The sequence below is a fragment of the Stegostoma tigrinum genome, chromosome 1 (assembly GCF_030684315.1).
Source record: "Stegostoma tigrinum isolate sSteTig4 chromosome 1, sSteTig4.hap1, whole genome shotgun sequence".
NCBI classification, from domain to species: Eukaryota; Metazoa; Chordata; class Chondrichthyes; order Orectolobiformes; family Stegostomatidae; genus Stegostoma; species Stegostoma tigrinum.
The window spans coordinates 82,515,318-82,759,110 of record NC_081354.1 but is presented as its reverse complement, the minus strand read 5'-3'; the positions used below and the strand labels follow the sequence as shown (position 1 = coordinate 82,759,110).

General features: G+C 41.6%; 1 protein-coding gene across 18 annotated transcripts; it reads left to right on the top strand.

Annotated features, from left to right (window-relative positions):
- Nucleotides 1–1,394: 1,394 nt before the first annotated feature.
- LOC125458783 (prominin-1-A-like) lies at nt 1,395–242,346 on the top strand. 18 transcript variants are annotated; one of them, XR_009445857.1, is made up of 29 exons: nt 1,401–1,663; nt 26,341–27,032; nt 73,127–73,185; nt 74,890–74,916; nt 81,023–81,228; nt 92,644–92,764; nt 92,861–92,924; nt 102,365–102,454; nt 120,620–120,643; nt 131,888–132,105; nt 134,066–134,140; nt 145,723–145,786; nt 146,696–146,855; nt 147,195–147,347; nt 147,499–147,622; nt 149,044–149,147; nt 150,035–150,116; nt 167,267–167,413; nt 173,922–173,993; nt 179,226–179,318; nt 179,793–179,810; nt 183,172–183,225; nt 196,282–196,362; nt 202,774–202,842; nt 213,612–213,701; nt 213,818–213,933; nt 227,443–227,532; nt 239,206–239,250; nt 240,477–242,346. XR_009445857.1 is itself a non-coding variant. In XM_059646696.1 (28 exons), exons 3-28 carry the CDS (start codon nt 26,810–26,812, stop codon nt 226,128–226,130), a joined length of 2,667 nt encoding a protein of 888 aa, XP_059502679.1. In that variant the 5' UTR covers nt 1,398–1,663; nt 15,760–17,496; nt 26,341–26,809; the 3' UTR covers nt 226,131–227,184. The 18 variants fall into 18 exon arrangements, 16 of the variants coding, with proteins under 16 accessions (XP_059502706.1, XP_059502708.1, XP_059502705.1 ...); XM_059646696.1 differs by lacking the exons at nt 227,443–227,532; nt 239,206–239,250; nt 240,477–242,346 and adding exons at nt 15,760–17,496; nt 225,998–227,184 and having other exon boundaries at nt 1,398–1,663; XR_009445860.1 differs by lacking the exons at nt 239,206–239,250; nt 240,477–242,346 and adding an exon at nt 215,584–215,667 and having other exon boundaries at nt 1,400–1,663.
- Nucleotides 242,347–243,793: the final 1,447 nt, after the last annotated feature.

Here is a 243,793-nt window from a genome sequence, read left to right as displayed (position 1 = left end):
AGGCGGAGGAATTGGGAATAGGGGATGGAATTTTTGCAGGAGGGTGGGTGGGAGGAGGTGTATTCTAGGTAGCTGTGGCAGTCGGTGGGCTTGAAATGGACATCAGTTACAAGCTGGTTGCCTGAGATGGAGACTGAGAGGTCCAGGAAAGTGAGGGATGTGCTGGAGATGGCCCAGGTGAACTGAAAGTTGGGGTGGAAGGTGTTGATGAAGTGGATGAACTGTTCGAGCTCCTCTGGGGAGGAAGAGGCGGCGCCGATACAGTCATCAATGTACCGGAGGAAGTGGTGGGGTTTGGGGCCTGTGTAGGTGCGGAAGAGGGACTGTTCCACGTAACCTACAAAGAGGCAGGCATAGCTGGGGCCCATGCGGGTGCCCATGGCCACCCCCTTAGTCTGTAGGAAGTGGGAGGAGTCAAAAGAGAAGTTGTTGAGTGTGAGGACGAGTTCAGCTAGGCGGATGAGAGTGTCGGTGGAGGGGGACTGGTCGGGTCTGCGGGACAGGAAGAAGCGAAGGGCCTTGAGGCCATCCCCATGCGGAATACCCGTAAGCTGGTCAGTTTCTGTCGACCAATCATATTTTTCTTGACACACGGGAAGCCTTTGTCACCAACAACTGGTCATCACCACACAGACCCATCACCTACTTGCTGCTGGTCAAACTTTATTTTATATACACCCCTGGTGCAACTCATCTTGCCTCATCGCTTTAAGAAACAATTATAAAATTAGCTTGCTTTTAAAACATGCAGCAAATGCTTCCACAAGGATTGATTTTAAAAACTATCCTTTTCCGATTTCATTCCCCAGAAAATAAAAATAATCTGTACATGATTCCCAAAAGCATGCTAAACTTCATCATCAAATGTATCTGTGACTTATTTTATGGCTTGGTGAACTACGACATCCTCAGCTGAAGTCCCAGTTGCAACTAAAAATGTGTTGACGTGTTTAGTTTAGAAACAATTCTGCATCTCAAAAGCTGTGTTCGCCATGATGTCCAATTCTGCCTTCTAATTGGATCATTTATGAAAGTAAATGTTTCAGCCAGTGTATTTTTGCTACTATTTCCTCGTGATTATTTATTCGTTTTGCATTGAAAACTTTCAATTCTCAAGTTATATGAATGCTGCTTTATTCTCTGTGCGTTAAAAGGCTTTTGTTTCTGCAGTACAACAGACCTGCTTCACTGATGCAGCTTTACTGGCTGTTTTCCCCACACCTCTGTGGTCAAAATGGAGGGTCCTGCCTTCCGCAGTTAAAGTGGAGGATTCCTGCTTTCTGTAGATGAGACGTAGTCGTCGTTTGATTTCCCTCTCCGGCGCTGCGCCCCTCGCACTGCGTGTGACGCCAGCTGCTGGCAGATGGCAGCAGGACCCAGGAAAGGCGCGCGGGCCACGAGCGGCTCTCACTAACGGCCGGCGGGAGCGCGAGCGGCCCGGAGTTGGCCCCGCCCCCGGCCTCTGTGAGTGGAGCAACACTCGAGGGCGGTAGTGTTCTCCAGGAGGCGTCCTGCGCTTTCAAACCTTCTTTCTTCATGAAGGTTTGAAAAAGTAATTCTGCAAGGTCCACCAGGAGCTTTTGCTGCGTGCAGCAGTTGTGCTGCGCGAAGAGCAAGTCGTTTGAATGAGACGAACAAAGTGAGATTAAGACGAGCGCTAGAGGTAAAGAAACTCAAATCTCGTTGATTTTGTACCAGTTTCTTATCTTCTGAATTATTTCCTTGTAAATCAGGGTTGGATTCTAAAGCAGTGATTTGTGCGACGGAATTAAAGGTATTTAAATTTTAAAGGTGGAAACGCGTTCATTGGACTGAAAACAATGATTCCCAGATCGCTGGTTAAAAAAAACAATAAACTTTGGGATCGGGGAAGGTGAGATATAGATCACTTTCTCTATTTGTTAACCACTTTCTTTGTCAACATCTGATAGCGCTGGACCATGATGTACCGTATAATTTGTACTCTTAGGTTATTGTCCCTATATTTCAAAAGGATACTCAATATAACTGAGATAATGGGAACTGCAGATGCTGGAGAATTCCAAGATAATAAAATGTGAGGCTGGATGAACACAGCAGGCCAAGCAGCATCTCAGGAGCACAAAAGCTGACGTTTCGGGCCTAGACCCTTCATCAGAGAGGGGGATGGGGGGAGGGAACTGGAATAAATAGGGAGAGAGGGGGAGGCGGACCAAAGATGGAGAGTAAAGAAGATAGGTGGAGAGAGTGTAGGTGGGGAGGCAGGGAGGGGATAGGTCAGTCTAGGGAAGATGGACAGGTCAAGGAGGTGGGATGAGGTGAGTCGGTAGCTGGGGGTGCGGCTTGGGGTGGGAGGAAGGGATGGGTGAGAGGAAGAACCGGTTAGGGAGGCAGAGACAGGTTGGACTGGTTTTGGGATGCAGTGGGTGGGGGGAAGAGCTGGGCTGGTTGTGTGGTGCAGTGGGGGGAGGGGACGAACTGGGCTGGTTTAGGGATGCAGTAGGGGAAGGGGAGATTTTGAAACTGGTGAAGTCCACATTGATACCATATGGCTGCAGGGTTCCCAGGCGGAATATGAGTTGCTGTTCCTGCAACCTTCGGGTGGCATCATTGTGGCAGTGCAGGAGGCCCATGATGGACGTGTCATCTAGAGAATGGGAGGGGGAGTGGAAATGGTTTGCGACTGGGAGGTGCAGTTGTTTGTTGCGGACTGAGCGGAGGTGTTCTGCAAAGCGGTCCCCAAGCCTCCGCTTGGTTTCCCCAATGTAGAGGAAGCCGCACCGGGTACAGTGGATGCAGTATACCACATTGGCAGATGTGCAGGTGAACCTCTGCTTAATGTGGAATGTCATCTTGGGGCCTGGGATGGGGGTGAGGGAGGAGGTGTCGCCTCCGCCGCATCTGCTCCCACGATAAGACATTCCACTCCCGCACATCCCAGATGTCCAAGTTCTTCAAGGACCGCAACTTTCCCCCCACAGTGATCGAGAACGCCCTTGACCGCGTCTCCCGTATTTCCCGCAACACATCCCTCACACCCCGCCCCCGCCACAACCGCCCCAAGAGGATCCCCCTCGTTCTCACACACCACCCTACCAACCTCCAGATACAACGCATTATCCTCCGACACTTCCGCCATTTACAATCCAACCCCACCACCCAAGACATTTTTCCATCCCCTCCCCTGTCAGCTTTCCGGAGAGACCACTCTCTCCGTGACTCCCTTGTTCGCTCCACACTGCCCTCCAACCCCACCACACCCGGCACCTTCCCCTGCAACCGCAGGAAATGCTACACTTGTCCCCTCACCTCCTCCCTCACCCCCATCCCAGGCCCCAAGATGACATTCCACATTAAGCAGAGGTTCACCTGCACATCTGCCAATGTGGTATACTGCATCCACTGTACCCGGTGCGGCATCCTCTACATTGGGGAAACCAAGCGTAGGCTTGGGGACCGCTTTGCAGAACACCTCCGCTCAGTCCGCAACAAACAACTGCACCTCCCAGTCGCAAACCATTTCCACTCCCCCTCCCATTCTCTAGATGTCATGTCCATCATGGGCCTCCTGCAGTGCCACAATGATGCCACCCGAAGGTTGCAGGAACAGCAACTCATATTCCGCCTGGGAACCCTGCAGCCATATGGTATCAATGTGGACTTCACCAGTTTCAAAATCTCCCCTTCTCCTACTGCATCCCTAAACCAGCCCAGTTCGTCCCCTCCCCCCACTGCACCACACAACCAGCCCAGCTCTTCCCCCCCACCCACTGCATCCCAAAACCAGTCCAACCTGCCTCTGCCTCCCTAACCGGTTCTTCCTCTCACCCATCCCTTCCTCCCACCCCAAGCCGCACGCCCAGCTACCTACTAACCTCATCCCACCTCCTTGACCTGTCCGTCTTCCCTGGACTGACCTATCCCCTCCCTACCTCCCCACCTACACTCTCTCCACCTATCTTCTTTACTCTCCATCTTTGGTCTGCCTCCCCCTCTCTCCCTATTTATTCCAGTTCCCTCCCCCCATCCCCCTCTCTGATGAAGGGTCTAGGCCCGAAACGTCAGCTTTTGTGCTCCTGAGATGCTGCTTGGCCTGCTGTGTTCATCCAGCCTCACATTTTATTATCTCAATATAACTGACCTCGTTTTATGTTCAACAACCGCGTTTTCTCAAATATTTCTTGTCACTTTCTTGAAGGGACGGCCTTGAATTACTTGGATCTTCAAAAGGAGCTTTTCGTTATGCCTGCGAGATTTGCGCAGTTATGTTTTAAAAGGGCATGCTTTAAATATTTTCACTATTAAAAATAAGACATGTTTCACTGGGTCAGCTTTAAGAGTCCTTAGGGGAAGTAGTAGATTTCTTCCCTGTTCCATTCCCACGTGCATTTATTCCTGTGTCTAGTTTTTCAAGAATTGTTTCTGCTTATCGCTTGTGGCTTGACAGTGAAACATGAATAATGGAGATGAAATGTCTACAGGCAAGGAGAAAATTGTTTTTGGTAAAGTTCTGTGCGAAAGATTTTTAAGGTTGAGCTTCAAGGCTGAATAGAAACTAACGAATGGGTAGGAAGTACGGTTTTCTCGCTGGAAACGAAATGCCATTGTGAAGTATACGACCGTGTTTGGCGCCTTAGGATTTGATGCTGGATCTAATTATTTCTAATGACCTGGATTCAGAAATTCAATAGAGTAGCCAGATTTGCAGATAATACCAAACCAGGTGGGGTGAAGAAATCTGAGAAGGCGGCTGAGAAATTATGAAATGAGCTGAATAAGAGCAATGCTAGATGAAATGTAATGCGGAGAAATGTAACGTGTTGTAAAGAAATAGATGAGACATGGATACAGAATGCTGTAATAGATAAGGATGATGCTTGAAGAAACCTAGGAATCGCTGCAGCCTCTGCAACCAACAAAGTTACATGAAATGTTGGACGATCTTGTCGAAACAGTTTAAATCAGAGGAATTAATGAGATTTCCATTTATCGTATTCTGCTCAGATTACACCAGTTTTGATTGCCAAGATATAGGAGACATTGACTTCAGTATTTAAATGCATAAAAGAGCCTTGAGACTGATTTCACCTGTCTTCCTTGTCCCCTCCCTCCATTTAAGTTTTGGCTTAGTAGCAGAGAAAAGTGTGCAAGAGGTGATTTTATAAGGTGATATGTAAGATGAGGGACATAGAAAATAAAAGCAAATTTTACTTTCTTAGACTATAGGGGTCAATACAGGAGTCCTGTGCTGATATTAGTAAAAGGTGATTTTAGAACTGATATTGAAGTTCTTTGCATAATGACTAAACATTTTTTTTTATACACAGCAGAGACAACCAGAATCCTGGAATTGTTAAACAATTGAATGCTTCATTGGTGCTTTGGAGAGAAAGACTTTAAGTTTCTGAATGGTTGAAAATACATTGATTTTACCAACTGAGGCCCCTTGTTTTCCCATTCAAAATCATCACACTATGTCACCAAAAAGAATAAAAGCAGTCATTATGCAAATTATTGTAAATGTGAATAGAAATGTTTTAGAATGTAAGTTTGCTTTCATGCTGATGAAGGCATCCCAGCTGAGTTTTTTGTGAATGAGAAATGTCTTTCCCAGTTTCTCTCAGATTTTCTCATGACTAAGTTTTAAGTGAAAAGTAGGAAGTAGCTCTTTGACCACTAAAAAATCATACATGACAACTATGGAAGATTCCTCATTACAATTTTAATGTTTCATCAGATAATTCTCTTACCTATATTTAGGGACCATTCCCTTAATTGGAACCTCACTTTCCACAATAAAAGAATGATTTTGTAAGTCCAATATCTAGTGGTATAGCCTCCTCAGAAAATGTCTTTTGCTGTAAATTGCTCTTTGAAATTGTCAGGATGTTTGATGTTCTCTTTTGACATCAGACTGTTGTCAAGTTGGGTAGAATATTTATGGATTGGAAGGCAGGTCATGAGAATTTGGTGTTTGTAAAATACTGGTGTTAATAAGATTTTTTGGGGGGAAAATTAGTGTGTCGTCCCTTTAAAAAAAGATGTGCTTTTTCTATGCTTAGACGTTCAAAAAGGATGTTGGTGGGCAGCAGCTTGTGGGTTTGCAGGTGCATAGAGTATCTGAATTGAAACATTTGTATCAAAAGACTATACAGTCAACAGGCCAAGCAGCAGTTTTGTTTTGTTATCAAGACAAGTTTTGAATTTAGCCAATTAATTTGAGCTAGGTACCCAGATACCAAAAAGTAATTAAATTTAAATTTGATGGTTTTTCCAACATAGGACCAATCCTATTCTAAATAATATTGATATGTCATCAAGGGTATAAAAGAGGGGACAATTGGACAAAGATGGGAGATCGAACTGCCATCTGCAAGAGTTAACAGTTCCCAGCTCTCAAAAGTGATTCGCCAGCTGTCATAGTCTTCACAAAGTTTTAGAGAAAGCACCATCCAAATCAAAGGTACCCACAGCACAACTAGTTAATATTCCTGACAGAAGAATTAGATGGAGAAGGAATTCCTGAAAAAACACTCAACGGAGAAGGCACAGACCCTGCTAGAAGACATGTAACCTGGCTGTAATTTCCAGAGACTAAATTCTATTTTTATTTTTTTTTTGTTTTGTATAGGAGGGGCTTGTATTTGTTGAAACAGTATACCATTAGAATCTTGTTATCTGAGAATAGTTAATAGTTAGGGGTTTATTTGGTTTGTTAATAATTTAGTTAATTTGTTCACTGTTCAAGTTAGATAAATAAATTGTTACTTGTTGATTACAAAGTGAGTGTCCTGGGTTTATTTTACGTAACCACTAAGAGTTGCTGAAAAAATGGATTACACCCCTTCCCACACTCCTCTTAACAGATTATAGAGTGAGGCACTCCTCTCTGGGTGTTTTGGTTTTTGTTGTCAGATGGGGGAGGGGTGGGGGTCGACCTCCACTTTATATAGTCTTCTCATTTATTGCCATCAGAGTAATATATTAGGCCTTTGTTTGTTGAAATTAAAGATTGGACAATAGTAGACTTCATCTTGGATATCAAAACAAAACCCAACACATTACTAACCCTCAATACTCAGCTAAGAGGAAGGAATGAGAATGCCTGGAGAGAGAGAGAGAGAGAGAGAGAGAGAAAGCTCTGTGTGTCCAGTTACCCTTTGAATGTTTGCCTCGACAATGATTGCACAAGAAATGCCAACTATTGTCATAGAATGACCTAGAAATAATTCTTCTCCAAACTGGAATAAAGGAAATTAGATCGTCAACTACCAACATTACGTAAAGCTGTCAGGTATCTATGGAATTTAAAACCCAGAAATGGTCACCCCTTATGGAATTGTACCATGTGATTTACCAAGGGACTCAAAACAGATTACTGGTAATCTTCCCACAGCAGATTTAACTATTTTCAAAACCCGGGTTGATTCCAAGTCCTGAATTAATGAACAGTTATCCTGCTTGGCTTCAAAATGCATGAACAGTTTGTTTTCATAGATGTTGACAGCACAAAATGAGGATCATTTGGGCTATTGTGTCTGTGCCGGCACTCTTGTCCCTTGCTTTTGTGACATTACATCCCATGAATAATAAATCTCTTAACCTCTCACCTCATTCTATTCGTCTATAAAGTTTAAATTGAATTTCTCTTACTACTGTTTTTTTCCCACCAGAATAAACTGTTTCCCTCATTTCACATTCAATATTGTTTATCATTTGAAAAATCTTGTGAGGTCGCCTTAGCCGTCTCAGCTTCAGTGAGATAGCCTTTGGTGCTCATGTTGTTTCTTATGACTACTTTTTCATCTCTGCTATGGTAGTGAATCTGTTCTCCACACCATGAATTTAACGTCTTTTCTATATTCATTGTCCAAATATGGACTAATGACTTTTCTGAGACAGAACCAAAGTTTTGAGTAAATATCTTTATAATGTCTTCATTGTTGTACACTGTTCTTGTTTATAAAACTCAAAATACCTTTAGTTAATTTATTTAACTGGGCTTTCAACAAAACAATTAATTTGATCTCCTGATCTTCAGTGAGTTTCCATTGGAAATTTCATTTTTCTGTCTACATTCTCCTGAAGATTCATATTGGCCTTCTTTCCTTGTCACCGCCTCCTCTCTTGGGTCATCAGTAAATTTTGATAATGAACTCTATTTGATTAAGACCAAATTGATGACATTGGGAACAAAAATGGACCCAGTTATGATCTTTGCAATACATAGCTTTCAATCTTTTTCCTAACTCTGCAATAACTGTTCCTGCTTGTCCAGCTTTCTCTTCGTGCTGCAAATGCTTTCTTCCTCCTGTCTTGCTTGTGGTATACTCAGCTGGTGATCTGCTGACATAATATGACTCATTCTTAGCCTATTATTTTCCTTGGAAAATAATAGTTTTTCTAGTAATTTTTGTTTCTGTTTCTGATTTCCAACATCCACAGTTCTTTGGTTTTTTTGTTTAGGGTTAAGTGTAGAATAAGGTTGCAGTGAGAAATCACAACTGAAAATGAACTACAATTTTCCCCAAGATGTTTGTGTCAATATATAAAAATTATGAAATTCATGACCTGCGACAATCACTGAAAGGATTCAAGACTTTTGTTCAACAAAACGGTTTGTTCAATTATTGGTAAATAGGCACTAAGCAGTATTTTAATGTAATCATGTGGTCACTAAATTAGCATATATAGTGTCTAATTTTAGTGCAAATATTTAAATTTAAGTCTTTAACTAGACTTTGTTACAATTATAACAGCATAGTTTGAAAATCAACAATCTATTTATTACTTGCAAAAAAGTGTATTCAGATACATTATCAATCTGTAAAAAACAGAGGACTAAATTTGATTATTTAAAGCCTGTGTGATCATGTACAATGTATTTGTAACTTGTGAATTCTCTGAAAATAAATTAAATAAACAAAAAAGACAATATTTGTGAGATTTTACTGCAGCTATGAGATTTATTGTGATGGACACCATTTTGAGAGGATTTATTTTGTGAGGCTTTCTATTTGTACTTTGAGTTTTAATGGAAATTGATTGTAAACTTCAAAAATGTAGTTTCACATTCGTTTGGGCCCGTACTTTTTTCATATAGGAAGATTTAGAAGATTGCTGAATTTGAAAGCCGCTCTAAATTAGATTAGAATGGAAATGTATAGTCCCGTGTACTCTCACATGAAAAATACATTGAGAAGTTTTTTTTAAGTCACCACACCGTTGTGCCTATACTAATGACAAAAGTTATACATAAAAATAATAAATAATAATAATAAAACAGTAGAATTAAGACAAAGTTTATCACAGTTCACTTAACGGTTCCTGGGTTCGGGGAATGTTGATTATAGGAATGGTGGAAGATCTTGAAGATGCAGCTGGGACGGGACTGTCACGCCGGGCTGCTGGATACTTCGGAAGCGTCCAAAGAAGACTGTCGTTGCTGTGCGGAGATCACGACTCCTGGGTGAGACCACCTGTGACACCGCTGGAATCCCTGCACGCCAAAGACAAAGACCCTCACATGGGGACGAGACTACTTCTTCAGGCACCTGCGTGTGTTCTGCGTTCGCTGGGAGACCCCGGGCTGGGTGTAACCGTGTCCACCTCATCCTGGCATTGCTGCTGCCGCCGAAGGCTTTAGAGAAAAGAAAACGACGAAGAAGGGAAAAAAAGAAAAAGGACAAAAGTTTTTTAAAAACGTAAAAGGAAAAATAAAGAGAAAGCAGACAGGAGCGGACAAGCCCCGCTTCTGCCTCCCTGCTCTACTGTCAACTTTAGGTATTGTAGTCACAAATTATATAGTTGAAATTTAGCGGAAAGATTTTGACTGTTACACAATTGGGCAGGGAAACCATCGAAACCCGATGTTGCCCAGTGCAATTGCTTCTGGAAAGAATTGCATCCTATTAACATTGAGAACTTTGAATGCAAATTGGGTATGTTTATTCAAGGGATATCACTGGCGAGACCAGTATTTATTCCCCATCCCTAATTGCCCTGGAGAAGGTATTGGTGAACTGTCAACTTGAGCCATTGCAGTCCTTGAAATGTAGGAACTGCTGTAGTGCTGTTAGGAAGGAATTTCCACGATGTTAACCCAGTGACAATGAACGTATGGTGGTATAGTTTCGCATCTGGATGGTGATTTAACTTGGAGATGAATTTTCAAGCGATGGTGTTCCAATGTTCCTACTGCCACTGTGCTTCTGAGTGGTAGACGCTGCAGATATCGAAGATGCTGTCTAATAAACTTCAGTGACTAACTCTACTGCATCCAGTAATGGATGGAATGAATGCATGTGGTGGATGGGGTACCAGTCACAATTTTGTGTTTGATAATATCCAGCTTATTGAGTATTGTTGGATTTGCACCTGTTCAGGCAGGTGGAGAATATGCCATCACATTGCTGTGTTGTGTGTTAAAGGTGGCAAACAGGCATTAGGAATTAGGAAGTGAATAATTTGCCGCAGAATTCCTAGCATGTTACTCATTCTTGGTGCTACTGTGGTCAATGGTAACCCCCAAGATATTGGTCATAGGACCTTTGGTAATGATTTGCCATTGAACATTAAAGGGTGATCACTGAGTTTTCTTATTGGAGATGATCTTTTCCTGACACTTGTGTGTCTTGAATGTTACTTGCTACTTATCAGCCCAAGTCCGGATGTTGACTGGATCTTGTTGCATGTGGACACAGGCTACTTCAGTGAATGATGCTGAACATTGTGCAATTTTCAGTGAATATCCCTAGCTCTGACCTGAAAATCCTGGAAACAACTGAACATAATACGACACTGTACTAACAAGCTTCTACAGTAATGTCCTGGATGTTGGTAGACTGAGTCTGTGTGGAGAGGTAATTGTATTGAATACAAAGATACAAAGTGATTAAATTGAATGGAAGGTATAATGCCAGAATACTATTAAGTCTCTTGAAGTTATGCTCATCTTTTGTATTGAATTGGTCAGACTGTACTTAAAATATTGTATGCAACTTTGATTTCTGCCTTTTGTGGTATATAAATGTAATTGACAGGTGCAGAAAATAGTAAAAAGTATAATCCCTGGTTATGAGCATTGGGGAAAGACTGGCGTAACCTTAAGCTTTCAGCCTGATGGGTAATGTTTCAGGGATGATCTTATTAAAATAAATAGAATATTTCAGGACAAATGATGTGAATCTGAAAATTATTTTTGATCATTTGAGTCAGAAGGTGTACAAGACACCAGATAAAACAGTTAAAAGCAAATGTGAAATAAAGATTACACAAAATTCCAAAATGCAAGAAATTTAGAGTCTCCTACTATGAACAAGACAACAAAATGTGAGGCTGAATGAACACAGCAGGCCAAGCAGCATCTCAGGAGCACAAAAGCTGACGTTTCGGGCCTAGACCCTTCATCAGAGAGGGGGATGGGGTGAGGGTTCTGGAATAAATAGGGAGAGAGGGGGAGGCGGACCAAAGATGGAGAGAAAAGAAGATAGGTGGAGAGAGTATAGGTGGGGAGGTAGGGAGGGGATAGGTCAGTTCAGGGAAGACGGACAGGTCAAGGAGGTGGGATGAGGTTAGTAGGTAGCTGGGCGTGCGGCTTGGGGTGGGAGGAAGGGATGGGTGAGAGGAAGAACAGGTTAGGGAGGCGGAGACAGGTTGGACTGGTTTTGGGATGCAGTGGGTGGAGTGGAGGAGCTGGGCTGGTTGTGTGGTGCAGTGGGGGGAGGGGATGAACTGGGCTGGTTTAGGGATGCAGTTGGGGAAGGGGAGATTTTGAAACTGGTGAAGTCCACATTGATACCATATGGCTGCAGGGTTCCCAGGCGGAATATGAGTTGCTGTTCCTGCAACCTTCGGGTGGCATCATTGTGGCACTGCAGGAGGCCCATGATGGACATGTCATCTAAAGAATGGGAGGGGGAGTGGAAATGGTTTGCGACTGGGAGGTGCAGGTGTTTGTTGCGAACTGAGCGGAGGTGTTCTGCAAAGCGGTCCCCAAGCCTCTGCTTGGTTTCCCCAATGTAGAGGAAGCCACACCGGGTACAGTGGATGCAGTATACCACATTGGCAGATGTGCAGGTGAACCTCTGCTTAATGTGGAATGTCATCTTGGGGCCTGGGATAGGGGTGAGGGAGGAGGTGTGGGGGCAAGTGTAGCATTTCCTGTGGTTGCAGGGGAAGGTGCCGGGTGTGGTGGGGTTGGAGGGCAGTGTGGAGCAAACAAGGGAGTCACGGAGAGAGTGGTCTCTCCGGAAAGCAGACAGGGGTGGGGATGGAAAAATGTCTTGGGTGGTGGGGTTGGATTGTAGATGGCGGAAGTGTTGGAGGATGATGCGTTGTATCCGGAGGTTGGTGGGGTGTTGTGTGAGAACGAGGGGGATCTTCTTGGGGCGGTTGTGGTGGGGGCGGGGTGTGAGGGATGTGTTGCGGGAGACGCGGTCAAGGGCGTTCTCGATCACTGTGGGGGGAAGTTGCGGTCCTTGAAGAGCTTGGACATCTGGGATGTGCGGGAGTGGAATGTCTTATCGTGGGAGCAGATGCGGCGGAGGCGGAGGAATTGGGAATAGGGGATGGAATTTTTGCAGGAGGGTGGGTGGGAGGAGGTGTATTCTAGGTAGCTGTGGGAGTCGGTGGGCTTGAAATGGACATCAGTTACAAGCTGGTTGCCTGAGATGGAGACTGAGAGGTCCAGGAAGGTGAGGGATGTGCTGGAGATGCCCAGGTGAACTGAAGGTTGGGATGGAAGGTGTTGGTGAAGTGGATGAACTGTTCGATCTCCTCTGGGGAGCAAGAGGTGGCGCCGATACAGTCATCAATGTACCGGAGGAAGAGGTGGGGTTTGGGGCCTGTGTAGGTGCGGAAGAGGGACTGTCCCACGTAACCTACAAAGAGGCAGGCATAGCTGGGGTCCATGCGGGTGCCCATGGCCACCCCCTTAGTCTGTAGGAAGTGGGAGGAGTCAAAAGAGGAGTTGTTGACGGTGAGGACGAGTTCGGCTAGGCGGATGAGGGTGTCGGTGGTGGGGGACTGGTCGGGCCTCCAGGACAGGAAGAAGCGGAGGGCCTTGAGGCCATCTGCATGCGGGATGCAGGTGTATAGGGACTGGACGTCCATGGTGAAGATGTGGTGTTGGGGGCCAGGGAATTGGAAGTCCTGGAGGAAGTGGAGGGCGTGGGTGGTGTCACGGACGTAGGTAGGGAGTTCGTGGACCAAAGGGGAGAAAATGGAGTCCAGAGAGGTGGAGATGAGTTCGGTGGGGCAGGAGCAGGCTGAGACGATTGGTCGACCAGGGCAGGCAGGTTTGTGGATTTTTGGAAGGAGATAGAAACGGGCCGTGCGGGGTTGGGGAACAATGAGGTTGGAGGCTGTGGGTGGGAGGTCCCCTGAGGTGATGAGGTCATGAATGGTGTTGGAGATGATGGTTTGGTGCTCGGGTGTGGGGTCATGATCAAGGGGGCAGTAGGAGGTGGTGTCGGAGAGTTGGCGTCTGGCCTCGGCGATGTAGAGGTCAGTGCACCATACTACCACTGCGCCACCCTTGTCTGCGGGTTTGATGGTGAGGTTGGGGTTGGAGCGGAGGGCTGCCCGTTCTGCAGGGGAGAGGTTGGAGTGGGTTAGAGGGGTGGAGAGGTTGAGGCGGTTAATGTCTCGATGGCAGTTGGAGATGAAGAGGTCGAGGGAGGGTAGGAGGCCTGGGGGTGGTGTCCAGGAGGAGGACTTGTGTTGGAAGCGGGTGAAGGGGTCAGTGGAGGGAGGGTTAGGTTCCCGGTTGAAGAAGTAAGCGTGGAGGCGAAGGCGGCGGAAAAACTGCTCTATGTCCAATCATAAGATAATAAAATGTGAGGCTGGATGAACACAGCAGGCCAAGCAGCATCTCAGGAGCACAAAAGCTGACGTTTCGGGCCTAGACCCTTCATCAGAGAGGGGGATGGGGGGAGGGAACTGGAATAAATAGGGAGAGAGGGGGAGGCGGACCGAAGATGGAGAGCAAAGAAGATAGGTGGAGAGGGTGTAGGTGGGGAGGTAGGGAGGGGATAGGTCAGTCCAGGGAAGACGGACAGGTCAAGGAGGTGGGATGAGGTTAGTAGGTAGCTGGGGGTGCGGCTGGGGGTGGGAGGAAGGGATGGGTGAGAGGAAGAACCGGTTAGGGAGGCAGAGACAGGTTGGACTGGTTTTGGGATGCAGTGGGTGGGGGGGAAGAGCTGGGCTGGTTGTGTGGTGCAGTGGGGGGAGGGGATGAACTGGGCTGGTTTAGGGATGCAGTGGGGGAAGGGGAGATTTTGAAACTGGTGAAGTCCACATTGATACCACAACTGCACCTCCCAGTCGCAAACCATTTCCACTCCCCCTCCCATTCTCTTGATGACATGTCCATCATGGGCCTCCTGCACTGCCACAATGATGCCACCCGAAGGTTGCAGGAACAGCAACTCATATTCCGCCTGGGAACCCTGCAGCCATATGGTATCAATGTGGACTTCACCAGTTTCAAAATCTCCCCTTCCCCCACTGCATCCCTAAACCAGCCCAGTTCATCCCCTCCCCCCACTGCACCACACAACCAGCCCAGCTCTTCCCCCCCACCCACTGCATCCCAAAACCAGTCCAACCTGTCTCTGCCTCCCTAACCGGTTCTTCCTCTCACCCATCCCTTCCTCCCACCCCCAGCCGCACCCCCAGCTACCTACTAACCTCATCCCACCTCCTTGACCTGTCCGTCTTCCCTGGACTGACCTATCCCCTCCCTACCTCCCCACCTACACCCTCTCCACCTATCTTCTTTGCTCTCCATCTTCGGTCCGCCTCCCCCTCTCTCCCTATTTATTCCAGTTCCCTCCCCCCATCCCCCTCTCTGATGAAGGGTCTAGGCCCGAAACGTCAGCTTTTGTGCTCCTGAGATGCTGCTTGGCCTGCTGTGTTCATCCAGCCTCACATTTTATTATCTTGGAATCTCCAGCATCTGCAGTTCCCATTATCTCTGATTCTATGTCCAATCATGACTGGTATTCGTTGATGTGTGGTTGTAGGGGGACAAAGGTGAGCCCCTTACTAAGGACTGACCATTCGTCCTCAGTTAGTGGGAGGCCTGGGGGGATGGTGAGGATGCGGCAGGGCTTAGTGTGGCTGTCTCCTCTGGGGTTGCTGGGTCTAGGCCCGAAACGTCAGCTTTTGTGCTCCTGAGATGCTGCTTGGCCTGCTGTGTTCATCCAGCCTCACATTTTATTATCAGGGTATAATCCTCCTTGTGCATTGTGAATAGGTTTGTTGTTTTCATCCAAGGTGTGATGTAGAGATTTCCTTTTGCTGCTGAGGATATTATGCTTAGCCTGCGTCACATGCATTTGTGAGTCATCGAATATCCGGCTTAACCTGCATCAGTACACAGATTTACATGCTAACCATTTTTGTGTCAATATCATCTGTCCCTGCTATATCATGGTCATGGTAGCTTGCTGTAGAGCTTTTGTTATTAGGACTTGTTCATCCTTGAAAATTGTCTTAAAACCCAAGTTCATCACTCTATGGACAAAATGAATAAATTGCTCAAGTACTGCTTTAACACTGTCAGACCACCCTGGATAATGATTTTCTCCAGCTCTTGTTGTTCATCTTTGGGACTTGCCAATTACAACCGTGCCCACTGGCTGAACAGGTCAGCCTTAACAGTGTCTTCAACTTCATGGCCTAGAGCATCCACCTATAATTCAAAAATAAATTTTTAAAAAATGCATTACTTCACATTTGTTCAGATTTAACTCCATCTGTCATTTCTCTGCCCAGGTCTCCAGCCTATCTGCAGTATCTTCTGGCCATCCTCTGCACTCAGAAGCTCTTCCAATCTTTATGTTGTCGGCAAACTTAATAATCAAGCTACCTACATTCTCCACTGAATCATTATATAACATTACAAACAACAGGGGTCGCAGCACTGATCCATATGAAGCACCACTGGTCAAAGAGTCCAGTCAGAAAAACTCCCTTCCACCACTACTCTAGGGGCAGGCAATGGCCTCGTGGTATCATCGCTGGACTGTCTGGCCTGCATGTAACTCCAGACTCTCAGCAATGTTGTTGACTCATAACTGCCCTCTGGGCACTTAGGAATAGGCAATAAATGCTGGCCTAGACAAGAAACACCCTCATCCTGTAAATGAATAAGAAAAGAAATCTGTCTTTAATGACTAATCCTGTTCTGTATACATCTTCCCCGGTCACCACGGATCTATGTAATCATTTTATATTAGCCTGCTACGAGGGGCCTTGTCAAAGGCCTTGCTAAAGTCCATATAGGCAAATCTACCTTCCCTCAACTGGCATTGACCCGAGCAGTGTAGAAGACAATGCCTGAAACAGCCCTTTCAACCCTCCAAAATCCTCCTTATTAACGTCTGGGGAGCTAGTGCCACAGTTGGGAGACAAAAACAAAGTTGCTGGAAAAGCTCAGCTGGTCTGGCAGCATCTGTGGAGGAGAAAAAAAGAGTTAACACTTCGGGTCCAGTGACCCGTCCTCAGAATGGGAGAGCTGTCTCTCAAACTAGTCAAGCAATGACCTGACAATGTCCCAGACACTACCAATACCATCCCTGGATATGTACTGTCCTACTGGCAGGACAGACCTAGCAGAGGTGGTGACGCAGTGGTTAACAGTCGGGAGAGAGTTGCGTTGGGAGTCCACAACATTTTCTCTGGACCTCATGAAGTCTTGTGCGCTTCAGGTTAAACGTGGGCAAAGAAACTGCCTGCTGATTACCATGTACCACCCTCCCTCAGCTGATGAATCAGTACTCCTCCATGTTGAGCATCACGTAGAGAAGCAATGAGGATGGCAAGGGCACAGAATGAACTCTGGATGCGGGATTTCAATGCCCACTAACAAGAATGCCTTGGCAGCAGTACTACTGATTGAACTAGTCAGGGACCTAAAGAACATAGTTGTTAACCGGGGTCTATGGCAGTTGTGAGGGAACCAACAGGAAAAAAACGTACTCTATCTCTTCCTTAGAGTAACCACCGCATAGTCCTTTTGGAGACAAAGTCCTGCCTTCACGTTGAGAATAATCTCCATCGTGTTGTATGACACTATCAATATGCTAAATGAGACAGACTTCGAGTAGATATAGCAACTCAAGACTGGGCCTGTGGACCATCAACAACAGCAGATTTGTACTCCAGTACAATCTGCAACCTTGTGGCCTGGCATTTCCCCACTCAACCAAGCCTGAGAATCAACTCTGGCTCAATGGAGAGTGCAGAAGGGCATGCCAGGTGCAGCACCAGGCATACCTGAAGATAAGGTGCCAATGTGGTAAAGCTACCAAACAGGATGTCTTGCATGCGAAACAGTAAAACAGCAAATGACAGAGCTAATGACCCCACAACCAACAGATCAGATCTGAGCTCTGCAGTTCTGCCACATCCAGTCATGAATGGTGATGAATGATTAAAAAACTCACTGGAGGAGGAAGCTCCACAAATATCCCTCCATGCTGAAAAAGCCCAACACATCAGTGCAAAAAGGTAAGACTGAAGCTTTTGCAGCAATCTTCAGCCAGAAATACCATGTGGTTGAACCATCTTAGCATTTTCCAGTAGTCGCCAGCATTACAAATTCGTGTCTTAAGCCAATTCGATTCGATTCACTCCATGTGTTGTCAAGAAACAGTTGTAGACACTGGATATTACAAAGGCTATGGGCCCTGACAATGTCCTGGTAATAGTTCTGAAGGCTTGTGCTCCAGAACTTGCTGGTCCAGTACAGTTACTGGACCTACTGGCATCTACTGGACAATGTGGAAAACTGCCCAGATATATGTACATAACAAACAGGACATATCCAACCTAGTCAGTTACTGCCCCATCAATCTACTCTCGATCATCAGTAAAGTGATGGAAGTGTCGTCAGTGTTGCTATCAAACTGCACCTGCTCAGTCACATCCAGTTTGGGTTCTGGCAGGGCTTCTCAGCTCCTGACCTCATTATAGCCTTGGTTCAAACATGGACTAAACATGAGCTGAATTTCAGAGGTGAGGTGAGAATGACAGCCCTTGACATCAGGGCTGCAGTCAACTGAGTGTAGCATAAAGGAGCCCTAGCAAAACTGGAATCAATGAGTATCTGGGGCAATCTCTCCAGACCTGGCACGTAACAAGATGGCCATGGTTGTTGGAGGTCAGTCATCTCAGCTTCAGGATATCACTCCAGGAGCTCCTCAAACTAGAGTTCTATGCTCAACCATCTGTAGCCGCTTTATCATGCGGTCAGAAGTGGGATATTCACCAATGATTGCGCTAAGTTAAATGATTCCTCCGATACTGAAGGAGTCCATGTTCAAATGCAACAAGATCGGGACAGTGTCCATACTTGGGCTGACACATGGCAAGTAACATTCAGGCCACATTAATGCTGAGCTATGTCCATCACCAATAAGACACAATCTAACCACCACACCTTGACATTCATTGAAGACTTTGTGACAACATGTAGGTGGTATTAGTGACGCTTCATTGTGAATTTATTATAACATTTGTAAATATATATATTCACAAAACTGATGATGAAAAGTGACCAAATGTTGTTTTAGGTGTAAGTACAAGAATGAAGATACAGAGCTAGATATCCTTAGTGGTATGTGATGTTCTAAACCTATCTGAATGAAAGCTTTCCATTTCATAACACCCACATGAACGTGAAACTCTGTCATGATTGACTCTCCAAACATCGGATATTGTGAAGGATTCCATCTGTTTTCAACCTTTAATTTTTATTAAACAGCATGAACTGCGTAGAAAGATCAAACTTTTAAGCTCCATCTGCATTCGGGATTATATGGGAATGCTGACCAGGGGTGGCATAATATTTACAATTAATGAACTTAACGATAGGATAGAGCCTAAAGGGAGAGAAGAACAGTTGGTCAGACAAAGGAGTTGATAATCATCAGGCTGGGAGGGTGAATAGTTGTTAATGGGAAATATTAGTGACTAACAACAAGTGGTGTGTAGGCAGGCTACGTGATAACAAGGCCTGGTGTGTGGTGTTGGGGACTGGGACATGGGAGAGTTTAGGCCCTAAAATTTTTGAACTTTATATTGAGTCGGTAAGGCCACAAGGTCCACAAGCAGAAAATGAGATGTTGTTTTTCCAGCTTGTGTCGAGCTTCACAAGAAAACATTTGTCCGTAGAAAGTGGGAGGAATTGAAGGAATTGACTCCTCCCACTTCAAGCCCCAACCCCATCTTCTACCTACCAGCCTCATCCCGCCTCCTTGACCTGTCCGTCCTCCCTGGACTGACCTATCCCTCCCTAACTCCCCACCTTCACTCACCATTACTGGCTCCATCCCTGCCTCCTTGACCTGTCTGTCTCCTCTCCACCTATCTTCTCCTTTTATCCATCTTCTATCCGCCTCCTCCCCCCTCCCTATTTATTTCAGAACCCTTTCCCCTCTCCCATTTCTGGAGAAGGATCCAGACCTGAAACATCAGCTGTCCTGCTCCTCTGATGCAGCTTGGCCTGCTGTGTTCATCCACCTGTACACCTTGTTATCTCAGATTCTCCAGCATCGGCAGTCCCCATTCTCTCTCACTACTGCAGATTTGCCTCCAATGTCACAGATCCTTGAATTAAGACTTTCAGGATCACAGCCAAGTTGATGCATCTGAGTGTGGACAACACTGAGGCTAAATGCAATGTGCAGGGATTATGTTAGGACATGGCAGTCACGTCATTCCACGCTTACACTCACTTTCTGAATGAGATGACGAATCACTGGTGATTCCACATCTCTTGGAGGAAAAGGTGCATTCTCTGCAAAAACTTTTCACTGCCCTTTTAAGGTTCGGGGGAATGTACAGTGGCAGTTCATATGCCCACTCTCCTTCCTGAAGCAGTTTGTCAAGAATAGCTGTACAAAATGTTGCTTCTCACAAATTGAGCACTATGCTACAGGACGCTCAAGCATTTCAGTACAACTTGGTAGTCTATGTGCACTTTGAAACATTGATGTGTTACTGTTGAGGGAAAGGCGCAAAGGAGATTCCCCAGGCTTCCTTACAATCTACTAGCTATCATGAGAGACTTCATTGCACAGCATTCAGATGCACTATGCTGACTGAAAGCTTAAAAACTTCATAACTTTAGCGTCATTCAATGTTTACTGCTGATTTTTTCACTCAATTTATGTTTACATACATGAAAGTGGGATCATGAAGTAAACGCTCAAATGGATAAAGGTACACAGCTTTTCAGCAACAGAGAGGAGCAAGTACTGTAACAATAACAATGTGTCTGTTGCACTGAACCAGGGCTGCCTTCCAGATTAACAGAAAATGTTTAAACAATTAAAGGAAATCCAAGGCCAATTTCCTCATCTTGGAAGTGAGTTTTAATTTGGTTTTCTCTGCCTTTAGCACTCATTAAAGCATTTCTCAGTCATGATGTCTTGGATGGCCATCTTCATCAATATCCTCACCCTCGACTACATCCTCAGAAAATTGGTTCTCCATTTCTTCTGCATTTAGGGCATGTCCCATTTGTCAGGTCAAGTTGGGAAGGTCACAGTGTACTGCAATGATGCACGACACTCTTTCAGTCTACACTGCAAGGCTTTGCTAGAGCCATCCAAGCATTGAAATTATAACATAGGGCTATCAATTTTGATCTACTGTGCCTGGTGGAAGTATGAATAGTGTTATACCTTTTTACCCTGCATCAGTCTGAGAGTTTTATAAAGGTATCATGAGCTGTGTTGTGTCTCCCAGAAGCCATTCTTATATGGCTCAAGGATTTTGAAAAGTCATGGGATCCTGTAAGATTTTTACTATGTAGTACTCATAGCAATTCTCAGGATACAATTCTAAATTCCTAGAAGTGCAGGATCAGATTAGAACAAGTCAGCATGGATTTAGTAAGGGGAGGTCGTGCCTGACCAACCTGTTAGAATTCTTTGAAGAGGTAACAGATATGTTAGACCAGGGAAACCCAGTAGATGTTATCTATCTAGACTTTCAAAAGGCCTTTGATACGGTGCCTCACGGGAGGCTGCTGAGCAAGGTGAGGGCCCATGGTGTTCGAGGTGAGCTACTGACTTGGATTGAGGATTGGCTGTCTGACAGAAGGCAGAGAGTTGGGATAAAAGGCTCTTTTTCGGAATGGCAACTGGTGACGAGTAGTGTCCCGCAGGGTTCAGTGTTGGGGCCGCAGCTGTTCACCTTGTATATTAATGATCTGGATGAAGGGACCAGGGGCATTCTGGCGAAGTTTGTCGATGATATGAAGATAGGTGGACAGGCAGGTAGTACTGAGGAGGTGGGGAAGCTGTAGAAAGATTTAGACGGTTTAGGAGAGTGGTCCAGGAAATGGCTGATGAAATTCAATGCGAGTAAATGTGAGGTTTTGCACTTTGGAAAAAAGAATACAGGGCATGGGCTATTTTTAAATGGTGAGAAAATTTGTAAAGCAGAAGTACAAAGGGATCTGGGAGTGGGAGTCCAGGATTCCCTAAAGGTTAACTTGCAGGTAGAGTCCATGATTAAGAAAGCGAATGTAATGTTGTCATTTATCTCAAGAGGGTTGGAATATAAAAGCAGCGATGTGCTTCTGAGACTTTATAAATCTCTAGTTAGGCCCCATTTAGAATACTGTGTCCAATTTTGGGCCCCACACCTCAGGAAGGACATATTAGCCCTGGAGCGTGTCCAGCGGAGATTCACACGGATGATCCCTGGAATGGTTGGTTTAACGTATGATGAATGGCGAAGGATCCTGGGATTGTACTCATTAGAGTTTAGAAGGTTGAGGGGAGATCTAATAGAAACTTACAAGGTAACGTATGGCTTAGAAGGGGTGGACGCTCGGAAGTTGTTTCCGTTAGGCGGGGAGACTAGGACCTGTGGGCACAGCCTTAAAATTAGAGGGGGTACATTTAAAACTGAAATGAGATGACATTTCTTCAGCCAGAGCGTGGTGGGCTTGTGGAATTCATTGCCGCGGAGTACAGTGGAGGCCGGTACGTTGGACTCCTTCAAGGCAGAGATCGACAAATTCTTGATCTCAGAAGGAATCAAGGGCTCCGGGGCTTGTGCAGGGAAGTGGAGTTGAAATGCCCATTAGCCATGATTTAAATGGCGGAGTGGACTTGATGGGCTGAATGGCTTTACTTGCACGTCTATGTCTTATGGTCATATGGATATCTAGCACAGACCTCCAAGATTTGACAGCAGCAGTCTTATATAATTTGAAAGTTAATAGATTTGAAACATTATCTGTTGATGAACTCTGCAGGTTGGTGATAGGGTGCTCTCAATACAATGTAGGTGTGGCCAATATTGCCCTGCATCCGGGTGAGGCCAGCAATGGAAAAGAAGCTGGCTGCCTGAGCTGCTTGACTCTCCTTGTCACAGCACAATGATATGAACAGCTGTAACCCAGAAGATATGCATCACTTTGATCCCTTAATGCATTTGTGGATAGAGGTTTGGGAAATAACATACAGGCTGCTCTTTGGAGCAAGTCAGTAGGATAAAAATTCAGAGGACAGTGGTGACCTTGACTAGAATGGGATGGCCACCCAATATATCTGAGCACAAATCCTTCTGTAGCAGCTGACACAGTTTGTTAGTGGTCTAGGACATCCCAAACTGTAGCCTGTGCTATCTTTCAGAAAGTTGAAGTAAATGCACAGTGAGACCTATAAATGATCATTCTTCTGTGCCTTATTTGGTGAATTTTCACCTGCTGCTTCTCCTGCATGAGGCTGTGCAGTAGTTGCTGATGGATGGTGTTCTTTCTGGCCTTTTGACAAAAGTGTAACTGCTTTCATCTTCTATGTTGTCTTCAGATTTGAAGCAACACTACAATGATTCCATCCTCAGCTGTCTTCCTGTCAGATGTGTGAGCAGTTAATATGTGGAGAAGGTCAGAAAGATCAGAGTTTTATTGAAGATATTCCTGAGCCCTTGCATCCATCACAATAAAGTCTTGTGTTGTGTCTTCACACATCATGGGGAGGCCAATGTCGTACCTCCCTTAAAGGCTGTGAAATTTGTCACGGCTCTGAGATTTGTTACCTTGTCAAAATATACGCAGCACAACCAAAAGGAGGGATAGAATCCTGACAGTCAGCTATAACTGTTCCCTCAGTGAGGTAGTGCAATGATGACCATCCTAGACTTGTATTGCTCACCTCTGGCAGAATTCCAAGAGCTGCTCCACGATGATTCCTTTGACCATTATTGAACAAACCCCTTGGGCTGATCTTCTTCCACTCCCTGAACTGACTTGGTCTGACAGCTCTGATTATGCATCCCTCAGTCCCTGGAATGGATGTTTCCACAATCCCCTGACTGACCTACTTGTAATCTCAGACAGATAGCACTTGACCAGCAGGACTGTCTGTCCTCTAATCCCTAGATTCCAAGTACACAGATCCTTGACTCTGGTAGGGTACCCAATTGACTGTGACACCAACCCCTTGAACTGGCATTGAGTAAGTCCCTTGTCACAGTCCCCCTTGACGGAAAGTGGTCCCTCTTGGCCCCATAAACTCAGCTTTGATCTTCTGACATGTCCATTTATGTGAAGGACAGGCAGCATTTTCACTGCACTTGTTGCTGGTGCATGCTTCGGTGCTACATTGATGTAACCCATTGACTTTCCCAAGTCATTGACTGTTCACTGCTCTCCACCTTCACTAGCTGCCTGCTTCTCCCTCTGTGTTTTTAAAAAAATATCAAGCACATAGGCTGGCAGCCTTGAGGCAAGTACAAAGCTATTAGACACATACTATGTAGACACAGAAAATGTGTGTGTATTCTCATGCACAAAATGAGGTGACTAACATGAAAATTGTACTTATGTCTGAACTCCAGAGTAAAGTGTTGAAAAATCAAAGTAGTGTTGAGTTAGTCTGAGGATGGGCATAATGAGGTGGTTTCCTGCTGCTGACTTGTATGGACCGAAGAGGGAGGCGGGAACAGAGCATGCAGTGTTATTTTGATTGAAACATGGTTGCATAATAGCTGGGACAAGCGATTGCAAATAGCAGCTGCCAGAAGCCTGCTGTGCCTGAGATAATGGGAACTGCACATGCTGGAGAATCCAAGATAATAAAGTGTGAAGCTGGGTGAACACAGCAGGCCAAGCAGCATCTCAGGAGCAGAAAAGCTGACGTTTCGGGCCTAGACCCTTCATCAGAGACCTCTCTGATGAAGGGTCTAGGCCCGAAACGTCAGCTTTTCTGCTCCTGAGATGCTGCTTGGCCTGCTGTGTTCATCCAGCTTCACACTTTATTAGCCTGCTGTGTCTTACATGTTGTGTCATTTGGTTTCTTTGGGAAACAGAGGAGAATTGAAAGTGGTATAGAAATAAGGTGAGGTAGGAAATAAGATAGTTGCTTCTCAATAGCAAGGTGCTGAAGTATTCAATTTGTGCTTAAGGGGAAGACTACGAAAATTGTTGTATTTCCCATTGTTCTCACCGTCGACCATGCAGTAACAAGGGGAGAAGTTCAGTGCATTAACTTGTTCCTTTCTCTCCAAAGGGGTTGCCAGATCTGCCGAGTATTTCAGTATTTTTATTGTTTTCATTTCCAACGAATTTTTTTGCTTTTGAAAAGAGAATCAATGTTGATAGTGATCAACCCCCAAGCTTTTAATAGTCGGTTTAGTTTATCTAATTCATGAATGTGGATGTATGTAGTTGAGTATTTATTTGGGCTGCTGTTCTACTCCCTGCACATATCAAAAGGGTGTGAGGCTAGCTTGACATTGCTATTTTTCTTTCTCCCTTCAGCTCTTGTATGCTGTATTTTGATGCTGGGATGGTCAGCATTGTGAATACCATTTTCAGTTTCTGTGAGCTGCCTTTTAATGTACTGGCATCATATCCTGTTTTCTGTTCTACCTCACTAGAATAGTATGCTTCTTATCAAGCCTTGTTTTTCCAGAGTCATTACAAAAGTTAAAAGTTCCATAAAAGTCCACAAAATGAGCCAATTTGCCAGTCTTTTTTCAGAGCTAGATTGACAGAAAGCATGGAATGGGTTTTCATATTTAACAGGAATGATTATTATGAAAAAAATAGATTCTTGTCACAATTATGAACCATCAATACCAATTTTCATAGGGAAAACTCTAATACCCTTATAAACTTCCCCTACACACACTTACCAGCAAAATATAAACTTGTACTGTGGGAGGAGGGAAAGACTGAGAAAGCAGTTCAATATTTCCTGTCCACAGGTCTCGCTGAGATCAATCTTTGGGATCATCAGGACCTGCTGCGCCTAAATCTTCATTTTCTAGGCACTTTCACATGTTTGCAGAAGGTGAAAGGCAACTGGTTCATGCTTCTAAACTATGACTTATTGGTTAAAAGGCACAGTCTATAGCAACTGATGAGATAATTAAATTGGCTTTCTTTATACAACAGAGAAAATGACAGCTTCTTTTACAGACATGCAAAGGCTTCCGACCCAAAAACTGTTCAGCTACCTGGAAGATAATCACGTAATTGTTGGTAGGCAGAAGGCCTTTGTCATTGACAACTAATCACCATTCACAGATCTATCAGCTACTTGTCAACTGAATTTCCTTTTGGTTACATCCCTGTGCTCATCTGCAACAATGTTGCCACTGCTTGACTAAGTAGCAGTGTAAACAGCATTTATAATGAATGAAAGGTAAATTGTTATTAAAAGTGAAGTAATCCTCTCCATAATCCCTAATTTATAAAACCGTCCTTTTCTCATTTCAATCCACAATCAAAATATAGAAAACTAAAAAGACATGTTCTTCACAGTGCAAACATGGACATTACTTTTTGCCTTTTATGAAGCTTACTCTCTGAAGAAATTGGAGTATGCCCGGGTCTGCACTTCTATAATTGAATCTAAGAATGTCCCTTTCCGGATATTTGTTGTTGTTAGCTCATTAACTGCATCACATGTTTTAATTACTTTCTTACTAAATACTATTCCTGTTTTTCAAAAAAAGTCTTAAGTTAAAAATATTGATTGTTTGAAATGCAAAAACATATTATTTTGAGCTTCAATATTCTTGGAAAAATACATGTATGTATTTAAACTATTTAAATATGGTTATGACAACTCAAATTACAAATAATAAGCACGTAGTATTTTTGGAACAAATAATTTATATTTCATGTGTTTTGACTATTTATTAAATTATTACAATTTTGTTCTCTTTGATTCATTTGATTTTGCTGTTCTTGACCAGTTCATTACAGAATAAAAGTAATTTATTTTTGCCTAAGAATTTATTTTCTTCTCTGAACTCTAGGCACTATGGGTTGGATTAATTGTTGTAATTTACAGGCTAAGATGCTGTATTGTTCTATTACAGATAAGCGTCTTTGAGGCATGCCGCTACTGCTCTTCCAGCTAATACTCCCCAGGGGCAGGTTGACCTACCCCTCTGTCAAGAGACAAGACTTTCTGCTGAGCAATAGTTTAAGGAGCTAAGGCAACAACATCTTCAATCGCCTTTCTACCCCACGTTTTCTATGTTATACATGATGTACTAAATCAATTTCTGCAGGACATGAATTTATTTGGAATTTGAAATCAGACTGCATTCTGAATACTGGATGAAGGACTTGGAAATTCTCGTGCATTTTATTTTTAACTTGACTGTCAAAGTGAAATCTGTTCGAAATAATGCCATCACAGAAACAACAAAGCTGAAGTGACTCCCAAATTTCCTGTTTTCTGGAACAACATTGTTGAAAGACTTTGTTTTCTTTCTCTTTCCCTCAAATTCAGAAAAAAAGAACATTTATTTGAGGTTCCTTATTTGAGGTGTACTTCCAGTCATGGCTATTACAGTCACAGTGTTTGTACTAATGCTTTGTAGTAGAACTGTGAGTGAAAGTCAGCAATGGAACTACCCAGCAGAAACTGAAACATTGGATTTTGGATCAGTCCCTGTTGTGAACTATGAGTCTAATGTATATTATGATCCTGGAATTATAGGATTCTTATTTCAACTGGCACGCACTTTCCTCCATGTAGTGCAACCAAATAGCTTTCCTCATGGTAAGTATAATTAATGAGTGACTGTACATTTACAATTATATTGTCTGCTTTATCTGCGCTACTACTAATTACTATTATAGTATCGCTTCCTATTTTGCTTTACTTCAGGATGGGTATTAATGAAAGTTCTCTGTTGCCTTAACATAAATATGTCCATCTTTACCTGTGACTATGTTATAAATTCAGTAATTCCTGTGTGGTTAGTTAGCTAACGTTTTGATTGCAATCATGTTTTTTCTCTATTTAGTAGATATTTGGAAATTCAGTAATGTAGTTCATTAAATATGTTTATATTGTCTTATATTTAAGTACTGTTATGTACTATTTATTCTCATTAGATTTTGAGGTAAACTGTTTTGGAAAAACATTGCAATTGATTGAAAACATTTACCTAAAAATTATTCGCACACAGTGATGAGTTGGCTACATTGTAAATGAAATTCAGTTTTCTTTTGGTACGTTCACCTCCATCCGCATTTGTAATATAAGTAGATGATTGGATACAAGTGCTACTCCTGCAAATGGCTGGTAAATCCAGAGATTACGTGTGGCTGTCTGAGTCACCTGATATAATTAGTAAATCCTATAAGCTCCTCTACCATATGTTGCTATGGTTATTATGAATGTCTTATCTGGAATAGAAGACTGGCAAATGATTTAAAATACAATGCCTATCTGAGTGCTGTAATAAATTTTAATTCCTTGTTCCTGGAAACATTGTGCATAACTCTTAAAATTTGCTATAATCATAATAAGATTACACTGTATTACACAAAATGTTATATCATAAAGTATAAAATTGCTACATAATTCGAACGTAGTGAGGTACAAGATGAAGGTTACTCAGTTCTCTTTATGATGCATTGTTATTATTTTCAATACATTGTATGGATGACGAGCATGTATTTGTCAGAACTGCTTATGTATCTCAGGAAAATCAGAATTTCCACTATTGGGGTGGGGCACTGTATTTTGATTCAGCAGCAACTCCATGAACAATTCCCTTGACTTCCTGAAGAGGTTAATCTTATTAAAGTCATTTAGCAGGTTGAAACAAATATATACTAAATGAAAAATATTTTCTGTTTGAATTTTATTGAATTTACTTAGGGTTTTAGAGATTTGTAAGTTAAAAGAATTCTCCCAACTGCCCCAGACACTTTCCAAAGTCTGGAAATAAAACACTTAAATTCAAAAGTAAATGCTTAAGTCGTACAGAACACATTGCTCCAGTAACATAAATAAGAAACAGGAGCAGGAGGAGGCCATTCAGCATTTCAAGCCCAGTCTTCCATTTGGTGAGATCTTCGCTGAATGTCGCCATCAACACCATTTTTAGGTATTATACTTGTATCCCTTTGTGTTCTCATTATGCAGAAGAGTATTGATCTCAATCTCGAACATACTCAACAACTGAGCTTCCACAGCCCTTTAGGGAAGAGAATTCGAATGATTTATACCTTCTGAGTGAAAAAATTCCTCCTTGTCTCAGTTCTAAATGACCTTGCTTTTATTCTTTGTTGCCTGGTTCTAGGCCCAATAGTCAGAGGAGGCAGTTTTCCTGCATCTACCCAGCTGATCCCTACAAAAAAATTTGTACGTTTAAATGAGATGACCTCTTAGTCTTTGAAACAAAAGAGAATATAGGCACAGTTTATTTAATCTTTTTTTCTCAATCTGACAATCCCTCTTGCAATGACTGCACACTTCTTTTTCAATCTATAAACTGGAATAGAAGTTGGGCATTGCTAAATAGCTGAAATATCAGCAGAATTTTGCAACTTGGAAAAAATCAAGTCATGTGCATTTTTAGCTGTGCAGGACCCTGTTGCTTTTTGAAGCAGTGAGATTGTTACTTTGTCACTTTGAGACAGTGGCACTCGGAGTTTTGGGTTAAGGAAAAATCAACATGACAGCCCTTGGACTGGTCCAACTGGAGTTTGTTACAGATCTGGAATTGCAAGAATCTTCAGAGTTGACAAACAGAAAACTTCTGTCTTTCCGTTCTCTCGGTGTGAATGAAAAACAAGAAACTTAAAGAATTCTAATACAACAAAAGATCTAGGTACACCAGCTCAACTACTGAAGTGAAGTTTGACCATTGGTTTACAGATAACAGCATGTCATCATTTTAAAATCAAATGGAACTGTGAGGGACAATTTGACCTACCTCTGTGATCTGGACTTTTGATCTTCAGATGTTATATATTTCCAGCCATAACATTTGTGTCAAATGACCAATTTGTCTTAATGGTGAATTGGTGTGAGAGTATAGTTGGTGTTTTTAAATGAAGGAGTTTAAGTTGCATTAGCTGAGTAATCATTTATTTTCTCTGCCATTTGTTAAAATTAGGTATGTTTAAAATAAATAGTTATTTTCTGCTCATGACAAACCCTGGTGTAAATGGCTTTCGTCCAGACTGACAGTCAGGAAAATTGGTCATCTTGGTGATATAATAGATATTCGCACATTTGTGATGGCTTGTGAAACTGAGGTTTGCTTTGTTGCTGCAGTTTTTCCGGCTAGGTCATGACACTCCTATTTGTTGAAAGATAAAGGGTTGGCTTTTATCATTTTACATTTATAGTTACACTGCATGATGTAGCTTTAAAGAGATTGTTCTATAACTATCTCAACTATTTGTCTCTTATATTTCTTTTCTGCCAATCAACCCAGATTTGCCTGTCACCTAAACAGGATAACTCGGAGTCTTGCTTAGCGGCCATAGTCAATGATGTTCAACTCTTTGTGACTGGTAAATGGCTTTCCAATTATTTCAGTGTGGGGTTTCCTTCCTGAAGATTATAATGGGTAATTGGACAACCTACAGCTTCATATACTGCACTGTGACAATACAAGAAGAAAGTATTCTACATACAACCCACTGTTAGGATCAACTTCATACAAAGTTCTGTATTTCGTATGATGTATAATGACGTGCATTTATATAGCCTTTTACAGTAACAAATTGCCCCAATGGACTTTGCCTGAGTGTTTTGAAACAAAATTTGTTTGACAAATTGTTTGAGCTACATAAACTGATATAAAAGGAGACAAAGCTCAGTTAAAGTGACAGATTTTAAGGTGCATCTTAAAGTGTGAAAGAGTAGTGAAGAGGCTAGAGAGGATGTCCAGAGATACTTGAAGCCAGACGACAAAGGCAGCAGCTGTGCATGTTACTGCTGGGTCAGACAGCGGTGCATGTTTCTTTCTCTGTTTGAATCACTACCCATGTGGTCACTGCCTTTTTCTGTCTTCCTCCTTTTTAAAGTGTTGTTATTTTGATTTTTTTTGCCAAAGTCCCAAAACAATGCAACAGTTTAGCAAACACCTAATTACTCTCCTAGAATTTGAGGAAATCAGCTCTAGTACTGCAAATGCCTCAAGAAAGGACAAACTCTTTCATCCACAAGTTTTTCTAATTTTCCATCTTGGATGGTCTTGTAGTAAATCTCTAAATTTGCCAAAATAAACATCTCTATAACCATCCAGTTTAATGGTTGCAACATTTTGCCATTTACTTTGCATGGACAAACCAACAGCTCATTCATTTTTAAAACTTTTTTCTCTCATGTTTTATTTCTAATCCCTATGCATGTGTGTTGACTTTTACGCTCCCTTATGTTTGAGCAATTCACAAACCCACTCTTTAATCAACCTTAGTCAAATTGTCTCCCTTTTAAAGCATGTATTAGAGTGGGGAGAGGTATGCATGAGGGAAAAATCCTGTGTTTTATGTTGACCTTATTGGGACCAAGAAACAGAGGGGTGCAATAAAGAAAGATCAGTTCCTCCTTTCTTACCCAGGAAAAAGAAGCACACAGAAACAGGCCTTTCAGCCCAAGACTGAGCGGGTATATGATGCCTTTCTAAGCTAAAAACATTTTGCCTGCACATGGCCCATATGCCTCTATTCCCTGGCTATTCATATACCTATCTTTTAAATATTGCCATTTTTTATCCACCTCTTCTGGCAATGCATTTTGGGCACTTCCCAGCCTCTCTGTAAAAGGAAATTGCCTCACATAGCTCCTTTAAACTTAGCCTCTTTTACCTTAAACCTATATCCCTTATTTATTGACATTTCTACCCTAGGAAAAAGACTCCAATTATCCATGTCTGTTATAATTTTGTAAAGTTCTATCAGGTCACCCTTCATCCTTTGGTGTTCAAGTGAAAACAAACCAAGTTTTTCCAATCTTTCCTCACAGCTCATATCCTCCAAATTAGGAAAAGCCCTGGTAAACCATTTCTCTTCAAAACCTCCACAACCTCCTTGTCGTTTAGCAACAGAACTATACACAATATTCCAAATATGGCGTAACTAAAGTTCTATATAGCTGCAACATTGACTTGGCAAATTTTATATTCACTGCTCCACTAACAAAGTCAAGCGTGCCATCTGCTTTCTTGACCACCTTATCTGTTTGTGTTGCCACTTCCAGAAAACGATTGAACCTATATGCAAAGATCCCTATGTTTGAGCTGTGAAGAGTTTGCCATTTACCATATACTTCCCACCTGCATTACATCTTTCAGACTACATCACCTCAAATTTGTCTGGCTTAAACTCCATTTGCAATTTCTCTGCCCAAGTCTCAAGGCTATCTGTATCCTCTGGGGAATCCTCCACATTATCCACAGCTCCTCCAATCTTCTTGTGTTACCTGTAGATTTACTCGACAATCCACATATTTCTTCTACATTTTTACAAACAACAGGGGGCCAAGCAGTGATCCCTGCAGAACACCACTGGTCACAGATCTCCAGTCGGGAAAAAACCCTTCCACCGATAGTCTCTGTCTTCTATGACCCAAGCTAGTTCTGTTTCCATCTTACCAGCCTATAAAGTGGCCAAGAGCACTGGGAAATCAGAAGATTGGGAAGGCTACAAAAACAAACAGAGGATAACAAAGCGAGAAATAAGGAAGGAGAGGCTCAAATATGAAGGTAGGCTAGCTAGTAATATTAGAAATGATAGTAAAAGCTTATTTCAATACATAAGAAACAAACGAGAGTCAAAAGTAGATATTGGGCCGCTCCAAATTCATGCTGGAAGGCTAGTGATGGGAGATAAGGAAATAGCTGAAGAACTTAATAAGTACTTTGCATCAGTCTTCACAGTGGAAGACATGAGTAGTATGCCAACAATTAGGGAGAGCCAGGGGGCAGAGTTGAGCACAGGCATTACAAAAGAGAAAGTGCTAGAAAAGCTAAAAGGTCTAAAAATTGATAAATCTCCTGGCCCCGATGGGCTACATCCAAGAGTTCTGAGGGAGGTGGCTAGGGAAATAGTGGAGGCTTTGGTTGTGACCTTTCAAAAGTCACTGGAGTCTGGGAAAGCCCCAGACAATTGGAAAATTGCTGTTGTAACCCCTTGTTTAAGAAAGGATCAAGGCAAAAGCTGGAAAATTATAGGCCGATTAGCCTAACCTCAGTTGTTGGTAAAATTCTAGAATCCGTTGTCAAGGATGAGATTTTTAAATTCCTGGAAATGCAGGGTCAGATTAGAACAAGTCAGCATGGATTTAGTAAGGGGAGGTCGTGCCTGACAAACCTGTTAGAATTCTTTGAAGAGGTAACAGATATATTAGACCAGGGAAACCCAGTGGATGTTATCTATCTAGACTTCCAAAAGGCTGTTGATACGGTGCCTCACGGGAGGCTGCTGAGCAAGGTGAGGGCCCATGGTATTTGAGGTGAGCTACTGACTTGGATTGAGGATTGGCTGTCTGACAGAAGGCAGAGAGTTGGGATAAAAGGCTCTTTTTCGGAATGGCAACTGGTGACGAGTAGTGTCCCGCAGCGTTCAGTGTTGGGGCCGCAGCTGTTCACCTTGTATATTAATGATCTGGATGAAGGGACCAGGGGCATTCTGGCGAAGTTTGTCGATGATATGAAGATAGGTGGACAGGCAGGTAGTACTGAGGAGGTGGGGAAGCTGTAGAAAGATTTAGACGGTTTAGGAGAGTGGTCCAGGAAATGGCTGATGAAATTCAATGCGAGTAAATGTGAGGTTTTGCACTTTGGAAAAAAGAATACAGGCATGGACTATTTTCTAAATGGTGAGAAAATTTGTAAAGCAGAAGTACAAAGGGATCTGGGAGTGTTGGTCCAGGATTCTCTAAGGGTTAACTTGCAGGTAGAGTCCGTGATTAAGAAAGCGAATGTAATGTTGTCATTTATCTCAAGAGGGTTGGAATATAAAAGCAGCGATGTGCTTCTGAGACTTTATAAATCTCTAGTTAGGCCCCATTTAGAATACTGTGTCCAATTTTGGGCCCCACACCTCAGGAAGGACATATTAGCCCTGGAGCGTGTCCAGCGGAGATTCACACGGATGATCCCTGGAATGGTAGGTTTAACGTATGATGAATGGCGAAGGATCCTGGGATTGTACTCATTAGAGTTTAGAAGGTTGAGGGGAGATCTAATAGAAACTTACAAGGTAACGTATGGCTTAGAAGGGGTGGACGCTAGGAAGTTGTTTCCGTTAGGCGGGGAGACTAGGACCTGTGGGCACAGCCTTAAAATTAGAGGGCGTACATTTAAAACTGAAATGAGATGACATTTCTTCAGCCAGAGAGTGGTGGGCTTGTGGAATTCATTGCCACGGAGTGCAGTGGAGGCCGGTACGTTGGATTCCTTCAAGGCAGAGATCGACAAATTCTTGATCTCAGAAGGAATCAAGGGCTCTGGGGAGAGTTCAGGGAAGTGGAGTTGAAATGCCCATCAGCCATGATTTAAATGGTGGAGTGGACTTGATGGGCTGAATGGCCTTACTTCCACTCCTATGTCTTATGGTCTTTTGGTCTTCATCTTTTGTATCAGCCTACCATGAAAGACCTTGTCAAAGGCCTTGATAATGCTCGTAAAGACAACATCCACCACTCTATCCTCATTAGTCAATCTTGTCACTGCCTCAAAAACTTAATCAAGTTGATGAGACGCAAGTTTCTCTGCACAAACCATTGCTAATAAGCCCATATTTCTTCAAATGTAAGTAAACTCTATCCCTAAGAATTGTCTTTAATAATTTCCCTGCCACTGATGCAAGATGCAACAGCCCATAATTTCCTGGATTCTCCCTGTTGCTGTTCTTAAAGGAAAAGTGTTGGGATTCTGTAGCCCTGTTGGACCTCTACCATGACTAAAGAAAATACAAAAGTTATTGTACAAGGCCCCAGCAATTTCCTCACCTGCCTTCCTCAGCATTCTGGGATAGATCCCATCAGGTTCTGGGCAATGTCTGCCTTCATGCTTTTCTAAACACCTAATACTTCCTTTTGAATACTGACATCAACATGAATATCAACCTATCACTGCTGGGACTGACTATCCACCATGCCTTCCTCCTTTGTGAATATAGATGGTAAATTATTTGTTAATGACCCTACCCACTTCCTGTTGCTCCACACATAAACTTCTTCCTTTGACCTTGGATAGACCCAACCTTTCCTGAGCTATCTTCTTGCTCATTATACATGTTTCAAACACCTTCCTTAATCCTGTTTGCCTAAGACATTTCCTGGCTGCTTTTAGCCCTCCTATTTCCTTGTCTGAGTTCTTTTCTGTTATCTTTGTATTCTTTGAGCCTCTGTCTTTGTTTTCCTAAATGTTATGTATGTCTCCTTTTTCTTTTTAACAAAGCTCTCAGTTTCTCCTTTCATCCACGATTCCCAAATCTTGTCATCCTTATCCTCCATTTTCACAGGAACATGCTGGTTCTGAACTCCAATCAATTGGCTTTTAAAAGATTCTCACATGCCAGATGCAGATTTTCCTTCAAACAGCTGGCCCCAATTTACATTCCCCAGTTCCTGTCTAACATGGTGGTAGTTTGAGGTTGTTGACTTGCTCGCTCAGCTGGCTTGTTTGTGTTCAGACATTTTGTAGTCGTGCTAGGTGATGTCATCAGTGGTGCCTCCGACGAGGCAATGTTATTCTACTCCACTTGGAACTGTTTGGTCCATTATGGTGAGTAGTGTCATTTTGGTTTTGATCTGTATTGGTTTGTACATGGGGTCCAATTCCAAATGTTTGTTGATTGCATTACAGGTGGAGAACCATGACTCTAGGAATTCCTGTGAGTGTTTATGTTTAGCTTGGGCTGCTATGATTACTTTGTCCCAGTTAAACTAATGGCCTTCATTGCCTGAGTGTACTGATTTAAGGAGAGGTTCTTCGTGCCGTTTTGCTGCCAGCTGATATTTATCCAACAAGGTGACCAAAGTAGCCCAAGCCAAACATAGACATACACGGGAGTTTCTAGAGGCATGGTTCTCCACCCGTAATGCAATCAACAAACATTTGGATATAGATCAGGATCAGAAATGACAATGCTGACTATAATGGACCAGGCAGTATAAATTCCAAGCGGAGTAGAATAATATCACTTAATCGGAGGCTCTACTAATATGCCACCTAGCATGGTGATGAAACATCTGAACGAGAACAGGCCAGCTCAGCGAGCAAATCAAAAACCTCACCCACAACCTAAGCTACAGATCTTTGCCAAAACTTTAAATTGTGGTAGTTTGCTGTCCCGTAATTTAATGCTTTCACTTGAGGACTAGTCTTATCCTTATCCATGAGTAATTTAAAACTTACAGAATTACGGTCTCTGTGATTGTAATTGATTATAATCTATTGGAAACTTTCACTTGGGGCAGTCATAACACTGCCCATAAAAGTTCTTGTTTTAATTGCATATGATTACCTAATCACAGAAGTGTTATAGAGCAGAAGGAGTCCATTCATCCCTTTGTGTTTGCATTTGTTCTGTATATGAGCATTTGTGCCTAGTGCCAGCCACTTGTTTTTTAATCTATAACCTTACCATTACTTTTATCCAAACAATCATATCTTGCCCTCTTGAATGCTTCAACTGAACCTGCCTCTATTACACTTCTGGGCAGTGCATTCTATACCGTGACTACTTGCTGAGTGAACTCCACGACAAACCTTCCTGCAGCCTGGAAAATATCTATTGATCATTACTGCCTTTCCTATCACTTGGTCAACTTTTAATTCATATTGCTGCTGATCCTTTTTGTCCATGACCTATTACATTCCTTAGTCTGTTGTGCGGCATATAACAAACACCTTCTGAAAGTCTAAATATACTATACCAATGGTGTTACCTTCATCAAGACACATTGTCACTTGTTCAAAAGAGCCTCCAGCAAATTAATTAAGCATGATTTTAGAAATTCATGCTATTTCTAATCAACCCACCTTTTCCACGTGATGAAAAATTCTATCCCAAATAATTCACTGTAGGTAGTTCCCCACCTGTGAAGTTAACCTAACTAGTCTGTAATTGGTGGGCTTGTCCTTACAACCTTTCTTGAACAAGGCCATAATATCTGCAATTCTGTGGTCTTCTGGCACCTCCCCTGAATTCAGAAGACTGAAGGATTGTGACCAATGCCCCGCAGTTTCCACTCTCACTTCCTTCAAAATCCTTGGTTTCAAACCCGGTACTTTGTCTCCTTCAATAGCAACAGTCTGCCAAAACTTCTGTCAAATCAATTTTGAATCCTTTTAGTGATTGAGTTGTTGGCTACCATGATGCCAAGAGGTCTGAGTAGTCTGGCAGTCATTTCTGAAATGTCTTTGATGTAGGGGAGAGTGGTTATTGTTTCTGGGCACGGTTTGTCTGTTTGTTTTGCCCAGAAATCATAGCCCACAAACCCACCAACACACTAAAACAGCAGCTAATGAACTTAAAAGACCCTATACAGACAACAAGCAAAACGAATGTCATTTACAAAATACCTTGCAAGAACTGTGACAAACACTACATTGGACAAACAGGCAGAAAGTTAGCCACCAGGATACATGAACATCAACTAGCCACAAAAATACATGACCCACTATCACTAGTATCCTTACATACAGATGAGGAAGGACACCACTTTGATTGGGACAACACATCCATCCTAGGACAAGCCAAACAGACATGCACGAGAATTCCTAGAAGCATGGCATTCCAACCGGAACTCCATCAATGAACACATTGATTTGGAGCCCATCTACCACCCTCTGAGAAAACGAACAGGAAATGACATCACCAATGCAGGAAATGACATCACCAACCCAAGGAAATCTAAACAGATAAATAGAAAGTGGGACATATGATCAGTGAGCCTCCGGTGAAGCGCTGGTGTTGTTACCTAGAATGGTGATGAAACGTCTGAAAATGAACCTTCCAGCTCAGCGAGCATACTCACATCCAGAACCTCAACCCGAGCTACAAATCTTCTCAAAACCCGCTACTATTGTATAATGTTGGCTGTAATTTCCTTACCAATCAGTTCTTCTACATCCTTTCCTTAGTTGGTGGTTTATAGATTATATCTAGCAATTATAATTATGTCCTTTTGCTTCCTTAGTTTTGGCTAAGTTGATTGCTGGGCCCGCTGAGACATTATCTTTGTCTAGCATTACAATGTACTCCTTAGCCAATACTGGTAACCTTCCTCCTTAGATAACAAAGCGTGAAGCTCGGTGAACACAGCAGGCCAAGCAGCATCTTAGAAGCTCAAAAGCTGACGTTTCGGGCCGAGACCCTTCGGGGCTCGGCTTAGGTACCATCTATTTAAATCCTGTGCTTTGGTAACAAAATCTGAAAAAAACATTAACTTCCACATGTAATCTTGTGACATCATCTTTGCCTCACCACCATCTTAGGGGCATTCCAAAGTATCTGAGAAAATCTAACAAACAGCTACTTTCAAGCTTTCTTTGTATACTAGACTAGCAGAATTCCTGAACAGTTTTATTTACCCTCAAGATGATCTCTCACTTTAAAAAAGGGCTCAATATATATGTTGCCCACTTTCAGTCTATATATACGAAACAACTCCATTGTCAGAGGCTGAGACCTGGTTAATTTGGGAACAAATGACCTACAACTCATTCCTGAGGCATTAAATTCTGCTGTACAACATATACCATTGTTTCAAAGCAACAGGATTCCAGCTTGTACAGTTGTGTAGTTAAAATATTAGTGTCCTATTTGCAATTTAGCAGAACATTCCAATCTAGATGCACCATGACAAACACACCATGATAATTTGAAACATATCAATATAACAGAGTCACTAGTATACATAAGATTTTTTTTTGACATCTCTTTCATTTTGACAGGACCAGTTAAGACTTAAAAGAAACATCCATAGACCAATGCCTCAGCAATAGAATCAGATAGTATAATTTCTTTGTTGTTGCACTAAATTTTTATGAAACATTTGTCCTCAGCTGGATTATTGCATCAAATTAAAGAAGAATTTTAAATCCTTGGAGATGGAAAAGAGAAGGTTTCCTACTGTGTTATGAGAGATCATAGAATTGTTGAATCTCTATGGTGTAGAACAAGGCCATTCGGCCCCTGGGAGTGTATTGATCCCCCCAGGCCTAGACCCTGACACCATCCCCGTAACCCTTCATTTACCATGACTAATCCATCTAGCCGACACATCCCGGGACACTGCAGGGCAATTTAACATGACCAATCCACCTAACCTGCTCAGATTCACCGCCTTTATTAAATAGTGACACAACATTAGCCAACCTCAAGTCTTCCGGCACCTCAACTGACTATCGAAGATACAGATATCTCAGCAAGAGGCCCAGCAGTCCCTTCCCTATGGGGGGAAAACTAGACCACTCAGAGGAAACCCATGCGGACATGGTAAGAACGTGCAAAGTCCACACGGTCAGTCACCCAGGGATGGAAATGAACTTCAGCCCCTGTCACTGTGAGACAGTAGTGCTAACCACTTATCTGCCGTTCCACCCCATATGAAATGAGGGACTGGTGTAGAGAGACTAGAGAAATTGTAGTCCCTCTTTAAATATTTGCTATTCTCTTTGAGGTTTGGGCATTCATTAATTTGTTAATCCTATTAATTACTTCTTACAATTAACTCATAGGGCTGCGGGGGCCAGTCGTTGCTGCTTGGGCCAGCAGTTATTGCCTGTCCATAACTACCCTGAGATGGTGGTAGTGAGCTGCCTTCTTGGACTATTGTGGCCCTTATGCTGTTGATAGACCAAATCAACACTGGATTTTGACCCTGTGACGAAGGAACAAAGATGTGTTTCCAAGTCAGGATGGCACATGTCAGGTATAGACAGTAAAAATCCAGTGATTCTCTAAAAGGGTACGAAAGCAGTGTGAGTATACTTAAGAAGGAAATCAGGAGGTCAAAAAGGGGACGTGAGATAGCTTTGGCAGGTAGAGTTAGGAAGAATCTAAAGGAATTCTACAAATACATGAGGACAAAAGGGTAACTAGGGAGATAATAGGGCCCCTTAAAGATCAGTAAGGCCACCTATGTGTGGAACCGCAGGAGATGAAGACACTAAGTGGGTATTTTGCATCAGTGTTTACTGTGAAGAAGGATCTGGAAGACAGAGAATTTGGGAAAATAAATAGTGACATCTTGAAAAATGTCCATATTATGAAGAGGAGATGCTGGATGTCTTAAAATGCATGAAGGTAGATAAATCCCCGGGATCTGATCAGGTGTACCCTACAAATCTGTGGGAAGCTAGGGAAGTGATTGCTGGGCCTCTTGCATATTTGTATCTTCAATAGCCACAGGTGAGGTGCTGGAAGGCTGGAGGTTGGCTCATGTTATGCCACTATTTAAGAAAAGTGGTAAGAAAAAGCCGGGTAACTATAGGCTGGTGAGCACAGCTGAAATATATAGTTTCAATCATTGAAAATCCCACTTACTTTCCCAAATAGTAAGTTTGTCAAGCATTGCACTCACTGCTTTGAAACTAGGGACAGCATATAACTTCTGCCTTGTTTCAATATTTGCATCATTTTATCCTTTTTTTAAATGTAGGTGGATTAATCTAGGTGGTAAATATGTTTTTAAATATTGTTTGCAGGTGATAATGTTTACAGTTTATCAAAATAACTCCCAGTTGCTTAGTTTCTCCCCTGGCTTAGCCCCAGGTTTTGAACTTCTGAAAAATATGTTATTTTCTCTAAGTTGTGATATAGCCTGACTTCATTATTTTTCTCTGTTGTTGGGGCACACGCAATACTTTAAAATGCATCCCCCAGCTATGATTGCACCTATGCCACTTTGAAATGACAAAAATAAGGAGAACAATATTTCACAATCATACAGAAATGACCCCAAATACAATCTTTCCACAAGTTAAATGTGGTTATAACATAGGTAAGTATTCGTACAAAAAGGTCAGTGACATCTGCCTCTAGAAATGAAATCTTAAGCTGATTTTACAACTCTCTTCTATACTAGTAAATGAATTCTAATATGATTTGTGCTATCCAGTGACTAATACACAGTTTATTTACATCAGCAATGCTGCTTCATTATTTTTGTTGTCCATATTATAGTGCAAATTATCAATATAATATATTGGTGAATTTTGGGGACTATTTATGCATGGGGTGCAGGCTATTTGTAAAATAATGTCGTCAAGGTAAAAAGTGAGTCATAGCCTCTTTGGCCCTGACCCCTCAATAACAAGGAGCTACATGGGATTTCTTTAAATCATAAGTTATTGTAATTATCAAAGATGTTTAAAGGACATAGAGGCAGCGTTCAAAAATATTTTGCGAAGGAGAACTGAAAACACAAAATCCTTCTAATTTGGTAGTCTTCCACTTTCAATTCACAGATTTCTCTGAATTAGACTTGCAGCTAAAATTATTATGAAAAATAATTGAGTGGTGATGTCCTTCTGGACTGGTTGTGGACACACAATGTGGGCTTCACTGTCAATTTCTTTTGCGTCTATGAATGGTTCAAAGATGATCTTCGTGAGGTGTTCAAGCATTTATTACAGAGCAGTTTTTAACAATAATCTCAGACTAATTAATTGGTTTAATCTCTATCTAAATCTGGGCCAATGTAAATGAACCCAAGGGAAGGTTGGAAATAAAGTGAATATAATCCTGGCTCCTCCATAACTTTAGTATACATTGGGGTTTTATAGATGGCTGTAATGCGTTGTAATAGACTTTCACTATGTCTATTCAGATGGGATAGTTCTGGTAATTCTGTATTTTAAAAGTATTTATTTGGCAACATAGTTGTGCTTTAATCTTTTAAAATCCTAGTTAATTATTACTGGAGTTCTCTAATCAAGTATGAACAGGCTATGCTAAGCTTACATCGTATGGGGTTTGTTCGGTATCTTAATGATCTGATACCTGTTCCATTGTGAACTCAGTTACATCCAGAATATGCAGAGTTAGTATTTTTTGCAGCCAGTTGTTGGGAGTAGCTTATTATAGCATTTTCTGTCACTGTTACTGTGGAGACCAGGTGTTGGCTTCACTAAGCTGATAATCGTAAGATTCATTTGTTTGCGTGATATGCACAACAAACCTTATGCTGTACTCTTTGCCTTTATTGTTTACCTCTTGTGTATGAATTCCAAGTTTCTTTGCATATAGCAGAGCTATAGTCATGCAGAAAAATGGAAAAAATCGAGTCTCTAAGGACAAAAAATTCACAAATGTGGATCGAAGGTTCTCCTTTTGTAAATTCCTACATGATTGAACTATGGATGGTTGGAAGTGGGAGGCCTTTAAAAGAAGATAACAAGAGTGCAGAGACAATATGTTCCTGTTAGGGTGAAGGGCAAGGCTGGTCGGTGTAGGGAATACTGGAGAAATTGAGGCTCTGGTCAAGAAAAACAAGTAGGCATACGTCAGGTATAGACAGCTGAGACTGTGTGAATCCCTAGAGGAATATAAAGGCAATAGGAGTATACCTCAGAGGAAAAACAGGAGACAAAAAGAGGACATGAAATATCATTGGCAAATAGACTCTCTTTGGATTCTCCTTAACTGTATCAGTACAGAATGGGCAAAAATGTAGCTAGGGAGAGAAATGGGCATCTTAAAAATCAACATGGCCATCTATGTGTACAACCATAGAAGATAGGTGAAATGCTAAATTAACATTGCATTAATATTTACTTTCTAGAAGAACGTAAAAGCAATGGAACTTGGGGAAATAAAGAGTGATAGCTTGAAAAAGAATTCATATTTCAGAAGAGGAGATGCTGGAGGTCTTAAAATGCATAAAGGTAGATAAATCCCCAGGTTAACACTGTGGAGCTGGAGGAACACAGCAGGTAGGGTGATATCAGAGGAGCAGGAAAGTTGACGTTTTGGAGTTGGGACCCAACTTCTGAAGACGGGTCCTGACCCGAAACATCAACTTTCCTGCTCCTCTGAAGCTTCCTGCCCTGCTGTGTTCCTCTAGCTCCACACTGTGTTATCTCTGACTCTAGCATCTGCAGTTCTTACTATCTCTGAGACAAATACCTGGCACCTGATTAAGTGTTTCTGAGAACTTCATGGGAAGTTAGGGAGGAGATTGCTGGGCCTCTTGCCGAGATATTTGTATGATTGACAACCATGGGTGAGATGCTGGAAGACTGTAGGTTTGCTAATGTGATGCCATTATTTAAGAAAGGCTATAAGGATATGCGGGGGAACTATAGACCAGTGAGCCTTTCATCAGCGATGAGTAAGTTGTTGGAGGGAATGCTGAGAGACAGGATTTACATGCATTTAGGAAGGCCAGGAATGATTAAAGATAGTCAACATGGCTTTATGCATGGGAAATCGTGTCTCATTAACTTGATAAAGTTTGTTTTGAAGAGGTGACCAAGAAGGTAGATGAAGGCAAAACATTGGACGCTCAGCAAAGCGTTCTGCAAGGTTCTGTATGGTTAGTGAGGTTCAATCCCACGGGATTCGGGGGAGCTAGCCAATTTGATACAAAATTGGCTTGAAGGTAAGAGACAGAGGGTGGTGGTAGAAGGTTGCCTTCTAGCTTGGAGGCCTATGACCAATCATGTGCTTCAAGAATCGGTGCTGGATCCACTGTTTTTTGTTATTTATATAGATGATTCGGATGTGAATAGAGGAGGCGTGGTTAGTCAGTTTACAAATGACACCAAAATAAGTGGTGCATGCACAGTGAAGAAGATTATCTCAGAGAACAACGGGATCTTGATCAGATGGGCCAATGGGCCGAGGAGTGACAGATGGAATTTAATTTAGATAAACGTGGGGTGTTGCATTGTGATAAGGCAAACCAAGGCAGGACTTATTCAATTAATGGTAGGGCCCTGGGGACTATTGCGGAACAAAGAGACCTGGGCGTGCAGGTACGTAGTTACTTGATAGTGGAGTTGCAGGTAGACAGGGTTGGTGAAGGAGGCATTTGGTACGCTTATCTTCATTGGTCAGAATATTGAGTAAAGAAGTTGGGACTTCATTTTACGACTGTACAGAATTTTGGTGAGGCTACTTTTAGAATACTGCATATAATTCTGGCCATGCCTGGATATTGTTAAATTTGAATGGGACCAGAAACAATTTATAAGGAGGTTGCCAGGGCCAGAGGATTTGAATTACAGAGAGAAGCTGTATTGGCTAGGGCATTTTTCCCTGGAGGGTTGGAGGCTGAGGGGTGACCTTATAGAGGTTTGTAAAATCATTGGGGGCATGTTTAGGGTAAATAGCCAACATCTTTTACTTACGGTTGGTGAGTCCAAAACTAGAGGGCATAGGTTTAAGCTAAGAGGGCAAAGATTTAATAAGAATCTGCGGGGATAACTTTTTCATGCAAAGGGTAGTGCTTGTACAGAACGAGCTGGCAGAGGAAGTGGTTGACACAATTACAATATTTAAATGGCATCTGGATAGGTATATAAATAGGAAGGGTTTAGATGGAACAAAAACAAAGTTGCTGGAAAATCTCAGCAGGTCTGGCCAGCACCTGTGGAGCAGAAAACAGAGTTAACGTTTCAGGTCCGGTGACCCTTCCTCAGAACTGATGGTGGCTGGGAAAACGTCAATTTATATCAAACATTAAATAGGGAGGTGGGCGGGGTAAGGAGTAAATGATATGTTAGAGCCCAAAGAGAGAGAAAGACAGTTGGACAGACAAAGGAGTTGCTAATGATCATGCTGGGAGGGTGAGTAGTTGTTAATGGGGGCTGTTAGTGACTAACAACAGGGTGTGTGTCGTGGCAGGCTATATGGTAACAAGGCCTGGTGTGTGGGGTGAGGAGCTGGGACATGGGAGAGTTTAGGTCCAAAAATTATTGAACTCAATATTGAATCCGGAGGGCTGCAGGGTCTTCAAGCAGAAAATGAGGTGTTGCTCCACCAGCTTGTGTTGGGTTTCACTGGAACACTGTAGCAAGCCGAGACACAAATGTTGGCCAGGGAGCAGAGTGGCACATTGAAATGGCAGGCAACGGGTAGTTCAGGGTCGTTTTTGTGAGCAGAACACAGATATTCTGCGAAGCAGTCAACAAGTCTATGCTTCGTTTCTCCACTGTAGAGGAGACTACATTGTGAGCAGCAAATGCAGTAAACTAGATTCTTGGAAGTGCAGGTGAAATATTGCTTCACCTGGAAGGTATGTTTCGGCCCTTGGATTCTGGGAGGGAGGAGGTAAATGGGCAGGTGTTGTTCCTTCACCGGCTACAGGGGAAGGTGCCGTAGGGCTGTGGGGTGCTGTTGAGGATGATGGAAGTGTGGATCAGGGTGTCCGGGAGGGAACAATCCATGCGGAAGGCGGACAAGGGAGGGGAGGAGAATACGTGTCTTTAGATGAATATGGACCAAAAGGGACTTGGTCAGATTGGTCTGATCAGTACAGAGGAGTTGGAGGGCCTGTTTCTGTGCTATATGACTCTGTGGCTCTACTCAGCGACATGCATGTGGTGTGTTTAACATAACAAAATGTATCAAGGTATCAAGTTATAAAGCACAATTTGGAATGGAGCCACATAAGGTGATATTAAATCGGATGGCCAAAGCTTGGTCCAAAATATAGGTTGTAAAAGGGACTTAGAGGAGGTCAGATAGCTCAGCTCAGTTGGCTGGAAGTCTGATTTTGATGCTGAATAACGCCAACGGGTTGTGTTGAATTCCTGTATCAGCTGAAGTTATCATGAAAGTTAATAGAGGGATCGAGTTCCGGAACCAAGAGGTTATGGTGAAGCTGTACAAAGCTCTGGTGCGGCCGCACTTGGAATATTGTGTACAGTTCTGGTCACCGCATTATAAGAAGGATGTGGAAGCTTTGGAAAGGGTGCAGAGGAGATTTACTAGGATGTTGCCTGGTATGGAGGGAAGGTCTTACGAGGAAAGGCTGAGGGACTTGAGGCTGTTTTCATTAGAGAGAAGAAGGTTGAGAGGTGACTTAGTTGAAACATATAAAATAATCAGAGGGTTAGATAGGGTGGACAGGGAGAACCTTTATCCTAGGATGGTGACGGCGAGCACGAGGGGGCATAGCTTTAAATTGAGGGGTGAAAGATATAGGACTGATGTCAGAGGTAGTTTCTTTACTCAGAGAATAGTAAGGGAATGGAACGCTTTGCCTGCAACGGTAGTAGATTCGCCAACTTTAGGTACGTTTAAGTCGTCATTGGATAAGCATATGGACGTACATGGAATAGTGTAGGTTAGATGGGCTTGAGATCGGTATGACAGGTCGGCACAACATCGAGGGCTGAAGGGCCTGCACTGTGCTGTAATGTTCTATGTTCTATGAAAGTTCTGCCTTCTCAACTTTGCAACTTGCCTGAGCTGTGGTGACTGTCAGGTTAAACCACCACCAGTCATCTCTGTCTATAATGAGACAACAGCCCTAGGCCCTCTGGGAATACGGTGACTTTGTCTTTATCTGGTAGACTGGCAGAACAGTTTAGAGAGGAAATTCAGGAGATTCAGGCCTTGACAGCTAGAAACTTATCACCAGTAGCAAAGCAAGTCTCTGGCTTCCTGCAATGTTCCAGCAAAGCTCAATGCAAGCTAGAAGAACAACACTCCTTTTCCACTTGGGGACCCTGCAGCCCTCCAGACTTATATTGAGTTCAATAATTTTAGGGCCTAAGCTCTCCCATGTCCTGGCCCCCTAACCCAGATGCCAGGCCTTGTTATCACATAGCCTGCCATTGCACACTTCCTATTGTTAGTCACTAACAGTCCCCATGAACAACTATTCACCCTCTTAGCCAGATCATTATCTACTCCTTTGTTGATCCAATTGTTATTCTCTCTCTTCAGGTTCTATCCTATTGTTTACTCCCTACCCCTTCCCCCTCCCTATTTTATGCACATAAATCGATGTTTTCCCAGCTGCCGTCAGTTCTGAGGAAGGGTCACTGGACCCAAAGTGTTCATTCCGATTTTTTTCTTCTCTGATGCTGCCAGACCTGCCGAGCTTTTCCAGAAACTTCTGTTTTTGTTCCGCAACTTAAACTGAAAGATGCTCAGGAACCAGATTTGGAGGAGTGTAGACACTTGCTAATGGTATAAGGCTGGAGGAGATTTGAGATACGGAACGATGAAACCAAGTATGGATTTGTAAACAAAGATCAGATCTTTAAGTTTGAGGCTGTGGAATGTGAATAAAGCATAATGGGTGAATTCAGCATGGTTTGAGAAAGGCCCCATTGGCAGAGCTCAGATAGAAATGAGAAAAATGAGCATACAAGCATAAAAATAGGAGACAGTGTTGATTTCACTTTTTGAACCTTCTTCACTATTCGATGAAATCATGGTTGATCTTCTACCTCAACTTACCCTTCCATAAAATTCCTATAGCCTTCATTCCATAAGTATCCAAACATCTATTTACCTATGTTATATATAATTGACAACTGAGTATTAACAGCTGTGAGGTTTAGGATTCCAAATATTTACAATACTTTCAGTGATGAAATTTTACTTAATCTCAGTCCTGATAGCTAACCGTTTATGCTGAAACTGACTTCATGATCTAGATTTTGCCGTGAAAGGAAACATTTTCTGCACATCAAACCTGCCAAACTTCTTCAGGATTCTAGAAACAGCTCTGATTCTCCTCAATTCCTAGGAATAATCTATTTGATCTATTTAATCCCTTCAATCAAGGTAGTCCCCTCAGGAACCAGTCTTGTGAACCAGCACAAAATACTTCTTTCTCAAAGAAGTCTTCTTGAGATTTTCTCAAGTGCTACTTGTTTGTTTTTGGTGACTTTTAAAAAATTTTTCTGGGGCTCCTTCCTCATTCAAACTACCTAATTTATTAGGAGATACAGTCCAGTATTAACACTAACTTCTGTATTTGTTTTAACATGTGCTGAATTTGAGCTCAAACAGAGCAGTATTAGAAGAATTCATCCATATCTTCAATAATTACCAACACTCAATTGAACAAACAACCACAATCCCATCTTAGAATCCTGCCTAAAGGAGTGCTACTCTTCCCTAATGCCAACATTGCCTCGCATCTTGTCATTATTCAGTGTGCAAGCATCATATTGTGAAAGCCTTCAAACAGTAGAAAATATTTAATTTCATTCAGCAAACAGGACAAATGAGTAAAAGCAAAGACAATTCCGTATTTCCTTCCAGGAATGTACAGGGAATAATAGCCTTTCAAACCACAGCAATCTACATACTATAAATGATCACTTCACCCAGCTCACATTTGTCGGAACTGGGCGTTGCTTAAGTCCTGTGAGGTTTTTTGTGCCTGACACTGCAATGCTGTATCATGCTGAAGGTAATGTTTCTCCTAATCAATGTTTTCCTCCTAATTGGAAGACTGCTGCTGTTCTCCCAGCTCTTTAATGTCCATCGTATTATATATTTGAATGCACCCACTGGGTGGAGCACAGCATGCTGGGATTGTGTGAGACACAGAATCCCATCATCCTGGGGTTACCATGACCAGAAACTGAACTGAATTTGTTATTTAAATAGTGTGGCTACAACAGCAGGTCAGAGGCTAAGGATCGTGCATCGAATAACTCACCTCCTGAGTCCCAGAAGCCTGTAAATTACAGGCACAAGTCTGGAATGTGATGGAATTCAGCATTGAAATAGAGAAATACATACTGAATGAGTGAGAAATGTCTTATCAGGATGTATCGAGGCTGGTGCAAGTCCAGTGCCGTCCTTGGCAGACAGTGTGTGCTGGTGGTCACTGCCCATGGTGAGTGTAACTTGAGATGTTGGGGACTGCTGTCCAAGGTGGAAGATCCGAGGAGCAAGTGGTGAGCTGGAACCGACAAGAACCCACTCTGACTTTCATGTCAGGGATTGTTTCCATCTGGTTTTTCTCCAGCACATGGGAGAATAGGAAACTACATATCAGTGAGGTGAGATTAGATACTAATGACATGTAAATCTATGCAAATAGAGCTGTTCACTAGCAAAATTCTCATCTTACTGTTCAAAAGCTGGTTGCAGAATTGACCTTTTTTGACATCAAGAATCTCATTTCTCCAAATTCACTATATTTTCTCAAATGACTTCTCATTTCTGAAATTATTCAAGGGATGGGTAATATCAGCCCAGTGTGTCAGGTTGATAAAAAATGATTTGGAGTGGAGGGTGTTGCATGCAGCACTCCTGTGCATTAGCAGACTGGGATAGTTCAGGGTTCCTCGGTCACCTACGTCCTTTGGGCCCTTGAGGCCTGTAAACATTGATGCTCAATAACCAACTTAATAACTTAATAACCAACAAGTTAATTACAAGTGTAGGCTGAAAGCCCAAACTGTTAACACTGCATTTGAGAATTGTAAATTAATGATTTAATCAATTTCCTTCTGCCCTTTTTCTGATTTCTTGTTAGTGTTTACAAATATTTTAAAATTTACAACTTAGAGAATGTGTGAAAATTGATCAATTAGTTATTTGTTGCAGTAACGTAACGTTTCCATTACACTTTTGATGGTATTGTATTCTGATGAGATCCATTTATTCTTTTTGTCAAATATCTTGTGTAATGCTGGAAAAAAGTTTGTTATTACTTCCATTGATAAGTTGGGCCTTGTAGAATGAGTGGATATTGATGCTTTCACCAGTGAACAAATGAATTGTAGCTTCATGATGCGTCATTTTGGAGATCTTCATGACCATTGCAGAGCCAGTTCTGTTTATGGATACATTTCCATTCATCCAGGAAAGTTTAATTAATTGCTAAGATAAGATTGTAACCATTCATAATTTGGATATCATATTAGTATAAATATAGTGCAGATTGTGTTTTGGGTACAAAGTAGCTAGTTAAAGGCAACTACTTGACATGACATGAAATGGTTTTTGGTTATGATCTTTTATGTATCTGTTGCTCTGCAGATCGGCAATTCTTAACTTGAAGCTTTCTAATTTTATGATCATAGTACCTAGTCCCATTTTAGTTTAATGTAAGTATTTTCCTTTTCCAGCAAACTCTGTAAATTTGAAATAAAATGAGAAATTATTGCAAATGTTTGTTTCTGCCCCCCAAAATCAATAATTTATAATTACTTGCATTTCATTTTATTATATTAAGTTATACTTAATGTTTTATGTTTATCTTTGATCTCATGAAAACTCTCATGGTGGACCTCACCAGTTGATCCAGGAAAGATATTAGGAAGGATGATCAAAAATTAGGCTAGAGGAATTTTTCAAAGAGTTTTGTTTAGAAATACCAGAGAAACAAAAGGTTTAGCAATAGAATTCCTGAAAGTTGAAAATGGTGGCTAAAAGCTCTGTACATCATTTGGATAAAGGATGTAACAGTGTTCAGAAATCCAGATCTGGAAAGAAAGAACATTGAAGTAATGAAAAAAATAGCTTGTGGAGAGTTAGTGGGAGAGGTGACAATTTTTTTAATTCTATGTGAGATGGGGACTCGGTACTGGTAACTGAAGATTCAAAGGAACATAAGAAATAGGAGCAGGACTAGGCCATCTGGCCCCTACAGGCTTCAGTAAGATCATGGATGATCTTTTTATGGACTCAGCTCCACTCACCTGCCCACTCACTTCAGCCCTTAATTCCTTTACTGTTCAAAAATTTATCTATTCTTTTCCTTAAAAATATTCCATGAGGTAGTCTCAACTGCTTCACTGGGCAGGGAATCCCACAGATTTACAACCCTTTGGAAGAAGAAATTTCTCCTCAGTTCAGTACAAAATCTGCTCACCCTTATTTTGAGACAATGCCCCACCAGTTTCACTAGTGGAAACAATTTCACTGCTTCTATTTTATCTATTCCCTTCATAGTTTTATATGTTTCTCTAAGAACCCTCTCATTCTTCTAAATTCAGTAGTCCTTGTCTGCTCAATTTCTCCTTATTAGCTAACCTTCTCAACTCTGGAATCAGCCTAGTGAGCATCCTCTGCACCCCCTCCAGTATGTGTTCATCCTCTCTCAGTTAAGGAGACCAAAACTGTAAACTGTCCAGGTGTGTGGCCTCACCAGCACCCTATACAGCTGCAGCATAATCTCCCTGTTTTTAAACCCCTAGCCTCTAACGAAGAAGGGCAATATTCCACTTGCCCTCTTAATTACCTGCTGCACCTGCAAATCAACTTTTTGTAATTCATGTAAAAGGTCACCCAGGTCCCTCTGCATAGTGGCATGCTACAGTTTTTCATCATCTAATATAATAGTCCATTTTGCTGTTTTTCCTGCCAAAATGGATGTGCTCATATTTACCAACATTGCACTCCTCTGCCAGACCCTTGCCCACTCACTTAACCTATCTATATCCTTCTGCACACTTTGCTCTACCACTCATCTAAGTGTCAGCTTCAAACTTTGACACACTGCACTTTGTTCCCAACTCCAAATCATCTCTGTAAATTGTAAACAATTGTGATCCCAACACTCCTCCCTTAGACACACCACTAGGGTGATGAATGAATGGGCCTTGCTCTGAACAGGATACCTGGAGCAGAGTTTTGGATAGGATGGCCCTTTATTCAAGAAAGATGAAATCAAACTGCAAGGAGAACTTTCACATCAATAGTCTAGAAAGAAAGAAGATATATATGTAAGAATTTCAGGAGCGAGGTGGATAATTGGACAGCAGGAAAAGCGCTTAGTGATGGAGAGTAACAAGGATGTTGATCTGACTACTAATACACCAAGAATCTTAAAATTCTTGGACAGTTTGCTTCAGTCTATGTGATTGTGAAAGGGCATGGTGACATCTGCAAGGAAATTAAATTTATGTGGTGCTGGGTGTTGAGAATGCACTGAGACCAGCTTGTGCTTTCCATTCTAAATCTGAAAGAGTTATGACTCGTCGAAGATATATAATCAAGGCAAATGAAGAGCAAAAACTAAAAACCAAAAGAACTGCGGATGCTGTAAATTGAGAACAAAAACAAAGTTGCTGGAAAAGCTCAGGTCTGGCAGCATCTGTGAAGGAGAAAGCAGAGTTAATGTTTCAGGTCCAGTGACCCTTCCTCAGAACTGATGGTGGCTGGGAAAATGTCAGTTTATATGCAGAAAATAGGGAGGTGAGTGGGCTAGGGAGTAAACGATAGGATAGAGCCCGAAGAAAGTAAAAGACAGTTGGACAGACAAAGGATGTGCTAAGGCTGGGAGGTTGAGAATATAGTTAATGGGGACTGTTAGTGATTAACAACAGGGGGTATGTAATGGCAGGCTACATGGTAACAAAGCCTGGTGTGTGGAGTGGAAGCATGGGACATGGGAGAGTTTAGGCCCTAAAATTATTGAACTCAATATTGAGTCCGGAGGGCGGTAGGGTCCCCAAGTGGAAAATGAGGTGTTGTTCCTCCAGTTTGCATTGGCCTCACTGGAACACTGTGGCAAGTCAGAGACAGAGATATTGGCCAGGGAGCAGGGTGGTGCATTGAAATGGCAGGGAATGGGTAGTTCAGGGTCTTTTTTTCGAGTAGACTGTAGATGTTCAACAAAGTGGTCGCCAAGTCTACGCTTCGTTTCCCCAATGTAGAGGAGACCACATTGTGAAGTGTTGCTTCACCTGGAAGGTATATTTGGGCCCTTGGATTCTGGGGAGGGAGGAGGTAAATGGGCAGGTGTTGCACCTTCGCTGGTTACAGGGGAAGGTGCCATAGGGCTGTGGGGTGGTGGTGGGGGTGAAGGAAGTGTGGACCAGGGTGTCCTGGAGGGAACAGTCCCTCTGGAAGGCAGACAAGGGAGGGGAGGGGAATATGTGTCTGGTGATGGCATCTTGCTGGAGGTGGCAGAAATGGCATCAGATGATCTTCTGGATGTGGATGCTGGTGGGATGGTAGTTAAGGATAAGGGGAGCTCTATCACTGTTGTGGGAAGGAAGAGAAGGAGTGAGGGCAGAGGTGCGGGAGATGGTTGAGGACCCTGTTGACAACAGAGCTGGGGAAACCTAAGTTGAGGAAGAAGGTGGACATTTTGGAGGCTCCCTTGTCGAAATTGGCTTCATCTGAACATATGCAATGGAGATGGAGGAACTGAGAGAATGGGATGGAGCCTTTACAGGAAGTGGGGTGACAATGTATAGTTCAGGTAGCTGTGGGAATCAGTGGGTTTGTAATGGATACTAGTGGCCAGTCTTTCCCCACAAATGGAAACAGAAACGTCAAGGAACAGAAGGGAGGAGTCAGAGATAGACCAGGTGAAAGTGAGGGCAGGGTGGAAATTGGAGGCAAAATTGATGAAGTCTTCCAATTCTAGACGATAGAAAGAAGCAGCACTGATGATATCTTTGATGTATTGGAGAAAGAGTTACGGGTGGGGGCTGGAACAGGTCTGGAACAAGGAATGTTCCACATAATCCACGAAGAGACAGGCATAAATAGGGCCCTTGTGGGTACCCATGGCAACTCCTCTTACCTGAAGAAAATGAGAGGAGTTGAGAGAGAAGTTGAGGGTGAAGATCAGCTCGGCCAAGCGGAGGAGGGTGGTAGTGGTGGGGATGGTTCAGGTCTTTGCTCCAGGAAGAAGCGAAGAGCCCTAAGACCCTCCTGATGGGGAATGGATGTGTAAAGGGATTGCACATCCATGGTAAAGTGGAGGTGGTTGGAGCCAGTAAACTGAAAATTTTGAAACCAGTGTAAGGTGTCAGATGTATGTGAATAGGGATTGGATTGGTAGGGGGAAGACTAGTCAAGGTAGTAAGAGATGAGTTCTGTGGGGCAGGAGCAAGCTGAAACAATGGGTCTGCCTGGACAGTCCTGTTTGTGGATTTTTGGCAGGAGTTAGAACTGAGCCGTGTGGGGTTGGGGGACTATTAGCTTGGAAGCAGAGTGGGGGAGATCATCGGATGAAATGAGATCCACAACTGTGGTGGATACAATGGCCTGATGTGCCATGGTGGGGTCATGGTCCAGGGGAAAGTAGGAGAAGGTATCTGAGAGCTGGCGCTCAGCCTCTGCAAGGTTGAGGTCAGTACACCAGACTACAACAGCACCACCCTTATTGGCTGGCTTAATGACAAAGTCAGGGTTAGATCTGAGTGCACGGAGTGCAGTCAGTTCGGAGGGAGAAAGGTTGGATTTGTTGAGAGGAGCAGAGAAATTGATGTCATGTCAACAGTTCTCAATGAATAGATCGAGTGCAGGTAAAAGGCCGGAGGGAGGAGTCCAGGTGGAGGGAGAGTGTTGGAGTTGGGCAAAGGGGTCTGTGGGATGGGGAGTGGACTCTTGTCCAAAGAGCAAGAATTGTCTATCACCATTCATCATGTGAAAGCTGACCCTGTGCCTTCAGGAAATGTTGGTTGTTTTGTGCTACAGTTGACTGTGCATAAGGGGGAAAAGAAACTCCTGAAGAGGCACTTTCAGTATTTGCTTGGTAAGGAATGGAACAATGCAAGGCTGCGTCACAAATCTGCATCGTTAAAGAAGGTACATGGTTGGCCTTATGCTGCTGAAGTCACAATGATATCCTTTGCGTACAGTTGCAAAGAATATCATTGTAACTTTAACTCTGGCTGTTCTAGAGTTGCGACAGATGTCAGCCTGGAAGGATTTCAACAGAAATATTGAGAGAGAATGTAGGATTTTAAAAATAATGTATGGGCCATGGTGGTTGCTGGCAAGGCTGGCAATTTTTTTCCCATTCCTGTTGCCCTTGAAAATATTGGTGAGTCACCTTCTGAAATACATGTAGTTATTAGCTTGGACTTTTCAGAAAACAGTTTGAAGTCAACTATGTTACTTTGGGCCTAGAGAGAAATATAAACCGGACTAGGTATGGACAGCTGATTTTCCTTCCCTAAAGACCGTTAATAAATGAGATTGGTTGTAGGGCCCTGAGGACTGTTGCTGAATATAGAGTCCTCGGGGTGCAGGTACATAGTTCCTTCAAAGTGGCATCACAGGTAGATGGAATGCTTACCTTCATCGATCAGTATTGGGATATCAAGTTACAGCTATACATTTTTAAGGCCACAGAAACAGAAATTCCTGGAAAGGCTCAGCAGCTCTGGCAGCACCTATGGAGAGAAATCAGAGTTGACATTTCGGATCGAGTAACCCTTCCTCAGAAGGGTCAGCACCTGCAGTTCTTTCAGTTTTTGTTGGTAAGGCCACATCTGGAGTACTGTGTTCATTTCTGGTTTCCCTGCATGAGAAATATGTTATTAAACTGGAACGGAGGCAAAAAAAATTACAAGGATGTTACTGGGACTGTAAGGTTTGACTTATAAGGAGAGGCTGACACATTTTTCTCTGGATCATAGGAAGCTTAAAGGATGACCTTCTAGAGGGTTATAAAATCATGAGGGGCATAGATAAGGCGAAGAGCTAAGATCTTTTTCCCAGTGCTCAGGAGTCCAAAACTAGAAGGCATAGGCTTAAAGTAAGAAGGGAAAGAATTAAAAGGGACTTGAGGTGCAACTTTTTCACACCATAGGTGGTCCATATATGGAACAAGCTGTCAGATGAGTGGTAGAGGTAGACGTGATTACACCATTTAAAAGACATTTGCACAGGTACACGAACAGGAAAGGTTCAGAGGACAATGGGTCAAACACAAGAAAATGGGACTAATTCAGTTTAGAAAACCTGGTCACCATGGATGAATTGGGCCAAATGTCCTGTTTCCTTGCTGTATGGCTTCTATGAGTATGACTCAATGACTCTATAAACCAGCAGTTTTGTGGTTACCATTACCGACACTAACTTTCTATTCTAGATTTAGTTGATTAATTGAATTGAAATTCCCTGGCCTTTTTTTAGTGGAGTCAGAATTCATGTTGACCATTTATGATTTTATAGAAAGACATACTGGGGAAGGAACAGTAGTTGGAGAGAACGTCTAGATTACATGAGTTTAATTTGAGGATGCAATAATGGTGGCTTTGAAGGAGAACAAAGTAATGTCTGAGAGAAAGAGGTGTTTATTAATTATGTCAGCTAGCTTGGGAGCTAGAAAAACCATTTGAGTAGTTAAATTAGGTCAAACATATTGTAAGATTAGTTTTCCAGTAGACATTAACTTGATCTAATTAATCACTATTTTTGGACAGTTTGTGAAACAGTCATCTTTTGACTTAATCACCTTATCTGCCTAGGTTGTACTTTTGTTTTGCTACAATACAAATGTTTCAGAAATTTTTCAATTTAAGAGTGACAGAGTTGATCAATTTTTAATAAAATTTCTTGGAATTAATTGACAGTTTTACTGTAGCCTCATTATCCATCCCTGAATAATTTGATTCAATTTATTTGTTTAAACTGGACAGTGCTCTATTGTTGTGCAAGGCTAGTATTAACGAATATTAAGGAGATCTGATCAGGAATACTGTTTTCATTTGGTCAGGTCTAATTGCAGTTTTTAAAACCACTTTTCTCTGAATATATGAGTTATATAAATCCGAATTTAAAAAAAGAACAGCCACAAGTTTCATTGCATGAGCACCTTGCAAGATTTGTGCTCATTTTGGTCTCTTCTTAACAAAGCTATTATTGGAAATAAATGATTGAAATTCATAGTTGAAAAATTCAGGATGCATTCTGCTAAATTCATAGGACAGTGAAGAAATACTCCTAGCTGATCTTGCTTATTTGGTTGTTTTGCCTTGGGGAGTAAAAAGGTCAATGTTCTTCATCCAAGTAAACCATTGTTTTCTATTTCTAAATAAAAGTATTTAATGATTCACAAAATGTTCATGCTGAATCAAGTTGTAGAATGAAATAATGTGATTTTCCAACTATTATTGTCCTATTATCCTGTAGTTATTTGATTACTTTGGACAGCTGTTGAGCCAAAAACAGTTTCAGATGTAAGGTTACCTACATGAAATATTTCATATTAATTGAACATTGAATAGGTTGAAATTTGAATTTTAAGTGCCATCATTTGCTATTTTGTTAGTTAGTGTGCTGGAATGAGAAAAAATTTTTTTTCTGTCTTTGTTTAAACATGTGTACTTTCTTTTCCCATTCCGCCCCCTTCGTCCCCAACACTTTCCCAATATCCTCTGATTGACCTATCTGTGTCTACTCTGTCTCACTTTAGCCTTAACCTACTATCAGCAGTCACCATTCAATTCATAACTTGTTGTTTGAATTAAATACGTTGGTTGTTCTCCTTTGTTGCTGGCCCCCCCTTGCCATCCATCTCAGTCCGTGATAGAAGTAGCATCAATGGGGGAGGTGGTGATGCAGTAGTAATGTCATAAGATTAGTAATCTAGAACTTCAGGTTAATGTTCTGGAGACATGAGTTTGAATCTCACCATAGCAGATGGTGAAATCTGAATTCAATAAAATCTGGAATTAGAAGCTAGCCTAATGGCAACCATGTAACTATTGGCAGTTATTGCAAAAGAAAACCCTATCTGGTTCACTCATGCCCTTTAGAGAAGGAAACCTTCCCTTTATACCTAGTCTCGCCTACATATGACTCCAGGCCTGCAGCAAAGCAATTAGGAAAGGTCAATAAATTCTGGCCTGGCCAGCAACACGTCCCATGAATAAATAAAGGTAATTTTGTCTTAACACACTGACTTGGATTTTGCAATCAAGGGCAAATGAAAGATACTCACTATTCAGTGCATTTACATATACAGGTAGATTGTCTGGATACTTTGGCTTAATTAACGGATTTCTGTATTCACAACCGATGTTAATAAAGCAGACGTGTTTTCTTAAACATTTTGTTTGATAAATCCTTACTGAGTTATTCAGAGTCTATACTCAGGGTATAAACTAAAATATTTAATTCAGTGCAAATTATTTTTATAAAGTGAAATAAAATTAAGAGACAGAAAGAGACAAATCAAACAAATTTTAAAATGTTTTAAAATCTTCAACTGGAATGGAAATCAGAAGGGGTGATACTCTACACTTATAAAAGTAAATTTTCAGTGCTGGAGGATGTTTGCAGTCATTAAGACTTAGCATACCATTGAAAGTTCACGTGCACTTGAATGGAAAATGCCTGCGTCTTCTGGCATGTTTAGTGGGTTCAGTTCTTCTCACCCTTGCTATTGATCCTGAATGTATATTGATGTATGCCTTCTTCACCCTTTCATGTGTGTAGTGTTATCGTAACTGTGCTACTGAACAGGGAGTTTCTGATACTGTCAGTTTTGATGAAAGAATGACAATATATTTCCATATCAGAATTATGTGTGACTTAGAGAGGCTTGCAGGTAAAGGTGTTCCTGAACACTTGCTACATTGGCCAGAGGGACTACCAGAGAGATTCTGGGGACTGATATAACCGGGGAGGCGATAGCTTCATGTTATTATCACTGGACTATTAATCTGGAGACCCAGAAAATGTTCTGGGGATTCGGGTTCGAATTCTGCCATGGCAGATGGTGGAATTTGAATTCAATAAATATCTGGAATTAAAAGTCTAATGAATCTATTGTCGATTGTTGGAAAAAAACCCATCTGGTTCACTAATGTCCTTTAGGGAAAGAAACTGCCATCCTTACCTGGTCTGGCCTACATGTCATTCCTAACCCACAGCAATGTGGGTGATTCTTAACTGCCTTCTGGGCAATTATGGATGGGCAATAAATGCTACCTAGCCAGCGATGTCCTCATCCCATGAATGAATAAACTAAAGGTGGGTGAACACTAAAGTCCATTACCCATCAAGGATTTACTTCTGCTTAAAAAACCCAGAGGTAGAAAGTTTGTAAGGCACTTGAAGGATACCTAACTTGAGTTGGAAGCAAATTTAATTTATCTCCTTAAAGGAGTACGGAACAGCACAGGGAAAACACAGTCATCTCAGTAGAAATATTTAGCTTGTGCAGCTTCCAAACCAGAAAGGTTTTGTTAGAAATCTGCAGGCTATTAGAAATCTGCAGGTCAAGCTGTCAGTTTTGTAGTTTTCATGTTAGGAAACTCCCTAGTTCATAGGGAAGAAACCGTGGAGAATTGATTAAATAGAACTAAAGATTTCATACGTTAGGTAATTTATCTGCCCTTACATCTTTCTAAGTTGATGGCATTGGGAAATAGCTTGAAAGTTTTGTTTTGCTGTATGTTAGAAGATTTTTCTAAGCTGTCTTCTATATCTAGATAGCTTTTGTTTTTGTTTTCATCTTATGTGCATTAAATGCTTGTTGCTCGAGAAGCCCTGCAACCTCATGTAACTGCCTCTGTGACTGACCACCATGTTAACTGAAAACAAAACTATAAGTCCATAAAACATGGGAGCAGAAAAACGCCATTCAGCCCATCTAGCCTGCTCCACCATTCAAAGAAATCTTGGCTGATCTGTGAATCCTCAACTCCGTTTTCCTGCCTTTTCCCCATAACTCTTGATTGTCTTAAAGGATTTAAAATCTGTCTATCTCAGCCTTGAAATATACTTAATGACCCAACATCAATAACTCTCCATTGTAAAGAATTTCATGGATTCACAACTTCTAAGAGAAGAAATTCCTCATATCTGTTTTAAATTTGTGACCCTTTATTCTGAGATTATGTCCTGTAGTTCTGGACTCTTACACAGGGTAAACAACCTTTCTACATCCATGAGTCAAGTCCTCTAAGAATCTTTAATTTTTCAGTGAGGTCACCTCCCATTCTTCTATATTCCAGTGAGTACAGATCCAATCTACTCAAATTCTCCCCGTAACATAGTCCCTCTATGCCTGGTATCAGTTTAGTATATCATTTCTGGGCTGCCTGCAATACCAGTATATCTTTCCTTAGACTGCCCACAGTACTCCAGCTGTGATCTGACTAATCCTTATATAGCTTTAGCAAAATCTCCCTGCTTTGATACTCCCATTCCCTTTGAAATAGAGGGCAACACTCTATTTGCCTTCCCTATTACCTGCTGAATTTGGATCAAAAACAGAAATTGCTGGAAAAATTCAGTAGATCTGGCAGCATCTGTAAAGAAAAAGTCAGTGTTAACATTTTGGGTCTGAGGACCCTTCATCAGAACATCAATTTGGATCTTAGCATTTGTGATTCATCAGTGAAGCTCCCAAATCTCTTTGTTCTATAGCCTAATGCAGTCTTTCTCCATTAAAAAAAATCGGTTCTTCTAGTCTTCCTGCCAAAGTGCATAATTGCATATTTCCCCACATTACATTCCATCTGCTATGTTATTGCCCATTCACTTAACCTCTCTGTATCCCCCTGCAGACCCTTTGTGTCATCCTCGCTACTTACTTTCTGACCTGTTTTTGAGTCAACCGTACATAAGACTGTACTGCATTCACTTTCCTCACCCAAGTCATTAATATATATTGTAAGTAATTGTGGCCCCGGCTCTGATAACCAACGTACACCACAAGTTAGTTTGCCATCCTGAAAGTACCCTCATATCCCAACTCTTGGACTTGTATTGAAAAAAAACAAAGAATTGAAGATTGTGGAAATCAGAAACACAAACAGAAATTGCTGGAAAAACTCAGCAGTTCTGGCAGCATCTGTGGAGAGAAAGCGCAATTAATGTTTCACGTCCAGTGACACAAAAACACTTGTCGCCACAGATGCTGCCAGGCCTGTTGAGTTGTTCCAGTAATTTCAGTCTGAGTGTCTGACTTCAATTAGTTAGTCAATCCACCATCTGTGCTAGTATACAATCCCCAGCAAGCCAAGTTTAATTTGAAATCTGACTTGTTCAGTCGTATCATTAGTTTGAATCATAACCGCATAGAACCAGTATTTGATCCCTGGCTTGATGACAGTTGTGTATTGAAGGAAATGTAGTTTTGCTGCTGCTGCTGATGATGGATGCACACTGCCAAATAGGTGCCCCTTTTGAGCTGATGAATCTGTTAGCATGGTAGCAATGCTACACAGTACAATGAAGGATGTCCTCAGTCTGAAGATTAGAATCGACAAGGACAGTGTGGCAGTCAAGGACAGTGCTGTTGTCACTAACTATACTGTCATGATGAGATACATTTGTGACAAGTCGGCTATTGAAGATGGGATAAATATATAGCGTATATTAATGATTTAGACATGAATGTAGAAAGTTTGAACAGTAAGATCACAGATACCATTAAAACTGTGGTGTTGGAAGCAGTGAGGAGGGATGCTTTAGACAAAAGGAAGCTCTGGATAGGCTGGCCAGTTGGGGAGGATGGTGGAAAATGGAATTTAATCTTGAAATGGTGATGCATTTTTGCAAGATTAATAAGGCAGGGGAATACACAATGAATGGTCGGACCATTAGAAGTGCAGAGGATCAGAGGGACCTTGGTGTACAAGTCATTAGAACGTAGAACAGTATAGCACAGACCATGTCCATGCTGGCCATGATGCCATTCTAAACTAATCCCATTTGCCTGCACATAGTCAATATCCCTGTATTGCCTGATGGTTCATGTGTCTGTCTAAATGCCTATTGCATGTTTCTACTGTGTCTGCTTCTGCCACCTCCCCAGCAGTGCGCTCCAGGCACCTACCACTCTCTGCATTAAAACAAACTTGCCTCCATATCTCCTTTAAACTTCCTCTGTCTAACCTTAAACTAATGTGCCTTAGTATTTGACATGGGAAAAATACCTCATTTTCCACCCTATCTGTGCCTGTCATAATTTTGTATACTACTATCAGGTCGCACATCGGCCTCTGATGCTCTAGCGAAAACAATCCAAATTTGTCCAACCTGTCCTTACAGCTAGTACACGCCAATCCAGACAACATCCTGGTAAACCTCTTCTGCACCCTCTACATCCTTCCTATACTGTGGTGACTGGAACTGCACACAGTACTGCAGTTGTGGCTGAACTGTAGTTTTATACAGTTGCAATCTGTCTTGCCAAATTTTATTTTTAATTCTCCAATGAAGGCAAGCATGCTATTCACCTTTACAGCCTTATCCACTTGTATTGCCACTTTTAGGGAGCTATGGACTAGCACTTCTATATCCCTCTGTATATCAATACTCCTCAGCGTTCTATTATTGCATGCTTTCCTGTAGAATTTGACCTTCCAAAATGCATTTCCTTGCACTTGGCAGATTAAACTCCATTTGCTATTTCTCTGCCCAACTTTCGAACTGTTTATATCCTCCTATATCCTTTGACAATTTTCCTCACTATCCACAGATCCACCAATTTTCATGTTGTCACCAAACTTACTAATTACGCCACCTACATTTTCATCCAAATCATTTGTATATATTACAAACAACAGAGATCCCAACACTGTTGCTTAGATAAATCTGGTTCACTAATGTCCACTAACACAGATTGGTCACAGTCCTCCTGTCAGAAAAATATCCATCCACAACTATCCTCCATTTTCTATGACCAAGCCAATTTTGCATCTAACTTAGCAACCCATCATGGATCTCTTATGATTTAATTCTTCTGGACCAGCCTGCCTCGCGGGACCTTGTCATAGATCCTGAAGGAGGAAGGACAGGCAGATAAAGAGGCTAAGAAGACATATGGGATATTTGCCTTCACTAGTAAAGCTATTGAATACCAGAACAGGGCGCTGTATAAGCTGTTAGATAGACCACAATTAAGAGTGCTGTGTGCAGTTCTGGACATCACAGTATAGGAAAGATATGATTGCATCAGAGAGAGTACAGAAGCGATGTTCACCAGGATGTTGCATGTGCTAGAAAGTTTCAGCTATGAAGAGAGACTAGATAAGTTGGGTTTAGAAGGCTGATGGGGCTTGTTTTTGAGGTGTACAAAATTACGAGGGACGTACATAGTGTAGATTGGTAGAAACACTTACCCTTAGTAGGGGGCCCAGTAACTGGTGGCATAGATTAAAGTTAAGGGGTGAGAGGTTTTAAGGGGATTTGAGGAAATTGTTTTTACCCAAAGGGTGGATGATTTATTGATTGATTTTTTGTCACCTGGACTGAAGTACAGTGAAAAGCTTTGTTCTGGAACTCAATGCCTGAAAGGGTAGAGCTGGGAAACCTCACAACATTTCCGAAGTACTTATATGAAGACTTGAATAATCATAGTAACAGAGAGCTGAAGTACCTCTTCATGTGTTGTGAAACTATATGGTTTTATGAAGACATTTTTTGCTGTTGTTTTCTCATCAATTGCTGCAGGTCCTTTTTGGCTGCTATGTCTTTAAGGATTTTACTATTTGTAGTGTTACTAAGCCAATTGCGGTATCAAGTATTGAAGATTCCAAACTGGAATACTTATATGCCCTTGTTAACTCCTTGCTTCTTCCAAAAGATGTTCAACAAGGAATACTTAATTGTGATTTATTAGTTATACGTGTACTCACCAGGAGTTTTCTTTGACGATATTTGACTTGATACCTTTGGCTTATAGAGGGCAGTATTGAGGTTGAGGATGCTTAATGGCATAACCAGCCAACTGTATCTCAGTGTACCACCTATGCTGGCAATTCTGCCCTGTCAAGGCAACAGAATATAGTCTGAGATGGTGATGGAAGTGTTTGGGACTTTGCCTGTAAGGTATGATTCTGAGTAATGATAATATCAGGGTTTTTGTCTGACTAGACTATGCGACAGATCTTCCTATTTGGACAGCAGTCACCAAATGTTTGAGAAGTGGATTTTGCCATGCTCCCATGGCTGTTTTACCTTTGTCATGTCTAATGCCCGTGTCAGTTTTGGGTCGTCTGCCGAATTTTATTTTTGCCACACCTTTTTTTTTGTGACACAATTTTAGAACTTTTTTCAGTATTAGTTTATTGTCATGTCTACTCAAGTACAGGAATACAGTGAAAAGTTTACTGTGTTGCCTTTGACGATGCTATCTTAGGTACAAAGTATCTGGGTACAAATCTTAGATAAAAAATAGAGAAATAATGAAAAAGAAATTACATTGCCTTTCAGTGATTCATAATATAAGTTACAAAATAAGAAATAAAGTTAAAAGGATAAACATTACAGTCAATAAACAGATCACAAATGAACATTGCGTCATATAAATCAGCGCAGGGGGCTTCCACATGTGGTCTGACCAGGCTTGCAAGCTGCTGACTGTCTGCACTGGTGGCTTGATAGCCATTTCAGGGTGCTATTAAGAGTCATGCATTTTACTGGAAGTTTAGAGTTGAATGTAGGCAGAAGAAGGTATGAACAACAGCTTTCCTTCCTTAATGGACATTAGTGAACCAGATTTATTTAATTAAGTGTCATAATGGTCTCTGGTCTTGTGTCCCTAATACCATCAGGCTAATGAGACCATAAGGTATAGAATCAGAATCTGAATTATTAGGTCACTAACAAATTAACTGTGCTACCTGATCTGTTAAAATAAACAAATTTCATGCATTTGGATGCTGAGATTCATTTGATATTAATAGAGCAACTTTTGATTTCCACTTTTAATTGTGTGCAGAAAGGAAGATTTGCTGTTTAATTTCCCTTTTATACTGACAATGCAGTCAGTATCAACATAAATTCTTTCTCTAAAGTCTGAACCAATGCATTACTGGAGAATGGCAACATTTGTAGATATTCATTAATCTGTTAAGTTTGTGCATGTAAGTATGCACAATTACCATCAACAATTTGATATCTGTTCCAACGTTGATGTCTGTTCTCAAGAGAGCTTTTAATTTCAGTCAAGTAACATCTGTTGCCAGACTACTTTAAATAATATGTTTTGCAATGCATGTTGGCTGTATTAAAAGAGTGAACCAATTACTTGCTTGGAGTATTCCAGTGGCATGCGATTGACAGCAATTGGAATTAGCTAACACTTACTCTGGGATAATATACGACCACTATACCATTTCCCTTTCATGGCACATTTAACCTTATCATATTGCCCCCAGCTAGTAGCATCAGATCAAAAACAAGCCACAAACAACAACAATTAAAGCTTACATTTGGACTCTAATGTACTATTATGGAGGAAAAATGGTAAAAATGGAAAATTGGTCTTAAAATACAGTAACTACATTGTATCGCTGATTGAATTCCTACAGTATTCTATTTGCTGCAAGATGAATTTCAAATATTTAATGTGGTTATTTTTCTTTTGACATGTGTATATCAATTGTGTACTTGACAAAATGCCTCCACACTATCATCTGTTTAAAAAGGTGTCAAAGTTAATTAATGCTTGTAATACTGGAGCATTTAAAAAAGAGAAGACCATTAAATAGTAACAAAGTGCAGAGCAGGATGAACACAGCAGGCCAAGCAGCATCAGAGGAGCAGGAAGGCTGACGTTTCGGGCCAAGAAGAGTCGATGCTGCTTGGCCTGCTGTGTTCATACAGCTCTACACCTTGTTATCTCAGATTTTCCAGCATCTGCAGTTCCTACTGTCTCTGAAACCATTAAATGGTAGCTTTTACTTGAGTAACAGCTTTCAAATAACGGCTGCTGATTCTGTGATTAAAAAAATTACTATTGATCCTGTTGCACGTGAGTAGTTTAGTAACTGGACTGGGAATGGATAATTCCTTCACTTACTTTGATCTGTTTATTCTGCTTTGTAGAAATTCTAGATCAATGGGTTAAACTAAGTCTTTGATAGCTCCCCACGCACGCCCCAACTCTGGTCAAATTCTGGTTGGGATTTCTCATTCTAATGCAATGTCGCCTCATGAGCAGAAGCATCTATATCCATGTACCATGTTTTAAAATGGTGAGTGATTACAATATCCTATTGTTGGCGCTTGTAGAAGTTGTTGTAATGGTGATGTTATGCCACAACTTTTTTTTTTATTCACTCATGGGACTTGGATATCGCTGGCTGCCAGCATTTGTTGCTTGTCTCTAGCTACCCTTGAGAAGGTGGTGGTAAGCTACTTACTTGAACCCCTGTAGTCCATGTGCTGTCGGTTAATACATAATGCTCGTAGAGAGGGAATTGCAGGATTTAGACCCAGTGACAGTGAAGGAATGGTGATATATTTCCAAGTCAGTATGGTGAGTGGCTTGGAGTAGCACTTGCAGGTGTGGAGTTCCCATTTATCTGCTGCCATCTAGATGGAAGTGGTTGGGGCTTTGGAAGGGCTGTCCAAGGCTCTTTGGTGAATTTCTGCAGTGCATCTTGTAGAAAGTGCACACTGCTGCTACTGAGCAGCAATGGTGGAGGAAGTCAATGCTTGTGGATTGGTATCAATCAAGTGGGCTGCTTTGACCTGGATGGTATCAATTGTCTTCAGTGTTGTTGGAGCTGCACCCACCCAGGCAAGTGGGGTGTATTCCATCACACTCTTGACTTGTGTCTTGTGGTGGTGACAGGCTCTGGGGAGTCAGGAAATGAGTTACTCGCAGCAGTATTCCTAACCTCTGCCCTGCTCTTGTAGCCACTGTAATTAAATGGTGAATCCAGTTGTGTTTTTGGTCAATGGTAACCCCAGGATATTGCTAGTGGGGGATTCAGTGGATGCTAACATAATTTAATGTTAAGGGCAGTAATTAGATTGTCTCATATTGGAGATAGTCTTTGCCTGGCATTTGTGTGGCATGAATTTTACTTGCCACTTGTCAGCTCAAGGGATATTATCCAAATCTTGTTGCATTTGAACATGGAACGCTTAGGTTTATGAGGAGTCACAAAAGGTGCTGAACATTGCACAACCATCAGTGAACATGCTCACTTCAGATGTTATGGTAGAGGGAGTGTCATTGATAAAGCAGCTGATAATGATTGTGCCTCGAACATTACCCTGAGAAACAGGGTATTGATGTCCTTGATCTGAGATGACTCGCCTCCAACAGCTGCAGTCATCTTTCATTGCACCAAGTATTACTCCAATCAGCGAAGAGTTTTCCTCAATTCCCAATGATTCCAGTATTTCTCAAGCTCCTTGATGTAACACTCAGTAGAACGCAACCTAGATGTCAAGGGCATTCACTCTCACCTCTATCAGCTACCAGGTTTAACTCTTAGGTGAACCCAACCCTTTGTGCCAGTTCTGAATGCAGTGCTGGCCATGGAGTAGCATTGCAGCAGTGTATTTTCCAGTCGGCATGGAGGGCCTTTCAGTAAGTTTGTGTAGTTTCATGCCTGCGGTCGGATCTGCTCACTCAGGTGTTCTGTTTCATCGCAGTTTTGCAGCTGATTTTCTGCTTTACTTTCCTCTACATATGCCAAATGCTTGTTTCATCCATTGAGTCATTCTCCCAGGTAAAAATTGCTTGCTTACCAACCTGACTAATCCTTTTGATCTCTTAAAGGACAGAGCTCTGAATTCTTGTGACACCTCGTGAGCCCTTTTTAAATATAGTAATTCATAGCTGTGATGACAGCAGTCTGCATTTGCATGACAAAAAGCTGACATTTTATGATATTAGTCTGATTTGCCAATGCACCATCCAGACATTGAGTGCCTTCTGCTAATGCTACAGTACAAGTTGAGACATTGTCCATCAGACATTGCATCATGTTGGGCCCACTAATGTGCTCTGCGTACATTCATGAAAGGATGTGCTTTAAGCTTTGTACACAGCTGACACAGAATGTACCATATTTCTTGATGTTGCCTGCTAGCAAACCCGAATACAGATTAATACACCAAGAATTACTTATTAATCATCCTTTTTAGTTCACCCAGTGAAATGCTTATCCAGTGCAGTAGAACGCGCATGTGACCTTGCCCTCTGGTAAGCTAGAATGGATATAGCACAGAAAGAAGCCATTCGCCCAAGTATGCTGTGCCAGTTTTCTGCAACAGAAACCCACTTAGTCCCACTTCCTTTTCCTTTCCTTGTAGCCCTGCATATTTTTTCTTTTATATTAATCACCCAATTCACTTTGAAAGCAACAATTGAAATTGCCTCCACCCTTCACTTAGGCATTGTATTGTTGATTCTAAACACACTTGTAAGAAGTTCTTCATTGTGATGCTTCTTCTGCTATTCACCTTAATGTGGCATCCCTTGCTACTGGGAAGGCTTTCCTACCTACTCTCCCTGTATCCTGTTCTGGCTCATCACCATTTTTATGTGGTGTTTCACCATGTGCAGATCCAGGTTCTATGCTACTATTATGACCGTGAATGTTATGTTATTGAGGAATATCGTTAACTTTTTGAAAAGTATTTTGAATTCCAGTTTATTAACTGAATGAAGTTACACCACACCATTTCACTTTCTAAACAAAAAGATTAATAATTTGCTTTTAACTTCTTCGATTTGTAGAACCCACAAATAATTGTATTCTTGAAATTTGGTCTGCTGTTTTGAGTCAATTGGCTTGACAAGCTGACTAAGAGCCTTAATTGACAGCCAAGTCAGTGAGCAGCTGCTTCCACACAAAATAGACGTTACCACCTTTCTAATTTTGGATGTAGCTTGAGTTATTTAGGATCAAGAGAAGACAAGGCTAGGCAATGTAGGGAGATAGTAGGAACTGCTGATGCTGGAGAATCTGAGATAACAAGGTGTAGAGTGGATGAACACAGTAGGCCAAGCAGCGTCAGAGGAGAAGTTAAGCTAACGTTTTCGGTCTGGACCTTTCTTCAGAAATGGACCATCTTTGGACCGTGACAGGAAACCAGAGCACCTGAAAGAAACCCACACAGACACAGGGAGAAAGTGCAAACTCCACATAGACAGTTACCTGAGGGTAGAATCAAACCCACATCCATGACACTGTAAGGCAGCGGTGCTAACCACTGAGCCACCATGCTGCAAATAGGATTAAGGAGAATCCAAAGGGTTTCTACAAGTACTTTAAGGACAAAAGAGTAACTGGAGAGAGAAAAGGGCTTCTTAAATATCAGCAAAACTGGATATGTGTGGAACTGCAGGAGATGGGTGAGATACTAAACGAGAATTTTGCATCAGTGCTTACTGTGGAGAACGATGTGGAAGCTAGAAAACTTGGGGAAATAAAAGCAATATCTTCAAAAATGTGCATATTACAGAGAATGAGTTGCTGGATATCTTAAAATGGATTATTAAAGTTTCCAGAACAAGTAACAGGACAGAGAGTATGGAAAGAGTCAGAAGTCTAAGTTCAGGCATATCAGACAAGGGAACAATGATGAGAATGGGGACAATCAACTGAGGTTTTGCACATAAATGTGCACAATATACTCAACAAGATAAATGAGCTTGTAGTGTTGATTGAAATTGGCAGGGACGATATTGTGGGTATTATCGAGATGTGGCTACAAGGGGTTTGGGGTTGGTAGCTAAATATCAAAGGACACACAGATGGGCAGAGGGGGAAGGGTTGCCTCTGTATTAAAAAAAATGAAATTAACTTGATAGCAAGAAGTGATACAGAGTCAGAAGGCATAGAATCTGTGAGGGTGGATTTGAGGAATCACAAGAGGGGAAAAAAACCTTGATGAGAGATATGTACAACCCCCCTCCTAGCAGTAGTCAGGATGTGGGGCAGAATTCATATCAGGATATAGAAAAGACATGTATAAAAGGCATTATTGCAATGATCATGGATACTTAAATATGCATACAGACAGGAAAAATCGGGATTCTAAGAAAAGGAATTAGAGATATCTACAAGATGTTTTTTAGGAGCAGCTTATGGAAGGGCCCACTAGGAAAAAGGTAATTCTGGATTTGGTAATGTGTAATGAGGAAGACTTGATGAAGGGCCTGAAGGTGAAGAAACCCCTGGGCAGAGACCAAATATGATAGCATTCATTCTATAATTTGTAGTTTGTGATGGAGAAAGTGGAATCAAATGTAACAGTATTACAATTGTGTAAAGGTAACTATAATGACATGATGGAGGAGGTAGCTAGAGTTGGTTAGAAGGGGAGCCTAGTAGGGAAGATGGAGGAGCAACAATGGCAGGAGCTTCTGGGGAGTAATTCAGGGAGGTAATAATGACTTGGGAAATTCATCCCAAATAAGACGGAACATATGCAGGGGAGGGTGGAGTAACATGATTGACAAGGGAAAACGGTGACAGCATAAAAGCAAAAGGCAAAGCATACAAGGTGGTAAAGATTAGAAATCCAGAGGATTCTGAACACTTTAAAAAACCAGCAGAGGATAGCTTAAAAAAAACAATGGTGGGGTGCGGTCTGGGGGAGGGAGAGAAGATGAAATATGAGGGTAAGCTAGCTAGTAAAATGAAAACAGATTGCAAGAGTGTTTTTTTGGTATCTAAGAGGTAACCGTGGACATTGGACTGCTGGAAAATGAGGTTGGGTGGTAGTAAATAGGAACAAAGAAATGGCAGAGTTGGTACTTTGCATCAGAGGTGAGCAGAATGACCATCACTAAGGAGAAGGTGCTGAGGAAGCTGGAAGGTCTAAAGGTGGATACATTACCTGGACTAGATGGACTACACCCTAACATTCTGATGGAGATGGCTGAGGAGATTATGGAAGCATTTGTGGTGAATTTTTTGGAATCACTGGAGCCAGGGAGAATCCCGGAAGACTGGAAAATGGCTAACTTAACACCTCTTTAAGAAGGGAGGGAAGCGGAAAATAGGACAAGTTTCAAGATGGCGCCAACACCGGGTGACTCTTTGTGAGCTCTCCATAGCAGATCTTATTCTCACGTCTCTTACAACCATGCTGCACTTTTAAACCTCAATTTATGCTTCAGTCTATCTAAACACCCAGTGATCTAACTGTCCGTGTATCTTATGACCTGCCTGTGCTGCACGCAAAACAAAACGTTTCACTGTACTTAGGTATTTATGACAACAATAAATCAAATAAAATCAAATTATAGGCTGGTTAGCTTGAGCTCGGTTGTTAGAAAGATTTAGAGTCCATTATTAAGGATGAAATTTCGGAGTACTCGAAAGTACATTGTAAAATAGAGCTGAGTTAGCACAACTTAGTAAGGTGAGGCTATTCCTGACAAATCTATTTGTGTTTTTTTGAGCTGATAAATTGCAGTTAAGGCCTTTGAAATGGTGCCACACAGGAGACTGCTAAACAAGATAAAAGCCCATGGTGTTAGGGGCAAGATACTGGCATGGATAGAGAATTGGCTGACTGGCAGAAGGTACAGACTGGGGATAATGGTGTCATTTTCAGGATTGCAGCCAGTGACTAGTGGAATTCCGCAGGGGTCCCTGTTAGGGCCACAATTATTCACATTTTACTTTAATGATCTGGACAATGAACAAGGGCATTGTTGCTTCATTTGCAGGTGACGTAAAGATAGGTGGAGGTTCAGGCAGTGTTGAGGAAACAGGGAGGCAAAAGGACTTGGATAGACGAGGAGAGTGAGCGAATAAGTGACTGACGAAATACAATGTAGGAAAATGTGAGGTTATGTACTTTGATCGGCAGAATAGAGGCATAGACTATCTTCTAAATGGGAAAAGGCTTTGGAAATCAAAAGCACATAGGGACTTAAAAGTCCTTGTTTAGGATTTGCTCAAGGTTAACATGCCAGTTCAGTTGGCAGTTAGGAAGTTAGTATGTTAGTATTAATTTTGAAAGAGTTTGAATACAAGAGCAGAGATGTACTGCAGAGGCTGGATAAGGCTTTGGTCAGAGCAGATTTGAAATATTGTGAGCAGTTTTGGGCCCTGAATGTAAGGAAGGATGCATTAGTCTTGCAGCTGTGTCCAGATGAGGCTCAAAAGAATGATCCCGGGAATTAAGGATTCGTCATATGAGGACCGGTTGAGGATTCCGGTTCTGTACTCAGTGGCATTTAGAAGGATTTGGGTGGATCTCATTGAAATTTACAGAATACTGAGATGCCTGGATACAATGGATATAGAGAAGGTGTTTCCATTAATAGGAGAGACCAGGACTTGAGGGCACAGCCTCAAAGTGAAGGGAGAACCCTTTTGAACTGAGAAGAGGAGAAATTTCTTCAGGCAGTGGGTGGTTAATCTGTGGAACTCATTGCCACAGAAGACGGTTCTAGCCAAGCCATTGGGTGTATTTAAGACAGAGACAGGTAGGTTCTTGATTGGTAAGGGGATCAGGGTTATGTGGACAAGGCAAGAGAGTGGGATTTAGCCATGATCGAATGGTAAAGCAGACTCGGTGGGCTGAATGGCCTAAATTTGTTTCTATATCTTATGATCTTATAAAGTATATCGTTGATTTGCTTGATGGTCGAGACAGAGAATATTTTAGATAGCTGATTGAATTTGATGTTGGTAGGTCAACAGTATCAGAGGATGTATCCGAAGCAATTGCATCACCTTCAAATCCTTCTCAAGTGCAGTGGTGATGTTGGGTGATTTGAGAATTGTTAATATTACGACTTTGATCAAAAACATGTTTAAAGCTGACCCCAGCAACCTCTGGACTGTCAGAGTAACTAAGTGATGGTTAATCTTTTAGAATGATAATCCACCAAAATTACTCATCACATAACACAAGAAGAACTATAGATGCTGGAAATCTGAAAAATAAACAGACATGCTGGAAATACCAGCAGTTGTGGCAGCAGCTACAAAGGGAGAAAGTACTATCTCAAGTTCTGATGAAAAGTCATTGACCTGAAACATTAACTCGCCTTTTTCTCCATAGATGCTGGTAGTTGTGCTCAATATTTTCAATAATATCTGTGAAAATGAATGGTCACTTGGATGAATATGCATTAATTAGCGAAAAACAACAGGGATTAATGAAGATAATAAAATGTGAGGCTGGATGAACACAGCAGGCCAAGCAGCATCTCAGGAGCACAAGATGCTGCTTGGCCTGCTGTGTTCATCCAGCCTCACATTTTATTATCTTGGAATCTCCAGCATCTGCAGTTCCCATTATCTCTGAGGGATTAATGAAAGCAAATTGTGTTCCTTCAAGGTCGTATCATAATCATTGCTTTTCTTGTTCATTTATTGATTTTTCTAGTCTTTAATCCATATTCAAAATTTCTAGATGGTACAAAACTTGCGAGTATTGAGAACTGTGAGGCAGATATTGATAGACCTCTGAAGGGCATAGATTGATGTATGAACATGCGGCAGATGAAATTAATTGCAGAAGAGCTTAAAGTGATGCACTTTAGTGGGAAGATTGAGGAGATGTAAAGGTACATTTTTAAAGGGCATGTGGAAGTAGAAATCAATTGTAGTCTGTGTGCAGAGATATTTGAAGGTGGCAGAGCAGGTTTAAAAAATATATAATTATAAATCATACAGGATCTTCAATTTAAGCTATAGAATTCAAAGCACAAAACTTATAATAAAGTTGTATGAAGTACTAGTTTGGCCTCAACTGAAGTATTGTATCTACATTATCTCACAATACTGTGGATGTGAAACATTAGAGAGGGTGAAGAAAGGATTTACAAGAATGGTTCAAGAGATGAGAGACCACAGCTACCTGGAGAGATTTTGGAATCTGCTGTTGTTCTTGGAGAAGAAAAAGTTGAAGGAAATTTGATAGATGTTTAAAGTCATGAGAGGGGGCTTTACATAATTATGAGAGAGCAACTATTCCCATTTGCAGGGAATTCGAGAACCAGAAGATACCAATCTAAGATAATCAACATGAGGGAAAACCTTTTCATGTTGTAAAAACGATTTTTGAAAGTATGGCAGAAGCAGATTCAATTGTGAATTTGAAGAGAATTGAGTAAGCAACTGAAGATGGAGATCTGCAGGGCTCTGGGGAAAGAATGGAGAATGGGACCAGCAAAGTTGCTCTGACAGAGAGTTGGCATTGACATGAAGGGCGAAGTGGCCTCATTCTGTACTATAATCAACTACGGTTCTGTTACACTTTTGGAGTGGTGCTGCACTAAGATTTCCACAACTATGTCCAATGAGTGATTGCTGAAACAGCTATAAATTATAGCATATCTAAGAGGTAATTCTTGCATTGATTTAATTTTCACATATATCATTGACGTACCAGAACAATAATATGCTGCCTAATAGTACCTCCTCCTTTATACAGAATAGATGTATTATTTTGAAATTAACAACATCATTTTACAAAATCTTTCAACCAAAGCAGCATGATCCTGAATGTACATAATTTATTTTTTTTCTATTTTAGAGTTGATCATTGAGATAATAAAGCAGAACTATGGACAAGTACTACATCAATATCAAGAGGTAATTGTTAGCTGGTCAGATCACCATGAATTACAATGTCTGATCATGTTGTTCAAATAATGCTAGTTAGTGCATATTCTTCAGACATAAGTCTTCTCTTAAATTAAATGTAGTATTTTTGGTACTTGAACAGCTCTGCAAATTTGCTTAAAAATTAGCAAATACTGGTGGAAATAGAAGTATTTTAGGGAGAGAAACAGAATAATAAAATTCTAGTTTGAAGACTTCTGATTATAACTGGGAAAGTTAGTGACTGAATGCATTTTAAGCAAGTGAAAGGGGGAGGATGGGAGACAAAATAACAAAATAGAAGGTTGACAATCCTATACAAAAAATGTTGATAAGACAAAATGAAAAAGATTGGTAATGGGACAAAACACAAAGGATGTATCTAGAGGAGGTGTGAATGGCTGAATAGCTACCTTTGAAACTAAAAATCAAAGGAAAATGGAGAAGCACATCGGAGATAATAAAAAGGACTCGTAGTAGAAAAGGTAACAAAATAGGGATTACAGTTATGATTTAATATTGTTAAAAGATGGTTTTGAGCCCAGATGCTGTAAAATGCCCAGTTAAAAAAGGTGTTATTCCTCAAACTTGATTTGAGTGCCATTGTACCATTACATGAAGCTGAAACCTGAAAACTAGAGTGAGAAGATTGTGAAGAATTAAAATAACAGGTAACTGGGAAATCAAGGAACACTTGTAGACTGGATGGAAATGTTCTGTAACACAATGAACTAATTGGGACATAGGAATGTAGCAGAAACCACAAAGCAAGCAGTGAATACAGTATACTAAATTGAAAGAAATGTAATAAGCCACTGCTTCATTTGGGAGTAGAACGTTGGACATTGGACACTGAGAATGGAGGTGATAAAAGAATAGGTGTGCACCCCCTATATTTGCATGGGAAGATGCCATGGTTTATTAGGTGCGATGGAGGTCTAGACCAGGATATTGCAGAAGGATGGTCCCTTTTGGAATGCTGTAAGTGGAAAGGAAGATGTGTTTGGTGATGGCATCCCTGCATAAGTGATGGTCATGACACAGATGTTGAAGGTGAGGATAAAAGCAGCATTATCATACTTCTGGAAAGGAGAAGAAGTGCTGAGAGCAGAAGTACAAAATGAAGTAGCCAGGAACCTTGTTGATCACCTATGAATGTGTGGGAGGAAGGGTGATTCCTCAATTGAAAGAAAAGTAAGCAGTGGCATGGAAAGTGCATTGTCAGAGCAGTTGTGACAGAGAGACAGAGTGCCAGTGAAAATGAAATGGACCCCATCCAAGAAGAAGTGTGTGAAGAAATGTAGTGAAGGAAGATGTGGGAGTCAGTGGGCCTATAGTGAATATTGATGGCCAATCCCCAGAAATGAAGAGAGAAAAGTTGAAGAAAGGGAAGGCTGAAACTGGGGTGAACTACACAACGGTAAAAGAAGAATTCACATTCAGGCCAAAGCTTGTGAAAGTTGTAGAGAAGTATCAGTTTTGTGATGCACTAGCTTAAAGATTATGTTTGCTACAAATTTTAAATAGCCTTCCGATTCTTTTTAATTAATTAATTAACCTGCATTTTGAGCTGAATTTATTTGTGTGATTATTTTATTACAGCTCCATTTCAAATATTCATGATGATTTGCTGATTTGTTTTTATTTTTCATGCATCATTACATTTGTTTGTATGCATCTGCTTTGGCTGTCCAGCCAGAAAAGGTTGTTCTGACTCTACAGGTACATATATGCCTTCTCAAATCTTTTGGTAGGATGATCCTTCACATTTTTGATAAGACTTTTAACATCAAAGTGCTGTGATGCAAAACTGTTGGTTTAAAAATAAATGACATACTATTGATCAAAGTATTCTGCTGTAAGTTAATTTATTAATCTTTTAGGCCAATATACTAGCAGAACTAGAGCTCATTTATGTCAACCATTGTTATTCACGATGTACTGTGCAAGAGAGTAGGCCACTTACCTGATTTGAGGTGACTTATAACATTGTTGTGAATTAGGTGGAAAATAAGGAAGCGTTGCAAGCCTGAGCTCTCCAAAATACTTGGAGTTTTTCTATCATAATCTTGTTTGGCCTTGTTGTTCCCTTTCTTGTTCAAGTGACTTAATTGTATTCACCAGATCCCAAAAAGACTTTGCCCACATTTGTAGATCTGTTTTATTGAGAAAAGATGCTTTTTTTAAATGTAAGCACAGCTGGACACTAAAAGTGAAAACTAATAGGGGTCTGTGTGATAACAAGGTGTGGAGCTGGATTAACACAGCAGGCCAAGCAGCATTTTAGGAGCAGGAAAGCTGACGTTTCGGGCTCTGGCAAGATTTTTGGCAGAATCAGAAGAGAAGCATGGTGAGGTTGATTTCAATATTAGGAGATTTTCGCTCCATGTTTTTCGCTTTTCAAGCAGTAAAAACCCTGTTAACACGCAACCTGCCTCATTAACATTCAGCCCCTTTTCTTACTAAATGTGCACATTGTCAAGCATATTTGACATGGAAGCTAGGGGGGTACCTGGTGAAATCAGCTCGCTCCTTGTTCCAAGCAATCTCCATGTTGGACACTGTGCACAGATATGTCAGGGCATGAATGCTCCACATCCACAGATATTGGCATGAAATAATTGCCAGTTTCCTACATATGGCACAGTTTCAATCCACTTACAGGATACGTCTGCACTTTTTAGAACATAGAACATTACAGCCCTTTGGCCCTCGATGTTGTGCCGATCTGAAGCCCATCTAACTTACATTATTCCATGTACATCCATATGCTTGTCCAAAAACCTAAGGTGCGCTTGAATGCTGCACCTGTACTGCAACTCCAACTATCATTGAAATAATGCTGCAAGGACACTGTGTACTCATAGCCATGCACCCAGCTCATGGGCAGGACCAGGATGCATCTTAGGCTCTTCACTTGCTTTCATAGTGCTCACTAACTCTAAGCCTTACTTGACAGTCACAGCATTCCTTCCTTGGCATTACCCTGACTTACCTTTTTGTGCTTGTCCTCCCAGCCAGTGTTAGCAGTCTCATAATATTTCTGTCTTGTCTTGCCTTGCCTTTTAGTGCAGGCACAAGGTAGAAAGCTTGTCATAGTTGCCAACAGACCTCAACAAAGCCAAGAGGGTTCTTTCTCAGGAAGCCCCAGTACAGTGAGCCACGAGAGCCTTCGATACCAGACTAGGGGATTGGATACGATTAGTCAATCAATTGGGATGGTCAGAATTAGGAGCCGGAGCTGAATGTTGAACAACCAAATGTTGAGCAGCTGACCTTTAATCTTTCTGCACAATTGGGGTCTGCTTTTCTCCTGAAACAAGAGAGTGGTAGCTATTATGGAATGAAAGAGGTTGGCATAGCTGTTCCAGTTGGTGCACGTGGGAAGGTACCCTGTGAGAGTGAGTAGGCAGTGCTGAGTGTGTGCAGGATTATTGGTGTAGGGGGTTGGGTTGGTGACAGTGAGCAAGGAGATATTGCAGGCAATAATGAGAATGATAGAGATTGAGCATTGGTGGGAGGTGGCTATGGTAACAGTGACAGAGTGAGTATGAGGCATCGGAAAGAAAATGGTGGCACTTATGCTGGTGGATTTGAGAAGATCATTGATCTTCCTAAGTTGCTGTGCATTCCTCCAGATGCCTGGGATGTGTAGCAACCTCAGATCAGGCTGGCATGGTCTAGTGTTGTGGCCTCTACTGCTCATCCTATGGGAAAAGGAAGTTCTGCGTCTGCACTGCCCCATCCAGCAGGACCTCCAGAACCATGCCGCAAAATTGAGTGCTGATTTCGCCCTTGTCTGCTATGTCTGGGGCAAGTGCCAGGAATTGTATAGGTCAGCTCTGGACTGACAGTGTTTGTTCGGGTACACAACAGGCTTTTAAAGATGGTGCAAACACAAGGGATACCAATGAATTCTGGGAAATCCACTGAGTGGTGAGTTGTTCCAGGGACCGTATGTGATAATACATGTTAGAATCTGACGTGGGGGTGTGCCATAAAGAATTAGCCATATAATCAGATGAGTTTAGTAAGATATAATGAGAAAGCATGCTAGGTTTCACAGAGATCTCCAAAAAACTCAATGCAACTCAGGTTTAGCCAAAAAAGTAAGAATCAGCACTAATTCATTTGTACTTCAACATATCTTTGCTTTTGTTAATTTTTGTTTTTCTTTTGAGATGTTATGCATAATTTCTGAAACCAAATTGAATACTGAATTAATCATTTGGAAGGAGTATAGCTTGTTTTATCCAAATGGCATCTTTGATTACAGGGTTAAATGAGCAGAACAGGAGTTTAAGACTTATTTACACTGCCTTGAATTTAGAAGGTCGAGGGAGCGATCCAGTCTGTGTTTAAAAGTAAAAACATGTTTGAGAAGGTAGGTGCAGTGAAATGGAACATAAGAATGTAGGAAGAGGATCAGGAATAGACTCTTTGGCTCCTCAAGTCTGCTGCATTATTCATACCTCTTGACTCACTTATAAAGTTCAGATTTGAAAACATTCAAGGATCTGACCTCCTCTGCTATTTGAGAAAGAAAATTCCAAAGACTAATGATCCATTGAGGGAAGAAATTCTTATTTATCTCTCTACTAGATGGGACGCCCTTTAAATTGAAACTTTGCCCAAGTTCTTGATTCCCCCGAGGGAACCATCCTTTCAGTGTCAATCTGAGAAGTCTCCTCAGAACTTATGTGCTGAATCTTTAAGTTTTGTTTTGGCTAAATCTGAGTCACATCCTGTTTTTTGGAGGGTTTACCACTGTGAAGCCAAGTGAGTGCTCTCACCCTACCTTACCAAACGCACATCATTCGCTCCCTACTACATCACTGCTCTGTCTCTATGTTTGATTTTCAACTCCAACTTACCATGCATCTTTCCAACAACAGCCAAACTTTACTGGCATCTCTTTGCCACGCCATTTTTAAAAACCTGCTGTGCACCTGAACCAGTACATAACTCTGGAGCTGCCTTGCCATTAGCCACAAACATGGTTGACAAGGAGAAACCGATACTCTGCTATGTAGGCTGAGACCTGGAGGTCTTGCTGAATGATGCAGTTGTAGGACTTTCTCCACCTCAGGACCAGCGGTAGTGGCTGTGACAGTAGACAATGTCAGCCTGCTCTGAGGAAGCCACCCGAGTTAAATTGTCTCAGCCACCTGGAAGAATGCTTAGCATTCCAGGAAGAAAGTCTGTGACCTTCCCCACTCTTTCAGGGTAAGGACCACCACCTTCTCTCTAATACCTCACACTCACTCATTTTCTACTACTGCATCTATTTTGCACCAAGGCTTATGCACCACCATTCTCACTATTGCCTGGAACATCTTCCTCACTTGCTGTTACCTATCCCAACTCCAATACCACTAACCGTGCATGCCCTCTTCACTGCCTATTTACTTGCTCCCTGTCCTTCAGCTCCTCACCTCTTCTGAGGAGAGGAACCTGACTGTGACCATCTGAAGCCGGGCCTGAACTGGTGTCAGAGGATGACAGACCACCTGAGCGAAGGGAATCCTCCTTGACTGAGGCCTGTTGACAACCATGGTAAATTTCTTGGTTTTACTCAGTGCCAAACAGCAAAGTAAGACACCAGAAATATGAATTTGGTATCTCTGGATGAGAGGGCAAAGTGCAAAAGGCAATGCAAGGCTTGAGCATTCAGATGGGCCCAGAGTGAGTGAATACTATGACAAGAAGCAAAGAGCCCAAATATGCAGCCTGGTGCAGCCCATTAGCTGGTTGTGTATCTCAGAACACTGTGTCCTTGGCAATACAATACAATGGTAGTGCAAATTGCAATTTGCACTTGAAGTGCAGAAGTGAGGTATAGGTGAATTGGAGATACACTGTGAGGTTTCTTGGAGGATGATACATATTGGATGTCAATGTCCATCGTGTGGCCAGTGCCCATGGAGTGTGCCGTGATTTGTTGGTACCCAATCTCTAGCGTGGAGGCTGTTTGGATAAGCAGCAAGTCCAATTTGCTATTTGCTTGCTGTGATTTTGATGCCAAGTTTTCCCATCGACTAACGCAGCTGGCAAGTTTGGTAATATGGGAGTCTGAATATTAGTGGGGCAAGTTGTGGTATTAGCAAGCAGAAATTTTCAACTGGTATCTCACCATTGTCTAGCAAGAATCTTGCCATGCCTCTTGTGAGAAGCCGGAAAGATGGAACGAGATGATCTCAGTGTTGCCATGGGCCTCTTTTTACTCATCACCTAATTCTGTCACACATCTCACCATAGCCCAAACCACTCAGACCCCTATAAACTTGCAGTAAGACTATGTTCCATTCTGAATTTCAGTAAGTACAGAGTTAAACTGCTCAATCTTTCCTCATGTGCAATTCTTTTATCCCATGAATTAGCCTAGTGAATTTTCATTGAACTGCTTAGGGGCGGCACGGTGGCTCAGTGGTTAGCACTGCAGCCTCACAGCACCAGGGACCCGGGTTCACCTCCAGCCTCGGGCGACTGTCTGTGTGGAGTTTGCACGTTCTCCCTGTGTCTGCGTGGGTTTCCTCCCACAATCCAAAGATGTCTGGGCTAGGTGGATCGGCCATGCTAAATTGCCCATTGTGTCCAGGGGTGTGTGGGTTACAGGGGAATGGGTCTGGGTGGGATGCTTCAAGGGGCGGTGTGGCTTTGTTGGGCTGTTGAGCCTGTTTCCACACTGTAGGGAATCTAATCTTGCTTCCAATGTAAGTACTTCCCTCCTGAAGGAAACCCTAGCTGCATACAGTACTCCAGGTGTGGGCTGACCAATACCCTGTGCAGTTGTAACAAAATCTGTCTAATTTCACGACCTTTTCCAGTTATATTCGATGCCAATGTTCCATTTTCCTATATAATTACTTGGCATATCTGAACATTAACTTCTGTGATTCATATGTGAGGCCATGTAGATTGTTCTGTATCATGGTATTCAACAGTCTGTCACATTTAAAAAATATTCTGCTTTTCAATTCTTTCTTCTAAAGTGGACAACATCACATTATACTCCATTTGCCAAAATTTTACAACTCACATAAGTCGTCTATATCCATTTGTAGACACCTTAAAGGCCTAGATGTTCTGAGGATAGGAGATTGCCACTCCCCTCCTACTTTTGCTGTTCAGAAAGAGTCTGTCAGGCAAATCTGATCATGGCTCCTGCAGAGATGCAGCATGTGCCTTAAATCTAGCAGATTTTTCTTGGAGCAGCATAGTCAGAGGAAGTCAATTTAAGTTTTTGTTGGCTACATTAAACTTTGTCCCTTCATCTGACTCATTACCATGCATTATAAATAGTTGAACCGTCAGCACTGATCCATGGTTCTACCTAACTGGTTTCAAGATAACCCATTTCTTCCTGTCAATTATTTCCTTTGTTGGGGATTCCTGAACAAGACTGCATCATTTTATAATTACAACATAATGAAGAAACATTTTTTCATACAAATGGAGTGCGATAACTTATTGCCATAGAATGTTATTGCTTTTGGGAGAAAAATAAAATCTTTAGTTGCTTGCTTCGTCCTCATATGAATTGGAACAGAGGCAGAGAAGTCGAATCAAATGACCGTTCAATGTAGTACCATAGAATGGCAGAACAGGTTTAAGGGATTAGAATCCTTGTTCCTATTCCTATGCTTATGTCAAATAAAATTGAATAACTGCTTTTCTTCAAGCATAATTGGCAGTCTGCAATTGTTGCATGTGCAATATAAAATATTACCTGACTCTTGATTTTATGTTTTTCGTAAAACATTTGTTAAATTTTGGGGAATTGTATCAAAATATGACTAAATATTAAATATTTTCCTTTTTGTAACAGATAATTTACTATGAGATTGGTTTCATCATCTGTGCGATTATGGGAATTGTGTTTATTCTTCTCATGCCTCTTTTGGGCCTATGTTTCTGCATGTGTCGTTGCTGTGACAACTGTGGAGGGGAGCTGCATCAACGACAGAAGAAAAATGCAGATTGTCGAAGAAGCTGCTTTGCAACAACCCTGTTTTTTGTTACCATAATTATAACGTAAGTTCGAACAGAAGCACATTTACATTCAAATGTTTGCACTTTCATTGCTAACAGTTGCCAGATGAAATTCACATTGAAAAACCAAATATTACCTGACACAGTTATGCTTTAATTTCTCCCCACAATTATTTTTAATATAAAGAGATTTTATTTACTTCCTGCTGAAGTGCTTCCCATATCAGGTACGCATGCCAGTGTCAGTAAACAAGATGTTGACTAAAGTCTGTCTTTTGCCCAGGGGAACTCTACACAATATGGCTTCCAAATTATCTGAAAGATACATGTCTGTACCCCTCAGAAGTCTATCTGCAATGACTATGAAGGAATTCTGTGAGAGATTTATTCTTCTGCTGGGCAATTACCCCGTATCTGGAACCGTCCAACAGTCTGCCACTTTGTGTTTAATTGGAATTCTCCAAAGTTTCCAACACTACTTAACTGGTTAATTAGCAGTAAATGTGAGAGAGAGAAATTCTCTTGTAACTACTGGATAATTATGCATCTGATTCCCTTCCTATAACTTCTCATTGAATTCCCTTGACTGCTGAAACCCTCTTACCTGAGCCAGCTGTCTCCCTGACCGGATTTACCCTATTACCTGTCTGCCACCCAACCAAATTACACACCTGCCATCCAAACTGCTCACTCAGCTGTCATCCTGCCCTTGCATCACCTGCCACCCTACTCCCTTGCCCACCCAGTTACCCTTGTATCCAATTGCTTTACTTATCTCTGTAACTTCTTAAGGATGCTTTGGGATGTTTAAGCCTTGTTACAATACTGAAAAATGGCAGAAAGTGCTGTTAAAATGGACTGTGTTTGTACGAGACTCTCTTTGCTGCTCCCTGAGAGGATTTCTGTTTGCAACAGTTGGAAAGGATCCCACATCAAAGACAGGCCCAAAACATCTGAGCCAATTAAGAATGGAATAGAATCCCTCCAGTATGGAAGCAGGCCATTTTGCCCATTGAGTCCACACTGACCCTCTGAAGAGCATCCCACCCAGACTCACACCACCCCCCCGCCCCCCCACCCTGTCACCCCACATTTCCCATGGCTAATCCATCTTGGCTACACATCCCTGGACACTGTAGGCAATTTAGTATGCCTAATCCACCTAACCTGCACGTCTTTGGACTGTCAGAGTGAACTGGACCATCTGGCAGAACCCATGCAGACACAGGGAGAATGTGCAAACTCCATTCAGATAGTCGCCCCAGGCTGGAATTGAACCCAGCTCCAAACCGTTTCCCTCCACTTCACCTGACAAAGGAGTCGTACTCTGAAAACTTGTGATTTCAGATAAATCTGTTGGACTATTGGCAAGAGTCATGTGACTTCTGACTGAGTAACATTGCTAATTAATGCCAAATTCATCGACTGTATTCTAGTGCCTACTAGAAAAAGGACACAGAATTTCCATCACTTTGACGTGTATTTGAATGGATGTCTCATAGGTGAAACATCATTTGTTCTTTCCACTTGTAGTATCAAAGCAGGGTTCAGTGCTGGATCCTTAACTATTTACAATCCACATTAATGATTTTGATGAGGAAGTCTGTATTGTAGCCAAGGAGATAGCAGGAACTGCCGATCTTGGAGAATCTGAGATAACGTGGTGTGAAGCTGGATGAACCCAGTGGGCCAAGCAGCACAAGAGGAGTAGGAAAGCTTGACATTTCGGGTCAGGACCCTTTTTCAGAAATGGGGGAGGGGAAGGGGATTCTGAAATAAATAGGGAGACGGGGAAGCGGAGACAGGTCAAAGAGGCGGGGTTAGAGCCAGTGAAGGTGAATGTAATTGGGGAGTTAGGGGAGGATAGGTCAGTCCAGGGAGGATGGACAGGTCAGGGGGGAGGGATGAGGTTAGTGGGTAAGGGATGGGGGTGGGGCTTGAGTTGGAAGGAATGGTTAGGGGGCAGGAACTAGCTGGGCTGGTTTTGGCATGTGGTCGGTCAAGGGGAGATTTTGAAACTTGTGAAATCCACATTGATACCTTTGGGCTGCAGAGTTCCCAAGCGAAATATGAGGTGTTGTTCCTGCATCTTTCAGGTGGCGTCTTTGTGGCAATGCAGGAGGCCCAGGATGGACATGTCATCTGAGGAGTGGGGGCTGGAATTGAAATGGTTCGCGACTGGGAGGTGTAGTTGTTTGTTGCAAACAGAACGCATGTGTTCCGCAAAGCGGTCCCCAAGCCTCTGTTTGGCTTCCCCGATATAAAGGATGCCATTAATGGGAACAGCGGATACAGTATATAACATTGACAGATGTGCAGGTGAACATCTGTTTGATGTGAAAAGTCTTCCTCAGGCCTGGGATTGCGGTGAGGGGGGATGTATAGGGACAAGTGTAGCACTTGCATCGGTTGCAGGGAAAAGAGCCAGAGGTGGTGGGGCTGGAGGAGAGTGTGGAGCGGATAAGGGAGTCAGGGAGAGTGGTTCCTCCGGAAAGCACATAAGGGTGGGGAGGGAAAAATGTCTTTGGTGGTAGGGTTGGATTGCAGATGGCGGAAATGTCGGAGGATGATGCGTTGGATTTGGAGATTGGTCGGGTGGTACGTGAGGACAAAAGGGATTCTGTTTTGGTTATTATTGCGAATATGGATGAGTGAGGGATGAGTTGTGGGAAATGCGGGAGACATGGTCGAGAGCATTTCTGATCACTGTGGAGGGAAGTTGCGGCTTTTGAAAAAAGAGGACATCTGGGTTGTTCGGGAATGCCTCATCTCGGGAGCAGATGCAGTGGAGGCAAAGGAATTGGGAATAGGGGATGGCATTTTTACAGGAAGGTGGGTGAGAGGAGGAATATTCCAAGTAGTTGTGGGAGTTGGTAGGTTTAAAATGGATATCGGTTTCCAGGTGGATGCCAGAGATGAAGACAGAGAGGTCCAAAAGGAGAGAGAGGTGTCAGAGATGGTCCAGGTAAACTTAAGGTTGGGGTGGAAGGCGTTAGTGAAGTGGATGAACTGTTCGAGCTCCTCGTGGGAATACGAGGTGGCGCCGAAACAGCCATCAATGTAACGGAGGAAGAGATGGGGGATAGGGCCAGTGTAGCTTTGGAAGAGCAATTGTTCCACGTACCCTACAAAGAGGCAGGCAGAGCTTGGGCCCATGCGGGTACCCATGGCCACCGCCTTTGTCTGTAGGAAGTGGGAGGAATTAAAGGAGAAGTTGTTGAGGGTGAGGACGAGTTCGGGTAAGCGGATGAGGGTGTCAGTGGAGGGGGACTGGCCGGGTCTGTGGGACAGGAAGAAGTGGAGAGCTTTTAGGCCATCAGCATGGGGAATCCTGGTATATAGGGACTGGATGCCCAGAGTGAAAATGAGGTGTTGGGGACCGGGGAATTGGAAGTTCTGGAGGAGGTGGAGAGCATGCGTGGTGTCATGGACATAGGTAGGGAGTTCCTGGACCAAAGGGGCGAAAATGGAATCCAGATAGGTGGAGATGAATTCGGTGGGGCAGGAGCAGGCGGAGACAGTGGGTCGACTGGAGCAGTCAGGTTTGTGGATTTTGGGAAGGAGACAGAAGCGGGCGGTGCGGGTTTGAGGAACGATGAGGTTAGAGGCTGTGGGTGGGAGGTCACCTGAGGTGATGAAGTTGTGGATGGTTTGGGAGATAGTAGTTTGGTGCTCGGGGTTGGGGTCATGATCCAGGGGATGGTGGGAGGAGGTGTTGGAGAGTTGGCATCTGGCCTCAGTAATGTAGAGGTCAGTGCACCATACTACAACTGCGCCTCCCTTGTCTGCGGGTTTAATGATGAGTTTGGGATTGGAGCGGAGGGAGTGGAGGGCTGCATGTTCTGTGGGAGAGAGGTTGGAGTGGGTGAGAGGGGTGGTGAGGTTGAGATGATCGATACCACGAACACAGAGATGAAGAGGTTGAGGGAGGGTAGGAGGCCTTGGGGTGGTGTCCAGAAGGAGGGGATGCTTTGGAGGCGGGAGAAGGGGTCAGTAGAGGGACGGTTAGTTTCATGATTAAAGAAATAAGTGTGGAGGCAGAGGCGGCGGAAAAACTGCTCAATATTTAGACGAGTTATATTCATCAATGTGTGGGTGGAGGGGCCACAGGTGAGCACCTTACTGAGGACTGACCATTGGTCCTCAGTAAAGGGGAGGCCTGGGTCGATGGTGAGTACTCGGCAGGACTCTGTAGTATTGTTATGTCTCGAGATGCTGGCTGTGAAGGTGGTGGGCAGCGTGACCTCGGCGATGGACGGGGCGATGTCGCCAGTGGGCAGAGTGACGTCGCCAGTAAGCAGAGCGGCATCAGCTGGCAAATCGGGAATGTTAGTGGAAGTAGCATCCTCGATGTTTGTGTTGGTGGCAGCGGCATCCTCGATATCTGTGTCGGCCTCAGAAACAAAGGCAGCGGCGGCATGAACAGCGTGGATGATGACGTTGGTTGTACCGGAAGTGGCGTACCAGGTGACAGCGAATGTGACATCATCCGTGATGCTCTGAAGGTGGCCACATGGCTAATGGCGGCGGGCAAATGGTGGGGAAGGCTCTGGGTTTGGTGGCAAGCACCAGTGAGTTTAAAGTACTTTAGGTTTTTACAATCTAATAAAGCCAAATAAAATTGAGAGTTCAGGTTGTGGATCTTATGAAGGATAAAAAACAGGAGAGGTCCTTTGCAGGTCTGGGAGAGGGAGGCTCTGAGTTGGGGTAGGCTTGATATGAGTATCTTGAGATGCTGGCACATTGCAGCAAGTGTGTATTTCAAAAGTCGCAGCGAGAAACGTTTCTGTAGGAGAGCAACGTTCTGACTGTAGCGGTCGCCGCAGTTGCTGGACACAAGACTGTGCAAAACAAGAGAGACAGTTTGATACAGGGAATAAAGTTTGGTGTAAGAATCATGAAAATAGCCTTGCATGGGTAAGAGGCATGGTTGAAGTGAGGTTAGGACTAGTGACATAAATTTCAGGTAGGTGCAACAGTTTTAAACAAGCATGTTGACTATATGAAAGCCTTACATTTGCAAACAGTGTGGACAAAATGTGCTCGGTCCTCCAGAAAGACTGCCAGAACTTGTGGGTTCACCCACTCTGACAAACATTGACAGTTGTCAGAATCTGAGACCAAAGAGAGCCAGTTGATGTTCTGGACTTCCAGAAGACCTTTGACAAGGTGCCACACAGGAGACTGCTGAACAAGATAAGGGCCCAAGGTGTTAGTGGCTTCTGTACTAACATGGATGGAAGACTGGCTGTTTGGCAGAAAGCTGAGAGTGTGGGGATAAAATAGTCCTTTGCAGGATGGCAGCCAATGACTAGTGGTGTTCCACAAGTGCCAGTGTTGGGACCACAACTTTTCACTTTATACATTAATTTAATGATCTAGATAAAAGAACTGAGGGCATTTTGATTAAGTTTGCAGATGATATAAAGATAGGAGAAGAGATAGGTCATGTTGAAGAGACAAAGAATTGGCAGATGGAAAACAATGTGGAAAAGTGAGAGGTCATGCACTTTGGTAGGAAGAATAGAGACATTGACTATTTTCTAAATGGGGAGAAAATTCATAAATCTGAAAGGCAAAGGGACTTGGGAGTCCCAGCCCAGGATTCTTTTAAGTTTAATTTTCGTTGAGTTGGTAGTTAGGAAGGCAATTAACAATGTTGCCATTTATTTCAGGAGGACTTCTGGGGCTTTATAAAGATCTGGTCAAATCACATTTGGAGTATTGAGAGCAGTTTTGTCCCCATATCTCAGGAAGGATGTACTGGCCCTAGAACAGTTCCAGAGCAGGTTCATGAGAATGATTGCAGCAATGAAAGGCTTAACATATGAGGAACATTTGAAAACTCTGTGTTTATACTCAATCAAGTTTAGAAAATTGAGGGGGGATCTAATTGAAACCTACAGAATACTGAATGTCCTGGACATTGGAAAGATGTTTCCATTAGCAGGAGAGACTAGGACTCAAGGGCACAGCCTTAGAGTAAAGGAAGATCCTTTAGAAAGAGAATAATGAGAAACTTCAGTCAGAGAGTGGTGAATCTATAGAATTCATTGTTACTGAAGGCTGTGGAGGCCAGGTCATTGAGTATATTTAATACAGAGACAGCTAGGTTCTTGGTTGTCAAAGGGATCAAGGGTTATGGGGAGAAAGTAGGGAAATGGGGTTGAGAAACTTATCAACCATGATTGAATGGCAGAGCAGACTTGGTAGGTCAAATGGCCTAATTTCCTTTCCTTTCTTTTATGGTCTTATTGATCTGTTGGATCTAGCCACCTCAGTGCCTTTGCCACTGGAAGAAGAGAGTGTGACGATACTATGGCTTTAAGAGATATAATTTGTCCTAGTGTTTTTTAAAGTGAGATTGAGACAGAGGTGAAGTACGGTTTGTTCCAGACCAAGAAAGTAAACAGCTTGTTAGGCCTTGGGATTTTTTTTATTAAAGCTGGAACAACAGAAGCAGCATGAATGGGTATAGTCAGGATCCCACACAACCTGGGTTTTAGTTTGGTTTTAACAGTTGTCTGTGGAATCTCTCTATCTCTCTCTCTATCTCTCTCTCACTCTCTCTCTATCTCTCTCGCTCTCTCTCTCTCTCTTCCCCCCCCACCCCCCCACTTCTTTCTTCTTCTCTCTTGCTCACTCTCACTTGCTGCTATAACCTAAATGCTTGGGTCTTCACTCTCTGCTGGAATCACATGAGAAAAAAAAATCTATTTTACTCACATTGTCTTTGCCAAGTGTATGTTTGTGGAATATTATGAGATTGGAGCTGTTGCTGTTTATGTTGTTAAATAGCCCACTGTTCTGTTAAGGTTTTTGATAATGTTAAGGTTATACTAATTATTCTTTCTTTTGTTGGTGTATTGCCAAAGGGTAAGGATAAAGTGTGTTTTGCTTAAAGCAGAGTAGTGTAAGCAATTGGATTACATGTGGAAAAACAGCAACTTACCCTTGCTTTTAAAAAAGATAAACATTAGCGTCTAGGCTACCTTATTGATATATTTGAGGGGTTTTGGTCTGGCCCATAACAAGAGTGAAGTTCTACCGAGGTGCTCCCAGCATAAGAGTAAAGCCCCTTTGTATTACGTGCCACCCATATAGGACACTGAGTTGGAGGAACTTGAACTGGTGCTAAAGGCATGTCCAAGTACTCAGAGGGAGAGGGATGTAGTGATTGCAATGAGGTCATCCAAATGGACCTCATAGAAAATGAGTTCCTTGATTAGGGCTGTTAATGTAGTCCAATCAGCGAGCCCTAGTTGACATAAAAAAGGTGAGTGTTAGAGATACTGCCAATCTGATAGCTAACTCTGAAGAGGCAGTACTAACGTCAAGGACTGTTCATGTGTAAATAACGGGTGACTTGGTGATGGGATACCAAGCTCTGGGGAGTTATTTTGAGAATCATTACAGAAATTAGGATTCTGGACAGACTAGATGGGGAGAACTGTGCTGTTTAATGTATTAATGTAAACTAGGTAGCGCAGTTTTAAGGTAACTAGCAAAAGAAACAATAGTGACAGAATGATAGCTTTTGTCATTGTTAAAGTGGTTAAGATCTAGAATTCATTGTCTGAGAACCAAATAGGGGGAGTGGTATTTGAGGCTATTTTGAAAATTGTTGTCACCAATGCCCTTTTAGGAGAAAACGTGCATATTTTATTTTGGTGTGATAGCCTGCCAGTTCATCTGGGATACAATTTCATGATTAAACAACTAACTGTCAGTAAATGATCATGTGACCAGATTGCCTGGGAAATAAACAAGAGGGAGCAATTTGTCAACATAAGTTAATTACGAAGATCTGATTCTATTTGGAAGCCATTCAAATTTCAGAACAAGCTGGCTGAAGGAGAGAAGGCATTCTTCTTCAACAGTGGTCAGTCAAGATCTTGTGTGATGGCTAAAACAATTAAAAATCTTGTTAACTGTAGGACTCCTAATGGTGAGTTGAATTTCATGGATAGCCAAGGATTGCGTGTGCAGAAACGTGTGTGTGCAGGTGTATATCTGTGTCTATACATAAACAGCTTGGTAAATATGCAGCTACTACTGATGTCAACACTTTAGGACAACAGATGGAATGGTGGGGACCAAGGGAAAGGCAGTGATGGATCATCCATTTCACACTTCTGCTTGAAGATAATTGAAAATGCTTCTGCCCTGTCTTTTGTAATAGACCATTTGCTGCTCACCCATTATTCGTGCTGACCTATTATGCATTTATCTGATTAAACCTTTGATTACTCCTAATCCTTTGATTTCTGCACGATGACATTAAATGAACTATGTTCTGTGTATCACATCAGCAGCAGATACTGAGGAGTTGGTAATGCTAAATTGTATGTTTCACGCAATTCTAAGTTAATGTGAGGAGAAAGGTGTAAGTTTTGATTTTAACTGCTTAAGGAAAATTAGTTATTGCGTGACTATATAGCGAACTTAATACTTCCTTGACCGACAGATAAAAGACTAACTTGACACCATCCCAAAAGTAGAATGCATTCAGAATACAAGATGCAAGTATTCATTCTGTGATAAGTAAAGTTATTGCTACAATATAATTGCTTAAAGCAGAATACATGGGAACATTTTCTCTGAAAGAACCTTTGTGTTCTTTTATGTCTCACTGTTCTTCAAAGACCCTTTGTTCTGGTCTGATAGTGCAGATGACCTTGAAAGCCTGTGGATACAGTCTTTCCTTGCTTTACAAAACATGAACAAAGATGTCTTTCTAAGAATTTGGACATGATTATGATTTGCCTAATTTTAATCTCTTAACTAGACAGTCATCGAATTAATAATGTGGGCTCTGTTAACATCCATTTATTTCCAACTATTAGTTTTCCTAGACACAAGATTCAGTAACATATTTAAAAGGCATACAGTTTAATGCAGGTACTTTGAGTATTGAACTGGAATTGAAGGAATGACAGCTAAGACACATGTAACTAGGATAAACTGATTGTTGATAGAAAAATTAATCGATTATTTTCATGAATAATTGTTATACATGCATTTGTCATTTTTTTTATGTCAAAAGTAGTGCTGCAGGATACGAGATGATTTGAGGAGCCTATATTATACTGTTTGGCTGAGGAAATGCATGTTTGAATAGAATGTGTGTCTTGTAAACAGAATTTTCAGAAAACATATATGAAGGCGCATTTTTTGAACTATTTAAATATTTACTTGAGACTACTGGTGAATGTGCAGGCATTGTTAAGTTTCATTGCTTGAGAAATGAGCCAAATTAAAAACCTTTCCACAACCTAGACTGATTTTTCTAACGGTGGTGCGAGACAGAGAGTTCATAGCTTTTTTATGAACAGCACTCAGTCGGGCAGCTTTAAGTGATGGGATTGTCAGACTGAGTGCTAGAAAGAAGAAAAAGACAGAGATGAAAGCTTTTCTTGTATTATGCCGCAATGTTACCATGGTAACTTCCAGGCTACATGGACACTCGAGCCATTTCATAACCCTGAGTACATATAGTATGGAAACTGCTGGTGTGTAAAGCAGGTTTTTCAACCAGTGTTGTTACAAGAGAGCAATGACACTCTCCGTTTAATGCCTGTCTAATTTGGTAGTGCGATTATTCCATTGAAAATATGTTGGATGTGTGACAATTGTCTGTCTTTTGTATAAATAAAGAAGATATACATATTGTAGACATGCCATCTACGTTGAATTATATTGCAAAAAGATGAACACCTTGTTTCATACAATAGAATTGGACAAGTGATTCTATGTCTCTTGCTTCAGCATCATGAAAGGAAGACAGTGATGGGTTATGGATATTGCTGCAATTATGATATTTGACTTCCTTCATTGTTCAAAAGTGTGAAGTGATTGATTGTTAGGTAGCACTGTAGTGCATGTGTATTTATGTATTAAATAAATCATTTTATATATATGTCTTTATGTTGTAGGATGAAAAGTTAGGGAAAGTACCACACTTTTCACACAATAAGCTAATTATTCTCAACGAAACCCCAGCCCTAAACTGATATAACAATGCCATTTGTAATTACCCATTGTTATTTTTAAGATTAATGAGGCACAAAGTACATGTGGATTAGCTTTTTTTCTCATTAGCATAAATTTATGCTATTCTCAATAGATGCTTCTCTATGGAGCCAGTCTCCCCTTCCTGGGGTTAAGTTAACAATTGATAGTAAGCCATTGCTGCCGATTTGTGCATTGGCTAATTTGTTTAACATTCGCTCCTGCTATAAAGTCTGGTTATTTTCTCTTGACATGGAGGGCCCTTGACTGATTTTCAACATAGAACCAAATGATAAATTACATTTTCAAATCTGATGATTGAACTTTGGATTTGGCATTTGTTCAGCTCAATTGATTAAAATATAACTGAGGTATGTAAGATTAATGTCCATGGTGGAGAACACGATATGGTGATTCCACTAGTTAAAAGCCAAATATTTCAATTTAAATATTTAGCGAGATCAAGTTTTTTTTAAACAATAGAAACAGATCTGAATTCAAAACATTCAACTGCTACCTATTCTGTATATTAATTTGCATCATTTATTCAATCCTTATAACACTTATTGCGTATTGTTGGTAAAATTGTTGAATACAAAATTCATACGTGGCCTACTTGTGTTTCTAAGTGTGTACCTGTTGCTGTAAATGAACAGTGCCCGGAAATTAAAATCAAACAGCATGGAATTTTTATAGCCTGCAAATTGTGCTGGTGAAAAATTTTAATTTTGCATTTTTAAAAATCCACACTGTAAAATCTAACTATAAAATCTATCACAGGATGTTATAATATTGTTAGTTTTGTTTTATTATGTAATTAAAATGAATGAAATAGCTTAATTTTCCCAATCAAATTGATGATGACAATTCTAAAGATTTTCTTAAACTATTATGTACATCAGTAAGCACTAATTGCCTTGTGTCCCTAGTTGATTCTTTGGATTGATATTCCATGTTTGCTGTAAATGTAGCTGTTTAAAGAAACATGTTTATGAGGAGCTGCATCTCTAATTATCTTCAAGTGTTGGTAATTTTGCATAGAACCAGCTATTTTGTTTCACGGCAACAAAAACCACAAATGTTTTGAGAGAAATTGCTCATGCCTTAACATGGAACTTGCTTGATTTCCAGATTTTACAGACTACTTTGAAGTATACATAATTGTACTTTAGGTTTCCTGCTTTTCAGAATGCTAGTTGTGGGAAAATATCCATTCAAAATGAAAACATTTTGAGGCTAGCACGAATATCCTTGTGAAAAGGTACTCAGTTGAGAAATTCAATATAATTTTTTAATTAATGTCATCTATGTTGTTAAAATTCAAAATCAAAATGTAAATTGTCAAGTAAATGCCTTACTGTTGATTTTGGCACAATCATCTGCCTTAAGGGCACCTAGTTTGTTAATTCCCTTTTAAATAACTTTTCTTTTAAATATAAAAATCAGGGCTGGAACACTGTGCATGTTTGCTGCTAACCAAAATCTCACCAACCAAATTAAAAGAGTTAAGGAGTTGGTCAACAATAACTTCCAAGACCTACACTCTCTGCTTGATTACACACCAATGGTAAGGAAGATTTTGACTGCGTATAATACTAAGATATTATGCATTTTTAATGAAGTATTATTTACAGAAAAGCAAGTAATTTTTTTTTAATTTCAGCAACTAAATTACATTGCACAACAATACAGCATTGCTAAGAACAACGCACTGTCTGATATTAACAGTAAGTAATCTTTTTTGTTTAATTCTGCTAAGTAAACCTATAACCTTCTGTTTTACTGGACATTATGCACCTCAGTGCTCAATGTCTTAGACATTAGTTATTATACAGGATCATTTCATTGGCATATCAGTTTTCATGAAGAAAATCTTTTGTTCTTAACAATAGTTTTACTTATGATCGCTGTAACTGCCAGTGCCACTGGCAAAAATTTTTGTTTGCTGTACCTCACTTAAAAAGAATTGTTTTTCAAAAACAAATTTCAAATCGATCTTTTTTGATGCTGACCTTAGATTGTTAAAGGGAATGAAACTAAGAGTTCAAGAGTATATTTCCAGCAAGAGTTCCATAAACATGAGGGAATCATGTCTGCATTGGCTTGAAGACTTAACTATTTTTCCTCCTGAGGTCAGTTGATAAGAAATTATACTTTTCATGTAATGGCATACATACCTCTCAGGTTATCACGTGAGCAGTGTACAAGAAACAATTAAAAACTTGTATTGTTGAAATCAAAGAGAAAACGATTGTGATTAGTAGTTGATCAGTCAGAATCTGTAAATCGGAGAAAGAACAAATGTACCAACAGAAGAACGACACAATAAGAACAAAAATAGACCATTCAAGTCTGCTCTGCCATTCAATAAGATCATGGCTGATCTGTTTGTGTTTTAAATTCCACATTTCCATTTATCTCCAATGACGTTTGAGTCCTGTGCCCAACAAGAATCTATTCACTTCTTTCCTAAAATACTGAATATTCAATATTTAATATTTGATTAAGGTTTCAAAGGCATAATCCCTTCTGAGAGAAATCAAATTTCCCAATCTTTGTCCTGAAAGAATGATTCCTGTCTATAAAGCAACACCTAGTTCTGGATTCATCCACAAGAGGAAACATCCTTTCAATGTTCACCTTGTCAAGACCATTCAGGGTCTTATTCATCTCAATCAGGTCACCCCTTACCTTTCTAAACGCGTGAAAACAAGAGCAGATTGTCCAGTTAATCCTCATTGGACAACCATTCATTCCAGGCATTGAAGTAATAAACCTCCTGTGAACTGTCTCCAATGCATTTACGTCGCTCCTTAAATAAGGAGTTAAAAATTACACACAGTACTCAAGATGTGGTGTCCCCAATGCCATGTTTAACTGAAGCAGAACATCCTTACTTTTATGTTCAATTCTTTTCTTAATAAAGGATAGAATCCCATTATTCTTCTTGATTGCATGCCATCCCTGCATACTAACCATTGTGACTCATTGACCAGAATACCTAAATCTCTCTAAACCTTGGAATTGCCACAGTCATTCTCCATTTAAGTAATAATTTTATTTTAATTCTTCTTGCTAAACTGAATAACTTCACAATTATACTCCATCTGACAGATTTTTTGCCCTCTCACCCATCAGCAATAAACTGTTAAATGACGTGAGTATAGTATGTTATGATGCACTGCAGAAGTGCACTGGAAATCAATTATTGCAATTCCAGGAATCATCACAAAAGTTATAGATGTTAAAATAAGTGCAAAAGCTCCCCAAAGTATTGGGTTGTCAGACACAGGCTGATAGAAAGCACAGACCAGGATTTGGTATTTGAGAAGAACAACTAATTATTGCAAGTATTAGACTTTAGATACAGGTTAACAGACAGCAAAAATAGTTTTCAGCAGAGGAAAACTAGGAGGCAATTCAGTGTTTTCTATTAACATGTTGGTGAGGTGATCCTAATGATGAGATGATCTTAAGAAGGTCAGAACACTGCTTTCCATTCCTCTTTTTTCAGATTTTTCCATAGGTGTGTAAGCAACACAAAGTGGCTGGTTTGTCTGTAAATGATATAACTTATCAGTTAAAATTCACAGCTCACAATAATTGCTGAAGGAATGAAAAACTGGTTTTCTCCAAGCTTAAGAGATAATGGGAACTGCAGATTTCTCCAAGCTTAAAATGGGTTTTGACAGTGGAGAACAGAGAGACAGCTCCTGTGCTGGTGTAGATGAAAACATTTATTCAGTCCAGGTTGTTCAGTGACCTGAGAACCAATCACAAGGTTGTTGGCAGGCACAGGGCTATTGTTATCAATAACTGGTTACTAGTCCATAGATCAATCAACTTTTTGTTGGTACCCAGCTGTATCTGTACTCAGAAATCATCAGCTCCAATTCACCTTTAACCACTTCAACTATTGCTTGTTCAAGTAGCTGTTTACATGATCGTTCCCATGAGTGTCAGATTACTTGTTTTTCAGCCATGGTTGCCCCTCTGTTTTTTCCTTCCTTGGGATGAATTTCTGCTGGGTCTCTTGATTTACCCCTGAGACTCCAGATATTGTTGCTGCACTGTTTTCCCTGCTAGGCTCCCCTTCCTATCAACTCTGGTCAGCTCCTCCCTTATGTCTTTGTAATACCGTTATATCTGATTCCAGCTTCTCCCTCAAGCTGCAAGGTGAATTCTATTGTGCTATGGTCACTGTCCCCTACAGCTTCTTTCACCTTAAGTTCCCTAAACAAGTCTACCTCATTACACATTATCAAATCCAGAATTGCCTGTTCCCTACTGGGCTCTACTATAAACTGCTCTAAAAAACTATCTCGTTGGCATTTCACAAATTCCTTCTCTTGAGATCTGCTGTCAAATTGATTTTATCAGTCCATCTGGATATTGAAGTCTCCCATGATTATTGTAACAGTGCCTTTCAATTTGCTGATTCATTTTTTTACCCACATCCTGATTACTGGTTGAGAGGCCTGTAAATAATTCTCATCAGGTTCTTTTTCCCTTTGAGCTCCTCAAATCTTATAGAGGCTTATAAAGTCATCAGGAGCATGGATAGGTGAATAGCCAAAGTCTTTTTCCCAAGAGTTGGAAATTCAAAAACGAGAGGCCACAGGTGTAAGGTAAGAGGGGAAATATTTAAAAAGGACCTGAGGGGTAACGTTTTCATGCAGAGAGTGATGCATGTATGCATCAAGCTGTCAGTGCTGGAGACAGATTTCTAGAATAATGAGTTCAAATCTAAAGATGACACCTGCAGAAATTTAATCAATTAAATCAAAAGTATCCATAATCAAAAGTGTCAATAATTGTAACCATAAAACTGTTGGAGGAGTTTTGTAAAATATTCTTATGGCTCACTAACGTTCTTTAGGTAAAAAGAAGCCTGCTTCCCTTATCCAGGCTAGCCTATTTGGAACCCTTGACTTTGCTTTGCTATTGTATCCTCATCGATATATTTTTCATCACTTACGGAAAGCTTTAAAATGTTCTAATGGTAATATTTCTAATTTCAGTTTGAGGCAAAGGTGTTTACTTCTTAACAAAAATGTAGTTATGCTGACCATCACTGACATAGTAATAGACTGGCTTTGCAAGTTTCTCAGTTTCATCGTAAGGCAAGTGATAGTAAATACAAAACTTATTGACAAAGTCCATACCCCACCAATGAATTAAAAATAAATATCTCTCAAATCAAGGTTTTACAAATAGACCCATCATGTATTTGTGATATGCACTTGTGTACAATGTTCAACACTTGTTAATCTCAAATGCATTGAATTATATCTATAAATATAGCTTTATGCAATAATAAGAAATAAATTTGTTACACTGTCCCACATAAAAATCAATAAAGATCAATAAAAATTGCATGAAGCAATATTTGCATCATGTCAGTTTTTTTCAGTCCTTCTGTAGCTACTGTGTTGATATTGGTATTCCATATCATAAATGTGAAAAATATTCATAGAGTATTATATTCTGGCTGTCCACATTTGGTACCAAACAAGAGCAATTTGAAATTAAAATCCTCAGATTTGGATTTTTCCCCTCATTTGTACTTGGCAAAATATAATTTTCAATTCAGATGTACCCATATTTCCACATGGTATTTTGTGTATTCAATTTGAAGTATATAAGTGGCATGTTTTGTGGCTTTGACTGTCTTGTCCATCAAAATTTGGAAAAGAGAAGTTCATTTAATTTGGAACTTTTAAGTACTTTCAGATGGTAGGTGGTTAAGATGGACATCAACTCCAGCCTTCAATTTCTATTAACTATAAATTGGAAATTCATTTACCTGCCTTGCATTTATATAAGGCTCATGATCCAATTATTCTGACTATAAATAGAATGTAACTAAAATAAATGTTAACTGGGACACAAGATAACAAAGTGTGGAGCCGGATGAACATAGCAGGCCAAGCAGCATCTCAGAAGCACAAAAGCTGACGTTTCGGGCCTAGACCCTTCATCAGAGAGGGGTGATGAAGGGTCTAGGCCCGAAGGGTCTCTGATGAAGGGTCTAGGCCCGAAACGTCAGCTTTTGTGCTCCTGAGATGCTGCTTGGCCTGTTGTGTTCATCCAGCTCCACACTTCGTTATGTTGGATTCTACAGCATCTGCAGTTCCCATTATCACTATTAACTGGGACACAGGTTGGATGAGAAAAGATATTGTTATCTTTTGTTTTATTTAGTCCATTTGCAGGAAAACCTGCAAAGAACGAGCTGTGTCAATGCAAAGCTTGCTATGAACAAACTGCACAGCTGATCTTAAATAAAAAGGTGTAGAGCTGGATGAACACAACAGGCCAAGCAGCATCAGAGGAGCAGGAAAACTGATGTTTCGGGCCTACACCCTTCTTCAGAAATGGAGGAGGGGAAGGGGATTCTGAAATAAATAGGGGGAGAGGGCGAGGCGGATAGAAGATGGATAACGGAGAAGATAGGTGGAAAGGAGACAGACAGGTCAAAGAGGCAGGGGTGGAGCCAGTAAAGGTGAGTGTAGGTGGGGAGTTAGGGAGGGGATGGGTCAGTTCAGGGAGGACAGACAGGTCGGGGGGAGGGATGAGGCTAGCAGGTAGGAGATGTGGGTGGGGCTTGAGGTCGGAAGAGGGGATAGGTGGGAGGAAGGACAGGTTAGGGAGGTGGAGATAAGCTGTGCTAGTTTGGCATGCGATAGGGGGAGGGAAGATTTTGAAGCTTGTGAAGTCCACATTGATACCATTGGGCTGCAGGGTTCCCAAGCGAAGTAGGGCGTGCTGTTCCTGCCAGCTTCGGGTGGCATCGTCATGGCACTGTAGGAAGCCCAGGATGGACATGTCATCTAAGGAGTGGGAGGGTGAGTTGAAAAGGTTCGCGACTGGGAGGTGCAGTAATTTGTTTAGGAACTGAGCGCAGGTGTTCCGCAAAGCTGTCCCCAAGCCTCCTCTTGGTTTCCCTGATGTAGAGGAGGCCACATCTGGAACAGCAGATACAGTATACCACATTAGCAGATGTGAAGGTGAACATTTGTTTGATGTGGAAAGTCGTCTTGGGGCCTGGGATGGGGGTGAGGTGGGAGTTGTAGGGGAAGGTGCAACACTTCCTGCGGTTGCAGGGAAAAGTGCCAGGAATGGTGGGGCTGGAGGGGAGTGTGGAGCAGACAAAGGAGCCATGGAGAGAGTGCCCCCTCCGGAAAGCAGATAAGGGTGGGGAGGAAAAATATCTTTCGTATTGGGGTCGGATTGCAGCTGGTGGAAGTGTTGGAGGATGATGCGTTGGATGCGGATGTTGGTGGGGTGGTACGTGAGGAGGAGGAGGATTCTGTTTTGGTTGTTATTGTGGGGAGGGGGTGTGAGGGATGAGTAGTGGGAAATGTGGGAGACACAATAATAAGGTGTGGAGCTGGATGAACACAGCAGGCCAGGCAGCATCAGAGGAGCAGGAAAGCCTGCGTTTCGGGTCTGGACCCTTCTTCTGAAATATCAGTTTTCCTGCTCCTCTGATGCTGCTTGGCCTGCTGTGTTCATCCAGCTGTACACCTTGTCACCTCACATTCTCCAGCATCTGCAGTTCCTATATCTCTGCACAGCTGATCTTGCCTATTTCTGAAAATAAAGCCCTCTACATTAATTCAAAGTGAAAATGTTCTGTACTTTTGAATTAGTGATTGAAAAAGAATTGTATTTCTTGTCCAAGCTGTTTATGCGACACTCCAGAGACCACCATATGTGGTTAATTATCATATGTGCCAGTACATCAGAATAACAAACTCTGTAACATCTGCTGTTTGACATTGAACCTTCAAGACTGACCAATTAGCCTTAGTGTATTTTTGCTTCAGACAGCCAATCACTGCAAAGATTTTGTTTTACTGAAGACTGTTTGTGTGATTGTGTTTGCATATGTTAGGAGATATTTAGAGGGATACTGATTTTTATTTTTATATTAATGGCTGTATGATAATCCAGATATTGCATCTTTATTCAATAATCTTGGTTTTGATTGTAAACCCAATTGTGTTTCAAGAAACCTGATTAATAGATCTTCTGTTTCTGATGTAGATGAGGTATTTAATTGGTCAATTTAGTAACTGGAAAACATATTTTTACATTGCAAACCATGGAGTAGTGAAACTAGAGTGAGGGTACACTCCTCCAGCCTCAGTCTGAACAATTTTTTCATAAAGCTAAATTGTACAGATTTAATTAAACTTATTTGATTATAACCAATGTTGCCTGTGTTTACCTTGTGAAACAGTGTTGAACGAACCAAAAAAACTGTTTCAGGAGTTTTTGAATGATCATTGTCTTGACCTTATTGAGGTCCCTAAAGCAGCAAAGGAGGTAATATTAAACCAACTTCTCCTGGAGGAAGTCACAAAACTTGAGTCATGAAATTGAAAAAATGAAAAGTAAACAGAAATTAAACCAAGTAAACCAATTAAACAGGAGATGGACCAATTAGTTCTACGGCTGAGTGAGATCTTCTTTACAAATTTGGGAATTATAAAACATTGGAAAGAATGTAGATCCAGGGAATGTAAAACCTAAACAGGGTAGTCCTTCACACCACCCTGCTGGCTTGCTAAATTGGTCAACACTCTGAAGAAGGAGCAGGAAATGCAACCCAGCAATCACAGAAACCTTGCAGCTATTTATATGGTGTGTTAATTGCCTGGCCGTCAAATACTCATTCGGGCGGAAGTGCTGTTAAAAGCTTACATGTTAAAACCTCCGTTGAAATCAGAAATGGGAATCCATTCTGATTTTACTCCAGACTCTCTAGCCCAATAAATTAGTTGCCTGAAATCAGCTAACTTCCCTCCTCCCATTCATCATATTTTGAAGGGAAGGGGAAGTCATCCCCTTTACCATCTATCAACTTATTTTGTAAACATTCCTCTCCCTCCTCTATTATTGTGCTCCAATAATTACATCATTAATGTTGTTGAGCTGAATTTCTTCACTTATGTCTTCAATACTGTCACTAAATTATTTAGTTCAAATGTCTTCTGTCCCAAGTACAGTTGGAATTTTTAAAGTCTAAAGCTTGGAGGCCAGAGAATTGATTAACTTGATGCACAATTCTTGTTTTGGACCATTTAATTCTGAAGTTCATAGATGAGCAAGAATTTCATCATTTAAATATTGGAAGGCTGTAAGCAGCTGGCAGCAACAACAATGACTTGCTGGCCTGGATCTTGAAGAAAATGTTAATTGTTTGGCGGAGGCTTGGCTTTGTTTTGGGGTTTTGCTATTGGCTAATTAGAGTCCGTCTGCTCAGGATGTATCCTGAGTGTGGCTATGCAATTGCCTTCATTCAAGTGGCGTTCCCCAGGCTCAGTCGGACAGGCGAGTGTATCAGTTTCCATCGGAATACCCTGCAACTGGTAAGGTCCACTTTCTGCATTTTCCAATGACAAAGCCAGTTGCTGTGCCTGTTGAAGTCCAGTTCAGCTTCAGCTAATAGGAGCTTTTGCATGGTTACATCGTTAATCCCAAATACCAAATGGTTTCTCAGCATGTCGTTACGAGTTAAACCAAAGTCACATGTCTCTGCCAGTTGTCTTAAGCAAGTCAATCCAGACCCACAACAATGTGGTTGACTCTTAACTGCCCTATGAGCAATTGGGGATTGGCAATAATTGGTGCCTAGCCAGCAATGCCATCCTGTGAATGAACAAAGGAAGGAAGCTCCTAACACGGATTCCCCTGGTTCTTGAATTGCTGAGTAAAACCAGTTGTGCCTCAGAATTAGATGAGATTTGCAGTCCTCTTCTAAGGGTCGCCCTCTTCTCAGGTTGCCTTCCCTGAAGAAGTTACCCTCCTCCCTCCGGCAAAACCTCAGTGGATCTCTCTCCCACTGCAACTCTCTCATAGCCTCTTCGGCCTTGAAACTACTCAACCTCGTCCTGAAGCAAACTAGCCACATCACCTTTCATCGTACCTGCCTATGGAACCAGATCATCCTTAATAGACTACAGTCCACATTCAAACCTTCTCAATTTGGCCCGAACCGTGCCCTGCCGATTCTTCACCATCCCCCGAGACTTCCCCCTTACTGAGGACGAGCGGTCAGTCCTCAGTAAGGGGCTCAGCTTTGACCCCTCCATCCACACATCAACGAATACGGTTTACGCTTGGACGTTGAGCAGTTTTTCTGCCGCCTCCACCTCTGCACTTTGACCAGTCTGTCTCCGGTGCACCTGTCCTCTCCTCTATCCATCTTCTATTCGCCTCCCCCTTTCTCCCAACTTATTTCAGAACCTCCTCCCCCTCCCCCATTTCTGAAGAAGGATGTCGGCCTGAAACATCAACTTTCCTGCTTCTATGATCCTGCTTGGCCTGCTGTGTTCATCCAGCTCTACACCTTGTTATCTCTGATATTTCTTAACTAAGTCTGTCAACTTGAAAGGTTTTAGTATCTCGTGCCTCAGGGAAATTAGTCTCCTAATAACCAAAAAAGTTGTGGTTGCACAAGCTAACAGGAGAATTTCTTTTTGTCTTTCATCTACCCCTAATATCGTTTGCCTGGTAAAAATAATGCATTCTTTCCATATACTGGGCCCAGTCTTCGATGGCAGGATCAAATGAGTCAAGCTTCCAAAATAATGGCATAAATGCTTACCCCAACTCAAACAATGTTGCAAGCAAATTTCTTCAAGAGGGTGCTTTACTCTCATTACCATTGAAATAACTCCACAGAGGCTGGTGTCCTATCACCACGTCATCCTTTATTCATGGAGAGTTCTTGATATTGATCCAGCTCTCAGAGTGAATACTGCTCTTCTTATCTGTCAGCAAGGGCTCCTGGTTGGACCAGGTTAACAGCCCCAATCAGGGAACTCATATTCTATGAAGCCCACTTGGCTGATCTCATTACAATTACTACAAGTACTGTATTAAAGTAAGTTATTTTGTAAATACCGTACCAGCTGTTGTTTTCATTCAGAATCTCACATCTACAATGTCTCCCATGTATATAATGAGGACCTTCCTGAGTAATGCTTGTTGAAATAATTTTCTGACTTGCCAAGTGAGTATCTACTCATATATAAGAAATGAACAGCAAGCAGCTATAATCCTTAACAGCTTTGAATTGAGAATGCTCTCTTAAAAATTATTTCTGTGGAATGGCGTTTTGTTGAACACTGTGATGTGCTGTTTTCTCATGTAGATATTGGGACTATACTTGGTGGTAATGTAAAAGCACGCTTTGGAAAAGATGTAATCCCTGCACTTGAGGATTCCAATGACTTGGCCAGAGGTATGTTGTGCACTATCAATTGAAGAATCCTACCCAATTGTATTTTCTATGGATGCTTTACAAATGTTTTGGCACCAAAACCATAAAAGAATTGCTTATTTGTTTGTTCTTTGTACCTTTCCTCTACTCAGATGGTTAACAAGTGATGTAGAATAAGAAATTGGGAACTGGCATGATGCACAGAAAAGTATGATGGGGAACTTAATTGTGAAAGCAACTTGAGTGAAAAAAGCAGCAATAGACCAAAAATTGATAGGAAGTAATATTTTACTATTCCAATAGTAGTACCTATGCAAGATACATAATTCTGGGAAAGGGTGAGACCAACTTAATGGTACAAGTTTGAACTTCAGTAAAAGGAAAATAGTTTCGTTTCAACTAAGTTCAATTGTAGTTTATTTGATGGTCTCCTATGGAAAAGGACATTCATATTTCTATTTTCGTCAAATAAACAATGAATAATATTGTCAGGAAGAAGTAGTATATCCATTGAAGAAATGAAAGCGTGTTCACCAGGTTGAACCATCTGAACCTTGTTGGCTTGGGAGGCCAAGGAGTCAAAGGACATTTAAGATAAAAGATCCAACTTTTGTGTTTTATTTCTTCAAAATGAAGTTACCACTCTGTATTTTTTTTAAATGAGGTGCAGAATGTTGAAATTTATCTGAACAATGACTTCTGATGGTCAGAGAACAACAATTGAAAAGGTATCCTGCTTGTGTTCACCAACTTGTGCTGAAAACGTCGCAAAGTTTCTGTAATGAAGCTGTTACGATGACCTCTCCATATCACTCCATATCTGTGATTTGAATTTTTCTCATTCATCTGCATTTTTTAATCTTGTAAAGGCCATAACCGATAGTGTAGCAACATTGTTCCATAACTAGCATTAACCTTATGCAGCAAGTTACAATTGTTTCAACAATAATATGTACTGCTGGACTATTAAAACATGCAGGGTGAGAAGAAAACAATGCAGTTGATTCCAAATCAAATCTTCTGCTTTGATTATGTTATTATCACAGATCAATATTTATATTCCACCAAACTAAATATATTTTATCAGTGCTACTTGAACCAGACATGATTTGCTGTGATGGTGGTTCTGACAATAATTTCATTTAGTTTAAAAATATTTTAAATGGAAATAATCTGAAGATAGGTCTTGAAGATTTCAAGTGACGGGGCTGTGACTGTTTCCTTTGGCTACTTACTCCATTGAGGGATCGTTCTGTGAAGAAAATGTGTTGATTCCCTATTTTGGAAACAAGTGGTCTTTGAAGTTGCGTGTTTTGTCATTGTCAGAAGGCACTGGGTGCTTGATCTTCACATCCTTCGAGTCCATTCCATATTTTACAGAACATGTTCAGTTAATTGTTTTTGTCCAATGTGCAAACATTCAAATATATATTGCAAAGAGTGACCAGTGAAGGAATTGCCAACTGATGCAATTTTACCCTTGATGTTATTTTGGCTGGGTCTAATTGACTCTGTAAGTGTGAAGAATCAAATGTGGAATTTCACTGATTTATATGATCAACATCACACCTGGCAGGTTTCTAAGGATGTATCTTTGTTTGCACAAGGTAATACTAATTATAGTATTTGTTGTAGTGCTTGGTGGTACAGAACATAAATATTGCTAAAAGAGACACAAATTTGAAGTTTTTCATTCTTGCAGTCATGAGGACAGAAGTTTGAGAAGAACCCCGACTTTAGAAAGGAAGCAACAACTTATTTAGGATGTAAACAGATTGCTAACTGATTAGGTAATGCTTATCATGAAGATGCAGCAGGAATGGTTAGCTGTCTTTGATAAACTCATTGGATTCAAAACGAGGAAGTTTTTGTTTGAAATGGTTTGTCAGTAATTAGGAAATATGGCCTGCATACCTGGTATTACACTGGCACTGAAAATCATGTTACACATTTCTGTTTACTGTGGTAGGCAGTACATGTTTTTAGCTTGACTGCAGTGTCTGGTTAGTAGTAAATTCCACCTGTTTGTTTACTTAAATTAGTAGTACAAGACAGCTCACTTTGGCCCAAATTTTTGGGACTCTTTCCTTTCCAAGCTAACCTAGAGAATTAGTCCCATTGGAATGCTGAGATGCTGCTGGATATGTGCATGGATAAGCACTCTATTGATTTAGCCATGGGTATGCTGCATCCATGGAGGTGAGAGGATGAGGGATCTTGACCTCACTCCAGCTTTACCTCTCTGTCACAGGGAGGAGGACTGAAAGACCACACCAACATCTATGCATGACACCACAAGGTACCCTACTGTTCCACCTTACCCCTGCCTGTGACCCTAATGCCTCCAGCATCTAAAGCTAAGGAAGTTGAGCTTGCATGTGAGCAAGACAGCCTCAACAGTTCAGGCTGAAAATTATCAGGGGATGCCTTCCTAGGTTGCCACCACCCAATTGCAGAAATAAGTATACCGTTTTGGATACTGCTGGGGGGGATGACCTACCAGAGGAAAGCCATAGTAGTCAGTTCTCTGGCACTGAGCCTGACACTGTGGCAAAGAAGGGAAGGGGGCAGAATAGAAAAGTACTCGTGGTAGGGGACTCGATAGTTAGGGGAATCGACAGGAGATTTTGTGGGCAAGATCGGGATTCCCGGTAGGTATGTTGCCTCCCTGGTGCCAGGGTCCGGGACGTCTCCGATCGGGTGTATAAAGTTCTAAAAGGGGAGGGCGAACAGCCAGAAATCGTGTTACATATTGGCACAAATGATATAGCCAGAAATAGGTTTGAGGATATAAAAAGTGATTTCAGGGAGTTAGGATGGAAGCTGCAGAGCAGGACGAACAGAGTAGTGTTCTCTGGTTTACTACCGGTGCCACGAGATAGTGAGGTGAGGAACAGGGAGCGGGCGCAGCTGAACACGTGGCTACGCAGCTGGTGTAGGAGGGAGGGCTTCAGATATGTTGATAATTGGGATGCCTTCTGGGGAAGGTGGGACCTGTACAAGAAGGACGGGTTGCATCTGAACTGGAAGGGGACCAATGTCCTGGGTGGAAGGTTTGCTCGAGTAGTTCGAGAGGGTTTAAACTAGTATGGCAGGGGGGTGGGAACCTGAGCTGTATACCAGAGGTGAGCGTTGATGCAGGTGAGGCAGTAGCAAGAGGTAGACCAGCTAGTGGGAAGGATTTTCCTGGGAAGGAACCAAGGGATCGGTTAAAGTGTGTTTGCTTCAATGCAAGGAGTATCAGGAATAAAAGTGATGAACTTAGAGCATGGATCAGTACCTGGTGCTATGATGTTGTGGCCATAACAGAGACATGGGTTTCTCATGGGCAGGAATGGTTGCTGGATGTTCCAGGGTTTAGAACATTTAAAAAGAATAGGGAGGGGGGAAAAAGAGGAGGGGGTGTAGCACTACTAATCAGAGAGGGTATCACAGCTACAGAAGCTTCCTTTGTCGAGGAAGATCTGCCTACTGAGTCAGTATGGGTGGAAATTAGGAACAGCAAGGGAGTAGTCACCTCGTTAGGGGTTTACTACAGGCCCCCCAATAGCAGCAGGGAGATTGAAGAAAGCATAGGTCGACAGATTTTGGAAAAGTGTGGACGCAGTAGGGTTGTTGTAATGGGTGACTTTAACTTTCCTAATATTGATTGGAACCTCCTTCGAGCAGAAAATTTGAATGGAGCTGTTTTTGTTAGGTGTGTTCAGGAGGGTTTCCTAACGCAGTACGTTGACAGGCCGACGAGGGGAGAGGCCATTCTAGACTTGGTGCTCGGAAACGAGCCAGGGCAGGTATCAGATCTTGTGGTGGGAGAGCATTTTGGCAATAGTGACCATAACTGCCTCACATTCTACATAGCTATGGAGAAGGAGAGGATTAGGCAGAATGGGAGGATATTTAATTGGGGAAGAGGAAACTATGATGCGATTAGACATGAGTTAGGAAGCATGGACTGGGAGCAGTTGTTCCATGGTAAGGGAACTATCGACATGTGGAGACGGTTTAAGGAACAGTTGTTGGGAGTGATGAGTAAATATGTCCCTCTGAGACAGGCAAGAAGGGGTAAGATTAGGGAACCTTGGATGACGAGAGCGGTGGAGCTTCTAGTGAAAAGGAAGAAGGTAGCTTACATAAGGTGGAGGAAGCTAGGGTCAAGTTCAGCTAGAGAGGATTACATGCAGGCAAGGAAGGAGCTCAAAAATGGTCTGAGGAGAGCCAGGAGGGGGCACGAGAAAGGCTTGGCAGAAGGAATCCGGGAAAACACAAAGGCATTTTACACTTATGTGAGGAATAAGAGAATGGTCAAAGAAAGAGTAGGGCCGATCAGGGATAGCATAGGGACCTTGTGTGTGGAGCCTGAGGAGGTAGGGGAAGCCCTAAATGAGTTTTTTGCTTCTGTCTTTACGAAAGAAACGAACTTTGTAGTGAATGAAACCTTTGAAGAGCAGGTGTGCATGCTGGAATGGATAGAGATAGACGAAGCTGATGTGCTGAAAATTTTGTCAAACATTAAGATTGACAAGTCGCCAGGCCCGGATCAGATTTGTCCTCGGCTGCTTTGGGAAGCGAGAAATGCAATTGCTTTGCCACTTGCGAAGATCCTTGCATCCTCGCTCTCCACTGGAGTCATACCTGAGGACTGGAGAGAGGCAAATGTAATTCCTCTCTTCAAGAAAGGAAATAGGGAAATCCCCGGCAATTATAGACCGGTAAGTCTCACGTCTGTCGTCTGCAAGGTGTTAGAAAGGATTCTGTGGGATAAGATTTATGACCATCTGGAAGAGCATGGCTTGATCAAATACAGTCAACACGGCTTTGTGAGGGGCAGGTCATGCCTCACAAACCTTATCGAGTTTTTTGAGGATGTGACTAGAAAAGTTGATGAGGGTCGAGCTGTGGATGTGGTGTATATGGACTTCAGTAAGGCATTTGATAAGGTTCCCCATGGTAGGCTCATTCAGAAGGTCAGGAGGAATGGGATACAGGGGAACTTAGCTGCTTGGATACAGAATTGGCTGGCCAACAGAAGACAGCGAGTGGTTGTAGAAGGAAAATATTCTGCCTGGAAGTCAGTGGTGAGTGGAGTTCCACAGGGCTCTGTCCTTGGGCCTCTACTGTTTGTAATTTTTATTAATGACTTGGACGAGGGGATTGAAGGTTGGGTCAGCAAGTTTGCAGACGACACAAAGGTCGGAGGTGTCGTTGACAGTGTAGAGGGCTGTTGTAGGCTGCAGCGGGACATTGACAGGATGCAGAGATGGGCTGAGAGGTGGCAGATGGAGTTCAACCTGGATAAATGCGCGGTGATGCATTTTGGAAGGTCGAATTTGAAAGCTGAGTACAGGATTAAGGATAGGATTCTTGGCAGTGTGGAGGAACAGAGGGATCTTGGTGTGCAGATACATAGATCCCTTAAAATGGCCACCCAAGTGGACAGGGTTGTTCAGAAAGCATATGGTGTTTTGGCTTTCATTAACAGGGGGATTGAGTTTAAGAGTCGTGAGATCTTGTTGCAGCTCTATAAAACTTTGGTTAGACCGCACTTGGAATACTGCGTCCAGTTCTGGGCGCCCTATTATAGGAAAGTTGTGGATGCTTTGGAGAGGGTTCAGAGGAGGTTTACCAGGATGCTGCCTGGACTGGAGGGCTTATCTTATGAAGAGAGGTTGACTGAGCTCGGTCTCTTTTCATTGGAGAAAAGGAGGAGGAGAGGGGACCTAATTGAGGTATACAAGATAATGAGAGGCATAGATAGAGTTGATAGCCAGAGACTATTTCCCAGGGCAGAAATGGCTAGCACGAGGGGTCATAGTTTTAAGCTGGTTGGTGGAAAGTATAGAGGGGATGTCAGAGGCAGGTTCTTTACGCAGAGAGTTGTGAGAGCATGGAATGCATTGCCAGCAGCAGTTGTGGAAGCAAGGTCATTGGGGTCATTTAAGAGACTGCTGGACATGTATATGGTCACAGAAATTTGAGGGTGCATACATGAGGATCAATGGTCGGCACAACATTGTGGGCTGAAGGGCCTGTTCTGTGCTGTACTGTTCTATGTTCTATGTTCTATGTTCTATAAACCTGGCCTGCACAAGGAGGGTAAGGAAGGAGAGAAAATAGAACCTTTTTCAGGGCACATCAGTGACAAAGTTCTTCAATCATTGCTTAAAATCTGCACTTGGAAAATGTATGTTCACTTCCACTAGTATAAAATTTGTCACAGCCAATTCATCCAATCGACTTGCGTTAAGTGGGGTAATTTTTTTTGTCCATGTGATGTAGGCTTGGCCAGCATTTATTTCTCCTGGGAGCCACTGAGGATCAGAAGTACCTTGATGTGCATGTCCACCTGTGCCTTATGGTAGCAGGACAGGTAAATATAGTGGTTCAGAAGGCATATGAGATACTTACCTTAATTGTAAAAGGCATAGACTTTAAGATTGGGGAGGTTATGCTGGAATGTAGAAAAGGATGTATCGACCATAGCTAGAGGAGAGTCTGCAGTTTTGGATTTCGCATTATAGGAGGGGTGTGATTGCACTGCAGAGGGTGCAGAGGAGATTACCAGAGTGTTGCCTGGGCTGGAGAGTTGAAGTGAGAATAGACTGGACTCAGTTTCCTTGGAGCAGAGGAGACAGAGGAGGGACGTGATTGAGATGTATAAAATTATAAAGGCCATAGATAGGATAAAAAGGAAGAAACTTTTGGAGGTTTTGAGGAGATATAAAGAATTTTTTTTCCTCCAGAGTTTTGGTAATAGAGAACTCACTGCCTTTAAGGGCGGTAGAAACAGATACCCTCGGAACATTTAAGAAGCATTTAGATGCTTACATGTGTTGCAAGGCATACAAGGCAATGGGCCAAGTTTGTTTTTCATTTGTCGGATGTAGCATTGCTGGGTAGCTAGCATTTATTGTCTGTCCCCACTTGCCCTTGAGAAGGTGGTGGTTTGCTGCCTTGAACCACTGCAGTCCACCTGCTGTGGGTTAATCTACGATGTCATTTAGGAGGGAATTCCAGAATTTGGACAGTGAAGGAACAGTGATGTTATTCCAAGTCAGAGTGAGTGGCCTGGAGGGGAACTTGGATGTGGTGATGTTCCCATTTTTCTGCTGCCTTTGTCCTTCTAGACGAAAGTGTTCATGGGCTTGGAAAGTGCTGTCTGAGGATCTTTGGTGAATTTCTGCAGTATATCTTTTAGACAGGACACACTGCAGCTACTGAGTGTTGCAGGTGAGGGGGTGGATGCTTGTGGATGTAGTGCCAATCAAGCGGTCTGCTTTGACCTGGATTTTGTCAAGCTTCTTGATGTTGGCGCTGCACTTAACAAGGCAAGTGGGGAATATGCCATTGCAGTCCTGACCTGTACCTTGTAGACGGTGGACTGGCTTTGGGGAGTCAGGAGATGTGTTACTTGCTGCAGTTTTCCTAGTCTCTGACCTGCTCCCATAGCTGCCATGTTTTGTGGTGATTCTAGATGAGTTTTTGGACAATGATAACTCCCAGGATGTTGATAGTGGGGCATTCAATGGTGGTAATGCCATTGAATGTCAATAGGTGATGATTAGATTATCTGTTATTGGTGATGGTTATAGGCTGATATTTGTGTGGCGCAAATGTTACTTATTATTTTTCAGCCCCAGGCTGGATATCACTTCAGTATCAGAGGAGTTGCAAAAGGTGATGAACATTGTGCAGTCATTGTCAAATATACCCACTTCTGACTCTATGATGGAGACAAAATCATTGATGAAACAGCTGATGTTCGTTGGGGCTAGGGCACTCCCCTGCAGAGACATCCTGGAGCTGAGATGACTGACCTCCAACAAGCATGACCATCTTCCTATGTGTCACGTATGTCTCTAATCACCGAAGAGCTTGCCCCCCCAGATTCCCATGGATTCTAGTTTTGCTTGGGCTCCTTGATACCACACACTGTCGAATACACCCTTAATGTGGAGGGCTGTCACTCTCCCCTCACCTCTGGAGTTTAGATCTTTTGTCCATGTTTAAACTAAGGCTGTAATGAGGCCTGGAGCTGAGTGTTCCGGTGGAACCCAAACTGGGCGTCGCTGAACAGGTGCTGCTTGATAGCACTGTTGATAACACCTTCCATTACTTAACTGATGATCGAAAGTAGACTGCTGAGGCGATAATTGGCTGGGTTGGATTTTTCCTGCTTTTTATGTACATGGCATAGTTGGGCAATTTTCTACATTATCCGGTAGATACCAGTGTTGTAACTGCACTGGAACAACTTGGCTAGGGAAGTGGCAAGTTCTGGAGCTCGAGTCTTCAGTACTATTGCTGGAAAATTGTCTGGGCCTGTAGCCTTTGCAGTATCCACTGTCTCCACTGATTTCTTGATATCCTATGGAGTGAATTGAATTGGCTGAAAACTGCTGAGTGTGATGCTGGGGACTACTGGAGGAGGTCGAGGTGGATCATCCACTCGACACTTCTGGCTGAAGCTTGCTATGAAAACCTCAGTCTTATCTTTTAAGTGCTGATGTAGATGATGCTCAGGCATAGCATTGGACAGGGAAAGCTCATTGCATTCTGAAGCGTTGAGGGTATACTGATGTAAAAATGACATAGAGGGGCTGGTGTTAGACTGCGGTAAATGAGGTCAGAAATCACACACCACCAGGTTATAGTCCAACAGGTTTATTAAAAATCACAAGCTTCAGGAAACCTGAAGAAGGACTGAGGCTCTGAAAGCTTGTGTTTTTAAATAAACCAGTTGGACAAGAACCTGATGTCATGTGACTTCTGGTGTAGAAATGCTCAGAAGGAACATTTCAGGATCAGTGACAGCATGGTAGCCCTCGTGAAGGAGTTAACATATTGATGTGACTCGTATGTCTTTGGCACAAGGATGATTTTCACACAAACATTTAGAAGAGCCATGTAATGGAAGACCTCACTATATCACAGCCTTTTTATTACTAAGGACATCTAATTGCATAGCATAATCGGCAATGAAAACAAGTAAATTGGTTTACCTGTAGGCTGTTTGCCGACTACAGATATGAAAGTAGACCTTGCAAAAATCACGTGTCTACTCTGTAAGGCATCATGCAGCATGTAGCAATAAATTCTGTCTTGGTGCTCTACTGAATATCGACCTGCCTTCCTTGCATCATCACTGCTCTTGGCGCATCTGAGGATCCTCCACCTTATCTTCCTCCTCGGAGAATTCCTCTCTCTCTTGCATCTCCTCTCCATGCCAACTCAGTTTGTGAAAGGTACAACACCCCATTATGGTGTAAGACACCCAATCAAGACGGTATTGCATGGCACCTGCTGCCCAGACTAGAGACGTCATCTATGTCTTGACGAGACTTAGGGTCTTTTCCACAACAGTCCTGACAGAGGCTTTGCTTGGATTACACCTATTCTGTGTGCTCATCGAAGGATTTCTTTGAGGTGTTGTGAGTCAGCTTTGGAGGGGGAAGAGGCGTTGTATTGGTCTCAATATGTTAATTTTGATTCTCTCCACAGATGCTGCTAGTTCTTCTGGATTTCTCCTGTAATTTTTAATTTATTTTAGACCTCTAGCATCCTCAGATCTTTTGTTAAAAAGGGTCTGGCCACTTTTGCATTAGTGACATCCTGGATACACTCATAAGTGGAGAACTGTGAAACATCGTGCAAGTCTCCATTTACTCCCTGAAATGATCCACTTGACAAAAATTTAAGGGCAGCTGTGTCCTTGAGGGCTATAGGGATAGAATTGCCTCTTCCTCCATGTGAGCCCAGCTCCTCATCTAGCAGATGTCATAGATATGTCATGACATCTCAAAGCATTTTTGTTGTCTTCTACATTGAGCCTCAGTCATTTGCAGAGATAAATACTAAAGTCTGTTGATCTGTTCCAATCTGCAACCTCTCTCTGATTCCCATTATGAGCAGGAAGCGTCTTGTTTCATTGAGTTTTGTTCATCTCAGAGATACAGGATTTCAATCAATGGTAGTGTATTCCTAATGATTCCTTTTCGTAAGTGCATTTTAGATTTGAATGATCTGATAAGATATTCAAAACCACTTAAAATCCATTAAATCAAATGAAGCCAAATGAAACCATATTACAGGGTGCCTGTCCCTTGAAGGAACAATGTAACAAAAAAGTTCAAAGTTTAATACTATGCAAATTAAATTATCATTTTGAAGATAAATAATGCACTCTAACCCTTGTAGTGTCCATCATCCATGGAAGGCCTTGAGCCAGCTCACTTTCCAAAGACATTCAGGCACAGATATAACCATGAAAGTGGGCAAACAGTGAGCTGCCTATTTATAGACAATCTGGTCAGGCCCAGAAACAAACTGTCTGATTTGCCTGCAGTCACCTCTCCCCACAACCTCTGAAATGGACGTCTAAAGATCAGGAACTCGGGGCTGAAGTACAAGCAAAATTTCAGGAGCTGCCCCTCCCCCATCATGGGCCACAATTTACTGTGCCCAGTGTGTAAATGGAACACACCATTCAAGGCTGCTGAAAATACAGGCTGCCTGGTGCTTCTCAACATTTTGTTGCACGTGATGGCTGTGTGCAACTCACTTCAAGCCAAGTCCCCAGTATTCTGCTGAATGATGACTTCCAGATTAACTGTGAATTGAAGTCAGATAAACACAGATGAATGGCATTGTTTAATCAGCACAGACACGGTGACTTTTCAGTAGCCCTTGAGGTAGAGTTCCTTACATTCCAGCCCTACAACCCATTCCTTGGAGATTAAAGTAATAACCTACTCCTCTCACTTTAGAAGCACCTTTTACTCATCACTAATTAGTGGATCTGTATGTTGAATTTTAACTGTGTTTCAGTGAGGAACTTGCAGGCTCTGCCATTGAACTGTGACTTAACCTCATTCTTCATGACACTTCTTGTGTTGTGATCTTTGACTCCACTATGACCCATCACTATTCCCCTATTTCAGTTGAACCCTTTTATATTGCCATTAATATGTTAGTTTTACCCTGCCAGAACCAGAACTAACCCTGAACCTTTTCCAGGTTGAGGCTAGAATGACTGTGACTTGCCTCAACTTTTCCTTTGAGATCACATAGTCCACTATGAGACAACCAGGTCCAACCATATTATCTGCAATTGTCCTCTATACCTGTAACTTAATACAATGACTAAATACCAGACTTGAGTTAGCTAATACCTTGATAATACCATCTACTGGCCTCTGTAAAACTTGTGCATTATATGTACTTCACTTCTGCAGACTGACCACCACACATTCCCCGGAACTGCTTCGGCATGTCAGCCCAACTGTCCACTTCAGCTCCCAGACTGAGTTTGCCATTAGCACCCTGACTAACCAATCTGCAAAGCTTGCACTGTTTTTATTTAACTGCAAGGAATCCCTGGACAGCAACAGCATAGATTCCCAAATTTGAACAGGACCACATGCCTGACTGCCCACGGCCAATGACTGATCCAATCCCTGGACTGACTATGATGGTACCCACTGACTAACTGCATCCTTGTCCCACACAATACTCATCCTGACTGACTTTCACACATCACCATTCTCTCTAAGCATATACAATATGATTGCTGCGTAAGCTGCTGGCACATATTACACTTCTGATGTTGACACAACTCTGTGCCTCACAATGAGCTGCCTTCCCCCACAAATGACTGTTACCTGCCTTCATTATAGTTTTCAATTGGCAGAAGCTTGCCTTCCACTTGTGCTTGAATTTTACCTCTGAACCTAAGAATTCCTTTCCTTTCCTCTATGATAAAGCTTTATCTCTTAACCAGTGGCTAATGGCTGCCCCTCTGCACTAAATCACCACTTCAGATCTTGCTCCTGTTGGCTGCTGCTGCCCACCAAATCACTCTCTCAGATTGAGGGATTGCAGCCTGAGCTTGCTACCGAAAACTAGCTGGAAGAGAACAAGTAGAACAAAAAAAAAGAAAATTACAATACAGGAACAGGCCCTTTTGCTCTTCAAGCCTGCCCCAGCATGCTGCCCATCACTACTAAAACCCCCTACCCTTCCGGGGATCATATCCCTCTATTCCCATCCTATTCATATGTTTGTCAAGATGCCCTTTAAAAGTCACGTTAGTATCTGCTTCCACTACCTCCCCTGGCAGCGAGTTCCAGGCACCCACCACCCGCTGTGTGAAAAACTTGCCTCGCACATCACCTTTAAACCTTGCACTTGCACCTTAAACCCATGGCCCCTGGTAACTGACTCTTCCACCCTGGGAAAAAGCTTCCGACTGTCCAGCCTGGCCATGCCCTTCATAATCATGTAGACCTCTATCAGGTCACCCCTCAACCTCTGTCGTTTCAGTGGGAATAACCCCCAACTTTCTCCAACCTCTCCTCATAGCTAATGCCCTCCATACCAGGCAATATCCTGATAAATCTTTCCTGTACCCTCTCCAAAGCCACCACATCCTTCTGGTAGTGTGGTGACCAGAATTGAACATAAGATTCCAAATGTGGCCTAACTAATGTTCTATAAAGCTGCAACATTACCTGCCAGTTTTTAAACTCAGTACCTCAGCTGATGAAAGCAAGCATGCCATGTGTCACGTTGACTACCTTTTTTACCTGCATTGCCAGTTTCAGTGACCTGTGTACCTGTACACCCAGATCCCTCTGCCTATCAGTACTCTTAAGGGTTCTGCCATTAACTGTATATTTTTCTTCCAAAGACCTAACAAAATACATTACCTCACATTATTCCAGGTTAAACTCCATCTGCCATCTCTCTGCCCAAGTCTCTCTGGTCTGTATCCTCCTGTATCCTCTGATGGTCCTCATTGCTATTTGGAATTCTGCCAATGTTTGTCCCATCGGCAAATTTACTAATCAGACTAGTTATGTTCTCCTCCAAATCATTTGTATATATTACAAACAGCAAAGGTCCCAGCAGTGACCCCTGAGGAGCCTTGCTAGTCACAGCTCTCCATTTAGAAACGTACCCTTCCACTGCTATCCTGCCTTCCATAACCAAGCCAGTTTTTTTTTATCCATCTTGCAAGCTCACCTCTGACCCCGTGGACTCTATCTTCTGTATCAGCCTGCCATGACGGACCTTGTCAAAGGCCTTACTGATGCCCATATAGACAACATCCACTGCCCTACTCCCACCCTCACCGATCATCTTTATCACTTCCTCAAAAACTAAACCACGTTAGTGAGACATGACCTCCCCTTCACAAAACCATGTTGCCTCTCGCTAATACACCCATTGATCTCCAGGTTCGGAGTAAATCCTGTCTTGAAGAATCCTTCCAATAATTTCCCAACCACTTATGTAAGGCTCACCGACCTGTAATTAGCTGGATTATCCTTGTCACCTTTCTTCAGCAGAAGAACAACATTGGCTATTCTCCAATCCTCTGGGACCTCCCCTGCAGCCAGTGAGGATACAAAGATATCCCTCAAGGCGACAGCAATTTCCTCCCTTGCCTCTCTCAGTATTCTGGTGTATATCCCATCAGGCCCCAGGGACTTGTCAACCTTACTGTTTTTCAAGACCCCCAATACCTCCTCCCTTTTGATCTCAACATGACCCAAACTATATATCGACCCTTCCCCAGACTCATCATCCACCAAGTTCTTCCGTACGGTGAATACTGGCACAAAGTACTTATTTAATGCCTTTCCTATTTCCTCTGGCTCCATACGTAGATTCCCTTCCCTGTCCTTGAGTGGGCCAACCCTCTGTCTGGCTACTCTCTTACTCTTTATATATGTATAAAAAGCGTTGGAATTTCCCTTAATCCTGTTAGCCAATGACTTTTCATGACTCCTTTTAGCCGTGCTGACTCCTTGCTTAAGTTTCTTTCAACTTCCCCCTATATCTCTAGTTTTCCAAGGTTTCCTAAACTTGCCATATGTATCCTTCATCCTTAAAGGAACGTGCTGGCCCTGAGTTCCAAGCAATTTACACTTGAAAGCCTTCCCCATACCAGATGTTGATTTGCCCTCAAACATCTGTATCCAATCTAAATTCTTCAGTTCCTGCCTAATATTGTTGTAATTAGTCTTCTCTCAATTTAGCACCTTCACCTGACAACTACATCGATCTTTATCCATCAGAACTGTAAAGCTTACTGAATTGTGATCACTGTTCCTGAGCTGCTCCCCTACTGAGACATCGACCACCTCGCCAGGCTCATTCCCCAACTCTAGGCACAGTAGGGCCCCTTTCCTATTTGGACTATCTACATACTGTTTCAGTAAGCCCTCCTTGATGCTCCGTACAAACTCTACCCTATCTGAGCCCCAAGCACTGAGTCCCAGTCAATATATGGGAAGTTAAAATCACCCATGACAACAACCCTGTTACTTTTACATCTTGCCGAAGTCTGCCTCCATATTGGTTCTTCTATCTCCTGCTGGCTGTTGGGAGGCCTGTAATAGACCCCAAACATTGTGATTGCACCCTTCCTGTTCCTGCGCGCTACCCATATTGCCTCGCTGTATGAGCCATCCATGGTGTCCACATGCAGTACAGTTGTGATTTATTCCTTAACAAGTAGTGCAACTCCACCACCCCTTCTATATCCCCCACTATCCCACCTGAAACATCTGTATCCTGGAATGTTAAGCTGGCAATTCTGCCCCTCCCTTAGTCAAGTCTCTGGAATAGCAACAACATTGTAGTTCCAAGTACTAAACTAGGCTCTTCAGTTCATCTGCCTTATCTGTTACACTTCTTGCTAATCTTGAAACAGATACTCTTGAGTCCACCAGATCTGCTTTGATCAGTGACTACACCCTGCCTGTTCTTCCCCTGAATCTTACTGGCCCTATTCTCTAGTCCTCTTTCAGTCCATTCACTTTTGCATTGGTTCCCAACCCCTGCCAAACTAGTTTAAATCCTCCTGAGTGACACCAGCAAACCTCTCAGCCAGAATATTTATGCCCCTCCAGTTTAGATGCAACCTTCTTATACAGGTCCAACCTGCCCTGGCAGAAATCCCAATGGTCCAGATATCTGAAACTCTCCCTCCTACACCTTCTGTTTAGCCACATGCTGAGCTGTACTATCCTCCTATTTCTAGCCTCACTGGCACGTGCCTCAGGAAGTAATCCCAAGATTACAACCTTGGAGATCCTGCTCTTTAACTTTCTGACTAACTCTCTGAACTGCTGCTGCAGGACCTCATCATAAATCCCACCCAAGCCGTTAGTACCAATATGTACCAACCTCTGGCTGTTCACTCAGAATTCAGAGACATCCTGGACCCTGGCACCAGGGAGGCCACAGACCATCCTGGACTCTCTGTTACATCCATAGAAGCGCCTTTCTGTACCCCTAACTGTAGAGTCTCCTATAACTACTGCTCCAGTGCTCTTTGTCCTTCCCCTCTTAAGAACAGAGCCAGCCATGGTACCACTAATCTGCTGCTGTTACCCCCAATAAATTATCCCCCCAACAGTATCCAAAATGGTATACTTGTTAGAGATGGGTGACTGCAGGGGATTCCTGCAGTGGCTGCCTGCCCCTTCTTATGGTCACCCACCTATCCATCCATCTGTCTGAACCTTGGATATCACCACATCTCTCAAACTATTGTCTATGACGCTTTCCACCATCCTCATGCTTCTAAGTGCATCCAATTGAACTGTCAGTTGACAACAGCCCCTCTGCAAACCACCTTCTGGAAGTAGTGACTGCACTAATGCAGATCTTCCCCACGTCAGCCAATCAATGTCACCACTCTGCTGCTCTCTTCAATGCTAGATGAGCCTGCTCAATAAAAAGCAGCGTGATGTTCTGAAGATGTGCATGGTCCAGTTTTGTTGATGGAAGGTTCTAGAACCTTCCATGTCCTGTGACAACGGAGGCAGTTGTAGTGCTTCCATCTAAGGTAAAGAGGAGGAAGATATCTGCTTCAGTCATGAACTCACTTGGACTTGAGCCAGAGAAGGCAACTTTACTAATCATCTTCCTTCTTTTGACTGCTGTTACAGCATGGAGACAAGCAGCTGAATGAAATCAGCCTTTCCACCTTGGTATTTTCAACACAGTAAAATTAAAGCCTTCAAAGAACCTCAAAATTGACACCGTATCAGAGATAACGGGAACTGCAGATGCTGGAGAATCCAAGACAACAAAATGTGAGGCTGGATGAACACAGCAGGCCAAGCAGCATCTCAGGAGCACAAAAGCTGACGTTTCGGGCCTAGACCTGATGAAGGGTCTAGGCCCGAAACATCAGCTTTTGTGCTCCTGAGATGCTGCTTGGCCTGCTGTGTTCATCCAGCCTTACATTTTGTTGTCAAAATTGACACCAGTGGTTCCTAACCAGACTTTTTGAATATCTAATTACTCTGTGAGTAATCATTTCTAGACACCAGGTTCATAGCTTAAACAAAAGACTTAACAAATTATTAACAGCACATAGCTTTTGCAGAACAAAAGTAAACAACAAAGTAATTTCTGGAAATATTCAGCAGGTCCAGCAATAGAGTCAGTAGATCCATAATATTATCTCTGCTTTCTGTCCGTGGATGCTGGCAAACCTGCTGAGTTTTCCCAGTAATTTTTGATCTTGTTTCTGATTTCCAGCATCTGCAGTCCTTTGGTTTCTTGTTTGACAAAGTAATCTAATTGATGTCTATGATTTAAACCCAATACCTTTGTTTCCACAAAAGACAGACAAACAAGCAAACACAATTATTGATAAATAAAAGAAAATAACAAAACTGGCCAGATTACTTAAGTGGTTTTCATGATACGTTGTTCCAAACGCATATGTGATACCTTTTGGTTGGTTTTCTGAAGACATCGATCAGGGCCACCTTTTCAGTTCACATTGAGGAAGTTTCAGCTGTATATGAAACTTCGTTTCTATTACCTGAACTTCCAGTGACTCATAATGGGAGGCAAGGCAGAAGACGTTCAAACTTTCATCGTTCAATCTATAGCAAAGCTCCTTCTCTCAGAAACAGTCCAGTTCAAAGACTCTGGCCTCTTCCTCTGTTTGACCATCACCTTCCCTTCCAGACTTGCTGGCATGAGTTCCCAGCTACTGACCTCGATAATGGCCAAATATCTACGGTCTAGTTAGACATACTGCTTTTCCCAGTGTTGAGGAGTCTATAGGATCCTTCTCATCAAGAACCTTAAATTAACTTTCATGCTTGCCCATCAAACAAACAACTTGTTTATTCTTTTTTTTGTTTTTAATACAAGCTGCTGATCACAGTCCAAGATCATCTGCTCACAGTTCTCAGTTCAGTTCTCCAAACCAAAATTGATAAAAGAATAAAGTAAATGTAATGTTAAATCAGTGAGAGATATAACATTGGACCAGCTCAGTTTTAATTGTTAATTTTTGAAGCACTTAGTTTCTCAACTGGGGAGAAGTTCATTGGGAAGGTGATGTTATTAGCACAATTTCTTAATTAATAAGATGCAAATGAATGCAGAATGTCAAGGCTTTTCACCACATATTCTCACCATTTTAAGGATGGAAAACGTAATCACTTTTCTTGAGGGAGACAATCTGAATCTTGGACTCTTTCTCAATTAATTCAACATCCTCGCCATCATTCTTGCCGCGTTCTGCGTTGGGGTAGTCAGGGGGCAGGGATGAAGGAGTTTCTGGTTATAGTGTTCAACATTAAGTATGATTAAGCTCTTTGTTAACATTTATATAAAACTAATTGATGCTGACTGTGCTTAGCATTTCACTGGAAATCAAATGTAAATTAATAGAGCTTCCAGTGTTAAGCACGCTAGAAGGTACAGTTAATTATTCACAAGACCCTGTTCTTTGCAGGCCAAAGGAATATGTCCAGACAGTGACATTTTGCACAGAGTAAATGACCAATCATACTCATAATCAACTTGCCTGGTTTGATTTTAATCAGTTGACAATGACACCTAATAATTTATACTGCATATACATGACAATCCTTGCTCAACTGATCAATACTCTCTTTTCATGCTGTACAAACTGTTGCTTCCTTCCTAAACTTGTGTTCCCCTTGTGTTTCAGCCCTGATGAATGCAAGATGAAAAATTTAGACTTTATGTCTCTCTTTAACACTGTTTAAATGTTCAGAGTGCAAAAAGTGGCTGGAATATATAAGACAGTAAAAAACACTTGGATGAAGCCTAATCTGGCTTCTACTGTACATTACTTTCTGTTGTCATCTTTCTTTATTGCATTTTTTTCCTCTTGCCTTAAAGTCACAGTGGACAGGGCTATCAAAGGTAACACCAACTTCAAATGTGTGAAGTTTTGTGCACTTGTGTGTTTTTGGTCTTCTGTTCCTTTCAGTTGTTGGTTTGAATCTGTAAGTAATCGTTGTAGTTGTCTTTGCTGTGGATTTTATCCCTTTACTAGAAATAGACTTTAAATTAGTTGTTTACATTAAAGCCATACAATAATTGGGACTTAATGCTTAATGTTTAAAAGAAAATGCTTTATAATGCTAAAATTATTTTTCTTGGCTGTATCAACCTTTTGACTATTCAAAATGGTTCACCAAATGTCTGAAAGTAATGAGAATTCTAGATAAGCCAGTCACCAACACATAAAACTTAAGTGAAACAAACAGAGTTGTGTCCAGTTTTTTTATTATAATTGAAGAATGTATAAGAGATACTTGAGAGAAATGATTTGGAAATTCACTCCTGTAATAATGAGGCTTTGTGTTTTATTTCATACTGTCTGATGTTATTGTCCAGGTATTTTTCATGTTAAAAATACACAGGTAGTGAGCCAACTAGACCTGAGGAATCAGTTTATTTTCTTTGGATTGGCACAGTGAATAATTTCTGCAGCTTCTGACAAAACAACACAATACATGCCACTCCCTCTCAAAATTGTTTATCAAAATGCTTGATTTTTAAAAATTAATTGAAGATTACTTAATTTGGAAGAAATGATCTGGCCTGAAAAATGGGCTTTTGTGTGTTTAAAAGAAAACTCTTAAAGCTTTCTGAGACAACAAGGTGTTATCTGAAGAAGGGTCTAGGCCTGAAACGTGAGCCTTCCTGCTCCTCTGATGCTGCTTGGCCTGTTGTGCTCATCCAGCTCTACACCTTGTTATCTCAAATTCTCGTGTCTGCAGTTCTTACTATCTCTTAAAGCTTTCTAATGGTTTGAGGAATGCAGCTTTCAATGTACAGAAGATTTGATGCTGCAATAAAATCTGAATAAATCCTGAAATCCCAAAGACAGTTGTCCTGCCTTTGAAGCCAGATCTCAATAAAGTGGCAATTTTTAAAACTATTCTATTATTCCTTCTCCTGATTCTCCAACCTTTTGCTCTTACTTAGAATGCTGGGACAAATATTTAGCCCCTGTGGCAGATGGCCTGAAATTTCCTTTAGTTTAATATTTAAAAGACTTAAAACGTTGTTTATAGCCTCCACCACAAATACTGTACCCTAACCACTGATTACATCACCCTTCCTGGTAACAGTCTCGCATTGTTTCTGACCTTGATATCCTAATTACCTCTGAGCTGAATTTTAGGTATTATTTCATCTCTGTCAAAAGGACAGCCTACATTCACCTAGTTCACCCAACTCTGCCCTTATCTCAGTGAACTGCCTCTGCAGCTCTTCTCTGTGCTTTAATTGCTTTCACACTGAACTACCCCACTGTGTTCCTGGCTAGCGCCTCATATGCTGTCACAAATTTAGGATTTTCTAAAGCTGTAGTATCTGTATTCTAATTGACAGCAAATCCCATTCATCAACTTTGATTTTTAAACTTTTAACTCTTTTGAATATCTCCATGGCCTTCAAAGACTTATCTCCAACCTTTATGAGCCCTTTAACCCTCCCAATATTCTTCATTTCTCCAACTGTCGACTTCTGTGCGTTCCTCATTTCCTTCACCCATTCATGTCATCTGCTGTGTGGGTACCCAGTTGAATTCCAACACTAAATAACTGCATTTTAATGCCTTTCCCTTCATTTAATGTGCTCTGAAAATTCCTTTTTGTTGATTTTCTGTTCTATTGTGTGCTCATTTGGCTTGGAGTCAATTTTTGGTTTATGACACTCCTGTGAGTTACTTTGTTTTTTTTAAAATATTACACAAATGCAAACTGCTGTGTGCCCTCACTACGACCAGCTTTTTGAATGTTTCTAGTAAAACATTCCCCACAAAAAGTAAACCGCATCACATGTAGTAAATGTGGATTTTGTATGATAAATAATCACTTACTCTAATTAATATATCTATTGACACTCTACCAACTTAATGTGTACTTTACAAGGCGTAAAAGAAAGTCAAGATACTGACCAGAGAAACACTAGATTACCCAATAATCAGTGAGCTATTGCTGGTGTTTAAACATTTTATTTTTATTTTTCCCTCAGAATGTGATACAATTAGTTGATCTTACTGTGAATATTTGAGACATTTACTAAAATTACTCTTTAAACAACAGCAGTGTCTTTTGAAAAACAGAACCTGTGGAAGAATGGTCAGTTTTTAGTTATGACCTACTGCAATGTAATGTCACTGGCTTTCATAGAGGTTAATTTAAGCTGGATGTTGTGCCTGTTTTTAGTCAAATGTGCTGTTGCTTGTATCAATAAGTAAGCCAAGTTGCAAAGCAGTTACTGTGATTTAGAGCAACATTAGATTTGTTTATTTTAAAAAAAACTTTATTCACTCATTGGACGTGGGCACCATTGCCTGTGCCACCATTTAGTGCCAAGCCTGTTTGCCCTTGAGATGGGGGTGGTGAGTTGTCTTCTTGAACTGCTGCAGTCCACGTGCTGTAGGTCATCAACAAAGCCATTTGAGAGGAAATTCCAAAATTTTGATCCAATGACAGCAAAGGAACAACAATATGGGAGGGTGTGTGGCTTGTAGGAGAACTTGCAGATGGTGGGGTTCCCATGTATCTGCATCACTTGTCTTAGATGGGAGCAGCCATGATTTAGAAAATGCCATCTAAGGATCTGTCTAAGGATGGCCAATTTCTGCAGTGCAAGTGAAGATAGTACTTACTGCCGCTGCTGAGTGTTGATGGTGGAGGCAATTGAAGTTTGTTTGATATGTTGCTGATCAAGTTTGTTCTGGATGCTGTCAAGTTTCTTGAGTATTCTCAGAGCTGCACCCATCCACACAAGTATGTTCCATCTCACTCCTGACTTACGCTTTGGTGAGTTACTCGCTGTAGTATTTCTAGCCTCTGACTTACTGTTTTAGCCTCTGTATTTATATGGCAAGTCCAGATCAGTTTTAGTCCATGGTAATTCCCAGGATGTTGCTAGTGGGGAATTCAGTGATAGTTAAACTATTGAATGTCAAGGGAGATGGTCATTGCCTAGTGTTTGTGTGGCACGAATGTTACACGTCACGTTTTAGCCTAAGCCTGGCGATTGTTCAGACCTTTTTGTATTTGACCATGGACTGGTTTAATATCTGTTGTGAATAGTGTGAACATTGCACAGTAAGTAGCGAACATCTGCACTTCTGACCTTATGATGGTGGGAAGGTAATTGATGAAGCAATTGAAGATGGTTGGGAGTAGTATCCAGAGGAGCTCCCTCAGAGATGTTCTGGAGCTGAGATAACTGAATTCCAACAAGTACAACCATGACCTGTGCACTGTGTTTGACACCAACTATTAAGTTGATTCTAATTTGCTTGGGTTTTTGGGAGGTACGAAGATCCTGTGCCTGAAAGGGCATGCAGTGTTGCAGTAAACAGAGTCAAAACCCAGAGGAATGCTCTGAAATTATTGTGGTCCTGGATCCACCACATTTTGAGAATATTTTCTGCTAGAAAAGAAACCTGAAAGTGGATGTGACCTATCCAGAAGATATCAGTCACACTCCACTCCACCATTTACAGAGGGCATTGCAACACCAATTTACAGCTATGTGGAGTATTTAACAATAATGAAACATCTTGAGATGTTTTGCAGGCACATTTTAAACAATTTAACACCAATTCACTTCAGGAATGTGTCCAGAAGAAAGGTCACCAGACTCCAAGCATTAACTGTTCTTCTGTCTCCACAGATGCTGCCAGACATGCTGAGTTTCTCCAGAGATTTCTGTTCTTGTTTGTTTCCAGTCTGAAAGTACAGAACTGCTACTCGGGGTTAGCAGGTAGAAAGGGAACCAACAAGAGGAAAAAACATACTTGACACCGTCCTCACAAGATCGCCTGCTGCTGATGCATCTGTCCATGACAGTATAAGTAAGAGTGACCACCACACAGTGCTTGTGGAAATGAATTCCCATCTTCTTGTTGAGAATACCTTCCATTTTGTTGTGCGAACCTATCACCATGCTAAATGGAATAGACTTTAAACAACTCAAGACTTTGGGGGGCATTGATATGTCACTGTGGACCTATTTCAATAGCAGAACACCTGTAAAACGGTGGTAGGATCAAACAGAGTCTGCATTAATTTATAAAAGAAATATCATGCTTGACAAATCTACTGGGATTTTTTGAGGAAGTAACTAGTACAGTTGATGGAAAGGCCTGATGGATGTGGTTTATTTGGACTTTCAAATGGTTTTTTTTACACAGTCTCATGTAAGTGATTAGGACTTAAAATTAAAATTGGGATAGTGTTTTGAGATAGATAGAACCTTTGATGGCAGAAAGGAAACAAAGAATAGGGATAAAGGAGTCCTTTTCTTAATGGCAGGCAGTGACCCCCACTATTTATAATATGCATTTGTAATTTAGATGAGAAACTAGATGCAATATCTCCAAACATTGCAGATGACACAAGGCTATGTGGAAGTACAAGCAGTGAGGAAGATACAGAGATACTCAGTGTGATTTGGACAAGCAGAGTGAGTGGGCAACTGCATGGCAGATGAATTAAAATGTGGATAATTGTAAGGTTATCCACCTTGCTAGCAAAGTCAGATAGACAGATTATATATAAAAACTACAAATTGAGAGAGGGGAACGTGTGACGAGACCTGGGTGACCTTGAACATCAGCCACTACAAGTAAGCATACAAGTGCCTCAGGTGGAGAAGAAGGTGAATGGTATATTGGGCTTCATTGTGAGAGGATTCAAGTACAGAAGCAGGAATGTCTTGCTGCATTTGTGCAGGCCCTTAAAGAGATCACAATTTTTGGTATCCTTGAGCAAGGATGTTCTGGCTATAGAGGGAGTGCAGCCAAGGTTTACCACGTTGATTCCTGGGAAGGCAGGATTGATGTATGAGGAGAGATTGAATTGGCTAGTTTGGAAGAATGAGGGGGAAATCTCATAGAAATCTATACAGTTCTAACAGGACAAGCCAGGGAGATACAAGAAGGGTGCACCCAATGAGTTTGGTTGGGAGGGTTCAGAACCAGGCATCATGATATGGGATAAACCATTAAGGGCTGAAATGAGGAAGAAGTTATTCGCCCAGAGAGTGGTGAGCCTGTGAAATTCGCTACCACGGAAAGCGATCGAGGCCAGAGCACTCTGATTTCAAGAAGGATTTGAATATAGTATTTGGGATTAAGGGATCAAAGGAAGAAGATTGGGTACATGCCAATGATTTCAGTGTAATCAGATCAGCTGTGATCTCATTGAATGGCTTATTTTTGCTGTTATGTCTTATGGACTTAAAGACCTGTGGTCTAGAACTTGCTGCACCTTAGCCAAGCTATTTCAGTACAGCTGCAAAACTGGCATCTACCCAACCATGTAGAAAATTACTCGTGTATGTCCTTTTCACACAGAACAAGATAAATTCAACCCAGTCTAGGATGGAGCTGGAGGAACATCCTGCTCCTCTGATGCTGCTTGGCCTGCTGTGTTTCTCCATCTCCATACTGTTTTGTGTCTGACTCCAGGACCTGCAGTTCTTGCTATCTCCAACCCAGTCTACTCTTGATCATCAGTGAAGTGATAGAAGGTGTCATCAACAGTGCTGCCAAGCAGCATGTCCTCAGTGATGCTCAGCTTGGATTCTGCAAGGGCCATTCAACTGCTGACTTCATTACAGCTTTGGCACAAACTTGGCTGTGGTTGGAGGTCCATCATCTCAGCTCCAGGCCATCTCTGCAGGAGTTCCTCAGAGTAATGTCCTTAGCCCAACCATCTTCAGCTGTTTCATCGATGACATATTCTCCATCGTAAAGCCAGAAGAGGGGATATTCACTGATTACTGCACAATGTTCAGCATCATTCACAATACCTCAGTCTGTGCCCAAATGCAGCAAGACCTGGGCAATTTCCAGGCTTGAGCTGAAAATTGTCAAATAATATTTGCACCACAAAACTGTCATGCAAAAACTATCTCCAACAAGAGAGAATCTGACTATCACCCCTTGATGTTCACTGGTAGAATCATCACTGAATTCCCCTACCGGCAACATGCTGAGGGTTAACATTGATCAGAAACTGAACTGGAGTAGTCGTACAAGTACTGTGGCTACAAGAACATGTCAGAGGCTAGGGATCTTGCAGTTGGTAACTCACTTTCTAAGTCTAAAAGCCTGTCCACTATCTATAAGGCACAGTCAGGAATATGATGAAATTCAGTGTTGGTGGTTCAGTGGTTAGCACTGCTACCTCACAGCATCAGGAGCCAGGGATTGATTCCAGCCTTGGACAAGTGAGTGGAGTTTGCACATTCTCCCTGCGTCTGCATGGGTTTCCTCCAAGTGTTCTGGTTTCCTCCTGCAGGCCAAAGATGTGCAGGTTCGGTAGGTTGCCCATGCTAAATTGCCCAAAGTATCCAGGTGTGTGCCGTACAGGTGGATTAGCCATGGAAAGTGTGAGAATTTGGGGAAAGGGGATTGAGTTTGGGTGGATGCTCTGCATAGGGTCAGTGTAGATGTGATGGGCCGAACAGCCTCTTTCTGTACTGTACGGATTCTGTGATCCTACTCCCAACTTACCTGCATGAGTACAACTACAACAGTACTCATGAATCTTGGCACCATTCAGGATAAAAGAGTTCACTTGATTGACGCCACTTCCACAAACATTCAATCCTCCACCATCGATGCTCATTAGCAGCAGTGTGTGCCCTCTACAAGACGTACTGCAGAAATTCACCCTTAGCCAGCACCTTACAAATCCAAAATGACTACCATCTAGAAGGACAAGGGTAGCAGATAATTTTCAAGAAGGAGGTAGGCATAGCTCTTGTCTAAGGTTTTGGAGTAGATATGTAGCTTGGGTTGTAGGTGTTGAGGTTGGTTGGCACGCTGAGTTGGTTTGTTGTTCCGCAGATGTTTCATTACTGTGTTTGTAAACACCCTCAATGCAGCCTCTGATGACGTGTCAGTGTGTTTTCCCAACTGGTTTTTAAACTCTGGGACTGCAAGAAACACTACATTGGACAAACAGGAAGGAAACTAACAACAAGAGTATGTGAACACCAACTGGCCACAAAAAGACAGGACCAATGCTCACTCATCTCAATCCACATGGACAAGGAGAACCACAACTTCGACTGGGACAACACCAAAATCCTGGGACAGGCTAGGCAGAGACAAGCACAAGAATTCCTGGAAGCATGGCACTCCATGAAGCAAGCTATTAATAAACACATTGATGTTGACCCCATATCCATTCCACTATGGAGGAAACCCAGAAGTGAGGCAATCCATTGCAACGGACCCAGTGTTTAAAAACCAGGTGGAAAAACACACCGATGCTTCATCAGACGCTGCACTGAGGATGTTACTAGCACAATAACGAAACGTCTGTGGAACAACAAATCAGCTCGGCGAGCCAACCAATTTCATCATAGCTCTTGTGCTAAAGTGATAGAACATAGAACATAGGACATAGAACAGTACAGCACAGAACAGGCCCTTCAGCCCACAATGTTGTACCGACCATTGATCCATGTATGCACCCTCAAATTTCTGTGACCATATGCATGTCCAGCAGTCTCTTAAATGACCCCAATGACCTTGCTTCCACAACTGCTGCTGGCAATGCATTCCATGCTCTCACAACTCTCTGTGTAAAGAACCCGCCTCTGACATCCCCTCTATACTTTCCACCAACCAGCTTAAAACTATGACCCCTCGTGCTAGCCATTTCTGCCCTGGGAAATAGTGTCTGGCTACCAACTCTATCTATGCCTCTCATTATCTTGTATACCTCAATTAGGTCCCCTCTCCTCCTCCTTTTCTCCAATGAAAAGAGACCGAGCTCAGTCAACTTCTCTTCATAAGATAAGCCCTCCAGTCCAGGCAGCATCCTGGTAAACCTCCTCTGAACCCTCTCCAAAGCATCCACATCTTTCCTATAATACGGCGACCAGAACTGGACGCAGTATTCCAAGTGCCGTCTAACCAGTGTTTTATAGAGCTGCAACAAGATCTCACGACTCTTAAACTCAATCCCCTGGCCAAAACGCCATATGCTTTCTTAACAACCCTGTCCACTTGGGTGGCCATTTTAAGGGATCTATGTATCTGCACACCAAGATCCCTCTGTTCCTCCACACTGCCAAGAATCCTATCCTTAATCCTGTACTCAGCTTTCAAATTCGACCTTCCAAAATGCATCACCTCGCATTTATCCAGGTTGAACTCCATCTGCCACCTCTCAGCCCATCTCCGCATCCTGTCAATGTCCCGCTGCAGCCTACAACAGCCCTCTATACTGTCAACGACACCTCCGACCTTTGTGTCGTCTGCAAACTTGCTGACCCATCCTTCAATCCCCTCATCCAAGTCATTAATAAAAATTACAAACAGTAGAGGCCCAAGGACAGAGCCCTGTGGAACCCCACTCACCACTGACTTCCAGGCAGAATATTTTCCTTCTACTACCACTCGCTGTCTTCTGTTGGGCAGCCAATTCTGTATCCAAGCAGCTAAGTTCCCCTGTATCCCATTCCTCCTGACCTTCTGAATGAGCCTACCATGGGGAACCTTATCAAATGCCTTACTGAAGTCCATATACACCACATCCACAGCTCGACCCTCATCAACTTTTCTAGTCACAAAGGGACATATGGGGAGGGTGGCATTAGGGTATTGAGCTTGATAATCAACCATGGTCATACTGAATGGTAGAGTAAGCTTGAGGAGTTGAATGACCAATCTTGCTCCAATATTCTATGCTATTTGGGAACTCAACCACCTACAAGTCATTCTTACTTTAATCTACTTACCTTCTGTGGAAGGTGAGTTTGTGCAATGCAGAGGAGATCAAGCTAGCTTGTAGGTTAGAGAGGCCACCTGACATGTGTTGTGGCGAGAACAAGTGGCATGAGGCAGCAGCATGAACAGGCAGCCCAAGGCAGTGGTGTGAGCAGGCAGCCTGAGGTGGTGGCAGGAACAGGGAGCCTGAGGTTTTATAGCATTTACGACAATGTCGAGCGGGGAGGAGGTCAAGCCAAAATGGGGAGAGCAAGCCCATTTTGTGGTAGAGGATCCCACTGCAGAGGAGATCAAACCCATGTGGGGATTACGAGGTCAGCACAGCTAAGCACTTAAGAAGGATTCATGGATTCAGAATTGGTTGGCTGACAGGAGGCAGATAGTGGTTGTAGATGGTAAGTATTTTGCCTGGAGATCAGTGCTGAGTGGTGTCCCACAGGGCTCTGTTCTTGGGTCTGGGCTCTTTGTAGTTTTTATAAATGATTTGGATGAGGAGGTTGAGGGCTGGGTTAGTATGTTTGCTGATGACACAAAGGTTGGAGGTGCCATTGATAGTATCGAGGGCTATTGCAGGCTTCATCGAGACATTGACAGTATGCAGAGCTGGGCTGAGAAATGGCAGATGGAGCTCAGCTGGATAAATGCGAGGTGATGCATTTTGGAAGGTCAAACTTAAATGCTGAATATAGGATTAAAGGCAGAATTCTCGCCAGTGCGGAGGAACAGCGGGATCTTGGTGTTCAAGTGCATAGCTCCCTCAAAGTTGCCACCCAAGTGGATAAGGTTGTTAAGAAAGCATATGGTGTTTTGGCTTTCATTAACAGGGGAATCGAGTTTAAGAGCCGCAAGGTTATGCTGCAGCTCTACAAAACCCTGGTGAGACCACACTTGGAATATTGTGTCCAGTTCTGGTCGCCTTATTATAGGAAAGATGTGGAAGCTTTGGAGAGGGCGCAAAGGAGGTTTACCAGGATGCTGCCTGGACTGGAGGGCTTGTCTTATGAGGAGAGGTTGTCTGAGCTCGGACTTTTCTGTCTGGAGAGAAGGAGGAAGAGAAGTGACCTGATCGGGGTGTACAAGGTAATGAGAGGCATGGATAGAGTCGATAGCCAGAGACTTTTCCCCAGGGCAGGATTGACTGCCACGAGGGGTCATAGTTTTAAGGTGTTAGGAGGAAGGTTATAGAGGAGACGTCAGAGGGAGGTTCTTCACCCAGAGAGTTGTGACTGCATGGAATAGTTTACCAGTGGTAGTCGTGGAAGCGGAGTCATTAGTGACATTTAAGCAACTGCTGGACATGCACTTGGACAGCAGTGAATTGAGGGGAATGTAGGTTAGGTTATTTTATTTTTGGATTAGGATTATTCCACGGCACAACATTGTGGGCCGAAGGGCCTGTACTGTGCGGTACTTTTCTATGTTCTATGTTCTATGTTCTAAGGACGGTAAGGTTGAACTTATAACTTTCTTTCTACTTTGTATCTTCAATTTTGTACCTAGGTACCTGAGTACTTAAAGTAGCAATGGGAATAGCAACTTTTTACAATTTTCACTGTACTCTTGTACCCCTGTACTTGAGTACACATGACAACAAAATCAAATTCTAAAGTTACCCTCCTGGTTCACCAACCAAACTTGAAAACACATCATTGTTCTGCAGGGTCACTGAGTCAAAATCCAGGAACTCTCTCCCTCACGTCATTGTGGGTTTACCAACACCAAATGGTCTGCTGCAATTCAAGGAGGTTATTCACCATCACCTTCTCAAGCAACTAGGGATGAGCTTTGAATGCTGGCCTAGCTATCTTTTGCCCATACCGAGTCAGTGAATAATTTAAAAATATAAGCATTATAGGCTGAAGGAGTTTGCAGAGACAAAGAGCTGTGAGGCCAGGAAAGCTTTTGAAGACAAAAATGAAAGTTTTAAGATCAGGCTGTTCATAGAATGGGAGTCTCAGCAGTCAGCAAGTACAAGAGTGATGTTTCACAGAATTTGGTGCAAATGAAGCTATGAGCAGCAGTATCTTGGAAGAGTTCTAGTTTATGACAGGTAGAAAATAAATGGTTAACTAGAAGATCATTTCAATTTAGCAAGCCCAGAGGTTAAACTACACAGGAGTTTTAGTAATCAATGAGCTGAGACAATGCCAAGAAGGGTGATACAAATAATTAGTGTTGAGCACAGTTGAATATGTACAGGAAGGATTATTATTTGATTTTTCAAAATAACTTCAAGTAAAACCTCTATTATTTTCTGTCTGAGAAGAATTTGCTGAATGCAAAGTTGAAATATGCTGAAGTCTGTCCAACCAGTTGGCATCCAAGATAAAGTTTGTATTCAATAGCAAATGAGATAATTTTTGATTAATTCTTTATACCTTCAGCCATCAAAGAAACCAAGGAAGTTTTAGAGAAGGTGGCAACCTCACGTCAAACGTTAGATAACGCAACTAGCAAACTTCAGGCAAATTTGACCGATGTGCGAACAAGTCTCAACAACACATTGAATGATGCAGCTTGCAAAGTACCTGATGCAATTACACATTGTGACAAAATAAGGGATTCACTGGACTATCTCAATATTAATGCAAACTTTAGCCAGGTAAGTCAGATTTGTTCAGTACAGCAGCAACCCTGAGCTCCTTGGCAAAACTGAACAAAATATGAAATTATCACCTGCATTCCTTTGAAAAAGCTCCAGAGTTGTGAAGATGTGAGTCCAGATCCTCCTTACAGCAGAAAGGCAGCAGCTATTTTTATCTTAAACTCACTGCTCCATTCCATGACATAGTGGTGTCCTCCATGCTCAGGGGAGTCAGCATTCGAATGACGTATCTACAGACATGCACAACACAGAAACCACATGGTGGGAACTTTATTCCCACAGTTGTAAAATGCTGCATCACAGTCTCAATGATTGATTGATCAACACGTTCACAGAGAAATCCCACAGCAGGACAATAACTGCCTGATTCTCGAGTCTTTGTTCCAAAATCCAAATAATATTTAACAAAAGTTTGAATACAAGTTGTTTGGTGACTGTTTGAAGCTATGTCAGTAGGTCAGACATCAGAAAGACTGCACAACGCAAAGAAAACAATATTGAAATGAATTTCATGTTGCTGAATGATATTATAGGTCCATTAATTTACCTATGATTAACGAAAACCATGTTAAATAAGGCAACCTTAAATGAAATCTTACTGTCGACTTACTTTCCTCATCTTTCTCCATCCCATCCCACCACCCACCCCACCCAGCAACTTATTCATGTTATCGTTTCTAGCCTAATTTTCCCTTACACATTGTTAATATTATTTAAGAGTTTGCAATCATATTTTTCATAGTTTGGACATTAAGTGACCATAAGTAAAATGACTCACCAGAAATTTGAAACTGAATCAGCCCATTATAAGTGTTGTCACTCCTGAAAATAATTTTTATAAATTTTGCTGAAAATTACCTTTTTTGACCGATATTGCATTGTAATCTCCAAATTTAGTTCATGAGGTGAAGAAAAAAAATAAACAACCCAAATCATTGAAATTATAAGTGAGCACCCACAGCCTATTTAAGGACAAAAATTGCTGTAGGCTATATAATATTCCCCATATAAATCCAAATCTTAATGAAATCATAGTTGTCAACATTGAGTATTATTTAAAATTAATATTATTTTGGTCCAGAATGTATGCATGACAAAATATTTCAAACAGTTGGGTTTTAATGAGAAATGAAACAATTAAATTTCCTTTCCCCTTTGCATTTTATTTGGCTTTCTGATTACATAGCAACCACTGAACTGAATGTTGTATTGGTAACAAAGCGATGGTATTTGCTGCTGAAGTTAATGACAAAATTATTACATCTTTGTGACACGGATTTAACTTTTAAAAATATTGTTTGACTCCAGGGTTAGCTCAAAACATTCTGACCTCCAGAAAGAATGGTGTAATCAGCTAAGCTAAGCCACAGTTACATTGTGGTTTGCTGTCTGTGAGAATTATTCAAAGTAAAAACATTAACTATATTTCACTTTTTAAAATTACTTTACAAGACAGCAAAATAAAGATTCAAAGGAGTTCATGCTCAGGTAGATGCTGAAATATCAAATAACTAAAAATAATTATTAGAATCTGTGGAATTAATTTTCTCATCCTAACGGAACAAATTGGTATTCCACATCAGCTTTTCAGGGCTAGAAAGATTGTTCAAATATAATTAGTAGTGTAATATGCCAATAAAAATCTAGTTAACCCTCATTTGGTGATGAATAACTTTTTCAAGTGTCTTTACGGTGGGATTAATAGTATGCAAGTAAAAAGAATCACATCAATTTGTACACTTTTTAAGCATCACCATCAATTGATTCTGGACTTGATTTTTGCACCATATAACATAAATTTCTGGATTACCATATTTAACTGTGTCGAAGCAAAGACTAGAAGTAGCTATCGCTTTTACAACTGTTATTATGGCATGCTCTGACAGGTTGCTGTCATACAACAGGAACATCTAGACCTTTTTTAAGCCACCTAAACATCTGTTTTTCAATACTTCAGTTAAAAGATGTTGATTCTGAACTGAAGAAAGTAAGTGATGTGCAGAAAACTGACTATGAAGACTTGATTCAGAAGGTAAACAATGTTCTTTTCACTTGTAACTTAAAATTTTCATTATATTATGTCGTAACTGCTTGCATTTTTCACTGTGTTTATGCTGTTACTTTTACTACGATCTGAAGTGTTGATTATAACCGCTTGTCTTCTATATGACAGATTCTGGCTTTTAAGCAATTTCTATTTTGAACCAGATTTAACATCCTGAAGATGAATCTTATATTACTAAAAATTATGTGTTGCTTGTCTAAGGTTTTGTTGTGAAGATTAATGCTAATCCTGTTAGATGACTTGCCGTTTCTTCAAGGAAATTTGCCTCACGTGAATTTGAAAACAGTCCTGACTGGCAGAGGACAACATTTGTTTGAAAAAAAAAATCAGAATGGCAGATATATCAAAGTAATCATAGCAAGTCAGGGTTAGTGAAAGGCAGATTATGATATTGAAATCTTCAGGCATCGAAATCTAAGGTGTGTGTGCGTGTGTGTGTGTTAAATATATATAACATAGAGCGTTCTTTGGAAACTGTGAAATATAATCCCATAAAATGCTGTTAAACTATATTATTTAAATGCTTCTATTACTGGATGAATTAAGAATGAATCAGTTGCTAGATGGAGTATTCAAAAACCTAATAAAGTCACCATAGACCTGCTGGACCATCATGCTGATCTTTGATTAGAGAGAGGCAATTGGAGATGGTCTAACCTTCGGGTCACCTTGCCTCAGGCGAATCACAAGGTTGAGAAGGAGACTCCTTCATGGGAAACTCAGCCGGTGTGGGAATTGAACCCGAAATCGGCATCACTCTGTTTCAAGCCATCTGTTCAACTCCAGGTGAACAAACCAATTACAATATGCCTAACCCTAGTGACTAAAGACATCTGTGAAACGTAGCTGGATGGAATCAATTTGTGTATTATATCATTTGATCAATATCTTAACATTTAGTTTGTATTTTAGAGAAACTGTGAAACAGCAGAACCTGATCATATTACAGGTTTTACTTGTGACCGGTCTCATTTCCTTAAACATTGGTATAATATACAAAACTGCTAATTATGTACTGTATATTGTATTTAGAAATAGAGTAGACATTTCATATTTGATCACATTAGTGTGTATGCTTGCGTATAATTATTTGTGATACTGAGGTATTTTAATTACTTTTATTATTTCTTATATTATTTTAAATTGAAATTATGCATATAGGCTTGTTTTACCAGTAATCATTGGAAGATAAAATTGCGCCCTGTATTTCAGTCACTACATTTAGATGGAAATGTACTAATAGTTCATTGACGAAGCAATAATTTGAATAATTTCAATTGAAGGCTTGGTCATTTGGCTAACAAGGTATATACCCTATCAGTCATTAACAAAATGATAAAAGGTGTTGTCAACAATACCATCAAATGGCATGCGGTCAGTGGTGGCCTATTCACTGTCACTTTAGATTCCATTTATGCAACATCACCTTACCTGTTTAAAGCTATGGTACACAAATAGATGAAAGAGCTGAATTCCTGGTAAGAGTGACTACCCAAGACAGCTTTTGACAGAATATGACACCCCAGAGCTCAGCAACATTACAGGGACTCAAGGGAAAACTCTGTACTGATGAAGGAAGGAAGATGGTTTTGTTTCTAGGAGGTTAATAATCTCAATCCTGGGGTATAACTACAGTAGTGTCTTATACCGCACTGTTTTCAACTGCTTCATCAATGATGTTCCTTCCTTCAGAAATGGAAATGTTCAATGCTAGCCCAATGTGCTGGACATTCACGGCACCTAAGATAAAGTGGCAAGTAAATTCATGCTATCCAAATGCCAGACAGTGTCCATGCCTAAAAGCAAGTCTAACTGAGCATCTTCCCTTGACATTTGATGGGCTCACCATCACTGAATCCTCCACTATCAATATTGTTACCATTGGATTACCATTGACCAGAAACGAAACTAGACCAACCATCTGCATACTATGACAAGTTGAAGACTAGGATTGCAGTGGCGAGTAACTCATCTCCTGACTTCTCAAAATCTTTCCAACATTTACAAGACACAGGCCAGGAATGTGATGGAATACTCCCCACTTGCCTGGGTGGGTGCAGCTCCAAGAAAACTCAAGCATGATATCCTTACTTTTATGTTTAATTTCTCACATAATCAAGAATAGCAATCCATTAGCCCATGTGTTAGAAGAAGGCTAACTATGACAAAATTAGGGAGGAACTGTGGAAATCTTTCTATCTTTGGAAATTTTTGTACCTTGTACAAAATCTTTGTATCTCTTTAGTCACATTTGGGGGTCCCAGAAGAGTGGAGAATGACCTATATTGTTTCTTTGTTTAAGAAGGGCAACAGAGATGATTTGGGAAATTAAAAGAGGACCTCTTTTATTACCCAAGGTTCAGGTTTAGCTGGATCCAGAGACTTGGTGCAGCACAATCAGTTTGCTTAGTACCACTTCCCTTGTGATTGTAATTTCACTGAGTTCCACTCTCCCTTCCACCTCCTGATTTACAGCTATTACTGAAATGTATTTTGTATCCTTTCTATGAAGACAAAAACAAAATATTTGTTAATTTGATTTGCTGTTTCCTTATTATCTACTATTAACTCTGAATTCTCACTCTCTAGAGGGCCAACACTCAATTTACATACTTTTTTCCTTTTCTATAGAAGCTCTTGTAATCCATTTTAATATTCCCAGCTAGCTTCCTCTTGTACTCTACTTGTTTTCTTCCTGATCAACCACGTAGGCACTCCCTGCTGTTCTTTGTATCCTGATGAATCATTTGATCTGCCAGTCACCCGCGCAATTATATGCTTTTTCTTTAATTTTAATGCTTTCACAAATATCTTTACTTAAGCAGAGATGGTGGGACTTTCCAATCAAATTTTTCTTCATAGTGAGAATATACTTATTCTGAGTATTCTGATATATATTCTTAAATCTATGGACTGTGCCTATTGATTTATTTCCTACCGCAGTATGTCTGTTCACTTCAACTGGCTCAGCTTTCTGGCCCACACAGTTGCCCCTACATAACTTTACAATGCAAGTCATAGTCCCAATCTTTTCTCTTTCAAACTAAATGAACAATTGGGCTATCTTATAGTCACTACTACATTGGTGTGCCTTACCTCTGAGATTGTTACTTAATGCAGTTACATTACACAATTTCAAGTTCAACATAACCTATTCCAAAACATAATACTCTAAGAATGTGTGTTGAAAACATTCTATGAACTTCTTGTCCAAGCTACTACTGCCAATCTGACTTTTCCAATTTACATGTATATTAAAGTCACCAATTAATATTGTCACCCCTTAAACCCTTGCACCCAATATTTCTTCTTGTATATGCATCATCACCAGTGAGATAATGGGGAGAACTCATCAAACAGGAAAGGTAGAGTTGTAAAGAAGAACAAGAAAATAGTCAAGAACCAATGATGAATTGAGAATTCCAAGGAGTTGCAATGCCTTGGTGACAAGTACAACATTTTGAATTGCTCTGTGCTATAGAGGCAATATACAGACCTGACATCCTTGGCCTCAAACTGGTACAAAGAGAGCCCAAACCTCCCTCCACTGACCCCTTCTCCCGCCGCTAACACAAGTCCTCCTCCTGGACACCACCCCTATGTCTCCTACCCCCATTTGACCTCTTCATCTCCAACTGCCGCCGAGACATCAACCACCTCAACCTCTCCACCCCTCTCACCCACTCCAACCTCTCCCCCGCAGAATGGGCAGCCCTCCGCTCCCTCCGCTCCAACCCCAACCTCACCATCAAACCCGCAGACAAGGGAGGCGCAGTGGTAGTATGGCGCACTGACCTTTACATCGCCAAGGCCAAACGCCAACTCTCCGACACCACCTCCTGCCGTCCCCTTGATCATGACTCCACCCCCGAGCACCAAACCATCATCTCCAACGCCATCCATGACCTCATCACCTCAGGGGACCTCCGACCCACAGCCTCCAACCTCATTGTTCCCCAACCCCGTACGGCCCGCTTCTATCTCCTTCCTAAAATCCACAAACCCGCCTGCCCTGGTCGACCTATTGTCTCCGCCTGCTCCTGCCCCACCGAACTCATGTGCACCTATCTGGAATCCATTTTCTCCCCCTTGGTCCAGGAATTCCCCTCCTACATCCGTGACACCACCCACGCCCTCCACCTGCTCCAGAACTTCCAATTCCCCGGTCCCAACACCTCATTTTCAACATGGACATCCAGTCCCTATACACCTGCATTCCCCATGCAAATGGCCTTAAGGCCCTCCGCTTCTTCCTGCCCTGCAGACCTGACCAGTCCCCATCCACCGACACCCTCATCCGCCTGGCCGAACTCGTCCTCACCCTCAACAACTTTTCTTTCGATTCTTCCCACTTCCTACAGACTAAGGGGGTGGCCATGGGTACCCACATGGGCCCAAGCTATGCCTGCCTCTTTGTAGGTTTTGTGAAACAGTCCCTCTTTCGCACTTACACTGGCCCTAAACCCCACCGCTTCCTCCGTTACATTCTTGACTATCGGCGGTGCCTCATGCTCCTAAGAGGTGCTTGAACAGTTCATCCATTTCACCAACACCTTCCACCCCAACCTTAAGTTCACCTGGGCCATCTCCAAAACATCCCTCACCTTCCTGGACCTTTCTGTCTCCATCTCAGGCAACCACCTACAAACCAATGTCCATTTCAAGCCCACCGACTCCCAGAGCTAACAGGAATACACCTCCTCCCACCCAATTTCCTGCAAACATTCCATCCCCTATTCCCAATTCCTTCGCCTCTGCCGCATCTGCTTCCAGGATGAGGCATTCCACTCCCGCACATCCCAGATGTCCTCGTTCTTCACGGACCGCAACTTTCCCCCCCGCAGTGGTCGAGAACGCCCTCGACTGTGTCTCCTGCATTTCCCGCAACTCATCCCTCGCACCCAACCCCTGCAATAACCGCCAAAAGAGAATCCCCCTTGTCCTCACATACCACCCCACCAACCTCCAGATACAACGCAGCATCCTCTGACACTTCCGCCATCTACAATCCGACCCCACCAATAAAGACATTTTTACAACCCCACCCTAGTCTGCCTTCCGGAGAGACCACTCTCTCCGCGACTCCCTTGTCCGCTCCACACTTCCCTCCAACCACACCACACCTGGCACTTTCCCCTGTAACCACAGGAAGTGCTGCACCTGCCCCCACACCACCTCCCTCACCCCCATCCCAGGCCCCAAGATGACGCTCCACATCAAGCAGATGTTCACCTGCACATCCGCCAATGTGGTATACTGCATCCGCTGTACATGGTGTGACTCCCTCTACACTGGGGAAACCAAGCAGAGGCTTGGGTACCGCTTTGCAGAACACCTACGCTCGGTTCGCAATAGATAACTGCATCTCCCAGTCGCGAATCATTTCAACTCCCCCTCCCATTCCTTAGACGACATGTCCATCCTGGGCCTCCTGCAGTGCCTTAACGATGCCACCCGTAAGTTGCAGGAACAGCAACTCATATTCTGCTTGGTAACCCTGCAGCCCAATGGTATCAATGTGGATTTCACCAGCTTCAAAATCTCCCCTTCCCCCCCCACTGCAACCCAAAACCAGCCCAGCTCGTCCCCGCCTGCCTAACCTGTTCTTCCTCTCACCTATCCGTTCCTCCCACCTCAAGCCACACCCCCATTTCCTAACTACTAACCTCATCCCTCCCCCTTGACCTGTCCATCCTCCCCAGACTGACCTATCCCCTCCCTGCCTCCCCACCCATACTCTCCTCTCCACCTATCTTCTCCTCTATCCATCTTCAGTCTGCTTCCACCTCTCTCCTTATTTATTTCAAAATCCTCTCCCCATCCCCCTTTTCTGATGAAGGGTCTAGGCTCGATACGTCAGCTTTTGTGCCCCTACGATGCAGCTTGGCTAACTGTGTTCATTCAGCCCCACACTTTATTATCTTGGATTCTCTAGCATCTGCAGTTCCCATTATCTCTGATCACAAAGTAAGGATGGATCCCTTTTGAGAGACGGAGGAAGCATCAGCTTCTGATGGATAGAACAGTTCAAAGAACTCATAAACCATGACACAGTCGTCCAAAGGAACATAAGAACTAAGAGCAGGAGTAGGCCATCCGTCCCCTCAATGCTGCCCTGCCATTCAATAAGATCATGTCAGATCTTTTTGAGACTCAGCTCCACTTAACCACCGGCAAACATATTTGAAGAAATTCCGCAACTTGAAGAGTGTAGCAGAAGTTGAAGTCACCAATAAATACATGAAGAATGGAAAAGCCACAAGAGCAGACGGGATTCCAGCAGAGATTTTCAAACTTGAAGGTGTGGACTTTACCTGTAATCTCAATCAACTGTTCCTGAAACTCTGCAATAAAGAATAAATCCCTGCCAATCTCCGGGATGCTGCCATCATCAAGAAAGGAGACAGAGTGGTCTGTGCACTACTGAGGAAGCTCCTTACTCCTCATTGCCAGGAAGATCATTGACCATTGCTTGCGAGCCCCCTTCTCCCAGTCTCTGAGGAAATCCTTCCTCAAAGGCAGCGCGGCTTCCAATCAACACATGAAACTATGAGCACAATTTTCACTGCTCATCAACTCCAAGAGAATTGTCAAGAACAGTACCAACCACACCCCTCTCCCCCACTATACTATCACCTACTAAGTTTAGGTTCCTGTTGCTTCCCCAGCCTGAATGTCTTCCTCTGCCGTGATGCCATGGTCTGTTTGCACTCTGCAGCCCCATTCTTATCCACATAGCCAGAGAGAAGCTCAAATATATTGGATGGTTTCAACTGACACTCCTGCCCTTTGGATCTTCTTTTCTCCCTCATTATTAGTAGTACCCACCTGTTTTGACCACTGGACAAATCAATTGTTGTGACTGCCTTCTGGGAGAATCCAGGTATCCTTTTCCACCCTAATGCATTATAGTCTATAGTTCAGCCTCCAATTCATAAACTCTGAGTTAAAAGTACAATGTAATAGACATTACAAAGATGTAACTGCAGGATAACATGGAGTGGGACCTGACAATTGAAGAATACAGGCCGTTTAGGGAGGACAGGAAGCTAGAAATGGTGGAAGAATAGCTCTGTTACCAAATCATGGTATTGGTGCACTTGGGAAGGATGATCTACGTTCTAGAATCCAGAATGTGGGAACGGTTTGGGAGAAGATTAGAAATAGTAGAGGTAAGAAATCACTTTTGAGCTTGGTATATTACATCCCTAACTGTAAGGTTGAGGTGTCAGGAGGTGTAAAGAAAGAATTAGTGAGAGCTTGTCCAAAAGGGATATCAATAGAGATCTTATTCTACATATAGACTGGAAAAATCAAAAATGCAAATATGGCCTAAGTGAGGAGTTTGTAGAATGTTTTTGTGATGGTGTCTTATAACACTAGGAGAGGCAATGGCCTAGTGGTATTATCACTGGACTGTTAATCCAGAGACGCAGATAATGTCCTGGGGACCTAGGTTCAAATCCTGCCAATGGCAGATGATGGAATTTGAATTCAATAAATATCTCGAATTAAGAATCTAGTGATGACCATGAATCCGCTGACAATTGTCGGGTAAAACTAATCTGGTTCACTGATGCCCTTTAGGGAAGGAAACTGCCATCCTTAGCTCATCTGGCCCACATGTCACTCCAAACCCACAGCAATGTGGTTGATTCTTAACCACCCTCTGGATAATTAGGGATGGGCAATAAATGCTGTCTTGCCAATGATGCCCTCATTCCGTGAATGAATAATGAAAAAGAACAGCACATTCTGGAGACAACAAACTGGCAAGCTATGTCATATAATATATTGCTCAATGAAATAGGATTAATTACTTAACCCATGGGGAAGGAAGCCCAAGTTTGTTATATAACATATTTGAAGTTTGCATTCAACTTGAGAGAGAGAAGAATGGGTCCAACCCTCCTATTTTAAACTTAAATAAGTGGAATTATGAGGGCATGAAAGCAGTGATTTTTGAAGTGAAGTAGCAGATTAGAAATATAGTAGCAGACATTTAAGGGAATGTTTGAAAGTACACAATGTAGATGCAACATGAAAGAAAAATTCCATTGGGAATACCTACTATCTGTGATTAACTAAAAAAGTTCAAGACAGTATCAAACTAAAGAAAACAACATCTAATTGTAGAAAGATGGTTTGTACATCAGAAGTCTGGACAAAATATAACAAACTATTAAGAATGACTAAAAGATAAATGAGGGGAAAATCAGACTACATTCTCTGCTCCTTCATCATGTGAAGTGTTTATATGCGTGATCTTCTTGGAGACCCTCTCTATTTGAGCCAGTTTTTTGTGGTGTCGATGGTAGCCATGATGTGAAGATGCTAGCATTGGTCTGGGGTGGACAAGGTCAGAAGTCACATGACACCAGGTTACATTCCAACAGGTGTATATGAAATCAGAAGCTTTTGGACCATTGCTCCTTCGTCAGGTGAAATCATCCTCCCTCTCTCTCTCTCTCTCTCTCGCTCTCTCTCTCTCTCTCGCTCCCTCGCTCCCTCGCTCTCTCGCTCTCTTGTTCTCTCTCTCTCTCTCTCTCTCTCTCTCTCCTCTCTCTCTCTCTCTCGCTTGCAGGTACAGATGCACACACATGACTCCCTTGCTAATCAAATTAACTCAGCCTTGAATATATTCAATGACCCAGGCTCCAAACCTCTTCACGGCAGAGAATTCGATGAACTGATGACCCTATGACAGAAAGAATTTCTCCTTATTTCAGTGATAAATAGTTAATCCCTAATTTTAAATTATGTCCCCTAATTCCTCTGCCTGGCAACATGCTCTCTCAGCATCATTCCGTCAGTTCCTTCAGATTCTTATAAGTTTAAGTACGATCACTTCTCATTCTTCTAAAATCGCATGGGTATGGGCCCAACCTGCTCAATCTTTCCTTACAAGGCAACTCTTCATCACAGAATTCAACCTAGTGAATCTTCTCCGACTATTTCTAATGCAATTTTATCCATTATTTCGTACAGAGATCAAAACTGTACACCATATTTCAAATGCAATCTAAGACAATGTGCAGCTGCAGCAATGTTTCCTGACTTTCATACTAGATTTCCCCTTGTGATAAATATCAATCTTCCATTTTCTTTCTTGACCATCTGCTGTACCTGCATGCTTGTTTTGGTCCAAAACATTGTGTGATTCATGTACCAGAACATTCTAATCCTTCTATATTATTGCCTCTTTCCATTCAAATAATATGATGGTTTTCTGTTATTCCTGTAAATGTGGACAAGTTCACATTTTCTCACATTATACTCCATCTGCCCTATCTGTTAAATCCCTTTTTAGACTTTTTATGTCTTCCTAACAACTTAATTCCCTTGTCTATCTTTGCATAATTAATAAATTTAGCGACCATTCATTCAGTTTTTTCATCAAAACTGATAGTACTGTTCTAAAACTGATAGTACTGATCCCAGTGCCACACCATTAGTAACAGCTTGTCACGCTGAAAATAACTTATATATTCCAAACAGAAACAGAATTTGTTGGAAAAGCTCAGCAGGTCTGGAAGCATCCGTGAAGTGAAATCAGAGTTAACTTTTTGAATCCGGTGTTCCTTTCTCAGAACTGATGGTAGCTGGGAAAGTGTTGGTTTATATGCAGAGTATAGTGTAGGGAGAGGGGGTCTGGAGTAAATGATAGATGGGCATAGAGCCCAAAGAAAGAGAAGAACAATTGGAGAGACAAAGGTTCAGATAATGATCTGGCCAGGAGTTTGAACAGCTGTTAATGGAGACTGTAAGTGGCCAATGATAGGCAGTATGTAATGACAGACTGTGTGATAACAAGGCCTGATGTGTGAGGTATGGAGCTAGTAGGTAGAAGAGTGTGATATGTTAAAGGGTGGTGTGTTAAAGTGGCAGGCAACTGGAAGCTCAGCGTCTTTTTTGTGTAGATGTTCTGTGAAGTGGTTACCCAGTCTACACTTCTTTGCCCCAGTGTAGAGGAGACCACATTGTGAGCAGTGAATGCATTAAACTGGTAAGTGCAGGTAAAGTGCTGCTCCACCTGGAAAGTATGTTTTGGCCCTTGCTTGGACCCTGAGCTTCCAGTTGCCTGCCCGTTTAACACACCACCTGTTCCCTGACCGACATCTCTGTCTCAGGCTTGCTGCAGTGTTCCAGCGAAGCTCAGTACAAGCTAGAAGAACAACACCTCATTTTCTGTTTGTGGACCCTGCAGCCCTCCGAACTCAATATCAAGTTCAATAATTTTAGGATTTGAACCCTCCCGTGTCCTAGCCCTGTACCCCACACACCAGGCCTCGTTACCACATAGTCTACCATTACACACAACCTACTGTTAATCCCTACAGTCTCTATTAAGAGCTGTTCAACCTCCTAGCCAGATTGTTATCCACTCCTTTGTTTGTCAAACTGTTCTTCTGTCTCTTTGGGGTCTATCTCCATCTATTGTTTACTCCTAACCCCCTCCCCCCACCCCATTTTCTGCATATAAATCAACATTTGCTCAGCTACGATCAATTCTGAGAAAAGGCCACCAGACCAGAAATGTTAACTCTGATTTCTCTTCACAGATGCTACCAGATCTGCTGAGCTTTTCCAGCAAATTCTGTTTTTGTTTTTGATTATGAAATTTGCAGTTCTTTTGGTTTTCAATTATCCCAAAGTTCTGCTTCCTGTTAGCTAACCAATTGTCTAACCATGCTAATATGTCTCTCCTACCTTCCCCTGTGTCATCACTGTGAACTCTTATTTTATGCAAAGGCCTTGGATGCCTTTTGGAAAATCAAGAAGACCAGATAACAGGTTTTTCATCATCCACCTAACGTCTTGTCTCCTCAAAGAGTTCTAATAAATTGCACTTTCCTAAAACCATCTTGATTCTGCCTGATTGAAGTATGACTTTCTAAATGTTCTGGTCTAATACCTTAATAATGGATACTAGCAATATCCCTCTGACAGCTGTTATAGTTTCATACTCCCTGCACCCATCCTCTCTTGAATAGATCAATTTAATTATCACTGACCTTTCCCCAAACTGCTTGGCTGCTCTTTCCCCATATGCTTTCAAGTTTCCTTCTTTTCAGCAAAAAAGTCAATTTGAAGCTGCTTTTTATATTTGTTCGTTCATTGGATTTGGATGTTCCTGGCAAGTCTGTCATTTATTAGCCATCCTAAATGGGCCTTGAGACAGTGGTGAGTTGTTGCCTTGAATAATTGCAGTTTTTGTGCTGAAAGTGTCCTCTTAATACTTCGGAAAGAGTTCCAGAGCTTGTACCATCAAAAGTGAAGGAGTGGTCATTGTATTTCCAAATTACATAACGTGTCACTTGAAAAACTCATAGGTGTCTCTGGTCCAAGATTGTATTGAATCTGTTTCCACCATCATCCTTTCAGATAGTGAATTCTAGGTTGGAATTTTTTATTTTCTTTCTGAGTTCATTAATCACCCCCAATACTCTTAAGCTAAATCATCAATTTTTATAATGCGACTGAGAACAAAATAAAAATCTGTTTCCAGTATTGCTTCATATGTTAATAATTTATTTGTATAATTATAGGGATATTCAGCATTTAATAATACACCAGAAGTACTTCAAAATGAAACCAAATCATTTGCGTCAGGTAAAATGATAAAATATATTTAATTCTGTGCATTTATGATCATGTACATCAAGCTGCTTTTATTTGTAAACAATCAGTGACTGATGCTAAGCGCAGCTTGACTGATAGTTTACTGAAATAAAAAAATGTGCATGCTAGCTTTTGTGCTTCTAAGATCCTGCTTGGCCTGCTGTGTTCATCCAGCTCCACACTTTGTTATCTCGGATTCTCCAGCATCTGCAGTTCCAATTATCTCTAATGCTAAAGACTGCAATGTTTTGGAATATTTTACAACTAATTATCATTAAACAGTTTTCTGTAGTTTATGTATGACAATATCTCAATTTTTCAGCATATCTTCATAAGTTTATCCAAAATCTGACTACAGTATGTAAAAACTATGACACAGTGTGCTTTTGTGTGTTTATCTGTTTATGCCACAGTCATGGTTTTCTGATCTGGTGACACTGTTTGCAGAAGTTACAATAACCAATCTTTTATAAATTTAAGAATCTGGAAAATTAATTAATTTGTACTGGATGTTAACATGTTTGCCTCTGCTCATTTAGGAGGGCAAACGGAGCACTATGTTCTGGTGCAATTCAATAATAAATATCTGCTATTTTGAAATTGCAAATTTATGACCAATTCTATCAGTGTTACGTATGCACTGCTTCATTTTGTTCATAAATGATATTTTGGCTTGTGTTTATTGTACACATTTTTTGATTGCTTCGTAGAAAATGTGTGTATGTTTGTGATGACAAAAAAATATGATCATGTAAAGTACATTTGCTTGAACGTTTTCAAGAATCACACAAGTGCCCCACATCTATTTTAATCAGCAATTGTAATCAGATAAGATTGACATAGTTAATGAAGTGTGCACTTGTAGTTGTATGGAATTATATTATTTGTTCCTTGTTTCAGATGCAAAAAGAGTACTCAATGAAGTTGAAGAGAGAATTTCAAGTTTAAGTAGGGAGCCTGGCATTGGCAATATAATTAATACCTCTACGGCTTATCTTAATCAGGGACAGAGATACTTTCTTGAGTATTTTCCACATTTGGAAAAATATGATTTCTACAGGTAGGTTTGTTTTCTCAAATTTTAATTACAGCAGTGTTAACATATCCATTCTATGCATACAACATTGACAATATTTTTTTAAAATAGTTTAAATGTATTTATATGCAAACTGTTTTATACATCATAAATGTTTCCAAATGGTTTTGGAATTATGTGTACAATGTTACAGTATCAAGGGGTTTGAATGAGACAAATTAACTGAGGAGCAGAATTCACTTATTGTTTCACTATATGATCTGCACCATTCTCTGTAAGACTTAAAACTGTACATTGCATAAGGAAAGCCTATTTCTGTACCTACTAAAAATGCAATTGACTTTGGCATGTGTTGTTTTATAGATGGCTTGCTGGTGTTGCACTCTGCTGTGCTGTGATTCTTATCCTTGCCTTCAATTATCTTGGTTTGCTTTGTGGAACATGTGGCTTTGACAAGCATGCTTCTCCAACTACAAGAGGCTGTGTATCAAATACAGGAGGCAACCTTCTTTTAGCGTAAGAACTTGTAATATTATGACAAAATTCAAATACTGATGTCACTTAGTTGTATGTAACGTGCAACATTTAGAGAAAAATATTTTAATTATAATGTTAAGTTTCAAATTATACCAACATTTTAAAAAAAATTATCTGCCATTTTTTTTAGTGGAGTTGGAATCAGCTTCATCTTTTCCTGGCTTATGATGCTAGTAGTTTTGGTGACCTTCATTGCAGGTGGAAATATTGAAAAACTTGTTTGCCAGTCTTTAAAAGACAAGAGTTTATTCAAGGTAAAGTAGTGTTTTGTTTCAATTTTGTATTTCTGGTTATATTCACTGTTGCTATTTAGTTTTGATTGAAAAGTGCAAAGTTGGACCTTATAATCTCTGTACCTCACCGATTTCTTTACTGCTGTCTCCTCCTGTAAGGAGTCATTAAAGCTAGTTTTAAAATGTTTAACCATTCTTTTGTTCACCATCCCAAATGTTATTTGAGCTGAATTAACAAGGCATCACATTCCCCTTAACTCCTTGCCCCAGCTAAAAATGGCAGTTCGGAGCTCATCCACAAAAGATCTGGCTGCTTCACATCTATTTAATGCTGGATGAAATGTTAATTGGCACAGGGTGAAACTTCCACTTTTATCTGGAGAGGAGGTCCTGTCTTGGAGAGCTGTCAGCCAATTGAATCGGCTGACAGCTCTCTAGTTCCAGTAATGAATGGTTGTAGCAGCTACTGCAGGCTAAATCTAAAGGAGAAGAGGTTAAGGAGGCCAGAATGATTTTAAAACCAGAGTATCTGAAGGAGAAAAGATCATGAAGGCCAGTCTTAGTCCATTGTATCAGTGAGTACAGTGACAGGTTCATCATGTGGGTGAAGAGCTGGGTTTGCGAACGTAAAGAGAGGTTTTTGGCTTTGAGCTAAGTGAGTGCCTCAGATGGGCTCAGCTGACATCCAAAGAAGATTCCTCCCCATCACCTCAAACACTATTCCATAAACTTAAAATACCCAGGAAAAGCTGCCAGGTTCCTTGCATGGTGTAGATTTGTTCCTGCCATAAACAACAGTGGTGGGAATGGAACGAAACTCTTAAATGCCACGTAAGGACTTCAGTAAAACAAGGTTGGGCAAGCCACCCAACCTCTACCAGCCCCCAATTAAAAGTGAAGATATGCTGAAGGCGGATGGATAAGCAGTCGGCAGGTGAAATGTTTTGTTTTCAGTTCTCTCTCTGCTTTCAAACATTGTGGTGATTTGGGCCTGGCTGTAAAAGAAGCCTTGTGTGTCAGATGTCTAATAGTTGCTCTTGTGAACCACCTTGGAATGTTTTATAATGATAAAGGCGGTGCATAAATAAATACAAATGGTTCCTAGTATTGAACTATAAGTTCAGATTAAATAAGATTTAACATGACATGGGATGAAACTTTTGTATTGATGAAGTATTATGGCATTGACTCCATTTCCAATTTTTATATTGTACAAGTTGTTAAAAAATCATCCTAAAAATTTCTCAATGAACATAGAATTTTATTTGAGAAAGGCTGCTTTATTGGCAGTGTTATTTCTTTTTTGTTTTCAATGATTATGTTTATATTCCTAAAAATTTTGAGCCTAGAATTTTATCAATGGTGAACTGCACTTTTTCTGATATTTGGAATATCGTTGTTCTGCTGTTTGTCTTCAAATATGTTTTTTTCGCACTTTTCAGGTTCTGGACACTCCTTATTTGTTAAACTCACATTGGAAACATTTCCTTTCTGGATTTCTGTTTTCTGAGCACAACATAAATCTCACTTTTCAAAGTGTATACAGGTAAGATAGTAAAGTCTATTGCTACTTTGTTTCTGAGAAAACACTGTTCTGCTTTATCTCCTTGCTACCTTCTCTCTAATAGATGAAAGACTTGGCTGGAGCAGGAATTTAAGCTTGCTATGCGATTGGTCATCACTTGTGAACTTGGACAATATGTTTTGATAGGTTACTTAGTAATAGGATATAACACAACCATTCCCAATCCTGTCTTGGCACAGTATCTCACAGTTAGGTATTGAGCACCAAACAATGTAGAGAGTGCATGCCCTGAGTATTGTTTCCTCCCAACTACCCTAATTAAGTTATAAGAGATTCTGAAGCGATTTGCCGTGGCTGTCTTTATCACGTCAAGTTTACTGATACCTAAAGACTGACAAAGCCATTGATAGCACAGTTAGCATAGAATCACACAAATTACTACGCAAAGACATCAATGTCTTCTGCAATATTTTTCTGGGGTCTTTCAACTTTTTGGGGATTGTGCCTAAGAGCGTCACAGGTGGGATATTTTCTCATACTGAAGGTATGAAAAACTCATAATTTGGCACTGAATGTAACTACTTATTCGTGAACAGAATTAACCAATTGCATCCAACGGTTCGTTTAGTGTTCTTTTTCCAAGTTTTTTTTTGGAAAGACAATACCAAGGGTTTTTCTCATTTTTAATTCTGTATTTATTTTACTCATTCAAGTTTGCATGATCTTTAAATAGGAATATTTGTTTAACACTCTTTTAAGATAGTAAGGCATTGTGGAAATGTCCAAGTACAGCATTATGCACTTTAAGAGTTATGGCCTTTACTCTCCAAGATCCATTTTGTGCATATAATAGGTATAACAGGCATGAAGTATCAGCACTAAACAGTTTTCAATTTAATTTTAAACAGCAAATGCCGCAAAAATGAAGGAATATATTCAGCTTTGCAGCTGCAACATTTATTTAACATAGATCGTGTAAATCTCAGTGGGGTAAGTAAAAGCATTGTTCTCCACTCTAAACAGAATATTTAAAGATGGGTGAAGTCTCATCCACTTAATTCCTATGGAACACAGGCCTATTCTTGGATGAGGAATTTGATTTTCTCATGGGCTCCTTCCACAATCAGGCTTCCCAAGAATTTGGGAGGGGCAGGTGGGATAGTGTGCCTGTCCTGTAAAGGGAGAAGAATTTCAGGTTAAAGGGACTATAAGTTAGGTTGCAAGAGTTTAGGAGCACTTTGATTTTTCAGGCTGAAGCAACTGTAGGAATGGAAAGGAAACTTGGGTTAGGTTACTACCACACCAGATTCCCTCCCACCTCCGCCTCTGGTCTTTCAGTTTTATTTGGTGGTCCATTGTGGGATCTGAGGATTGTCAGTGAGGCCAGCTCTCTAATGGATCAATGAAAGAGGGAGAAGTTCTACGTACAATTAGACATGAATAAATGTGGTTGAGAAAATCAGTAGCAGAAATTTGGCGCCTCCAGATGAGAGACAGTGCACATAACGGATCCATGATCTCAGTACGTACTGGAAATTGAGTGGTATAACAGTACAGGGTGGCAAGATCCACTCTCTGAGTGACCCAGCATTCTCCTGCATAATGCACCGTCAACCAATGTGCCTTGAAATTGTATTCTTTCTTTTCCCTGCACGTACCTCACAAGATCATCTGAACAGCCAAAATTCCCACTCAGCTTAGGTCTCTGGTCCTCCCACAGCCTTGTCTTATAATCACACTCCATAAATGTTGTCATTTCCATTATCCCCACACCTCTACACATCTCATTATAAGTACGACTTGAAAGAGATTAGAGCATGCAACTTTGCAAGGGGCATAAACCCAGAAGGTGGCCTTCTAGTAGCTTATGAACTATGGAAATAGATGTTCAATTGTTAATTGGGAAGGAGGTCTTGTTCCAGGAGTTGCAGATATCAGTCATGACCCGCTGTGCGAACCTGAGCCCTCTGAACCAGTGGTATTCAGATATTGGACATTGCTGCTTCTCTGCATGTTGGCTCATAGCATCTCTCCTCCTTCCACCTGCAACTGTGTACTTCCCCTCTGAGCAGTTATTCTCAAATAGCTGAAGAGATGGTTTATGATCAAACTGATTGATGTGATATAGCTTCTGCTCAGCCTGATGCTGGTGTGACCTGTGTTCTATCTACTCATTTGTAGTGCAATGTGGAACTGCCTAAATTGCACTTATACTGTGTCAAAGGCTGATGGGGGAGTGGGACTTGATTATCAGCATAGTTTTGCTATCATGTTTATATCACCCTGTCTAGCACCACTTGCAGTCTTTTGCTCCCCTGTATGACTCCTCTATTCTTTGCAATCCCTAAGCTTGCTGCTACCCCACTCCTGCTGGTCACAGTCCCCAAGCCACAGCCGTGCAAGCTCACAATCCAGTACACTTGGTGCTACACTTAGTTGCAGCACTGACCCTCTCTATGCTACTTTGATCACATGCTGCTTTTCTTCTGTATTTGCTGCAGATTCATTGGTTCAGGGGCAGCATGGTGGCTCAGTGGTTAGCACTGCTGCCTCACAGTGTCTCGGACCCAGGTTCAATTCCACCATCAGGCGACTGTTTGTGTGGAGTTTGCACATTCTCCCCATGTCTGTGTCAGTTTCTTCCCGGTGCTCCGGTTTCCTCCCACAGTCCAAAGATGTGCAGGCTAGGTGGCTTGGCAATGCTAAATTGCCCATAGTGTTCATGGATATGTAGCTTAGGTGGGTAATAGGAGGATGGGTCTGGGTGGGATGCTCCAAGGGTTGGTATGGATTTGTGGGCCAAACAGCCTGTTTCCACACTATAGGGATTCTATGAGAAGGCTTGTTCATAATCAACAGTAATCGTGAGAGAGAATCGGCCTCTGGTGGCACAGTTTCTCAGAAATTCTGAAAATTCCAGAACAGGGTAGTTTTTCTCTGATTGCTCACCCTGTGATTGACTTCCCAATCATTTATGGGACTTTCAGAGTTGCAGTTGCCTTTTGCCCTTGTGTATTTTAAGCCACCTTTTTAATTCATACTTTATAGTATTAGCCATTGTTTTTAAATATCAGAAGTCAGCTCTTTAGCCCTTTATGTCAGTGCAGCTTACAAGCAACAATCTGGTCTCGTCCTATTTTCCAGGACTTCTTGAACAGTATGTAATGGAACCAACGAGGGAGCAAGCTTTCCTAGATCTGGACCTGTATAATGAGACAGGAATAATGAATGACCTCATAGTTATTGGAAGGAGTGATCACAGTATCGTTGAATTTAGAATACAGACAGAAAGTGTGAAGATAAAATCCAGTACCAGAGTCCTATGCTTGAACAAAGGGGACTGCAATAGAATGAGTGAGGACTTGGCTAAAGTAGACTGGAAGCAAAGATTTTATGGTGGGACAGTTGACGAACAGATGAGGACTTTCAAAGCAATTTTTCAAAGTGCTCAGCAAAAGTATATTCCAGTGAAAAGGAAGGACTGTAAGAAAAGGGGTAATCTGCCATGGGTGTCTAAGGAAATAAGGGAGGCTATCAAATTGAAAGAGAAGGCGTACAAAGTGGCCAAAACCAGCATGTAACCAGAAGATTGGGAAAACTTTAAAGGTCGACAGAAAGCCACAAAAAGAGTTATAAAGAAAGGTAAGATAGAACATGAGAAAAAAACTGGCATGGAATATAAAGACAGATAGCAAAAGTTTCTATAAATATATAAAATGAAAAAGAGTGGCTAAAGCAAACGTTGGGCCTTTAGAGGACGAGAGGAGGAATTTAGTTATAGGATGTTATGAAATGACTGAGACATTGAACAAGTATTTTGTATCAGTTTTCACAGTGGAGGACACTAATAACATGCCAGTAATTGACAAAGAGACGAAGGTAGGTGAGGACCTGGAAACAATCATTATTACAGAAGAGGTAGTGTTGGGCAAGCTAATGGAGCTAAGGATTGATAAGTCTCCTGGCCCTGATGGAATGCATCCCAGGGTACTAAGAGATGGCGGGAGAAATAGCAGGTGCACTGGTGGTAATTTTCCAAAATTCGCTGGACTCTGGGGCAGTCCCTGCATATTGGAAAACAGCAAATGTGATGCCACTGTTTAAAAAGGAAGGTAGACAAAAGATGGAGAATTATAGATTGGTTAGCTTAACCTCTGTAGTGGAGAAGATGCTTGAGCCTGTTATCAAGGAAGACATAGCAAGGCATCTTGTTAGAAATTGTCCCGTTGGGCAGACGCAGCATGGGTTCATGAAGGGAAGGTCATGCTTGACAAATGCTTTGGAATTCTATGAAGACATTATGAGCAAATTGGACAATGGGGATCCAGTGGATGTGGTGTACCTAGATTTCCAAAAGGCCTTCGACAAAGTGCTGCATAAGAGGCTGCTGCACAAGAAAGGAATGCGTGGCGTTAGGGGTAAAGTATTAGCATGGATAGAGGATTGGTTGATTAACAGGAAGCAAAGAGTGAGGATAATTGAGTGCTATTCTGGCTGGCAATCAGTGACTAGTGGTGTGCCTCAGGGATCGGTGTTGGGACCGCAATTATTTGCAATCTATATAGATGATTTTGAGTTGGGGACCACATGTAGGTCGTCAAAGTGTGCAGATGACACTAAGGTGAGTGGCAGAGCAAAGTATGCAGAGGACTGTGAAACTTTACAGATGAACATAGATGCATTGAGTGAGTGAACAAAGGTCTTGCAGGTGGAATACAACGTAAATAGATGTGAAGTCATATATTTTATTAGGAGTAATAGTAAATAGGATTATTACTTGAATGGTAAAAAGTTGCAACCTGTTGCTATATGGAGGGACCTGGGTGTCCTTATGCAGGAATCACACAAGGTTGTTCTGCAGGTACAGCAAGTAATTAGGAAGGCAAATGGAATTTTGACCTTCATTGCTAAACAGATTGCGTTTAAAGGATTGCTAAAGGGATTGAGAGAGGTTATGTTGCAGCTGTACAAGGTGAAGGTGAGGTCACACCTGGAGTACAGTGTGCAGTTTTGACTCCTTACTTGAGAAAGGCAGTACTGGCACTGGAGGAGGTGCAGAGGAGGTTCACTGGTTGTTTTCAGAGTTGAGGGGTTGGCTTATGAGGAGAGACTGAGTAGATTGGGATTATATTCATTGAGGGGGGAGTGAGGGCGGATCTTACAGAAACATATAAAATTATGAGGGGAATAGATAAGACAGAAATAGAGAGGGTATTTCCACTGGCAGGTGAAGCTAGGACAAGAGGGCATAGCCTCAAAATTAGAGGCAGCAGATTTAGGACTCAATTGAGAAGGAAATTCTTCACCCAAAGGGTTGTTAATCTTTGGAATTCCTTGCCCAGTGAAGTAGTTGATGCTACTTCAGTAAACGTTTTTAAAGCTAAGGTAGTTTTTTTTGAACAATAAAGGAATTAAGGGATACAGTGACAGCGTGGGTAAGTGGCTCTGAGTCGACAAAAATATCAGCCATGATCTTGTTGAATGGCAGAGTGGGCTTGAGAGGCCAGGTGGCCTACTCCTGCTCCTAGTTCTTATGTACTTGGCCTGTAGCATCATGAGCTGTGGAGTTTCAAGAGATCATCTAAATACTTCTTAAATGTTATGATGGTTTCTGCCTCTACCATTTTTACAGATACTCACCACTCTTTGGATGAAAAATATCCTTCCTTAAGTCCCCATTAAACCACCTGACCTAACGTTTAGTGTATGTTGGTTATTGATAACTGTACTGAGGGGAAACATTTCTTCCTATGTCTGCTACCAGTACCAGTCATAATTTTGTACACCTCAATCGGGTTTCTCCTCAGTCTTCTTGGCTCTAAGGAAAGCAATCTCAGCCTATGCAGTCCCTCTTCACAGCTGAAAAACTTAGAGCAGGTAACATCCTGGTGAATCTCCTCTGCACCCTCTCCAGAACAATCAATCCTTCCTATTGTGTGGCGAGCAGAACTGCACACAGTTCACCAGTTGTAGCCTAATGGCTTATACAGCTTCATCATAAAGTCCATGGTCTTGTATTGAACGTGTTGACTAACAAAGGCAAGTATACCATGTATCTTCTTAACCACATTATCCATCTCTTCTTTTGCCATCAAGGATCTGTGGATATGCACACCAAGGTCCCTCTGATCTTCTGTACTTCCCAGGGTCCTATCATTCATCAGGTACTACTTTACCTTGTTAGTCTTCCCAGATTGCATCACATCACTCCTTTCAGGATTAAATTCCATTTGCCACTGTCCATCTGACCAGTTCCTTTATGTTGTCAAAGAATAGTACAACACAGGAACACGTTCTTTGGTCCACTAAGTCTGCATTGACACATGATGCTTTCTAAGTGAAAAAAACCCTTGTCTCTATGCAGATCCTATCTCTCTCTTCCTTATCTATTCATCTGTCAAGATGACTCTTAAACATTCCTGTTATATCTGTTTTTATTACCTCCTCTCAGTGCATTTTAGGTACTTACCATCCTCTATGTAAAAAAAACTTGCCTTTCACATCACCTTTAAATTTTTCCTGTTTTACCTTAATACTGTGTCCCTAGTAATTGACGTTTCTACCGTGGGAAAAGGACTCCAATTAACCATGCCTCTCATAGTTGATTTATGTCAGGTTGCCCCTTAACCTCCAACTTTCAAGTGAAAACAAACTGAATTAGTCCAGTCTTTCCTCATAACTAATAGTTTCCAAACCAGAAAACATCCTGGTAAACCTTTTCTGTGGCCTCTCCAAAGCCTTGACATCCTTCTGGTAATGTGGTGACCAGAACTGTACCCAATGTTCCAAATGTGGCCTAACTAAAGTTCCATACAGCTGCAACATGACTTGTCAATTTTATTCTAGGCCCCAACCAGTGAAGGCAAGCAGCCATTCTTGATCAACTTATCCAGTTGTACTGCTACTTCCAGGAAGTTGTGTACACCTAAATCTTGCTATATGTTGAAGCTTCCAAGGGCTCTGTCATTTACTGTATACTTTCCTCCTACATTAGATCTTGCAAGACCTCGCATTTGCCTGGAATAAATTCCATCTGCCATTTTTCTGCCCAAGTCTCTACTCTATCTGTATCCTGTTGTATCTTTTGGTAATCTTCCTGTCTGTCCTTAGTTTCCCCAAACTTTTATAGTCTTCCACAAACTTGCTAAGCACATCACCTACATTGTCCTCCAAATCATTTGTATATATGTTATAAACAAAAGGGATCCCAGCACTGATTCCCACAGAATACACAGATCTCTAGCCAGAAAAATACCCTTCAACTGCTACTCCCTGTCATCAATGACATTTAAGTTTCTTTCTTACCAATTCACTGTGGATCCCACGTGTCTTCACCTTTTTTATCAGCCTGCCACGAGGGAGCTTGTATAAAGCTTTGCTAAAGTTCATATCAATGGTATCCACTGCTCTGCCTTCATCAATCATCTCTTCATTTCCTCAAAAAAACTCAATTAAGTTTTTGATACATGATCTCCCTGCCCATTGATAATAAGACCACATTTTTAAAAATGTGAATAAATCCTGTCCCCAAAAATCATTCCAGGAATAACCCCACTACTGATGTAAGGCTCACTGGTCTGTAATTTCCGAGATTAACCCTGTTGCTCTTCTTAAACAAAGGAACAACATTGGCTATTCTCCAGTCCTCTGGGTCCTCTCCTTTGACTTAAAGAGGATACAAAGATTTTATACAAGGCCCCCGCAATTTGCTCCCTCACCTCCTTCAATATTCAAGGATTGATCCCACTTGACTTCCTTAAAGCTTTTCCAAACACCGAACAGTTTTTTTTATATCGCCATGCCCTAGAATGTCAACATACTCCTCTCTGGACTCCCCATTCTCCATGTTCTCTCCTTTTGTGAATATGAATGCAAATTATTCATTAAGGATCTCACCCATGTCCTCTGGCTTCATGCATAAATTTCCTCCTTTGTCTTTGAGTGTACCTACCTTTTGCCTAGCTATCCTCTTGCTCCTTATATATGTACAAAAAGCATTGTGATTTTCCTTAATTCTGTTTGCCAAGACAATTTCCCAAGGTAATTTGCCAAGGTAATTTTAGCTTCTTAATTCCTTGTTTAAATTCTTTCTTGCTTTCTTTATATTCCTTGAGTGCTGTAACCATCTCTGGTTCCCTAAGCCTTATGTATGCCTCCTTTTTTTTTGACTAAGCTCACAAGTTTTCTTGTCATCCAAGATTCCCGAATGTTGCCATCCTTATTTTTCACTTTCATGGGAATACGAACTCGTTAACCACATATTTAACTGTACAATCTTCCTATACCTAGCCTCTCTGGCTTATGGTACAGGGAGTAATCCTAAGGTTACAACCCTAGAGTTCCTGCTTTTCAGCTTGCTAACTTCCTGAACTCCTTTTGCAGGACCTTATCTCTCTTGCTACCTTTGTCATTAATACCAATGTGTACCAAGACCTTTGGCCGCTCGATGTCCTGTGCCTGCTCAGAAATATTCTTGATCCTGGCACCAGTGAGGCAACGAACCATCCTGGATTCATGGTATGTCACTGGACACAGGCTTCCAGTCACAAAAAGAACCTTCAACATTTCTGTTTGTCTCCTGAAACTAAGCTGTACTTGGATCCTATTTGCCCTGGATCCAATGGTCTTGTGCCTTCTTCACAGTCTCCTATGCAAGGCCTTGTGAAGAGATCTTATGAACTATATCAATGGCAATATCCTCATCTATTCGTCCAGTCACCTCCTCATAAACGTATTCAAACTTGTCAGATATAATTTCCCCCTGACAAAACCATGCAGATTATCCTTGATTAGCCCTTGCCTCTATTTATGGGGATTAATTCTGTCTTCCATAATTTTACCACAAGTTTCCTTATCACTGATGTTAGACTCTTGACTACAATTTTCCTGGTTTATCCTCACCACCTTTCTTGAATAATGGTACTACATTTGTTGTCCTCCAGTCCTCTGACATTTGTCCTATGGCCAGCAAGGATTGTAAAATTAATAGCTTGCAATCTTCTCCCTTGCTGCCCACTGCAGTCAGGGATATATCTCACTAGGCTGGACATTTTACCCAATTTTAAGCCCACTATAAGCCGCTAATACTGCCTCCCTCTCAACTGTAGTTTGCTCAAGTGTGTTACTTCTTCTCTGGAATACATTGCCTGGAAGGGTGATTGAGGCAGGAAACCTCAACCTTTAAAAAGTATTTAGATGAACATTTGAATGTCATTACATCAGTCTCGTTCTCAGTTAACCCTTCTTAATTTTTCTGCTTTTTGGTTAGCATTCATATTCCTTGCAATTTAATAGAATGACTTGGATTAGTTTCCTTAATTCATTTTTAAAATTCATCCATGAGACATGGACCTTACTGGTCAGACCAGTATTTATTGTCCATTCATAATTGCCTATAGGCAGTTGAGAGTCCATCACATTGCTGTGGGTAAAGAGTCACATGTTGGGCAAGCCAGGTAAGGATGGCAGATTTCCTTTCCTAAAAAAGATTAGTGAGCCAGTTGGTTTTTCCTGACAATCAACAATGATCGTCATTAGCCTCTTAATCCCTGATTTTTATTGCATTCACTTTCTAATTTATTGAATTCAAATTCCACAAGCTGCCATGGAGGAATTTGAACCCAGGTCTCCAAGAAATTATCTGTTTCTGGATTAATAGTCAAGTGATAATAACACTAGACCATTGCCTTTCCTAAACATTGAACAAATGTTTTCTTTTAAAAGTTAGTTCTAAATCTTAATTTGATTGAATTCAAATCTGGAGGAGCGTGGAAATTAGATAGATACATAAAAATGAAAAAAATCTAACATATTCCATTTTTTAATTTAAAAATTAAGATTTTCAGTATGTTAAAGGCTGGAACGTAGGACTAGTGTATCTTCAGAGAACTTTTTTGCCAGTGCAGACTCAACTGGCCTCTTTGCTGCATTTTCTTGTTCACTCGTGGGATGTGGACATTGATGGTTGGCCAGCATTTTATTGCCCATCCCCAGCTGACCTTGTGAAGGTTGTGGTGAGCTGCTACCTTGAACTGCTGCAACCAACGTGCTGTGGATTGACCCACAGTGACCATAGGGAGGTAATTCCAGGATTTTAACACAGAGACAGTGAAGAAATGGCAATATATTTCCAAGTCAGAATGGTGAGTGGCTTGGAGGGGAGTTTGCAGGTCGCAGTGTTCCCATGTATCTGCAGGCCTTGTGCTTCGAGATGGAAATGGTTGTGCATTTGGAACATGTTGTCCAAGGATCTTTCATGAATTTTTGAGGTGCATCTTGTAGATAGTACACACTGCTGCTACTGCATGTCAGTGGTAGAAAGAGTGATGCTTGTGGATATAGAGCTAATCAAGCGGGATTCTTTGTCCTGGATGGCATTAAGCTTCTTGAGTATTGCTTGAGCTGCATGTATCCAGGCAAGTGTGGAATATTCCATCACAATCCTGACTTGTGCCTTGCAGATGGTGAACAGGCTTTGAGGCATCAGGAGGTGAGTTACTCGCTGCAATATTCCTAGCTTCTGACCTGTTTTTGTAGATGCTGTTTTTTTTATGCGCTGAGTTCAGTTGAGTTTCTGGTCAAAGATGTTGATAGTATGGGATTCAGTGATGGCAGCACTATTGAATGTCAAGGGATGATGGTTAGATTGCCTCTTATGAGAGATTGTCATTGCCTGGCATTTGTGTGGCATGAATGCCACTTTCCACTTGTTAGCCCAAGCCTGGATATTGTTCAGATCTTGTTGCATTTGAACATGGACTGCTTCAGTATCTGAGGAGTCACAAATGATGCTGAACATTGTGAAATCATTGGCAAACGTCCCTACTTCTGACATTTGTGAAACATAGACACTTCCCTGAGGAACTACTGCAGACATGTTCCGGAGCTGAGATGACTGATATCCAACAATCACAGCCATTTTCATATATGACAAGAATGGAGAATTTTCTCCAATACCCGTTGATTCCATTTTTCCTTGGGCTCCTTGGTGCCACACCTGGTCAAATGTAGCCTTTATATCAAGGACTATCATCTCACCTTACCTCTGGAATCCAGCTCTTTTATCTATGTTTGAACCAAGGTTGTAATGAGGCCAGAAGCTGAGTGGGCCTGGTGGAACTCAAATTGGACATGACTGAACAGCTCATTGCTGAGCTGGTGCTACTTTAATGCACTGTTAATGATACCTTCCATCACTTTATTGATGATCAAGAGTAAACTGATGGGACAGTGATGTGTCAGGTTGGATTTGTGTACGGGACACACCTGGTCAATTTTCCAGTGTTGTAGTTGTACTGGACAGCTTGGCTAGGGGAGTGGCAAGTTGTAGAAAACAAGTTTGCAAAAGTATTGCTGAAATGATGTCAGAGCCTATAGCCTTTGCAGTATCCATTTAATGATATTGCGCAGATTGAATCAAATTAGTTGAAAGTTAGTATCTGTGGTGCTGGGGACCACTGAAGGAGGCTGAGACGGATCATCCACTTGGCATTTCTGGCTGAAGGTTACGTGAGTGCTTCAGCCTTATCTTTTGCACTTAAGTGTTTGGCCCTTCCTTTATTGAGAATGGGGATATTTCTGGAGCTGCCTCCTCCAGTGATTAAATTAGATTCCCTCCATTGTGGAAACAGGCCCTTTGGCCCAATAGGTCCACACCGCCCCTTGATATATCCCACCCCGACTCATTCCCCTATAACCAACACACCCCTGAATACTACAGGCAATTTAGCATGGCAAATCCACCTAGCCTGCACATTTTTGGACTGTGGGAGCACCTGAAGGAACCCTTGCAGACACGGGGAGAATGTGCAAACTCTGCACAGACAGTCGCCTGAGGCTGGAACCGAACCCGGGTCCCTGGTGCTGTGAGGCTGCAGTGCTAACCACTGACCCATTGTACCACCCCGTGTTTAGTTGTTCACCACTATTCACAACTGGATGTCGCACGACTGCAGAGCTTAGATCTGATCTGTTGGTTGTAGGATCTCTTAGCTCTGTCTATCACATGCTGCCAATGCTATGTGGCGTGCAAGTAGTCCTTTTTGGTAGCTTTACCAAGTTGACACCTCGTTTTCAGGCCTACCAGGCACTGCGCCAGGCATGCCTTCTTGCACTCTCCATTGAACAAGGGTCGATCCTCTGGCTTGATGGTAATCATTGAATGGTAATAGGCCAGTCCATGAGTTTGTGCTGGATTGTGCTGGAGTAAAATTGTGCTGCTGTAAATGGCCCACAGTGTCTTATGGATGCCAGTCATTAGTTACTGGATCTGTTTGAAGTCTCCCCATTTAGCATTATGATAGTGCCATTCAATGCGATTGGGGGTATTCTCAATGTGAAGGCTGGACTTTGTCACCACAAGGATTGTGTGGTGGTTATTGTTACTGATACAGTCACGGACAGATGTATTTCTGGCTGGTAGATTGATAAGGATGAGGTCAGTGATATTTTTCCCTGTTGTTGGTTTCCACAGCACCTGCTGCAGACACAATCTAGCAACTAGAGATAATGGGAACTGCAGATGCTGGAGATTCCAAGATAATAAAATGTGAGGCTGGATGAACACAGCAGGCCAAGCAGCATCTCAGGAGCACAAAAGCTGACGTTTCGGGCCTAGACCCTTCATCAGAGAGGGGGATGGGGGGAGGGAACTGGAATAAATAGGGAGAGAGGGGGAGGCGGACCGAAGATGGAGAGCAAAGAAGATAGGTGGAGAGGGTGTAGGTGGGGAGGTAGGGAGGGGATAGGTCAGTCCAGGGAAGACGGACAGGTCAAGGAGGTGGGATGAGGTTAGTAGGTAGCTGGGGGTGCGGCTGGGGGTGGGAGGAAGGGATGGGTGAGAGGAAGAACCGGTTAGGGAGGCAGAGACAGGTTGGACTGGTTTTGGGATGCAGTGGGTGGGGGGGAAGAGCTGGGCTGGTTGTGTGGTGCAGTGGGGGGAGGGGATGAACTGGGCTGGTTTAGGGATGCAGTGGGGGAAGGGGAGATTTTGAAACTGGTGAAGTCCACATTGATACCATATGGCTGCAGGGTTCCCAGGCGGAATATGAGTTGCTGTTCCTGCAACCTTCGGGTGGCATCATTGTGGGCGGTCCGCCTCCCCCTCTCTCCCTATTTATTCCAGTTCCCTCCCCCCATCCCCCTCTCTGATGAAGGGTCTAGGCCCGAAACGTCAGCTTTTGTGCTCCTGAGATGCTGCTTGGCCTGCTGTGTTCATCCAGCCTCACATTTTACAATCTAGCAACTATGTCATTTAGAACCTGACCAGCTCAATGAGTAATGTTGCTGCTGAGCCACTCTTTGGTGAACATTGAACTCAGAGTACATTTTGTGCCCTTGCCACCCTCAATGCATACTCCAAGTATTGTTCAAAATGATTCATCTGCAGAGGGAATATATATGCTAATCAGAAGGAGGTTTCCTTGTCAACAGGACATTCTGGTTGTTTGGATTATGATCTCTGGCCCTAAACTCTCCCATAAGGGGAAACATCCTTTCAGCACTTGCCCTGTCAAGCTCCTTAAGATTACTATATGTTTCAATGAGATCAGCTCTCATTTTTCTAAACTTCAGTGAGTAGAATCCCAAACTGTTCAGCCTTTGGTGATAAGACAACCTTTTCTTACCAAGGATCATCCTGGTGACAAAAATTGCTGGAAAATAATTGAATGGGAATACCCACCATGTTTAGTTGGAAGCCAAGAGATATCATTGAGTCTGAAGTTAATGTTGATGATTCTGCGGGCAACACAGACTTGACTATATACCTCTGTGCTGCCTCCTCTGCTGGCTCTGCCTGTCAGTGGTTCAGGGCATATCCAAGGTTGGGACATTGCCTTTAAGATATGATTCTGTGAGTATGAATATGTCAGGCTGTTGCTTGACTAGTCTTTGAGACAGCTGTCTCAATTTTGGCACTAGGCCCCATCTGTTAATAAAGAGAACATTGCCAGGTTGACAGATATGTTTCTGCCATTGTCTATTTTGGTGTCTACATTGATGCTGGATAGTACATTTGATCTCATTTCTACCTTTCTTGAGCCTTCATATTGAAGTCTATAATACAAAGTGGCTGCTGAGCTATTTTAGAAGGCAGTTAAAGAGTCACCCACATTGCTGTGGATCTGGAATCACATGTCTGCCAGACCAAGGGAGGAGGGCAGATTTCCTTCCATGAAAGACATTAATGAGCCAGGTGGATTTTTCTGACAATACACAATGGTTTCATAGCCATCAGTCAATTCTTAATTTCAGATTCTCTCTTTATTAATTCAAATTTTATCATCTGCTGTTGGGGAATTTGAACCCACTTTTTCAGAACGTTCACTGAGTTTCTGGATTAATGGTCCAGCAATAGTACCATTAGGCAATTGCCTCTATGATTCAGAGATAATGGGAACTGCAGATGCTGGAGAATCCAAGATAATAAAGTGTGAAGCTGGATGAACACAGCAGGCCAAGCAGCATCTCAGGAGCACAAAAGCTGACGCTTCGGGCCTAGACCCTTCATCAGAGAGGGGGATGGGGTGAGGGTTCTGGAATAAATAGGGAGAGAGGGGGAGGCGGACCGAAGATGGAGAGAAAAGAAGATAGGTGGAGAGGAGAGTGTAGGTGGGGAGGTAGGGAGGGGATAGGTCAGTCCTGGGAAAACGGACAGGTCAAGGAGGTGGGATGAGGTTACTAGGTAGGAAATGGAAGTGCGGCTTGAGGTGGGAGGAAGGGATGGGTGAGAGGAAGAACAGGTTAGGGAAGTGGAGACAGGCTGGACTGATTTTGGGATGCAGTGGGGGGAGGGGATGAGCTGGGCTGGTTGTGTGGTGCAGTGGGGGAAGGGGATGAACTGGGCTGGTTTTGGGATGCGTTGGGGGAAGGGGAGATTTTGAAGCTGGTGAAGTCCACATTGATACCATTGGGCTGCAGGGTTCCCAAGCAGAATATGAGTTGCCGTTCCTGCAACCTTCGGGTGGCATCATTTTGGCACTGCAGGAGGCCCATGATGGACATGTCATCTAAAGAATGGGAGGGGGAGTGGTAATGGTTTGCGACTGGGAGGTGCAGTTGTTTATTGCGAACTGAGCGGAGGTGTTCTGCAAAGCGGTCCCCAAGCCTCCGCTTGGTTTCCCCAATGTAGAGGAAGCCACACCAGGTACAATGGATACAGTATACCACATTGGCAGATTCCGCATGCAGATGGCCTCAAGGCCCTCTGCTTCTTCCTGTCCCGCAGGCCCGACCAGTCCCCCTCCACCAACACTCACATCCGCCTAGCCGAACTCGTCCTCACCCTCAACAACTTCTCTTTCGATTCCTCCCACTTCCTACAGACAAAGGGGGTGGCCATGGGCACCCGCATGGGCCCCAGCTATGCCTGCTTCTTTGTATGTTACGTGGAACAGTCCCTCTTCCGCACCTACACAGGCCCCAAACCCCACCTCTTCCTCCGTTAAATTGATGGCTGTATCGGCGCTGCCTCTTGCTCCCCAGAGGAGCTCGATCAGTTCATCCACTTCACCAACACCTTCCACCCCAACCTCAAGTTCACCTGGGCCATCTCCAACACGTCCCTCACCGTCCTGGACCTGTCAGTCTCCATCTCAGGCAACCAGCTTGTAACTGATGTCCATTTCAAGCCCACCGACTCCCACAGCTACCTAGAATACACCTCCTCCCACCCACCCTCCTGCAAAAATTCCATCCCCTATTCCCAATTCCTCCGCCTCCGCCGCATCTGCTCCCAAGATGAGGCATTCCACTCCCGCATATCCCTGATGTCCAAGTTCTTCATGGACTGCAACTTCCCCCCACAGTGGTCGAGAACGACCTTGACCGCATCTCCCGCATTTCCCGCAACACATCCCTCACACCCCGCCCCTGCCACAACCGCCCAAAGAGGATCCTCCTCGTTCTCACACACCACCCCACAAACTTCTGAATACAACGCATCATCCTCCAACACTTCCGCCATCTACAATCCGACCCCACCACCCAGGACATTTTTCCATCCCCGCCCTTGTCTGCCTTCCGGAGAGACGACTTTCTCCGTGACTCCCTTGTTCGCTCCACACTGCCCTCCAACCCCACCACACCCGGCACCTTCCCCTGCAACCACAGGAAATGCTACACTTGCCCCCACACCTCCTCCCTCACCCCCATCCCAGGCCCCAAGATGACTTTCCACATTAAGCAGAGGTTCACCTGCACATCTGCCAATGTGGTATACTGTATCCACTGTACCCGGTGTGGCTTCCTGTACATTGGGGAAACCAAGTCGTGGCTTGGGGACCGCTTTGCAGAACACCTCTGCTCGGTTCGCAATAAACAACTGCACCTCCTAGTCGTGAACTATTTTAACTTCCCCTCCCATTCTTTAGATGACATGTCCATCCTGGGCCTCCTGCAGTGCCACAATGATGCCACCCGAAGGTTGCAGGAACAGCAACTCATATTCCACTTGGGAACCCTGCAGCCCAATGGAATCAATGTGGACTTCACCAGCTTCAAAATCTCCCCTTCCCCCACCGCATCCCAAAACCAGCCCAGTTCCTCCCCTCCCCCCACTGCATCACACAACCAGTCCAGCTCATCACCTCCTCCCACTGCATCCCAAAACCAGTCCAGCCTGTCTCTGCCTCCCTAACCTGTTCTTCCTCTCACCCATCCCTTCCCCCCCACCTCAAACCGCACCTCCATTTCCTACCTACTAACATCATCCCACCTCCTTGACCTGTCCGTCTTCCTGGACTGACCTATCCCCTCCCTACCTCCCCACCTATACTCTCCTCTCCACCTACCTTCTTTTCTCTCCATCTTCGGTCCACCTCTCCCTCTCTCCCTATTTATTCCAGAACCCTCACCCCATCCCCCTCTCTAATGAAGGGTCTAGGCCCGAAGCGTCAGCTTATGTGCTCCTGAGATGCTGCTTGGCCTGCTGTGTTCATCGAGCTTCACACTTTATTATCTTGCCTCTATGATTCTGTGTTTTCTGTACCTACATTGTCCTTCTCTAAAGTGAATACTGATGCAAAGTACTCATTTAAAATCTCACTGATGTCTTCCAACTCCATGTGCAGCTTAGCATTTTGGTTTCTCATGGCCCCTATACTTCCCTTGCTCATTCTCTTGCCCTTAAATACACTTGTAAAATGCCTTTGGATTTGCTTTATTTAACCCACCAATGTTTTTTATACAGCTTATTTGCTTATGTAATTTTCTTTTTAAAAACCCCGTTCACTTTTTATGTGCCTCTACTTTTCCAGTGTTTTGAGCCCTCTTCCCTTTTCCCTCATCCAACCCCATACATTCCTCAATTTCCAAGTTTGTCTGGACTTTTTGGCCCGCCCATCACCATTACAGAGACATGTTTCTCATACACTGTCATTATTTCTATTCTGAAAGCCAACTACTGCTCTGATGTAGACTTTCCACCAAGTAACTGTTCTCAGTCTGCATTGGTCAAGTCATGTCTTATATTTAAAATGCCCAGTTCAGAACTTTTATTTCTGGTCTATCTGTACCCTTTTCCATGACTACCTTAAATTTGACTGTCTTAGGTCCATTGTTACCGAAATCCTCCCCCACTGACACTTCTACCACTCTGGTTTCATTCTCTAAACTTAGGTCCCTTCTCTCGCAGGACTTCCTATACGCTGGCTTTGAAACTTTCCTGACATTTTAAGAAGATTACCCCAGATTTTGAGGGGCACTTGTGGAGGCATAATGCCAGGGTATTGATCTTAAGTGGGATGTATCAGGCTATTCTCTGAAGGTGGTACTAAACTTGCTTCCCACTCTTTCTTCAACTTTGAAAGAACATTAGTTTTAACATTTCACCCATCTTCCACTGCTTGGTGTAATATTGTAGTGCATACGTATTGATGTCCTTAACTACCACTTAATTGGACAGTTAAGGGTTTCAATAGACTCCAGGTTGGACAGCTTTTAAACCCCTCCCCTACAGTATCATCGGGATCAAGTAGCGGATGTGCAGGAAGCTGGTGGGCTACCCATTTAACTACTTTTCCGTGAACTTCTGACAAAAACAAACCAATATTCCCACATTGATTTTGTGATTCTGAGATTTTAGTAGTTCGAACTTTGTATGTAAATAGTACAAATTTATTATATTGATGATTATTTTACAGCGTGCAACTTGTCTGACTGAGAATTTTGCAAAGATTGATGTGAATTTAAGTAATATAGTAATATTGGATGAGGAAGCCAAAAAGAGTCTTCATGATTTTGGTGAAAGTGGCATTGACACAATTGATTTTACTGCCTACTTCGTTGAGGTAATACTTTATCAATCCGAATTTTCTGGGTAATGACAATATACCAGTTGCAAAATGCCATGTGATTTGAATTGTATGCACTTTGAATTACGTGTTCTTAAAATGATAATCAACTCCGTCTCTCCTATTGCCATTGGTCTGATTATTCAAATTAAATATAGTTGAAGCTAATTGTGCCATTCCTTTTCTTAGATTGTGATGTTTTAACAGTTTTTATGAGATCAGAATTTCAAGTTTAGTTATGTGTTCATCTTGCAAATCAAGATTTAAATGATTAATCGAAGGAAACTATGTGCTAAAAATGACTATTATTTTCTTTGCCCCCCCCCCCCCCCCCGCCGCCAGTAAAATAGTTCCTGGTATATAATAAATATTCTTATCTTTTGTATGCATTCTGTATAGTCTTGCACTACTTATTTTATTGTAACCCAACAAGTCAAATTCTCCATTTTTCTGATTTTGATGCTTATACATCTGCCACCTCTTTGCCACATCTTGGTGTTGCTTATTTTATTGCACAGCTCCCAAGTTCTGTTCCCTCCACTCATTTTGCTTTTTGACCAACTTCTCAGTTCCACATGGCCCCCAAAAAAATTCTTGGCTTTTTGGTTGGCAGTCATTTCCCCTTGCACTTTTATCGTGACTTGGATCAGTTTCCTTCATTCAAAATATTGTTCAACAAATATTTTCTTTTGATAGTTAGCTCTAAATTTCAATTTGATAGAATTCAGATCTGGAGGAGCATGGAATTTAGATAGGTACATAAAAAATAAAATTCTAACAGATTCAAGTTCATTGCTCAAAAATTGTGATTTTGAGCACAATGAGAATTAAAATAGCTTTTCTCAAAGTACTAATGTAACTGGTTCCCTCTGTCTTTGCAAATTACTTCCTCATCTCTGACTTTCTTCATCAAAACTTTTGTTGCCTTCTGAATGCTTAAGCATCTTTTCTAGTATTCTCCATGTTTGAATCTCCAAAAATGTGTCCCTGATATGTCACAGAAGAAATATAGCCAGCTCTTAAAGTTGCAAATAGAGTTCTTTGTCAAAGTAAACAAGGTGCATTATGCCACTTCACGATACTCAGCCTCTTTGCAGCCTTCAGCGTGGTAAAACACACCTCTGATTACCAACACTTTGCTTAGTTCCAATTTTATCTACCCATTTAAAAACAATGCTTTCCTTCCTTCACTGTTACCTCAGGGGCCCCTCAGTGATTTACCCTTGAGCCCTTTTTCTTTCTTCCATAAAGCTCTGTGTTACCTAGATTTGTAATCAGGCAGTCATTTTCTACAGATATATCTAGATTAAGACCTAGTTCTTTGACCAAGCTTTCTGTTCACATTTCACTGTTGATGCATACTGTTTGATTGTTGGTTTCTTTCTGATTGCATCTTCGTGAAATGGCTGGGGGGAATGTTTTTGCATCAATGTCATTGACAATCACTGGCTAATGAATATGATTGTCCACCTAGAAAATTTCATGTCCCTGGTCATGGATTCTGAGGATCCTCATGTGACTGATGAATCCAACCCTAGAACTGCATCTCCAATCAAACATCTGGCGGGTGTTTCGGGGCCTTGGCCTTAAGATCGCTGGCATTTCTTTCATTGGTTGCTTTTTTGTACTTCCTCAAGCTGACAGGTGTTCTCAAAGAATTATGTCCCTTTGTACCAGAGGCTTCTCCAAATTAGTTTCTTCTGAATGAGGATCTCCCGTGTGTCGACACCTATGTTGTATTTCTTGAGGGAAGTATTCAGGAAATCTTCTAAACACTTTCTTTGTCTTCCTTCAAGTACCCTCCTTGAGCAAAGAAGATTTGCTTTGGCAGTCAGAACTCAGGCATACTAAGCATATAGCTGGTCCAGCAGAGTTGATTTCAGATGATCATGGCCTCAAGCTGGTGCTGTTAGCTTCTTCAAGGATTGATGTTAGTATTCCTCTTCTCACAACTGATGTGGAGGCTCCATCTGAAATAGTGTTGATAAACTTCTCAAGACCCTTGGGATGACATCTCTAAGTAGTTCACATTTTGGAGCCATATAGAAGAGTTGGAAGGATGACTGCCTTATAAACTAGACTCTTGATGTCAGCACAGATCTCACAATATCTTTAGGCATCCAAAGTGGGCACTTGTAGATTGAGTGCAATGTTGAATAGTCATATTGATGCCAGCTTTGGATGAAAAAAGGCTCCCCAGATCGGGAAAATGTTCTACTTTTGGGAGAATTTCTCCATTGATCTTGCCCTGGGAATCTTGAGAATGGCAGAGACCAATTCTTTGGTATGCTTTGTCAAAGGTGTTAAACGAGACTTGAAAATTTTCTTCCAAGAGAATGGAGCTGATATTGTCACCTGCATACTGAAGTTCCAGGAAGTTGGTGGCATTTTCTCCTTGGATTTTAACCAATTGAAGTTTAAAAGCTCTTCAGCCATCCTGTAAAAAATATCCATAAGACTGTAAGAAATAGGAACAGAAGTAGGCCATTCATCCCTTGTTGCTTGCCACACCTTTCAGTAGGATCATGGATGATCCAACATTCCTCACGTCCACTTTCCTGTGTTTTCCCCATAACCTATGAATCCCCTACTCTATGTCAGCCTTAAATATATCAAGGACTTAGCCCCACAGCTCTGTGTAGCAAGGAATTCCAAACACTTTCAACTCCATGAGAGAACAAATTCCTCTTCGTCTCAGCCTTAAATTGGCACCTCTTTAATCTGAGACTAGGCCTCTGGTCCTAGACTGTCCCATGAGGAGAAACATCTTTCAGCATTTACCCTGTCAAGCCTCTTAAGGTTCCTGTACACTTCAATGAAATCACCTCTCATTCTTGTAAACTTTAGTGAATAGAGTTTGAAACTATTTAGCCTTTGGTGATAAGACAATCTCTTCACACCAAGAATTTTCTTAGTGATAAAAATTGCTGGAAATCTCAGCAGATCTGGTAGCATATGTAGAGAGAAAGCAGAGTTAACATTTTGGGTCCAGTGACCCTTCTTCAGAATTCATCCTTGTGAGCCTTCTCTGAAATGTCTCCAATGAAACGATGGTATACCTTAAATATGGAGTCCAAAACTGCTCACGGTACTCATCGACATATTGTAAAGTTGCAATACGATTTCCCTACTCTTATGCTCCAATCCCCTGGAAATAAGGGCCTATATTCCATTAGCCTTCCTGATTACCTGCTGCCTCTGTGTGCTAATTTCCTGTGTTGCGTACACAAGTGTACTAAATCCATTTGTGTTGCATATTTCTTCATTAAATAATATTCTGTTCTTTTGTTCTCCCTTTCAATTTGAGCAACTTCTCTTTCTCCAAATTATACTCCATTTGCTTACATTTTGTCCACTTAATTAACCTATCAATAATTTTTTCTGTAAATTGTTTCTGTCTCTCTCATAACCTGCCTTCCCACCTTTTTATGACATTTGCAAATTTGGCACAGCGCATTCACTTCCTTCGTCCAAGTTATTAATATGTACTATAAACAGTTTTGGTCCTAGCACTGATCTCTGTGGAATCCTGCTGGTCACAGGTCACTAATCCCCACTCGCTGTTTCCCACCCATTAGTCAATTCCCAATCCATGCCAATATCCTAGCTCCAACACCATGGGCAATTCCAAATTGACTGTGTCAAGATCCGTGATTAGATTAATGAAGACCATATAAAATTGTTTGTGTTGTTCTTGACATTTGTGTTGAAGTTGATGAGCAGTGAAAATTATGCTCTTAGTTCCACAGTTTGGTTGGAAGGCACACTGGCCTCAGAGAAGGATTCCGTAGAGACTGGGAGAAGACACCTAGCTAAGCATTCAGATGATGATCTTCCTGGCAATAGAGAGTAGAGTGGTTCCTCAGTAGTTTCCATAATCCATTTTGCCACCATTGTTGAATATGGTAGTGGTGACTTCATCCCTGAGATGAGCAGGAATTTCTTCTTTGTCTCAAATTTTCAGTAACGATTGATGGAGATAATGAGTAAACTCTACTCCTCCAAGTTTGAAAAGCTCTGCTGGAACCTCATCCATTCCTATGGCTTTTCCATTCTTCACGAACCTGACAGCAGCTTCAACTTCTACCATCTTTGATAGGGAGTTGGGGAACTTCCTCAAACGTGTCCTCACCTATCATTATATCACAGTTTAGAAGTTTTTTAAGTGTTTTCTTTCTCATAGGCAGATGGCTTTTTCTGTCTCTCAAAAGGGTTCTGTTCTTACTCTACAGTACTTTGAGGCAAAGAGGGAGTTTGGACCGTATAAGTGCCTCGATAGCGCTGAAGAAACTCTGGTGTCATGCTTGTCAGCAAGGAGTTCCAGCTGTTTAGCTTTATCAGTCCACCACTGGTTCTTGATTTTCCTCATTCTTCTTTGTAACTCTGACTTTGATTTTTGATGAGTTCTCATTTTTACCTTACTGGTGATGATGATTCGCCAGCACAGAGAACTTTCTTCTTCCTGTCATTGAGGTCTTGGATGATGTGGCCATTCTTGTCAAATTGGAGTGGTTCATGTTTCTTGGTCATGTAACCATGGTTTCTTCATAGCATGAAATGATGGCTGTCTTCAATCATTTCCATGTTTCTTCCACTTCATTAAAATGAATCGTTTGAAGATTTTGGTGAAGACATTGCTGAAAGCTTGCTAGTGTGTTTGGCTCTTGAAGCGCCCCAATATTGAGCATTTTTCTGAGCAGTTTCTTTGTCTTCAGCTGCTTTTGGTGGTATCGATGGACATTGAGAAGTGGATGAGCCAGTATTCCTTCCAGCAGTTGTCTGCACTGGCTGCAACTTTGTAACCAGGACATTCATTTGGTCTTCAGGTCGAGTGATAATGTAATTGATTGTAGTTGTCTCCAAGAAATCTTGAATCTGTCTTTTTGGTGGAACAGTGGGTTAGCACTGACCAGTTGGTGTTCAATCTATTTGGTGAGCAGGAGAATCCTGTTGGAATTACAATTCCTGAGCTCCTTTTTTGGTTTTTTTCCAAGGTTTTGCAACCTTTCCAAACCTGACGTGGAAATCTTTAACGAGGATACTTTTATCTTCCTTACAGATGTTTGTGAGTATCATATTTAGGGTCGAGTAGAAGCTTTCTTTGGACTCATCTATGACATCAAGAATTGGGGCATGGGCACTCACACCGGTAGTCTGCTTTTTCTTGGCAAGTTGTAAACGGAGAGTCCTGAGATGACTGTTGATGCCAAGCTTCAGGAGGTGTTTGATTAGTTAGTTCTTGATGTTGAATCCAATTCTGTGTGTGCTTGGTTGACCCTTGCGTTTTCCTCTCCAGAAGAATGTGTAACCATCACCTTCTTCCCTCAGCAACCTGCTCTTCGAATCTCTTGCAGGGCAGCAATATCACTGTTGAAGTGCCTGAGTTCACTGGCAACAAGAAGTTGATTGGTTATTATACTAGTGCCCAATCCTCAACAATAAAAAACTTTTGCCTGCCAAATTGATGTGATTGATTCTCTTGGAACTAGTAACAAGTTAGTGAGAGAAAAGTGTTCAGTTCTTCCTCAGGTCAGAAGTGGTCTCATGGAGTCGTCAAAACTCACTGTAAACCTGAAGAAAACCAGCTTACCTTTTCTGCAACAGTTGCTGTAGACTGTGACTTTAACTGATAAGTCAGAGTCTTTTTGAAAGTGAATCGGCTATCTTGTGTCTCTCATGAACCATTAAAAGCAACTGCAGAAGGATGACTGAAAAAAGTGGTAGCCAGCAGAAAAGTCATAAGCATCATGTCAATAGCTGTATCCACAAAAGTCTACTGAACTGCCTTTCCAAATAGTTTCCCATCCCTGTCTAATAACCTATTTCCCTGTCTGTTTACCTGTCTGTATGTCTAAAAGAAGTTAATAAGAGGGCTAGTTTTACTTTTAATTAATAGTATTTTGTGCTGCCCATTAATGACTGTTTAACTGTAGCTAGAATGAAATTACTTGTAATAAATAGTGATTCTTCTTCAGCACAGAAATCTGGTCCTAGCTCTTTATCAATCTGTATCGAAGGTACGTCAGGGAATTTTGTGAAGTTTTTAAATCTTGAACTTGTGTGATGACTGGGAACATTAGAACATGATTTCCAGTGTGCAACCTTAATGAGACATAACAATCAAATAAAAGCAAAACAATGCAGATGCTGGAAATTTGAAACAAATACAGAGAATGATGTGGATTTCAGCAAGTTTGGCAACTTCAATGGAGAGTTAATGTTTCAAGTCTGATATGACTGTCTTTCTGAAGAACCCGCTGAGTTTCTTAAACATTCACAGTGTTTGAATCGTAACAGTACTTGTGACCTAAGCTGGATAATGGAGCAGAATTCCAGAGTGAGTTATAGATCATTCATGTGAAAGACATGTGAAATTCAAGGAATGATTTTATATAACTCTGTAGAACATCTGCCTGTCAACCAGACATTGTTGCTCTTGTGCAAAGGTACATTTTAGCACTGTCTAATAAGTTCACTTCAATGTTTATCTCTCTTAACTTTTCAGCTCAAGAAAAGTGTGACTATGGCGGATCTTCGCACATTTGCGAATAATCTAGAGGCGAAAGCGAATTCATTGGTATGTTTTGATTTTTGAAGCTGGATACAATTTGAGTGAGACAGTGGGGAAAGAGACAGATACTCAAGCAGGCATGAAGAGAGTTGTATTTGCTCACCTTTTTGTAAGGACATGAGATACATTCTCAGACTCCTGTAGGCTATTTATTTGATACTATTACTGATAACTAAATATAAATGAATTGTAGTGCAAATAACCATTTTTAAGTCTGTTAACCAATTGCTACCTCTTTTATCATCTAAATTTTCAGAATTTCTATGAGTAAATTTATTATGTGAATATTTTCTCTTTTGATTGTGGTGGAAACTACATTTTAAAAAGTAGGAAATTTGTACTGGATTATTGGGGTGCTGTACCAGAAACTATTAACATGTAACTGTTTTTTTGCAGGTCGCAAACAAAGCATAATTTCTTTATTGCAGCAGAGACTTGTAGATTTTAAAAGTTAATATTATCCTACAAAGGAAATGTAATCCTGATTAAATAGACTGACGGCATTGTGCTTCCTATAAAGGTTCTTTCTGTGTCAATTTCCAGTGGTGACTATTGTTTTGCAAAATAATTACCTATTCAGATAAAGTCTTTCTCACTAACATGAAGAAATATCTCCATTAAGGCTTCACTCATCAATGTCAGTTTTCCACTCCTTTGTTTTTTTTCTCTTGAAAATGGCAAGTAGGGATGCATTGGCAGCTGTTGCTCTTCCAATATCTTAAGTGAATATTAGTCTAGACAAGCTTCACAGTTCCCTCAGTACTCTCTGATATTTGGCATCTAATCCCACATGAGTGTTAAGTAGCAGCAACAAGTTAGAACAACGACTGATTTTTCTTGTAAGTCACCATTGCCTTAAGCACATTGATGATAAGCAGTGAACCATCAGTAGCACCCAAACCACAATTAGTTAACTTAGGGGTAGCTGATGATTGAATCTTTTTCTACTGTCTGTGGTTTACTGCTACACCTGGACATTTGGTTTCATGGGCTGGTGTATTCTCTTTTTTGAGAGAAATCTTACAATTACAATGAACACTAACCTGCTTTTCATTAATCTCTGCTGTTCCTTACATATTTGTATGTGAGTACAATTTCATAAAGCACTGAGAATGGTGAATATTCTGACCAGAAAGTGCACTCTAGCTCTGGATATACTTGGTTCCACAGTTCAACACCTACAAATATGGAAGACATGAAAATAGAAATCAATACTCAGCAGAGCTGGTGGCATCTATGGAGAGAAAACAAGGTTAACATTTCAAGCTCAGTGACTGTTATTCAGTTTGAAGATGATTCCAGATTGCTGAGTTTCCCAGCAATTTTGGTTTTTTTGTGTTTCACACCTCCACCATTCACAGTAATTTATTTTATTTTATCTATCAGTATGAGGTCATTTATTCAATAAGTTATATCTTGCCTAATATTTTTATAATCAATCACTTTACGCTTGATAAGTTAAAAACCCTTTAGAACATTAATATACAAAAAGGAAAGCAATGCCTAGTGGTATTATTGCTGAACTGTTATTCCGAAGACCTAGATAGTGTTCTAGGGATAATGGGAACTACAGATACTAGAGAATCCGAGATAACAAAGTGTGGAGCTAGGTGCACTTTCCACAGGGAGGAGGGTACCCGCATGGGCCCAAGCTATGCCTGCCTCTTTGTAGGTTACATGGAACAATCCCTCTTTAGTACTTACACTGGCCCTAAACCCCACCTCACCCGGCACTTGCCCCTGCAACCGCAAGAAGTGCTGCACCTGCCCCCATACCTCCTCTCTCGCCCCTATCCCAGGCCCCAAGAAGACTTACCACATCAAGTAGATGTTCACCTGCATATCTGCCAATGTGGTATACTGCATCCGCTGTACCTGTTGTGGCCTCCTTGACATTGGGGAAACCAAGCAGAGGCTTGGGGACCACTTTGCAGAACACCTATGCTCGGTTTGCAATAAACAACTGCACCTCCCAGTCGCGAACCATTTCAACTTCGCTTCCAATTCCTCAGACGACTTGTCCATCCTTGGCCTCCTGCAGTGCCACAACGATGCCACCCGAAGGTTGCAGGAACAGCAACTTATATTCCGCATGGGAACCCTGGTGCCCAATGCTATCAATGTGGATTTCACAAGCTTCAAAATCTCCCCTCCCCTACTGCATCCCAAAACCAGCCCAGCTCGTCCCTATCCTGTTCTTCCTCTCAGCTATCCCCTCCTCCCACTTCAAGCCGCACCCCCATTTCCTACCGTCTAACCTCATCCCACCCCCTTGACCTGTCCATCTTCCCTGGACTGACCTATCCCCTCCCTACCTCCCCACCTACACTCACCTCTGCTGGGTCCATCCCCGCCTCTTTGACCTGTCTGTCTCCTCTCCACCTATCTTCTCCTCTATCCATCTTCGATCCGCCTCCCCCTCTGTCTCTATTTATTTCAGAACCCTCTCTCCCTCCCCCTTTTCTGACAAAGGGCCTAGGCCTGAAACATCAGCTTTTGTGCTCCTAAGATGCTGCTTGGCCTGCTGTGTTCATCCAGCTTCACACTTTGTTATCTCTCATGTTCTGGGGATCCTGGTTTGAATCCATCCATGGCAGATGGTGGAATTTGAATTTAATATATATCTGGAATTAAGAATCCAGTGATGATCGTGAATCCATTGTCAATTATTGGAAAAACTCATCTGGTTCACTAATGTCTTTAGGGAAGGAAATTGCCATCCTTACCTGGTCTGGCCTAGACTCCAGACCGACCGCAATGTGGTTGACTCATAACTGCCCTCTGGGCAATTAGGGATGGGTAGTAAATGCTGCCTAGCCAGTGGTGCCCTCATCCCATGAATAAAGGAAAAAAAGAAAAATAACATTCTGAAAATTGTGAAATAAATTTCCATAGGCTGAGACATTCTTGGTGCTTACATATCTGTGCTGAATATATTGTTTATTGTTTTGCTTTCATGAACGTGCCCGGCTCAACTTGCTCTAAGGGTTCTTCCTGCCTTAACACTAAACTTTTAACCTTCTCTCGTCTTTATCCTATTTTTTAACCCTCTCTAAGCTCAACTTGAACACGAGATCTATCTCTTGCACCCTCAACTTTATTCTCATCAAATTGCTAACCCTCCTGACTTTATTTCATGGTCCTCATGTCAGCTGCTATTAATGGATCCGTTTCTCCTTTAAAATTGCCACTGTCATCCCTGCTGTCACAAAACAAATTCTCTGTCCTTGCAAGCTGCTACCCCATTTCCAGCCCCACTTTCTTTCCAGCTCCTTGAATGTGTTGTTGCCTACCAAATTCTGCTCATCAGCCCCAGGACTTTGAATCTCCGATCAGGTATGTGTGCCATCACAATGCCAAAATGTCTCTTCTAAAAGTGACAAATTACATTTTATGTGGGCGACAAATGTTTCATATCCCTCTTTATCCTTCTTAACCTGTCTGATTGCTTCATTTTACTCAAATGCCATTCTACTGTTGTCCAATCTGGTGGAACTGCTCTCACCTGGTTCCATTCTTATCTATTTAATCATTGACAGAGAATTGCCATCAATGACATTTCTTCTCATTGCTGTGGTATTCCCTGAGGATGCAATCCTTAGTGCCCTCCTGTTTAATATCTACAAGCCACCTTCAATGAGCTGATCTGAAAACACATAAGTTTACGCATATAAAAATATATTTTCAATCAACCTATTCAAACATGTTACGACACAACTCCAGGACAGACATTCAAGACCCTCAATAAACAGCTTTACTTCATTAGCATCCTTTTTATCTGACTGTTTTGCCAGACTGTTTTACTGACATCCAGTACTGGGTGAGTAATATTTTTCTGCAATTTAGTATTGAGAATATTGAAGTCCCCACTGCAAACTCTAATCCCTCATCACAGATTTCATCCCTTTTTCCCAACAACTGTGAAAGGCTGAACCAGACTATTCACAATCTTATGTCACATTTAACAATGAGCTGAGTGGGTTTGAACCCCAAATCCTTAACATTGCCCAATTTCACATTGGCCTTATCTGTGTTGCTGCCGGTTCTCTGATCAATGCCACCCACACTCTATTGTGAGTGAGGTCCTGTCTACCATCAGCCTTGTGCTTACTAACCCACACTAACTCCCAGTATTCTTCTTATAGACCTCGGCTTCATTTTAAGAACTTCCCATGGCACTTTATATTTCTTACTCTTCTCCAGCCCTGCATTCATCCAATTTCAGGCTCCTGAGCATCCCTAATTTTAATTGCTCCACCACTAATTGTCATGCTTTCAATTGCCTTGATGCTGTGTTTCTCTCCCCAGATATTTCCAGCTCTCTATTTCACTTTGCTCCTTTAAAACATTGTTTACAACCTACATATTTGACTAAGTTTATGCTACCTGCTCTAAAATCTCCTTATGTGGCCTGGTTGTTGTTTTTTGCTTTATAATGCTGCTGCGATACATCCTGGTACGTCTTATTACATTAAAGATTGTAAATAAATACAATATATTATGTGAAGTATGGCTAGTTATCTAATAATTAATTGAAAAATCGTGATGTGCATTGATGTCTTGTCATTTGGCAGTATTGAGAATCATTCTGTCCTGTGCCATTACACAACTGGTGGCAAACAAATGTCAATAGCTTCTGAGGAAATTTAAATTTGAAATGTACGGTTCTTAAAAAAAAGTAGTCTGGAATGAAATACCCGAAAGGGTCGTGATGCAGTTTCAGTGCTATGTTTTTAAAGGGATTGGATATTTTGAAAAGGAGATGATTACAAGGCTATGGAGAGTAATCATTAATTCAAACCAGTGACAAATGGACACATTGAATGGTTTTCTACTGTGCTCTGTGATTCAAGGCTAGATGGAAGGAGAATTGTGTTTTGAATTTACAATGATTTTGATGCCAATAGAATCCTGTCATTAGAATACTGACTGCTCTTGAATCAATTTCTGGTCATCCACTCAGTATTCTCTTTATGCCTTGTAACCTTTGTAAAATGGTGCAAGCAGCTGATAAGGACCAGTCTGTCCTAAAGTATTGAAAAGCTAAAATCACTAATTTACAGAAAACTATTGTTGCAAATGTTTGACGTAACCAGCATGTATTTGATATATCACCCTAACCCTATCATAAAGAGATGCACTGCTATATTGGACAGCATATTTGGGGTAGAAGACTCATTCATATCTAATGCTCTTTCCAGTGCTGAACTGTCTCAACATAATATTGAACATTTTCAGCCTGCAGGAGCCCTAGCGAATGCATTAAGAGGCCATGTAAACAATATTCGAGCAATCCACAAGCAGCAAGTTATACCACTAGAACAAACTTTGGTAAGAAAAGTACAGAGGAACTTTTTTTTTGCAACAAACCTTTAAACTTCTGCTTGGGCAGCTGTAGTTTGTGAAAATGAGCATTATTTAACAGAAGTGAAAGTGGTCTTGACCCTGCCTGGACAGCTAATGAAAAATCTGCATTAGCTGTGTTAGAGAAGGCCTACCCTATTAATATAGTGCTGCTCAGATGCTGAATTAGACAGTAAAGGCTTCTCTGAGGTCAAGGACCCCAGCAGCAGATGTCTTGCCCATTGCTGGTCAATTAGAGGTTAATAGCTGAACAGCATTGAATGCTGAACAGTATTTGATGAAGCTAGGTCTTGTGCCATCCCTTCACTGCTTATACTTTTCATTCTTAGTTTGGAAACTACTTGTGTTTCATAAAACATTTTAAATGTTTGCATGTTAATTGCTGTCTGCTATGTACTTTAACTAATCTTTACTTCCTGATTTTTAAAAAATGCTAATCAGAAATATGTTGAAGCCCGGGTAAGTTCTTGTTCTATACATCTAAAAAGTATTTTACAGTCAACACGGCTTTGTGAGGGGTAGGTCATGCCTTACAAACCTTATCGAGTTTTTTGAGGATGTGACTAGTAAGGTTGATGAGGGTCAAGCTGTGGATGTGGTGTATATGGACTTCAGTAAGGCATTTGATAAGGTTCCCCATGGAAGGCTCATTCAGAAGGTCAGGAGGAATGGGATACAGGGGAACTTAGCTGCTTGGATACAGAATTGGCTGGCCAACAGAAGACAGCGAGTGGTAGTAGAAGGAAAATATTCTGCCTGGAAGTCAGTGGTGAGTGGGGTTCCACAGGGCTCTGTCCTTGGGCCTCTACTGTTTGTAATTTTTATTAATGACTTGGACGAGGGAATTGAAGGATGGGTCAGCAAGTTTGCAGACGACACAAAGGTCGGAGGTGTCGTTGACAGTGTAGAGGGCTGTTGTAGGCTGCAGCGGGACATTGACAGGATGCAGAGATGGGCTGAGAGGTGGCAGATGGAGTTCAACCTGGATAAATGCGAGGTGATGCATTTTGGAAGGTCGAATTTGAAAGCTGAGTACAGGATTAAGGATAGGATTCTTGGCAGCGTGGAGGAACAGAGGGATCTTGGTGTGCAGATACATAGATCCCTTAAAATGGCCACCCAAGTGGACAGGGTTGTTAAGAAAGCATATGGTGTTTTGGCTTTCATTAACAGGGGGATTGAGTTTAAGAGTCGTGAGATCTTGTTGCAGCTCTATAAAACTTTGGTTAGACCGCACTTGGAATACTGCGTCCAGTTCTGGTCGCCCTATTATAGGAAAGATGTGGATGCTTTGGAGAGGGTTCAGAGGAGGTTTACCAGGATGCTGCCTGGACTGGAGGGCTTATCTTATGAAGAGAGGTTGACTGAGCTCGGTCTCTTTTCATTGGAGAAAAGGAGGAGGAGAGGGGACCTAATTGAGGTATACAAGATAATGAGAGGCATAGATAGAGTCGATAGCCAGAGACTATTTCCCAGGGCAGAAATGGCTAGCACGAGGGGTCATAGTTTTAAGCTGGTTGGTGGAAAGTATAGAGGGGATGTCAGAGGCAGGTTCTTTACGCAGAGAGTTGTGAGAGCATGGAATGCGTTGCCAGCAGCAGTTGTGGAAGCAAGGTCATTGGGGTCATTTAAGAGACTGCTGGACATGCATATGGTCACAGAAATTTGAGGGTGCATCCATGAGGATCAATGGTCGGCACAACATTGTGGGCTGAAGGGCCTGTTCTGTGCTGTACTGTTCTATGTTCTATGTTCTATGTTCTATTTCCTAGAAGACATTTTTAACTTTGTGTTTATTGTCAGAATGTTAATGATATTGGAATACTTAAGAACAGAAAACAACCAATGGACTCAAAATACCTGGCATCATTCATCAACTCCATTGTAGCCATCTTCTGCTATATTCCCAAAACATTTTCTTCCCCCGGAGTCACCTCCTCATACTACTGTCTTCAGTGTAATTTTTTAGTAAATTATTTCATAAGTCTATTTTCTTTTATTTTAAAGAATAGTGCTGACATATCTCTGAAATTCTTACTTTAAAAAAATCAAGTAACTCGAGTAGTAAAGTATCTTCAGTTGATATTAAACATATTGATACATTGACCTGGATATTCTGATAACCAGATAGACTTTGAAGCTGTGCAGACTGGAACTGGGGCTGTGGGGAATCCCAGATACAGCGGGCTCTGTTGTAATTGCCCAAGAAATTGAAGATTCCGATGACCAGTTCCTCTACATATGAATCGTTTGAACGAATCCATTATAGCCTGGAAACTTGGAGCATTCAGTTTTAATTAATAGCTAATTAAAGAAAAGTTGGACAATTAATAATCTAATCTAACTCTTGGGTAAGGGATTAAGCTGATCTCCCACTCATTACTCACTCCAACCCCAAATATATCCCCCACCTCATACTCCCGCATATCTCCAATCCCCACTGACAATCATCCCGCAACTGACCAGACCCAATTCAATCCAACATGCTGCTTGGCCTGTTGTGTTCATCCAGCTCCACACTTTGTTACCTCTCTCACCCACCAGTCTGACAGCCCTCTGCCTGCTTGCACCAACTCCCTTTCTCAGTGCCAGCCCTGATGTCCAGCTGCTGTGCAGTCAGTTCCCACACCCCACCTCAGCTGTCACCAGCCATGACATCCTCATCCCCGAGACACTGACCTATCCTAAATACTGCACTTACCTGGCAACCTACTAACTGCTACTCTAACCCGATAATTATTCGACATGCTTATCACTTCATAGAAGTTGTCAAAGGGTCTGGCTGTGTGATTGACTTTTAAATGTCAGAACACAGCCCACTGGCTGCTGCGAAAGGGGATGTGGTTTGGCTTCCCCTGACTGTCCTGCAGTATGAGCAGTTGTGTTGATTTCACTATGATCTGCATTTCTGAAGGAGTAAGGATCAGAATTTCACCTAGAAATGGGGAACTCAGTGCTGATAGAGAATAAATTCAGAGAAGATTAGCAACTGGCTGTGATTTGTACTTCTTGGAATCCCTGGGTCATTTTTAATTGTAATCATATCTCATTCTTCAAATAGGTTAAGTGTTTAGTTAGGCTCAGAACTGGGTGACCACAATACAAGATAGTGGCTAAAGATGTTCTTGGGAAAGCATTTTAAGAATTCCACTTCATCTACATATTTTACACTAATTTTGTCCCAGTTGGTAGCAGTTTGGCTAGAATCCCATGCTACTTTTTGTACTGCTGTTTCTACACTTTTGTCAGCAATTTGTCTATATATCTAGTCTTCTACCTTGTTGTAATTTGAAGTCAATAGTATGTTTCCAATAGTGTGATTCCTCTTTTTGTTCTTTAATTTGATCCAATGTAGCCGATATTGATGCTTCTCCTAATATATCATGTCTCTTTACATCTGTGACAGTTTCTCTCACCAGTGTTATTTTTATCCCCATCTCTATTCTGTCTGGTAGCTATGTAACTGTGAACCTGAGCTCTGTTCCTGCCCTCCTTTAATCTATGTGACAGTAAAAGCAATATTTCCAAGTGCTCATCTCTGTCATCAGCTCATCTACCTTATTCACCCAGCTCCTTGCATTGAAATATACATAATTAAACAGTGAATATCTCTGATAGTTATCCTAACAGTACATTGAACTTTCTCCAACTATATTATCTAATGGTGCAGTTTAAGACCCTCATTAATCATCCAAACATTGGAAGCAGGGAAAAGTTAATGTTTACAGATATCCAGCAGAGGACAGAAACTTTCTTTTCATATTGGCCGTTTCAATTTTTGTTATAATTTCTGATTTAAATAATCTGTTTACTTCAATAGAACACATTGAATGAAAGTATTGGAACACTCCAAAACTCAGCAGCAAACTTAAAGGTAAATCAATTAATGTTTGGTTAAAGGCATCTTTTCATTGTTGAAAATTCCATATATCATTTATTTGAAGTTGTACTTTCCTACTATCTTCTTTTGCCCTCTATCTTTGGATTAGTCTCCATGTTTTAAATTGGACAGATGCTACAAAAGGACACATGCCTTCAGTGCTGCTGGTGTTACTATTGAGAGGAGAGAGATTTTAAAAAATTATAAGAGGCTAGTTGTTTACACAAAGAATGGTTTGCATGTGGAATAAACTTCCTGAGGAAGCAGTGGATGAGGGTACAATTACACCATTTAAAGGACATTTAGATAAGTACATGAAAAGAAAAGGTTTGGAGGCTATGGGCCAGGAGCAGGCAGGTGGGACTAGTTTAGTTTGGAATTATGTTTGGCATGGACTGGCTGGGCTAAAGGGTCTGTTTCTGTCAGTATGACTCTGATTCTCTGGAGGCATGGAACAGCAGGCCGGCATTCACCATTCCCCTGTGGACATGGATCAACTTCCATTTGATTTATTTGTTTTCAATTTGTCATCATGAGCAAGCTTCACTCACTGTTTCATCAAAATTCCATTTTCAGACCTGTGAGATAACAATACTGATAATCAGATCTGTCTCTGATGTCTCAAGTGCAAATTGTCGATATTTAACATAAGACTGCTCTGCCCATTGAGAAGATTTTAGACATGACTGGAGAAGAGTGTGACAAACAATTTGTGGATACTGAGATGAATACCAACACAGTAAGCTTCATTGTAGTGTTCTACAATTCTCTCCCCTCCCCTCCTTTTGGGCGGAACAGACTTGATGGGCCAAAGGGTCTCTTGTGTGCTGTATGATTCTGTGAGTCTCCATTTGTCCATTTTATACAAGTAATTTCCTCCGTTCTCTTGTACAGGCGCTAGCAGCATTTACAAAATATCTGACAAGAAGAGATCAACATTGAAAACAGTTAGCTCCACCTCTATCTCTGAGAAGGAATCCAATTATCCCTCAGAGGATGCACTGAGAAGGCTTCCACTTGCACTCAAGCTCAGAGACTTCCAACTAAGTGGGCGTTCTTTCTAGATTGAGGAACACATTCATCTGAACAAGTCACTGACACACCTCTGCAACTGGTTGACGAAGAAATACCCCAGGTCTCTGGCGCTCCAAGGACTGCTTAACACCGGGGCCCTCAATAGCCCCAGGCAGAGTATGGTTACATGGTCTCGGCCATTAATGATTTCATCAAAATGCACGAATGAAACAGGGTTGGCAGCAGGTTTATTGGAAGCAATCGGTAAACTTAATTGAATGATGGAGGTGTACAACAAAGTCATTAGTAGGTGCAGACTCTGGCAAGCCCGCAACTGGCTGCCCCTATGGATAATCTGGCTAACACTGTGAAGACCCAGGAACTGCTGCCCATTGATGTTGCCATTGTTGCTCAGCAACAATGGCAAGGCGAGAGAGGCATGAGACACCTCTGTACTTGCTCCAGATACCCCTTCATTTCAGGGAGACAGAGTAATGCTAACAGACATTAACAGGGAGGAAAGCACACACAGGACACCTAGACGCTTCCTTTCAGATGCTTTAGAGGTACTTAGCCGGTCTACTTGCCCCATCTGTGACTCCAAAGAGTAAAAGTCTAAGTTGAGGAAGGTGGGCCTGCTTCAACACTGGAGACTCTCAGTCGCCCTGGATCCTTCAGGCCCAATTACCCACAGGATATGGCCAGCTGTGTCTTCCAGGCCAACAGGACTAACTATAGAATAGGCTTCCTCCATCCCAACTGCAGGTGTCAGGGCTGCACTTTGACATATTGGGAGGGAATGGAAGGAAAAAATCATTTTTGCTCATTGAGATAAGGGTGTTGTTTGGTATTACATCATTGAATACTTGAAGTTTTGCAAATATGCATTCACATGCACTCTTAAATCAATTGCTCTGGTATCTTCATCACAGTTAGACCTAGTGAAGTTGCACCCATTTGAGAGATGAACAGCCTCTTCAGAAATCCTAAGAGCAAAAATAATTTTAATCACTAAGCAATTGATTCCTTGCCTGCAGATAGTCTTAAGTATCACAGATCCTTGAACTTTGATGTTCAGACCTGTAGCCAAGGTGTTCCACTGCAATGCAAAGCAACACTGACACTACAATGTGCAAGGATTGTAATAACAGTTGCCTTGCACACATCTTCCATGCTTACACCCACCTTGTGCGTGAGAGTACAGCATCAGTGATGGTTCCACACGCCTCTGGAAGCAAAGTTTTGTTCTACTTATCAGCTTTTCAAGGGGGTGCATTGCCATTCAAGACTGGGAGATTTTCAAAGGGAAGTCCACTCTCCCTCTTAGTACACTTGCTTACTGGAATTAACTACACAAAATACTGCCTGTCTCAGTTAAACACTGTCTTCAGGATGCTCAGGATGAAATACTGAAGCATTTTAGGCCAATTTATTGGTCTTTGGAGACTCTGAAACTTTGAAGGCTAACCAATTACAAAAGGGCCCAAAGGAGACGACTCAGGATTGTGCTACCAATAATAGGAGACTTCACTACACAATACTCAAATATCATGTGCTGACTGAAGCAGTCTAATGTTAATACCATGCAATGCTAATGTCCTATCTTATTGACTACTGCTTCCTTCTTTAAGGTGAGTAGGAGTAAGAGCAGATACTTCAAAGTGGGATTATCTGAAGATACCAAGCATATAGATAAGATATAATAAGAAAACATTTGTTCAATAATAAGAAAGGTTTAAAGATGGCAAAAATAATCAGGACCACACGTACTTTGAATCAAGTCCAAATCCAGCTGTTTCATCCTAGAGGCAAATTTCGGTTTAGGATTTCTCTGGCTTCTCTCACACGGTGATGCATTGCTCCATCACACTCTCTTGGATGGGAAGTGAGGCCCTTCTCAACTTCGAGACCAAAATGTCACAATTTCCAACCAAGTCTAGGGTTTTACTTCAAGATGAAATTTTCACACGTGAGTGGTGCATAGCCAGTTAACATGGATTATTGGTCATTATCAGCCCCACTACCACATTATCTTACCACATTAAAATGCAGGCTGCTATTCTTCCACCCACTGAATAGGAACTAGATGCCACAAATTCTCGAGATGAAAATCTGAGCAGGTACCTGGCAACTCCAGCTTACCACTTACTCCTCCTGACCTCCATCGTGGACACCTGTTACCAAAATCTCAGATCACATTCCATGGGCTGCAGCCACATGCACCCTACCTCCACATATGTTGACATCTGACATGTACCAACCTAACTGTGACATCATGGCAAATCTCTGATCCACTTACTACATATCTCTGCCTTTAATGCTTGCACTTTGGAGTACACTGATTTCTTTTGCTGTGAGGACACTTTATGCACAGGGATAGGGTTCTAGCTCACAACTGGACCAGGTCACATCTGAGGGCTGCTCACTCTCATGGCACACACCCATTTTGGAATCATAGAAGTCCTACAACAGCATCCTACCCAGACCCACCCATGAACACTACAGGGCAATTTAGCATGGCCAATTAGAGCATAGAACAATGAGGCGCAGAACAGGCCCTTAGGCCCTCGATGTTGTGCCAACCTGTGAACTAATCTAAGCCCATCCCCCTACACTATCCATATGCTTATCCACGTACTGTTAATTCATCTAATCTGAACATCTTTGGACTGTGGGGGGAAACTGGAACACCTAAAGGAAGCCCCCACAGACAGGGGAGAATGTGCGAAGTTCACACAGACAGGCACCCGAGGCTGGAATGAAACCTGGGTCCCTGGCGCTGTGAGACAGCAGTACTAACCACTGAGCGACCATACTCACTTGGATGCTGACAATATCCCTGCCTTGCCTCATCTTAGACTAAATATTGGTGGGGGTGGTGGAGTTGCGGTCAATTGCATGGATAATTATGGAGAAGGCTAAGTGTAGGGAGGGCCCAGCAAAGGTTATTAAAGCTTCCAGAAGAAGTAATAGGGCAGAGAGAATGGAAAGGCTCAGGAATATAACTTCAGGCACAGTAAGTAAGGGGACAACTATGAAAAAGGGAGCAGTCAATGCAGGACTGAGGGTGTTGTAGTTAAATGCACAGAGTATATGAAACATGATAAATGAGCTTGTAGTGCAGATTGAGATTGGCAGGTGCATTATTGTAAGTATCAAAGAGATGTGGCTGCAAGGGGATCAGGACTGAGAACTAAATACCCAAGGAAGGCATAGAAACTGTGCGGGTTGAGAAGCCGCAAGGTAAAAAGACCCCGATGGGATTTGTGTGGGAAAGAATTATATATCAGGAGATAGAAAAGGCATGTAAGAAAGACACTATTACAATGGGCGAACTTCAATATGCAGGTGGACTGGGAAAATCATGTTGGCCGTGGATATCAAGAAAGGGAACTTGTGGAATATGTACAAGATAGGTTTGTGGAGCAGCTTGTGGTACTGTCCAATAGGGAACAGCCAATTCTGGATTTCGTGATGTGTAATGAGGCAGACTTGATTAGGAGGCTTAAGGTGAAGGAAACCATAGGGGTCAGTGACCTTAATATGATAGAATTCACCCTGCAGTTTGAGAAGGAGAACCTGGAATCAAATGCAATGGTATTACAATTGAGTAAGGTAACTACACAGACAAAGATGAGGCCAATGCAACCATAACTGGTGAGGTAAGTAGGGGACACCATAAAAGCAAAAGAGAAAGCTTACAATCTAGTGATGATTAGTGAGTAGCCAAAGAATTGGGAAGCTCCTAAAAATCAGCAGAGGACAACTAAAAAGGCACCAAGGGGGTGTAGATGAAATATGAGGGTAAGCTCGCCACAAATATAAAGAAGATTGCAAGAGTTCCCTTAGAAATGTACCAGGTAAGACAGAGGCAAGACTGTAATTTGGACCACTGGAAATTTAGGCAGGAGAAGTAGTAATAGAGAACAAAGAAATGGCCAAGGAGCTGAACAGGCTCTTTGTATCGTCTTCATAATGAAGACACCAGCAGCATACCAGAACTTCAAGAGAGTCGGGAGGCGCAGGGGAGTGTAATGCCTGTTAGTAAGAAGATGCTGGGAAAACTGAAAGATCTGAAGGTGGATAAATCACCTGGATTGGATGGACTACACCCCAGAGATAAATGACTTCAACACTGTACTCTATAGGTGCATGATTGATGCAATTTTTAAAATTCACTCATGATATGTGGGCATCACTGACTGGGCCAGTATTTATTGCCCATTCCTAATTGCCCTTGAGAAGGTCGTGTAAGGTGCCTTTTTGAACCATTCTGAAGGAGATAGCTGAAGATTGCGGGGGCATTGGTGATGATCTTACAGGAATCGTTGGCGTCAAAGTGGGTCCTAAAGGAATGGAAAATGGTTAATGTACCACCTCTACCTAAGATGGGAGGAGGCAGAAGACTGGAAAATACAGGCCATTCAGCGTGACCTTGGTTGATGGTAAGATTTTAGAGTCCATTATTAAGAATGAGATTGTGAAACACTTGGAAGTATGTGGTACAATATGTTGAGTCACCATGGCTTCATCAAGGGGAGGTCATACCCAACAAAGCCGATAGAATTATTTGAGGAGGTAGTGATTAAGCTAGGCAAAAGAGAGCAGGTAGATGTGATCTGTTTGAACTTACAAAAGGTCTTTGACAAGGTGCTGCACAGGAGGTTGTTAAATAAGATAAGAGCCTGTGGGACAAGATATTGGCATGGATAGAGGATTGACTGACTGACAGAATCCAGAAAATGAGGATAAAGGGGTCTTTTTCAGGATGGCAGCCAGTGTCTAAATGGAATTCTGCAAGGTCAGTGTTGGGACCACAACTATTCATGTTATACATGCTGCATGAGCATGTCGGGCAATTGGGCCATTCAGATTCTGGGTGCCTGTCACACTACAGTTGGGGAGTGGGTCACAGTCCATGTGGTAGATGAAGCCATCAGTCAGGGAATTCACAGACTGTCAGTTGAGGATCTATACTGAGAACACTCAGGAGTTTGATTGGTCATTGGCAGTCTGTCTAAGCTGGTTAGGCAGTTGGACCAATCTCAGTCCTGGGGGTCAATTTGATGCGTATCAAGGATGGAGGGATGATATCACGGTACACTGTTGTCATAGAGAAGTGGGGAATCTCAACAGTGGAGTTAGAAGTCAGCCATCTGGGATGTTGAGGGATAAGGATAGTGAAAAGGCAAAATTCAACATATAAACTGATGGGGGAGGCATGTGACAGGACATGGTATACGGTGAGGGGGGTGGGGGGAGATGTGGTCTCTGTTACTATGGCCTTAATGAGAGGAGTGTGTACCATAATGGTGGGCAGGACTAAACTGTAATGATGGGATACAAGGGGTAAGGATGAAAGTCGCAGTTGTAATTCCTGGTGGTGTGTGATAGCATATTGGGGATCAATAAGTGTTGGGCTGTCCAGGGAACGTCAAGTAGAAAGAGTATGGAGGTTTGATGACCAGAATAAACCTGGGCTGCATGGTCTCCAGCACAACTTGTATAGCTTTTTGTGATCTTTTGAATCGTAAAGTGACCTATGAACATAACTGCACCCAAATGCAGAGTGGGTGGAGCAATGTATCTTTCCTCAGCCAAATTACAGGCTCAACTTATCAGCAACAGAGTGCCTTTCAAAGGGCAATACAAGGTTTAATGGAAAGTGCAGGAGGGCATTTCAGGAGCAGCAGCAGGCATATCTACAAACAAGTTTTCACCCTGGTGAAGCTACAAATATGATGACTTGTGTGTGAAATAGTATAAGCAACAAATGATAGATAGAACCAAGTGATTCCGTATCAATGAATCAGATCCAAGCTTGCAATCCTGCTGCATTCAGTCATGAATGGTGGTTGACAATGAAACAATTCCTTGGAGGAAAATGCTATACAAACTTCCCAATCCTCTGTAATAGGGGAAGTGTCGCATATCAGTGCAAAAGGTATGGCTGAAGTATTTGCAACAAACTTTAGCCATAGTGTTATGTGGATAATCCATCTCGGCTTTCTTTGGAGGTCCCCAACATCACAGATTTCAGTCTTCAACCAATTCGATTGACTCTGCATAATATCAAGAAACAGGCAATGTTCCCTCTAAGCTGTAACTGTGTGCACTTGCAGATGCTTTGACATTTTGTGCATGGCAAATGGTGTGCTGCTGTGGATCACAACATTAACTTCTGATGCTGTTGCACATGGGCCTTGGAGATCTACGCAGAAGAATAAAATGTTATAGAGAACACTCGTTGAAGGCACTGGATAGTGCAAAGGCTGGGAGCCCTGACAACATTCCGTCAATAGAGCTGATGACCTGTACTCCAGAACTTGCTACTGGCACTAGTCAAGCTGTTCCAGGAGAGCTACAACACCGACATATACCTGACAGTGTGAAAAATTGCCAAGATATGTCCTGTTCACAAATAGCATGACAAATCCAACCTAGCCAATTACTTCCCCAACTGTCTGCTCTTGATCATTAGCAAACCTCTGGAAAGTATAATCAACAGTGCTGTCAAGCAGGACTTGCTTAGCAACAATCTTCTCAGTTTTGGGCTCCGCATGGGCCATTCAGCTCCAGACCTCAATACCTGGTCCAAGCATTGAGAAAAGAGCTGAATTCCAGAGGTAAGATGACAATGACTGCCCTTGACATAAAGGCTGCAATTGATTGAGTGTGACGCGAAGGGGCCAATGGTGTCAGTGGGATTCAGGGGAAAGCTCTCAGTTGTTCAGAGCCATATTTTGCACATTGGAAGATGGCTGTGGTTGTTGGAGGTCAGTCAGCTCAGCTCCAGGATTGCCTCAAATTCAGTCTGTTGGCCGTCCATCTTCAGATGCTTCATCAGTGATCTTTCCTTCGTCATAAGGTCAGAAGTGGTGATGTTTACTGATGAGTGCATAATGTTCAGCACCATTTGTGACGCCTCAGAAAATGAAACAGTCCTTGTTCAAATGCAATAGATCTGAACAGTATCCAGGCCAAGGCTGACAAGTGGCAAGTGGCTACATAAGTACCAGACAATGACCAATTCCAACGAGAGAGAATCTAACCATTGCCCCTTGACATTCAATGATATCACCATCACTGAATCTCTCTATCAATTTCCTTGGGTTTACCGTTAATGAGAAACTTAACTGGACTCATACGTACTTTGGCTACAAGAACAGGTCAAAGCTAAGAATCTTACAGTGAGTAATGCTGACACCATAAAGCCTGTCCGCCATCTATAAGGCACAAGTAAAGGGTGTGATCCTGCTTGCCTATGTGGGCGCCACTCCAACAACACCATTTATCACCATCCAAAACAAAGCAGACCAGTTGAATGGCACCACATCCATAGATATTCAGTCCATCTGCCAGTGATAATTAGCAACAGTGGTATGCACCATCTACAAAACGCTGTGCAGAAATTCACAAAGACTCCTTAGACAGCACCTTCCAAACTCTCAACTACTACCAATTAGAAGGACAAGGACAGTAGCTACAAGGAACGTTACCACCAGTAAGCTCCTCTCCAAGCCACTCTCCATCCTAACATGAAAATATATCACCATTCCTTCAGTTCTCTTGGTCAAAATCTTGGAACTCTCCCCTACTTGTACTGTCGGGATATGAACACTAAATGGACTGAACGGTTCAAGAAAGCAACTCACCACCACCTTCTCAAAGGCAGCTAGGTAGCAATAAATGCTGGTCCAACCAACTACATCCACATCCCAGGAGTGAATTTAAAAGTTGCATGCACTTGCAGAGTATGAGTTTGAAGTAATTTGCAATCATATTATTGTGTATGTATAGTTCTTGTAATGTACGAGTGTATGAGGTGTAAAACTGGTCACAAAATATCTTACCCATATCATTGGTCCTTGCAGATTGAAGGTAAACATCTCTGTGAAGCACAGGTAATCCCAGGTAACATTAAAATATGTCCCAATGGGTCACAAAGCACAAAGTAAATGCAAGACATCATAGGCTGCCCAGGCACAGGGATCTGATTCCCACTCAACATAAACTATAGGTACAGGTATAACACAACAGATTCGCATATACAATAATGGCCGTCATGGTTAACATTGATTAGAACGAGTGGGATCAGTTGTCATATAATACTTGCAAACTCCAGTTGTATCTTTGTAGAATGAAGGGAGATATTTTCATCAGAATAAGGTCCAACGTTAAAATTCCTTGTGGAATCATTCCATGGCCTTCCTTGTTAGAGTGCTCTATGAACCATTCTTTGGAGCAGTGTGCAAACCTGTCATTTGCAAATGATGCGAATGCTGACTGTTCACATTACTGAGGATGTGTTCTGTTCCTTATGTTTCCCATGCAAGTTCATTGCAAGTGTAACTAATGAATCCAACCACAGCAGGGGTTATCATTGCTAATGCTGCCATGCAACAAACTTGCAAAAAACTGGAGGAGGAACAGATGCACCATCAAACCCAGGTCTATTAGCATGTTCTATTAACAAGGTCTATTAACATATGTCCCCCCAATACGCGCAGGAAATAAGAAGGGCCAGAGTTCATCATCATTGATACCATTTCCTCTGAGGAAGTAAGGTGCAATGTTGCTGTAGACTGAAGATGTCCCAGAAAATTGTCATAGAACTATGCCAACTGCTGGAGCAGGATCTTTGACCTGAAGGACTGAATGGTCATCCTACCCAAGTGACTGGGGAGGTGATAGCTGTGTTTAATTTTTATGGGATCGGCTGCTTGAAAGGAGCTATGGGGGATCTGTGTGAAACTCTCAATTGTCCACCAACAAAGGTATTGAGTACTTATGCCATTTGTATTCGATCACACCACTTCATCTTGTTTCTTCATGATAAGTTGAGTGCTGCAGCCTGGCCATCAGATTTCAGTAACATAGTTGGCTTCTCCCAGGTATAGAACACTATATAGTGTTCATGCTTTGCACTGGGAGATTTCATAATACAGCTGAGTTCATCAATTGGAAAGGGTTCCATATCATCAACATACAAGTAATCTGTGATCATCAATTCCACTTCATAGATGTTTGCACTCAGTGTCTTGGGAGCTGCCATGATGCCCATATCCTTGAGAACTCTCATGTTCATGCTGCATTTGAGGGGCCAGATGCCTTAATGAGCTGGTTACTAGGGGGCAAAGGCTACCCTCAGCAACTACAGTTGATTCTGTATACATTCTCCGACTGAGGCTAGGCCTAAATACAGTGCTGCAAATTCTTCAATCAGGACCGTGGTGAAGCAGATGATAGACCTCCTGAAGATGAGATTCCACTTCTTGGATTGGCCTATTTAGACAGTGTGTGCCATGCAATCCCAGTGAGCCATGCTGTGCACAACCGGAGCAAACAAGGAGAGGATGCGATGGATGCTGAAGAGCTGGCAGAGCAACAGCAGTCTTCTGAGGAGGAGAGTATTGAGTATGATAAAGTGATACAGCATCAGGCATTTGAAACCAGACAGGATTAAATTGACAAAGTGTGAAGCTGGATGAACACAGCAGGCCAAGCAGCATCTTAGGAGCACAAAAGCTGATGTTTTGGGCCTAGACCCTTCTTCAGAGAGGGGGATGGGGAGAGGGCTCAAATAAATAGGGAGAGAGGGGGAGGCGGACCAAAGATGGATAGAGGAGAAGATAGGTGGAGAGGACAGTATAGGTGGGGAGGTAGGGAGGGGATAGGTTGGTCCGGGGAGGACGGACAAGTCAAGGAGGCGGGATGAGGTTAGTAGGTAGGAAATGGAAGTGTGGCTTGAGGTAGGAGGAGGGGAAGAACAGGTTAGGGAGGCGGGGTGAGCTGGGGTGGTTTTGGGATGCAGTGGGGGAAGGGGAGATTTTGAAGCTTGTGAAGTATACTGCATCCACTGTACCCGTCGTGGCTTCCTCTACATTGGTTGAAACCAAGCGAATGCTTAGGGACTGCTTTGCAGAACACCTCCGCTCGGTTCGCAATAAACAACTGCACCTCCCAGTCGCGAACCATTTTAACTCCCCCTCCCATTCCTTAGACGACATGTCCATCCTGGGCCTCCTGCAGTGCCATAATGATGCCACCCGAAGATCGCAGGAACAGCAACTCATATTCTGCTTGGGAACCGTGCAGACCAATGGTATCAATGTGGACTTCACAAACTTCAAAATCTCCCCTTCCCCCACTGCATCCCGAAACCAGCCCAGCTCGTCCCCGCCTCCCTAACCTGTTCTTCCCCTCCTCCTACCTCAAGCCGCACATCCATTTTCTACCTACTAACCTCATCCCGCCTCCTTGACCTGTCCATCCTCCCCAGACTGACCTATCCCTTCCCTACCTCCCCACCTATACTGTCCTCTCCACCTATCTTCTCCTCTATCCATCTTCGGTCCGCCTCCCCCTCTCTCCCTATTTATTTCAGAACCCTCTCCCATCCCCCTCTCTGATGAAGGGTCTAGGCCTGAAATGTCAGCTTTTGTGCTCCTGAGATGTTGCTTGGCCTGCTGTGTTCATCCAGCTCCACACTTTGTTATCTCGGATTCTCCAGCATCTGCAGTTCCCATTATCTCTCATCACAGGATTAAATTGACATCTGTTTCCAGTAGATGTAGTGCAGTGAGCACTCATTGACTCAAATTGTTAGTGCTCAACATGTAAGCTGTCCACTACTGTTCCAACATGCAAATGCACCTTTGTTTGTTTGATTTCAGTTCACTTTTCGTGTTGGTGAATAAAGGTGAATGTTTTAAACTGAAACCTTCCCTATTTTTGAACGCATGATAAGATGTTGGTCTGTACTGGGCATTATGGAAAGAGTTGTAGAGATTTAGAAGGTTGGTCGATGGTTTGTCACTAAGGACAGGTAAGTTGGGTGGCCTGGTGCTTAAACAATTATTGTGGTAGGATTGTGAATTTTTGTGTGCAAAGATGTGTCAGCACTGCCAACTACATGGCATGAGAATGTTGTTTTGTGGCTGCAGTGCTACTGCATTGATGGTTAAGGGGAATTTCGGACAGCCAACACTTGCCCAGGTGTATAGCTTGAGGTCAAAGATGACACCAGTGCCAGGGATCCTGGGATAACTTACAGTGATAAGTACTTCACTCGAGGGCGAGTAGGAGGAAAATCCAGTTAACATCAGGCGAGAGGGATGTCATAGGGTCATTGCATCTAATTACTGAGTTGAGTTTGGGATGATAGCTTGAGAAAACTCACTTGGCCTTTTGGAAAGAAATCCTCCATTAAAGTCAATTAAAATAATATTTAGCCCATTACAAGTAATATTTAGCTCATAGTTTGGGAATCCATGGGAATTGCAGAATTAGAATGTGACCATTTAAGCCTGAGATGAGCAGGAATATCTCTGAGGGTTGTGAACCACTTGGCTTCTTTTCCTCACAACTTGCAGAGATTGGGTATTGAATATATTTAAGGCAGATACAGAATTTTGGATCTAAATCTAGTAATATGTACCCCTGACTATGTAGAAACCAGAAGATTTGGGACTCAATTATTAATGGGGCCAAGGGTTTTTGGAACAGGCCAGAAAATGGAGCCAAGATCAGATCATCCATGATCTTATTGACTGGTAGAGTGGGCATGAAGGATAGTGTGGCTTTTTAAAAATATTCTTTCCTGGTTTATGAATAGTTGTGGAAACATCAGTGGACAAGCTAGCTGCTGTCCATTTTCCTGGAAAAATAGTGTATGATTCAGTTAAACAACTATCACTCTTCTGAACAAGTAATTTCCTTTATGAGGTGAAAGTGAGAGACCATAAATGGAAGTCACAAATTATTTGGAACCTTTTCTTAAACAAGAGGATGGTTCAAATGACAAACTTCCTACTGTTAGGAGCTCAGACAAAAAGTATAGAAATGTATAAGGGGAACCTGGATAAATACATGACGAAGTAAGTAATAGACTGCTACACAAATAGTTAGATGGAGAGGGATAGGAGGAAGCTTAGGTGAAGTAGAAGTGGCAGTCTAGACTAGTTGGGGTGAGTAGCCTTTTTCTGTACAATTCCTTTTCTGTAATTCTAAGCAATTGCTTTTACTTTTCCACAGATAAAAGTGGGAGGTATACTTAATTCTGTTGAAGCCGCTCAATATCTAATCAACAACAATGGTACCGACATTGTGAAGCAGGTAATGCTTTCATAGACTTCTATAAAATGCATTTTGTACATAGTAAAAGAACCAATTGCTTTATATTCTCATATTTTTAATACACTCTATCACAACAATGACTACAATTCAAGAGTACCTCATTGGCTGTAAAACACTTTGGGGCATCCTGAAGTCATGAAAGGCATCTATATCAGGTCACAAGATATTTCTTTGAGGGTTCCTCTTGAGGGCAATTTTTCAAGGGCTACATTGTAGTTTTGAGGGCAACTTCACACTCTCACTAAGTTCCTGATTAGGTAATGAAGTCACATAATAACATCCTTATATTTGTGTTGATATATGGAGCATTTGGACTCACAGAGAAACGGAATTCAAAGAATACTATCTGACCTGAAGTAAACTTAAAACTACAACACACAGGGAAAGCATTAATTACCTCGATACAACAGCATTTAAATTGGTCCAAACAACTAGCATAAATTGCCACCAAAGATTTATTTTCAAATTGACTGACTTACACTTCTACACACAAAAACCATCACCCTAAGCACATATTTCATTTTTTTTCCAGGCTCACACAGACAAAGCTAGAATATTTTAACCAGCCAGTTACTAGCTCTGTTACTGCATCTCAGATCGAAATTTAACAGTTGATAATGTTCATTGCAAAGATATCCATTTCATTTTTTTTTTCTCATAGTAGCTCCCTAACATATGTTGTATTAAGGTGCATTAGGGTTAGGGTTACTGATTTATATCCACTGACTTCATTAGCTCAGAGATACCTGGTTTCCTTAATTCTTAGTTAGCTGCATTTTATTTTGTTAATAGATTTGAAACTGTTCACATTTTTGCAGGATCTCTCTGTTTTTCTTGCCCTTACACCCTCCATCTACTCATCCCTTGTTGTCTCCCTATCTCTCCCACCCTTATTGCTGTCCTCTTTCTCTCCCACCCACACTGCAGCCTCTCAATCTTCACCACTTCCCTTGCAGTCTCCCCATATCCCCCTAAGCATCTTGCTGTTACCTACAACCACCCCACCCCTCCAGCCTCCTTTCAATTACCCTGTCTCCCACTCCTGGTCTACTTATGGATTTCCTGTTTATCTCTGACCACTTAAAGTCCCCCGGCTCGCTAGCATCCCTCTCTATCTCCCAAACCATTTCTCAACACCTTTATCTGCCCCTGACCTGCTTGCAGTTTATCTCTAGCTAACCTACTTGAAAGCTCTCTGTTTCTCCTTTGTAAGGCCCCTGTCTCCCTACAGTGCTTTATGGCTCCCCTGTCTATTCATAGCCCTCTTGAGGCCCCAATTTCCCGAAATCCACATTACAGCTCTCCATTTAGCACTCACTACATTGCTGTCACCTGTATCTTCACATTGCTCTTCTGCTTCACCCCATCTCTCCCCCTGTTTCCTTTGTGTTCCCTCCCACACTTACTGCCATTTCTCCACAGCCTCCTTGTTGTTGCACCTATGATATGTGGGAACTAGAGGATGTCAGTGGGTGCACAGTGACTGGTAGTAGCAAATGTTGGCTGCTCAAGATTCTTCAGCTCAGAGTTGATGAGTTGAAGTTTGAGCTTCAGACACTGAGATGCATTATAGAGGGGACTGTTTTGGGGGCAGTCACAGCCCTTAGATTAAGGGCTACTGACTTCTTTCAGTGGTCTATATTTCCCTGTTTTCTCTCTGCTTTCCTTTATAAATAATAACATAAGAACATAAGATCTAGGAGCAGGAGTAGGCCATCTGGCCCCTCGAGCCTGCCCGCCATTTAGTAAGATCATGTCTGGTCTTTTTGAGACTCACCTCCACTTACCCGCCCACTCACTATAACCCTTAATTCCTTTACTGTTCAAAAATTTATCTAGCCTTGCCTTAAAAACATTCAGTGAGGTAGCTTCAACCACTTCACTGGGCAGGGAATTCCATAAATTCACAACACTTTGGCTAAAGAAGTTCCTCCTGACCTCAGTCCTACACCTGCTTCCCTTTGTTTTGAGGCAATGCCCTCTAGTCCTAGTTTCACCTGCTAGCCGAAACAACCTCCCTGCCTCCACCTTATCTATTCCCTTCATAATCTTATGTGTTTCTATAAGATCTCCCCTCATTCTTCTGAATTCCAATGAGTATAATCCCAGTCTACTCAGTCTCTCCTCATAATCCAATCCTCTCAACTCTGGAATCAACCGAGTGAATCACCTCTGCATCCCCTTTAGTGCTAGTATATCTCTTCTCAAGTAAGATCAAAACTGCACACAATACTCCAGGTGTGGCTTCACCAGAACCCTATACAGCTGCAGCATAGCCTCCCTGTTTTTAAACTCCATCCCTTGAGCAATGGCAGACAAAATTCCATTTACCTTTTTAATTGCTTGCTGCACCTGCAATCCCACCTTCAGCGATTCATGCACAAGGACACCCAAGTCCTTCTGCAGAGCAGCGTGCTGCAATTTTTTCCATTTAAAATATAGTCCATTTTGCTGTTATTCCTACCAAAATGGATGACCTCACACTTATCAACACTTATGGGATTATATTAGCAGTAGAAACATTCCAGATTAAAGAATTTTGGAAAATGGACACGAATGCATCCACTATAGTCTATGGCCACTTCCTTAAACATTCTGCGTTGTAGATTATCAGGCCCTGGGTACTTATCAGTGTTCAATCCCATCAATTTCTTCAACATAATTTCTCTACTAATACAGATTGGCTTCAGCTCCTTCCTCTTGCTAAACCCTGTGTTCCCCAATATTTCTGGTACATTTTCATGTCCTCTTTTTTGAAGGCAGAAGCGAAGTATGAATTTAACTCATCTGCCATTTTTTTGTTCTCCACTTTGAATTCCCCAATTCCATTATTGCTTGGATAGGGCAGTTACAGATGAGATGTTTCCCTGGTTGGGTAGTCTAGAATCCAGGGGACACAATTTAAAAATTAGGGGGAAGTTTTTTAGGGCCAAGATGAGGAGAATTTATTTTGCTCAGAGGGTTGTGAATCCTTGGAATTCTCGACTCAAATGGACTGCGGAAGCTAGACCTCGATTTCTGTTATGTAGGTTACCAGTATGGTAAATAATTATGTGGATTATGTGGTGAAATTGCATTGAAGTGTTTGATCATCCAAGATCAAAAAAACGCAAAGGGCTGAATGGCCTAATCCTGTACCTGTATTTCTAATTTAGTTCAAGAGCTTTTCAAAGGAATGCTAACTGAAGTCAAAGAACATAGAACATTACAGCGCAGTACAGACCCTTTGGCCCTCAATGTTGCGTCAACCTGTGAAACCAATCTAACGCCCATCAAACCTACACTATTCCATCGTCATCCATATGTTTATCCAATGACCATTAAAATGCCCTTAAAGTTGGTGAGTCTACTACTGTTGCAGGCAGGGCATTCCACACCCTTACTACTCTCTGAGTAAAGAACCCACCTCTGACATCTATCCTGTATCTATCACCCCTCAGTTTAAAGCTGTGTCCCCTCGTGCTAGCCATCACCATCCGAGGAAAAAGGCTCTCACTGTCCACCCTATCTAATCCTCTGATCATCCAAAACGGGCTCAGAAACCATAACCACGCTCCCCTACATCAAAGACATTTCTGAAATGACTGCCAGACTACTCGGACCCCTTGACATCAGGGTAGCCCACAAACCCACCAACAGACTAAAACAGCAGCTAATGAACTTAAAAGACCCTATACAGACAACAAATAAAACGAACGTCATCTACAAAATACCTTGCAAGAACTGTGACAAACACTACATTGGACAAACTGGCAGGAAGCTAGCCACCAGGATACATGAACATCAACTAGCCACAAAACGACATGACCCACTATCACTCGTATCCTTACATACAGATAAGGAAGGACACTACTTTGATTGGGACAACACAACCATCCTAGGACAAGCCAAACAGAGACATGCACAAGAATTCCTAGAAGCATGGCATTCCAACCGGAACTCCATCAACAAACACATTGACTTGGAGCCAATCTACCATCCCCTGAGAAAAAGAACAGGAAATGATATCACCAACCCAAGGAAACCTAACCAGATAAATAGAAAGCGGGACATAACACCAGCGCTTCGTCGGAGGCTCACTGATGATGTTACCTAGAATGGTGACGAAACGTCTGAAAACTAACCTTCCAGCTCAGTGAGCAAACTCACATCCAGAACCTCAACCTGAGCTATAAATCTTCTCAAAACTCGCTAGCATCTTGTATGTCTCTATTAAGTCGCCTCTTAACTTTATTCTCTCTAACAAAAACAGCCTCAAGTCCCTCAGCCTTTCCTCATAAGACCTTCCCTCCATACCAGGCAACATCCTGGTAAATCTCCTCTGCACCCTTTCCAGTGCTTCCACATCCTTCCTTTAATGCGGCAGCCGGAACCGTACGCAATACTCCAAGTGTGGCCGCACCAGAGTTTTGTACAGCTGCAACACCACCTCATGGCTCCGAAATTCAATCCCTCTACCAATAAAACCTAACACACTGTACACCTTCCTAACAACCCTATCAACCTGGATGGCAACTTTCAGGGATCTATGCACACGGATACCGAGATCTCTCTGCTCATCCACACTACTAAGAATCTTACCATTTGCCCAGTAATTTGTATTCCTTTTACTCCTTCCAAAGTGAATTGCCTCATGCTTTTCCGCATTAATCTCCAAATGCCACCTCTCAACCCAGCTCTGCAGCTTATCAATGTCCCTCTGTAACTTGCAACACCCTTCCGCACTGACTACAACTCCACCGACTTTAGTGGTCATTCACAAATTTACTAACCCATCCTTCTATGCCCTCATCCAGGTAATTTATAAAAATGACAAACAGCAGTGGCCACAAAACAGATCCTTGCAGTACACCACTAGTAAGTGAACTCCAGGATGAACATTTCGCATCAATCACCACCGTCTGTCTTCCTACAGCTAGCCAATTCCTGATCCAAACCGCTAAATCACCCTCAATCCCATGACTCCGTATTTTCTGCAATAGCCTACCGTGGGGAACCTTATCAAACAATTTATTGAAATCCAAAGACACCACATCAACTGTTTTATCCTCATCGAACTGTTTGGTCACCTTCTCAAAGAACTCAATAAGGTTTGTGAGGCACGACCTACCCTTCACAAAATTGAGTTGACTGTCCCTAATCAAATTATTCCTTTCTAGATGATTATAAATTCTATCTCTTATAATCCTTTCCAACACTTTACCCATAACCGAAGTAAGGCTTACTGTTCTATAATTACCAGGGTTGCCTCTACTCCCCTTCTTGAACAAGGGGACAACATTTGCTATGCTCCAGTCTTCTGGCACTATTCCTGTAGACAATGACGACATAAAGATCAAAGCCAAAGGCTCTGCAATCTCCTCCCTAGCTTCCCGGTGAATCCTAGGTTAAATCCCATATGGCCCCGGGACTTATTTATTTTCACACTTTCCAGAATTGCTAATACCTCCTCCTTATGAACCTTAATCCTGTCTTGTCTAATAGCCTGTATCTCAGTATTCTCCTCAACAGCACTGTCTTTTTCCTGTGTGAATGCTGATGAAAAATATTACTTTAGTGCCTCTCCTAACTCCTCGGACTCCATGCACAACTTCCCATACTGTCCTTGACTGGCCCTAATCTTACTCTAGTTATTCTTTTATTCCTTACATACCTATAGAAAGTTTTAGGGTTTTCCTTGATCCTACCTGCCAAAAACTTCTCATGCCCCCTCCTGGCTCTTTTTAGCTCTCTCTTTAGATCCCTGCTGGCTAGCTTGTAACTCTCGAGCACCCTAACTGAGCCTTCATGCTCATCTTTATATAAGCCTCCTTCTTCGTCTTGACAAGAGATTCAACTTCTTCTGTTTCCTAGTAAAGGAAGTTTTTCAGATCAGTTAACAAAATAAGTTAACTTAGTTTAAGAGTTGCAGTCTGTGAAAACTTTCAGAACAGGTGTTAGAACCCTGATTATTATTTACAGTTGAGAAAGTCTAAGAGTTCAGTGTCAAAGAAAAGGCTTCACAACTCACAGAACCAGAACTGAGAAGTACAGTCTGGTCAAGTGGACAGATTTGGTAGGGAAATGAATTAACTGTGGCTTTTGATTAACTGTAAAAGTGGTGGTGTTACTAAATAGATGGGATTTTGTTTTGGTGCATGTTTTGAAATCTGTCGAATGATCATATGTAGATAGTCTGGTTTGAGTTATTTTACCTTTTTTTGTGGACTAACCTTTTTTTGTTAAAATCAAATCTGCAGCCTCCTGTGGTTATGTTTCATTGATAAAATATGTCTTAATCTGAGATCTGACATGAACAGTGGTGACATCAATTGGGATCATTACAGTCTATAAAGACAAATCTTCCTTTCATGTAATGAAGGCATTTTTAAAAATGCATTTGTTTCCTAGGAAATGTATAATTACTGCGAGACTGTAGTTGGCTACATTACTGAATATTCAGAGTGGATCGAGGATGCTGTGAGTATTGTTATGTTTGTGTTACATTTGTGGAAAGTTTATCTTTTTTCAAATAGATTTGATTTGTGTTTGCTAGCCCCTCATAAGTTACCAATTTCGTGTGATTCTAATTCACTAGCGCTGAATTACATAAGGTAACCTATTTCAAAATACTTTTTTGTGTGACAAGGATCAAAACAGGATTGGTCAGAATCATTTTGTAAGTTTATTTATTCACAATGACTTTATTTCTCATTAGTAGTTTTAATTTCTTTTTTTTGTTTTTATCTCTTGTTTCTGTCATGTCATTAACAATCTTGCCATTTTTATTATTTTTACCTATTCCATCAACTTTTTATTGTTATTTCCATTGTAGCTGATGCTCCCATATGTTTTGATTAAACCTGTTTGTGGGGAAAATTTTGGTGCAGATTGTGGGACTGGAGTAGAAAATGGATGCAATAGGGTAGGAGATGTAATGTGCAATTAATTGTTCAATGACACTGTGAAGCCAAGGATGCCTGATGCTCCTGGCACATTAGGGAAGTTATTTTTAAAGTTTTATACTTAAAAAGGTCTCTTGTTGGTAGCAGAGATAATGGGAACTGCAGATGCTGGAGAATCCAAGATAATAAAGTGTGAAGCTGGATGAACACAGCAGGCCAAGCAGCATCTCAGGAGCACAAAAGCTGACGTTTCGGGCCTAGACCCTTCATCAGAGAGGGGGATGGGGTGAGGGTTCTGGAATAAATAGGGAGAGAGGTTGAGGCGGACTGAAGATGGAGAGAAAAGAAGATAGGTGGAGATGAGAGTATAGGTGGGGAGGTGGGGAGGGGATTGGTCAGTCCAGGGAAGGCGGACAGGTCAAGGAGGTGGGATGAGGTTAGTAGGTAGGAGATGGAGGTGCGGCTTGGGGTGGGAGGAAGGGATGGGTGAGAGGAAGAACAGGTTAGGGAGGCAGAGACAGGCTGGACTGGTTTTGGGATGCAGTGGGTGGAGGGGAAGAGCTGGGCTGGTTGTGTGGTGCAGTGGGGGGAGGGGACGAACTGGGCTGGTTTTGGGATGCGGTGGGGGAAGGGGAGATTTTGAAGCTGGTGAAATCCACATTGATACCATTGGGCTGCAGGGTTCCCAAGCGGAATATGAGTTGCTGTTCCTGCAACCTTCGGGTGGCATCATTGTGGCACTGCAGGAGGCCCATGATGGACATGTCATCTAAAGAATGGGAAGGGGAGTGGTAATGGTTTGCGACTGGGAGGTGCAGTTGTTTATTGCGAACCGAGCGGAGGTGTTCTGCAAAGCGGTCCCCAAGCCTCCGCTTGGTTTCCCCAATGTAGAGGAAGACACACCGCGTACAATGGATGCAATATACCACATTGGCAGATGTTCAGATGAACCTCTGCTTAATATGGAAAGTCATCTTGGGGCCTGGGATAGGGATGAGGGAGGAAGTGTGGGGACAAGTGTAGCATTTCCTGCGGTTGCAGGGGAAGGTGCCGGGTGTGGTGGTGTTGGAGGGCAGTGTGGAGCGAACAAGGGAGTCACGGAGAGAGTGGTCTCTCTGGAAAGCAGACAAGGGCGGGGATGGAAAAATGTCTTGGGTGGTGGGGTCAGATTGTAGATGGCGGAAGTGTCGGAGGATGATGCGTTGCATCCAGAGGTTGGTGGGGTGGTGTGTGAGAACGAGGGGGATCCTCTTTGGGCAGTTGTGGCGGGGGCAGGGTGTGAGGGAGGTGTTGCGGGAGACGCGGTCAAGAGCGTTCTCGACCACAGTGGGGGGAAAGTCCCGGTCCTTGAAGAACTTGGACATCTGGGATGTGCGGGAGTGGAATGTCTTATTGTGGGAGCAGATGTGGCGGAGGCGGAGGCGGAGGAATTGGGAATAGGGGATGGAATTTTTGCAGGAGGGTGGGTGGGAGGAGGTGTATTCTAGGTAGCTGTGGGAGTCGGTGGGCTTGAAATGGACATCAGTTACAAGCTGGTTGCCTGAGATGGAGACTGACAGGTCCGGGAAGGTGAGGGATGTGTTGGAGATGGCCCAGGTGAACTGAAGTTTGGGGTGGAAGGTGTTGGTGAAGTGGATGAACTGTTCGAGCTCCTCTGGGGAGCAAGAGGCGGCGCCGATACAGTCATCAATGTAACGGAGGAAGAAGTGGGGTTTGGGGCCTGTGTAGGTGCAGAAGAGGGACTGTTCCAAGTAACCTACAAAGAGGCAGGCATAGCTGGGGTCCATGTGGGTGCCCATGGCCACCCCCTCTTGTTGGTAGCCTCAGCTTCCACTGAGGGATCCTGACTGCAGCAGACCAGGCTTCTGCTGTTGATCCTGCTGGGAATAAACTGTCAAAAAAAAACACTGTAAAACTGTGAAATGAGTGTATTCATCATACTGGAGCTCCGTTTGCCGGTACACAAGGCAGATCAGCCAAGTTTGTATAATTTCCTAGGTTAACTGGTTTTTCCTCAGGCCTGGGTTCTGATGAGAATCCTGTATGGATTAATCCCAGCTCCCCTTAATCAGAATCAAATTTTCATCAGAGCTGAACACATTTACTTAGATTAGATTAGATTGCAGACAGTGTGGAAACAGGCCCTTCGGCCCAACAGGTCCACACCACCCCTTGGAGCATCCCACCCAGACCCATCCCCCTATAACCCACACGTCCCTGCACACTACAGGCAATTTAGCATGGCCGATCCACCTAGCCTGCGCATCTTTCGACTGTGGGAGGAAACTGGATCACCCGGAGGAAACTCACGCAGACACGGGGAGAATGTGCAAACTCCGCACAGACAGTTACCCGAGGCTGGAATCGAACCCGGGTCCCTGGCGCTGTGAGGCTGTAGGGCTAACCACTGAGCGACCGTGCCGCCCGTATGTTATACTGTTTTATGCAGTCACTGAGAACACCTGAAAAATGGCCCAATCTCACATCTGGTTGGATATTTTTGACACATCCTCTGGATGTGTGACATTGCTGTCTAAAATTGGCCCGCTTTGTGTCCATTTTACAATAGGAAAATGGGCACAAGTTCTTCTGTATTAAATCACGCCATAGACTTGCTTCCCTAGCTAAGCTTTTCTAGTACAGCTAAGACATTGATATCCACAGACAATGTACACAAGGCAGATCAGCCCAGTTTGTATAATTTCCTAGGTTTACTGGTTTTTCCTCAGGCCTGGATTCTGATGAGAATCCTGTATGGATTAATCCCAGCTCCCCTTAATCAGAATCAAATTTCCATCAGAGCTGAGCACATTTACTTAGATTAGATTAGATTCCCAACAGTGTGGAAACAGGCCCTTCGGCCCAACAAGTCCACACTGCCCCTTGGACCATCCCACCCAGACCCATCCCCCTATAACCCACACACCCCTGAACACTTCGGGCAGTTTACCATGGCCGATCCACCTAGCCTGCACATCTTTCAACTGTGGGAGGAAACTGGAGCACCTAGCTAAGCCTTTCTAGTACAGCTAAAACACTGATATCCATAGACAATGTGGAAAATTGTCCAATATATGTACTGTCTATAAAAACAGGACAAATGTAACTTGCATAATTACTGCCCCAACAGTTGACTCTTGATTACTTGCAGAATGCTGGAAGTGGGTGTCATTACTGCTGTCAAGTGGTGCTTGCTCAGCAATAACCATCTCACTGACAGTCATAGGGGTTCCACTATGGCCACTTAGATCAGACTTTATTAACCTTGATCCAGACTAGAAACTGAACTGGATGAGCCACATTAATACTGCAATTATAATAAAGGATCAGAGGCCGTAAATTCTGTGTAACTCATATCCTAATATTTTAAAGCTTGTCCTCATTCTACAATGCATAGGTCAGGAGTGTTACGCAATGCTTTCTACTTACCTGGATTGGATGAGGGCAGCTCCAACAGCACTAAAGAATACCAACACTATCTTGGAAAGAATCAAGTGAGATGAGGGCTCCAAGACAGGATCACTTGGAGTAGCTAGTGAAGTGAGGACCCAGAAACAGACAGATCAGTGGTGGACCTTCTGGATTTGGGAGAGCTTGGACCTGCATGGGAACACATTCTGGGACTGTGAATAAAGTGGGCCGAGGCTCAGCGCTTTTCTTTTCTTTCTGGTGTGGGAGGAGATGGATCTGCATAGGAGCATATTTTATGGCTCTGAATAAAGAGAACTGTGGCTCAGCACCTTTCTGTTAGCCTCTGGGGTTGACAGGATTTGAAGGACTATGGGATCCCTGAACTGAACTGCTTGGCTGAGTTTGAAAAAAAGTATGGGAATGCCACCACTGGAAAGTGTGAGTCAATGGGTTTGAGCAGTTGCTATTAAGATTGTGTTTCAATCCCAAAAATTTAGAAAAATGTAAATTTCTCAAAAAGCATAGAGAAGTAAAGAATTTATAGGCACAGGAGCCGAAGTATTTTGACAATAAATATGCTAATTTACAATTCAGAGTTAGTAACACAAGAAACTTAGTTATTATGTTTTCCTTGCCTTATACTTTGGTAAAGAGTAATATAATTTAACGTACTGTGCATTGCATTGCCTGCAGTAATGTAGGAAGTCTTAGATGCTGCTGGCAGTCTGGATGACCACATCTGCAACAAGTGTCACCAGTTTGATCAGCTTGAGTGCTTGATATTGGAGCTTGAGCATTGGATGGAGACACAGTGTGCATCTGTGAGGCTGAAGATTATGTGGAGAACATGTTTTTAGATGCAGTCACTCCACAGCATAAGAAAGTGAAGTCAGGGATGGAATGGATGACCATCAGTCAGAAGAAGGATAGCAAAGCCCCAGACTGCATTTCAGTCGAAACAGTTTTTATGTGTTGGAAGTGCAACCAGAGTCCAGCTCCACCAATGGGGAGAAAAAAAAAGAGATGAACATAGAAACAGGATTAGGCCATTCAGCCCTTCGAGCCTGTTCTGCCATTCAGTGAGATCATGCTGATATGTAGCCTAACTCCATATAATTGCCTTTAGTCCATATCTCTTAATTCCTTTGCTTAACAAATGTATCTATCTCAGATTTAAAATTAACAACTGATCTAACATCCACTGTCATTTGTGGAAGAGATTTCCAAACATCTACAATTATTTGTGTGTAGAAGTGCTTTCTAACATCTGTCCTGATCGGTCTGGCCCTAAATTTTAGACTATGTCCCCTAATTCTATAGTCTCTAACCTGTGGAAGTTTATTATTTTATCAGTTATCAGTTTATCTTTATCTACTGTCTTCTCCAGTTATTATGTTGAAGACTTGACCAGATTTCCCTTACTCGTCAAAATTCTCTAGAAATCAGGCCTAATTTTATAATCTTTCCTAAGAATTTAACCCTGAAGTCCAGATATCATTCATGTAAACCTGCATTAAGAGCTCCTGCAGCTGCAGACATGACTCCAGGATTGTGTAGTGCCCCATCAAGGCCAGAATCAATGATGTCACTGAATTGCTGCAGGGGATTCTGAACAGGGAGGGCAAATTGTCACAGGAGGTGGTTCACATTGGTGCCAATAATGTAGACATAAAGAAGAGTGAGATCTTGCAACAAGAATTTAGGGAGCCAGATAGCAAATTGAGAAGCAAAGTTTGTAGTCTCCGAATTACTCCCCATGTCATATGCTGGTGAGTATAAGAGTGAATGGATCAAGCAGATGAATGCATGGCCAAAGAGGTGCCTCCAGGAGGGTTTGTGATCATGGATCACTGGGCCCATTTCTGAGGAGATTGGGATCTGCGCAAGTCAGATGGGTTGCACTTGAACCATGACCAAATCCTTGCAGCTGTTGTGTGTGTATGGTGGGTTGATAAAATCCAAAGGCATTTTATAAGTGAAGTAGGGGTGAAAGGATAACCAGGCAAAGAGTAAGGCCCCTAGGAACCAAAGTGGGAAAGAACTAGAAGATGTAGATGAGGTTTAAATGAATATTTTGCACGCTTATTGATTATAGAGAAAAACAATGTAGGTATAGAAATAAAGGAGTGCTGTGGTATATTTGAACAAATTACAGCTTATGCATGAAGGTATAAGTGGTTTTAGCCGGTTTAAAATTCAATAAGTCCTCAACTCCAGATGAGATGTATGCCAGGTGTGGGAGGCACATTCATTTTCAAATTCTCTATGGCCACAGGAGGGGTGCTAGAGGACGGAAGATTATTCAAAAGAGTGGTAGAGATAACCCAGAGAAAAATAGGTCAATGAATCTAACATCAGTTGTAGGCAAATGCTTGGAAAAGAATTTAATGGACAGTATTAATCTCCACTTGGAGAGGCATGAACTAATCAAGAATAGTCAGCATGGTCTGGTCAGCGTGGAGATCATGTCTGACTGGTTTGATTGAGTTTTTTTGAAGAGGCTACTAGGTATGTAGAGTAGTGCCATTGATGAGTCGACACTGAATTTGGCAAAGCTTTTGTCAAGGTGTTGTATAGGAGACTGGTCAAGAAGGTTAAAGCCCATGAAATTCAGTGCAATATGCGAAACAAATTCCAAAACTTAGTGGCAGGAGGCATAGTGTAATGGTCAAAGGTTATAATTGTGACTGAAAGCCTGTGTCCAGTGCAGGATTTGGTGTTGTGTCCCTTGATGGTAGTATAAGTTAATGAACTAGATACAAATGCAGGAGATATGATCAGTAAGTTTGCAGATTAAGTTAAATTTGGCAGTGCAGTAGACAGCAAGGAGGAAAGCTTTAGACTATAGGATGATATAGACCGGCTGGTCAGGTTGGCAGAACAGTGCCAAATGGAATTTAATCCACAAAAATGCGAGGCAATGCATTTTCTGAATTCCAACAGGGCAAGGAAGTGTATAACATGTGGTAGGACCCTAGGAAATACAGGGTTCACCCTCTGCAAACAAATTTAATGCCTGGAATGCTCCACATGGAAGTCAGGATGGGTACCTGGGGATTTTGGCTCGCTGCCAGCTCAGAAGAGCCTCCAAGTTGCTCAACATACAACTGCATCTATGGGCATAGTCAATGGCCATAAACCACACACAACTCTTGTTCAAGGTCTTTGGCATCTGAGATTGATTGAATCCTTATAGCACCTCTTAAACCCCCTTGTAGGACAGTTAGGAAGTATAGACCTGCACTCCAGGACATGGCAACAACTAGTATTGAAAGGCAACTGAAAAGACACTTTATGTGCAGGAGCAGGTTCCCACCTCCCAAAATGGGCCACATGCATCTCAGGAAAGCTCACTGCTCTTTTAGCACCTATCTGTGTCCTCATAGTGTTCCTGCTTTGCCGTTCCTTGCCATGCAAAATTATGCATCACACAGTCTTGGAGCTTGCCTTGCCAATGAGCATTCCTCAGCCGGTGGTAGATATCTTGGTCCACAGCAGAATTAAATGTCAATCTCATTATATGCGCCAGCAGTGTACACAGGGAACAAACAGCATGCACAGTCAGCAGGTAGCCATGTTTCATAGCTTTAGCGACATAGCGCTCATTGAGGTCCATGGAGGCACCCAGTAGTCAGGAGGTCCTAGCACAATAAGTTGAGGGCAGTCTCTAATACCAGTCCAAGGGATTGCCATGGTCAAACATCTGGTCGGGATGTTCTCGGTGAGAGGATCAGTACCTCTGTAGGTCAGGATGTGGGTCACTGACAGTCCTGTGGCTCCATAGTGGCTAGTCCAGAGGTAGGACTAATGCATTTGGGAAAATGTACAGCCAGCAGTAAGGGCACTTTGCAACCAGGGCTATCCAATTATTTTGCTCAAAGGGGCAGGCCTTGGTCACGCCATCATCTCCATCTAGAAAGATTAGTGGAAAGGAAGGTATGATGGACAAGGGAGCCATGCTGTCTGCAGGGAGACTTAGGAGCCTATTCATGGAGACTGGGGACTGCAGGCTGGAGGATGACAGTTGTGAAAGGAGCAACTATATTTGTAAGGGAGAGATGTGGTAAAGCATAGGCAGGAATGGGGTAATATGGAAGGGGTCTTCAAATGTGGTCAGGAACACCCTGGCTTTAAGGAAGTGGGAGCATAGAGGAGCAATGTATGACTATACCTGGCCTGGTCACCTCATATGCCAGGGGCTGTGAGGAAATGATTGTTAGGTGCAGGCTCATTTGGTGATGTGGGGAAGTATGAAGCTTTTGCAATTCACAGGAAGAGCTGTGAGGAAGGAGATCTGGATATCTAGGCTTCACTGACACAGAGACAGAATGTAGAAACCACTGCCTGAAGACCTTTCACTGTCACTTTCCATCGTGCGGGAAATCAGAGCTATGCAATGGGAATGAAAATGACTGTGACCACATTCAGAGTGTGCAGGGTAAATGTCTCAACCTGTGAGGGAGAGGGTTGGAGAACCCATCATTGTGAGGCTCTTCAGAGAGCAAGAACATTACACACATACTCATGCACTGTGCAGAAACTAGCCTATGGCTTCCCTAATCCCTAGCAAAGCAAATAAGTTGGTTCTCTGTGTTCTGTGCTTCCCCTTGCCCCACATATTGCAGACCACTGCATTCAGTCCAATGCCTTTGTGCACAGAGACTGGGAAGAAATGGAGATGTTTGACCATGAGGGGTAATGCTGAAAACAGAAAACATTGCCCTATTTACATCGTGTTCATCTTGCTTCCAAAGGCTGCAGAAGGCTCTTAACATTGACTATGGTAAATAGTGTATGGACATGAAGTTATGCTTCGGGCTGACTGAGTTGTATTTGGGGCTACGCAAGGAGTCAAAACAAACACATGTATTGTAAAACAACTAAAATAACATACAGTGCAAACAATGCTACTTTTTATACTGTGCACTGTCTCCTAGGCCACCAAAGTGTCCTCAAAAGGTTTGTTTTTTTCCTTCCCTCCACCGCATCACATTATTGTCCTAAGTTCTACAGCTGCGATGGAGGTAGCCTGCTTGGCAATGGAACCTTTTGCCCCTGGAATTTTGGTGAGGTGGTCATATCTAGTCTATTCTGACATACTGAGGATATTTTTGCCAGAGCAAGTGGACCTTCCTTGACTTGAGTATGTTTGAGTGAAACAAAAGAGGGTGGCCCAGCTGTTAGTGCTGGTGCAGGTGGTTGAAAGTTGGTGAGGTCTCCTGAACAAGTGAGTATGCTGCATCGAGGCCATGCAGGGTTAGTCTAGTGGGAGGTTGATGAGGAAATACAGGCAAATGAAAAAAGATGTTGCAGGTGATAGAGTGGCAGAACATGAGACTTGGTGGAAGGTGGGTGCCATGGAAGAGTTAGTGTGAGGTAGCAGACTCAGTGGGAGGTAATGGCCTAGTGATATTATTACTGGATTGTTAATCCAGAGACCCAAGTAATGTTCTGGTGATAATAAAATGTGAGGCTGGATGAACACAGCAGGCCAAGCAGCATCTCAGGAGCACAAAAGCTGACGTTTCGGGCCTAGACCCTTCTGAGATGCTGCTTGGCCTGCTGTGTTCATCCAGCCTCACATTTTATTATCTTGGAATCTCCAGCATCTGCAGTTCCCATTATCTCTAATGTTCTGGTGACCTAGGTTTGAATCCTGCTACCGCAGATGGTGGAATTTGAATTCATTAAAAATCTGGAGTTAAGAGTGTAATGACTACCATGAATCTATTGTCGATTGTCAGAAAACCCTATCTAGTTCACTAATGCCATCCTCACCTGGCCTAGCCTACATGTGATTCCACAGACTCCAAACCCACAGAAATTTGGCTGACTCTTGACTGCCCTCAGGGCAATTAGAGATGGGCTATAAATAGTCGCCTAACCAGTGATGCTCACATCCTGTGAATTAATACAAAAGAGACAAAAGTATGACATTACCCCGATGGAACAGAGTGGGTTACTGATCTTCTTGCAACTTTGCTGGACATTCCACCAGATATGGAGACGGCAGTGACCTGGGTGTTGACCTTGAAATAGGCCGCACTAGTCTGCTGGCATGCAATGCTCCTGTTCATTACCTGGTCCACCAGGACTTCATGTGAGAGAATAATTTTCCCTTGTCTGATGTCTTTTCCATGAATGTCTGTCATTGAGCAGGGCAGCTTCAGACACCAGTGTTCATCCAGATGTTCAGTGGCCTTTTCAAAATGGCACTGGCAGCAGGGATGCATGCTTTTTGATGGATATCCAGGCAGTATAGCCTGTGGGATTAGAATTAGAATCAGGCAATAGGAATGCCATGGGACACAATTTGCTGATAATGTGGTGAGTTTGGTAAGGCATGACACGAAAGTTCGCTAGACCTTGCAGCAAGAAACTCCCCAATGAAACTCAACAAACTGAGAGCTGAAAAAACTTAAGTCTCAGTTCTATATCTCTATAACTGTCCAGAACAAAACAAATGCTTAATATGCCTGCCATTCACCATCTTAAATATTTACATGCTCCACTAGCAAAGCTTAGTGTGTGCCATGTGCAAGACATCTGCAGCAATTCATGGCTCTTTCAACAGCATATTCCAAACAAGCAACCTCTATCATTAAGAAGCAAATTCATGGGAACAATGCCACCTACAGGTTCCCCTCTGAACCACATGCCATACTGACCTCCAACTTTCTTGCTGTTCCTTTGTTGTCATGAGTCAAAATTCTGGGTCTTACTTCCTAACAACACTATGGGTGTACCTGCTACTCAGTCTACAGCCGTTCAGAAAAGCAGCTCACCACCATCTTCTCAAAGGAAATTAAGGGATAGACAATAACTGCTGGCTTAGCTAGTGATGTCCACATCCTATGAACAATTAAAGTGAATAATTAGCATTAAACAGCAGTCAATTTTTCTTCATAAAATATATTTTGCTTACTTTTGCAGATGAACAATGAAGTTGCGGTCTGTAAGCCAATTGCTAATGCTGTGGATGCATCTGATATGATACTGTGCGGTTTTATAGTGGATTCGCTGGTAAGAATATTTCCACCAATTGTGTGATGCAATACTGCTTTTTTTACGTTATGTTTAGTTAAGCTTTTGACTGAATGACTGATTTCATTATCTTCTTTTCTCATGGCTTACTTTAGAATGGTTTTTGGTTCAGCCTTGGATGCTGCACAGTATTTTTAATACCAAGTATTATAATTGCTGTGAAACTGGCCAAATTCTATCGGCGGATGGATACAGAGGATGTATATGATGAGTGAGTAGATCTTAAAACAAAGTCTGTACTGGTTTCTGAATGTTCCCATAGTTTTTGTATATTTTTGAAACACAAGGAATTCTTAACACCTAATTGTCATTAGTAATTCTTCTGAAAACACAGGCCTTGATTTGATAGCATTTATAAACAAAATCAGGTTTTCAAATAATTTTTCATTTCAATTTGGAGCTGATTGGAGGAAAGTCAGTATTGGGGAAAGATGCACAACATGCACCTCAGTATATTACAAGAAACAAATTTGTTTCCCAAATTTCAATCTGTTGTGAAAACGTACCGACGGAACACACATTTCTATAGCTACTCTCAATGAACTTAGTGTTCCTTTTGCCAGTTTCATAGATTGGGTCACATAGGTCAAACATCATTGTCCACGAAGAGCTGACTAGCAAGTTTGCTAATGATTTGCAACTCTAAGTTTGAACTGACAAGACTTTTTCCTTGTGTTGAACAAACATAGTGGTCTTTCCCGACATTGTATTCTCCCACTTGATTCTTTATAGTCTTTTGTTTCTCTGAAGATTTTCCCTGCTATATCTTTGTACATAGAGGATAGAACTAAATTTTGCTGTTCGTTTTCTATTTGTCTCTAAATCCTGTATGTTCCTTTTCTTCTCTACAGTTCCTCTGTCTCAGGGACTTGGCATTTTACTTTGTGATAACCATTGATACCCTTTCCACAATTTTTCAGTTTTTTTTTAAATGATCATTATTGCTATTGCTCTTAATCAATATTGCACGCAGAGAAATATTGTCATATCTCCATTGTAATTCCAATTTTTAAAAAAAATCATAAAATTCACATGTGGAATATAAAATTTGCACATTGATATTGTCCTCAGCAAAATATGTGCTGCTTTTAATATTTCCTGTGCATTTTAACAGTATTCTCATTTCTTGTATTTCTGTAGTGTTGAGAATACCCCATGAAAACGTAAGAAATTATTTTAATAATGAGTGACTTTGGGGGTTAAGTTTGTAAATCTGACAAGGTAATAGGCTGTAAAGCAAGTTATATTTGTGTGTTATTATCAACACCTGGGTGAAACTATATTTATATGTATAAATAGAATAATTTGAATAACACTTAATGGTCACAATTTTTAGAGTGAAAGAAATCAACGAAAAATATTATTTGCGTAACTGCTTTGAATTATTTGCTTACAAGATAGATTAAGCTGTATATATACATTAACATTGGTATTATAAAATAGCCCTCAATATAAGTTGCTGCAGTGCACCTAATGTCTACTTAGATACCTTTTAGCATAGGATTATATTGCAGATCCAGAATTGGAAGATGTATAATTTAGTTTTGTTTTGAGTTGAATGTGAAATAACTAGCAACATAACAAGTTTCATTTTCAGGTGTGACAACATCTGTGGAGAGAAAGAGTTCACGTTTTGAGTCCATTCTGAAAAGGTCATTTTGGATTTAAAACATTAAGGTCTGTTTCTTTCTCCACACATGCTGTCAGATCTGCTGACATTCTCCAACATTTTCAGATTCAATTTTTCTGCATTCACAATATTTTGCTTTTATTTGAGATTTTGTTTTTCATTTTGCTTCATTTATTTCTTAAAAAAACGTCATTGAAAACCTAAGACTTTTTTTTCTGCTTACCCATATAGCGTAAACATTTTGTTGCAGCCTGGAAATTGGTAGTAATGGTTATCATAATGAGCATTCACTACACAAAGTCCAATGTTAGTAAGGTAAATTACCTTATAATGCACCTATGCATGGCAGTGCTTTTTCCAAAAGGTATTTTGTCTGTAATTACTTAAAATATGTCCCTCCTGAAGCTAATTACTGAAAATCTCTTAACTTTGCATGCTCCTTTAAAATTAACCAGCATGAGTATGTTGTGTGTACATTCATAAATATCTGTTCATTCAATTTACTGTGCTCCATAGCAATTGAAAATGTTTAGCTTTTATTAGGTATTGCATAAATGCAACTTTAGACCATGCAGAAATTCTCAATGTTCAAAGTCACATCTCTCAATATTAATTTATTTTTGCAACTAATGTTATTTTGTCTTTCACTCTGGAAAGGTTATAAATTTCTAATTTTGTTCAATATTTCAGAATCCATAATTTCATGAAAATAATCCGAAAGATTGTAATATGGTGATTGCTTTGGATTAGGTTGAATGCTTTTCTCATAAATAAAGGCTGACTAATTTTACTATATTCACGGGAGGAGTGGTATAAAATTTAAAATGGACAATGGTTTATTAACAAAAGCAGAAAGTGTTGAAGAAACTCAGCAGGTCTCACAGTATCTTTGGAGAGAAAACAAAGTTAATGTTTCAAGTCCAGTGACCCTTCATCTGATGAAGTGTTACTGGTGTTTAAGCATTAACTCTGCTTGCCGTTCCACAGAAAGTGCCAGACCTTCGGAGTTTCTCCCGTATGTTCTGTTTTTCACTTCAGGTTTCCAGCACCCACAGTTATTTGTTCTTTTTTATTGGATCATTAAGTTGTCCTCCACAACCATGTAATACAGATACATTATAGTCTCTAAGAAATATTTTCAGGGAATATCCTAAAATCTTTGAATTGGGCTGGTTATAAATCCACACATTTTTTTTTAAAAAAGTTATTACAATCAGGTTGAGTAATCCTTATTTTAATGCATCTGCTTTTCCACTATCAGCACAGTGAAGGTCTGGGTAAATCAGGACTCATGCAGCTGGAAATTCAAACCAATGAATTGTGAGGAAACAACATGGTATATTCCAGGTTACAGCTGGAACCAATGTTTATACACTATAATACCCTTGTCATTACAGAGTTCCATATCACAAGCATAACTTGCTAAGCCCAACAACCAACAGGCTCAGTCTGTGCCTGTATACGGAGACAAAAGTAAATTTCCAATTAATGTCCATTACCTGCATAGAATTAAATATATTTAATATCAAGTTAACAAATTTCATTTTCTCTTCAAATTACAACTTGTGGCCTGGATATTCTTATGGCTGGAGATTTGTTAAGAGTAGTATAAATTAGAGGTGCATTTGTGAAATTCTGGATGAATCTGATTCCGTGGGAAATGTCTGGGAAGTTGAATGCCAAAGGCCAATTGTCTTCATTCTGGAGCCCTCCAAAAGAGCAGATTAAAGATAAAGAGCTGAATCCTATACTTTTTCAGGACGTGTCGAATTTGGTTGAGTGATTATATCTGTGAGGCTACATGAGTTTCTTCACTGTTCCTTCCCAAAATCACTGCATTAATTAACATTTCAGCCATTATGGTGAGTATCAAGTCTGATTTTCACCCCACCTTACGATGCATCATTTGTGGAGCAGCTGGTCATTGACCAAAAGTCCCAGAATTGACCAGCATCTTTGACGCTGGCACCATTTCAACATTGTGCACTCAGATAAATACTATCAGTCAAGAGCTGCCCTGCACAGTTTCTGGCATTTGTCCTGGACATGGCCAAAAGTGGGAAATTAGCACCCTACTTTAAAGGCATGTCCTAGAGGTCCAACTGGACGAGATGCATGGCATCCATTTTCCCCAGGGTTGAGGCCATGACACCAGACTATGCCTGCCTGGAATAAGATTGACATGGGCTTAGAGCAGCCTCAGCAGCCTGGAAGAATGCCAAGCACTGTAGGAAGAAGGTCAATGTTCTCCTCCACACTGCCAGTGCAAGTGCAACCATCTTCTCTCCAATACTTCCATTCACTGTGTCTCTACCACTGTACCCATCTCCTGTCAAGGCTCATGTTCTCAGTCTCACGATTGCCTGCAATATCTTCCCCACTCACTGTCACCCGCATGAACTTGCAATGCCACTAACTCCGAATGCTATCTGCACTGCCTTCTCACTCTCATGGGACATCTCCCTGCCTGCACCAAAATGACAACTGCGCTACCCAGTTTCATCTCCTAAAATACCTTCAGGTCTTTCATTAGGAGATCTACAGCTCACAATAGGCCAGAAAGAGTCAAGATGAGTGGTGCACTGCATGTCATTCAGCCCTTTACCCTTTAAGAGGACAGCAATTCTTCCTTTTTATTCACTCGTGAAATGTAGACATCACTGGCTGGCCAGCATTTATTGCTTGTTCCAAGTTACCCTGGAAAAGATGGTGATAAACTGCCTTCTTGAACCGCTGCGGTCCATGTGCTATAGGTTGTTCTACAATGCTCTTAGGGAAGGAATTCCAAGATCTTCCAAGTGACAGTGAAGGAATGAAGCAATATATCTCCAAGTCAGGATGGCGAGTGGCTTGGAAGGGAACTTGAAGGTGGCAGTGTTCTCATGTATTTGTTGCCCTTATCCTTCTAGATGGAAGTGATTGTGGGTTTTGAAGGTTCTGTCTTAGGATCTTTAGTGAATTTCTGCATTACATCTTATAGATAGTACACACTGCTGCTACTAAGTGTTGATGGTAGAGGGGAGGGATGCTTGTGGATGTAGTGTCAATTAAGTGTGCTGCTTTGTCCTGGATGGTGTTAAGCTTCTTAAGTATTGTTGGAGTTGCACTTATTCAGGCAAATGGGGAGTATTCCAACACACTCCTGACCTGTGCCATGTCGATGGTGGAAAAGCTTTGGAGAATTAGGAAATTAGTTACTCATCGTAGTATTCCTAGTCACTGATCTGCTCTTGTAGTTTATGTCGGAAGTCCAGTTGAGTTTCTGGTTATAGGTAACCACCAGGATGTTGATATTGGAAACTTTGGTGCTGGTAACACCATTGAACGTCAAGGGATAATGATAAGGTTGTTCCTGATTGAACATGGTCATTGCCTGGCATTTGTGTGGCGCAAATATTACTTGACATCCCAAGAATGGAGAATGCCCATACCTTGATACATTTGAACATGGAGTGTTTCAGTATCTCAGGAGTTGTGAATGATTCTGAACATTGTGCAGTCATCAGCAAACATATCCACTTATACCCACCTTATGTGGAGGGAAGGCCATTGATGAAACAGCGTTATGATTCTGATCACTCCAAGCAGGGGCTAGACCAATATCAGAGGCACACTGGCTTATTGTGCTGGAAACTCCTGAGATAAGGCCAACCCCCTTGACTTGACTGAGGCATGCTGACTACTATGATAAGCTTCCTTCCTTTGTTTCTTTATTAAACGGCAAGACAAGGTAGCAGCTATATGAGTCTGCTAACTCTGGCTGAGGGGGCAAAATGCAGACAAGGCAAGACCAAACAAGAGGCAAACTATTAACTCTGTTTCTCTCTCCACAGCTGGTGACAGATCTGCTGAGTTTCCCCAGCATTTCCTGTTTTTAAGACCAGGCAATGTGAGGCAGGCATGCTCTGAGCATGCAGATAGGTTCAGATTGAGTGAACGCTACAACAGCATGTGAAGATCCTGGAGATGCAGTCCGGACAGGCTATGATCTGGGTGTGTGACCCTGAGTGCATAGTGTCCTTGCTGCACCATTATAGTAAGAGTTGCTGGTACAAATCAGAATTCAATATTGAATTGCAGAAGAGACCTGTAAATTAATCAGAGATTTGACATGACAGTTCAGAGAGGCTGCAAATATTTATGAACGTGAGGTACATGTGTCTGGTGCCTGTGGACTGTGCCCAGATATATTGATGCCCTGTGCCCAACATGCAGGTCATATGGAGCAAGCAGTGAGTTGAGCCCATCAAGAATTCACTCTGGTTTCCATGTCAAGTTTACCCAACAGCTAGTTTGCATGGCGAGTTTGGCGAGTTTAGCAGGATTGCAACCTGTGGTGAATTGGTCTATAGGGGAAGGCAGTGGCTTAGTGGTATTATCAGTGGACTGTTAGTGCAGAGACCCAAATTATGTTCTGGGGACCTGGATTTAAATCCCACCACAGAAAATGATGAAATTTGAATTCAATAAAATATCTGGAAGCCTATTGATGATGCCCAGTGAATCCATTGTCACTTGTTGAGAAAAGACAATCTGGTTCACTAAATGTGAGGCTGGATGAACACAGAGAGGATGAAGGGTCTAGGCCCAAAACATCAGCTTTTGTGCTCCTGAGATGCTGCTGGGCCTGCTGTGTTCATCCAGCCTCACATTTTATTATCTTGGATTCCCCAGCATCTGCAGTTCCCAATATCACTGGTTCACTGATGTTCTTTAGAGAAGGAAACTGGTGTCCTGACTACTTGTAACTCCAGACCCACAGAAACATTGTTGACTCTGAACTGTCCTCTCGAATGGGTAGTAAATGCTGGCCTAGTGAGCAGCAATCTCATCCTGTGAATGAATTTTTAAAAATGTAAGCAGTTATGTTTGTCAGCTGGGAACTCATACTGCCTACCGACGCCCTCACCATGCTGCTTGTGAAAAATGATGACGTGCAGTGAGATGATCCCAATGTCGTCTTACTTCCCAAGAAAATTTAGTGGATTAAAAAAAAAACCTGGCCTAACTCTTGGATAATTATAGAACTTATCTTCTTGATGACTACACTATTCCTGACCCTATACACACCCTGAACCTAACAGTCACACCCTTACTGGAACCTGACCCACCTCCCTATCAGCATGGAGCCTTGCAGTATACCCTCAAGTTTTCAGCATATTCCTAGCATACTATGTTTTATAAAATTGGAGCAAACAGAAGCGGGGTGGATGCTACCAAAGTAGAAGAGCAGAAACAGTCTTCCAAAGAGGAGAATGAGGATCAGTGATCAGGAGAAACATCGCTCAACATGCATGGCTGTATTGGGTTAATAAAAGTGAATGTTTTGAGGTGACTGAAAGTTCCTCTATCTGTGATGAATTCATATTGAGGCATGATAAGCTACTGGGCTATCGTGGCCATTGGTCAAAGAGTAGCAGTGACATGAGAAGGTTGTAACATGGGATGTGGCTAAGAACAGATAAGTTGTGTAGCCTGGTGTTTAAACCATGATAAGTGTAGGAACATGCAGTTGTATATGCAAGCATGTGTCACCTTGAGAGAAGTGTTGATCTTATGGCTAATGTGCCATGACTTTGACAGTGCAGGGCGACTTCAGATTGCTGATGCTTGACCAGGTGCATGGCTGGGGTTCCAAGGTTGTGCCGGCACCAGGGATCATGGATATTGCAGCATTGGTCAGTACCTCGTGCTGTGGCAAATGGGATATTCAAGCCGATATTTGACATGAGGAATGTCACGGGGTATGATGTGTGGTTAATGAGGTAGGTTTGGGACAATGGTGCGAGAAAACCCACTAAGTATGGCAAAGAGACACCCATCAAGATACCCTGAAAATGACACTTTGACAAAAATTAGATAGGATTTGGTACAACTATTCATTAATAGACTCTTTAAATTACCAATCAAATAAACAATCATTATGTTTCTAGAGATATAGTTCTTAGGGCCAAAGGAATCAAAGGATATGGGGAGGAAATGGGAACAGGGTAGTGTTGGATGATCAGCCATTACCATGTTAGATGATGGAACAGGGTCAAAGGGCCAAATTGTCTGCTCCTGCTCATATATTCAATGTTTCTATGATGCAATAATAGCCCTTGGAGAAATGTCGACAATAAGCTCATTGAAACCGTTTGACTAGATGCTATTGGAATTTTTCCAACTTATGTCTGTCAACAAAAGCCTAGCTGGGCTTTTCAAATTCTTTTGTTAAACTTTTTTTTAGGTTTAACAACTGAGACATTAAAAAAAAGCTTCACAATCAGTAATGTAGACCTTTTCTGCCCATCAAGAGCATTTGTATTTGCTGCATCAATTTGTGACTCCGACGCTGTTGGTTAAGGTTTTTGCAACAGCCAAAATTTGCTAAAGATGCTTCCACCCTCATTCTGCCTGTCTTTAATCCTTGCACTGCATTGATACCTACACCCAGTAAGGTGGACCTTTTAGATATCTGATAATGAATGAGCCCTCTATTCTTTCTTTCACTTGGTTCAAGTAAGGATGTAAGAATTGTAGGAAAAATTTCCTCAAGTCAACAGATATGTCTTTTCAAAAACTGAAGTAGTAAACAGCCTTGACAACAATGCTGAACACAATTCAGAATTTAATTGTTTGTACTAATCCAAAATTGAGTTTTGTTAATTTTCTAAATAATATGTTGAAGTCTATGATATAGGTCCTTCTATTGAAAGACCCCTCTATTTTATGAATCCATTTTGGCATTTGACAGATAATCTTTCGTCAAAGAACTGTATTAGAAGGTCCAAACCTTCTCACTGTACAACTGATAGGCATTCATCTCACAAAACACTTCAATTATAATATTAGGTAACAAGGTCTAGAGCTGGATGAACACAGCAGGCCAAGCAGCATCATAGGAGCAGGAAAGCTGATGTTTCAGGTCTAGACCCTTCTTCAGAAATGGGGGAGGGAAAGGGGATTCTGAAATACATAGGGAAAGAGGGGGAGGCGGATAGAAGATGGATAAAGGAGAAGATAGGCAGAGAGGAGACAGACAGGTCGAAAAGGCAGGGTTGGAGCCAGTAAAGGTGAATGTAGGTGGGGAGTTAGGGAGAGGTAGGTCAGTCCAGGGAGGACGGACAGGTGAAGGAGGTGGGATGGGTCGGAGTTGGGGGTGGGGCTTGATGTGGGAGGAATGATTAAGGAGGCGGGGACAAGTTGGGCTGGATTTGGGATGCGGTCGTGGAAGGGGAGATTTTGAAGCTTGTGAAGTCCACATTGATACCCTTGGGCTGCAGGATTCCCAAGTGAAATATGAGATCCTGTTCCTGCAACCTTCGAGTGGCATCATTTTGGCAATGCAGGAGGCCCAGGATGGACATGTCATCCACGGAGTGGGAGGGGGAGTTGAAATGGTTCACGACTGGGAGGTACAGTTGCTTGTTGCGAACCAAGCGTAGGTGTTCCACAAAGCGGTCCCCAAGCCTCCATTTGGTTTCCCCGATGTAGCGGAGGCCACAACAGGACCAGTGGATGGGGATGTAACACATATACACTTCATTCTGCCACTGATCTCACTGTTCAGACTCCAAGAGACGCCAATCTACACTTACTTTCTGCTATTTTTCACATTTGACACTAATATTATAGTTTTATTTTTGAAACATTTTTACTTTACTTACAACCTTCATCTTCAGGCAACCTTGCTTAGTAGCCACATTATTCCAGGGGGCTCGTTAGTAAACAATAGAACTGGAAACAAGCCTTACATAGAAACTAGGAGCAGGTTAGTTCAGGACTTTTAAGCCTGCTTTGCCATTCAGAATGATCTTGGCTGATTGTCTTGTTTAATGTGATTGTCTTTATTTCCCACAGATCCCTTGATGCCTTTAATACCAAAAAATTATTACTGTCTTGAAAATATTCAGTGACTCCATGGTCTTCTCATTGAGTCATTAAGTCCTACAGCACGGAGACAGACCCTTCTTCCCAAACTGGTCCATGCCCATCCACGCCAGCCCCATTTCCCTCCACTTGCCCCATACCCTTCAAAACCTTTCCTATCCATGTATTTGTCCAAATGCATTTTAAACGTTGTCAATGTACCCGCTTCAACCACTTCCGCTGACAGCTCATTCGATATGTGTACCATCCTCTGTGTAAAAAAGTTGCTCGTCAGGTTCTCATGTATTCTTGCTAGTCCTTGATTTCCCAACCCTGGGAAAAAGACTGAGTGCATTCATCCTATCTGTGCCTGAAATGATCTTATACACTTTGATAAGATCCTCCCCTCAGTCTCCAACGCTCTAAGGGAAGAAGCCGTAGCTTGTCCAATCTATCCCTGTAACTCAGTCCCTTGAGTCCTGACAAGGTTCTTGTAAATTTCTTCTGCACTCTTTCCAGTTTAATAACATCCTTCCTATACTAAAGTGACCAAAACTGAACACAATTTTCCAAGTGCAGCCTCACCAAAGTTCTGTACAACTGCAACATAACTTCCAACTTCTATACTCGAAGGCTGACTGATGAACGCCAGGGCACCAAAAGCTTTCTTCACTGCCCTGTCTACCTGTGACTCCACTTTCAGAGAACTGTGCACCTGAACTCTAACGCTCTACCTTTCACTGTGAAAGTCCTACCTTGATTTGACTATCCAAAACACCACACCTCACACATTTATATTAAATTCCATTTGCTATTTCTCAGCCCACTTCCCCACCTGATCAAGATCCTGCTGCAATTTCTGATAACTTTCTTGTATATTCTCACCCAAATCATTGATATAGATAAAAAAACAGCAATGGGCCCAGCACCAACCCCTGAGGTACACCACTAGTCATGGGCCTCCAGTCCGAATAGCATCCTTTCATTATTATTCCCTGCTTATTACCATCAAGCCATTTGTGTATCCAATTTGGCAGCTCTCCCTGGGTTCCATTCAATCTAACCTTCCAGAATACCCTACATGTGGAACCTTATCAAAGGCCTTACTGAAATCCATATGGACGATGTCTACTGCCCTGCCCTCATCAACCTTCACTGTCACGTCATCAAAAAACTCTAACATATTTGTGAGGCATGATCTCCCAGGCAAGAAGCTGTGATGACTACTCCTAATCAAACCCTATCTTTCCAAATGCACGTATATCTTATCCCTCAGAGTCTTCTCAAGTAACTTACCTACCACATATATTAAGCTCACTAGTCTATAGTTCCCAGGTTTTGCTTTGGGACCCTTCTTGAGTAAGGGTACAAGCATTCGCTACCCTCCAGTCTTCTTCTGTGGTGGAAAATTCCATAGATTCTGTACCCTTTGACTGAAGATTCTTTTCTCATCTCAATGCTAAATATAAGTTCTATCCCCTATCCTGAGATTGACCCCTAATTCTAGACTGCCCAGCCAGGGAAAACATTTTCTCTGTATGTAGTCTGTTCAGCCCTGTTGGAATTTGTATGTTTCAGTCAGATCCCCTCTCATCTGTCTCAACTTTACTGAATATAGGCCAGTTGAACCAATCTCTGCTCATAGGACATTCCTGCCATCCCCCATATCTGCCTTGTGAACTCCCTTTATGGCAACAGTACTCCAGGTGTGGTATTACAAAGGCCCTTATAACTGCAGAAAGATGTCCCTATTTTTGAACTTGAATCCCCTTGCCATGAAGGCTAATATACCATTTCCTTCCTGATTGCTTGCCACTCCAGCCTGTCTGCATTCATTGACTGGTGTACAAGGACACATAGATCCCTGCATATGTCCAAATTCCCCAATTTATCACCATGTAAATAATGCTCTACCTTGTGTTTCACACAATTAATTATATAATTACACATTCAGCCACATTGTACCTCATGTGCAATGTATTTGACGGCTCTTTAAACTTGTCTAAATCATGTTGAAGCATCTTCAAAATCATAGAATTCCTACAGTGTGGGAGCAGGCCTTTCAACCCATCGAGTCACACTGATCTTCTGAAGTGCATCCTACCCAAACCCATCACCCCCACCCTATCTCTCTAACCCTGCATTTCCCATGATTAATCCACCTAGCCTACACATCACTGGGCACTATGGTAAATGAGGAATTGCCAATCTACCTAACCTGTACATTTTTGTGAGAATAAATTAGAGCACCCGGAGGAAACCCACACAGACATGGGGAGGATGTGCAAACTCCACACAGACAATCACCTAAGGTTGAAATCGAATCCAGGTCCCGGCTGCTGTGACGTAGCAGTGCTAACCACTGAATCACTGCCACCTGTTTGCTTTCTCCTCACAACTCTCAATCGTACCCATTTCTGCATCATCAACAAACTTGTAATTGTTACATTTGTTTTCCTCACTCAAGTCGCATGGAGTGTATATTTATAGTGAATAGTAGGGACCAAGCACTGATCTTTACAGTCCATCACTAGTCACTGCCTGCCACCTGGACTGAGACCCATTTATTCACACTCTGTTTCCTGCCTGTCAACTAGTTTTCAGTCCATGCTAATATATACTGTCAATCTTGTGTGCTTTAGTTTTGCATGCTGATCAGTTATATGGGATCTCATCAAAAGCTCTTTGAAAATCCAAATTCACCACACACTTTTATGATTATTTCTGGATTTAGATAATAGTAGCAAGCACTTCCTAACCCTAACAACCATTGATTTGGTCTTTTCATTTTCAGGCTCAACCGAATGCCCATCACCTGCTTACAACAGCTGCTACTGTTGCTGCTTATAGTGACTCTTGTCAGGAAATCTGTTCTCCTGGTTTGTGATGCTCATCTGTCATGGACCATCATCATACATCCACAGTAGCTCATCTGCAATCACAATGTAACATTTACCAGCCAACTTTGCCAAAGTTGACCACACTTCCTTGTTGCCCTCCACTTGCCTTTTAGCAGAGATCTCTGTAGCTCTTCATCCCTGATCAAATGGCTGAAATGCTGACATTTTCATTCCTGAATGTCACTTTTTAAGAGTTGTTTTTTGTCTTGCAATTTCAAGTTATAATTTAGCACTATTGATATAAACTAACACAGTGCACAAATATGATTAATTTTATCTTACCTGTAATCTTGGTGTGAAGCAGAGATGAGAATTGCTGTTATCTTTTGTCTGTTATACTGTTCACTATGAGTGAAACAGCTCTAATATTTTATGTTTAACACAGACCATTCATATAGTTGCTATTGGCTAATTGATAACTGACAATGATCTAATATTATGCATTAAAATAAAATCTAAAATTAATTTCCATATTCACTATAGTTCACAATTTCCTTAACGGCCAAGTTTTAAACTGTTAGAAGTAGCAGGACGTGTATTTGTGAATCATGACTTTCTTAGCCCATGTATTCTTGAAAGTAATTTGTGGAATGAAACGTAAAAGAAAAAATTAAACTGGAGGAAATCAAGGCTTTTGAATTTGGTCCAATTGAAACGATGCAAAGTTCAGAATGTGTTTTGGTCTAAGTTATTTCAGTAGAATCCCATAAGTTGCAAGGTGGATCAGCTCTGCGAATGAATGCATGTTCACATAGCACCAAATGGAAATCTCTCTAAGAATTGAAATAGTCATCCTCTAGATTGATAGGATTTACGCGGACTAATTTTTATTATACAGTCTAATGTTTCTCTAATATGTAAGATAGCGATAGTTCATTTCAGTGAAAAGGTGGTTGAAAGCATGTTTTGTCTGATTTGAATGGGTAGTGATGCATATCGCGTGTAAACACTGACAAACTATAATTAGTTTCCTAGTGTACCCATATGTGCCTTTTAAAGTTATTTTCATGAGATTTGTGGTGTTATAAATTTTGCTTCAATTTAGTAATATGTAAATATTTTGAATGTACATTCAAAGGCAAACAAATATTCTTTTAAATACAATGTTATGTTTGAGAAGCAAAGCATTGTTCATTTCTCAAAAAAAAATTGAAGACAAATATTCAATTTCATAAAATATTGTGGTTTCTATTTGAATGAAGTGAAGAATGATTATTTTGAGCAGATGCATGTTTTATTTTAAATGGCATGATGTCAAACGCAATGTAGAACATAGCTGTTTAACTGATGGCAGTAAATATTTTGGCTTAATTGATTTTGGTTTTATTCACATCAATAGCAGTCCTCCTTACGATACTTTGACCAGATTCCCCAGAGCTTCAGCTCCTCCAAAGGTCTCTGGTTGGTGAGATACTCCTGGGTTGTTAAGGTACTAGATATACTATACTTTTCTCTTTTTGTTCAAAAGGAAATTATGGAATAACATCACATAGAAAGAAAGGAAGTTGCCATACAACCTTTAACGACCTCAAGATGCTCCAAAGCACTTCAGAACCAATTGAATGTTTCAAATGTTGGAGTTCTTGTAATATAGGAATCACTATAGCAACCTTCATAAACAGCAAAGGAACAATGACCAGATAAGCTGATTTTAGTGATGTTGATTTTTAGGTAAATATTAATCAGAGCATTGTGGGTTAATCACAATTCCTCCGCAAAATACGTGTAATACAATAGATTCTTTTATGCACATTTGAGAAGGCAGATGGAGCCTTGGCTTAACATTTCATTCAAAAGGTGATACCCATAAGAGTAAGGTTACACTTTGCAGTACTCCTTCAGTAATGCACTGGTGTGTCAGCTGAGACCTTTTTGCTCAAGACCTGGAATGAGACCCATTTGTTCACAAGAGTACTACTCATTGAACCACAATTACTTTGAAAATTGAAATATTATTTCTTTGAATGATCTATGCAACAAAACTATTTATTAAAACTCCCTTAACCTGATCAATAATAGTTCTGTTAATCTTAAATTATAGTAACAGAGGTGGGTAATATGGTTGCTTGAGCTTGTTCCACCATCCAATGAGATCACAATTCATCTCTGGCCAAATCCTATTTACTTAGATTTGTTCCATATTCAATAGCAATGTAATAAAAATAGATTTCAGCCCAAAAAACCTCAATGGCCCAGCATCCAGAGTTTTTGGGGGATTAGAGTTTCCATTGCCATCCATGTGGAAATGTACACCCGCATTTCACATTTGAATGACTTGCCTTGTTATGAAATCCCTCACCAGAGGAAATAGCTTTCCTGTCATTTTTACATCAAATACTGTTATAATTTTAAACACCTCAGTGAAATTAACACTCAATCTTATAGTCCAATGGAAGTAGAATCCTTTATCAAAGTTTGACAAAAGGAGTGTCATGTGGGGAAATATGAAGTTGTTCATTTTGGCAAGAAGAATGGAAAGGTAGCAACATAGAAGAGGAGTAGGCCATTCAGTCTGTCAAACCTGCTTCTCTTCAGTGTGATCATGTGTGATCATCCACTTCAATTATTTTTTCTTAATCATCCCATGTCCCTTTTCATTAATGATATTTAGAGTTTGGTACATCACCTCTTTAAGCATACTCAATGACTGAGCTTCCACAGCTCTCTGAATTAGAGATATCTGAAGATTTACAATCCTCTGAGTAAAAGAAATTCTCCTGATCTCAGTCCTGAGTGACTTTCCCTTTATTTTGAAATGTTTCTCCTGGTTCTAGATTCCCCAAACAGTGAAAACATTTTACCTGTATCCACCTTTTTTTCCTTTGAATATGTTCAAGTTTTAGAGTTTCAAAGAATGCGAGATGATCTTTCTAAATGATGATTAAGAAAAAGTAATTGAAGTGGATGATCACACATGATCACACTGAAGAGAAGCAGGTTTGACAGACTGAATGGCCTACTCCTCTTCTATGTTGCTACCTTTCCATTCTTCTTGCCAAAATGAACAACTTTATATTTCCCCACATGAACCTTAGTTCAAATCATGAACCTTAGTTCAAATTTCCTACAACAGGAAACATCCTTTCCACTTCTACCCGATCAAGCCCCCTCAGAATTTTATACATTTCAGTTAGGTTACCCACACTTCATCCAAACTCCAGATTTTACAGGCCTAGCTAATCTAACCTTTTGATCATAAGGGAAAATGTTTATTCCAGGTATTGATCTAGTAAGCCTTCACTGAACTGTTCCCAATGCATTAACATCCTTCTGTAAGTAGGGTGACCAGTATCCTACACAGAACTCCAGATTTGGTCTCAGCAATGCCCTATAAACTTCCCTATTCTTGCGTTCCATTATTCTTACAATAAAGTATAATGTTCCATTAGCTTTTGTCACAGTTGGCCAGCGACATGAAATCAGGCTTTCCTATAAGCCACTCTGGGAGGTACTAGATGTTTGTTGGGCGGTTGGGGAGATGGTGGTGAAGGGGAGTTGGGGCAGAGAGGGGGTAAGAGTTTCTTGCTTTGTTCAAAGTTCCCTAAACAGTTAAAATAAAACCTATTTTACTTCAAACAAATTTGAAGTAGAAGTTAATTGAGCTTTTAACCAGTCCAGTTGTTCAACTGAGCTGAATTATTTAAGTGCAAGTGATGGGTAAACTGTTGATTTAGATCCCTCTTGCCCTCTAGATTATGGTGGTGAGCTCTGGAATGGGTCAAAAGGTGGTAGACTCACCAACCAGCTTATTTTATATGGCCTCCTACCCAAAACACTCCTGAAGGCCATGTTATATCCAGCCATAGTTTTTCTCAGCAACATCCTTAATTTTTACATTGAAAAGCTGCAAGATTGTTCTTCCTCAAAACGATTGAAGATTCTTCATGCATAAGAACATAAAAACTAGGAGCATGAATAGGCAATTCAGCTCCTTGAGCCTGCTCCACCATAAGTGACAACTTGTAAACTTTTCACTGTACTCATATGAGTACATGTGACAATTAAGCTATTAATAAAATAATCTGTCTCCTTCTTAAAGTTATTCAGTGTACCCAGTTCCACTACATCTAGGGTAGTAAATTTCATTGTTTCATGACCCTTTAACAGAAATAATTCCTCTTTATCTCTGTTTTAAATCTGGCATCCCTTAGTCTAAATCTATGAATTCTAGATTGTCCCACAAAGGAAACAAATTGCTCTACATCTGCCTTGTCAAACCCCTTTAGCAACTTGTACACTTCAATTAGATCTCTCCTCATCTTTCCAAATGCTAGCGAGCATTAACCTAAACTGCTCAAACTCTTTTCATAAATCAAGCCTTTTGTTTCTGGAGTTAATCTAGTGAACATTCACTGAATTGCCTCCGATACAATTATATCCTTCCTTCCTGCAGAACTTTTCCAAAAAGACCAGTGGATGAGGATCAGTGTGAAATAATGCCACTCCTTGATTACCCACAACACATATTTTTAATTATTGCCTTCTCAATTGTGGAGTAGTTTTGCTGATATGTATTAAGCTTACTCGAGAAATGGAACACTGAATGTTTTGGAGCAACATTGCTCCTAGACCTACATCACTGTTATCAATAGTTATGTTGAAAGATTGGACACGTGTCCAATTCCTGAAAACTGATCTGACAAAACTCTGCCTGCTTAAAATGGACATTTTTCTTCAACTAGTTTGTTAAAAGTCAAACTTCAGGCAGAACCTATACAGTTTTGAGGACCCATATTCTTTCCTATTTTGCTTTAGGGACAGTAAAGTCCATAATTGCTTTAACTTTAGCTTTTCTGGGCAATAAATAGAACGTAGAACTGTACAGCACAGTACAGGCCCTTTGGCCCACGATGTTGTGCTGAACTGTTACCTTAAACCTAAGGTCTATCTAACCTCATCCCCTCCCTTATACTAACATCCATGTGCCTATCTAATAGCTGCTTAAATACCCTTAATGAGGCTGATTCCACTACCCTCTCTGACAACGCATTCCACACCCCTCCCACTCTCTGAGTAAAGAACCTACCTCTGACATCTCCCCTATATCTGTCTCCGCTCACTTTAAAATTATGCCCCCTCGTAATAGTTATCTTCAACCTATGAAAAAGTCTCTGGCTATCCACTCTATCTATACCTCTGATCATTTTGTATACCTCTATCAAGTCACCTCTCATCCTTCGTCATTCTAAGACAAAAGCCCTAGCTCTCTCAACCTTTCCTCGTAAAACCTTCCCTCCATTCCAGGCAGCATCCTGGTAAATCTCCTCTGCACCTTTTCTAATGCTTCCACATCTTTCCCGTAATGAGGCGACCAGAACTGGACACAGTACTCCAGATGTGGCCGAGCCAGTGTTTTGTATAGCTGAAGCATAACTTCACGCCTCTTGAACTCAATCCCTGTATTAATACTTGATCTTCCATAAACAACATGTCCCAAGTAGATGACTTTGGATTTGGCAAATTCACATTTTGCTAAATTTACCTTCAAATCAACTTTTGTACATAATATAATTGTGTAATTTTATGAATCTTTGTGCGGTTACTGGTACATTATTCATTCCAAATAGCATAATTTTACATTCTGTAGGCCATCTGGGATTATGAAAGCAGAGCATACTTTAGCTAGAATTTGTTGTTTATCTTTTAGAAAAATTGATTTGCTTACTAAGTACAAACTTCCAATTGTTGTCAGTTCTCAAGTCACAGAATTGAATTAGTCAGTTTTGTTGCAGCACTACTTTCCTGTAACAGGAAGCTGTAGAGTGCGGGAGCCGTGGTTTAGGAAGGAGGTAGAATCTCTGGTCAAGAGGAAGAAGAAGGCTTATGTTAGGATGAGATGTGAAGGCTCAGTTAGGGCACTTGAGGGCTCCGAGGTCACCCGGAAAGACCTAAAGAGAGAGCTCAGAAGAGCCAGGAGGAGACATGAGAAGTTGTTGGCGGATAGGATCAGGGTAAACCCTAAGGCTTTCTATAGGTATTTAAGGAATAAAAGAATGGCGAAAGTAAGATTAGGCCCAATCAAGGATAGTAGTGGTAAGTTGTGTGTGGAGTCAGATGAGATAGGGGGAAGCGCTAAATGAATATTTTTCAACAGTATTCACTCTAGAAAATGACAATGTTGTCGAGGAGAATACTGAGATACAGGCTACTAGACTAGGTGGGATTGAGGTTCACACCGAAGAGGTATTAGAAATCCTTCAGAAGGTGAAGATGGGCCGGATGGGATTTACCCTCGGATCCTCTGGGAAGCCAGGAAGGAGATTGCCGAGCCTTTGGCATTGATCTTTAACTCATCATTGTCTACAGGAATAGTGCCAGATGACTGAGGGATAGCAAATGTGGTTCCCCTGTTCAAGAAGGGGAGTAGAGACAACCCTGGTAATTATAGACCAGTGAGCCTTACCTCAGTTGTCGGTAAAGTGTTGGAAAAGGTTATAAGGGATAGGATTTATAATCATCTAGAAAAGAATAAATTGATTAGGGATAGTCAGCACGGTTTTGTGAAGGGAAGGTCGTGCCTCACAAACCTTATTGAGTTCTTTGAGAAGGTGACCACACAGGTAGATGAGAGTAAACCGGTTGATGTGGTGTATATGGATTTCAGCAAGGCGTTCGATAATGTTCCCCACAATAGGCTATTGTACAAAATCCGGAGGAATGGAATTGTGGGAGATATAGCAGTTTGGATCGGAATTTGGCTTGCTGAAAGAAGACAGAGGGTGGTAGTTGATGGGAAATGTTCATCCTGGAGACCAGTTACTAGTGGTGTACCGTAAGGTTCGGTGTTGGGTCCACTGCTGTTTGTCATTTTTATAAATGACCTGGATAAAGGCGTAGAAGGATGGGTTAGTAAATTTGCAGACGACACTAAGGTCGGTGGAGTTGTGGATAGTGACGAAAGATGCTGTAGGTTGCAGAGAGACATAGATAAGCTGCAGAGCTGGGCTGAGAGGTGGCAAATAGAGTTTAATGCAGACAAGTGTGAGGTGATGCACTTTGGGAGGAGTAACCGGAATGCAAAATACAGGGCTAATGGTAAGATTCTTAGCAGTGTAGATGAGCAGAGAGATCTCGGTGTCCATGTACGCAGATCCTTGAAAGTTGCCACCCAGGTTGACAGGGCTGTTAAGAAGGCGTACAGTGTTTTAGCTTTTATTAATAGAGGGATTGACTTCTGGAACCAAGAGGTTATGGTGAAGCTGTACAAAACTCTGGTGCGGCCGCACTTGGAGTATTGTGTACAGTTCTGGTCACCGCATTATAAGAAGGATGTGGAAGCTTTGGAAAGGGTGCAGAGGAGATTTACTAGGATGTTGCCTGGTATGGAGGGAAGGTTTTACGAGGAAAGGCTGAGGGACTTGAGGCTGTTTTCATTAGAGAGAAGAAGGTTGAGAGGTGACTTAATTGAAACATATAAAATAATCAGAGGGTTAGATAGGGTGGATAGGGAGACCCTTTTTCCTTGGATGGTGATGGCGAGCACAAGGGGGCATAGCTTTAAATTGAGGGGTGAAAGCTATAGGACAGATGTCAGAGGTAGTTTCTTTACTCAGAGTAGTAAGGGAATGGAATGCTTTGCCTGCAACCGTAGTAGATTCGCCAACTCTAGGTACATTTAAGTCGTCATTAGACAAGCATTTGGACGTACATGGAATAGTGTAGGTTAGATGGGCTTGAGATCGGTATGACAGGTCGGCACAACATCGAGGGACAAAGGGCTGTACTGTGCTGTAATGTTCTATGTTCTATGTTTTATGTTCTAAAGCAGAATCTTAGTGGTCAATCAGATCTTGATATCATACTGAGATCACCATTTTCCTTCTTTACTATGGGAGTATATTCACTAGTTGACCAGCCTCTCTGTCGTAATGTTGTTTCAGCATATTTATCTGATGCATTCATTTATGTTTCCTTCTGTCTGGACAAAATTTGCATTGCTTATCTCATTTAGTTTCTAACCACAATAGACAAAATAAAGTCTAATAAACCTAGCTTTCAATAGTTCACTTGATTAAGATAACAGAACTAATAGTTTATACCCAAGTTTTACAGATGGGTTTCAGCCGTCTTATTTGTTTGGTGTTTTATTGATTTTTGACAAACCTTGACATTCTGATGATTCTGTACATGCTGTTCACATTCTTTTTTGAAGCTTGAATAAATAGTGTAAGTGACTTCTTCTTGGGCTTTAGTTTTCTCTTTGAATTTTAGTGCCCATATTTTCATGCCCATAAACAAACCTAAAGAGATTGCAACCAGTTGACTTGTTAGGTACATCTCTAATGGCAAGCAGTAAAAATGAAATAGATTGAGATATTTATGGCAATAAACTTAATCATTGTTTCTAAATTTGGATGTACATGGAGACCGAGAGTGGCATGTGCATGATTTGATCTGCTTTAATCCTAGACTACACATTGACTCCTGCAATGGTGGTGAAGCACAACTTAATCTCTGATAAAACTAACCTCTTTCAACATCCCAGGCCTGGTGAAAAACTGAATCAATCTTTTGATTACTTCCTTTATGTTCTTCTTAAAGACTTGCCTCTGGAAATTGGATAGACAAATCCATAATGATTGAAGGATATTGATGCCCCTGTTCAGATTTGTGTGGCGATCACATACAAGCTGCTAGAACCATATTGAATAGATCATCAAACCTAGGAAATACAACCAATATAGATGGTTTAACTGGGGCTTCCTGATGAATTGATTAACATTGTCTGTCTTGCAGACTTCAACCATTTCTCCTTACAAGCCTGACCAATAAAAGTGCTTCACCATTTTAACCTGAGTCTTTCTTGTTCCTGAATTACTATTTAGTTGTGGCCAGTGACCATCAGAATCTCATAAACAAGTTTTAAAATTTCACTGTGGAGAAACTCCCAAAAGAATAACAACTTGATCAACTGCTATCCAACCTTCATTTGCTTGTTTGTGAGGAAGTCTCCACTTTCTCCTCCATGTCATTTTTTTTCAGATAACTCTCAGGAATCCTTTCTGATTCTTTTTCAAAATATACTATCTGAGATTACCTCCACAAAGTGGGATCTGCCTGCTGGGCTACATTCAAAGAAGTTCAGCTAACTAATTCAGCTGCTCTATTTTCTGAGAATTTTACTTTTTTTCAAATTCCCAAGGGAAGTCCCATATAATCCACCATCTTGATTAATTCCATTTCATTCCACCCAAATTATTACCCAGCATTAAATCTACCCCATTAATAGTTAAAATTGGAACATTTCCCACAGTAACAAGTCTGATTACTAAGTCATTTTGTAAATTGAATTTATACGAGAAAACAGGTTCATGTATATCATTGGTATTTGTTTGTTCACTCATGGAATGTCGACATCTCTGCCTCGGTCAGCATTTAATCCCCACCCCTAATCGCCCAGCGTGTCGTCAAGAGTCAACCACATTGCTGTGGATCTGGAATCACATGTAGGTCAGACCAAGTAAGGACGGCAGATTTCCTTCTCTGAAGGACATTGGTAAAGCAGATTGTCAGAAAAAAACAATGGTTTCATGGTCATCATTAGACCCTTAAATCCAGATTATTTTTTGAATTCAAATTCCAACATTTGCCATTGCCGGAATTGAATCCTGCCCAAGGTTCAAAAAACATTAGCCAAGTTTCTGGATGAATCATGCAATAATAATACCACTTGGCAGTTGTCTTTCTAAAAGCCCCTAATAATATCTTACCAAACCAATAAGAAGACCAAATCATATCATTAGCTACATAAATGATTGACTGCCTCTCCAACTATTTCTCAAAATGTTATATTGTTATTTCAGAAGTCTCCTTATGTGTCAAATGACTTTGATTGAACTTGCACTTCCTGCAATTTGCTCTTATCTGCCCTGCACTGCAAATGAAAGTGTACTGGTCTCTTTACTTCAATTTTATTCTCCATTATATTATTTTTACTTACCAGAATAGCTTCTACCATCTGTCTCCTCCCCAGTACCAGAATCTTCTTTTCAGCCATTTTGACTGTGGATTTGCAAGTGGAGATCTGCTGTCTCCTCGTTGGTTGAGTGATATATTGTACTAATCTGCCAGAATCACCACTTTTCTAATTTTTGAAACTTTCCCATTCTCCAGGATGCTAATGAGATGCTGTTTCAAAATTATCCCATTGTTGTTACAGTTCTCACATTCTCAAATATCGTTTCTAACTTTTTTAATCAAGGGTCTAGGCCCGAAACATCAGCTTTCCTGCTTCTCTGATACTGCTTGGCCTGCTGTGTTCATCCAGCTCTACACCTTGTTATCTCGCCTGTCAAGTAACATTTCTTTATTCCTGGCAAATTTTGAGCAGCATGAGCAATGGCAAGAAAGTTGGCAAAACCCGGTGAAAACGAAAAATAAAATCTCATTTTCCCCATAGGGTTTTAACAAGAGTTCTGAACCTCACTAATGAGTGGCAACTACCTTATTTCCATGTATTTGCATCTCATTATTGGCTGAAGTCATCTCACTTCGATGCAGCTCCCAATTCTCCTCACCTTCCCTGAAAACCTAGATAGTGCTAATTCTTGACATGAAAGTCAGATTGGCAACAGCTCCCTGCTTGCTTATTTGGGCTTGCAGACAACTTTCCCTTCAGGACAATATCGCTACATGTTTTTGAGCTATAGTCCATGAGCCTTGGTAATGTTAGTGTCAATAGCAGTGTTAGAGTGAATGGTGGCTCTATTAGCATGAGGTAGTAGAGAGGATGTTGGCAACTACCCTTTCCAGGTACACTAGATCATTAACCTTCTCCCTGCACTGCTGTGAAGAAATACAAAACATTGTCTGAATTCATACATGCTTTGAAATTCTCTTTCTTTATCTCCCTTGCCACCTTCTTTTTCACAAGTTCAAGTTCAGGCCTTCACATTTTTCTATCTTTGTCACGTTCCCTTGTAAATGCAGCCTTTTGAAGGAATTAACTCCGGCTTAGAATCTGATCCACATTTACCGTAGTCTAATGAGGACAGAGAAGTCAAACAGGGTATAATGAAACGTCATATTTTGAAGACTTTGAACATGACTTCCCTGATAACCTTTCTCCAGTAAAAATAATTTAAGCATATCTCATCACTTAGAGACATTCCCTTTGCCTTTGTAGTATTCCTCATGAAAATTAAATTAGATATCAATTGCTGGCTTACCTTCTTTAACGTAAGTTTGTTTAACATTTAAAATCTAGTTCTCATGAACTCAACACATTACAATCTCTTTTCAAGCATACTTACTATTGTAATAATATGTTGTAATATAAACGAGCGAATTTGTGAAAGCAAATTCTCACAAACTGTAGTTCTCCAGTGGTAGTGGTTAGAAAAAAAAATTATCCCAATACCGGAAATGACACCTCGGCCCTTTTTTGAAGTAGTACAGTAGGATCTTTTAAATCCAACTGAGAACAGACATGCCTGTGTTTATCCCCTTATTCAAAAGACAGTCCCTCGGTCAGTGTTCCCACAGTACTGCACTGATGTGTATGGTCAAGTCTCCTGAGTGAGTCTTGAATCCAGAACGTTTTGACTTAAGAGTACTCCCAACTGATTCACAATTACCAATATCAAATTTCTAATTTTACTGTCTCTTCTCAGGAATTTTCAATAGTTTTTATTCACAATATAATACAAAATCATGCCATTTCTATGGCTTACATACTGCTTAAGGTTAAATTAAAGGCATTTCACCTCTGGCACACTAGTCTAATTTCTCAGTTTACATATTGATCAGTTGAACATTGAATAACAACTAATAAGATAGAAGTATAAATCAATGAGTAATCAGATTTTGGTGACAGTTAATAGACACTAAAACATCATTTTTTAAAAGCTATTGCAATATTTATTCTGCTCTGAAAGCCATTTGCTGTTCCCTGAGTAGTAGTAGGTACTTTATTAATTATTTGAGAGATTCTGGGTATATTTTGTTTCAGTAGAACACTGCAGTTTATGAAGAACTGTCATTAGGCAGTTAAACACTTTTCAGCAGGAATGACCACAGCTCTTCATTTATTCTTCCACACCACAACCCAAGATGAGAGTCACTGCAGTCAACAGGGCTCTTCTACATTAAAAAGTGAATGTTACAGTTAGGGTTAAAGTCTGGCACTAGAGAATTGATAATTGAAAGGCAAGATCCTACATAAAAAGAATGATTTAGTTGTTGACATAGAGTGAATATTGACAAAGCTTTGACTGGAAAGTGGACAAAGTATCGTTTCAAAGACTCTGACATGTTAATGGAGTCACACATTAGAAAATGGTTTACTATAAAGATTTCTGATCTCTGGACCTGTTGAATGAGGTGGACTGAATAAATGTTGATCTTTTAGAGTAATATTGCCAAGATACTGAATTAGCTCACAAATTGGCCCTGAATATTGTATCGAACAATGTCAATAATAATTTGTAAGTTGTGCTTAGTATTATATTTAGTAATATATTTAATGCTTTTGTATCAATAACAAATGTTCTTTGAGCTCATAAGATATATATAACAGTCATAAAGTGCTGCAAAGAAAGCTGTATTTTATAATTCATCATTATCTATGCAAGCACAGGCTTGGTGGGCCAAAGGTCCTGTTCCTGTGCTGCACTATTCTTTGTATTACGAATAACTATTATTTGTTTCATTTTGAAACAAACAGCCAATAGTTGCCTGAGACAGATATACCTAAAATCTCCGACAAGATCCCCCTACCCCATATAAAGAATCAGTCTCTATTTCTTACCCAGTAGTGTTCACCCATCCTGTGTGCCATAGCACCTTTTAGATTTTAGAACTGTGAAGTGTTTGTGCTTTGTAAAGCTATACAGTTTGTTGCATTCAAATTTGTCAATACAAATGTTGAACAAAATTATATTTAGTGTCTTGTATTGCGTAGCTGTGACTACTAATAAATATGTAGTCATAATTTTAATGAGATATTAATGTGAATGTTAGAACTGGATAGAATGGGCCATATTGGAAGAAATTCCTTGCAGTATTGAACAAATAGCATTTCTTGTCTTTAAAGTTAAATGGAATAACAGCAATGCTGAAATTTTGCCTATGCTAACATTTTCATTTTTGTCTAAAATTGTAGCAGTATTATGGAATACTGGTAGACACATTGGGCAGTTTCTTGAAGGTAGGCTTCTTAAGATTTTCTTAAAAATCATTTTGATATTAACAGAATCAAGCTGTTGTTTTTTTCTCAATGTTTGGATTCAATTTGTTTATCTGCATGCATCAGTCCCAGGGCAGTTCTGCAGGAATTTCTTAGAACAGTGCCCTAGGCCCAACCATTTTAAAGTGTTTCATTCATTCCATCTGTCATAAAGTCAGAATTTGTAGTACATGTTGATGATTGCACGAATGTTCAGCACCATTCACAGTTCCTCGGATACTGAAGCATCCCATGTCCACAAATGACACAAACAACATTTAGGTTTCAACTGATAAATGGCAACAGTTGCACTACACAGGTGCCAGGCAATGATCATCTTGAACAACAGAAGATGAATCACCTCCTTTGATATTCAATGGAATTACCATCGCTGAACTCCTCACCATCAACATCCTGGGGTTATCCATTGATTACAAACTGAACTTGACCAGCCATGTATGAACCATGGCTACAAGTGCAGGTTAGAAGCTGGGATTACTTTGGCAAGTAATTGCTCTCTTGTACACCATTTTTAAGGCACCTGTCAAAAGTGTTCTAGAAACCTCCCCACTTGTCTGGATTAGTGCAGGTCCAGTGACACTTAAGAAGCTTGACACCATCCAAGACAAACCAGCCTGTTGAACTAAGTTGCAAGTTTATTAAAATACATTTTGAGATTGAGAAACCGAACCCAGCCAGATCAACAGTTTCTACTCCCATGTACACACAAAAGGAATCTTGAAAGTATCTTCAACTGGTTTTTAGTATGTTCAGAGATCTATAATCTGTAAATTACTACTTCCGGTTAGATTGGTATTTGAACAACATAGATTATAGAACTTTTAATATTTTTCATATATTTTAAAAAATCCATGTTTGTGAACATTTTGATGCACAGCTCATCATAATTTCTGGATTTGACATTCATAAAGTTATTAACTCAATTTGAAACGCAGTAATAATCAACACCATAGACATGGCAAGGCCCAACACTGGGACTTGGAAATGAACCAGGCATCGGGTTCCCAACTCTGAATTGAAAGTGCAGCTCCAAATGTCTGTGCAATCTATTTCATGCTACAGATTGACAACTGCCGTCAAATTTGATATAATTCAGTCCAACATCAAGGAGAAATAATTGCATATTTTGGTTGTGACTTAATTTTCTTCAAATTTCATATCTCTATTCTTTTCTATGCTGCCAACAGGACGACTATCAAACATTTTGGTGGGTGCAGCAATCAATTGACATCTATTTATACCCTGCAAGAAAAGACCTTCAGATGCATCTACCCCAGTGCATTTCTTAGTCAGTGTGTACCTTGTTATTCTCTTTATTAATATATATTCAGAATAAACAGTTGAACACTTGGGAAAGTATGTTTTCATTTCTGCAGTCCCCTATCCTATATCTTGGCGTAGTATCTCACTATGTAAAATCATAATGCTTTTTTTTGCTCACACGTTATGTTAGCATTTTCTTTTTACTGTTTATTTCCTTATAAACAGTTTTCATGACTTCTTTATTCTGGACATTGTGTATTATAAGGCTATTGAATTAATCATTCTTGTAATTCTTAATGTAGTTAATTTTGCATACTGTTAATCAGGTTAAATATTTTGTATGTGTGGAAAATTGATATAGCAATTCTTAAATGCAACAATATACTTAAAAATTGAATGCTAGTTACAACTGATGGATTTGTACTTCTGTACTGTATGGCTAGCTGTTTTAACTAATGATGGGATTTTGGGGTGGGGAGAAATAGTTTATTACAGTTTATCATGCCTTTTGTTAAATGAGATGCAAATTTTGAGAGTTTGCAATAGTAAATAGTGAGCTGTTATACAAGAAAATCCAATTACTTTTCTAAATTAGATGGTATCTTTAACTGTTTTGTTTCAAGATATTTATGCTACAATTAATGTAGAATATTGTAGTAATATTGGTTAGATCTTTGAATTTACTGGACTACTGCCATACTCTAATAATCATGTGCGCCATTTTATTTTTAAGGTGCGCAATATCCAAAGCATTTCAACACAGCTTTGTGTCTTGCATTGTGTCCTTCAGGCTCTGTCATTGTTAAGTCGAATGCGCAAATACTATATACTTTAATCACCAGCTTTTTTAGAATTGGATTTGTAAATATGTTCATAGTTATAGATTTATGGAAACTTCTATTTTGAATATTCAATAAAATATCTTGGATACTAGGCACCTTGTTAACTGTACTTTCCAAAAAGAACATTCCCAGAAACGTTTTAAGTCTGTTTCATTTTGAAGAAATGCTTCACCGCAATAATATGTAATTATATCTTCAAAACTTGGTCCTGTTTGTTTTTCAATTCACTGTTCTTCTGATGAACCCATGAAACCCCACTCCTAGTAATCTCTCCTCAACTACACGTCTTCACAGAAACACAAAAGCTTTAATATTCCTTTGGTCAATTTGGTTGTGTGCCATATGTTAGAATTCTGTAAAATGAAACCCTGAGGGCCTTCCATTTTCATCTCAGTTCTGGTGAAAAACTCTGTGGATAAGGTATAACCAAAATTATAAATTCGCCACTATGGATGTCAAATATGTTATTCCATACTTGTCAGCCTATGTGAGTTCCTAATTTTGCTTAAACACAGTATATGGTGGCTCAGTGGTTAGCACTCCTGCTTCACAGCACCAGGTACCCAGGTTTGATTCCAATCTTGGGACACTGTGTGGAGTTTGCACATTCTCCCTGTGTCTGCATGGGTTTCATTCGGGTGCTCAGGTTTCCTCCAACTGTCCAAAGACATATGAGTTAAGTGGATTGGCCATGCTAAATTGTCCATAGTGTCTGGGGTGTGTAAGTTAGGTGGACTAACCATGGGAAACACAGGGTTACAGGGAAAGGGTAGGGGAATGGCATTGGGTGGGATGCTCTTCAGAAGGATGATGTGGACCTGTTGGGCTGAATGACTTGCTTCCATGCTGTAGTAATTCTATGATTGTATGGATTTCTGCTTTAACTCGATGAACAATTTAAAGTGTGTGAAATCATGCTTAACGCAAATAAATTATGTTTTGAAACCTAAAAATGACAGTAACCATTAAAAGTAATCCCATTTTGATGATCCTAGAGATTAGTTTTTATTCTCGGAGTGTAACAATGAGGTAAGGCCACACTTGTGCCCATTTTTAGTTTCCCTGAGAAGGTAGCAGCAGACTGCTATTTTCAGTCATTACAATTCTTCTGATGGTGTTGGGCAGCAGATTCCACAATATAGACCTGTGCCAGTTTCACGTGCCAAATTTAGGATGGTGTATGACTTGGAAGTGATGTTCACATACATTACATTCACATACCATTTCTGATGAAGGGTCTAGGCCCGAAACGTCAGCCTTCCTGCTCCTATGATGCTGCTTGGCCTGCTGTGTTCATCCAGCTCTACATCTTGTTATTTCACATACATTGCTCTGGTTATCTTTCTTCATGATAGTAGTTGATCTACAAAAAGCTGTTGAAGCAGTTCTAAAACTGTTAACACGTGCTGATTTCCCAAGATATTTTGTATCATCAAGTGGCTTATTTTACGTTTTGACTATTTGGACCTTTAAGCCATAAAAATGACTTTAATGCACCTCATCCATCCTCAAATGAACAAATTATTTCATGGTTCACTTACATGTCTGCTTTGCTCTGTTTTCACAAGGGGCAAGTTTTTTACATCGAGTATGGTTTGCATGTGGAATGAACTTCCTCAGGAAGTGGTGGATGTGGGTACAATTACAATGTTTAAACATTGGATAAGTAATTGAATAGGAAAGGTTTAGAAGGATATGGGCCAAGAGCAGGCAGGTGGGACTAGTTTAATTTGGGATCATGTTCGGCATGGACTGTTTGGACCAAAAGGTGTGCTTCCGTGCTGTATGATTCTATGACTTTAATTGCAAAGACTGAGCAACTGTTTTTCATTTTAAACGTTTTTTTGGGATATCTCAAAAAAGCCACTTGGTTTCCTCCAGGGCATGCCCTCAGTCCTTTAATCTGAAAAGTCTTGTCAGGAAACTCTATACATGACAACGGAAATATAATAGGTCATTCAGTTAAACCAATACACTATCTGTTGATCTGTTTGGACTTGCTCATGATTGAGGACATGTTCATGGCCTTTGGAACAGCTGGTACAAATGAAATGCTCAACACCAGGACAATTAGGTAGGAAAGAACTTATTTGTTAGGTTTCAGGGGAGCAGCATTAAGATACAGGCTTGCTGGGCTGGTTGATACATGCTAGTTTTGGAGCAGTTACAGGTAAGCATTCGCTGGTTTGGACATGATAGGTCAAGTGGCCTTTTTTTGTGAGCTATAACTATTAATTAAGGCATAGAAAGGGACCATTCAGTCTGAAGGAGCAATTTTTCCAAAGCTCAAACAACTGCTATGCAAAATAAATTGTCACCAGATGAAGGATAACAAGAATAAGAAGGTGAGAAACAATATATCGACGGTCATCAAGGAGAAGTATTTAAATGAATATCAA

Coding starts and splice junctions, on each gene's coding strand:
- LOC125458783 (XM_059646690.1), top strand. CDS start 26,810: ATGGCTATTACAGTCACAGTGTTTGTACTAATGCTTTGTAGTAGAACT. Junction 74,917..81,022: donor AGGTTGTTCTGACTCTACAG/GTACATATATGC, acceptor TTTTTGTAACAG/ATAATTTACTATGAGATTGG. Junction 134,141..145,722: donor ATGAAGACTTGATTCAGAAG/GTAAACAATGTT, acceptor GTATAATTATAG/GGATATTCAGCATTTAATAA.